Below are 288,358 nucleotides of genomic sequence, written 5' to 3' on the forward strand. Positions count from 1 at the left end.
ATGCATACAAAGAGTTACTACAGCAAAAATGACAAAACTATCATCATTTGTTAATTCTTAGTATGGATACAGGAGTACTAGACTTTATCCTTTAAATAGAAGAAAAATTGATATCTTTTTCTGAGTTTCATATCTTTAACTTTTATTTTATTTTGAAATAGGCAGTGCTACTCCCGATGAGTGATTTCAGCATTTTTTTAAAATCAGTAAATTTAAATTATTTTTTTTAAAGTAGGCTTCATGCCATTGTGGAGCCCAACCCGGGGCTTGAACTGAAGACCCTGAGATCAAGACCCTGAGATCAAGGCCTGGACTGAAATCAAGAGTTGGATACTCAACCAACTAAGCCACTGAGGCATCCCAAAGTTAATTGTAGTTTATCTGTTTTTATAGTTTATAGCTTATCCCTGTTGCTCTCTTCATTTATCAAGATGAAATAATATAATTTATTAGATTGATAAAGATTCAAATATTTCCTTTAGAAATAAACAGTGTTGGTGACATTGGAAAAAGCTAAGTACTTCTAAGGAAAACAAATTGGTATGAATGGGTAATCTAACAGTTTCTATCAAAAATTAAAATTTACACAGCTTTTGACCCAATTTTTTGCTTTTATTATAGCCATATGCACATAGATACTCACTGCATCACTGTAGTAGGAAAAACACTGGAACCAACATCAATGTTCCTCAGTGAAGGACTGTTCTTAGGATATGATACATTCATACAGTGAAATATTCTGTGCCCATTAAAAGGTCTGCAAAGGGCAACACAAATGACACTGTAAGACCAGCCTCTCACATTGACATGGAATTATCTCTATTATATTTATCTAACTTAAAGAAGAACTATGAAAAAAAAGAATACATAGCATACTAGCGTTTCTGTAAAAACAATCGTAAATATGTATGCTTGTATAAGCATATCTTTTCTCTGTCGCTAGAAACATACATCGGTAACTAAGAACTGAGTTTGGTGATGAACTGAGGTGATGAACCACATGAATAGGAATTAAGAGTGGGAGGAAAATGCATTTTTAACCCTTCTTACTACTTTCAACTTTTACTATCTGCATGGATTAACTTTGTGGAAACATAACAAACTAAAAACAAACAAAACAAAACAAAAAACAACCCCAGAAAACCTCTACAAAAGCAATTACTCTACATGAAAATATTTTTTGTCTAAAGCCAGCACTCCTCTACTATGTCCTTTCTGGAGGTAAGATGTGGACTGGGGAAACCACGGTAAGGAATTGAGTCTGTGTAGAAGGAGCTTGAGGGAAGGATCTGGAATGACAGGGAAGGAAGGAGCAGAAGGGAAAGTGGCTCTACCTGTGCAGGAGAAGATATGGATGGTGGGAAGGTGGAGTAGGGACATCTCTCAGAATTCAACCTCAACCCCAGCCCAGAATCTTGATGCCTAAAAAATGGTAGGATGGATGGCAATATTGAAACTTGGAATGGGAGGAACAGCAGATATGGAAGCAGCATCTGGGGAGAATGAGTGGAATTGTAATGTCCTCACAGCGAGCTAACTCTCCTACCTTGAAGCAGGTCTTCATATTTATGTTTCCAGATGGTTTTGACAAAAATACCAGATATACTTGATAAATCTACAGCTGGGAGCTCAGAAACTAGATGGCTTGAAACTGGACACCAAACAATCTTATTAGCAGCATCTGATATCATGGAGGAAAAACCAGTGAGCATGGGGAATTCTATGAGCATCTCTTCTTTCCCTGAGTGTTCTGTTTGAAGAGAAAGTACAGTGATGGGGTGGGGGGAGGGAGAGCTGATGTTTCAGCACCCCAGACTGGGGGAGCCAGCCATGCAGGCGTCCTTGGTGCCACCTGACACCGATGCTGACATGGCCTCAGGAAACATGGTTTCAGCATGCAAAAGTGATTGAGATTTTCTTCTTACTCTTTTATATTTGCCACTAAAGAAAAAAAAAATTAAGAATTTCTTGAGCAGAAGATAAATAAATCCGACCTTAATTTGGAAGCTATAGAGAAAACAATGATAAATAATAAATGGGAGAGTTAGTTTAGCTGTTCCTAGACAGTACGATTTAAATGTGCTCCTTACAGCAACACTAGAATATGCAATACTTTCTGCATGGATATGATACATATTCTGAAGAAACCTGACTTTTTGACCTAGCCTACAAACAATTCATTTTTCCATTGTGAGAAAAAGCTGATTGCAAATACAAAAAGAGAAGAAAGAAGAATAAAGAGGAACTTAATAAGGCCTGTTCTTATCTTTGGGGTAAAAAAAATAAAACTTAAGCAAATAAACAATTTGAATAAGAAAAAAAAATTTTAACTTTCCTGAAAACTTAAAGTATTTGCTGATAAAGTACATGTCAGTTGACTATTCTTTCTTTTCTTTCCAAGTAATAGAGTTGTTGTTAGTCATTCTCCATTTCTTCTTCTATTGGTAAATGCCATTCTCCAGTTCCACTTGACTGTTGCTTGGGAATTTTCTTGATTTATATTTACTTTTCAAAAAGAATTAGGGAAACTTTCCAAGAATTGTCCCAGATTCTAACTTATTGAACCATCTGCCAAATTAATTTTACTTATCAAGCTCCTTTGTTTATTCTTTTGAGATGCTACACCGAGAGGCGATCAGATTGATTATTTTTCTCAAAGAAACACAGATAGAGTTTTAACAGATGTTCAGATGTTTTAATTTTCAGAGTTGCAATTCCCACTTGGCTTTAATGAGTTCATTCAGTAATGCTGGCTTTTACTAGATACTGTATGTTCTCACGCTTGGTGGCTAGCTCTCAACCTCAAGACTAAAGCAAGTTTACTGTGGGAATGGAATTTTCACGCACTAGGACGAGTGGGAAGTGAGGAGGGATGATAAATAAGAAAACACTTCAAAAAGTAAACTCTTCACTATGGAATTCAACAACTTGCCTCTTCTCAAACAAATGCTAAATCTTCTTTGATAGTTGTAACTACCTTTGATTATACATCATGACATTTGTCTTTACTAGGAATTTGCCTGACAAAATTTTAAATAAAAATGTCAAGTTTAGTATTTACAGATTCTATTCTTAGATTAAATCAGATCAAATCAAATCAAATTTCATTTGAAAGTTCAGAAATAAGTTTTATAGTCTTCTGTTTTCAATACCAGACTCTTCAGGCTAGAACTAAACAGTGTTTGTTTTCTTATGTCAATGACTCAGCAATTACATCGGTTATGATTCTAATATTTCAAGTGCTTGGCACCAAATATATAATCACTCATAAAAATGGTAAATAAAATTATTCTTTTCTCTAAGGGATATTGTGCTCAGAATCGTAGTGTGATGGAATTGATTTAGGGAACCAAAATGAAAATCCATGCTTCATATGATATGATATAGAACAAGTATAAAATATTGGAATTACCAATTGCTACAAATTGATTGTTTTAGGTTTTGACCTAATATACACTGTAACTACTTAGGTAAGATTTCTATTTCAAGCTATTGCCAGATTCAAAATCCAAGATAGGTAGAGTTAGAATAAGAAAGACAATTGAAGGAACAAAGAAATTTTTTTCAAGAAATAAAAAAGGTAGAAAGACACTTCAATTATTTTATACTCTGTTCACTCGTAATTGCCAGACACCAAATTGTCTGCTTTATCCCTTGGTTCTTACCCTTTCCCTCCAATACCCACTCTTGCCAGACCAAACATGGCAACTTAAAAGGGTGAAGAAACCATGTGCTTCTGAATTCCAAACTGTGGAAAACAACAACAACAAAAAAGACTTCGGGTGATAAAGGGCTACTAAGTTTTTCAGTTATTCAAGGTGATTCATACTTAAGCAAAATATAAGAGTTCCCATCTAAGTATATTGTTTTAGGTGACTCAAGGTAGCCAAGGGAGAGAGATTTTTTTTAAAACTGGAAATAAAATATTATAAAAATAAATTTAATTTGGATTATTCCAGGGATGGAAAGATGTTTTCCTGATAGAAAACTTCAGAATATAAACTAATACATCAGAGAGTTTAACTTAAAAAGAATCTCAATATGTATGAAAATGCAGAGGCTAAAATTCAGCAATACTTCCTGATATAACTCAGAAAATCATGGAGAAGGATACTTCCTGAACATAACGCAGAACACCCATCTCACACCAATTGCCAAAATCATAGTTATGATGAAAGCCAAGGGGCAGTCTCAAAAATATGAGAAAAATGGCAAGGGTATGTGCTATATATACTTGTGTGCTGTTTGCTCTCCATCAAGGTCCTGGTGGGAAACAGATGATGAACTCAAGCTGGGGAGCAGAGTTAAAAAACAAAAGCAAAAACCACAAAGGATTCTGGAGCATCCTAACTTCACAAAGGAAGGGAAATTAGAATTCTTACAAGGCAGAAGGAGCAAACGGGGGGACCTTTAAACAGAACACGGATAGGGTAACTATGTGGACCAGGCACCTGACAGGGCTGCAGCCTTTGAGCAGGACACAACCCCAGCCACCATGAAGCAGGGAGGGATTTGTGGGAATAAACACCTTCCCCTCACTTCCTACTCTAAGTTCCTGCCAATGCTCTCTTTTGCTGAGTCTACCTGGAAGCCAAAAGGTATGAAGGACTAGTGAGGGAGCCCTACAGGTCTGTGTCTGTGGGCATAGAGCAGGGGACAGCGAAGGGCCCTGGAGGGCTGAAAGAGAAATATTCAACACACCTCCTTGGCCCAATAACACAGTAAGGCATGGATCCAGATACAGATGAGAAATCTAGATACCAGGACCTGAGCTTTTAATTACCACATTTTCTGCTTCTTTTAATCTCAAAATTGCCTTTTAGAAGATCAAAAGGAAACAAGATTCCAATCCCAGTGGCAGGAAAAATCATAAAGTTCCTAAATACAGAAAATGTCCAAGCCACAAAATACATAGGGATAAACCTTAAAAATGTACAGAGAATAATGTATAAAGACATTAAGTTAAAGAATACAAAATATTACTTGATTAAATGGGAAAGGAGAAGTGCTCCAAAATTAGAATATTATCAAGACTTCATTTCCTCCCAAATCAGTTTTAGATTTAACCTGATCCCAGTTAAGTTATTCATAGTGTTTTATTAATGGGAATATCATTTAAAGCTTCTTTGAAAAAGAACTAGCAAAACAAGATAAGATATTTTTCTAAAGATTATTGAAGAGAATACTTGTCCACTCAAAGGGGAAATTTAATAACATACAACAATATTTCAACTATAAAATACACTTTTTTACTAATCAAATTAGCAGGGGATCCCCCACCCTCTGGTTTAAACTGTGCAGTACACGGTAGGGTGTGCTCAAAAGATCATTCTCACAGATGTTAGGAGTGTAAATTGGTTCCAGCTTCATGAGTTACAATCTGATAATGTGTACAGGAATCATAAATATGTTCATACCCTTTGGTCTTCCAAATGTCGGGACTGATGTGGAGAAAAAGGAAAACTTGTGCAGGGTTGGTACAGCCACTGTGGAAGACAGTATGGAGGTTTCTTAAATAATTTAAAAAATAGAACTGCTTTATGATCCAGCAATCACACCACTGGGCATTTACCCAAAGAATACAGGAACCCTAATTCAAAGGGATCCATGAACATCTATGTTATAAAGCATTATTTATAGTCGTCACAGTATGGAAACAGCCGAGGTGTCCATGGATTGATGAATGGATAAAGATGATGCGATATATCTATAAAATGGAATATTATTCAGCCATAAAACAGAATGAAATCTTGCCATTTCCAACGGCAGAGATGGAGCTGGGCAGTATAATGCTAAGCGAAGAAAGTCAGTTAGAAAAGATAAAAGAAGCAAAGGCCAAAAAAAAAAAATAAGAGACGTAGAGGGAGAGGCAAATCAAGAAAGAGATTGTTAATTATAGAGAACAAACTGATGGTTACCAGAGGGGTGGGATAGGGTGATGTACTAAACTGGTGATGGGGATTAAGGAGGTCACTTGTCATGATGAGAACAGAGGGATGTATGGAACTCTTGAATTATTAGGTTTATACCTGAAGCTAACATAGCATTGTGTGCTAACTAACTGGAATTAAAATAAAACTTTAAAAAATATTTAGAAGAATCAGTGAATCCTCTCTCGCCATCTTTCATGTTAGTTGACAACATGGAGGTCAGATAGAGCATTCATTTATTCATTAACTATGTGTAATTCTTATGTATAGAAAACTCTTTAGATCTAAGATATAGAAAAAAAAATTAGAAAAAAATTCCTTACCCTCAAGGAGGGAGAGAGGAGAGGAGAGATTTTATTGTAGAGGAGAGAGAGAGAGAAAGAGGAAAAAAAAGAAACAAAACACAAGCTACTAGCATAGAATTTACCAAACAGAATAATGAAGATGAATATTTTAGTGTTACAAGCTAATCAGAAAATGATTATTAAGCAAATAATGATAGATAATTAATTTATTTTTTAAAAATTTTCTCTCAGGAAACAAATTGAGGGTTGCTGGCGGGAGGGTGGCTGGGTTGCAGACATTGGGGTAGGTATGTGCTATGGTGAGCGCTGTGAATTGTGTGAGACTGATCATTCACAGACCTGTAGCCCTAAAGCAAATAATACATTATATATTAATAAAAATTTTTAAAAATTCAAGTATCATAGAAAAATCACATGCACACAAAAATTAAATATTAGATAATTACCACACTTGTTTTCAAATGCATTAGAATTATTTATCTAACAAATTAGATCATAAATAGGCCAGAAAAAACTGTGAATATGCAAATAATCTTAAGGAAGTAGAAGTAATTTCTAATTATAAAAGAAATGTAAAAATCATGAAGGAAAATACATGTGAATTATCAAATTTAAAGCTTTATTTTTCTAACCATAAATTGAATTACAAATGCAAAATTAGAAAAAGAAAAACATTTGTGAAAAATCTAGCAGACAATGGACTATTATCTTTTATGCATGAAGAATTCTTCAAGATAATTCTAATAATCTAATAGGAATATAGGCAAGTGGTATAAGAAATTAAATCTCAAACCTCATTAAACCAAATTATAAATTAAGACACAAACACTATTGTTCTTTTATCAAATAGTCAAGATTAAAATATATATGATATTAAATTTACTGTGGTTGCCTAATTTCAAGGAAAGTATAAACTGGAACTGTATTTCCGCAAAGCCATTTCGCAGCACATATAAAAATTTTAAGAATATTTATCCTTTGAATTCCATGTTGAGGAATTAACCATTAAAAATAATTTTAAATGCATTAAAAACATAGATACTCACCCAGGATTACTTACCAGACTGAAAATTTCTAACAATCAAGAGTATGCATAATAGTATGATGATTACAAAGTGTCCACATGTTGGATAATTATATAACGTAAAATTGGGATTCCAAGGAATTTTAATGACAACAGTCATAATATGAGGTTAAGTTAAAATTCGAAATACAAAATGCATATACAGCAGAGGAGATCCCAGTTTTGCATATGTGAGTGTGTATACGTGATGCAAAAAATTGGAGCTAATAGTTCTTGAGCACTTCCTCTACTCCAGACAACTGTTCAAAGTGATTTACAAGGTCTGCCAGTTATTAACTGATTGCCTCTGAACTCCAAATTTACCCTTTTTGCCTGCTTTGTGAAAAATGAAACCAGGCCCTTTAAATATTTTTCCTTTGCCCCGGGCACAATGTTAGGCATTGTCAGTAGAGGGTGCCAAAGAGACATTGCAGGAGGAAAGGCTTTTACTTTCTCCCCGGCTTCTCCAGCTGCTGTCTGGAAATTCTTCCCTGAGTGCTCTAATTAGGCCATTTAAGGCCCATTAAAAATCTCAGCAATAGATTATTATCCCTACATTACCAATGAGGAAGCTGAGGCATTGTATAAGATCATCTAGATAAGAACTGAGAAAATCGGAATTTAATCCAAGCCCTTCGGCTCCAATGCGTGTATTTACAATCACTGCTTGTACTAACTTCTAAAATATTGAGTATATAAACACAAATACATAAAAACACCTTGGAAGGAAAATCTGGTACATGAATATCGTGGCTATCTTAAAGTGGTGAAAATGACAGGTGTCTTATTTTGCTCTTGTACAATCTCCAAAGTTCCTTCAACATGCAAATATTGATTTTATAATCAGAAACATGTGCACCCTTGATTTAAGAAAGAGAATCTGAGGAATTCTCTCTGGACCAAAAATATTTCAGTCTTTACATGTAGCCATGCTACCAATACAAAAAGGTGCAGACTCCAAAACTCTTCTGGAATCCAAAGCCACTCTCCATTTCTACAGCCTTCAACCACTTTCCTGATATGCAGGTGCAATATGCATCACTGAAAACATAATTCCAAATTTCCATAAGATCTGTGCTTACAACCCATTCAGCATGGAGGCAAGAGTAACCATAGCTAATGTTTAATTTGCATAATTACAATCTCATTCAAATAAAAAACATTCATTATGTTATGCCTGGCCTGGCTCCAGTGGGTATCATTCCCCAGACTATACAGCTAATATTATTAACACTGCAGAGCAAATTTATAATAAGTTTCAGAAGCAAAACTATAAACATCACTTCCCAATTTTATACTATGTAAAGCTATTCATCATTTCTCAGGAAAGATTTTTAATAACCTACTTATCCTGAATTCTTTGTATCATATTTGATGACTTACTCTCTACTTTCCATTAACTATATTGCCATATGTGACATTTTCCCCATTTTATTCCTCAAATACAATGGCTTCATGGGATGCTTGCCAGTCTAAGAGAATCAATCCCCTAACTTGCCTGATACTCTTATCTCCAGGAAGTTCAGTGTCAACGGCATAAACGTTCCTCTTTCTTTGATAAGAGAATAAGATCATATACATTCTTCTTGTATACTTCTCAATACATTCTGGCAACATAGTTGGAATAATTACCTCTAAGATAAAAACAAAACCTAAGCAGACATTTTAAAGAAATTTGTAATCACTTAAGAGAACTTCAGGTCAGGGGCGCCTGGGTGACTCAGTCAACTAAGTGTATTTGTATACCTATGGTCTCAGGTTTGTGAAATTGAGCCCTGAATCCTGGCTCTGTGCTAGGTGGGATATGGCTTAAGATTCTTTCTCCTTTCCCTCTGCTTGCGCTCTCTTGCATGCTCTGTATCTGTGAGAGAGAATGAGAGAGAGAGAATTTCAGGTCATCCAGGTTTATTGTCTTAAAACAATGGGGATGATTAAATTTGTATATTAGGAATGCAAAAAATAAATTTTAGCTTTTTCTAGTCTAACTTAGAATTCTGTACCAGCTTGAAATCTGGAATTGTGATGCCACTAACTTCGGCTTTCTTTTTCAATATTCCTTTTGCTATTTGAGATCTTTTCTGGTTCCATATAAATTTTAGGATTATTTGTTCCATTTGTTTCAAAAAATGGATGGAATTTTGATAGGGATTGCATTAAATGTGTAGATTGCTTTAGTTAGCATAGACATTTTCACAATATTTGTTCTTCCAATCCAGGAGCATGGAACATTTTTCCTTTTCTTTGCGTCTTCCTCAATTTCTTTCTTGAGTATTTTATAGTTTTCTGAGTATAGATTCTTTGCCTCTTTGGTTAGGTTTATTCCTAGGTATCTTATGGTTTTGGGATTGTAAACAGGATTGACTCCTTAATTTCTCTTTCTTCTGTCTTTTTGGATGTAGAGAAATGCAACTGATTTCTGTGCATTGATTTTATATCCTGACACTTTACTGAATTCCTGTACAAGTTCTAGAAGTTTTGGAGTGAGTCTTTTGGGTTTTTCACATATAGTATCATATCATCTGCAAAGAGTGATAGTTTGACTTCTTCTTTGCCAATTTGGATGCCTTTAATTTCTTTTTGTTGTCTGATTGCTGAGGCTAGGACTTCTAGTACTATGTTGAATAGCAGTTGTGATAATGGACATCCTTGTGGTGTTCCTGACCTTAGGGGAAAATCTCTCAGTTTTTCTCCATTGAGAATGATATTTGCAGTGGGTTTTTCATAGATGGCTTTGATAATATTGAGGTATGTGTCCTCTATCCCTACACTCTGAAGAGTTTTGATCAGGAAGGGATGCTGTACTTTGTCAAATGCTTTTTCAACATCTATTGAGAGTATCATAAGTTCTTGTTCTTTCTTTTATTAATGTATTGTATCACATTGATTGATTTGTGGATGTTGAACCAATCTTGCAGCCCTGGAATAAATCCCACTTGGTCATGGTGAATAATACTTTTAATGTACTATTGGATCCTATTGGCTAGTATTTTGGTGAAAATTTTCACATCTGTGTTCAATGGAATACTATGCAGCCATCAGAAGAAACAAAATCTTGCCATTTGCGATGATATGGATGGAACTAGAGGGTATTATGCTTAGCGAAATAAGTCAATCGGAGAAAGACAACTATCATATGACCTCCCTGGTATGAGGAAGTGGAGATGCAACATGGGGGATTTGGGGATAGGAAAAGAATAAATGGGATGGGATTGGGAGGGAGGGAAAAGAATAAATGGGATGGGATCAGGAGGGAGACAAACCATAAGAGACTCTTAATCTCACAGAACAAACTGAGGGTTGCTGGGGGGTGGGGAGGGAGAGGGTGGTGGGGTTATGGACATTGGGGGGTGGGTGTGTGCTGTGATGAGTGCTGTGAAGTGTGTAAACCTGGAGATTCACAGACCAGTACTCCTGGGACTAAAAATACATTATATGTTTATAAAAATAATAAAAATAAAAATAAATATATATATAGAGAGAGAGAATTCTGTTCCATAGATTATGAAGTTTTTGAGAATCGAATTCAAACATTATTTATTCTTTATTATTACTCTTTTGTTTGTGCTTTCATTATACATTCAATTATTCAATCAGCAAATATATATTGAGTTAAAAATAATGCCTGGAGAAGAGAAATATGTATTCAGTTAGTAGATGGTTAATGCAAACATAATCTATAGATAACAAACATGAAGACAATATAATAGGATATTTATAGTAATATCTCTATGTTAAGAAACTAGTCAAAGAGGCTTAGTCATCTGTGACTAAAAAACTGACTTATTTCTTGCCCTAGGCACATTTTTCTTCCTTTCTCATTGCCTACGGTCGGCTTTTGTGGGTTTCTCCATGACTCTTGTCTTTCATGACCTGAACTAGAAATTTTTTCATATGTACACTTGATCTTAGCCAAAAGGCCAAGAAGCGATGAAATTTTTCATATGTAAAGACCTTACTACTATTTGCAGAAAGTCCTTGTTCACTATACCTGCAATGACTTATTTTAAATGTAAAGTATTTTTCACGGACATTGATAAGCGGTTTTGCTTCCTCCCATATGCTATGCTAAAAGACTGTATTAGATACCTGTTATCAATAAAGTTTTCTCTTTTTTTAAGATTTTTATTTATTTATTTGACAGAGATCACAAGTAGGCAGAAAGGCAGGCAGAGAGAGAGAGGAAGGGAAGCAAGCTCCCTGCCAAACAGAGAGCCAGATGCGGGGCTCCATCCCAGGACCCTCCTGAGATCGTGACCTGAGCCGAAGGCAGAGGCTTTAACCCACTGAGTGACCCAGGTGCCCCATAAAGTTTTCATTTTTAATTGATGTAGTTGTCTTTATTATGGGTTTTCATGTATCTTGCTTGTCTTCTGGCTCATCCCTTTTTCTAAGGATCTGAGTGGCATAGTCCTCTATTTTTTTTAGTTGGAAGAATAACTTCTAGATTAATTTTGAATCGTAAGGGATTTCCCAATGCTCAGAAATACGGATGTCATACTTTTCACGGTAGATTAAAGGTGGTTACCATTTACACCTTCAACCAGATCTCTTCGAACATTTTCTCTGGAAGTACTGTCTAGTCAGGTAACTTCCCTAACTACCCTGAGGCCATCACTCTGGAGATGCCACTTATAGATGCTCTACTCAACTATTCCAGCTGAGCTCAGCCTTCCAGTCATATGGGTCAAGGGAATGGATATGCAAATGAAGCTACTTGAGAGCCTCCAGCCCAGTCTTCTCATTGGCTGAATTCTACCAAGTGACTTCCATTTATGCTACATGGAACAGAATAATCACCCAGACTAGCCCCAACTCCTCCCTACAAAATCATAAAATATTAGAAAATGGTTGTTGTTTAAACTACCAAGTTCTGGGATAGTTTGTTATGCAGTAATTGATAATTAGAATTTTCAATCCTGACTGTGGAAGTTTGGTGGCTTTATTCTTTAAGCATTTCCCACCCATTTTCATGTCAGCAACACTAATACGGTAGAAATCATGAAAATTTTGCTTTCTACAGAATGAACTGGGATGCAGAGACATTTGTTAATCAGGTGAAATGAGATTTATAAACATCCAGTCGGCCATTTTATTATGTGAATTTAAGATTCAGTTCAACTGGAAAAACATCTCCTGGCAGAAGAAACTGAATCTTCATAGAATGAAGCATGAAGGTGCTGCCCTTGTTCAGCCTTATTTATAAAGCATAAAATACTGATACATTTTTCCAGGGTTAGGACAGGGGATAGAAGCAGCATTAGGGAGGCAGGAAAGTTCAAAGCACATTAGGCAATTTATGTATATATCAGATAACGAAATTCCTGATTTCTTCAAGTCCTTTGTTTTTTGTGATTTTTTTTCCTAAGTAGGCAATGTGTTTCTTCCTCCTGCCATCATCACTATTTCATACTTGCATATGTGAGATAATATCTAGCCTCCTACGCTGAAGATAAGAAGTGAAGAGCTGTCCTAGAACACAAGTCATTATCTCTATCTGAATTTGAAAGATGAGTTCATTAAATCCTTATCAAAGAACACAGTTCATTGCTAAGGTCACTGTTCTTCAGGGTAGTGATTCCCAAACCAGACTATGCATCAGAATCACCTAGAAGTTTTTCCAAAACACTTTTTTCCAAAGCATCTGATGTGGCATCTGAGGATGTGTGTGTATGTTTGGACAAGATTCTGACAGTGTAAAACAAAAACAAGAACAAAACAAAAAATCAAAAAAAAAAAGAAAAAAAACTCAACCTGACTAAAAGCAAGAAAAAAGGGATTTATTAATTTACATACCATGGGTCTCTTTTACATGTTTTTCCTACTTCTAAATCACACAGTTTCAGTTCTTAATATTTTGGTTGTAGGACTTCTATTCTTCTATTGACTTCCCACTTCAGAAGATGACTCCCTTTCATACTTCCCAATGTAGTTCAATCTTCAGGGTTTTATTTGTATAACTATGCAACTGTCATTCAAACATAAGCTATGTGAACACTCATTTTTAATTCACACACAAACTTGCTCATGTAAGTGTTCATTTTCTCTCAGTCTGTTTAAATATGTCGTTTTCAGTGAAGGTTGATTTTTTTTTTTTTAAAATATGGACTTTTTAGAGAACTTTTATATGTCCCCTAAGACAGGTGTCATCTCTCCCTTTGCCTCTCTTAACCAATCTCTAGTTTTCTGGCTCATATGTCTTGCTCTTTCTTGGTTTAGTCCATTATTCTGGTAATGGAAGATGATATTTTGAGACACTGCACACTTGAAAAAATATTGTTAAATACCCTAGTTATAATAGAGAATCAAGTTTAGATTTTTAAATTGGAAATTTTAGTCTCTTGGAATTCTAAAACAAATCCTCTTTGGCTCCGGGCTCCCAGTACAATTACTGCTTAATTTCAATGCCATTGTGCTCCTTGATCTTTCGTATGAAATGTGTTTTTCTCTTCAGGAGCTTGTGGGCTCTTATATTTTCTCCCAAATGTCTGAAATTTCATAATTGTGTGCCTTCATTTAAATGTATTTTAATCCATTTTGCTGTCAGAAGACTTCATAGTCTGAAAACTCATGACCTTTAGTTCTGAGAAGTTTTCTTGAATTATTTATTTGGTGATTTTCCTCCATCTGTTTCTTTTGTTCTTTGTCTTTTCCATTTCTGATTACTGTAAATTTGGAATCCCCAGCCTCTAATTTTCTCCTCTTTTCTCTATTATTTTTCATTCTATGTCTTGTGTCTTATCTCCTGACAGAGTTCAACTTAATAATCCAAAATTTTAATGCAGTTTTTTACTTCTACCATCATTTTTAAATTCCAAAACTTTAAAAAATTTCTCTTCTTTTAAATCATTTTTTAATTTTTTTGTGTGTGTGAATGAAATTTTATTCTTTTTTCTTCTATCTTTAAATGGTTTTTTGGTTTCATCTTTTTTTTTTCTCCTCTCCTTGTATATTTCTTCCAATTTGTTTCTTATTCTATATGTTTAGGGCTCTCTTTCCTGTTCAGGTCATTCATTAAACACCTGATATTCCAGGGGCACATGAGTGACTCAGTTGGTTAAGCGCCTCACTTTTGGTTTGATCTCATGTGAGATCAAGCCCCAGGGCAGGCTCCATGTTCTGCAGGGAATCTTCATGAAGATTCTCTCCTTCTGCTTTTGCTCCTCCCCCCCCCACTCATGAATGGGCTCTCTCCCTCTGTCTAAAATAAATAAATCTTAAACACTTGATGTTCCAGATGTTTATATTAGCAGACTCTCTCACTGGATGGTATGACTATTAACCAAAATTCCTATTTTCTCTCCCTGTTAGTGTAAATGACTTCCAATGACCGCTGCCAACAATTTCTCCCATCCTTGTCTGTTTCTCCTCCCCTAACTATGGATTGATCAACAGAGGCCAATCAGAAGTGGTGTCTATTCTAGGCATAAGCCTTACATGGCCTGACAATTTCCATTTTGACTCTCTTGAATGCTTTGACCATCATATAAATAAGCCCAGCCTAGTCTACCGTATAATGAGAGATCTCACGAAGGAAAACCAGATGATTTCCAATAAACAGCAGATACCAACCATTAAACATGGGAAAGAGGCCATATCCCGGCTGTTTTAGCCTCTGCTAAGTTCTTGGTTGAAGTCAGCTCCCTCAGTGAATCTGGCTTACACCACAGAGAAGAATTGCCTGAATGAGCCCAGCCAAACTTTAGAATCATGAAAAAAAAATACATCAGTATATATTGTGTTAGGTCACTGAGCTCAGTGAGGTAATAGATAAGTGATATAAAGGGTTTTATATATCTCTACTTAATGACATTAAGCATAGCCATGTGATAACGTGATTTCCTTAACAAAGGAAACATTAGCGGAAGTGATGTCTGTCAGATCTGAACTTTAAGAGTCAGTGCACAGTTTGGCTTGCTCTTCTCAATCTGCCAAAGTCAGCAATATTTCAGTTAGAGGTATTCCCCAGTTGCCCTATGTCTCAAATCAAAGTTGACTTTGAGCGGAGTGTGCATTGCTATAAACCACTGCTATTTGGAGATCATCTGTTACTCCAGCATAATTTAGCATTTCTTGCCTGATGCAGACACTAAATAGCCAATGGGAAGTGTATACATATGACAAATGTGGGTAGTGTCACCATAGGCAATCTAGCAGGCGTTCCCAGCTCCTTCTGAAGTAAAGGTTTAATTTCCTTAGCTGCCAGGAGTGAGTTGACAGTCATCATGTGGAAGTTGCCCTCTCCGGAAATTGCCCCCAATTGAAAAAAACTTCCTCATCAAAGTCATGGCTCCTTCTTAGGGGTAACCTGCATCCAATGGTTGGTCCACATGAAGGTATAAAAGCCCAAAATGCAGGGCAACTCTGAACAGCCATCCTGGCTTCAGATCTCCCATGGCATCAACTTGAGATGTGGTCATAGCCCAACTCCCTCCCTTCAATCCTGCTTCTTCCCTTCTCTTCCTTTTACAGGTGTAGTTCCTGTGAGCACTCCCTCCTTAACAGCCTGTAAGCTAATCTCTATTTCAGAGTCTAGTTCCTGGAGAATCTAACCTGAGATTTTTTTTTAACTTTTATTATTTAAAAAGATAATTTTAGGGAGCATCTCATATCAATACCTTTAGGAATTTCATCTTTGCTTGTTGGATTCATTGATAAAGAATGTTCTAATGCCATGCTTAAAAGAGTGTGGTCAGGTTGCTATTGCTCTGTGAGCTAAATTGAAGAGGAGACTATTGGGCATTATCAATTACCTTCTCACCCTTCATATTCAACATTCCTGATTTTCAGTACAGTACACTGGCCCTCAGCTGTGTTCAATATTCCCCAGGCCAAAGACCTATGGTGTTACTTATCACAACGAATAAACCCCCAGTCTTGTCATGATTGAAAAAACGCAACAATCTGTGTGTGAGGGATGGGTTAGAGAATCTTAGCACCTACTTCTGCTTAAAGATACTTTCAATCTAGTATTTTTTGTTCCTTTTACTCTCACTTCTGGAAGTGCCTGGCACCATCAATTCCCAACTCTGCAATGCAAATCGAGTGGTTTTGTAGCTTTCCATCTCTTTCCACCATTATGAATTTGTTACTGTGGATTCCTTTCCCAATATTTTATCCTTGTTAATCTATGACTCCGTTTTATATGGTCATATCCATTTATTCTCATTCAAGCAGGGCTCAGTAGCAGAGGGAAATAGTATTTTTTTTAACCAACCATCTTTAATTAAAAGGTCCATACGTTTGTCCTTCTACAAATGCATTTGAATTATTGGGTCATTTCCCCCCTAAAAATTTCTATGCATATCTTTATTAGAATTACATTTAAATTCTGGATTAATGTAAGAGAACTGACATTCTTCTCAGTCTTCTTGTCCAACATACAAAGCATAATTCTCCATTTACTTGAGTCTTTTCTGTATACATCGAGTAACATAGTCTCTTTAATGTGTGTTTTATGTTTTGAGAAGTTTATTTTAAGTTTTTTTTATTCTATTAATTTTATAAATGGAATCTTTTCTTCCATAATAGTTACTAACTATATTTGTTTACAAGTAAGGGAAAGATTGATCTGATTAGATTCATTTTGTAGTTACAAGTCTTTACCGATGATGATATGTTCTATAACTGGAGTGTTTTCATTAGAAAGATAGTAGAACCTCCTGTAGCTGACAGCAGAGAGATGGCAGATGAGTCACAGGGTTCACATGAGAAGGGTTCCTCCATGCCTCCATTTCTAACACCTAATCTAAGATACCAGAATTCAGTCACAGATTCTGCTGTGGTCCATTGATTTTTACTGACTCTAGGGACTATGTCTGGGGAGTACTTAGAACTTTCCAGAGCAGCTTACTATAGCTTACGTGGAAACTTAGGAGTACCTAATATTTCCACAAAAGAAAAAAATATTTGCTTTTTCCTCCTAATCTCCCTGTGAAAGGCTTCTAACTCTCTGATACAAGCCACCCAGAGATAAGAAGAAAATTGCAGCTGATTGTTTCTCAAGATTGTCACAAACAGGGGCGCCTAGGTGGCTCAGAGGGTTAAGCCTCTGCCTTCAGCTCAGGTCATGATCTCAGGGTCCTGAGATGGAGCCCTGCATCGGGCTCTCTGCTCAGCCGGGAGCTTCCCCCCTACACACACACATAACTGCCTGCTGCTCTGCCTACTTGTGATCTTTCTCTCTCTGTCAAATAAATAAGTAAAATCTTAAAAAAAAAAAAAAAAAGATTGTCACGAACATCACTCTGTATCACATGACTTATGTCATGTGACTTTCAAACTTCTCCAATAAAGAAGGGGAGTCTCTTCCCCCTTGCTTCCCAGGGCCCAGGCCATACCAGTTGTTAAACATTTTGGATAGACCTCTGCTTAGTGTCCTATTCAGCCTTAATCAGTTGCTGATTCTGGATCCTTGTGGTACAAAATCTTCCTTTACTGGAAGGAAATGGGGCCATTGTAAATGGTTCATAAAAACATCCTTTCTGATATCTCCTTAGCTAAGAAATAGCATTATTGTTTCTGAAGGATTTTATTAGGTCAACTTTTAAAAAATTCATTGTAATTTTGAAAAACATTACTACTCAATAAATAAATAAATAAATATTTTTAAAAAGAAAAACATTTACTACTCAAAAGACATTTTGGTGCTTTCAACTCAAAACTAACTAGTATGTTGTGTCATTGCTTCCCATTTCTCAATCATATTAGAACTGAATTCAAAGTAAATAAGTATATGACTATTTTTAAATAAAATAGAACAAAACCATATTTTGTTTCACTTAGCTAGCATCTGAAAATTCTTTTGTTTGTTTAGGCTGCTATGTATTTTATCAAAGTTTTCCTGTGTTTCCTATGGTAAAAGCTGAAGCAGTTGTTATAAGATTATTTTGAGCAATAGTAGAAGTATTTAATGTGTTGTAATTGCAGAGCCCTCTTAGCAGTTGTTAAAAAAAATTCAAAAATGATAACATTGTAATCCCAGGTTCTACATTAAGGGCCATATTCATCCCCAAGACACTAATGCATAAAGTAGAATAGTAATAATAGGTACTTGAAAATGTGTGCTCAGGGAAGAATATAACCTTTTAAAATTACTTACAAATGGAAATCCATGCACTAGGATTGCCAAAACACATTCCATCACAACTAAAACTAATTTTCTATTCTTACAAATACAATTATAAAATATCAAATGAATTCCAAATAGTAAACTTAAGATAAAGTTTTCTAATTTCAAGTTCACATAATTACATGGATGTTGTTTTATAAACTTTCACTACCACAGTAGTTTCTAAACTTTTTTACAGAGGTGGAGTCTTTCTTCAAATAAAAACTTACTCAGAAGACCAAATGATACAAAACAGATTAAAAATAAGTCTTCTCTAGTTAAAATGATGGAGGAGGGACCCAGCGCCCTGCCCAACAGACTCTCTGACTCCTAATTCTACTGATCTTTTTTTTTTTTTCTCAGATAGATCTATGACACGCCTCTCAGAAATTTCTTATGCTTTTGAGATACTTAAAACCACTGGTATCTCATTTACTAGGTGTTTATAATATATAAAAACTACTTAATAATTTTGAAAGTAGGGGACCCCCAAGTACTATAATAAAGATGTAACAGTTTATTCTCTCACCAAATACAATCATCTAGACAAGTAGGCAAAAATCAGTATGAAAATTCCACAAAGGTCAACAGGGAACTGGGATTCTTCTCTCTCTCTGCTCTGTCATCCTTGGTATAGGCTTCTATACTCAAGGTCACTGCATGACCCAGCATGGCTGCTAGATATCCACTCATCTTACTTTATTCCAACAATAGAAAGGAAGAGGAGATAAAGAACAACAACAAAACAACAACAACGAAAGAACACTCTTGCTTCTATCTCTCTTTAGGGAAACTTTGCACAAATTCTTCCCAGTAATTTCCACTTACAGATTCTTTGCCAGAATTCAAATACCTGGTCATATCTATCTGCAAAATACTTTTCCACAAGTCAAATCTGGAATTTGACTTTATCTAATTTACAAGATATTACATTATCCTGTTACTATTTTATGGATGCTGACAGAATTCAGGAGACTCTTGAGTCTTTATTAATCATTACAGAGCATATTTGTATAGATTATCTTGGCCCCTTGGTCCCATGGGAATGATGCCATGTGCTTGGATGACAGCCTGTACATGCAATGAGTTGCGTTACAGAAGAAGAGCACTGAGTCTGGGGAAACACAACATTTTATAGCAAGTAGTAAGCAAACCTACTCTTGGTCTTACTTGTGGCAAAACAACCTTGGATAATGGTCTGCGTCAAGAGTAGTCAGGACCTTGTGTCCTTGGCATACCCAACAAGAAAATGCAGGCATGCTCAGGGTCCATGCCTCTCCCAACATACATTACCACCCTGAAAAGATTCAGGATTCCTTCACTAAGGAGGAAAGGAAGAATAAAATTGTACATAAAATGAGTAATCTCTGTCACATAATCTTACCGCATTTTGTGACATTTCTATTATATATGTAAATTTTATTTTAATGAAGCTTTAAATAACCCAATATATTCTAAGGTATTAAAGGAAGGTATTTTATTCTAATCTAGTGTTCTGGCTAGGTTGCAAATGGAACTTGCATACTTAAGGTAAATATGTAGAAGATACTCCTTCCCCCAAAATTCATGAGTTCTTCGGTTTGGAATAAGAAGTTTTTCATGCATTTATTTTTCATTTATTTTGTGGAAGGGGATTGTTAGGATTATGTCTTTGAGGTGAGCAGAGCAGAGCTTAGCATCTTGGAGAAATCGGAATGGCATCTTTTCATGTACCCAGTCTCACTGACTTAGTTTCTCTAACCTTCAAGGCATTCCTACTGACTGACCATTGTTTATTTATCTATGCCCTCTGTTTCCTACTGGAACCATGACTGATGCATTTGTCAAATATGTTTCAGTTTTAGGGCCTTTCCTTTGGCTAGTCTCTCAACCTGGGTATCTGTAATATTTGTTTCCTTAAGTTATTCATGTCTCTGATCAATGTTATTTCATCCCAAATGTCTTCTAGACCACACCATCAAACAGAGAACTCATAAACATCTGTCATTCCTTTCTTCCTGTCCTGCTTTATTTTTCCTCATTTCATTTATGACTACCTGAGATTTTTAAAAATACTTATATGTTTCTTTATCTATCTCATAGAACAATGGTCATGTATCAAAATGCCTGGGATTTTTCCAATTTTAGGGTTAAAATCCTACATCTGGAAACCTTTTCAGTCCTCATCAAAGAGGGACAATTTCTTCTCCTATCTCACAGTAGGATGCAAGCTCTATGATATCAAGACTTTAATTTTTTTTTTACTCTTGTATGTATTCTCGGCACCTAGACCAGCGCCTAGCACTTGGCAATAGCACAATAAATATTAGCTGAATGAATGAATGAATGAATGAATGAATGAAAAGATGTGCAAGATTACAGGGAAAGTGTAGTAGGACATAATCCTCAATAAAAGAGCTGAAAGGACCTTAGAAGTCAGTGCAATCCTCATTTTGTTCAAGGGGATATAAAAATTAGTGGGTGTATTAAGGTTCAGGCAGGAAAATATCGCTTATGCCAGTTAGTTTAATAAAAGGAACTTAGCATGAGAAATGACCTACAAATGTATTGGAAAGAGAGAAAAACCCAAGAGGGAATGGTGAGACCTCCCAGATACTAGCTACAGTAGGAAGCTTACAGTGCCCTCAGTAAAGAATTAAGGAACAAAGGGATAATGCAAATTTACCAGAACTCAAGACCTGTATGAATGGAGGTTTATGAATCAATCCAGAGGGAGCAGAAATCTCCGAGGAACAAGGCATTGCTATGGCGTGCCCAAAGCAAAGTGGTTAAAAACAGATTTCTCCCTTTTTTTTCTGTCCTTTTGTGGAATTGAGCTGGAAGCCAGTTGGTCAGAAAGCCTGAAAAATGTTGCTTTCCAAGATAGGTAAAAAATGCATCTTCTGTGGTTCCATACAAATTTTAAGATTGTGTGTTCTATTTCTGTGAAAAATATCATTGGAATTTTTTTTCCCAATTTATTTATTTTCAGAAAAACAGTATTCATTATTTTTTCACCACACCCAGTGCTCCATGCAAGCTGTGCCCTCTATAATACCCACCACCTGGTACCCCAACCTCCCACCCCCCCGCCACTTCAAACCCCTCAGACTGTTTTTCAGAGTCCATAATCTCTCATGGTTCACCTCCCCTTCCAATTTACCCAAATTCCCTACTCCTCTCTAACGCCCCTTGTCCTCCATGCTATTGGTTATGCTCCACAAATGAGTGAAACCATATGATAATTGACTCTCTCTGCTTGACTGATTTCACTCAGCATAATCTCTTGATAGAAATAGCGAATATTTCATAGAAATTGTGAGTACGTAGATTGTTTGGGGTAGTATGGACATCTTAACAATATTGATTCTTCTAATTCATGAGCATGAAATATCTTTCCATTTATTTGTATCTTCTCCTTTTTCATCAATGTTTTATAGTTTTTAGCCTTTCATCTTCATGGTAAACTTATTACCAAGTATTTTATTTTTTTATGAAATTGCAAATAGATTGTTTTCTTAATTTCTCTTTCTGTACTTTATTGATATATAAAACTACAACTGATTTTTCTACATGAATTTTGTATTCTCCAACTTTCCTGAATTGACTTATTAGCTCTTACAGTTTTGTTTAGTTTTGTTTTATTGTTGGAGTCTTTTTAGGTCTTTTTATATATAATATCATGTCACCTGCAAATAGTGAGTTTTACTTCTTCCTTTTTGATTTGGATGGCTTTAATTTCTTTTTCTTGCCTAATTGATCTGGCTAGACTACATTGAATAAAAATGGTAGAAGTGGGCATCCTTGTCTTATTTTTTATTTCAGTTCAGCTTTTCACCATTGATTATAATATTAGCTCTTGGCTTGTTATGGTCTTTATTTGTTGAGGTATATTCTCTCTATACCCACTTTCTGGAGAGTTTTTAACATAAATAGATGTTGAATTTTGTCAAATGCTTTTTTCTGTATTTATCGAAATGATGATATGATTTTTATCCTTTATTTTGTTAATGTGGTATATCCATTGACTAATATAATGTGATAATATATATAAAACATATATTTTATATATTTAATTTATTACTCTATATATAATGTGATAAATATCCATTGACTGATTTGCATATGTTGAACCATCCTTGCATCCTTAGACTAAATCCCACTTGGTCAAGGTATGTGATCCGTTTAATGTACTGTTGAATCTGGTTTGATAATTTTCATTTGCATTTTGTGAGGATTTTTGCATCTGTATGCATCAGGGATATTGGCCTGTAATTTACTTTTCTTGTGGTGTCCTTGTCTGGTTTTGGTATCAGAGTAATGCTGGCCTCCTAAAATGTTTGGAAGTGTCCCCTCTTCTATTTTTTGGAAGAGTTTGAGAAGGATAGGTATTAATTCTTTAAATGTTTGGTAGAATTCACCAGTGAAGCTATCTGGTCCTGGACTTTTGTTTGTTGGGAGATTTTTAATTACTAGTGTAACCTTGTTACTAGTAACTAGTCTGTCCAGATTTTCTATTTCTTCATGATTCATTTCTCTTGAAATAAACCCAGATATTAAGATGTCTCCTTCTTTGTGTCCTTTTAAGCCATACTGACAACTTCATTCACTACATACTCAGGACCAAACGACTGACAGGCAAGCAGTGGTCATCGGGTGCTGTTTGTAGCAACGGCTTTGTTTTTGACCTAGTCTTGCACTGCTCCAGTTTCTTCCCTGATCCAGTTTCTGTCCTGATCCAGATACCTAACTACCTTTCCTGTTGGTTAGTTACCCTGTTTCTGCCTTTAGACCTGACCTTTGTACTTGCTTTCCTAGGCTTGAGTCAGTCATGCCTTTGTCTCCTTTCACTTGAGAATACTTTGATGTGCTGACTGCACCCTGATCTTGCTGTAATCAGCACTGCATTTTTTTTTTTTAATACTGCAGCCTTGTATGTGGAGAAAAGGAGAGGTGGGCAAAACTCCCTCAACATAATTAGATATTATATGAAAAGCAATTATAGAATTAGAAAAATATCTGTAAAAACAAATTGTTTAAGCAAAGTCTACAAAGATCTAGGTAAGGACGATGTTGTTGAAACAGTATTTGGGAAAGATGTTTAATAAGTTAGGCAAATTTCATAGTCTTAAAAAAGGCCAGACCATGTTCTTTAAGGTGGAACAACTCTAAGGAACATCTCAGTTCCGGAATACCCATAGGATCTGCTGGGGGCTTTGTGGTGAGGCTGTAACTTTCGACACCTCCCTTTTCCTGGTCCTACTACTTTTATGATCCCCTTACCTAAGAGTTGTTCTCTGGGGTATTTCCCAATAACTTCACACTTCCCAGGGAATCCAAGTGATGACAAAATGTATAAATTTAAAATTTACTTTAATAAGGAGCTATTGCCAAAAAGCCAAAATTTTGAAGTATAGTCACTTTGATATGGAAATGGCTTGTTTTGATCAAAAGGTTTTGGAGACACTGATCTCTAGAAAGAAAAACAGTAGTGGTGGAGAATAATTAAAATTTTTCAACTTTTTTTAATAGAAAAAAATTGAAACGATCAAGAAAGAAGAATTACATGAAATTGAAGAGAAGAGAAAACTTCAGGAAGAAGACATTCTCTGTGAATTTTTGTTGGATCTGAATGAGGTCAAATCAGGCCATGTAGTGCAGAAGGCAGTTGGATAAAAACGGCAGTACAATAATTCCAAAAGTGTAATTTTGGTGGGCGGGTCAGAGTTGGGAGTTCTCTATGATCACATATCACTCTGCAGAGACGCTGGACCTGGAAGAGAAACACTACATCAAAATGGGTCAAAAAGCAAGAAGATATCTAGAAAAGAAAGTAAAAACAAAACAAAACAAAACAAAAAACAGGTTGGAGAAGCTCAGCAAAAATAAATTCTAGCCAGTTTCATTAGATTCTTTGTTTTCACAGAGGGGAAAGGAAATATTCCAGGATTTGATTTTTGCGGTGCATAAGCCCAGTCCACATTGTGCGTGTGTGTGCACAGGATGCCATTCAGTTTCTGTCCAGACACATGGTCACTCTCCAAACCAGGAGGGCATGCGGATGTTTGTGGTTATGAGAGTGGAGCTAGGGTTAATGATAGAGGTGTGGGGTAGCAGAGTTGATGGTGAGGCTGGTTTGATCGTGGCGTCGGCTGCAACACTGGTGGTGTAGGAAAGTGTTGGTAGGAGGGTCCTTTTAAATAGCGTGTGTAGGTATTAGGAGATATGTCATGGGGTTCCTGAGCAGTTCTGATGCACATACCACCCCCGTCTCTGTAGTCAGCTCTTTATGGGGCGCACTGCTTCCCCTCCTTGCCTCAGAACTTTAACTTTGGATAAATTTTATCTTACACTATATATAATAAATATTATACTAAATATTATTCATGTAACTCAGTCTTCACATATTATCATTTATGCAACCTGGAATATAATTGCAACACAATAAAAGAGAAAAGTCTCAAAATTGAACTGCTGTCATATAAACAAACCCATACTTTTTGAGTATACTAGAGCTTCTCAATAAATTGAACTAGTTCATAACGACCATGGAGTGTATCACAGAGATAAAGAGCCAAAATTCAGATACTACTGTGATGAGGCAGAGACCTCCAAAACAAAAACTCAAAATATTCCTCTGAAAGTGTATTGCTGATGTGTTAGTGCGCTCTTATCAAATTTTTCACCTTCTCCTTTTTCTTTTTCTTTTTTAAGATTTTACTTATTTATTTGGGTTTGGGTAGAGGAAGAAGGGGGTGAGAGCATAGGTGTGTGCACAAGTGAGACGGAAGGAGAAACATATTCCCCGCTGAGCAGGGCGCCCAAAGCCAGGCTTGATCCTGGGACTCTGGTATCAAGACCTGAGCTTAAGGTAAATACTTAACCAGCTGAGCCACCGAGACGCCTCCCAGCTTCCTCTTTTCAATTTTGCAATCAGGTTACTTAACTAAGGTTACCAGGAATACACCATGTTTGTTAATTTCATGCATTTTTAAAAGAAGATATAATCTCTGTGTTCATTAAATATGTAATTCTCTTGCAAAAAGATAAGACCTTTCAAAGGTGAAATATTTAGCCCATGGATAATTTGCATCCTACACTTTATATAACTTGATCACTCACTTAACATCTCATCATAAAGTAGGTTGATAGGTGGTCTCTGGCTAACTGATTGCATGGAATGTCATGGAAAGAAACACATCTCAATGCCACCACTGTTATTACTGATGTATTTGCCTCTAAAATACAGAGTCCATAAATCTGCAAATGTTGCTACCTGTTAAAAAAAATACAAATAACTGTAGAAAAAATACACTACAAATTCCATTTGGATTAACTTTGGATTTTCTAATGTTCTTAATTTCCATAAATTGAAGTATATAATTATTTTTCTATTAGTTAAGAAAAGCTATGAGAACTTTGAGAAAAAAGTATTAAGGGGCCACCAGTTATTACAACCTATTACAAAGCAATAACAATTAAAACAATGTGATATTAATGCAAGAAATGAGACAGATGGGACATGATCCAGGAACAGGCACTATTATATGTTACTTTAACATACAATCCAGAAGTGTTGGGCTGCCTGGCTGGCTCAGTCCTCAGTCAAGTAGAGCATGTGACTCTCGATCTCAGAGTCTGAGTTTAAGCCCCACATTGGATGCAGAGCTAACTTTAAAACAAAACAAAACAAACAAATAAACACAAAAGTTAAAAAAAATTAACAGAATGTTAGTGATACCAGTTGGGGCATTTCTTGTTGTCTTGAAGCTTCGATGAAGTCCTAAATCTCAGGGATATTTGCTCCACATATTCTAAACAGAGAAACAGACACATGCCCATGAGCTTACTCAGAAACACAACATGGATCCTGGCACCCTTTCAGGCTACATTAAAATAGAGTAGAATTTCAAACATTGTCTTCAGAGTGAGGCTTCCTTTGGAGACAGCTGTACAGTTGGGAGAGCGTACTGTTTTTCTACTGCCCCTCATAGTGGCAGAATCTTGCTTCTTCAAGGGAACTTCAAGAGAATTACTCACCAAGTCTGATTTGACTGATAGGAAGTATTTCATCACCCGGCCTGGTTGCCTGCTGAGCTGTAAAACTCGGGTCTTACCTGGTGCAGCTATTAAAATAGAGCATGGTAAGACCTTTCTGTCAGGTGGCAGCCATCAGCTCAAAGGTAGGCCAAGATCGGCACTTCCAGGTACATCCATGAACTATGGAGGAAGAAGCAGTCCAAGATAATGTGCTTTCTTCTCTACGTGCCCTGCTGGCACTACTGCCAGCTCTCTGCGCTCCACAAGGCTCCCCACCCAACCCACCGGATAAAGCGCGCAGGCTGGGCTACAAGGCCAGGCAAGGTTATGTCATATATCGGATTCATGGGCGTCATGGTGGCCGCAAATGCCCAGTTCCTAAGGGTGCTACCTACGGAAAGCCTGTCCATCATGGTGTTAATCAGCTAAAGTTTGCACGAAGCGTTCAGTCTTTGGAGAGAGCGAGCTGGACGTCACTGTGGAGCTCTAAGAGTCTTGAATTCTTACTGGGTTGGTGAAGATTCCGCATACAAACTCTTTGAGGTTATCCTCATTGATCCATTCCATAAAGCTATCAGAAGAAATCCTGACAGCCAGTGGATCACCAGACCAGTCCACAAGCGCAGGGAGATGCTAGGGCTGACGACTGCAGGCTGAAAGAGCCATGGCCTTGGAAAGGATCACGAGTTCTACCACACTGTTGGTGGTTCTCACCCAGCAGCGTGGAGAAGACGCAATACTCTCCAGCTCTACTGTTACCGCTAATCAAAGTAATGTTTGTAAAATTCTTACCTAATAAACAATTTAGGACAGTCATGTCTGCTTTAAAGTGTTCTTTAATTTGTCTGTTAAATTTAGTTGTCTGCAGATTGTTCCATGAATGCATTGTCAAATTATGAAAGTTAAAGTGCAATAATGTTTGAAGACTGTAAGTGATGGTGTATCTTGTTTCTAATAAGATAAATACTTTTGTCTTTGCTTTATCTTATTAGGGAGTTTATATGTCTGTGTTTAAAAACTGTTTGGTATAATAGGTATAAAATAAATTCTGTAAAAGTGGAATGCATAAGCTAGCCATGTAGATTTGTTGGTGCATGTAATGAAACCTACAGCTTATTGGAGTGATGTAATGCTCTGGTTTATTCTCAAATGGCTGTTATTAGGGGTTTGGAAAGAAGAAGATTTTTAAACTGGATCTTGCTTGGAAATGTGAAGACTATCCTAATGTTTAATCATGATCATACGTAAACTGCATTAACCAGGAACCACATTTTTATATCGAATCCAATATTCCAACTTGTAACTGTTGCTTTGGAAAGAATACTTAAAAAGAATCCCACCAATTTTTTAAGAGAATTGAATAAAACTACCTGTTACAGGAGGGTTCTCTTAAAAAGGAAAATACATCCTGCCTAATCAAAGCAAAATTGCCTTGGTCTCCACAGTACTGTTGAAATTAACATAAAATGTGGAGTCTCCTGGTTGTATCCCACAACTCCACAGGATCTGTAGAATCCTGAATTTCCTGTAAGGTGGTTATTTAATGGTCTCTATGAAAACTGATGGAAATTGAACATTAGGTAAATGAGAAGACTAAGATACATAAGCTAGTAATTAGTGCTAGAATTGGGAAACTGGTGGCCCTCAGATAACCTTTCAAGTGTGAGGATGAAAAATTAAAGTTGGCTTTGATTAGAAACTTAAATACTTTATCCATGGTCTTTGTGACCATTATGAATCCACTAGCCACCTCAGGAAAAAAAAATGGGTTGACTTTAAAAGTACCTCATTGCTCATTCCAAGTCCTAAGTCATCTTGGGTCAACCCACTTAAACATTCCCAGAGGCTACTGAGAAAAGTCATGTAGTTGGTGTCATTACAAGTCTATAGTTTTCAATATAATCCTTACATGTGTTATCCCCAGTCACTTTTCTCATCCTTAACTCAGACACCTCAAAATCTTTGCCAGTCCATCAATTGGGCCCACTTTGATGTTAAGTATACCACTATTCTGCATCCATTTTGTCTTCCAGTAGATGAGGGTTTTGTTTTCTAGGGTGAATTTGGGTGTGTAGGAACTATGGGAGAGGAATTGCCCCAATTTTAAGTTCGCTAACTTAATCCATGGTTTGATTTCAAAATCAAATTGCTGGTGTTCTTGAGCCAGTTTTTACATATTTTGGGGGGGCCTTAAGCTTAGTTAAATGATTTTTAGAAAAAGGCTCAAAACCTCTTGAGATCTAAATTCCTTTTCCACTCAAAAAGAGATTCTAAACCATATATATGTATTGTGTGTAGAGGTTGTTTAACTAAAGGAATAAATGTTTATTAAACTAAAAAAAAAAAAAAAAGACCATGGTAAGAACATCATAAGAGAAACTTGTTCTGGCTCATCTGTAGGTTGGGGAACATAGAGAACACTTCCCTAGAAAAGTCTGGAAATAAAAGGCTATCTAGAATTGCCTTGATGGCAAGGCCAAGACCAATATGCAGAGTTGGAGCAGCTGAGTTGCTAAGTTTCTCTGAAACCCATAAAGACAACTTGGATGTAGTGAATCTGGTGCCATTTTGAAAAAAAAAAAATACCTTAAAAGAACTGCCTGATTGGATAAGTGGACCATAGCAGAAAGAGGCTGTGTGAGGGTGTATCAGGAAAGCAGGAGCTGAAGGAGAGTATTACAAGGTCACAAGAATGTACATCATCCCCATAATGGACAGAGGACCAAGGAGCCAGAGTGGGGGAGGGGTCACCTCCCTCCCCTAATTATTTAGTGAAATAATTCACTAAATCACCCCCTAAAAGAGGGAGTTGGCTTTTGGTAATCTGTCCCTGAAGATTAAAAAAACAAAACAAAACAAAAACAAAAACAAAAACAACAAAACACCTGAATCTTTTCAACATTCAGCCAAGTAAAAGGATGATTTTGTTCCTTTTCATCTTATCCGCAACTTCTTGTTCTAAGCTTAGATGGGCCAAAAATAGCAGTAAGTGAGTGAATGGAGAGGAGAGAGTGAATGAAACCAACAATATCCAATTAAACTTGGGGGCAAAGAGGAGACACTTGAAATTGAAAGGAAGATGAATTTTTAAAAATTTCATTGGAATAAGAGTTTTTATTTTATTTATTTATTTATTTATTTATTTTTAAAGATTTTATTTATTTATTTGACAGACAGAGATCACAAGTAGGCTTTAGAAAGGCAGGCAGAAAGAGAGGAGAAAGCAGGCTCCCTGCTGATGGAATAAGAGTTTTTAATACTAAAAGAATAAGGGCTATTCACTATTGTCCAAAAAATGGCTATAAAAGCAGTGGGATCCATGGTGGCTTAAAAATATATCCACAGATTTTTTTTTTAAAGATTTATTTATTTGAGAGAGAGAGAGAGAGAGCACAAGCTGGGGAGGGACAAAGGGAGAGGAGACAGAGGATCCGTAAGCAGAGCCCATGGTGGGGCTTGATCCTATGATCCTGAGATTATGATCTGAGCCAAAATCAAGAGCCAGCCGCTCAGTCAACTGGGAGCCACCCAGAATACCCTTATGCAAATTCTTAGACGTTCCTACCAAGAGAGAGAGTCTATGCCTCCTCTCCTTGTGACTGCTACAGTGAATGAAATATGGCAGAAGTTGCCCTAGGTGACTCTCAAGGATAAATCAGGTAAGAAACACAGTTTCCCTAGGGTACCTACTCTGGCTTCTCTTGGGCATCTACTCTGGGAGCTGGCTTCTCTTCGGCACCTACTCTGGAAGCCTCTGGCTACCATGTGAAAAGGTCAGCCATATTGAAACCATCATGTGGAGAGATCACATGCAGATATCATATTAAGAAAGAGACAGAGACAAAGAGATAGAAGCAGAGGTCCTTTAATTGCAGGGCAGCATCTAGGGAGATGCAAGTAAGGTGAGTGTGGCACTTGGTTATTAAGACAGAGAATATCAAACAACAACAGCTAGTAATTAGCATAAATCATATTTTAATGCAATATTTTCTTAAGAGTTAATGTGCATGATGAATAAAATGTCAACATTTTACAGAAAGACGGTTCAGTGTCCCTGGTTGTTCTTTTGGCTTCCAACTCCACGATGGCTCAGCAAGGGACAGATAACTCATCTGATTGGCTGGAAAGGACACAAAGCAACTTTCCAGGGGATGGAAATATTCCACACCTTGGTTTGGTTAGTGTCTATAAGGATGCATATAGTCGTCAAAACTTGATGAAAGGTGCCCATAAGATCTATCCATTTCATCATTAGTAATTACGCCACTCGATATGTGTATACATATTTAGAAGGGACATGTGATCCAATTCAGTCTAAGGAATGTTGGAGGAATTTTGCTGGAGGTGTGGGGGGCATCTTTTTTTACTGTGAAGGAGAGCAGCTGTAGTGCACGGTCTCTGGGGAGCCTCCATGGGAACGCGGGAGCTGGGACTGTGGTCGACATCCAGCCACCAGACTGGATGAAAAGCTGAAAGAATCGGAGAGAAAGGGCCAGAGCTGTAAGGGAACTGTGCCTGACCACTGCGTTTACTCTGGAACTTTCTAGTTATATAAGTCAGCATCCTTTTTATTTTACAAGCCAGTTTGGGTTGGACTCTCTGCTACAAATTCAGAAGGACATACAGAGAAAGTGATAAACACAAGACGTGAGGTCACAGGAGCCAGAAGTAAGCAGAGTCATAAAGTGTAGGCAGCACGTGGTTGTACCCACAAACAGACACTGAGCTAGTCCTGGATAAAGGACAGGGAATGAGACAGATCTCTGCTTTTATTAAACTTACATTCTAGCTGGGCTGAGCATGTCAGGGGCCGGGGGTGGAATGAAGGGGTCAAGAATCATTCTGGAGAGCCTGAAAAGCCTTCTCCAGCGGTGGACATTTGATCAGTGACATGAGTGAGGAAAGATGCCAGCAGTCTAAAGCACTAAAAAAAGAAGAAAGAGGGGAGAAAGGCTTTTTAGGTAAAGATATAGCAGAACATTCCTGGAAGACAAAAAAAAACAGATGAAAGACTAGAAATTCCCTAAGATCTTCAATGTGTATATAAATCACCTCGACACCAAGTTAAAATAAAGATTCTGATTTAGTAGTCTGGAATGATGCCTGAGATTCTGCATTTCTCACCAGCTCCAAAGTGATGAAGATGTCTCTAGTTTATTGACCATAGTTGGAATAACAAGGTCCTGGAGAATTGCCTTGTGGACAGCCTGGTCCACAAAGAAATTAAATATTTTTTAAAAAAATCTTTATTACAATAACACTGACCCAACATTCAGGCATATAATCATTAGTAATTAATTTTAAGTGCCTTGATCGGTGATACTTTGGAAATTAAAAGCAAAAACCAAAAAACCTGACTCTTCACAGATAGTCCAAGAAGCACTGCCTTAGGGCCTAAAATATTACAACAATGGAGGGGACTAAACCATTTACTAAAACTAAAGGGAAGCTGGGTACTTTGAAATATCAGGTATAAGGAAAAGTTAAAACAAAATTTCAGGTACAAAACACGGGGAATAAAACAACCTGACATCACCACCATGACCACTACCATACACACACATATACACAGACAGACAGGCAGACACACACACACACACACACACACATGCATATACACAGGCAATTTCCATAAAGAACTCCTGGTGACTAGGACTCTATTTCTCAAACACCCTAAAAATACCCTCTTTAAATACATTAAATGGTTCTGAGCAAAGACTTCTTTTTCTGGAATTTAGGGGCTCCTGAATATAATGCTGCTCCCTTAAAAATGAAGCCCGTAAATTAATCAACCTTCCTCTGTGTATAGAACACAGAGCTGTTCACTGCCTCATTTATTAAATAAACCAGAATATGAAGGATCACCAGATTCTCTAGGAACCAATTTAAACAATTATTGTTAGAGACAGAAGGAAAACAAGGTAAATAGAAACATTTTGAAACAATAGAAACAGCTTTGCTGAATGATCATTATGATAAAAGTGCAAAATCTTTAAGAAACCTGGTCTTGAGATCTGCATCCTCTGAATTGACCTTCCGTTTCTCTCTGTGTGTGCTTGTGGTATACCCAGAGAGATGTCACACTTTTCCATCGGTCTCATCTATGGAGACTCTCGTCTTCCCAATAATCCTAGCTATTCTTTAACAAACTCCCTCCAAGTGAGGTAATTTCATTGTGTTCCTTGACACCTGAAAGTACCTGCCTAGCTCACCGTGAATGGCTGAATATGTCTATTTCATCAGTTTAAATGATTTAGTTGCAAATAGCAGAAAACCTAATTCAAATTACTTTAAGAACTAAAGGCAATTTATTAGCTCATCTAACTGGAAATTCAAGAGATGGGTGGGCTTCAGGTAAAATGTGATCCAACAACACAATGGTCATCTCAAAAACTCAGTTTCTTTTCTCTATTCTTATAGAACATAGAGACACCTTGAAGAAATTTTCTCATTATTGTTAATTGGTTATTTTTCTTGAACTTTATTTGGACAACTGACTTACATGTCATATTTTGTAGGAAAGAGATTCCAAAATGTTATTCTAGCTTACATGAACTTGAGTCAGAGATTCTAGAACAGGGTTTGGATGGATTCCACCCAAAAAATAACTTAGTCCCTAAGTTTTTACCCAGGGTTTCCTCAGTGCACCAGAATTCTGGGGGTATAAAAGCAAATTAACTCAAGGTCAGATGGACATGACCTCCCAATGACCTTCCTTTTTCCTTAGAGAGATGAGATCCAATTGAACACATTGTAGGTTTCACTGCCTCATTCTTCTATAAACAGTTGTTACATGAAGAGAGACAGATTATTCTACATGTTCTCAAAATAGACATAATTTTGCGTTTTTCTCATGCCTGGGATTCTTTCTTAGCCATTCCCTCCTCCTAATGGCTTTCCCTCCTAGACACATATATATTCATTATCCTAACATTCTTTACTTCTTCATATTCTCTTCTTTCAATCTTGTCTGTTTTCAGTGGTAAAAAAAAGTTAAAAGATTGTTTAAAATGGTCTATTTTTTCTAACATTAAACAGACTGGAAAAAAAAAAAAAGTATTCTTTTTTATCGGAGAAACTAGAGGCCAGTTGAAACTATAAAATCGGCCAGCCAGTAGACAGAGGGTAAAAATCGTTCTGCAAACTGCAATAAATTAGAAATGGGTATTTGTTATATAGCTGATAACCCTTAGGCAGGGGAAGAGGCAAGCATGCTACCTACATGGCACTTAAATGAAACATTAACAAGAGTCAGATCTACATAAGGTCTGGAAATAGTCCATTGTCCCACAATTAGAATTCCCCCAGCATCACTTAGTCCTTGGGAAAGGATTCGGTTTATATGAAGCTTTGACCCTGGAGCCTTGCTGGTGCACCTACTAGTATGGGACTGCCTCTCTTCCACACCTAGGCTCTCCACTGTTAGGAAGGTAGAACAGAGATTGTGTGCTTCAAAGGCAACTAAGAGTCCTGCCTCTGTATCCTCGTGGATCAAAAACTGAATTTCCACGATCTTTCTAGCAGACATTAAAGGTTTTGAGCAGAGAACTTGGGCCTTTCACCAGTTTTAGAGTTACAGAGGAACAACAAATGGAAAATAATATTATGTATTTATGTTTGTACTTGTTGAATTATAACACAAAATAGTTTAAACCAATCCTGGAAGTCCCCCAAATCTTTTTCCTTACAAACATGATCTGAACATGTTGAGAAAAACAAATTTCTGTAGAGAATGCCTCACTGAAGATACGGCTGGAGTACACACAATGTTGCTAATTCCTTCATCTTCAGATCCCAGAGACCATGACCAACATGAACTAGAAAGAATTCTTAATCTGTGATTTTGGAGTGAGTTTCAACCCATCCCACAGAAAAGATCAGCTCTATTTTATCTTTCCATTTTAGCTTTCTTTGTAAGATTTTACTTAAACCTCTTGGATTTTTCTTTCTTTTCTTTTCTTTTTTTTTTTTAAAAACCAGAGGAATACACCATACTGTCTCGTTACTTCTAGAAAAGCTTGGGCCCTCTGGTTTAGAACATGAGGAAGAGAATAGAGCAATAATCTATAAGGGTTAACTTCAAAAGGGGAAGCACCCAGGTGAAATCATCCCCAAGTGCTAGATAATTTTGTGAAAGAATTAATCTAAACAAGATGGCTTTTTGTCTATTGATACACTACTGTGTAAAGTTGCCATGTAGGGGGCACCTGGGTGGCTCAGTTAGTTAAGCCTCTGCCTTGGCTCAGGTCACGATTCCAGGGTCCTGGGATAAGCACCACATAAAGCCCTGCCTGGATCTCTGCATGGAGCAGAGCCTTGCGCTCCCTGCTCAGCGGGGAGCCTGCTTCTCCCTTTGCCTGCTGCTCCCCTGGCTTGTGCTCTTTCTCTTTGTCAAATAAACAAATAAATAAAATCTTAAAAAAAATAAAGTGGGCATGTAGCATTTGGTTTGCTCAATGAGATCAGAGCAATACTGTCTTTTTTTTTTTTTTTTCCCAATTTATTTATTTTCAGAAAAACAGTATTCATTATTTTTTCACCACACCCAGTGCTCCATGCAAGCTGTGCCCTCTATAATACCCACCACCTGGTACCCCAACCTCCCACCCCCCCGCCACTTCTTTTTAAAAAAGGTAGAATTCTTTGTTTTAATCTCATTTATATATTCTATTAAATCAGAGACTTAAATTCCTTAGCCTTTCCTCTCATTCAGTCTTAAGGGCTTTTCCCCTGTAATTCAATGGAACAGACGTCATTTTACCTTTTAAGACCCTCAGAACACCTGTAGTACCTACTTATGGATTGTTCTGTGTTTTCCTACCAGCTAGCATTTCATGCATGCACTTCCTTTGCAATTGAGAATGACCAGATTTGGAAGATGACAAAAGGAAATGCTTTGCTATTCAAAGAGGAATCCTTTGGAATTTCTAAGCAGCAAGAGAATCTTCTCAAAATGGGATGCTTTGAGATGAGTCTATGGCAAGAACACAAATGTTCTATTGGTGAACTGTTCCTTCTTGCAGTCATATATTTATCCCATTTAACTAGTTACAAAAACTTTTGCTAGGCCCTGAGGATGAGACTGTTTTGGTCCCTGCTCTCCTGGAGTTTGTGGTCTAAGAGGGGCAGAGAGCCACTGCATAAGTCATTATAAAACTAAATATCTAATTATAAGGTAGGATAAATACTGTGAAGCCATAGCATAAGATAAAATGAGAATGTAGCATAATGTTTTTATACTAATTTGTGGGAATCACGGAGTAATCTCAGTTACTGGCCTGCTTATGTAAGTTGATTTTCCCCTCCTGCTAATCATGGATTGGGCAAAGATTCCTAAAATTCTGATGGGGGAGCAGAAGGCTGGCTGAAGACAAAGCATAAGCAGACACCCAGCAACCTTCCCCACCCCCACTCCTGGGTGGGACACGTGTGACATTCTTCAAGGAATCTCCCAACCATCTTAATGTTAATGCCTTACTAGAGGGGAAACACAAACTTAACTTGACAATGGCAAGGCCTGTGGTATCTAGCAAGTATCTTTAGCATATGAAAATTCTTTTGAGGGGCACCTGGGTGGCTCAGTGGGTTAAGCCTCTGCCTTCAGCTCTGGTCATGGTGTCAGGGTCCTGGGATCCAGCCCTGCACTGGGCTCTCTGCTCAGTAGGGAGTCTGCTTCCCCCTCTCTCTCTGCCTACTGCTCTGCCTACTTGTGATCTCAATCTCTCTTCAAAGAAATAAAATATTTAAAAAAGAAAGAAAGAAAGTTCTTTTGAAACCTCCTTTTTCCTTACTCCTCCAACCCCATCATATATAATCAGCCACCCCTTCACAACCCCAGAGCAGCAGGTCCTTCTGCCCACAGGTCCAGTCCCCGTGCTTTTTTTTTTTTTTTTTAAAGATTTTATTTATTTATTTGACAGAGAGAAATCACAAGTAGATGGAGAGGCAAGCAGAGAGAGAGAGAGGGAAGCAGGCTCCCCGCTGAGCAGAGAGCCCCATGCGGGACTTGATCCCAGGACCCTGAGATCATGACCTGAGCCGAAGGCAGCGGCTTAACCCACTGAGCAACCCAGGCGCCCCCAGTCCCCATGCTTTAATAAGCCACCATTTTGCACCAGTGATGTCTCAAGAATTTTTGGCTGAAATCACATCAATTCTATCTTCAACCTAGATTTCTCTATATATCTGAGTGCTTATTTGACTTCCTTGCTTGCCTGACTCAAACCTAAATTATCCATAATGGAATTGGAAGGGGAGATGAACCATGAGAGACTATGGACTCTGAAAAACAATCTGAGGGGTTTGAAGTGGCGGGGGGGGGGGTGGGAGGTTGGGGTACCAGGTGGTGGGTATTATAGAGGGCACAGCTTGCATGGAGCACTGGGTGTGGTGAAAAAATAATGAATACTGTTTTTCTGAAAATAAATAAATTGGAAAAAAAATTATCCATAATGGAACCATGATATTTCTGCTCAGCAGTGCTCATCGTTCACAGTTCTGTGTCTCAGTGAACGGCCCTGCCATGGACCTTACTCGAGGAACTCTAGCATTTAAAGATGAGAGGAGGACAGTTGGCAAAGGAGATTGAAGAGAGGCCTGATGTCAGAGGCAGATCTGCCTTGAAGCTAGTGAACCTTAAGATTCAGGGTATTTGTCTGGGGCTGGCTCAGTTGGAAAGCCTGGGGCTCTTGATCTCAGGGCTGTGAGTTTGAGCCCCAGGTGGGGTGTAGCGATTACTTAAATAAATACAACTTTAAAAAAAAAAAAAAAAGACTCTCGGTCTTTCTCTTGCCTGGGAGGAGCCGTAGCAATGTGTTTATATGGTCACATATTTACAAAAAGTTTTCAAAAGAAATATCTTTTTCTTTTCTTAAAGCAGAGCCCCAATTTGTTTTAAGTTTCAGAACCCACACACTGGCCGCTCCCTAAGAGGAAGGAGCAAAATTGAGAGAGTGAATTTATGGAATTATGGGGTGTGGGAGGGCGACACTTCAATAGAGTGTTCAATAGTATGAATGCATCTGGAGAGGACAGAGAATATATGGAGAGAAACATATCCCCTGGATTTAGTTAAGGAGGAGATCATTGGTGCCTAGCAAAAGCCTTTCAGTGCAAGGACAGGGGCAGGAAACCGGATACAAGTGGCCGATGTCAAGAAATTTAACTAAGAAGGAAAGAGGAGAAAATGTAACTGGGGAGAGATGGACTGGGGAGTAATGTTATTGCCTCCCTGCCTTCCTCTATCTGTCTCTCTCTTAATGGGAGATCTGAGAGTGCTGATTGAAAGGTTACACAAGACAGAGATGAGTTGAAGATAAAAGGGATGAGTTTTCCCCTCATCCTAACTTCACTTTCATTTTCAAAAGACCCAGAGGAGATGAATATCCCCAGATGCTAAAGAAATCTAGTCAGTGCTTTTATTTCCCCAGTAGGCAAAATTACACGGATGCCTGTGTTTGAGAAAGCACAATGGGTCTTGGGCGGAGGACACTCTCTCCAACCAGGGCACTTTAGCTCATTCACTCCCAGTCATTTGCAGGCAACTGATCTATTTTGAAGCTTTCTGAAAATGTCCATTTAACAGCTCGAATTAGTTTCCCTCTGGAGCCTTGTATATTTTAAAACACTGTATTTCCCCGAAATATTTGTTGAATATTGGAGAAATACACTTTTTTTTAGTAGACAAAAAATTTTACAAGTCTGCCAAAGAAATCAGAACTTTTAATTCACGATAATAAAAGAAATTCTTTTAAATATTTTAAGTTGGACTTCCGAGTATCCTTTGATGTATATACTCTAATATTAGATGTATGTATTGCAAGAGGAAGCTATTTTCTTCCGTAGAAAAAGATTTCTGGGACTCAGGAACTGAGGGTATCAGAAACACAATTTTAAATGGCACAGAACAGAAATGAATATACTTCTCTGGCACTATGCAATTTTTAACCCTTCTTTCATGTTTATTGTTGTCTTCTAATCGGCTATGTCTAAGCACACTAATGTTCTAAAAGTTACTTAGAATGTGAGATTACTAAGGCCCCACTCCCCATGCCCCCTCATTAAAGTTGATGTTTCTCATCACCCACTTAAATAAGCTACCAGTACAGAAGGTATCTACAAGGCAGTCCACATAATGGAAAAAAAAAAAAAAAAGTCCTCAAAACTAGAAATAGAGGCTACCAATTCCCACAGGTGGTCAGATTTAGAAAAAATACAGCCCCCACGCCCAGGTTAAATTCGAATTTCAGATAAACAATGAACAATTCTTCAGCATAAGTATGTCCCAAGCTGCACGGGCCATAGTTGGCCAAGATAATTATTCCTTGTTATTGGACTTTCCCATTTAACGGGGCGCCCTGTATTCCCCCAGGCTACCTCACAGGACCCAAGGCCCGCACCCTAGGCCCAGCGACCGCCGAGCTAGTTTAAAACCCAAGACCCGCCGGCTGGGCCGCGCCCCCTGATTGGCCGAGGCGCGCCCGCCGCCCCGCCGGCCGCAGGCGTCACGCAGCCCCGGCAGCCCCGGCCCCGCCGCCGCCACCTCCTCGTTGGAAGCCCCGGTCGGCGCAAGTGCGGCGCGCGCGGGGGGAGGGGGCGCGGCGGAGCGCGAGGCTGGCGTCTGGCCGCCGCCGGCCGGGCGGGATTAAGTTTCTCGGTCGTGCGTGAGTGTGTGCGTTTATCCCGAAGCTCCTCGCCGGGCCGTTACTTCAGCAGAGAAGAGGGCGAGCGGGAGCGAGGCGAGGCTCCCGAGTCCCCGGCGACCCCGGCTCCCCAGCCCTCCTCCCCCTCTGCGCTCCCGCCCGGGGCGGCCGCCGCTAGCCGGGTAAGCGGCGCCGGGGCCCGGGCCCTGGAGGCCGGAGCGCGCCCCCGCGCTCTGAGCGCGCGCCGGCCGGGAAGGTGCGCGGACGCTGGGGGCTCGGCGCGCGGGGCAGGCGGGCGGGCGGGGTGCGTTCGCCCCACCCCGCGCGGCCGGGCGGTACCGGGAAGCCGCTGCTCCTCCGGCTCTTTGAAAGGATGGAATCTGGAAGTTTCCATGCTACTTGCATGGCCCCCGAGCGCTAGTCCCAGTCCTTTCGACCCCCCCCACCCCCCGCCCCTTTGCCCTTGCTTACTCTAAAGGGTTTAAAAGTTGTTTTTTTTTTTTCTTTCTCTTAACCCGGAGGGGCCTTGGGATGGTCCTGGGGAGAGGAACCGCGGGCCTGGCGCACGGCCAGGCGCTCCGGGACTCAGGAGCCTGTTGCTCGCCGCTGGTGTGGCCGCGCCCCGGGCCGGACGCCCCCTCCACGGTTACGCGGTGCCGGGCGCATAGGTCGGGGAAGAAAGCTTCCCCGACTGGCGTCTCTAGCCTCGTCAGCCGGACCCCCAGCGCGCCGCTAATTGGTACCCGCCCCCCATCCCCTGCGGCGCTTGTGCCCTTTCATCCGCTGTCCCCCGTGGTGGGAGCAGTGGGCTCGAGCCACCCTCTTCAACTACCCCGCGCCAATGGGGCGTCTTTGTCTGCGATTCGCAGCCGGAGGATGCCGGATGTTCCTTGGGAAGCGCTGTTCGGGAGACGCTTTGTGTCTTGGGAGTTGTGTGTGTGTGTCGGGGGTGGTGATGGTGTAAATTTTTGCTTGCGTTCTTTGCAGAGGCACAAAGGCCGGGCTGTTCTTTACCGCAGATCACATGGAAATTCAAGCTGGGACTGCCTAACGTAGGAGGAGCCGGGCGACAGCCGGGGGTGGGGGGTGGGGGGACGGGTGGACGCCGCTGCGCAGTGGCCGGGGCCGAGTCGGGGGCGGCGGGACGTCTCCATCGGTATCCGCGGGTGGGGCTTGCAGAGCTTGCTCAGCTGGCGAAGAACCCGAGCGTGGGCGCTGCGTGTGGGGAGGGGGCGGGGGCAGGTGCGGGTGCGGGGGGCAGCTAGTGTTTCTTAGGTAGCATCAGATAAAAGGACCATGACTTCAGCCTAGAAAGAATACTCACCGTGTTCGTTTGATGTCCGGAGGGGAAGAATCTGAAAAGTGTCTAGACGCTGTCGCCCAGCTTTGGTGGACAGCTGTAGTGTAAACATCCCTTTTGTATTTCTGAAGACATTCCTCATTTAACAGAATTAAAAAAAAAAAAAAAACAAACCAACAACAACACGACTGAAAAACTAAGGAGGTGATGTTTGCGGCTTGGGGGTTTTTATATGCTGACTTTGGGTATATGTGATTACAATGAACTTTTTTAAAGGGTTCAATCAACCGTATCTAATATACACTTTAGCGCCTGGTAGAATTTAGGTAAAAAGAAAATAACAACAACAACAACAACAACAAAACTTCAGTTTCCTAGGTCTGAGCTTCTTATACAATGTAAAGCTCTGGATGGGTGCACCAGTGCCCTTGCCTGAAGGAGGGGATGAGAAGGTTTAGAGGGTGGTGGAGATAATCTTGTCCGGGATGCCCAGATTTCTTACTAGCTAATGAGTTATTTTATAAGTGGGCGGATCTATCTAGATGGGACTCTATCCTTGCTCAGTTCATTTAAGGTCTTTGAAAGCGGAGGTCTCTGAACTTGAAGGCCATTGGCCAAATTGGCCAGAAGCAGCCTGTTTTTCCCTTAAACTGTAGGAGTTAGAAGTGGTTTGTGCATTTTTATATGGTGAAAAGGTCAAAAGAATATACCATGGCATGTGAAAGTTATATAAAAATCAAATCTGTGTGCATAAGTAAAGTTTTATTGGCACACAGCCACACTCATTCCTATTGTGTACGGCGGATTCTTACTGTCTTTGTTTGCTTCCACAATAGCAGTGGAAGAGTTGAGTGGTTGCATGGTTGAGACATGAATGTATAGCATCAAAGTATGGAATGTTACTCTCTTACTCTTTACAGAAAAACTTGCAAACCTAGAGCACGCTTTGAAAGTATTGCTTAGGGTGCCTGGTTTTGATCCCAGGGTGGTGGAATCCAGCCTGGGGTTAGACCCTCTGCTCAGAGGGAGCTTGCATCTCTTCCCCTCTCCCTGCGCCTCTGCGTACTTGTGTGCGCTCTCTCTCTTCCTCCCCTTTTCTCTCTCTCTCAAATAAATAACTTTTTTTTTTTTTTTAAAGTATTGGTTAAATGCCCCCTCCTGTGATGGGTGCTTTGTTTAATTGCATTGTCTTTCACTCTCTGTTTCTGGTGTCCCTGAACTGGCTGACTTTTCCCCAATAGGTAGACAAGTTAAGTTAATGTATTGGATTTTCTCATTTACAAGTTTCACTCTCAAAAAGATTTCTTAACCTTTTGGTATTTTTCTTTGTCAGAATCTAGGATTAAGTGGGTTTTCTGATTGGCAAAAATTACATGTTTAATTAAATTTAATATAGATAGCCAAATTTTAGGGTATTCTGCAGTGAGTTCTAGTGACTTCTTGCTGCCCTGTTACCTGAGTAGCTTTGAGAATTATGGTTTTTATTTATTTAGGTAAAGAGCAGCTGGGGTTAGGGGATGTCATGGATTCCTTTTTGCAGGGAAGTTACCGCTTGAGGCAAAGTTAGTTTGTGGGGGAGCTTGACTCTTAACCACTCCTCTTCCTAAACCTTTGCTAAAAAAAAAATGATGAAGTTTATTCTCAAATATTACTGAGATTGATCATATGTCTACATGCCTCTAGGATATGTTCCTTTTCTTTCTTTAGCTCCCATTGGTATGTCTTCTTTTCATTTCCCCTCTCATTTCTGGTTTTCTTTCTCACTTTATGACACTCCTTTTATCGCCTAAGCCTGTTGCTTGTGGCTCAGGCAGAGCAAGATGTCAGTCACAGTTTTTATGTGCTCCAAATTCCTATCACATATACACTGTCCTTCTTGACCCTTAAAGACTTTTGTGTTTCAGATACCTTTTAAATGCACATATATCATGAAAGAGTGAAGGCTGTCCCCAGAGTTAACTCTATCTCTGCAAATGGGGGGTACTCAGATTTGTGGAAATCCTTGAAATGTAATTTTGCTTTGATGCAAGCTTTTAGCCTTTAGCTGCTATGGTGTGGAGGCTCTCTGCTTTGCAAATGAAGTGGACCCAGTGCCTAGAATTAAGATTAAGGGACTTAGAAGCTGGCATGCAACAATGAATTGCCAGGAAGATAACTGCCCTGAGTTAAAGGCAGATGCTTTTCTTCAGATTACTTCCCAAGTCTGACATCATAGATTTGACTCCCTTAGGTTGAATTGCAGGTTGGCTCCATTTTGTTTTTAGTGATACGTACAAAGTACTTTGTGAATTTCATAAAATGTCTTGAAGTATTCAAGTTGATATATTGGACTGGAAATGTCCCCATATGCTGGAGCAAACAACATATCTGCCAGAGAAAATTCTATACTTGGAAGTAAAGAAGCAGAAAACTTGCTATGGAGTTCAGGACTGCTTGATGGAACATATGAATGATGATATATTTTATCATTATTATATTTCCCAAGCAGTTGTATGTGATTTTAAAATACATTTGGCCTAAAGTAGAAAATCGTTTGATATAGTTACATTGTTATGTATATTACCAACCCCATATTTATAACAAGAAAGGTATTATTTTCTCTTGTGAAATAGTGTCATGTGTAAGAGGGCATCTATATAAACACAGTTGGGAAGTGACGGTTAGTATGGTAAAGTTGATATACTATGATTAAATAATTATAGTGGGATTCTGTGTGGGCGAATAAGGAGATAAAGAACTACTTCTACTTAAATAATCTATTGCCTTCCTATGAAATATTTTCTGAGAGAAGATCTGAGGTAGTTGTTTATTTAGTAGATAATAATAGATGGATTAGAGATATGTTGCATTGGTTTAAGCACTAGGGAGAACATGATATTGCTCTAGAAGCTTACTGTTTTGGTTGAAAAAAAGATAATCACACAAAGGAAAGAATAAGAAAGTCTTACACATAGTATAAGTTGTACCATTTCAAAGAAGTTAGAGATCAACATAGGATTGCTTGCTGGCAATTTATAGATGGCCATCTTTTCCCTGTGTCTCACAGTTCTATTGGACTATGGGAGTCCCAGTGACCTCATTTACCCCTAATTATCTCTTTAAAGACCCTGTCTCCAAATACAGGTACAGGGGTTAGGACCTTAACCTTTATATTTTGGGGAGGTAAGAAGGAGGCCACAATTCAGCCCATAACAAGGTTCTTAAAGACCTAGGTAGAGAACTTGAAGCATGGACTGGTGGGGGTAAGGGAGGGAGGTCATGTAGGAAGCTTTTGTGTTAGTCCAAGCATTATTGTGGTAATCTGATGTTTGGGAAGAAAGAGAAACTGCTGTTTGAGGAGAAAGATTCTTTATCTTTGGCCTGAAGCCTCTTGTTTTCTTTTCCTGGTTTTCACTGAGAAACTGGACCTTGCTTTTTATGGACAGAGCATTATGTTAGTTTTCCTTTTTAAGTGTTTCATAAATGCATTAATTTTTAAAGCTATTTCCTCTATTTAAAAATTCAGTAAAACATTAAATTTGGAAATGTTAATGTTTGTAAACATTTCGTGACACATCTGGAATCTGATTAAAACAGCAAAGCTATTCTTTAAATTACATTGACCAGAAAACTCTATAAACTTTGCATGTTTTGTGGGCAAGTAGTTCACGTAATCATTTTTTTCCCCAGAAATTTCTTCTTTTTAGAAAAAATTAAGATTAAATAAGTAATTTACATTGTATTTATAACAAAAATTTCTTTAGGTGTTCAGATTAGATAAGTTAGAGAAATGTTTATGCAGTTTTTCCAACTATGGCCTGCTGAGTTAAAAAAAAAAAGTAAATTGAAACTTAAATTTTTGATTTTTTTTTTGTTTGTGGTGGTTAAATTTGTTGAGTGTAGGGAATTCTGATTTTTATTCTTCTTTTAGTTTTATTTATGTCTTAGAAAACAATATCCATTGTTATTTTCTTGTAAAGAATTCTATCTTCAGCTCTAAGGTGCTATAAATAAATGCATGAGGGGAAAGTGAAAAAGGAAACTCTTAGAAGAAAAACAGAGACATTAGCTACAGAAAATTAGGAAAAACCTATTTAGGTGTGTTGATAATTTAGTGTTGATAATTTGAGTATGTTTTGGGATACATTACCATTTATTATTTATATTTTAAAACTACATAGTAAAATACATAAGATAGTTATTTCCTTAGTAACTTACTTATTAATAAAAGTAACACATTTTTTTTTAAATATGGAAGAGGTGGGCAAGTGCAAAGAAGCAAAAAACATGCCTTTGAGTCACTCACCCATATATCGTTCCCCCCATAATACATATGAATAAATAGCACTGTGGATCAATAGATTTCACTGATTGTTCTTTTTCTCAGTGAAGACAATATGATCTGAGATTATTAAACATCCATATGTAGATACCATTTCTGTGAACCAATGTCTGTTGACTCTTGAGGAGACGTAATATGGCTAACTATAACGTGGCACCAAGGACGCCAGTGGAGAATCAATTATTTAATCTTGATCTCTGCTTGAAAGTTAATGTTACACCGCCCTACAGTTAATTTTGGAATAACTTCACATTATGTAATTGGTTGGCCCCTATCATGCCTTACTTTGGGGAACTGGCTGTAGAAAATGGTCATGGGAATCTCTCATTCTGTGCTCTTAAGACTTCACAGACATAACAAAACTGTGATGACAGAATCTGAAAGATTAAAAGTTATTCTGTGGTTTAAAAGGGTCCTCCCTGATCTTGACAAGGTATGCCCAGCTTCCCTTAACTTTACCAGGCCCCCTTCACTGGTCCTATTTCTCTAAGTTTATTGTTGCTGTGTAAAGTTCGTGAAGCTCTAGATTAGGTGTTCCCCTTCTTCACTATCCCCATTCTTCCAAGGATATTTCACTTTAATAAGTTAGGCATGAAGTCTGCCTCTGGGCAGCATTTATTTCCTTCTTACTGTAGGACTGGAGGAGCCTCAACTGTAGGAGTTAGTGGAGTTTTGTGTGCCCCACCCCCTTTCCCACCACATTAGTGTCTTTCCTGGAAGTGGTAAACATAGTCACTCTATTACCTTTTAGAAAAACACAACATGAGAATGCCTTTTTGTTCTGATAGAATCTGCTGAGTGTATATATTGTATTAGGCTAAATCACAGGGTATTTTTAGATGTTTTATGGCTGTAGGAAAACCAAAGAAGCAGCAGCTCAGAGGCCAGGATTATTGATCCCTGACCTGCTCTGTGAAGTTCAGTGAACATCTTTTAGGTGTTAAACTAAGGACTTTCAGACCCCACCCTTTTCTCAGGAAGGGGAGAGGGATCATTTATTTTATTGATGTGTAATTTATAATTGACATACGATTAACTGCATATATTGAAAGTACACAGTTTGTTGAATTTTGGTCTAGTTGTAACCATCCCCATTATCAAGATAGTAAACATTTTCATCACCCTTAAAAGTTTCCTAATGACCATTTGTGATACTTTCCTGTCTCCCCTACCTACCCATCTCCTGTCTCCAAGGAACCACTGATCTTTCTGTCAGGACAGACTAATTTGTGTTCTCTAGGCTTTTAAATAAATGAAATCATACGGGATAATTCTCTCATTTTATCTGACTTCTTTTACTCTATATTTTGGGACTCATCTATGTTGCTTCTATTCATAGTTTAATATTATTTATTTCTGAGTGCTAATTCATTGTACTGAATGAATATACCATTCAGAGGTTTTTGTTTGTTTTTTGCTTTTTTTTTTTCAGTAGTTTAGAATTCTCTTGCATTTTGGCCATTGTCTTGTATTTGTTCTCAGTTTCAACTTGGTTTTGACTTTGGTGTTCAACCTTATGTAAGGGTTACTTGAAGTTTTAAAATATGTAAATCATATATAATTTTTTTTTTTTTTTTGAAGGTCAAGCAAAGATTTATTTTGTGCCAAGCATCAAGAATCAAACTGCCCGGTCAGGGCTGTCTCTTATTTATTTATTTATTTTTTTCCAATTTATTTATTTTCAGAAAAACAGTATTCATTATTTTTTCACCACACCCAGTGCTCCATGCAAGCCGTGCCCTCTATAATACCCACCACCTGGTACCCCAACCTCCCACCCCCCCGCCACTTCAAACCCCTCAGACTGTTATAATTTTTTAAAAAACTAAAAAATGTGAAATAGAGATTTAAAGCTTCCTAATATTTAAAGATGTCAGATGATTATGTAAAAACCAAACCAACCAACCAAACAAAAAAATGGTCATGTGAGTGTTGGGGCTTTCTCTAAATTTTTGTATCCTCCCTTGTGAAGTCAGTATTGAGCTCACAGCTTTAAGACTGCTTCGCTAATTCTCTTACTTGCATATTTTTTATAGTTTTTGATAGACTTGTATGTCACTTCTTGTGACAAATTTATGTGATAATCATATAGGAAATATGATAATTAAGTTGTAATTTGATGCCTGAATTTCCAAATAATTGCCATTCAGGATCTGTTATACCTAAGATGGTCAGACATAAAAAGAATTGGAGAAAAGATGATCGTCATATTGTGAAAACACGTTTTTGTGGGCTTCACTCAGATATTTTGGGCCAAATACTTAGATGATTGTCTCTACTTTCTAATGGCTTAATTGAAATTAAGTGGCAAAAATAAAAAAGAGCAAAAACCAACCCAAACAACATCAGTTAAGGCAGATGCGGTCTCTGGATTATTACAAAAGTAAAAGTTGGTATATAATCTTAATATTAACAGTTAGTCTTTTGATTACCATGGTAAAATACAGTTAGTGAATGTAGTTAAGTTGTAGAAGAGTTAATTAAGAAGCAAATAGTCATGTTTATTGAAAGAAAATAAGACCTCTTAAAATGTTTTCAGAGAGAAAATGCCAGTTGTCAGAGATGGCCCTAGTGAGTCCTATGGAATTAATGTGTTAACTAAGTAGTGTAGCCTATTACAATTATCTGTGAATTAGTAATTAGGGAATTGAATTGGTCTGTGTTTATTTATCTCATATGGCTAAGGTTCATGTTTGGATAGGTTCATAAGAATTTGGATTCCTTTATATAATTTCCCCTTGTCTATACTACTTGGAATCTTGCCAGCAAGATGTAAATTGTCATCTGTTTTGCTTACTTTCCTCTGTGTATTCTCAGGAACATAGACTATCACTGACTGACAAGCTTATCTGATGATTTAGACAGGGACATCTCTTGGTGGTCAGAGGAGTACAAGTTCTTTCTCGCAGTTCTTTAGTACAGATTATGTAAAGCACTGCTTTTATAATTGTGAACAAATTTTATTTTTTTCTTGAGTGTATGCATATTCAATTAACAGCAGATCCAAAGGTGAATTTGTTTTGGTTTAGTATGGAGATGAATAAGAGAGGATCATGGCTGATTTTATATATTTTTAGATATATTCTTCTCCCTATATGTAGACTTTATTTCATCTTGGGCTTTGATTATGCAGGGATTTTTAATTTACTTTATAGATGATTGTTTGTTGTCTAGCTTAGATATTTTGATTTCAGGGCCCCTGGCTAACTTAGTGGTAGAGCATATGACTCTTGATCTCATGGTTGTGAGTTTGAGCCACACATTGTGTGTGGAGTTTATTAAAAAAAAAAAAAAAAAAAGTATTTTGATCTCTCTGTTTTTGATTTCACCTTATCATGGTTGTCTTCCATAAGTACTCTGTTTTCACATTGGTCTAGGAACCAAAATGATGTCAAATTAAGCTTTATTTGGTATCAGTATCAGAAATAACCTTGCCTAGAGTGTTGGCTGTAGTGGCTGTATTATGAATATGGTACTTAGAGTGATCAAGCATGAAGGATAAGTCAGTCTGTCCTTTCTTCCTTTCTTCCTTCCTTCTTCCACCCTTCTTTGCGCCCTCAAGGGATTTATTTCTAATTGATTTTTATCCCTAAAATAACTCTTATATATTGCATTATATTTTAAAATGTTCATGCTCTCCAGGGTTCCACCTTCATTTCTCCCTTCTCGGCAATCCATACGTTCTTTCTGATTAATCTTTAATCTCCTTTCTTTATTTTCAGCACACCTAGATGCCGGTGATTGCCTACTCTTAGGTCCTTCATGTTCTTTTGTCCTCAGATGTGCAGATGCAGTTGATTCCTTCTTTCAGCAGGTTATTTGGTGAGTGCCTTATCTGACCCAGCCACTATTTCTGGTTCTGGGGACTTAGCCCTGGGAGAAAAAGGGACCATTACTATCACCAAACAAAATAAAACAACAAAAATCCCTACCCCCATGGAACTTAAATTTTAATATTTCCTATTTTCTAGAAACATTTCAAACTGGGTATGTTCACAAGGAATGCATTTTTACCCATGCCTCTAAAGACAGAAGACATCTTTCTTCTCTTTAAGCTGACAATGTCCCAATATTTCTTAGTTTCCCACCTTAGAACCATTGAAAGTCAACTCCATTGGTGTTACTCACTCATTCTGCTTGCCCCTAGCACGCATCTAGAGGTCATTGAAATTTTTAGATTCCCTCTGATGAATGTGTGTCTATTTCCTTATTTTCCTGGTATCTGCCTTAGTCTTGGCTTACATTATTTTTCAATTGGCTTGCTTCAACAGCCTAACATCTGATTACACTATCATAGTTCTTTCTCTTTTTCATGAATTATTTACCCTATTACCAAGATCGTTTCTCCAGAAAAGGAATTTCAGTTGCCGCCTGTCCCCCCGACCCATTCCACATGCACTGCTATGGGAGTGGTACAAGCATCCGAGTAGGCCAGAGCCTTGGCTTTCCTGGCTCCTGTTTAGTTTGGTAGCGCAGTGCTATAGGGTCCCTGTCGTTTAAATTCTCTGGTTTCTTTATGACGACATTGCCTTAGCAGATGTCCTTCCTTCAGCAAGACATGACTTTCTCTTTCCTGGCTGTCTCCCATATACACGCCTAGGTTGTGCGTCCTTAGGGACAATTCTCATGTCACACCTCCCAATTCTTTCTGATGCATGCCGACAGCACTGGATTTCTCTGTTCTCTCATAGAATTAAGAGTATCACATTGGAGTGTAATTATTTAACTGTTTTCCACTAAGTTGAGAGCTCGAAAGTTAGTTACCTGTCCATATTCAGCTCTACCATATGCTTCAGTGATAGAGGTAGATACAGACTTTGGGGGACCTAAAATTTGTAGAATTTGCTATGGGCCTCTTAAGTAAAAAAAAGTAACAAAACTATGAATACAAAATTAGATGTGAAAGTGCCTATTGATCTGAGTGAGAATAGAAGGATCCTGGGCAAGTATTTAATGCTAAATCTGCTTAGGGGAATATAAGTGTGTAGTTAAAACTTGCTGAATACAATGCTATGTATTTATATAGTCTTTTTTTGCTGTTGATTTTCTCAAAATTAGGAAACATTGTGGGTTAGCCATTCTGATGCTAATACTGCTGTTAATACTGCCTAATGCTCCCACAGCACTTTCACTTTCTACATACTTAACACATACTTTATCTTAGGGAATTTTGACAACTGAAAGTGACTCAGACTTAATGATCTTTACTGTGTTTGTCTGCTTAGTGGGTGACAAAGATAGAGTTGAAAGTCTTCCTTTGAGATCAGATTTCACTTTGGTGGGGGAAATGACTCAGTTCTTCCTTTGCTTCTATGATCCCAGTAAACACCCTGCTTCGGGCGCCTGGGTGGCTCAGTTGGTTAACCAACTCCCTTCGGCTCAGGTCATGATCCTGGAAATCTGGTACAATCAGTACCACATTGGGAATCCCTACTCAGTGGGGAGTCTGCTTCTTCCTCTGACCTCTCCCCTCTCTCTCTCATTCTCATTCTCTCTTTCTCTCTCTCAAATAAATAAATAAAATCTTTAAAACAAAAACAAAAAACACCCTGCTCTACCTCTTCTTAGGCTGGTGAAGGTTCAGAACATTTCTGAAAGTTTTGTAAATGATCTTGCTGCCCCTCCATCTTTTCTATCTCTTTTCCATTTCAGCTTCCTTACCACATTATTTTTTCTTCCTTTCCTGCTCTGTGTGTTTATCTGTGTCTTGCCATACATCAAACCAGCTCTCTCCCTCTGTGTTTTCTGGTAGATAACAAGATACTCTTTTAACTGTCAGTTCTTTGACTAAGCTGACTTCTAAGACTTTGCAACATTTGGATTCATTTCTACTCCTTTGAAGTATTGTAGGGGGTGATTTTGGGTATTCAGTAGCACAAAAAGTGCATATAGTTTTCAACAATGGGAAGATAAATGTCCTAAAAGCTGTATACTTTCTTTACTGCACTTTGCAAGTCCCAATTCAGAAATGATCAATTTTCATTTGTGTTGAGGATTTACTCATTTAATAAGCTTGATTAATCTGATGGCAAATTGGAAATAGCAAAATGGAGAGATTGATGTCCAGACACTATTAGAAGACAAAATAACAATAGTAATAGTTCTTGGTATGCTTATTATTTGTGGGTGCTTTGCATGTTATTGTTAATGCCCACTTTATAATAGCAGCTCAGGATCTCACAATTAGTAAAATTTGTTTGTTTGTTTGTTTGTTTTTAAAGTGAGCTTTATGAGGTAGTCTAGGAACTCTAAAAGATATGTTCCTGGGGCTATGTAATCTGAAGGTAAATAACTATTTTCTTACCTGTAATAGTAGTATTAGAGCACAGAGCTATGTAGCAGAAAGGTCTTGGTTTTGCTATCAGTCAGAAATGAGTTGACTTTAAGTAATAACTCTATTGCTGACAAGCTTTGTAATGTGGGGGGAAACACTTTATCTTTTTGATCCTCAATATTCTTATTTAAAAATGTGTGTATCTAATATGAATCTCTTGGCAGGATTAAAGGAAAGGCATATGTGTGAAGTATATATTCTCTATTTAAGAAGACAGGGATATAGGAAAGCTATTTCATAAATGGTTTAATTTCATACAGTGAAAATATGCTAGTTCATTGCCTAAAAAAAGTCACTCATGGAGACTATTTAAATCCATGGAAGAATTACTGTTATAGTAGATGCAGTGGCAATCAATTCTTATACGCAGTTTTATTACTACTTTCACTGAATAGCATTTTTTAAAGCCCCAAATAACAAATTATTGCTTTAATTTGTCAATTACAACGAAGCTTAGATTTTAGACATCAGTGGTGAATATATGTTTGGAAACTTTGTCTCTTGAAGGGAATATTTGATGGTCAATTTATATCTGAGGAATAAAGTTGATTTTTTTTTTTAATCAGCAAAATGACATGGAAAATTAAGTAGTTTGTTACTCAGGGAATCTAGTAACAGGCATCAGTCTGATTGAATAAGGCTTTTAAGCCTGTTATTTCTTCCTTCTTCTCTGTCACCAAATCCTCTTGTAGCTGAATTAGATTACTTTTGGCTGATACTTTCAGATAGTTGTTGATGTTTTATTACATAGACTTTTCAGTACCCCCACATAATAATGGCTATAGAAATATGATTGCTTAATAAAAGTCTGAGTTATGTGACCTTGAGGAAGTTAGTAATCTCTTTGACCTTCTATTTCCACATCCATAAAAATGTAGTGTTAGCAAGTTATGTTATAGGAAGAGTAAAAACTCACGAAATTTTCTTACATCTTCAAATAAGATATTTGAAATTATAAAGCATTAATAGTTGCAGGAACTGGATTGATTTCTTCTTCCAGCTAAATTTGAGGTTTTGAATTGCTCCTTGAGAAGAATTGCATAAATGGGCTCAGAGAAAGCATGATCTTTTACCAGCCCTTCTCAGTACACACATGATACTTCTTTGTACAAGGAGCTGGCAAGCAAACCAACAGGGGGGTGCAGACTACTGGTCACCGGAGCACTGGGGAGAAAAGCAGCCACATTAAGTATCACTGCAATATACTATTCTCTTCCCAGAGGATTTCCTATCAGAAATTTGAGCCTGCTCTTTTCTGAGTGAAGTTTGTAATCTTTATCTCTATTCCTAACGAAATTCAGCTAAGGGAATTCTGGAGGGCCACAAACTGAATTTAGGAGGCACTGATTGATGGGAAGGGATACAAATATCTAATTATGTATAGTACTTAAAGCTCTGTAACAGCCAAGTAGACAATATGATAGATGACAGTCCTCATAATTTTTATAGAAAAGATTCCAAAACAGAAGAAACAATGAGGAACAATAATGGGGAAATGGCAGAAGTAGAGTTATTTGAAAAGTTTGGAAAAGCCCTAGAAAATGGATCTTGGGTGAAGGGCATGAACTTGAAGTAGTTGGCTGGGGAGATAAGTGGAAACAGCAACAAGGTTATAATATTCTGTGTGTCCTGTCCTGTCTGCCCTCCCCACCCCCCCGTTTCCACCATTTGTCTGTATTGAAAAGGTTGTCTGTATACTGTTCTTTAGGGCTTTACTCTGAGGAATTGTTCAGTCACAGTTGACAAAGCCACGTATTGTCCTGCCTCAGTATCATCATTGAGATCTCACAAACTCAATGAAAGTCCTGTCTCTGAGAGGGCAGCTGAGAAATGACAGATATCTTCTGTACTGTCACCTCCTCCTCTAGTTGATAAGTCCTAACAGCAGCTGCTGGCCATGTTTCAGGGTCCATGGGGATGCTTTGCGTATCCATGGTATTTCTAAACACCAAGGATACAGTTTGCCTCAGGGCCACTGGAGAGTTGCCTCATTCTAGGCAGGCAAAAGGGCAAGAGGCAGGAGCCTGAAGTTATTTCTCTGGAGAATTTATTGCCAGCGTAGGAGTTGCACCTGAGAATTCTGTGGCACTAAGTTAATCCTTCTGTGCATTTTTGGTTTCCCTCAAGAAAATTACATGATTGGAGTGAGTGCTTATGGGCAGCAGCTGCCTCTGGAGTCTGATGCCAACCCATTGTTGTTCCCCTGCAAGGGCAGCCCTTGGAGGAATCCTGCTGCCTGGTTCTATCCAAGAAATATGCTGGCCTGTTGCATCTTGGTCCTTAACACTGAAAATGTGGTAGCAAACAGTGGCAAACTGCCCAGCAATCTAAATTCCTCTGAGTTTAGCTAGGGAACAAGAGAACAGAAGCAGCTAAATGTGCATTTTCGGAAGCATCTGAATCTTTTCCCTGAGTCCCCATGTTTGGTGTGAGTTAACAATTTGGGAGGAGGGCCCCTGTCATTACAGGGATGTATTAAGAGAGAACATTATGGGTGGAAAATATGTTAAAAAGGGCACCCAGAGAGAAGGTATTGTGGAGTCCATAGTGTGTGTGTGTTGGTTGTTTTTTTAAAACATTATGTGGGAGGGTAAGGAGAAAGGAAGTAAATTTAATACAGTAGACTGCAAGCAGGATTGATTTATCTAATATATTTTTTAAAAAAGTTCAGCCTTTCAGATAATGAGTTGAGTAATAGGTAACAGCCTAAGGTTCTCATCCCAGACACACTGTTGATTTGTCATGTAACCACACCTCCGTGAGCTTTAGCGTGTCTGTGAGCTGCATGTTTTTTGTTGTTCCTTTTAACACTAACATTTACTTCATACCTGGGTGTGAACAATAAATAGGAGAGAGTAACTCAAAAGTGTCACAAAATATAATTTAAGTGTGTAATTCTGGAAGTGGTTATGAATCTGGTAAGCATCTTTATCAAGTAAGTATCTCTGTGCTTTAGGGAATCTGCAGTTAAGTATAGAACACACATACTTTTTGAAAGGATAGTGAACCCTTTACCTCTGGCCAACAGTCTTGAAAATAAAAGGGAGTAGCTTTCAATACAAAAATAAGTTCGATGAACATGTTTGTTAGTATAAATTTATTATTGTGTAAGTATACCAATAATATTCCAACTTCTGCATTTTATTTATTTTCCTTTTTTAAAAACAATTTCTTTGAAGATTTTATTTATATGACACAGAGAGAGGGTGAGCGAGCACAAGTAGGCAGAGTGGAAGACAGAGGAAGGGGAGAAGCAGGGTCCCTGCTGGGCAGAGAGCCCAGTTCGGGGTTCAATCCCAGGACCCTGGGATCATGACCTGAGCTGAAGCTCAGGGTTTTCCCCCTGAGGAAGAATGGTAGGATTTCAAAAACATTGTGAATTATGAAGAAGGAGATAATCATCTCTAGTTCTATCCTGCATAATTAGACTTTAAGATTTTTACATGTTTACTGCCATCTATTATTTTTCTAATTTTTATTAGAAAAAATATGTACATTTTACAATGTATATATTACAATAAATTATTATTATAGAGAATCCTCATGTATCCATCATTCAGTTTTAACAGCCTTTTGTTCATGGCCAGTCCTGTTGTTTCTGCCCTCTTACCAAAGCAAATCTTAAACATTTCACCATTTTATCCATAAATATTTCAACCCATTTACTTTTTGCATATGTACTTTAAAAACTTTCTAAAAGTTACAGTTTCCTTAAGAAAAGATGGAGAAAGCTTGAGCTCCCTTTAGATCCCTCTCTGATCTGAGACTACCATTTTCATCTGTCTGAAAGTAACTACTATCTGTAATTGATTTCAAGAATATGTCTTTTTAATTCATTGTTGGATATGATGAAAATATGTGTATATATATTTATATGTAAGGATATATTGTTATTTTATAATACAGGTAAACAATATCAAACTATTCTGCCACTCTCTGCATTTTTGAAATGTGGACTGTAAATTTATTCTTAATAAGTGAATCTAACCCATTCATCTTTATTGTGACTACAGATGTTTGGATTTATTTTTTCCTTTTTTCTTTTTTTCTTTGGTCCTAGCCTTTTTTAGATTGCTTCTTTTTTCCTAGCTTATAAACTATAGGTTCCATTTCTGTTTTTTTTTTTTAAGTGTTACTTTAAAATTTAAATGTGTATATTTGTCTTATTTTTCTAGTGGAGTTTGAAATGGAAGTATTTCTATTCTCCTATGACTGTAATTTGTTAGCTAGAAATATTTTAATTATTTGTAAATGTTTTTCAGAGTTACTGTGGTTTCACTGATAGAATGAAACCTTGTCAATTAGATTTCACTTGCCTTTTCAATAGCAGATTTCTTTTGTTTGGTTGGAACCTAGTGGTTTTCTTGGGCTTTGATTGAAACTGAATACTTCATAGTATTTTATTCACCTGCCATAGTATCTGCTTCCCCATGCTTTGTTTTTCTGATGCAACTATCCCTCCTGTAAGGTTCTTCGTTTTTTCAGTGGTCTTATTAAACTTACCTTTGCCTGTAAGCTGCCTCAGATCTTTATTCAAAGTAGAGTGTCCAAATGAAATAGTTAAAGAAGCCAAGGGTATTTCTATAGCAGAATGCTTGAAGGGATTGGTTTATGTGGGTTGTGGTAGTGTGGTGCTATACCCAAGCAGTCTGTGATAGAATGGAATAAAGAGCTTCCTACAAATTATCTCTGCCAAAATGGAGTTCACTGTAAGAATGGATGTCAGTGACTTTGTGTCTTAGGGACCAGTTATTCTGTTTATCTCTCATTGGCTGTGTTGGATCTCCCCAAGAGGAAGACGTGCTGCTCTTGTAATGTCACCTGTGTTCTGTCTCTCTCATCTGATTTGTTCTGCAGTCTCATAAATCAGGCTTGTGCCTTATCTTAGCCTTTGATCCTTTACTTATCTTCCTCTTATCTTTGGTTTATTCTCTAGTGTTTCTCTTCTTTAGTTCCCAAGAGACAGAGTGTAGCCTCGTTCTAGCTTTCCGTTCAGCACTTAGATGGTCTTCCTTTGAGTGAGGAGCCTAACCCTTGTTCTCCTGGTTATGGTTGGAAAAGAATGAGACAGCATAGTGTTTAGTAGCATATTGTTTGGAGCAGGGCAGTGGGAAGATTGAAGTCTGTATTAGTAGTTTAGGCTACCATAACATATACCACAGATTGGGTGTCTTAAACAACAGAAATTTAATTCCTCATAGTTTTAGAGGCTCGAAAATCCAACATCAAGGTCTAGCAGGGTTTGATTTCTGATGAAAACTCTCTTCCTGGCTTATCAATGATCACTATCTCACTGTGCCTGGAAGGAGGAGGGAGAAAGGGATAGATAGATAGTTGTTCCTCTCCTTATAAGACCATCAGTCCTACTGGATGAGGACCATTCCCTTGTGACCTCATTCAACCTTAGTACATCCTAAAAGCCCTGTCTCCAAATACAATGTTTTTGAAAATGCCTCTTACCTGGCCTTCTTATTTCCACTTTCTCTTGTTTTTATAGGTCTTCTACACCATTCCAGACTGATGTTTCTAAAACAAAGTTTGACCATGTCACACTACACCAAAATAAACTTCAAAATTAAATGTCCAAACTCTTTAAGAATGGTATACAGGGCCCTTAGAATTTAGCCTGTAAACACATCTCTAGCTTTATCACTTCTGACTCTTCTCTTCTCCTGCCCCAATCCAGGAATGAGAAGTGCTCAGAAGGAGCCGTGTGCTTTTGCCTCCACATGGGGAGCTCTCATCATTCCCACTGTGACTCTAACCCGTTCTTTAGGACACTGTGCAGGGGTCTTTGCCTCCAGGAAGCTTTCCCTTTCTCTTTAATTTGAGTTTGGTGCCCTGCTTCTGTCATTTGTATTTTTAAATGTCTGCTTACTTGTTTTTTTCTTCTGTTTCCTTGGCCCATGAGTTCCTAGACTGTTTCTTCATTTTTCTAATTCCACCACCCAACAACATGCCAGTCATGTAGGTGCCCTGTGTATTGCTGAATCAGTAACTAACAAAATTTGGTTCTTTTCTCACCCTCTGGCCCCCTTACCATTTTTTACTTTGGACAGGTAATTTTTCTTTCTGTTTTATAAAAGGACAAAACCATCAGTTGGTATTTCAAGTATGTTGGAAAGGTAAATTTATTTGATACTTAATTTTCTGTCATTCTGGGGAACAGAAAAGAATTAAGAAATTCTATTATTGTTGAAAGGATTCAGAAAGATTCATAAATATGAGCTTGAAAATAATTTTGTTCATGAATACTTTTTGATCAAGCCTATAGAAATGAAGGAGAAGTTCAAAAGAACAGATACTAAGAAGAGGTGGAGTGGCTTCTTTTGGATGAGTGCACTAACATTGGTGGATGGTGAACATTTCCCTAGAATGTGACTTATGATTAGAAGTATAAGTTTTACTCTCATTGCCAATTTATGTTATGACAAACTACCTGCAAATGACTTGCAAAAGACAGCCTTGCATTTGTCTAACTTCAGGTAGTGCTGCAGCAGCTGTGAATGAGACAGATGCTAAATTTAAATGCAGTAAATAGGGGCACTTGGGTGGCTCAGTTAGTTACATGTCTGCCTTTGGCTCAGGTCATGATCCTGGGGTCCTGAGATCTAGCCCTGCATTGGACTGTCTGCTCAGCAGGGAGCCTGCTTCTCCCTCTCCTTCTGCTTACCGCTCCACCTATTCATGCTCTCTCTCACTCTGTCAAATTAATAAAGTCTTAAAAAAATGCAATAAATGGATGCTGAGTGATGACCAGCCACAAAGCATTGCAGCAAACTCACTTAATAAAGGTATATCTCTTGGGGTGCCTGGGTGGCCCAGTCGTTAAGCGTCTGCCTTCGGCTCAGGTCATGATCCCAGAGTCCTGGGGATCGAGCGCCGCATCTGACTCCCTGCTCGGAGGGAAGTCTGCTTTTCTCTTTCCCATTCCCCCTGCTTGTATTTCCTCTCTTGCTGTGTCTCTCTCTCTCTCCCTCTCTGAAATAAATAAATAAAAATCTTAAAAAAAAAAAAAAAAAGTATACCTCTTTTTGGCCATAGCCACTTTTTTCTGGATCTCTCTTGAGGCAAGGAAAACAAAAGCAAAAGAAAACTATTGAGGCTTCAACAAAATAAAGAGCTTCTGCACAATGAAGGAAACAATCAACAAACAAAAAGGCAACCTGTGGAATGGGAGAAGACATTTGTAAATGACATCTGATAAAAGGGTTAGTATCCAAAATATATAAAGAACTTACAAAATTCAGTACCCAGAAAACAAAGAATCCAACTAAAAATGGGCAGAACACAGGAATAGACATTTCTTTGAAGAAAACATCCAGATGCCCAAAAGACACATGAAAAGATGTTCATTATCACTCACCATCAGGGAAATGCAGATCAAAACTACAATGAGATATAATCTCACACCTGTCAGAATGGCTCAAATCAACAACACAAGAAATAACAGGTGTTGGCGATGATGTGGAGAAAACACTTGTGTGTGATTGGTGGGAATGCAAACTGTGCAGCCAGCCACTGCAGAAAACGGTATGGAGGCTCCTCAGAAAGTTAAAAATAGAACAACTTTACGATCCAACAATGGCAGTACTGGGTATTTACCCAAAGAATAAAAAACAGAAACAAAACAACACTGATTCTAAAGGGATACATCCACCCGGCTGTTTTTAATAGCATTGTTTATAGTCGCCAAGGCATGGAAACAGCATAAGTGTCTGTGGATTGATGAATGGATAAAAAAGATATGGTATCTATATACAATGGATCATTTTTCATCCATAAAACAGAATGAAGTCGTGGCATTTGCAATGGCACGGATGGAGCTAGAGAGTATAATGCTGAGTGAGATAAGTCATAGAGAAATAAATATCTATGATTTCATTCGTGGAATTTAAGAAACAACAAGGGGGCAAAGGGGGAAAAAAAGACAAATCAAGGAACACACTCTTAATTATAGAGAATGAACTAATGGTTCACAAAGGGGTAGAGGTGAGGGATGGGTTAAATAGATGATGGCAATTAAGGAGTACCCATGTCCTGGGTGATGTGTGGAATTGTGGAATCACTAGATTGTATACCTGAAACTAATATAACACTGTATATTAACTGGAATTAAAATAAAAACTAAACAAAACCCACAAAAACTAAACTTGTACCTCTTTTACAGTTAGAGTTGTTTAAGATAACTAGAAAATTTTATGCATTTGGGACAGTTTCTCTTTCTGTGTTATTTTTAGCAGAAAACATATTTTCACTTGCTAGTTGCCATATAATCTGCATTGGACAGAATGATCTGTTTTATGTTTGAAGCACTGATTCTTTACTACTTAAAATCTGTGCCCACACATTACCAGTACAACTTGTTGAAAAGTACGATTAGTCAACTAATCAGTTCCTGTTTCTAAATAAAACCAAATTTGACTTGATTTTTATCCCCTCCTGAAACTGCAATTATCACCTAGTTGTTGGACAGTCATTTGGTCACAGCTAAAATCTTTAGAGCTTTGCAAAGGACATGGCAACTCTGTCATTATTAATGACATTAATGTTGTTAATGCTCTGCAAGAAGCATAAAGGCCTTAAATTTTAAATGATTTTTAAAATTTGATTTTTTCCCTAAGGTAATATATATATATACATAAGTAGGATTGCCATATAAAATAATGGATGCCTGGTTGAATTTGAAATTCAGATAATCAGCAAATTAGTGTTTAGTTATAAGTATGTCCCAAGAATTGTACAAGATGTGCTTATACTAAAAAATTAATTCATTTTCCTGTATTTTTTATTTGCTAAGTTTCCTATATTTCCTGTTTTTCTATTTGCTAATAGAAAATTTCTGTATTTCTATTTGCTAAGTATTCCTGTTTCCTGTATTTCTATTTGCTAAGTATGGCATGTCATGATCTCAGGATCCTGGGATTGAGCCCCACATGAGGAACCTGCTTCTTCCTCTCCCTCTTTTCCATTCCTCATACTTGGTACTCTCTCTCCCTCTGTCAGATAGATAGATAAATAAATAAATAAATTTTAAGAAAGTTAAAAAAAAAAAGGCAAAAAAACCCCAAAAGAAATACAGTGCAGAATAAGTTTCTCTTAGTATCCCATAGCCACCCCCCCCACTATTACTGTCTTTGGAAAACTTACAGAAATAGTCTGTTCTTTTACAAATGTATATATTAATTCATTTACACAAACATTTCCCTTCCCTTTTATACAGATACTAGCAACTTAACACATCGTCTTACACAGTCTTTTTTCTTTATCCGACAAGGTATGTCCACTATATGATTTTTGCAGTACAATATGGAAAATGTGTGTGATAGAGTGAGTGTGGGCTTTGAATTCAGGCAGAGTTGGATTCAACTCTATGTTCTCTGCTTACTAGCTGTGTGACCTTGAGTAAGACCTGAGTCTCTCCCTTCATCCGTGGCCTTCTCAGGAAGGTAGAGTAATATGCGAGGCAGTGGAGGATAATGTGAAGAGCATGCAGGTCAGGGTCCCTGGTCCCAGGATGTCGTGCACAGCCTACCCTTTCCCAGTACTGTAGTGCTTCATAGGCACTGAGGTCCCCAAGCCACCTACGGTGTACAACCTGTAGTTCTGAGTGTCACGGCTGCTCTAATCGCTTCAGTTATACCCACATAGTACGTGTCTAAGGCAGAATTACATGGACAGTAAAAAGATGGGTCTAGTGTACAGTAGCTAATTTTTGATACTATTTGAATATGCCTATTTCCACTGTGTTCAGGGATTTAGCACCTTGAAAGATTGCAGCCTTTTTTTTTTTAATGTACTTTGAATATTACTATAAGGAGGCTTATTTTTCTTGGAGATTTTTCTTCAGATCTTGGGTTTCAAAGGTAATTTATTTAAACATATGAGCATTATAAAAATGGTGACTATTAATGATCTTAACCTACCCATAATTTCTAAAATACTTAGTTCTGAGTTGTTGATAGCTTTGTATGGATTGTTGGTTGTGTTAAGTTGTCTGTACCTGTCCATTTCAGACGTCATACACTTTGGTCTGTTTGTTTCTCTGGTTTCTCTTTGTGAAGCATAAACTCAGCACAGTTTTGAACTTGGAAAGAGGAAGGAGAAGAGTAAGGTGAATCTTCCTCCTGTTGAGAGGCAGCATATTGCAGAAGTTAAATTGTTAGTTGGCTTTGGAGCCAAACTGCCTGGGTCCACATCTGGCTCCATCATGTACTGGTGGTATGACCTTGGGCAAGGCGCTTCCTCTTTCAGTGCCTCAGTTTCCTTGTTTATAAAGTAAGTGGCTTGTGTAAAGATTAAAGGCCTTAGTTGGATAACATAAGTTTCAAGCAGTGCACAAGATGTGGTGGCTGTTGTATGTTTGCTGTTACCACCCTTGCTTCTGCCCCAGCATTAGTGTTGTTCACATCTCATTTCCTCTCTTTACTGTCCCTCTGACTCATCATCTTCACTAGCTACCCTGAATTGTCCAGAACAGCCTTCAGAACTTGGCCTTTTTTAGGCATTTATTGGAATTTCTTTACATCTTACCCATTGGCCATGACCCACAGTTATCACCCAGGTACCCTTCTGTTTCCACACGGTATTGAGGGGGTTGAAGAGGGAATGTTGATGGTGGGGTGAGACGGAGAATTCATGCATTCAACGCATGTGGACTCTATCTTCCCATATCAAAATGTCAGTGGTTTCAGATGAGTTTCTTTGTAGTTAGAGCTGAATCCTTAGGATGGGGTATAGGGCATGGAAAGGAACAGGTTTTGTTGTTGTTTTTAACCTCTTATCTCTTTGTCATGGCTACTAATTATAAAATCTGGAAAAACTAAAAAAAAAAAAAAAACATTTATTTTACGGACATCAGAGCAGAGAAGAGAAACTGTGAAACTTTTTTTTTTTTTTTAAATTCTGAAATCTAGAGGAATGGAGCTGTCATCTGGGAGCTAACGTCTGACTTGCCGTTGAATGGAGCTTAAAAAAAAAACCAAAACAAACAAAAACAAAAGCACTATGATAAAAGATTCTCTGGGGAAAAGAAAAGTAATTCTTTTTCCACATAACCAACTTGTAGATGAACTTTGGGATGACAGTGTTTTTCTCAGTGGGGAACTGCTTACTCTGTACTTTGTCTGCAGACTCCTCGTAAATCAGTGGGTTTCTAAATCAATGGGCTACCTCCCCCTCCAAGTCATGAATACTGTTTGTCTTTCCAAGTTAATTTTTCAAAGGGGGAGGAAGATAGAGCTGACTTTATTGCGCCTAGCCAGTACTGATGTGTTTGATACAAAGTTTGTTACTCAAACTTTGAGTATCATTCATTTGTAATTAGAATTTTCTAGTTCTGGAGAGAGAGACACTGTTTCCACAGGGCATTGCAGCTGGTAAGGGGCCAGAGGAAATGTTGCCACAGGTGATCCCACTCCCTCAGTCTTGCTCTTCTGTTGCTAGAGGCCTTCCTCCTAGGCATGTATCAGTTATTGGCCTTCCTTTTATTGGTGTATCCTTTCTTTGATTTGTTAACAACTGTCAGGAGTTAGTAAGTTTTTGAGAGGGGGGAACCCAATAGTATACTATCTTATGAAGTATCCCATGGCAATAAGAATAAAAATATGACTCGTTTATTTTAAAGATTTCCCTGTATTTTTTCCCATGAAATCACACAATGCCTGACATTGAAATGCTCGTCTCTATGGGCTCAGCATTAATCCTGAATATGTATTTTCCAGTGTGAGTTATACTACGAGCTGGAAATTTTTATACGTTATCTCATTTATTGCAGTATACGCAATGATTAAGTTTCCTAGGAAACTAAGGTTTCCTAGGTTTCAATTTATTAGGTTATTTAGGTTTCAATTCCAAATTAGAGCTGTTGCCCTCTTTTCTTGACCCCAGGGAAAGAAAGTGTCAGTAGCAGAGCTGTTTCCAGTGGAGTTGATGTTTTAAATAGTGTATTCTAAATCAGGATAAGGAAAGTCAGTAAGAACTGTTCTCTGTTATTACACAGAGCTAATCACAGGCATTGATGGATGGTCTATGCATCTGCTCATACACATCACGGACTTCCTTTTGTCCCAGATGCATTTTCTGTTAAAGAGACAGCAAGGGCAACTTGTTCCTTCTCAGATAAATCCTATTTCATCTTCCAAAAGTGAGGAAAATGGTTTGTAGACCTTTTTTCTCCATTGAAGGAATGACTGAGGTTTTTCTGCGAGGCAGAGGTTGGGTGTGACTAGGGAGAGGACATATAAATTGTTGGACAGCAAAGATGAGGTATGGTTAGCGATTTGGACATCACCATTAGCGATTTGGACATTGCCACTGGGAATCTGTAGCTGGTACTTTAAAGAATCTGGATAAGTATTGTCAGAGAAAGAGGAGTCTGTTTGAGTTGAAGGAGTTGAGAAAGTTTATTTTGAATGAGGGAGAAGAGAATATTATAGTGAGGAGGGTATTTTGAAAGCCTTTGAAAAACCCTTCCTCCATTTAACATGATGCTTTCTTTTATTCAGTTTTTCATCCATGATTTAATGTATTAGTAGTTCCCATTGGTTCACATACTGCATGAGTGTCATAGTTTATTTCTAATTGGTATGGGTGTATGCTGTCCCCAGTTAGGACTGTGAACAATCAAAGGCAGGATTACATCTTCTGCTTTTTGTTTTAATGTTTTTGCCCACCAAATTTCTCATGCAGAGTCAAGTAAGTTCCTTATTCTGTGGGTGAGAATCTGTAAGTGAATCTAAGATTATAGTGACCTGTGTTGAGAGGTTCTTAAGTATTTTGGATATGTCTGCCTTCTTATCTAAAACACATTGTATGCCTTTTACCTTACTATGCTAGTATTACCTTTGAATAATTTTGAATAAATCCTAAAATGATTACTTTTTTTTTCTTTTTGCCTATGAAGCTATTTTAAGTTAAATCAACAAGATTTTAATGGCCAATGGAATTGTGGTACCATCAAGTACTTTTTATGTAGTTTTAATATTGTGATAAAACATAACCATTCCATTTTATTTCTTTTCTCCCCAGAGTTCTGTTTTAGTTGCTGTTTAAAATCATTGTAGAGAAGAACACTAACCTTTGGGGGAAAAAAAAATGTTAGAAACTATAGGTAAGACCTATTCCTTCTTATTTTCTTTAAGAACCAGAATTTTTTCCCTTAGGATCTTTGAAATGGTTTTTCTACATAGCAGGATTTTGTCTCGTAACTTGGTTTTTTGAAGTTTTTATCCATTAGCATTACAGCAGGGAAATGTGTTTTTATATTTGGATGATTTAATCTGAAGTGCTATAAAAACAAATCATTTGTAAGCAAAAGATAAAGACATATGAAATGTTCTACCAATTATGAGTTTTAATGAAATTTAATGTAAACCTTGTTCTCATTTATGGACCCACTTCTGGTTAATGGTGTTTGTAGATAGCACCAGAAAGCTTAACAGTATTTTTGATACTGAAAGAAACTCATTGGCTTCTATATTTCTGGCAGTTAAAATCCTTTTCTTTTTCTTTTTTTTTTCTTTTTTTTTTTTTAAGATTTTGTTTATTTATTTGACAGAGCTCAGAGATCACAAGTAGGTGGAGAGGCAGGCAGAGAGAGAAAGGAGGAAGCAGGCTCCCCCGCTGAGCAGACAGCGCATTGTCTGCTGGGATCATGACCTGAGCGGAAGGCAGAGGCTTTAACCCACTGAGCCACCCAGGTGCTCCTGGCAGTAGAAATCCTACTGACCTATACTTTTAAGTTGACCATTGAGCTATAACAAAAACAATCGTTTAGGCTGACAAACTTGAGTGATGATTTAAGGCAGTTTAATTTCTATCATGAGATAATATAGGTTGAAATACCCAAATTCACATGTTAATCTTTCTTTCGCTGCTCTTTAGTTTTAGAGAAGCTGGTTTGTAGAACTAGTTTCAGGCATATCCTGTACACGCATCCCTCTCCTGGTGTCCTAATGCCTCGTGTTTTCCTGGGAAATTTTGGGGTATGGCTATTGAAAGGTATCTGGATTTCACTTAGGTGCCTTCATGATAGCGGCTGGTGCCCCGATACCTGCATGCTTTGGGGAATAGGAGGAGAATAGGTGGAAGGAAAAGGAGAAGGAGCTGCTTTTGTGATAGTGGAGATCATTACTCTGACTTTTGCTCCTGGTACTATGTGAGTGATGAAAGTTACCTTTATCTCCCATTTTATACTAAAGCCACATGCCACAAAGACTACTACTAGTCTACAAAGCAAAGCTCCTCATAAGAAAGTGGACAGTGAAGGAGAAATAGAGAATTATTGATATTGTCACTTTCCAATCTTGATTTTGTAAGTTATTACCGACGTGCACACCTTCCAAGAATTAGCTTGGAAATTAATACCAAATTTGTATAGTGAGATACAAATCTAGATACAAATAAGACCCAGAATAAAATTCTCATGCCTTTATCATTATTTACTTTTAAAATCGTACTTATAATTGGGCATCTCAATAGGTCAGTCAGTTAAGTATCCAACTCCTGATTTCAGCTCAGGTTATGATCTCAGGTAATGAGATGGAGTCTTGCATTGGGCTCCGTGCTGGGCTTGGAGCCTGCTTAAGATTCTCTCTCTCCCTTTCTCTCTGACCCTCCCTAATCATGCTTTCTCTCTCAAAAAATACAAATAAATAAATACTAATTACTAATGAGTAAATACCGTTTGTTTAAATTTGTGTATGCATGTGAACTCATGGTCAACATTAATTTATGCCTTAATTTCCCCATTTCTGCATCATCCCACATTTGGTTCTATCAGAAGTGTCTGTGGTGATAATTCCCACTCTTTGATTACTGTAATATGGCAAATGAAGAATAGATACCCTTGTTATCATGATGAATCTGTTAGAACATATATTTGAATGGTCTTCATTTCTTTAAAACAAATTTGGGTTCACTTGTGAAAAAGTGAGAGAGAGTTTTAAGGACAGGTCTTTAAATGTGATTTGTTATAGAAAATCACCATCTGGTGGAAACATGCCTGTAAGATGCTGGGATTATTAGGGATACACTTATTCAAATACTTACTTTTGTAACTTTAATGCCTGATATATAAGGTGGTCAATAAATATTTGAATTATTTTAGTTTGATACATATATGGATATCCTATTTAATTTTGGGGAAAGAGAGTATTTATAAGTGTTTTTGAAGGGTTATATACTGTTGAGATACATTTTCAAGTGAAATGTCAAGTATAGAATGTTCGTTCCTTAATATACGAAACTGTTGTGTTTTGGATGTTATGACTCATCAGTGACATCATCTACATCCAATTATTAGTGAGTAAGTTATAGTTTTAATTTTTCTTAAATGTAAATAAAGTTTTTGAAAAAGTGAAAGTATCAGCATTTGCAAGTTCATGAAGTGTTTGGTTTTCAGTAGTTCATATGAAAGAGTTGACAGCCAGCGTTGGAATTCCAATATACCCCATCTGAATTGGAGCAACAATGAGATGCTTGTGGTGCACACTATAACCAGTTCTCTGCTTTCAGACGGACTCTCTAACCAGAAACTTCAAGGTGTGGGGGACATATTTCTAGGGACATTTTACAGTTCTGTGTTCTCTGAGTCAGTTTTTTGCTCTTGAAAGGAATAGTTTTAGGATTTCTAGTAAGCGGGGTTTGGTGTGTATCTTTTGAATCCTGTTAGTGACCAGTGTTTCTCTTTGGTTAGACAAAAACCGAGCCCTGCAGGCAGCAGAGCGCTTGCAAGCCAAGCTGCGAGAACGCGGAGATGGAGCCAATGAAGACAAACTGAACCTTCTCAAGTCAGTCCTGCAGAGCCCGCTCTTCAGTCAGATTCTGAACCTTCAGGCTTCCGTACAGCAGTTGAAAGACCAGGTAGGACACGATTCTCCCAAAGCCGTGTTCTCAGCATGGCATAGATCTTGTGACCGTCTTGTGTTTTTCTGAAAGGCTGATTTTTGTATGTGTTAATGAACAGTTAATAAAGTCATATTTAAATCTCCAAATGAGACATTCAGATTCACTGTGATTCCCCACCCCCAGTTATTTTTGTAATGGTTGTTGCTGTGTATTGTAGATGATATGACATTGTGTTGAAAGCTGTGTGGATGCTGAAATATGAGTCCCTATAGGACAAGGGGATGATAAAAATAAGTTGAGGGTAGATGGCTGTGGACTTGGTTTCCATCCCACTGAGGCTCATTGTTCATGCGATCTTGTGCATTCGGATTCAGACATTCAGCACACTTAAGATTTCAGATAAGCCTGGATTTGCATGTGTAATCATGTGTGTAAGGAAGGGAAATCACCTCTATTTTGACAGTAAAAGAAATAATTACATTGTCATCAGTTAGAGAAATTGCAATTCTCACTTCTTAAAAGAGTGTAAGTAGCAATTGCTTCCAATGACAGCATCAGATGGTGATAAACATTAGAACCTCTAAATGTAACACTGTTTTTTTCCCTGTAAAAAAAAAAGAGCCTTGAAATTTCCTAGCATTTATATTAAAATTGAAACATTACAATGACAGAACAAACACTCAAGTTAGATGTTCTTTGAACTTTCTTATTTTAATCACATTTCTCAGGTTTTTTTAAAAAAATGTTTTTTGAAATTGTTATCCTTACAAGGCTTGAAGTCAGTCTCATTTATGCCTTCAGTCTAAGTTCTCATTCTAATGTTTTCAGCATTAATTTAATCTCTATGGATGACTTGCTAACAAATATTCTGCCTTAAAAGGTTAAAAATGAAATTTGAAGACTAGTTTTATAATTCAGTGAAAGAATAGCTCCAATTAAAAAAATGTGCCAAAAGCAAAAAGAACAAATAGTAGCAATAGAGAGGGAATTTTTTTAATGTCACATAAATTCTTAATCTAGATACTAAAAAAAAGATATGCAAAAAAACAAAGAAGAATTTTTAAAAATATTTTTCTCTAGTGAATTATTAGTTAATGATTTTAAAAATTGTGATCATGAATTAAGAAAAGGGTTGTTTTTGTTATATGTAGTTGTGTTTGGGGTTTTTTTTGTTGTTTTTTTGGCAAGTTATTGAAAAGATTGGTTTTAGATACTCCTTTTCAGAATGAATTGGCAAGAGTTTGGAGAGATCAGTGTTCTGAGTAGAAGTGTAATTATGATGTGGAAGATTATCTGGTTTTTCAGAGAGAGTGAAGAAGTCGAACAGATGTCTTCTCCCCTTATTATATTATCTGAAAATATGATTAGAATGGGAGGAAAAGTTGAAACAAAAAGTACTACTGTGTTAGGAAATACGACTAAAAGAGAGAACTAGAAGTATCTCTTCTAGCCCTGAAAGCAGGGGAGACCTAGGTTTATTGGTTGTTGACCTTGTTTTATCATTTCCAATTAGAAGAAGGGTATGGGCTCTAAAACTTTGGGTCCCATGTGATTCAGCTGAAATCTCCTTGGAAACCCTTGAGCATAATGTTATCAAGCCAGGTAGTCTGCGACCAAGTACAGTATTGATGAGAGATGCTGATGTATTTCAAGACTCGGGACATTGTGAGGTTTGGGCATTCTATAGGCATGTCTCAAATGTCTTTGGACTTTTGGCTAGCTGGTCACCTCTTCAAATTCTGAAAGGGACCAAGAGAACCAGCTGGCTCACACCCTGTGTATTACAAATACTTAATGAGTTTGAGTGATTTGGTTGTAATAAGGGCAAAGCCAGAACTGGAACGTGGTTTTCTTGCCTCCTAAGGCACAGTCTTTCCCCTTTTGTGATTCTGCAGCCTGTCTCACGTCTTCTTTTTCTTTTTTTCCTGAGGGTAGAAACTTGGCTCCTAGAGGTCAGGAGTTCAATTCTGGTGGAAACCATCCATATCTCTCATAGTTTCTGTGACTCTTCACTTTAGTCTTCATTTTACTGACTCAATTTCCTTTGTTTGTCGAACCATCTTTTCCTTGTATGACTAGACTACCTTCCAAAATTTTGTATTATTTTCTGTTTTAAAGTTTAAACATAAATATTACAGACCTATAGTGTTAGGATTAGATTTTCTGTGTGGTTTACTACCTGTTAATTTGTTAATATTTGGGGCGCCTGGGTGGCTCAGTGTGTTAATAAAGCCTCTGCCTTTGGCTCAGGTCATGATCTCAGGGTCCTGAAATCGAGCCCTACATCGGGCTCTCTGCTTCAGCGGGAGCCTGCTTCCCCCCTCCTCTCTCTCTGCCTGCCTCTCTGCCTACTTGTGATCTCTGTCTGTCAAATAAGTAAATAAAATCTTTAAAAAAATATTAATTTGTTAATATTTATAATTTAATATTTAATTAGTGAATCTAGGCATGAATTTTTTTTGCGCTTTTAAACCAGTAGTTACACCAGTCTGACCAGTGGCTAGCTTCTCTTTCTTATCTTTTACCTGAGTTATATTTTCAGTTGTGTAATTTTATATGCACCATGGGTACAAGTTAGTGTCTCCATCTTTTTTAGTATTACCAAAAACTTTGACTCCTCCAACTTCATCATCATCCTTCCACATTTTAGAAAGTGAAAGGAGTGAATAATTGAAAAGCCTGAGGTAAATACAGCATATTGGAGGACGTGATCATATTGTTGCGTTAATGACAGATGCTGACATGCCATGTTGAATTAAGCTGACTATTTTTCCCCCTCAGATCCTTCTCATTATATCCTTTCAGTAATGCGTAATTTTTCCAATTTGCTTCTTCAGTATTAAGACTGCCCTTAGAAATCAAACTGTTTCCCTTTGGCAAATTAAACATTTGACAGGTGTGTAACTGAGAGGGCAAAAAAGCCATGCCCTGAAGGGATGTGCTATTTAAATATTGTCAAAAATATTAACAGGTCTGAGAGCATAATTGATGCCTCTGTTTAATTCTGCCACATTGTGTATTGTTCTAACCGCCAGCTAAAAGGATGTGTGCTATTAAACCTGAATAATCTCTAATAGCTCCAGTTCCTTTCCTATTGCATGATTCCTGTTTAAGTGAAGAGGAGGAAAAAAAAGAACTGTGACTGTGTGTCAATGATCTGTCAGATGCAAATTCTCAAGTAGTGTCCTCACTGTCACCTAGTCATCACAGCTAATAACTGCAGGGCTCAATGCGTATTCATGACAGAAATCCAGCTATTGTGGGGGAAATAAACACGTTAGCAGTTTAATAATAGAAACTTGTCAGCCATGAGGATATTGGATTTGCATACTTATTCTGTGATGTTTCTCCAGTCCAGTAGAGGTGGATACGACTTTCCTGATTAATTAATTGCCTTGCCTTATGAATTGACCATAGACGTTAAATTAAATGTCTTTACCATGAGTAGGAAGACTGTGAATTAAAATTACTAATTTTGGTAGAAATTTAGGATTAATACTTAGAAATCGACATTGCAGAGATTATTTTTTTAAAGCTATGGCGACTGAGACCAATTCTGAGATTGAGGAAATAATGCATATAATTCAGGTTACAAATGCTGCTGATAGTGGAAATGAGCCTCAGGCCTCACCATGTTCTGGAGGTTTCTCCATGTCTGTGATATCTGGCCTTTGTGGATAATAAAAATGTGGCCATTTTATTATTTTGTGGCTGTTCTTGTTGTTTGATATTTCCATGCTCCTTGTTCATTCACTCTTTTCTCAGAAAAGTGTTGGCGTATACGCATATTATCCAAATGCATAATGTATACAAATTTAAGCCAGATTTTTTTTTCTAAGTTTTTCTTTGGAAATTTTGTGACATTTTTTGAAATAATTGGAGAGATGTTGACTTAATGTAGAATCAGGTTGGAAATTATTGTTCAGTGTTGATTAGATTAAGTGGATCCTCCTTTTTAATTTTGAAATACAGTGTTCATGGTATAAAATTTTTGTCTTATACTTCTATGCTTTTAAGTTTTACCTGTTCACATTCCCAAAAGAATTTGGAACAACTTCTGATGGCAAAATGTATGAACTAATGGTAGAGCTACAAAGGTAGAGCTAAACGAAGACCAAATAAAAATATCAGAGAACTGGATTTTCCAAGGACCTTCGATTACCAAAGTTGAGTATTTTCATTTAATTTCCATTCCTCAGGAGCAAAGACAACAACAATTATATAAATATAAGTACCTATAAATATAAAGATAAATATACACACACACTGACACACAGAGAGAGAGAGAGACAGAGTACACTGAGGGTTGTATATTGTCAGTGTGAGACATCATTCAGTGAGCCAAATTTTCCTTGGCAATGGGAGGGTCTTCTCATGGGTACTTTTTTAGAAGACTTATAATCATTTATTAATAAAGTCAGTAAAAATACTATGAATAAAGAAATTCTCATTATTAGAGAAGGAAAGAGAACATACATTTGTTTTATATAACTAAATAAGAAAGTGAGTGCTATAAGGAATTATGAACTTTGACTACAAGAAAACCTTACATTGGAGGGAACATAGAAGATGGGTCTTAAAAAATGAGTAGGACTTCTCTGCAGTGAATGGGAAAATTATTTCAGGTCGAGGAAACAGTGTTTGCAGGTAGAGAGAAGTTGTTCTCAAGTGAATGTGATTGGGGCAGATAGCAATGTGTGGAGACATTTTGACTGTTGTAACTTGGGGTCGTAGGGGCTATGCTACTGGCATGGAAATGAGTAGACATCAGGGATATTGCTAAATATCCTCAGTGCATCGCCCAGCCTCCTAAGGCAAAGAATTATTGGGTTTATAATGTGTATGGTGCTGAGCTCGAGAAACCCTCATACAGAGTCATCTACAGATCTGTGTTATCAGGGCAACAACTTGTGTGTGGGTTCTTGGCAAGGGAGGAAACGTGGGAACCAGATTATGAAGGATTTATTAAGGTAGAGTTTTTTTTTTTTTTTTTTTTTGCAGGGGGGATGTTGTGTGTATGTTTTTTTCATCATTCCTCTTTTGCATTTAGCATTCTGTATCAAACTATTGTTTCAAGTTAAAAATTGGAAAATTGTATTATCTTCTAACACTCCTATTAAATATAATATTTAACAATCAATTGTTTTTAACAATTAAAAACAATATTTTTTCTCCACATTTTAAAAATTATAGTAAAACTGCCTAAAACAATTAAGGTGAAGGTTTTACTGATATTTTGATAGATAAGACCTTTAATTATAATCATGAAATACATAAACTGTTCTTCAAAGAAATGCTTCTTCCATCTTTCTAAGAGTGAGGTATACTGAGAGTGCATGCTAAGAATACAGCGTCACATCCTAATTATAATCTTAGTAATGGCTTTTCTGCTAAAGTGTATTGTACACCATGTATGTTTTTCTGGTGCTCTGTCTTAAAAGAGGAACAGCCTTCAGAGAGCCTGGAGAAATAAGTAGTCAATTGCATATTTCAATTACATTTTCACAGGGCATGCCTGGAGAGTTGCTGTTCTGTGGGTACTCATTTATAAAGCTGCTAAATCAGGTTCATGACCAAACTGTTGTGGCTTGTTGCTTTTAAGCGGTGGCATCATCAGCACTGGTAATTTTTTACAGTTATATTTTTTAGATTGGTGGAAAGATGAGAATTTTGATAACTGGGCATTTTGTTGCTCTGTTCTGACTTTGGTAATCAGAAGGATATGGTTTTGTAGATTCGTAGTAGGGAGCAGATATGCCTGTGTTTCCTCAGCTTAATTACTTATATAAATGGCAAAGAAATCACCCTTCTCTCTATGATTTCTAATTTGAGACTAAAATGGAGAAGATTCATCAGTAGCCATGCTGTCAGTAAAGGGGGAATAACTGCTGTCTCCCAAGAATGCCTGGGTTAAACTATGACTTGGTGGTGTGGGGGGAAGAAGTACAGAGAGAAAGAAAACATGCCTTGACCCCATTAACAGGAATTATCTAAAACGGGAATGGAATTTGTCCAAGTTGATGTTGCTTGTGAAAATGAAAAAATATTTTCTTACCCTCAAAATGGTTTTACTTTTATGATAGAGCATTGCAACTGCCTAACTCACAGGAAAGTATTTGTTTCTTGAGACTTTAACATACATTATCTAGGAGAAGTTAAAAGAGAAGGAGTGATTCTTATGTTTTTACATTTACCATAGAGTTTATTTACTGTAGGAATTTCAAATACTTTATTTTTGGTACAATAACAGCTTTTAAATGTTTGTTCCTTTAACCGAAAGTTTGTAAATATAGAGCCTTTGAGGGAGTAAAATTCTTGTTTTATCCTGGGCAAGAAGGCACTGTTCAAGCTTTTTATACAGTGCTGGATTAAAATGCGGCACCATCTTGCTATTGGGTATGCATGTGTGTCTAAAACAGCAAATGGTGCTAATTGTATGGTGTTTTTGTGACAAAGTTAAATGGTCTTTGGAGAAGAGGCAAGAATGTGAAATTTACTGGGTATAACCTAAATGAGGTTTTTAACCTGAGAATGTAAGCACAATAGAGGTTGATTTACATCTGAAGCTCTATAACGAGAATAACCACCATCGCCTATAGGGAGATCTCATGTGCTGTGGATATTGTCTCATTTAGCTCGTCCATCACCTACATGAAGTGTGCATGATCCTCATCTCATCCAAGAAGAAATTGAGGCTGAGAGACATTGGGTGACGTAATCTGGACTGCACAGTTATTCATTGGTAGATTTAGAAGAATGTATGTCTGTCATACACTGTTTCTAAACCGTTTGTTCTCTGCTGTAAGGGAACAGAGAGGTTGGGAAAACAGTTATTAGCATTCCTTATTATGCACTTAATGTTTAGTAAATTCAGAATCATTAAGATTTGCCATTTCTTTTAAATTCTCCCCCAAATTTTAACTAGAGGACCTTTTCAATATAAACCAGAACTTTCATTCTGCTTTTTAACTAATTATGCTGGCTTTTACAGTAGATGTGAACTGAGTAGGATAATAGTGGAAGGAGAGACAGTGTGACAAAGTACTATCAGTCTTTATGTGCCTACTTCTGTATATTTAAACTTGTCTGTAGGGTTTGGTTTTATTTTTCTCTAAGCAGACTGTGAACTGTGAATCAGTTTTATTTGTCTCCTAGAAATGTGGGACTGATAGAAAAAACACTACAAACATTCTAACATGTTGTTCATCTAAGTTTCCAATTTCTCGCTCTTTTTTAAGGATTTTGTTTATTTGAGGCAGAGAGAGTGTGCATGCAAGTTGGCGGGGAAGGGCAGAGGGAAAGGGACAAGGAGACTCCCTGCTGAGTTCAGACCTGCCACCTGCCCCCATGCACTGCTCAGTCCCAGGACCCTGAGACCACGACTTAAGCCGAAGTCAGATGCTTAACCTCCTGAACCATCCCAGTTGTCTCCTAGGTTTTCAGTTTCTAAATTTCTTTTTGTCTTGGCATTTAAGGTATATTGATTTACTTAATTTGAATACTTGCACCCCTTTGATGAAGAAAGTTTCACCATACTTTGATAACAATATTACTTTTGGTCAATCTACGTTCTGTAATTTTTTTTCCCTTGGAAGTTTTGCTAAGAAAGCACAGAAGTGTTGAGATTTAAATAAAGAAAAGACGTCCTGCAAGTACACATCCACACACATGCCTAGACCCTTTGGTATATGTGGTGTTCCACATGCCATTTGTTTTTACCAAGCATAAAAAGGGGTTTTAGAATTAAGTGCATTTTATATCTGTTTGAAAACCATTCACTAATTTTGGGATAAAATCATATCATATTCATCTTTGACTACTTTGTACCTAATATGATATTTTACTTAAGTCCAATAAATGATTGCTTAATTAAGAGATATATAAGTATTCATGAAATTCAGAACTGTTGTGCATCGGTAATTATCTTTTCTTGCCAGAGAAATAATTTTTAGTATAAATAAATTAGCTAAATAACTGAAGTTACTTTGAAGACCTCATGTTTTTCCTGGTAACCATACCGGAAGGAGCACCACTCATCATCATCATCATCGTCATGGTGATCACCATGCAGGAAATGCTGCCTGTGTGCCAGGAGCTGTTGTAAGTCCCTGTTTCATCACTGCAACAGCACTCTAAAGTTGTAGCTAGTAGGAGGTAGATGTACTGGATAATGTTATTTTCCTTGTTTTATGGATAGGGAAATGGAGGTACCGGGAGGTTATATGCTGGAGCTAACGTTTAAATGTAGGCTGGCTGACTTCAGACCCCAGGGCTCTTTCATTTTTGTTTCACTGTCCTTGTAAACAGCTGAAAGATATCCTGGTGATTTGAGGCCTTTGTTGTGCTGATCTCAGATGCTGGCACTGTGGTGTGATAGGATTTGGAGACAGACACAGCCCAGATGTGTATTGTGGCATATTTATCAGTAGATGACTTTAAATAAGAGTTTATTTCTTAGAAGGAGTACATGTACTCCTTCTAAGAAATAAACTATATATATATATAGTTTATTTTTATATTTATTTTATATTTATTTTAATATAAATATTTTATATTTATTTTATATTTATATTATATATATATTATATATATATATATATACACACACACACACACACACACACACACACTTAACTTCACTGAACCTCTTTTTGCCCCTCCATTAGTTGTAATATGGGAATAACGTTCCCAAGTTGTAATATGGGAATAGTATTGATTCTCTTCTTGGTGCTTCCTCCTCCTATTGAGATTTAATATTCTAAGGCAGCAGATCTCAAATATTTTGGTTTCAAGACCCCCATTACATTCTTAAAAATTACTAATGGCATCAAAGGGCTTTCATTTATGTGGTTTTATACATTGATATTTATCAGGTTAGAAATTAAAATTGAGAAATGTTTTAAATATTTATTAATTGACTTGAAAATAGCAGTAATCTGTTGCTTTAAAAATTAGAAGGGTGACATTGTTTTACCTTTTTTCACATCTTTTTAATGTTGTTTCGTAGAAGACTGGATTCTCATACCTGCTTCTGCATTTGATTTGTTTGGATTTGCTGTTTTAGTTGGTGTATATGGAGAACATGTCGTGCAGATATTTGGCTTGCAAAGGGAGGAGGATAGCCTTTTCTGTGGATACTTTTCTTTGATAGTGCACCAGAACTGTTGGTATTTTCTTTTCTTTTTTTAAAGATTTATTTATTTAAGAGAAAGAGCACATGTGTATAAGCAGGCAAGTGGGGGCAGGGATACAGGCAGAGAGAGAGAGAAGCTCAAGCAGGGTCTCCACTGAACATGGAGCCCAAATGGAGCTCCATGCAGGGCTCCATCCCATGACCCCGAGATCATGACTTGAGTCCATAACCAAGAGTCAGACTGAGCTATCCAGGCGCCCCTATTGGTGGTTTCTTAAAGTTAGTTATATGGTGGAATCAGAAACCAAATCAGTGAACATTTTGTATTCTATTATAATAAAATCTGTCTTGTGCTTTCAATATTTTTTTCAACCATGCATAATTTTATAATAAATTGGTCATTTGGAAAATTTGAAAAACAGGAAAATTATGTTTCACATTACATTATATAATATCAAAAATTTATACTTGCTAACCATTGCTTCTGGTATTATCAATAGTCTTTAAATTATGAAAAGGTGTCAAGCTCAGGCAGGCACATAACAAGTTTTCCAAAGTTCTAATTTTCACTTGAAACCTCAAATTTTACTATTGGCAACAATTACTGTCAGTTGTTTTCCTTGAAGTGAAAGACTTTGTTTATTTTTGAGAAATTGTCTGCCATATACCAAGTTTGTACCTTATTTTTCACTTTCATTTGTTTTTTTCAAGTAATGTGGTACTCATGAGACAAATAGCTAGTTCAGCTTGCAACTCAAAAAATAATGCTTTTCCTCTAGATGAGAGTTGTTATTTTTTTTCTTTTTTAAAAGATTCTATTTATTTATTTGTCAGAGAGAGAGGGCACAAGCAGTGGGAGCTGTAGGCAGAGAGAGAGGGAGAAGCAAGCCCCGCACTGAGCAAGGAGCCAGGCACAGGGCTCGATCCCAGAACCCCGAGACCATGAGCAGAGCAGAAGGCAGGCACACTCAACTAACTGAGTCACCCAGGCACCCCAGACAGAATTTTATTTTTTATACAGCAGAACTGTGTTATGTTCACTTTTCATTTTGAATCACAGAATATTAAAAAGATTTATACATAAGAGTCAAGATTGAATAAAACTAATTTTAACTACTTCATCAAGAACTTTTTTTTTTAAGATTTTATTTATTTTAGAGAGAGAGAGAGCACAAACAGACCGCACAAGCAAGACAGCACAAGGTGGGGGGGGGGTTAGGGCCAAGGAGGAGGGGGATGGGGGGGACTGAGTGGGGAGAGGCAGAAGGGCAAGCAGATTCCCCGCTGAGCAGTGACACCCCCCCAATGGGGGACTTGATCCTAGGACCCCGGGGGATCATGATCTGAGCCAAAGGCAGCTGCTTAACCAACTGAGACACCCATGCACCCACTTCATCAAGAACTTTTTAAAGTGACTTGAGCAATGGACTATTGCTTTTGATGAGAAGAGCTGATAAATGGCGCACCTTTTTTTCAGTCTATCACAGACACCTCTCCCCTGATAACAATAAAAGGAAAGTACTATCAAAAAAGATCAAACAAGTATGAAAAAGAAACCATTGCTTTTGAAATTAGTGGACTTTACTTGGAATTTCAGGAACTCAGGAGATAGGTTAAAGAATCCTGTAATATCTTACTTCATTGTAGAACTTTTTTTTTTTAATGGTAAACTTAAAATTTATTTTATGACAATAATGACAAAAGTTTAAAACTGTGGTTGTTTTAAATTCAGGTTATTTTGCAGTCTTTACTCAAGTATTCATATGCATTTTAGGAAATTGGGGGGGATTTGAATATTTTCAACTATGGGAATTCCTATAGATTTTAGTGAAATTTAGACCTTTAAAAATTAGTTTATAAAATACAAATGGAATACTCTGCATTATGCTAACTGATCCTGACATTTTTGTGCATTGTGTATTGATTGTAATTCTGATGTAATTTTAAGAAAAACAAAATTTTCATAGATGCAACTCTGAATGAAGACTGGAATATTCTAAAATAGCATAACCTGCCATGTGGCCTTTCATTTAACTTGATGACATTACTTATGTTGTATACACTTCGCAGTTTTGCACTTGATCTTGTCATTTAATAGTCTATAACAATAGACCTTGCTTTAGTTAGATTATTGATATAGAGCATTTATATATGCCTCTCTAAATATCAAAAGGGAGAAGGCAAGAATAGTCTTGGGTACTCTTTTTTTTTTTAATGGAAATCTTTTTTTTTTTTAAGATTTTATTTATTTATTTGACAGAAGGCGAGAGATCACAAGTAGGCAGAGAGGCAGGCAGAGAGAATGGGAGAAGTAGACTTTCTGCTGAGCAGGGAGCCCCACACTGGACTTCATCCCAGGACCCTGGGATCATGACCTGAGCTGAAGGCAGAGGCTTAAGCCACTGAGCCACCTAGGCACCCCGAGTCTTGGATACTATTTAATTCATTTTTTTCTTTGCCTTTCATCTTGAGTTTCTTGGTTGATGATTTATCCTTTTTATTTAGCACATGGGGATTTTATGTGCCACTGAAACTCTACAGAGGCAGATGCAGAAAATTTACATTCTGATTACTCAGAATGACTGCTTAAATATTTTTGGGTTAAGGAATTATTTTCTAAATTCAATAATCTTACATTTTAAATTTATCAGCCAGCAATATTCAATGGCTACTTTAAGAATATCTACAAATTCTCGTCCACTATCTGCTTTGCTATTTAAAAATTCATAGCTATTAAAAGAAAAGTATTCTATCTTAGTAGGTGTGTGAACTATGCCAGGAGGAGCAATTTTATAGAGTCCCTAGCATATCAGTGATTATGTAAAGCATTTTATCTTAAAGAGTCCCATCCCCTAGAGCCCAATGTCTTAGACAATGGAAGTGCTCAGTAAGTATCTGAATGAATGAAATGAAATTCACAGAGAAAATGTGAAATTATTCTTATTCCATCAGAAAATGCCCCTCTACCCACCACCTTATAATTTGCTGCTTCATTTTGTATCGTGTTTAGTTCAGGAGCTGTGGAGGTACTTTATGTCCAAAATAGTCTCGTCACATTAAGCTAATCCCCTTTGAACATGCAACTCAATTTCTTTAATTAGCTTTAAAAATAAGGATCATTAAATCAGAGTGCCACCATCAATTACTGTGCAAGGGTTTGCCTGTTCAATAATGCATCAGAGTTGTGCTCTAATCAGTATTTCACTGAAAGATTTATGGAAAAGGAGGCCTCCCTTGCTTCCAAACTTGAAATACAGTTCTATTATGTCTAAAATTTTTTTCCTGTGATTGCTACCATTTTAGATGCTGTATTTCATTGAATACTCTTGGTATCCTATCCATTTTTGCATTTCATATTTGGGATCAGTTCCAGAGAGTGTTTTACAGCATTTTTGTAAATTCACAAGAAAATAGGCACTTTTCTTGTTCTGCAAGAAGAAAAGACAAGGTGCAGATTAAAAAAAAAAAAAAAAAAAAGCAGTCTGCATTTCTATGAGGTGCACCTGTTACGGCAAATTCCCCAGAGAGTGCTTTATTTTTTATTTCTCATTATGTTAAGGAGTAACAAACAAACAAAAATGGGGAAATTGAACTAGCAATATATGCTTATAAATTTATTTAAAGTCTACCAAAACTGAGATTGTAAAAGCAGTGGTCATTTTTCTTGCTTAATGCAAGATAATATATATTTTAGCTTTGAAATGATAGAACTATCCATCAAATTATATAAGCATTTGGGTTACTTTTTTCTCATTGCTATTCTGTGGGTTTAGAATAGTTGAAACAACAGGACCAGTAAACAGGTTTTGATAATGTATATAAAAATGCTTTAGGAAATTCAGTTCGATCCTAAGCAATCATTTTTCTAGACAGTTATATAAGTACTTCTGGGAAGATTGATGTTATCCATTAACATAGAGCTAATAATATTAACTTCCTTTTCAGTTAACAATCCAGAAGGGATATATGAAACACAAGAAGTCAGTATTTCAATTATTTTTATTGTTAGTTAAGTTAGTTAAGTGAATCTGCATGTTTGAAGATGTTATATTTAGTTAAACTTAGGTACATAATCATATTTATATGATCAAAATATTTAAGACATTGAGCTTTTCAAGTATTTTTATGGAACAAAATTAATTTTGTATAATTATTGAAAAAATTTTAATTTGGAATCTCATACAAATATATCAACCTTGTATCAGGGTGGGTCAACATACTTCAGTATAAAAGTATTAGATGACATAATGATTTTTTTAAATTCTAATTTGGTGTACAATTAAATGATGACAAGTTATAAAAACTCATAATCTTTGAGAAGAAAAATCTACGTGTACTAATGAGGTTAAAACGCACTTGCTGAGGATTCATTTTGACTTGAGCACTTGTTGAAGGATTTATTCTGTAGATGGGAATTAGCCAGTTGAATCCATACCAAGCCTGCAGAGAGTCATACATCACACTAATAGACTTGGCTTCATCTTCAGATACCCAGTTTCTATATTCTCTTTCACTTAAGGTGAATGCCTGGTAATTGAACTTTAAAATCTGAGTTTCTGTCAGAAGATTTAGCTTGATAATATGAAGGCTGTTCAAAGCACCTTCTTTCTTTCAGAGAAGTGTACATTTTATCAGTCATCAGAGTGCCAGGTTCTGTGGTCTGATTTTATCACTTACCTTACACACTTAAAAAAAAAGAGAGAGAGAGAGAGAGAATTAACATACAGTAAAGGGCAAAATTATGTAGTTCAAGGATTGTTTTTTAATAAATCGAATGTACACATACAACTCTTCACCTAAATCAAAGTACAGAAAATTATTAACACTCCACAATACTCTGTATCCTCTTAGTTGGTCCTCATCCTCTTCCCAAAGAATCACTTTTTTTTCCCAGCCTATGTGAGGTAAAATTGACATATAACTGTGTAAGTTTAAGATACACAAAGTGATATTTGATACACACATACATAGTGAAATTATTACCACAGTGAGGTTAGTTAACCTATCTGTCACCTCCGTAATAATGTTTTTTTGCGTGTGTGGTTTAAATGTTTAAGATCTACTCACTTAGCTTTCAAATATACCATTGAGTACTGTTAACTATAGTGACCACACTGTACATTAAATCCCCAGAAAGTTCTTGTAACTGGAAGTTTGTACCCTTTGATCAACACCTCCCCACATCCTCTAGCTCCTGGCAGCCACCAGTCTACTCTCTGTTATGTGAGATTGGCTTTTTTAGATTCCTTGTAGAAGTCAGGTTCATATACTGTTTTGACTGTTACCCATAAGTATTTGAATTTTATATAAATGCAGCCTGAGTACACATGCTTTGTTCCTGGCTTTGTCTTCACTTTGTGTCTGTGATTTTCCTTCGTGTTATTATATGTAGCTGTATTCTCTTTCCATTCTTTTTTTTTTTTTTTTTTTTTTAATTTGTTTATTTGACAGACAGATATCACAAATAGGCAGAGGCAGGCAGAGAGAGAGGAAGAAGCAGGCCTCCGGCTGAGCAGAGAGCCCAATGAGGGGCTCCATCCCAGGACCTGGGATCATGACCTGAGACAAAGGCAGAGGCCCCAACCCACCGAGCCACTCAGGCGCCCCTCTTTCCATTCTACATTGTAGGAATGTACTAGACTATATCTGTACTTTGTGGATAGTAAGTTTTTACTAGTTTTTGGCTATTATAAACAGAACTGCCATAAATGTTCTAGTACATGTCCTTTGCTGTTCGTTAAATATGGATTTCTCTTGGTGTTTACTTACGAGTGAAATTTCTGGGTCTTAAGGTATGTATTCAGCATTTCTAGATTCTTCCAGTTGATTTCCAAAGAGTTGTGGGTCTGTGCTCTCACTACAATGTAAGAAAATTTTCATGGCTCCACATCAGTGCTTACACTTGCTACTGTCAGTTTTAAATTCCTCTTTTTCTAATTGTAGGCATTCTGAGGGGTATGTTGTAGTATCATATGATGACTAATGATACTTTTCATATGCTTTTGATCATTTGGATATCCTCCTTTGGGGAGTTCCTGTTTTAAGTCTTTTGCCAATTTTTCTACTGGTTTGTCAGTCTTTACAGAGTTAGAACAGGTTTTTTTTTTTAATATTTTCTGAATACAACTTTGTTGGACATTTATATTGCAACTGTCTTTTTTTTTTTTTTTTTTGCTTTATATCTTGCTTTTTGAGTCTCTTAGTTATATGTTTTGATGACCAGAGGTTTTTTTTTTTTTTAATTTTGATAAAGTCTAATTTGTATAACCTTTCCTCTATGTGTATTGCCTTATTTGTCCTACTTAAGAAATCATTGGTTATGCCAAGGATATAGAGATTTTCTCTCAGAAGCTTGTTTTAGCTTCTAAATTTAGGCTGTGTTTGAGGTAAAGTATGTATGTTAATTTTCCATTTGACTATCCATTTGAACCAGAACCATTTATTGAAAAGATCATTCTTTTCTCCCTTACACTGGCACACTAAATCATGTGGCCATATATATATGACTCTATTTCTAAACTTTAGGTTGTATTCAGCTTTTTAAAATAATTTTATCATTTTATTTTATTTTTTTTTAAAGATTTTATTTATTTATTTGACAGACAGAGATGACAAGTAGGCAGAGAGGCAAGCAGAGAGAGAGGAAGAAGCAGGCTGTCTGCTGAGCAGGAGCTCCATCCCAGAATCCCGAGATCATGACCTGAGCCAAAGGCAGAGACTTAACCCACTGAGCCACCCAGGCGCCCCAATTTTATCATTTTAAATGCAATCTTTTTTTAAGTTTTAGTTTCTGTTCCCCCCCAACCCAGGAAATAGAGCTGCTTTTTTAAATATTGACTCTATCAACTTTATTTAGAATGTTGTTCATATCTTTCATATCCTTGATTTCCCCTCCCCCCATTCTATCAGTTACAGAAAGGAATAAGTTATAATCTCTACTTATGATTGTGAATTTGTCTGTTTCTCCTTTGGATCTGAGTCCTTTGGCCCTACAAATTTTGAGATTATATTTTTGTTTTTATTTTTTTAAGATTTTATTTATTTATTTGACAGAAGGAGAGCACAAGCAGGGGGAGCAACAGAGGAAGAAGGAGAAGCAGGCTCCCCATTGAGCAGGGAGCCCTGTTTTGAGCTGGGATCCCAGGATCCTGGGATCATGACCTGAGCTGAAGGCAGACATTTAAAGAGGGAGCAAGCCCAGGTACCCCTGAGGTTATATTTTTAGATGACTTAGACTGTCTTGTCTTTCCCTGAATTGAGCCTTTATCTATATGAATTGTCCCTCTTTATCTCCAGTAATGCTTCTTGGCTTAAAGTCTGTTCATCTGATACTAGGGCAGGTATACCAGTCATCTTCTGTTTAATGTATATATGGTGGCTCTTTCTCCTTTCATCTTTATCTTTTCTGTTATTAACTTGTATCTTCAGTGAATAGCATCTATGTGTTTTTTTGTGTTATACAGTCTTAAAATTATTGTTATTTAATTATTAATAAACTTTAATTGACCTTTTTTTCTTTTTGTCTTGTTTGTTTATTTTTTTGGTATTTGTTCACTTTATATTTCATCTTCTTCTGTTAACACGCTACTGATACTTAATTTTATTATTCTTTTAGAGGTTACCCTAAAGATTATAGTAAGTATCCTTGGCCTATTTGAGTCAACTTTTAAGAATTTTATTTTGTGATAATTATACATTCTCAGTAATTTTTCATTATTGTATAGAGCGGTCCTCTATGTACTTCAGCAGGTTATCTCCAGTGGTAACGTCTGGTAACTAAAATAAAATATCAGAACCACAGAAGCTGATAATGGTTTAATGTCTGTTTTTTTTTTTTTCAGTCTGTGACATTCTTTCTCTTGCATAGATTTGTGTAATCACCATCACAATCTAGATACTATTCCATCACCGCAATGATATCTCTGTGTTACTCATTAATTGCTATACCCTGTTCCCTCCCTGCCACCATCCCTGTCCCCTGGCAACTTTGCTGTCTTTATAATTAAACCACTTCAAGAATTTTATAAACATAGTCATAATGTATGGGACTTTTGAAATTATCCTTTTTGCACCCACCTCTTGAGGGACCCTTTGTTTCTTTCCAGTTTTTCACTCTTGTAGATAAAGCTGCTGCATGGTTTTGCATGTGCATAATTTTAATTTCTGTACAATAGATGCCTCAGAGTGTAATTGCCATGTTTTAGGATAAATGCATATTTAGTTTTTTTAGACCCTGCCAAACTCTTTGTCAGAGGGATTCTACCATTTTACATTCCTACCAGCACTGCGCAAGCAGGCCATTTTCTCCACATTCTCACCAGCATTGGGTGCATGTCATTATTTTTTTATTTAATCATTCTGATAGGTATATAGTGATATTCTTTGTGCTTTTAATTTGCATTTCTCTAATGGATAATGATGTTGAACATCTTCTGTGTTCTTATTTGCCATCCACATATCCTCTTTGGTGAAATGTCTTTGTTCCTTTTCTAATAGAATCTTCTTTAGTATGGAGATTTGAGTTTTTTTCCTTTAGGCCAGACATCAGTCTTTTGTCAGATATATAACCCTTAACTTATTATGATATTACTTTAATTAGAACTTTTGCTACTTCTTCGGAAACGAAAGGAACTTAGTACAGTTCAACCTCCTGTACCCTACTTGTGTCTTCTGTGTAATTATTCTGTACATATCTATATTTCATTTCATTCCTACCTATATTTAAAACTCCATCCCTTTAAAAAAAGAAGAAAAAGATTTATTTATTTATTTTAGAGAGAGTTCAAGAGCGAATGAGGGGAGGGCAGAGGGAGAGAGAGAATCTGAAGCAGGCTCCCTACTGAGTGCAGAGCCTGATGCAGGGCTCCATATCATGACACCAAGATCACAAACTTATCTGGAACGAAATCAGAGGCTTTTAATAGATGGGGTCACTCAGGTGTGTCCCGATTTACTTAAATCTTTAAACCCTTTTTTGTGTTCTTCAGTCTTTTTTTCTGCATTAGGGGAATTTCTTGAGGGATCTTTTGTGTTTCTGAGAATTTACTTGTGTATTTCTTTTGTAGAATTCTGAAGCAGTACTGTCTCTCTGTGTGTGTAAGGAAGGTATTCTGAAAATGCTAAGTTGATTTTTTTTTTCATTTTTTTTTAGTTTTTTAAATTCTATTGTCTTCTGTTTTTCATTGATTAACTTGGAAGTTTAGTTGCCAGTTTTATTCTTCTTTGAAGATAAGGTGCCTTTTTGTTCTGGTGGCTTTAGATCTTTTCTCTGTCTTGGCCTTCAGCAGTTTTACTATGATGTGCTGTGGTAGTCAGCCTCTGGGATGGAGGTGATCCCTGCCTTCTGGTGTTCACGCTCTTGTGTCATCTCTTCTCTTTGAGTGTGGGGTCGCTTTATTGATTTGCTTCTGATGACTAGAATATGGTAGAAGTGATTGTTTCTTCCTGATACCTTTAAAGATTTTTTCACAGCACTCTCTATAAATTTTCTGATTGATCTCAGTGGAAGGGTTAACTCTGATGTAGCTCTTCCCACAGGGTCAGCTTAATTGTGTATAGAGAACCAAAGACAATTTTTTTGTTTTCTTGGGATGCTGTTACAGATGCAGCTCTCTTAGCACACCTCCAAATAAGTGGCTTGCTAGACGGAAAGATACTGTTCTTCAAGACATATGTATGGCTGATGCTTAGAGCGCAAAACACTTGTTTTCAGACATTTTCTCGTGTGTTCTTTTGCAGCTGTCCCCAGATAAATGTGCATTCATCAGAGTCATTTTTAGAGCTGTTTTGCCCATGATAATTATTTTTATAGTTATTTGACTTTGTTATATAATATAAAAATTCATGGCAAAGGATTTTTTTCCATGAAAACTTACTTAAATTCTTTTGAAAGACTATGTAAATGAATTGATAAAACAGTTATTAGTAAATTGGTTCTGTGTAGTCAAACTGTAACACACTGAAGAAAGATCTCATAAAAATCCGGGTTTCTTAAATTATTTCTCAAGTGTCCACATTCTTGCTTCATCTTAAGGAGACTGAGATGGAAAGTAATGCCATATTAAATGAGTACAGTTCATGTAAAAAAGAAGTGGGGAGCTCTCATGCATCAAGATATTTGTGAATGAATGCACCCATGCTTTAAGTTAAAGTACTTAGGTTATGTATCTGTCCTGTGTTATGTGTTCTACCTTATCTGGCCTTTTGAAATAACAACCAATTTCTGATCTGACTGCATTCTATTTTTTTTTTAATTAAAGATTTTGTTTACCTATTTATTTATTTAAGAGAGGGAGAGAGAGAAAGAGAGAGAACACAAGTGAGCAGAGGGGTGGAGGGACAAGCAGACTCCCTGCTGAGTGGAGATCCTTACCGGGGGAGGATCCCAGGACCCTGGGATCATGACCTGAGTGGAAGTCAGACACTTAAACAACTGAGCCTCCCAGGACCCCTCTGACTACGTCTTAAAAGAAGGCTTGATCTATACTTCTAAATGTGAAGGGTGTTTCATCCTGCCTTTTTACAAAGAATTTTGACTTTTTATTTGAGTAATTTACATAATCTTTATTTTATTATGTTTTAGGTATTAGCACTAATTCAGATCCATAAATTAAGTTAATGTGTTTATTTACTAAAACCATAAAAAGCCTTTTTAGATTGAAATATTCAGCCAGAACTTAAACAGAGAACAGATAATTATTTAGTGACTCTTGCTCATTTACTAGCAACTTCCATAAATCATACAGATTGTTTATCTGTATATAAAAATCACCAGATAGTTGTGTTTTCTTCTGTTTATTTTATATTTATAAACCAAGATGGGAGTCAAGATTTTTTAATTAAACATTTATGCTGTGTCTGCTATGAACAGGTCTATCAAGACAAGTAAGATCCATTCCTGTTTCTCAAGGAGATTATAGCTTGGATAGCCATTTTATTAAATAGTTATGGCAGAGTCAAAGGTGCCTTTGTGCTTTTCTCTGAGTGTAAATCTGCACATTTAAAAAACAACCCTTTTGTATGATGATATAATTAAATTGTAGTTTTTAAATACGTGATCTCTTTAACCTCTACTCTTACATTTACATAGATCTCAGGGGCCAAGAGGAGACAGGAGGAGTCATTAACATTGGTAAAAGCCTTAACAAATTTGGAAAAGACCATTGATATTCAGTACTTTCCTATGATTCTCATAGTACTGTACTTGTTCTGGTCCTGTAACTTTACTTTTGAGTTCTTTCACACCTAGTCTTCCATAAAATCAGAGCTTCTGTTTCACCAGTTAACTTCATATAGATAAACTCTCTATTCTTGGAATGTGATTTGTTCATTCTGGCTTACCGTAGCAGAAGTCCAAATATTTTTCTCCTATGGAAACATACTATAGGCATGAGGTCTTGGTGTGTGGGATCCTCAGCCTGTCACATATTTCATTATGCCATCTGCTTCAACCTGAGCGGTGTATCTTCTGCTGGCAGACTTTACTGAAGTTGCCATGGCTCAGGATTAAAAAAAAAAAAAAAGAAAAAAATCAAATTTGGCATGAGTTTGCTTTTGAAAAAAATAATAATTGATAATTCCTGCTGTAGATTTTAAAATAACCATTTGAGAGGATTCCCAAAAACCTCTTCTCAACTCAGTGATCTCTCTTTCATCTGTGATTGTAGATTGCCAGTATAATATAAGCCAGTATAAGCTGGGTTATTGGTAACTTTGTTAACTTACTGAGTCTTCTATTTAATTTTAAGGACAGGTAACATGCTCTTAGGCATGGATTAGTGATATGTTATAAAATATTTTGATTGCTCTGTCAATGTAAATTTTACCTAATGTCATTTCTAGAAATGATACCTCAAATGACCGTTTCTTATGTGTATAGTGCATAGGAACACCTTCTTGAAAAAATCCAGATCATAGTCTACTTATTAGGTGTGTGCCTTTGTGTAATATTGTCATCTGAAAAATGGAAATAATGACAGTGGGAGAGTTGTTGGGGAGATGAAATCAGAGTAAGTCCCAAAAAAAAAAAAAAACCAAAAAAACCCCACACATTTATTCTGCAAATGTATATTGAATACCAGGTCGGTGCAAGGCACTCCTGTAGAGAATGAAGGACATAAGAGAGAATAAAATAGTCCAATTCCTTCACTGGGGAATTCTACATTCTAGTCTGTCCACAGAGATTGGGATGGAAGCTCCTTGACAGCAGGGTCCATGGCAAGTGCCAAGAAGAAAAACGGAACAGGATAGGCTCGTGGAACATTAGTGGTGTGATACTGTCTTGGGTAGCGTTGTCAGGGAGGGCTTCTCTGGGATGAAGTTGAGCACACCTGTATAAAATTAAGCAATAAGCATGTAGATGTTGGGGGAAGGATATACATGGCTGATAGAGTGAGCAGTTTGCTTTGAGGAACTGTGAAGGGCTCGATGTAGCTGCATTCTGCTGGGTGAGGGACACAGTGCAGGAGATGAGTTCAGAGAGTGATCCAAAAGTATTACTGATTTACTCTTTCTGATAAATAATTGTGGGTAAAAATTTGCAGTACAGACATCCTACAGAAATGGGAAATTATTTAGCTTTAACCTGATAATCTATGTAATAGACACAAGTAATCATAGAATGCTTTTCCAGAATGGAATGATCTTTTTTGTCATTGCTATTACTTATGTCATTGTATCTGGAGTTAGCCAAACTGCAAGGCCTGAGGGCACAGTCCTCCAGATTTCCAACTCTGTTGGAGACTTTTGATACCAGGAGCAAACAGTTAAGGTCGGACTATGATGTTAGAGGGAAGAATCCACAAACGACCACCTTTCTTCTGAGATGAACTTCAAGTTCATCCCCAAACCACCCTCAGGTATGATAATTCAGTATAAGGACCTACAGAATTTATTGGAAGCTTTTCTACTCAGGCTTATGGTCCATTGAAAGGAAAGGATCCAGGTATAAAATCAGCCAAAAGAAGAGACGCATAGTATAGCCTGAGGATTTCAAATATGAAGCTTCCATTTTCCTCACAAAATGTTTCCTTTTCAGAATTGGTGTGTGACAGTATGCACGGAGTCTTGCCAACCCAGGAAGCTCACCTGAGTTTGGTGCTCAGAAACGTTATTAGGATATCATTTCATAGACATGATTAACTGCCTATGTGATTTAGCTTAGTGTCAGTTTGGGCTGGTGTCTTGTGGACTTGGAGTTCACCATGAATATCTGGAAGCTCCAAGGGTTTAGAGGTTCCTTCCTAGGAGCTGGGAATACAGGCCAGACCTCTTTTCAGGAAAGACCAACTTCTTTGCTATATATATTATTCTAAAAATTCAAGAATATTAAAGATTAAATGGCCCTCTCTCTCAGGGACAACTAATGTTATTATAACATTTTATAATGTGTATATTTTCCCACATTTAATATAAATATAAACATCTTTTTTGAATGTGCACTGTGTCATACTGTACACATTGGTCGATAGCTAGCCTTTTGTACTTCAGTGTGCATGTGAATATGTATGTTTGTGTGTGTTTTAATGGCTACCTTAAAGTTGAACACTGGAGGTAGGTTTTGAAATTTTTCTTACCTAATAAAAACAATGCTGCGTTGAGCATCCTTATACACACTCTTTGTGTATTATTCTCATTTTTCTCTTTGAAATTAATTTCTTGAAATTCAGTAGCTCAATCAAAGGAAATGGAAATTTTGTAATTTCATGTGTAGTTTATTATTACCCCTCTGGATGTTTTCTACGAGATAGTTTATGGAATGTCAGACTCGTTAATAATCTTCATATTGCTCTCAGGTAAACACTACAGCATCGGCAATTTCAAATGTTGAATATGCTCACATTCCACATCTCAGCCCAGCTGTAATTCCTCCTCTGCAAAATGAATTGTTCTTATCATCTTCAAATAATGGGAATCTGGAAGCATTTACGGGATCTGGTACTACACATGTCAATGGGAAACCTGCTTGTGATGAATTTGATCAACTAATCAAAAATATGGCCCAAGTAAGAATATTTCTTCTTGTTAGTTACAATAGAACAGTGTAATCAAGTCCTGAATAATTGGAAGAATATGTATATGTTTATATTACATTATATAAATATGTAATATATTACATTATATAAATATGTAATATATATTATTAAATATATTTATGAGGACATTTTTAACATCTGAAAAAATTGAAATGGAAAAGAAGTGAATTTTGTGTGAGATTGGATGGTCAAGAAATTTTTGTTTCATTTTTCTTTTTTTTTTTTCATTCTTCAGGATCAATAATAAAATACATCATTCTAGGTGATGAATGATAAAGGTTATCTGAGGAAATTCTTCTAAATTATTTTTTTAAACTTAGTAATACCACTAATAAAATAACTGAATTGAGTGATTAATTTTCAGTTTTGTTTTTTGCCTTGTTTCCTGAACAGGGTCGCCATGTAGAAGTTTTTGAGCTTCTCAAACCTCCATGTGGAGGCCTTGGGTTTAGTGTTGTGGGACTCAGGAGCGAAAACCGGGGTGAACTGGGAATATTCGTGCAGGAGATCCAAGAGGGTAGTGTGGCCCACAGGTAAGACTTTCATGGCATCTTCTCTGTTTTTGATACTATATTCAGAAGGTGTTGAAGACCTTGGGAAAATTTAGAGAAACAAAATGAATAAAAACAGAAACTTAATGTAATCTATTATTAATCAGTTTTTAGAAATTTTTAACAATACTGTGATAAAAAGCAAGTACTTGGAAGGGAGAGTATCTTTTAAATGCAGTGATGATCACTTTTTAAAAAGGAAGGAAAGGAAAATTTGAGTAGGACATTAGTCTCATAATTATTAAGTGGGTTCTTTTTGATTAGATTTAAAAGTTGCAGTATTGGAAAGTATACAAGTGACCCATGGTAACTTGAGCTGTATTTTTTTAATATGTTCAAAACAACTAAACGTTTCCACCTTTGCTTTTATCTAAGACAAAACATACTGGTTGAGTGAGTAGCTATAAAGAAGGTAGCTTTTAGATGGGAGAGATTGATTAGGCGTGGATAACTGGAGCCCAGACTTAAATTTTTAGTATATGTGCTGCCGAAGCGAGCACCCAGACTTAATTTTTTTTTTTTTAAATATTTTATTTATTTATTTATTTGGCAGAGAGATCACAAGTAGGCAAAGAGGCAGGCAGAGAGAGAGAGAGGAGGAAGCAGGCTCCCTGCTGAGCAGAGAGCCCGATGCGGGACTTGATCCCAGGACCCTGAGATCATGACCTGAGCCGAAGGCAGCGGCTTAACCCACTGAGCCACCCAGGTGCCCCAGACTTAAATTTTTAAAAGTAAAATTGCAGGGAAAAGCTTAAAAAGTGTGGCCATTAGAAAACTGGCTTAAATGTAACCTGAAAATATATGCCAAAGAAGCTGTCATTTTCTTGAAAGCTGTCAGATGTCTTCTACCCCTTTCTTCATTCCTGTTAGAGATGGAAGATTGAAGGAAACCGATCAGATCCTTGCTATCAATGGACAGGCACTTGATCAGACAATTACACATCAGCAGGCTATCAGCATCCTGCAGAAAGCCAAGGATAATGTCCAGCTAGTTATTGCCAGAGGCTCATTGCCTCAACTCATCAGCCCCATAGTGTCCCGGTCTCCATCTGCAGCCAGCACAATTTCAGCTCACTCTAATCCGGTGAGTACGTAAGATTTGTATAAGGGACAGATATTATTTTTCTAGTTCTTTTTGGTAGTCTACAGATTTCCGTTTCTTGTAGGTCCTTGTATTTCATGAGTTTTTCCTATTTTATTCTTTTATCTCTCCCTCACTGGAATATTAGTTATTTAACTATAATTAAGTTACTACCTTCTAAGTCAACTTTTACCTTTCTTTATGTATTCTTCTAGTTGACCACATTCCTCAAAAAATAAAATTCCGTTTTTCAATAAACCTGATTCTATCTGTAGACAGATAATAGTCTTGTCTTTGCTTTATAAATTACAGAATTATAGTCTTTGAGTTAGCAGTCAGTGACTTTAAGGAGTCCTCTAATTTGAAATCCTGTGAAGCAAGATTTTATAGAAGATAATCTTAACAGGTGATGATTTTTCCTTGATCTTTTTCTTTTTTTAGAAGTTCTACAAAGGATCTTGCAAATCAGTGCCTATCTTCAACTGGTTAAATGTGGTTACTAAAAAGATGTATTGATAATTTCAAGAATGACTATATCAATAGCAGTAACAATCTGTTGAAAGGGAAGTATACTAAATGAAAGGGACATTGTTAAGGCTCATTATTATATCCGAACTCCATTATTTGATACCAATCACAAAATAATAGTCACAAAAATCTCAATCATAATAAAACTTTAGTTTTCCCCAATTTTTTCAAATTCATGTAGAAGTTTTGTTTTCAGGTTCACTGGCAGCATGTGGAGACTATTGAACTGGTGAACGATGGATCTGGACTAGGATTTGGCATCGTTGGAGGAAAAGCAACTGGAGTGATAGTAAAAACCATTCTGCCTGGAGGAGTAGCTGACCAGGTAAGCTACTCCAGTAGGTGTTTTATGTTGCTTTTTCAAATTGTATGCCTTCATCTTTTATATTTTCTCTTAGGAAGAAGAAACTCTGGCCTTATGTAATGTCAAAGAAGCTGGGTTAGAAGAAGCTTCTGTTTTGCGGGGCTTTTCCGAAAGTGTGTTCTTAACCCTGGGAGAAAGATCTTTGAAGAGGGACATTGATGTTAAGTTACAGTTCTATTTATTTATTTTTTTAAAGATTTATTTATTTCAGAGAGAGAGAGAGAGAGAGAATGAGAGAGCAAGGAGGAAGGTGGAGGGAGAGAGAGTGAAAGAATCTCAAGCTGACTCCCCACTGCGTGCGGGGCTTGATCCCAGGACCCTGAGATCATAACCTGAGCCAAAATCAAGAGTTGGGGGCTTAACCAGCTGAACCAAGCCAGGCGCCCCTTAAGTTACAGTTTTAGGCAACGATCTTAAGACTTTTGTAGAACGACAGACTAAAGCCCAGGTTATAGATTTGATCATTATAGAGGTAGCTACCCTTTATTTTATGATTACAAATTGTATTTGTAAAACTAGTCAGCTGCTTTACAGCCACAAGATATTATGGAAGGAAAGATACTTTATTATTGAGAGAAAAAACAAGTCCCTTTAGTGATGGGTCACTTGTGTCATCTTTGTAAATGAAGCACAGCCTATTTTTATCACTTGGAGTAGTTTGTGCTGGTATTGCCATTTATGTTCTGTGACACTGCTGGAATATATATATGTGAGAAAAATTGTTGTAAAATTACTAGTTATAACTTATATTTTAATTTGAGAAGTTCTAGTGTTAAGTGACTTTTTCTTTGGTTATAACATTTTGTTGTAAAGTCATTTGTTTTTGCATTGTATGTTTAAACTTAACCTAGTTAAGTCAGTTCATGAAATATTTCTCATATTCCTAAATGAAAGGCCTGTGTAATGACAGCTTTATCAGTAGAGGTATTGACAGTAGCTCAGTAATATGAATATTTCCTCTCTTTTAAATATTAGCCAGCCTCTAACAGTATTTAATGAAATTCCCCTAGTTGACTGGTCTGCAATAAATTGAGCTTTGTCTTCAGTATAGAACTGCAGTACCCAATACTGTAGCTGCTTGTAGCTACTTGCTACTTCTAAAATTCAAGTTTAAATTAATTAAAATTAAATAAAATGAATGCCTTGGGTTCCTGGATGATGTAGTCAGTTAAGTGTCCAACTCTTGGTTTCAGCTCAGGTCACGATCTCTTGCATCGTGAGATCAAGTCCTGAGTCAGGCTCCACACTCAGCACAGAGTCTGCTTAAGATTCTCTCTCTTGTCCCTCTGTCTCACACCACACCCATCCCAACCCCTCTTGAGCTCTTTCTTTCTAAAATAAATAAAGGAAATTTTAAAAAATTAAATAAAATGACAAATTCAGTTCTTTGATTGGACTGGAGACATTTCAGGTGCTCTAGAACCACCTGTCACTAGTAGCTGCCATATTGGGTGATGCAGAGCATTTCCGTCACTGCAGAAAGTTCTAGTGAATAGTGTTTGTATAATAGTAAGACTCCATCTGAATTTTCATCTATTTCATCTGAAAATTATTCTGTTAGGGAGATTTTTAATTGAAAGTATAAGACAGGAATGTGGTATTAGTTCACTGCTTTTTGGTGGTTTTCTGTATTTTTTGAGTAATGTGTATTTGTATATGCTTCATCTTTGCTTAGTGGCATTTTCTTTTCTTTTTTTCTATTCTCAAAAAACTTATAAAAGACCTAATATTTTCCTATATACAGTGGGTAAAAATCGAATTGAAATGCTGTTATCAACTATTGATTTAAGGAATGTTTGTGAATTTCAGTTACTTATATCACATTGAATAATGTTAAGATGCATCAAAAGGCAGTTAAAATAACAACCACATGTTTCATGTTCTGTGATTGGTAATTCACATTACTGCTGTTTTTAAATTATTTTCTTTCCCTCATTTAGGATTTCCCTGATGAAATTTAAATATTAGTAGCCTGATTAACAGATCTTTTTATTCAGCATGGGCGACTGTGCAGTGGAGACCACATTCTAAAGATTGGTGACACGGATCTAGCAGGAATGAGCAGTGAGCAAGTAGCACAAGTGCTCAGGCAGTGTGGAAACAGGGTTAAATTGATGATTGCAAGAGGTGCCATTGAAGAACCAGCAGCACCCACCTCTTTGGGCATCACCCTCTCCTCATCCCCATCTTCTACACCAGAAATGCGGGTAAGTAGATAGAAACAGTTACTCAGAACCTCATAGACAGTAACATTTAGATAATAGTGATGTTTCGAAACGAGACTTAATGATACTCATATATTAGTGCTGAAGAATGAAAATTCAAGTGTAGATTCAGCACTAATAACATCTTATTAATTAGGAGTCATGTGTAACAGATGAAAAATAGGTTTCTTTAAAAAATTCTAGGTTACTCTTTTACATTTTCTCTAAGCACATTTTTGAGGATAATCTTTGAAAGATGATAAAATTTTAAGGAGTTATTTGCTACTAATAATTCAATGTTTAATTTTATCTTTCTTTTATTTAGAAGGCTCTCTGTTAGGTGGGCTGTGAGTTCCAATCATTCTCCTTCAGTCACTTCCCTTTTAGTATCTGTTTTGGGGGTAGGAATAGGGGTGGGAGTATCAACAAAATAATTTTATCCAAAAATCTCTTAAATATTTAAGAACAGAATTACATCCAATTTCTAGGTAAGCTCTATAGCAAATGCAAGTCCTGTATTTCTTTCTCATAGATCTAAAAACATCTATCATTTTTTTTCTGTTAAAGTTTTTCTAATTAGTTGCTACAGATTCTTTTTTAATAGCCTAACCTCCTCCACAAGCCCTTTAAAACTTTATTAGAACACTTGAAATTTCCATGATTCTGTTGTTTTTAGGATTGAGTTAGTTGCTATTTTTTGCAGAGGAAAAGAATTAAAGAAAGAAAGCTTATGTATGAAAGTATTTAAATCACATTCTTTTGTGGTAAACAAAACATTTATTCAGCAATATATAAATGAATGCAATACCGAAAACCACTTGATGTAATTGAAAGCTTAGAAAAATATCTATTCTGTGCATATCATCATTTCTGAAGCTTGTGCCCCTTTTAAAACCATTCGATAGTCAAATTGCCACCCTCTAAAATAGCACTCGCATAAGTCTTATTAAAAATAGAAAACACATTTGTTTCAATTGAAGCAGATTTCATCCTGTCATTTTCTTGTAATTATCTAAACTTTAAACTTTTGCTAAGTTTGCACAGATAATTATGTGCAATGAAAAAATAAATCAAACTTTACTATAAACTTATATCTCACTTAGATGGACTATCAGTGAGATACAGTCGGAGTTTGCTTAAAGAAAATAAAAAAATTACCAGCAAGCCCCACCTGGATGTCCATTCGAGCCTTCATTCTGTTGTGATCTTTGCAAGGTTCTCTGGGGAATCTGCTGGTACCACACAAGCGCATAATGCCAGAAGCTTGCTGATGACTTACTGCACTAGTCCGCTAACACTGAATTCAGAGAACCTTGCCCTTCAGTCTAGTGTATAATTAATAACAGTTTTCCATGGTAGAGAAACCTGTTGTCAGCTGTCTTTCGGAATGAAGATCAATGCAGAAAGGCATACTTTTCATATAAAGAGCTTTTCAAGTTAAAGTCTGAATTTACAAAACAAATACAGTACAACAATTTTAAATAGCTCTATGTTGCATTTCACAGGTTTTCAAAATCACCTTCAGTATATTAATAAAATATCTGGAAGATAGGTTAACTCCACTCATGGTGTTAGCCTCAGCTATCCACTTAAGATAGCAGTAGCAACAAGTTAGTGGACACCGTGGCTCCTGTATTCTACTAGGCATTTTATACCCTGCAGAGCATTTTAAGACCAGGGGTTCTGCAACCCACTTACCTGTATGTGATTTCTGCCTCTAATAGATTGCTTACTGTTTGTCCTTGAAAAGGTTTATGTTCCTCACTTTCCCCAGAGAAAAACTGATAGGAATTTTACCTCCCTTACAGGCTTGTTTTAAGGAGTAAATTAAGACATGTCAAGTGTCTGTTATGTAGAAACTGCTCAATAAATGTTAGCTGGACTTGTTATTCTTATTCCTGGTAGATAGTTGAGCAAAGCAATGATTCTAGAAAAATTCAAATTTGAACATGTTGACCTGAATTCAAAGCACAAGTTCTTGCAGTTGTAGACATAAAGATAACCATGCTGAAAATAGACCTTGTTAATAAGAGACTATTTGATTTTAAAAATTTTGTATACACAAATAATAATGCATTTCTTTGATAAGGGGGTGTTAATCCTTACTGCTGATGTTCCTTTTGAGTAACAATGTAAATGCTCAGTTAATGTTGCCATGATTGGAGGAGTAGTCCTTTTCTAGCAAAGTTCTTTGCCACCTTATGATATATTATTCCTAAATATAGGTTGTTTGTTGCCTTTTGAATTTATCTTGTTTGTTTACAGGTTTATTGTTCTGCATATTTATTGATTTTATTTTAGGTTGATGCTTCTACTCAGAAAAGTGAAGAAAGTGAGACATTTGATGTGGAACTCACTAAAAATGTCCAAGGATTAGGAATTACCATTGCTGGTTACATTGGAGATAAAAAATTAGGTAGTTTTAAATTTTTTTTTTAAATTTGGGAATTGCCTCTAATATCTTTGTCTTATAAAATAGTGAATTACTATTCTGTATTTTCAGATTGTTGGATAAATTGATCAAAAACTTCCTTAGGAATAATACACTGTAGAAAACTCTGATATTGTGCTTGACAGACAAAATCACTGTCTAATTCTCGAGACTAAGTTTCTGTTGGTTTTGTTCCTTTGGTTTGTTGATTTATATTTATTCAAAATTAGGACTTTATATTTGGGGAATAAAGGATGGATAGTTTTAGAGTGTGCTTTGCAAATAGTTAAAAAAAAAAATCCAAAAACCCTGTTTCTAATCTTAGAACCTTCAGGAATCTTTGTAAAGAGCATTACAAAGAGCAGTGCTGTTGAACATGATGGAAGAATCCAAATTGGAGACCAAATTATAGCAGTAAGTAACACATTTAATAAGAGCTTTGTTAATTTTCATGGTTGATAAATGCATTCTCCTAGTTTGCTCAGTTTTGAGAACTACAGTTAGCTCCATACTAATTTAAGCTTTTTGGTGATTTGAAGCTGTCATTACAATTACCCGTTTTGTTGTTTTGTAGAAGAGCATTGGATGGAAGCTTCACTGATCTCAATTCTAAATAATAGAATAGTTTCTGATATATCTGATTTCTGGTTGTAATGAGTTTGTTACATTATTATACTTCAGTTGCAGACAATCTAAAGACCAGATATCATAATGTTTCGTGTACTTGAGTCTGAATTTTGGGATGTGTGCATTTTTTTATTATCAGCGGAATGACACTGTGTTGTTGTTGGCTCCATGTCCAGGGCTTCTTTTAGCTCTAAGAATATACAGGAATAAAAGAAATAGATCTTAACTCCCTTTTAATCAGATCAAGCCTGTCATTGTTTTTGTAGTAACCTCAGTATGTTTTGAGCATATTGCTATTTAAAGGCAGTGTACAGAATACAGCTTCAGTTCAGTGTTCTTGCAAACTGGGCTACCCTAGCTACTCCTTAAAACACATATCCAAGAGACCCTACACCAGTGGCTTCCTGGTCAAGTAAGTTTAGCAAAAACTGATAAGGTCTCTTAGGGATTCATAATGCACATTGAAAAATCAAAGACTCGGTGAAGTTCTGCAATAGAGAAAAGTCAGCTATTTTACTTTGGGTTTTCCTAAACTTTTGTAATTGTGGCCTCTTTTTTCCTCAAACATCTATTAATATTCTTTGGAAGACATTTTGCCGAATACTACTTATCTTAGTATATATTTGTTTATGTTTAATTATGACTTTGTTGTTTCCTTGGGATTTTATAAAATGATAAGAATGTAGAATGTTAACATAAGACTCCTTGTTCATAGTGGCTTTATTCATAATAGCTGAGATAAGGAAGTAACCCAAATGTCCACTGATGGATGAATAGATAAACGAACTGTGATATATAGCTATACATCTATAGATCTATAGATATACATCTATAGATAGCTATACACACACACACACACACATATAATGGAATATTTAGTCTCATGAAGAAGGAAATTCTGTCACATGCTGCAACATGGTTCAACCTTAAGGACATTATTCGAGGTGAAATAAGTGAGTCACAAAAAGACAAGTACTGTATGTTTCCACTCACATGAGGTGCCTAGAGAAGTCAAACTTACAGAAATAAAAAGAATGGTTGTTGCAAGAGTCTGAGTGGAGAGGGACATGGGGAGCTGTTTAGTGGGTACAGAGTTTCACAAGGTAGAAACGTTCTGGATATCTATGCATGACACTGAGTAAACTTAGCACTAGTCAACTTTTACAGGTAAAAATGGTTAAGATGCTTAATTTTTTGTTATGTGTTTTTTACTGCAATTAAAAGAAAAAGGGGTGCCCACTTCTACATTGTAACTTCCTGAGTTGTCTTGGGCTTGGTTTTGTAAAACTAAGTATACTTGTTCACCCCTTGAAACCTATTGTGAAGATCAAGCTGTGCTTGCCACTTAAGTTGGCTATAACCTGGGAATGAGCTTTAACCACTGTCTTCATTTGTCATACAATGAAAATTAACTACATTTTTTTTTTTAATTTTGGAGAAAAGGAGTGGAGAGAGAGTGTGCATAGATATAGACTCTAAATCCATATCTATTACTGAATTAAAAATTGAAAACATAGCTAGGGTACTTTTCCCCCTGAGATACGTATTTTACTTTATTTTACTTTGTTTTATCTTATTTTATTTTTTTTAAAGATTTTATTTATTTATTTGACAGAGAAAGATCACATGTATGCAGAGAGGCAGGCAGAGAGAGAGAGGGGAAAGCAGGCTCCCTGTTGAGCAGAGAGTCCAATGCAGGCCTTGATCCCAGGACATTGGGATTATGACCTGAGCCAAAGGCAGAGAATTAACCTGCTGAGCCACCCAGGCACCCACGATACATATTTTAATCCATTAGAAAACATTTTTTTAAAAAATCAGCTTTATTGAGATATAATTCACATAAGCTACAATTTACTCATTTAAAGGGTATAGTTCAGTAGCTTAGTTTAGTATATTCACAATTGTGCATCCATTATCACTGTCAATTTTAGAAACTTTTTGTTTCCTTAAAAAGAAACCCCATATCCAGTAGCAGGCTGTCCCTAATTCTACCAACTGCCCAGCGCTAGAAAACTACCAGTCTTTTTTCTGCCTACTCTGTATATTTCATGTAAGTGAAATTATGCACTATGTGGTCCTTTGTGACTGGTTTATTCTGCCTGGCATGTTTTCAAGTTTCATCCATGTTGTAGCATGTATCCACTCCTCATTTCTTTTTGTAACTGAGTTATATTTCATTGTATGGATATACCACATTTTATTTACCCATTTATTAATTGATGGACATTTGGGTTGTTTCCATTTTTTGTCTGTTACAGATAACGCTGCCGTGAACATTTTATGTGGATGTATGTTTTCATTTATCTTGGGTTTATACTTGGGCATAGAATTGCTGGATCCCATGATAATTGCTTAGTAAACTTCATTCACCTACAAAATGGGGAAAAGGAAACTTTCCCTTGTATAATTTTTAGGAAGACCAAATGAGTAATTCATTAAAATACTTGGTATAACACTTTGCATGTAAGTACAGTTCAATTAATGAAGCAGATCCTTACTGAAGGCCTGAAATAATTGCACATTTAAAAGCGCAATATCTTTCTTCCAAACTTGTCATTATTTCCATTAAGTGGAACCTCACATAGGGTTTTGCTTAGGTAAGATCAGTAATAAAGGAAATTATTGACTCCAAGGAGAGGTCTCCTTCGTCTGAAGTGTTTTCTTGTTTTCAATAAAGTCAGTTATCTTCACTGTTATCAGTGTTCCGAGTTTTAACTTTTAGTAATATTCTCTTACTTCAGAGTTAGGAGCGTCTCAGATTCTGAGGAAACATCATGCAATACTTTTGGCCATGCATTAATTTTTGTGAAATATCACCATCTTGTGGACTTTTGAGATACTAGTGGTAAAGTTCCTCACATTGGTTGCATTTTCACAACTGCAGTCTTTGTTTTTCCTGGCTTTGTTTTGGTAGCAGCTGTTGGAGCTGAATTCTGTTTTTATTTTGTAGTTGTCCAGGCAGTGAGAAGATTGAGAAACTATTTCTTGCTATTTTGAGGAGATATTGTTTTATTTTTTTTTAATTAAAAAAATTTTTTTATGAACATATAATGCATTTTTAGCCCCAGGGGTACAGGTCTGTGAATCGCCAGGTTTACACACTTCACAGCACTCACCATAGCACATACCCTCCCCAGTGTCCATAACCCCACCCCCCTCTCCCGACCGAGATATTGTTTTATAACATTAAGCTTACTTTGTTATATGATTCCTGTTTTACAAATTGTGCTCTGTTGACCCCTAGGGTTTCACTGTAGACATTACAGGGGAGGGAATAGAGTGAATGATTCCATGTTATTCCGCTTTGTTTATTAGTATTTCATTTAAGAATTATTTGATCAGGGGAGCCTGGGTGGCTCAGTGGGTTGAAGTCTCTGCCTTTGGCTCAGATCATGATCTCAGGGTCCTGGGATCGAGTCCCGCATCGGGCTCTCTGCTCAGCAGGGAGCCTGCTTCCTCCTCTCTCTCTGCCTGCCTCTCTGCCTACTTGTGATCTCTGTCTGTCAAATAAATAAAATTTTTAAAAAGAATTATTTGATCAAGGGATTCTATTATATTTTAAAAAGTTGACCAAACTGCTCATCAGATGGAATCATATATTCACTCTTCTTTGATTGATGTGTAGAAATCCTTGCTAAAAGCAGTACGGAATTATGATTGATTAAAAAAAAATACTGTGGAGCTGGGTGGCTCAGTTGGTTAAATGTCTGACTTCTGATTTCACTCAGATCGTGATCTCTGGGTCTTGAGATCCAGCCCTGCACCTTGCCCCCCTCGCTCAGTACAGAGTCTGCCTGAGAGTCTCTCTCTCCCTTCGCCCCTCTTCCTGCTCACTTGGTGTGCACACTCTCTCTCACAATCTCTCTAAAATAAATAAATAATAAAATTTAAAAAAATTATTAAGCAGGTAAGGAAGGAAAGGTGTCAAATGCTGCCTTTGATATTCTGACTTTGATAATAAGCTCAAGTTCTCTCTTAATGTGTATCTCTGAAAGGGGCGCTGGGGACAGGCTGGGCTGGCTCAACTGAGTGAACTCAGGAGCTGGCGTTTTCTAGTTGTTTCAACTAGTAATTCTCTATTATTGTTCCTGCTAATTGTGGTGTCTGCTCTGTGCATTACGAGGTTATTGGAGCTTTCCTTGGGAGAGCACACAGGCAGTCTCCTGCCCTTGCATCTAGTTCCAGAGCATTCTTGTCTGTGGTATGATTGTGCCTGAAGCCGTGTCTTAACTCTGCCTGTGATCATAACAGACCAGACCTGTCTGGAACCCCGATTTGGGCTTTGTTGACCTTATCTCAATGTGTGTTAAATGTAGTGATATTTGAACAGAAGTTTCTCTCAAGAAAAATTAAGATTTTCATGTTTTTTCATCATTTCTTCAGTCTGTTAATAATGCCAGCTTCAGAGTTTCTTCCCAGTGTAAAGTACTGGGCCCTTAATTTTGGGAAAATAGGTACCATTATTCCCATATTACAGATGAAGATACTGAGAAATCTGAATTGAAATCTACTTTTGAAAGTCCATGGTTATTCCATTATACCAGTTTCTTCTGTGCTGGCATCATCTCTGACATTTGGGTAGGGAATATGTTTTTAAATTTAGGCCACCAAATTTTGAAAATAAAGGAAGACTGCAGTTTTTAAAAAATGTATCTGAGCTTTATTGCTATTAGGTTGACAAAATCATATGCATTTGAGTTTTTAAAATTAAACTGAATCTGTAAAAAGTCGAATAATAAAAGCCTATTGTAGGTAAAAACTTAAAATTCACAGAACTTATTACAAGAATGTTTATGGATCCTTAAAGTTGAGATATTTTATGAGTTTTTTCTTATTTTCTTTACTGATAGTAAATAACACGTTCATTTATTTTAATTTTTGTCTTTGCGGTTTAAATTTAAATAAGATGCTATAATCTGAGTTTATTTGTTTCAAGAGGTAACTTGCTTTACAAATAAATCCTTGACATATGGACTGAAGGCTCTATATTCCCATTTGGGACAAATATCTATTGCACAAACAGCAGTATGTTTTGGCGACATCAGAGCCTGTCCTCTTGGAGCATGCAGTCACAAAACTCATAATGACAGAGAATATAAATTAAAATTATGGTAAATGCTGGGAAGGAGAAATGGTAAAGGGGGCTTTAACTATAGTCAGAGACCTTAGGGTAGTTCAGTTATGGAATGTATATAAAGCAAGTGTAGGTGTTTTCTAGGTGGGCAGATGAGAGAGAGCACGGGCTAAAAGAAGTTCAGGGAGTCGAGACTGGGGGTGCAGAGTCCGCAGAGGCCTCCAGGCTGACGGGAGCATTGCAGGGCAGGAGTGGATAGGAGCCCTCAGGGGTGGGAGGGCCCAGGGGAAAGACAGCACCATGCCTGATGAGATTGGTGGTGCATCTGGACACAGTTGACACAGGTCTTTCTAAGCTGTGTTCACAATATGGAAAGTTGGCCTAAGGAGTGTCCTAGGGAAGGTAGTCTTGGGACGATATGATCATATCTGTAGTTTGGAAAGATCACAAGCACATCTTCAAATGTTTTACCCTCTGTGAACTAGGAAAAGGGAAAGTCACGTGTTTTCTGAAGATGCAAAGAAATAAGAAGGAAGGTGTTTTGCCATCCTTCTTTTTTTAAAGCCAGCGTTAAGTATGATATGGAACACATCAGCACTCTCAGAGACCACTTTTCTCATTGTGTTCTACACGTTTATACACCGCGTAGTACTGGCTTCCAAACTTGACTGTATGTCAGGGTCACCTGAGGAACATAAAAGAATATTCTGACCCCGGAACTGTTGGTTCATGATGTCTAGAAATGAGACACCATCATCTGTAAAATAAAACAAAACCCACCTGGATAATTCTGGTGCATCTAAGTTATTACTGGTCACCAAACCAGGTGTTAGTTCATTCTCCAATTAGGGGGTACTCAGTCCTGCTGATTTCCCACTAACAAGCAGTAAACATGCATTTGGTGAATTGATAATACAAATATTCATTTATTTTTTAACATGTCTTTTCTGATCACAGGTAGATGGCACAAACCTTCAGGGTTTTACCAATCAACAAGCAGTAGAGGTGTTGCGACACACAGGACCCACCGTGCACCTGACACTAATGAGGAGAGGAGCGAAGCAGGAGGCTGAGCTTGCATCAAGGGAGGATGTCACAAAGGATGCAGTTTTGTCTCCCATGAATGCTGGCGGAAGCAAAGGTAATGCCTGGTTAAACTGGTTTTCAGTTAGACCCTTACATCATTTAGATTTTTTTTTTGAATTCTGAAAATACCTCAAGAATGGTATTTAGTCCTCACTATTCATTATGAGCCAAATAAAAAGGAAATTTGGTGACCTTGGGACTAACCAGAACTAGCTGTGTGTCCATTCAGTGCAGAAAGAGCTTCCGAATAAAACAGGTCTCTTTCTTTCCTGTTGATTGAGGCACATTTCAGAGTCAGAAACGTGCATTTACCTTTTGATCCCTGCCTTACTTTTGAGTGTCATTGCCGTGTTTTCTCTTCAGGGGAGCCTGTTCTGCCTAGGCTAGGTCTGCAAGCCTCATGTTCCTAAATGTCCAGCCTTCCTTGGAGGAATCTACTTTAATAAGACATTTAGAAATGCCATTTATAAGCTGTTGGTACATGAATATCTCTGAAAATTAGTGAAACCCCCTGGTAGCTGACTGATGTAAGTTTGAAGTCGGGGTTTTGGTTTGAAAACGCTGCTTCATTTCTCAAACTGTTGACCATTCTGGTATTTATGCCATCTACTGTTTATTACAGCAGTAGGAGACAGGGAGGCAAATCACCTGAGAAATTTATTGCTTTTTTTTTAGAGAGAGGGAGACAGAGTGAGTGGGGAAGGAGGAGAGGGAGACGGAGAGAGAGAGTTTCAAGCTGTCTTCACACTCTGCACAGAGCCCGATGTGGGGTTCAGTCTCACGACCCTGAGATTGTGACCCGAGCTGGATTTAAGAGTCGGACACTTAAATGATTAAGCCACCTAGGGGCGCTGAGAAATTTATTCTTTATCATGTTACCAGAGCTTCCCTTTTAAGTACAAGTGGTTATTGATAAGTTTACATACCGGGAACACTCATCTTGGGGTTCAGATAAATCAGTGGGATTTGAAAAATTTCATGTGCTTGATTATATTATAGCTGTAACTACTAAAATATTCTTATCTTTAAGAAAATTATGAAAAAGATGAAGAGTCTTCATCTTTGAGTAGAAACACCAGCATATTACCCGTTGAAGAAGAAGGTAAACACTTGGAGTGATGCTCCTGCGTTCTTTATCATTTGTTTGTTTGTTTCGTAAAGAGACTGTGTTTGTAAATGAGACTGAGCCTCTATGGAGAGTAAATTGTTAAAAAAATCTATCAAAAAAGCAAAAGAGATAGTTTCTAGTCCTTATTTATAGATGAGACTAATTTCTCTAGTAGATTAAAATAGTTCATTTACAGCTGGTATATTTTCTGACTCTACATTATTCTTTTTTACAAATTTTTAAAACCAAAACCCTTACGAATCACTCAGTCATGTACAAGGTTTTAGTCAATCCCTTTCCTTCCGCTGACATGTCCATAACTTATTGAGCAAGCAATAATAAAATTATCAAGTGTTTTTAAAATAAACATGAGAATCTTTTTTAAAGCATGAGCTCTTAGAAATGAAACTCTCCAGTTTGGGGAGGCTTTTTCTTGTCAATTTTTCAAGAATTCGAAATCTTAATATTGGGAAGTTGGTTTGGGAAGGAATTGTATGGAAAAATTATTAAAACTTTCTGAGATTTCTTTTAATATAAAACCAGACTCCATCAAGCTGTTTAAGCATATTTTAGAGCAGTATTGTTTTACTATATAATTATGCCAGAATATCACTGCCATCTTTAGGCTGGAAGCTCTGTGCTTTCCTTTCACATTGCATTAGGTGCTTTGGGAGCTTAAATCCACAGAACAGAGTCCAAGACTGACCTTTCTTCATGTGTATGCTGCCCTTCACTAAACAGTTACATTGAAGCTTTGTGGTTCTTTAAAATAACTACTTTGTTAATTAATTTTTTTTTTCTGTTGAAAATTTTGATTTACTTTTATTACTTTAAAAGACTATCTGTGTTTGCAATAATATCCTGGGAATGTGATCTATAAGATTCGTATGTGTTAATTGCATTCTGCCATTTTTACACTAATAGGTGAAGAAATTATTTAGGCTAAAGTGAGATCAAAGGTAGTGGGAAGGAATAAAGAGATTTTAGAGCATGAAACTTGATATAGTAAGTAAGGATGGGTGTGGGGGAATCACCTTGAAAGCCCAGATATTGTCTTTGCTTTTGAATGTGCATATGGGAGAGTGGGTGGGAGTCGCTCTAAGAGTCAGAAGTCCCCAATTCTTTTTTAAACAAACTAAGGAAAAGCTTCTAAATGATTCTAATGCATCTACCTTAGTGCCGGTCCTCAGAAAACAAACAAACAAAAATTAAACAGACTCAGAGATACAGGAAACAGCTGTTGGTTACCAGAGTGGAGAGGTTTGGGAACAGGCAAAATAGATGACAGGCAGGGGTTAAGAGGTACAGACTTCTTTTATAAAATAAATAAGTTATGGGGATGCATTGTACACATAGGGAATACAGTCAATAATATAATAACTTTGTATAGTGACAGATGGTAACTAGAGTTATATGGGGATCATTTCATAACATTATGGAAATATCAAACCACTATGATATATACCTGAAACTAATAGGATATTTCTTGTCAATTATACTCAATAAAAAATGAGTAGAGAAATTAGAGTAATTCATATACTGGGTGAAGAGTCAAACTTGCTACAACAGACAGGTTCTGGTCACAGTGTCTCTGGAATAAAATGTAAAAATATGGAGGTTTTTGTAGTTTGTCACTGACTTAATTATGTTGACTATTTCAGGATATCCGTTATTGTCAGCAGACATAGAAGACACAGAAGATGCACAGCAACAGGAAGCTGCCCTGCTGACAAAGTGGCAAAGGATTATGGGGGTTAATTATGAAATAGTGGTAGGTTAGCTCAGGCTCCCTAACTTCCTAACTTGTAACTGTGTTTGAGCAGGAAGTTCATGACAGAAATAAAGGTGATCTTCCTAAAGGGCTAGAGAAGTAGCAAATGCCTAGGACCTTTTTTTTGAAGACCTAAATGACTCAGATATTTTAAAAATTCAGTTTGGAGAAAGTTGAATATTAACAAAGGAACTGAAAAAATGGTATGAAAATTTTAAACTTATAGTTCATCAATATTTTAATATTTTGAGCAGTAGTCCATATTATTTAAACAAAAGTAATTTTTTTTTCGATTATTGAGTCTGGAATTTATAGAAAGAATCAGAATAGAGAGATAGAATATACCTAAAGATAAAATAAAAATCATCATAATCTTATATATTAAAGTTCTAAGAGGATTTTTCCTCCCACTCTATCCTTACATATTTACTTTGCATAAGGGGTTTAATTCTGCATCCTTTTTTATGCCATGGTGAATGTTTATGTTTATTAATACTTTGCATACCTTATATAGCAATCATGACCTGATATCCTAAAAAGAGACTTAACAAACGTAATGTGAATTATCAATCTTTAGATGTATACCAGTGAATTTTAGGGATTTCAAAAGGTAAAATAAAACACTAGGTTAAGTAGAATTTTTCATATTGCTTATAATATTTAAATGACTCTAGATTAGGAGAGATCGAAGAACAGATGTCATATAATAACAACTAGCCTATATTGAGCACTTTGTGCCAAACAGTAGTCTTAGTGTTTCATTTAATCTTCATGACAAAGATCTTTTTTTTTTTTAATACTAAAGATAGTTAACAGTCAAATAAGAAGTAAGTACAGCTGTTAACTACCATTTTAATAAAGTCAAGGAAGAATACAATAAGGTCCAGCTTAACTGTAGTTAATTTAGCATGAAAAGAAGGTTGGGCATTCCTTCTATGGGGTAGGGTTAACATGCTGGGACAGATCACTGAGGCTGCACTTCTGTGGTGGTAATTGATAGTGAAGGGAACTGTTTAATGAACCACGTTGTCATAGAGGTGAGACCCAGGGTCATGAACTTTGGCTGTCTTTTGTGCACATTGTCTCGTGGTGGTATTCCCAGTAATCTCTCAAGGGCAAAGCATGCTATAGGTAAGAACCACGCTGTTTATTGGCCTTCATCAAACAAAAGTGAGATAGATCTGACTTTAAATTGTTTGCTGTGTGGTGATACAGCAAAAATATAGTCATAAGAGGAGTGGTAGAGTAGAAAGAAAGATTAATGGACATTATCAGGGAGGCATTTGGATTTGGAAGGCTGCTCAGATGAAGTGATATTTACACTGGGTTTTAAGGAGTGAGAAGGATTTCATCCCAGTTGATTTAAAAATTGGATGAGGTAGCTTCTGATAATAACCCTTGCACATATCAGCAAAATTTGAAAGATCTATCTTTTTTAGTTAAACATTATTTTTTTCAGTTCCTCTACCCCTTAGTTTTCTGAACTATAAAATATAGGGGATGAAGTAGATCATCTTCAGTATACCTTCTGATTTTTATATGTTATTGGATTCTCTGTGAAAATGGGTGATTTCCTAACATTCTTCATTATTTAATGTAATAGTAGGAAATAAGTTCATTCTCGTATTTGAAGCTTTGGTTCACTTTTAATGACCAGTATTGTCTGTTGATACCAGCATAGGATCAGGAGTGTGGGCCCTAGATTCAGGCAGCGTAAGGTTCAAAGTTCTTGTATAGCTATGTGACTCTGGGTAAGACATCCTCTTTGAACTTCATTTTCTTAATTTGGGAAACAAGGATAGACATTGGAATGATTTATGAGAAGCACAAGATAAACTACGTAATAGGGTTAGCCCAGTCCCTGGCACATAAGTGTCTTCTTTTGTCTTTTCTGTACTGTTGTTCGAGTGCAGGCATTTGATTTCATCCGTGGTCATTGAGATTACTGCCCTGCACAGTCTCTCGGGTGCTGGCATCTGACTCCCTTCTCTGCATTTGTGCTGGTTCCTGAAACTGATGGATAAAAATTACTCTTTCAGAGACAAAGCTCCAAAGCTTTGTAGCTCCACAGGAAGATTTTTGAAGCTTTTGTGAGAAAGTTGACTTTTTTGGGGGTCAACATAAAATATACACATGAGAGAAAGAAAAAACAACAAATGAAGACATGCTAGATTCATGATGATTTTTTTCTTCCAGGTGGCCCATGTGAGCAAGTTCAGTGAGAACAGTGGGTTGGGGATAAGTCTGGAAGCAACAGTGGGTCATCATTTTATTCGCTCTGTTCTACCAGAAGGTCCTGTTGGACACAGTGGGAAGCTTTTCAGTGGAGATGAGCTGTTGGAAGTAAGGAGCTATGCCATTCCCCGTCCCCTTAAATAAAATTCTGAAAAGGCTGCAGGAGGCTTAATGTGTAATAATACTATGCATAATAAGTAAGTTCTTATTTTAAATGTCCCCCCCCCAAAGTGTACTTGAGACAAATATGCAATTAAAAATCCACTAAAAGTAGGAATTTCAAATCTGTGCATTGATCTTTAGACCTAATTCCATGCTGGGTGTTTTTCCTTTGTTTTAGTCCAGAGAACTGTTAAAACTTTCTTTTAAAAAATTTAAAACAGTTCTTCAATTTTTAGATGAGGTATTACTTTCACATGTTCCAGAATCACAAAGAACATAGATGGTGAATAGTCTCTTCCTTGTGCTAATCCAGCCAGTTCTCATCACCCTTCATTAGGTAACTACTGTCATACCTGGTACCGCACAGTCTTCCAGATATGTTGAATGAAGAACTAAGAAGATTTGGATATATTCTTTCCCCCCACTTTTAAAAGCATACAGGCATAAAACATGTACCATTTTCCATTTTGATTTTTTCACTTAGTGATATAAAACGTCAGTTTGTAGAGTAATCTGTTCCTTTTCTCTTCAGTCCTGGGTATTTTTTATTTTTTATTTTTTTTTATTACCTCTTCTTTTCCAAACTACTACTCTGGCACATGAAATAGGGGTGAACGATAGTGATTTCTCTTGAGTTCTTTACAAGTCCCATTTTCTACACAATTGTAACATTTTAGAGCATACTACTGTAGGTAACTGGTTCTGAGAACAGCAGAACTATAGTAATCATCCTAAAATTCGTATTTATTTAATACAAGATTTCTTTCAAAAGAGTACTCATGAAATGTTCTCTCTTGGGCAACTTCTCTTTTTGCACAGGTGAATGGCATAACTTTGCTTGGGGAAAATCACCAAGATGTGGTGACTATTTTAAAAGAACTGCCAATAGAAGTGACAATGGTGTGCTGTCGACGAACTGTGCCTCCTACCAGCCAGACAGGGTTGGACAGCCTGGACTTATGTGACATTGAACTGACAGAAAAGGTATCAGGTTTGAGACTAATGGGAATAAATAATGGGAAGTCTAAATGGCATCTACAATTTTTTAAATCTTTTTTTTCTTTCATTTGGCATTTTATTTCCTCAAAATCAGTGGGTTGTAGGAAAGACCTTGAAGTCAGACAAATGTGAATTTGAGTCAGGCTTGACACTTACTAGCTCTGGGACCTTGGACAGGTCATTTCATCTTTCTGAATCTCTCTTTTCTCCTCTGTAAAATCTACATCACAGTGCATGTCTTCAGAGGTTGTTCTATTGTTTAAATAAGGTAATATAATGATATTAGGTATTATTGGGCCCTTTATGCTTGATAATTTATTCACAGTATTCCTATGAAAAATATACTCATAATGTGCCCATTTGTAGGAGAGAAAATTGATGTATATAGTATAAATGTGGTAAACAAAAAATATTTAATGGTATCACAAGGTGACTGCTTTAGGAATAGCTATCATATGGATGGACACATCTTCTCTGTGATTTTAGATCTTATTTGTGTATTTTTATACTTTTTCAATGTGAAAAATTTGAGGCCATAATACTTGCTTATTCTTTTTCATTTACATGAAAATATCAAGAAATAGAGCTCATCAGCTTTTCTGAGGACTCATCATAGATATCCAAAGTTAAGATTTGGACTTTACGTAATTTGAGTTTTAGTCAAATCTCACTTAAGGTATAATGAGACATAATCTTAGAAATTGACTTACAGAATACTGCAGGAATCAGTACAGTAGAATAATGTTGAAAGCTTTGAAGAAAGTAATATTCAACGAGATGAGTAGGGTGAATAAGAGACATAATTCCAAATTACATAGAACTCTAGCAACATATATGTTCATACGTATTTTTATGTGTTATTCATGGGATTATTACAATAAAGCAGGTGGACAGATTTGTATCCATGGTCCTAGGATGTGTAATAATTAACAGTAAAGATAGTATATAAACTAGAATTTCATCATCAAAACATGTCTTCCTGAAATTTGGTATGTTCATACAGATGAAGACAACTGAATTAACTTAGATTCACTTTATTTTTGCTGAAAGGAAGCTAACATTTTATATTTCTATTTCTGTGCCAAGTGCTTTATATATGTCAACTTATTTAATTCTTAACAATTCTATCAAATGGTAACTGTAAAGTTCAGGTTACAAATATTGCTCAAGGCAACACAGTTAAGAAATCATAGACACAGCCTTTAAGCCCATGCCACTCTGACTTCAAATCTTGTCTTGCTATTGTGCATGCTAATTTATTAATGAAATAATCATGTGCTCAAGTCACAACATTTTAAAACCTTTGTTTGCAGAGAGTACAAACTTTTACATATAGCCATTTCCTCTTGAGTTGTTATTCATGAGAATTTTTTCTTTAATATCAAAGTAGATTTACATTTTTTTTCTGACTACAGAGGTGACATAGACACTGATGAAAAAAAGTGAAAACTACCCATACTCATGCTGCTGAGATATAACCACTGTGTGTTTTTATAGGAGATCTTTGAACTATACATTTTTAATGCCGGTTCCATGTTAGGTATTTCTACCACTTTAACAACCTTCAGTAATTACTGCCTTAATTTGTAAAAGTTTCATGATAAGCTGTTTCTACTTTAATTTGTGAGTGGTTTGTTCTGGACAGATGCTGGGACTCTCCCTTTTCCTTGTAGTGTTGGTACATGTCTGCTAATCTAGTGCCCCTGAAATAAGAGCTGTCTGATCTGTTACCCAGCCTCATGTAGATCTAGGGGAGTTCACTGGGTCCTCGGAGACTGAGGATCCTGTGCTGGCGATGACCGACGACGTGGGTCAGAATGCAGAGGAGGTTCAAGGACCTTTGGCCATGTGGGAGGTTGATGTGCAGCATATCGAGCTGGAGAAAGGGAACAAAGGACTTGGCTTTAGCATTTTAGATTATCAGGTAAATATATTCTACTTAAAATTTTTTAATTTTTTAAGATTATACATGAGTCTGGAGGTGGCTCAATCCTTAAGGTCTGCCTTGGGCTCAGGTCATGACCTCAGGGTCCTGGGATAGACCCTGCATCAGGCTCCCTGCTAAGTGGGGAGCCTGCTTCTCCCTCTCCCACTCCTCTTGCTTGTGTTCCCTCTCTCGCTGTTTCTCTATCAAATAAATGAGTAAAATCTTTTTAAAAAAATGAAAAAGATAATATATACTCAAGGTATATTGTAGATAAGAGAAAAGGTAATTAATATTTTACAGTTACCAAAGACTTTTCCTTGTTTCTAGCAAATCTTCCAAAATAATAATTTATATGGTTTATTATATAATGTAAGGTTTCCTTTAACACTGGTGAAAATTTGAAGAACATACATTTTGGAAATATTATAGAAATACAGTTTTTTTGTTATTTGGGGAATATGTCTAAATCATTTTTATTTCCATGCTCATCATTGATAGTTCATATTTTATTTCCATGCTCATCATTGATAGTTCATATTTCATATTTCATATTGATAGTTCAAGACTCAAAGTATTAAATACTTCTTTCGTCTGAAGTGAATTCCTGAGTTGTAATTGAATGGGATTCTTGTCATTGACTAAATGATTAGATTTATAAAGAAGCTTAAATTGGTCAAGTGTAGCATGCTTATCCTGCGTTGTTTTCTGTGCTGAGTAACTGAGGAAATGTTTATGCCTGTGTGAGAGAGCACAGCTGTTGCTCCTCATTAATTAATACCGAACCAGAGAGCCATCTCCAATGACTCCCAGGAGTTGTGTTCTTTATAGGGCTTGATTGTGGAGCCTTGTTCTAACACTAAGGTTGCTGCATATCTGAAAACACTGCATCATCACATACTTCATGGACTCTTTCTGCATTCATTTCTATTAGATAGGCCTGACCTTTTAGTACACTCACATCTACTTATGTTTCACCATAGTAACATCCTATTAAACAAAAGCCGTTATAGGGGTTCCTGGGTGGCTCAGTCGGTTGAGCATCTGCCTTCAGCTAAGGTCATGATCCCAGGGTCCTGGGATGGAGCCCTGCATTGGGCTCCTTGCTCAGCAGGGAGCCTGCTTCTCCCTCTGCCTGCCACTCACCCTGCTTGTGCTCTCTCTTAGTCAAATAAATAAATAAAATCTTTAAAAAATAAACAAGCAGATGCTGTTGTCAGTAATTTGTGGATCTGACGTCCAGCCTCACAAGATAGCTAGAAGATTGGACAATTTATCAAAAAGTTAAAATGATAATTTTATAGTGATCTATACAGTTGAAGTGGTCTACTCAGGAACAGCTTGGTACTTAAGGATGCCATGCTTTGGGGAACTCTTCCTACACTCTTAAAAATGGAGATAGGGTTTACTTCTCTGTTGAGAAGTGTTGCATGAAAATTCTTCTGTGAGACTTGAAACAGTTACCCATTCATTATAATTCAGTGGCCAATCTGTGAAAACATTTTTTCAATTAAAAAGGAGCTACCCTCTTCTTTAATTTTTTCTTTCCTTCCCCATTTTGTCAGGATCCCATTGATCCAGCGAGCACTGTGATCGTGATTCGTTCGTTGGTGCCCGGCGGCATTGCCGAAAAGGACGGTCGGCTTCTTCCTGGAGATCGCCTCATGTTTGTCAATGATGTTAACCTGGAAAACAGCAGTCTGGAGGAGGCCGTGCAGGCTTTGAAGGGCGCGCCAGCGGGAACTGTGAGAATCGGAGTTGCTAAACCATTACCCGTAAGAATTCGGATTTTATCAATTTTTTTTTTTCATTTTGTAAACAAAATGGCTCTTAGGCTTACTTTTAGCTTCAGAAAGTGTTCTCATGAATGAATTGTGATTTTTGGTATTTTTCGTCAGTATGGTTGCCGTCCATCTGAGTATAAAGATTTAATTTTGAGTCATATTTTTTTAAAAGAATAAAGGACAGAAAACGAGATTCAGAAATAAATTTAAAACTTTATGGTTTTGTGGTATGCTTTTGATCTTTTTTATTCAATAATAAGGTCATGATGAATACAGAATTGAATATTTTAAAACAAAAATGCCTTAAAATGTCTGTACCGATATGGTGGGGTATTAGAGAAATTTAAGGGCATTCACAACTAGCAGTGCAATCTTTAATTATAGTGGAATAAAATAGAATCTCTTGTCAGTGTGGGTTAGGGTCCTGAATTCTGTTGATTTCAACACATTTCTTGTCTAATTACTGCAGAGCAAGAAATTGAACTTTTCACAGTGGGTTCATCAGCTTGTGGCTCTTCTTTTGGGAGGCAATATTCCTCTTGTCATTAATTAGTGCAGTATTAAAAACAACTAATCAGTTCATGCTACATAATGTCAGTATGTTTATTAGATATTATGATTACAACATAGCACTTACCACTGAATTGCACGTAAATATTAGAGACATTTTCAATATTCGTGGGGCTTTTTTAATGTATAAATATATTTTTAAGTCAAAGGACAAATACACCTTTTCTTAAGAAAACACAAACACATAGGTACATTTGCATAAACATCAAAGAACAATTTGTTGACTTTATGAAAGAATTTGTTCAAATAGTAAGCTTTGTTAATACATTTGCAACATTAATTAGATTTTTCGTGCCTTACTTTGTATTCCACAACGAAGTTTGGTAATCTATGAAAATATATTTCTGACAACAGAGGAAAGAAGGGAACTTCTGCACGTGTTGCTGATACAGGGTGACGTAGGCAAGACAATCTATTTTAGGCCATTTTATTAGAGATCGGAATGAATATATATATATATAAATATATCCATCAGTGTGATCCGTCAGTGTGATATAATAGATTAGGAATGTAATTTAGAATCTGTACATCTAGAGGTTTTTTTTTTTTTAAGCTATGTTCAATTGAGAGACTTCACTGTAGGGTTCTCTGACATTCCTTGTCAAGTAAATGACATTCTTTAAAATAATACTCTAGTAAGGGATGACAGAGAGAAGATGATCCTTCCTTTTTAATGTTGTTTTTTTCCCCTGCAAATTCTTTTATATCTTAACACCTAAAAGGCCCCTTACTTATTTTTACATTGAGTCATTGTTTAGCCAGAATATTTGGCAGATGAAACTGACCAGAAGATTATTATATAATTCAAAAAAATTATTGATTTTGATCTTTTATAAGGAGAATGAAAAAATTAGAAGGGATTTGCATCTAACAGATGATGTATTGATATTATTGGTATTAGAAGAATGTCCTTATTGTACCTTAACAAATAAAAACATTAAATATGAATATTTATCATATTTCATGTTCATCATTCTATGTCTAAGTCATGTGTTATCATTTGAAAACATTCCCATTTTTTCCCTCTCTTCTTACTTTTTTCTACCCCCCATCTTTCTCCTTCCTTCCCTCTTTGCTGTTCTCCTTCAAACTCCTCCTCAAACACTGAGTCTCCTTCTCCCTGCAGCTTTCACCAGAAGAAGGGTATGTTTCTTCTAAGGAGGATTCCTTTCTCCACCCACCACACTCTTGCGAGGAGGAAGGGCTGGCTGACAGAGCTGTCTTCAGGGCTGACTTGGCTCTGGTTAGTGGCCACAGCATATCAAGTCTTCTTTCAGAAATCTTATATCTTATTTTTTGCTTTTCAAAATATTCTAAAATCTTACTGTGTACTCTTTGTTCATAATGTTTTGGAAAACCAGACATTTTCATTTCAATTCTAGTGGTTCTTATGGTTCAAAATAGGAAGAAAAACCATAACACATGTGCAACTATTTGCTGATTTAGGGAAGAAATTCAGTTAGCAATGCATTCTGACAACTAGTAGAATTAATCTTTACATCATACAAAAGTTGTTGAAGCATTCGTTTGCTTGAGGCATTTCTAGGCATTATTTAGCTGTTTTCAGTTAATCAGTTGTTTTGGCTACCTTTGAATGGGGTAACTAGTATATTTTTTTCCATTCAATACAAATAATGTGAAAACCACATAAATTGGTTCAGTTATTAAGAACACAGAAGTCTCCAAAATAGTCAAAACCCATGTTTACTATGATTACAAAATATAATAAGCATCACTGATTTACTACAAAATTTTAAATTGAAATTATATTTTTACTTGATCTATATAAAATCATTCATTAGAATAAATATTTCTGGACCATTGGAAGTCACTTTGATGAATAAATGAATGAATTTTGCTGCTAAGAACCTTATTTTCTAGTAGCGAGACAATACTATAGCAATAATTAAGATATAAAGCTAAATACCAGATATAAATAAACATGACATTTATACAACATAAATATAAAAATTGGATGTCCTATTCCATTACTCCTATTAAAACCAGGTTCCTGGCCCAACTTTCCTTTTGGGAAAAAAGTACCCAGTATGACTAGAAAGGATGTGCCCAGCTTTTGAAATCCTTGTTTTAGTGTATCAGAATAGAGTGAGGTTTAAAACCCATGGCATTCTCATTATGCATTTCTAACCAGTTGTGCACATCTTGCTTTAGAACAGAGTATGAATTATTTCTTTGGTTTTGATAAACCTAATTTTTGAGAGATAGTTCTTCTTGTTAATATTTTTTAATTAACCAGCTCCTGAAACTGCCTTTTGGAAAGTTTTAGTGTATATTATAATAAATACAATAATATCATATTACAATATCATCAATAATCCATGACACAAAGCTTAGTTAATGCCATCTATCTAGATAGTGATGTGAAGTATTTACTTTCCAGATTGTTGTACCTGATAAACATTTGTGAAGGGTAAACCTCCACACAGTAGTTCACTAGTGAATTTGAACATGTATTTAAAATATATTATTAGAGGGAGGGTCACTTGGAAGTGGCAAACCTATATTCTTGGCATGTTTTTGCAAGAATGAGACTTGGTATAATTTATAATTCTTCTGGCAAAACAAGTTGAAATCACAAAGAAGTAGAACACATAGGATTTTGCCATCAAGACCGAAAATGCTGATAATATAATAATTATGTTAGTTCTACCTATTTTAAAGTGTAACTGAGTGAATTGTAAATAGAGCTTTTAGCTCCTCATGAGTTGATTCTTTCACTTGGTTCTGCCATGAAAGATAGTAAGAGGAGCTTTAGATAATATTTAATGAAATGTTCTGCTTTATGTGAGTTTTCCAGCAAAAGGAGTTCACAACTTTATAGCTTCCCCATCACCATAATTAGGCCCCTTGTTTGTTAGTATAATTTTAGTATAAAATCACAGATATTCTTTTTGGTTTCTGATGATCACCAGCAAGTTCTGAATCAGCAACTCGGATGGTTTTAAAATCTAGTTTAAAATAACTTAAAATAGGGGTACCTGGGTGGCTCAATCAGTTAAGCACCTGACCCTGGATCTCAACTCAGGTATTGACCTCAGGGTTATGAGTTGAAGCCTCTCACTGGGTTTCATACTGGGTGTGGCACCTACTTAAAAAAAAAAACTTAAAATATATTGTTTTAGTGAGCTTTATAAATAGGTAATTGCCTAACTGCCTTGTTAAATAGTAGTTTATTTTAGTTGAATAGAAATAGTGTTGACCTCTTTAATTTTATTATAAAATTCTAGAAGTTGGGCAGGTGGTTTTAAAAAACAATGTGAACTGGACAAAGTAAATATTTTCCTTAATTTATGAAATCACTTAAAACTTCGAATCAATCCGGGCCTTTTGCTAATTGTTGCTGTTGTCCTCTTATTGGTGGAATGCGTAACTGATGGCAGCTCCCGTTTGTCTCTGACATGTTGAAGAGGGTGAGGAGGTAATGTAGGAAACAGGATGAATGCCCGTATTCTTTTTAGACTCAAGTGGAGACATGCCATATATGGAACCAGAATTCCCAACTGATATTATCATTTTGGTTCCTAGGTGGACACAAATGAGGCTGACTTAGCAGATGAATCTACATTTGAGTCTCAGTACTCTCCTGATAATGACGGTATCTACTCCACTCAAGACTCTCTTTTATCTCTTCATGGCAGCGCTGGTAGCGATGGCCTGAACTATGGTCCCTCCCTTCCTTCTTCTCCTCCCAAGGTACAGAGGGGAAACTGTGGGAGTGGTATGTTAGAAGCATTTTGTTTTTCCAGTCATGGATTCATTATCAGATTAAAGTGCAGTTTTGTCCAGGTAGTGTTGATTGAGCATCTCTTGGACCACTAGGTGTTATTTAAGTCTCGGTTTTATTGTATGGGATGATAGAGCCAACGGTTCAAATTTTTGAATAGGACTTACATGATAGAAAAATTTTAATGGAATGTATTTCTCAAATTGTGTATTTATTTAGCATATCTGTGCCAGGTATATTTTAAAAATAGATTATTGACATAAATGCCCCAACTCTTCTTCATTTTCTTGATGATGTACTTTATAGTGTTTAGTAAGTAATATTTTAAAACCTGCCCTATCTTTTGGGCTTGAAATTTGCATTTGGAGTTCTGCTTTTTAGTGGGTTGAACACTGTTTCATATGTTGGTCCTTCGGTTTTCACTTGTGTCAGTGACCTCTTCATATCTTTTGATAGTTTTTATATTGTGTTGTCTGTCTTCATATTGATTTGTTGGAGTTTTTCTTATATTTTCTACAAATACAAATACACAAAACATTTCAGTGTATTTTATGAGTATGTGTGTATGTGTATTAAAAAAAAAAACTAAGAATGTATAGGAATGACTTTTTTTTAACTCCAGGAAAGAAGTTATTCTTTGAGAAAGAAGGAAGCATGGGAATTCAGCTGGATGTGTTAATACATTATATCCTTCTAAGAGGAGAGATTGAAGAGAATATGGCAAAATGTTAACATGTAATCTAGGCAAAGAGTTCATGTACAGATATAATTTCTTTATTCTTTCATGCTGAAAATAAACCATAAACAAACATTAAAAGTCAAGATAAGACTAGACAGTAACTTTCTTAAATATATGAAATATATATTTGCCATATAAATTGAATTCAGCAGGAAAGATATCTGTATTTTTGAATAAGATGTAAAATAGAATTTCCACAGGTCTAGCACAGTTTTCCTCCTTTCCTGATTAACAAGTAATTTTGGGGCCAGAACATTTTCAAAGCATTTTCTTTTATGTTCAAGGTGCACCTGTTATCCTTGCAAATGATGCTGGGAAATCTCCTTGAATTGGTTTGCAAGGTATAATCTTGAATGGAGCAGCTGCTCCTCTCTCACCACACCTGAGACTGTCTATGTGCCTGCGTCCTGTCTGGAACGTGTTCAGTCTTTACTGGCCTCGGGGCTGGAAGCTGAGTTCATCTCCTAATGGACTCTCCTAATCCACAGCATAGCGTACTGCCTCTTGCCAGTGGGACAGATTGCATTGTTTAACTTAGTAATTGTTACTTAAAGGGATTACACAATCTGCATACTGAGAAGCATATATTTTACAGGGCAAATGCTGGCTGTATGCAGCACAACATATTGGCTTACTGAAGTCTATGTGCCTCTTTTTTTTTTTTTTTTTTTTTATTTCCTGAGCAGTTTACTCTTTTGTTGAAGCAGATTCTGGCAAGCTGGCCTATCAACTGAAATATTTAAACTATAAAACAACAAAGAAGACATTAATGAGGATGTTTTAAAACACATTGTGAAACTGCTGTGTGCTTTCAGTTTTCTTAGAAAGTAGGACTGTTTCTGCATCGTGGTAAATCTCTGCAACATTGTTTTTTATGTTTGTTTTTATTTTGCTGTGTCTTTATAGCACCAAGATATTTACCAGAAAATTTTATGTAAATAAAAAACTAGGTGATGTATTCATCTTCCTGTTTCTTTGCACTAAATATATTTTAAAAAGACAGAATGACAATTTGTTACAGAATTTAGAACTGGCCTTTTTTTTTCTGGTCACTTAAGAGTGAGCTCATTTTGGAACCCTCTAATTGATAACATAAAACCTTATAATATATGATATTTAAGACAGAGAAGCCTCCATACTGATTTAAAGAAGTATAGAGTGTGAGCATCTCAGTGATTCCTCAGGTTTTTGACTTTGCTAGACATGTAATAACCTTGATGGTTAGAAATGTACAAACAATTACACCTTGGTCAGGTATGCTGCCAGAAGTTGTAAATAATGGATTCCATGATTCAAATAAATAAATAAATAAATAAACCTGTTCCTGTAGATCTCTACTTACTGTCATTCTGTAGCCTCACTATTGCTGCCTTCACACCCAAGCTCAAAATGTTTGTTTGTTTGTTTCTTTGGAGAAACACTTAGTATCAAAAACTAATATAATAACTCTAGCCAAGATGATTGGAATCACTGTGGAAGTCTTAGGGACAAAACTGCAAGTTCTCAAAGCACAAAAGAAGTCCCTTTTTGGCTCAGTAGGGTTGGTGCGCAAACACTAGAGGAAGTACTCTACCTTGTGTCAGGGACAATGGGAGGAGGACGGTGAGTTGGGAGTGGCTGTGCTTTTAGTATGTTTTCTGAGTGTGGAAGGACTTCTGTGGTGGACCGCTTATGAGGAAAACCAGCTTGTGTCCAGTGAATGTTTCAGGACTTAGCTAGTCTATATAGATAAATCATCCAGGGAAATAGCATGCCCAGGTATCATCCTAACTCACTCATCACCCTTCAACAGCTCTCTTCAAGTGTATTTGACATTTTTATTTAACCTCTCTTTTTTTTTTTTTAAAGATTTTATTTATTTATGTGACAGACAGAGATTACAAGCAGGCAGAGAGGCAGGCAGAGAGAGGGGAGGAAGCACTGGAGAATAAGAATGTATCAAGTAGAGGCACGTGTTAATGTGGATTTTTGCAAGACTTCAATTTGGGTACCAAGTTAGACTAGGAGATCATGTAGTTATTTTCGAACATCTTACAGGGGAAGAATTGCTTTTCTTTGAGATCCATAAGACTTTTAAAAATAAAACTCAGTTGGTTGTTCAGCAACCAGAAACGTTTCTGAAGTAGGCGTATGTTGTCTGCCGTGTTGATTAGCTCTTTCTTTTCTATGAGTCTGTGTTAACTTCTTTATGAATAATGCATGGAAATTTCTGTCACACGATTTATAGTAAACCCTAGCTAACAAGGGCGGCTTGGAGTCCTTTTGTGATGAAAAGGAGTTTTAATTGTTATCTTTATTTGAGGTTTGGGGAAGATGATATGCTGCTAAGTATTATAATTAATTTAGTAATACAGAAGCTAATTCTGTAGTATGTGCATTGTTGTTTTTCATTAGAACCGAATCATCAAAGTTGGGTGAGTGGGCCAACAGGTTATTGTCTAGGTTCCAGCAGTGTTGAAGATGATGGTTTCCTTTCGTTGTTCCTGAAGAGTCTAAGGACATTACTTGCTTGTATGATATTCCCATTTGCCTCAATTCTTTGTGCCAGGAATATTTGATAATTCCAGAAAGATGATAACATGCTGATAAGAGGAATGTAATGAACTCTGTTGGAAAAATTGATTACCTTTTAGAAAAAAATAGAAAGAGATCCATATTTCACACCACACTCTGAAATAAATTCTAGAAAGGTTAAAACGGAACCTGAAAAGAAAACATTTATAAAACAGAAGGAAAAGACTAGAAAGCATTTCTTTTTCTTTGTGTGGAAGAATTTATTAAGCAACTTTTGAAACTCTGTAGTACAAAGTGTTGATAAATTTGATTATGTAAAGAATTTCATAAAGTTACATAAAGAATTTAAAGAATTTGATTTCTGCATTAATATCTATATAACATGTGCAAACTGAAAGATAAGTAACAGGCTGGGGAAGTACTTGTGGTATATATTACAGACTTTACCTACAGAGTATGTCAATGATAGGAACAAGTGGAAACCCCCTAATGAGAAGTTGGATAGACTATATGAAGAGAGTGTTGACAGGAGATATATAAATGGGTGTCCTCATTAATTGTCAGGGACATGCATAGTAAATACTAAATTTTATATTTACTACAATATATTTCTTTCAGATCAAATTACCAAACTTATTTAGGGTTGGCAAGATTAGTTCTCAGGTAGTCCCACATTTCTGTGAGAGAAAATTGGACTGTTTGGTGATACGTACCAACATTTTAAGTGAGCATATTACTTGGCCCATAATTCTAGGAGTTTATACTAAATAAATTTTCTCACATGTACAAAGATGTGTAATACAAATAACAATAATGGCTAACAGTTATTGGGCATTTTCTATTAAGTCAGACATGTTATTAGTACTTCATGGTATTAACTCTCTGTCCTCCCCATAGTCCTGAACTAGGTCCTTCTGTTTTCCCCAATTAATCCATGAGGGGACCAAGGCACAGAGGATGGTTAGTGGAGGAATGAGAGTCTGAACATGCCCTCTGGAGTCTGCACTCCGGGGCCTTTCATACTTAGGGGTGGCTCTGTGGTCATAAGAAGATTGAGGTTGACGTTTATTTACTGACATGGAAATCTCTCATGTCTAGATACAAAGTTGCTTCAAAAAAGAAAGTAAAACATTCTACTTAATTAATGGTTTAGGTTAGTTTTAAAAATGTGTAACTGCTTGTATGTGTGAGTATACTTGTGTACTTATACATGTTTAGTAAGCAAATGAGTAAAAAGTTCTGACCGATATTCAGCTGGTTCCAGCTCTTTCTACTGGGGGAAAAAATGGAAGTAGAAGCCATAGGGAGAGCTTTCATATTATACTCTATACACACACACACACACACACACATATGTATATCTGCATGGCCCGAATCTTTCCTGATGATAATGTATTAATATGCTACTTTTATATTTTAAAAATATTAGTAAGAGAATTAAAGGGAAAACTGATATGTTTATTCAGTAGCAGTTCATGGAGTAGCTGCTTGCCCAAAGCACATAAGTGATAGAATATATCTGTTGTAAATAGATGCATATGTATACATTGAACTAGAATTTTAGGGTTTCAGGGAATTTTAGAAACTAAATATAAAGTCAGGAGAGGTTCTGTTGTGATGTATAGGTTGTTAATAAGGGAGCCTAGAGTAGAGCCTACATCTTACTATACACCTTCTTGGTATTCCCTTTTTTTATCTTGCAGAATGTCTATGAAAATTTTCCCTCTAATAATTTGAGTTGCATAGCTTTCTGTTTTCTATAAATATCTAGAAATGCCTATCAAAATAATTTTTCCTTAGAGATTCTTGTAAATCAGAATCAATATTTTCTTTAGGTTCTTGATCTTAAGTAGGAATTTCATACTGATTGAAAGTGAACTACTCTTTAAGATTTGAAAATACAAGTCACTTGCTTTCCTTTGTGGATTAAACTATGATTTTGTTTGTGAATAGAACACAATATTGCACCTAAATGATATCATGTATGCTATACAGTGCAGGTATAACTCAGTTGAACATGGCATACATGATCTACAGAAAATGTATTCAAAAGGATTTATAAAAACAAAGGTAATGCAAATATCAGCTAAGAGAAGAATTTGTATGTTTGCTAATGCTTCTTGAGTAATGAATAATTATGGTTTTTTTCTCCACTAGTTACTTATTAAGAAATGGTCTTGCAAAATACATTGATGTAACTCTGGCTGTGACTTTTATTTTTTGTTCTTTAATCATCAGGATATTACTGAAAATTCTTCAGATCCAGTATTTGATCTGCACATGTCCTTGGAGGAACTGTACACCCAGAATCTCTTGCAAAGACAGGATGAGAGTCCGTCTTCAGCAGACTTGAACATGGGTCCTGCCTCTGGCTTTACTGCAAATGATTATACACCTGCAAATGCTATTGAACAGCAATACAAATGTGAAAACACAAGAACGTGGGCTGACCCACCAAATGAACTGATATCAAGTGCAGAACGTCCTTCTCCTGTGCTACCTGATTCAGCGGGAAAGGTGACATTTTAAATACATGTACTGTGTGTTATGGTGAGGTTAGAAACAGTGGCACTGTGGAGTATCCTGGCTGATCTCTGTCCTTAGAGCAAATGCTCTCTTGACGTTAAGATTTTCAGAATCCAACCTATGAACTTACTTTGGTTATAGCTTCCTGCTGAAGAAGGCACAGCCAATTAGAGAACAGGGGTGATGTTGAAATCATACTCCAAAGTCTTGTTTTCCTTTCCATGTGACTTATTTATTTATTTACTTACTTATTTTCTGTCAGGGCTCCGAGTTCTTAATTCAACAGAGCTCCCTGACCTCGACTGCAGAGTGTGTCATGCTGCAAAACCTGTCTGAAGAATCGTTTGAGAGGACTATTACTATAGCAAAAGGCAATTCTAGCCTAGGTAGGTTCCTTCCTTTCCACATGTATCTTCCCTCTCAACCCCTTTGCCAGAGATGAAATATTGAGCACGGTTTCAGCATTGTTGGCTGTAGGCAATAGAATAGATGTTATAAGTGTTCCTGTGGGTTTTCTGGTTCTCATTTTATGTACTCTTTATTTTTCCTGAAATGGTTAACAGGTTTGTTTACTTCTGACTAGCTTAAATCCTCACTCTCTTAAATACTTTAATTATTTAAAAGTATTCATGAGCCTCATTCACAGTCAAGTAAAAGATATATGAATTGTTTGTGTATGAAACAGCAAATCAGAAAAGGAATTCTTAGGAAATGAAAAGTCAGCAATTTGGAATTCTGAATTCTTTGAAAAAGTAAATTATTAGTTTCTTTGAATGTTACCAGTTATGCATAAGTCAGTTTGTATTTAATTTCTTTCATTCACTGAAATAAAGACGAAAAAGCCAGGTGTGCCGCCACCGAACTATAAATGCAAGTTATGCCATATTTCTTCCCAGGTGGTGGGAGTTTTGTGTCCTCTTTTACCCATAAAGGGGTTGAGGCTGGTTAATAATCACAAAACCTAGTGAATTGGAGAAAGAAGCTTTCCTTTAGAAATAAAATCCTAATTACAATAGCTAAAAACTATATGGAGGCAGAGCACATTTGTTCTTCGGCGCTCACGTGGTGCTGGTTAATAGAATCATAAACTAGTTTCTCTGAATGTCCAGCTGCAGCCCGAGACACTGTTTAGCTCTACATCAGAGATCTTGTTCCGTCTGTCATGTAACCAAGCAATGCCCTTTGCATTGATATCTTATGGCAGAGTCTTGTTTCCTTGTTAAATTTGAGACTTGGCAGTGAAGTCTAACAGCGTTTATGTGGTGAGTAGAATTCCAGTCTCTGTCTCCTTCTAAATTTTGTTCCATTTGGTGGCAGCTGGGTACTACCAAGAGCAGCTAAGTGCAGAATTATACCAAAGAATTTCACTTAGCTTGACTATTTCTTATATATTACATTTAATAAAATAATATAAAACTTAAGCTATAGAACTTTACAAATTTGTTAATTATGAGACATATTATAGATATCTAAATGTGTCAGAAATATTTCATCTGTTAGTGAAGTGTTTATGAAAGCCTGTTACTTTGAATACTAATTCTATAAGATGTTAATAGAAGTTATAAATGGGCTACAAGTTTAGAAGTTGGGAACATTACACTTAAGGAGACAGGTTTTTGTTTGCATTGCTTCTCAGTATCTTTGGTATTCAAATATGCATTGTTGATCTCTAAGAAGTTATAGAATCCAGCATTTCTTACATTTAATTGACCATGGAATACTCCCCCGCCCTTTTTTTTAACCTTCTTATAAGGCAGAGATTTTGCAAAGCCCATGTGAAAATCCCTATTCTCATGTAATTATTTAATTCAACTACTGAACATTTATTGTTTTCTATATTCGAGTCACTGTGCATAAACACCACAATTTAACCACTTGCCTCAAGGCATATGAGTTTAAGAGAGTAAGCAAATTGACATCTCAAATCCTAAATGTGTTCATATGAAGAACATAGAAAGCTTAAAGGAGAGAATAGCTGATCCCTGCTCTGAGTATGGAGGAGTTTAGGAAGACTTTAGGGAAAATTTATCACATAATTTATCACATAATTGGGAAGCTGCTAGAGCTGAGGCAGAGACCTGTGAAGCATTACTGAACTTTGTGTGGCATGGATGAGGTGAGGCGTGACAGTGGGCAGAGTGAGACTTGATGCTAATGGAGTGATAGGTGGGATACACTGGCCAGGGGTCCTGTGCAGGACACAGGCCTGTCCTAAGATCCTCCTGCCTGCCAGAGGTTCCTGTGGGCAGTGGTTGCTGAGAGCAGAAGAATGACAGGGTCAGATTGGGTTTGGAGACCATTCTGGCATAGGTTGGTAAAGTATTTTGGAAGCAGTTGGGAGACTCATGTAAGAGTCACGGTTTGAGCATACCTGGTTTTATAAACTGAGCCTTTGGATTGTGTGCCTATTTTTAGTTGGCTGAGAGATTGTTGAATTTTGTCTAATATTTTTGTCTGTTGAGATAGCCGAATGGGTTTTTGTTTGTTCTATTAGTATGTCAGGCTACATCATTTTTTAGCATAGTCCAAGATACATAAAATTGACCATTTAAAATATTTTGGGCTCAATGTGAGAAAGGAATCCATCAAAATCCTCGAGGAGAACACAGGCAGCAACCTCTTTGACCTCAGCCGCAGCAACTTCTTCCTAGGATCATCACCAAAGGCAAGGGAAGCAAGGGCAAAAATGAACTACTGGGACTTCATCAAGATCAAAAGCTTTTGCACAGCAAAGGAAACAGTTAACAAAACCAAAAGACAATGGACTGAATGGGAGAAGATATTTGCAAATGACGTATCAGATAAAGGGCTAGTTCCAAAATCTGTAAAGAACTTATCAGACTCAACACCCAAAGAACAAATTATCCAACCAAGAAATGGGTAGAGAACATGAGCAGACATTTCTGCAAAGAAGACATCCAGATGGCCAACAGACACATGAAAAAGTGCTCCAGATCACTCGGTATCAGGGAAATACAAATGAAAACCACAATGAGATACCACCCCACACCAGTCAGAATGGCTAAAATTAACCAGTCAGGAAATGACGGATGCTGGCGAGGATGTGGAGTAAGGGGAACCCTCCTCCACTGTTGGTGGGAATGCAAACTGGTGCAACTATTCTGGAAAACAGCATGGAGTTTCCTTAAAAAGTTGAAAATAGAACTACCCTATGACCCAGCAATTGCGCTACTGGGTATTTACCCTAAAGATACAAATGTAGTGATCCGAAGGGGCGCGTGCACCCAAATGTTTATAGCAGCAATGTCCACAATAGCCAAACTATGGAAAGAACCCAGATGTCCATCAACAGATGAATGGATAAAGAAGATGTGGTATATACACAATGGAATACTATGCAGCCATCAAAAGAAATGAAATCTTACCATTTGCGACGACATGCATGGAACTAGAGGGTATCATGCTTAGTGAAATAAGTCAATCAGAGAAAGACAACTATCATATGATCTCCCTGATATAAGGATGTCGAGAAACAACATGGGGGGCTTGGGAGTAGGAAGAATAAGTGAAACAAGATGGGATTGGGAGGGAGACAAACCATAAGTGACTCTTAATCCCGCAAAACAAACTAAGGGTTGCCGGGGTGGAGGGGGTTAGGGAGAGGGTGGTGGGTTATGGGCATTGGGGAGGGTATGTGCTATGGTGAGTGCTGTGAAGTGAGTAAACCTGGCGATTCACAGACCCATACCCCTGGGGCTAATAATACATTATATGTTAATAATTTTTTTAAAAAGTTAAAAAATAAATAAAACATTTTGGGTATACGTTCCTGTGACAGTCTATTCACATTGTTGTCACCTGTCACCACAAACCATTTCTAGTACTTTTGCATCTTCTCCTACCAAAACTCTGTACTCATTAAATAATAAATATTCTCCCTGTCCCTTAGTTACTGGCAGCCATTCTATTCTCTGTCTCTATAAGTCTTGACTATCCTAACTTCTTCATGTAAGGGGAGCTGTAGAGTATTTGTCCCATTTACTCACTTAGTCACTTAGCAGAATGTCTTCAAAGTGCATCCATCCATAGCATGTGTAAGATTTCCTTTCCTTTGTAAAAACATTATTTTCAGAATTTCCTTTCTTTTTAAGGCTGGGTATTTCTTTGGTTTATTCCTTCATTTGTTTTTTGGACACTTGGGTTGCTTCTACCTTAACTTCTAAGTTTTGACATAAAAAAGAATACTAAGATGATTCAGTTCTTGGAGAAAAAAAAAAGTAGTGAAAGGTGAAGTGACCTTGCTTTCTATTATATCAGGAAATTCATCTAAACTCAATTTTATTTTATCCATTTTTAAAAATTATGTATTTATTTAAAGAGAGCAAGAGCAGGGATAGGGACGGAGGGAGGGGGAGAGAGAATCTTAAAGCAAGCTCCATGTGCAGTGCATGGGGCTCGATTTCGTGACTCAGATTATGAGCTGATCTGAAATCAAGAGACAAATGCTTAACCGACTGAGCCACCCAGGTGTCTCTGATTTTAAAATTAAATCCTAAGAGCTCTTTGTCGCATCTACTGTAAGAATGAAGATCCATTGTCAGAACCCAGGCTGTTGACCAGAAGATGTTGGCCTCACTCTAAAGGGATGAACTGTTACTGTGAAGTGCCCCAGAGGAGACCTGCGAAGGGACATCAGTCACATCTATGTAGAGCTCAGTCTCCTTGGGAAGAAAAAGTAGAGACTCCGAGTTGACAAATGGTGGGGAACTAGAACAGAACTGGCTGTGGTCTGCACTCTCTGTTGTCATGTACAGAACATGATCAAGGGTGTTACACTGGTCTTCCAGTACAAGATCAAGGTCTGTGAATGCTCATTTCCCCAACAACATTGAGATTCAGGACAAGGGTTCTCTTGTTGAAATCCAAAATGTCTTGGGTGAAAAATATATCTACAGGGTTCATGTGAGGCCAAAGGTTGCTTGTTCAGTATCTCAAGCCCAGAAACATGATTTAATTCTTGGTGGAAATGATACTGAACTTGTATCAAACTCAGCTGCTTTGCTTCAGCATGTCCCACCAGTTAGAAGCAAGGATATCAGAAAATTTTGGGGTGGTATCTATTTTTTTAAAAAAGGAAGAGTTCAGCAGGCTGATGAATGAGATCTAAGTCATCCAACTACAAGAAACAGCAAGACGCAAGATGCACATAGGGGAAGCAAAGGAAAAATAAGATAAAAACAGAAAGGGGCAAACCATAAGAGACTCTTAACTGTAGAGAACAAAGTGAGAGTTGCTGGAGGGGCAGTAGCTGTGAGGATGGGCTGAAATGGGTGATGGGTGTTACGGACACACTTGTGATGAGCACTGGGTGTTGTATGTAAGCAACGAATCACTAAATCCTCCTCCTAAAACCAGTTCGACCCTATGTGTTAACTAGCTGAATTGAAATAAAAACTTGGGGGAAAAAAATGAAAATCTTCCAGAAAACAGTTCTTAGGAACATTAATATCAACCAATATGCTTCCAAAAAAATAGTAAAAAATAAATGTCCATTACAGTGGAATCTTATTCACCCACGAGAAAGAAGGAACTCCTGCCATTTGTGACTACATGGATGAACCTAAGTGAGATAAACCAGATAAAGATAAATACCGTGTGATCTCATCTGTGGAAACTTTTTTAAAAAGTCAAATTCACAGAAACAGAGTAGAATAGTGTTTTCCAGGGGCTGAAGGGTGGGGGAAATGGCAAGACGCTGGTCAAAGGATACAAGCCTTCAGTTCTAAGAGGAGTCAGTTCTGGGGATCTCATGTCCAGCACTCTGAGCACTGTTAGTACCATATTGTATATTTAAAATTTGCTAAAGGAATCAGTCTTAAGTGTTGTCAGACCCATGGAAAATGTAACTGTGTGAGATGATGGATGTGTTAAGTAACTGAATTGTGGTGGTGACCATTTCACTAGGTATACATCTATGAAGTCTTCGCATTATATGCTTGAAATATGTACAGTTTCCTTGTCAGTTATACCTTGATCAAGCTGTTAGGAAAAAAGAATTACCATGGCTAGGGAAATTGAGGTACAGCCAAGGACTAGTAAATTTCCCATGATGATATACAACAGGGGTCAGCAGGCTTTTTCTGTAAAGGACCAGACAGTAAACACATTCAGTTTTATAGATCGTACAACCTCTCTTGTGCCTGCTCAGCTTTGCTGGTGTGGCATGAATGCAGCCATAGAGGATCCGCAGTGAACAGCCACGGTCAGTTTCCAATAGAACTTCATTTATGGATGCTAAAAAAATGAAATAAAATAAAAATCATTAGTATAAGTTTTAACATGTATTTGAAATACATTTGACGATGGTTTGTTTCTATGAGAGAACTATAACTAAAGCTTAGATGTCCCATTTTCAGGCATGAAATACCCAGTTGGAAACATATTATAATCTGGGTTGTTCCTAAAAAGGTATTTGAAATAACAGGGACACTTAGGTTGCTCAGTCAGTTAAGCATCTGCCTTTGGCTCATGTCATGATCTCTGTGTCCTGGGATTGAACCTGATACGGGGCTCCCTGATGGCTGGGGGAGCCTGCTTCTCCTTCTCCCTCTGTTCCTTCCCCTGCGTATGCTCTCTCTCTCACTCATTCTCCCTGTCAAATAAATAAAATCATTTTTAAAAATTAAGAAAAAGATACTTGAAATATCATGTCTAATTTGGTATTATTTAAATTAATCTTTAAAAGAATTACTTTACTTTTATACACAAAATACAAACCTAAAAAGGAATCTGTGATTTCTCTTAAAGCAAGTTTTTATAAACCACCCTTACAGCCTTATAGCTTTCCTTACATTAATTATGTAATCTTGTTTGGAAGATTGGGAACTTGGAACTTTGGAAGATTGGAAGATTTGGAACTTTGGCACTTGATTTTAAGTGAATTTACTTACATTAATTTAAAAAAATCTTTTAAATATTTTATTTATTTATTTGACAGAGGGAGAGAGTACACATCTCCTTACTGAGCCAGGATCCAGACATGGGATTTGATCCCAGGACCCTGGGATCATGACCTGTGGCTGAAGGCAGACGCTTAACCAACTGAGCCACCTAGGTGCCCCTACTTACAATAATTTTATGCACAGTTTTTTTTTTTTTTGCACAGTTTTAAATATAATTTCAATTTTATATTTTTATATTTTTGAAGAAATTTTTATATTTTTGAAGAAAATAGGGTGGGGTGAGAAGGAAACATAAATTCAGAGGGGATTTATTGAGAAACCCTTTCTGAGGAAGTGATATTGAAGAGTGAGAAGGAATTAGCTGTGTGAGAGCTACAGAACAGTGTTGGGGAGAGACTCCTCTGTGAAGTGGAGAGAGACTGGGTGTGTTTCCGAAAGCAGTCCATGTGGCTGGAGGACGGAGAGCCTAGGGCTTGGTGCTCATGAAGGGCACATGTTGGGAGGGCCAGGCCATCAGTGCCTGACAGACTGTGCCAATTAGGTGTGCTGTATATTAGCACCGCAGGACACTGGTAAAGGATTGTTAGCGAGGCGGTGATGTGGTCTGTCTCTTTTGAATGGTCGCTGTGTCTGCTCTGAGAAGAATGCATTGGTGGTTGTCAGGAGACCAATTAGGAAGACCAATTAGGAAGCTGTTTCAAAAAGTGAGGCAAGAAGTGCCAGCTTGGTGTAGGGTTAGTGTGGAAACAGAAAGGTGAATGTGTTCAAGATAAATTTTGGAGCTGGAAGTGACAGGACTTGGTGATGGATTAGAGATACGAGGAGAGCGAGGGAGCTGGGACTCGAGAACAACTCCAGCGTTTCTGTTTTGAGAAATGGAGAGTAGAATAACGATGCCGTTGCCAAAGAGGGGAAGGAACCTGGTGAAATACGGGAAGTGGAAACTTGGAAATTCAATTTTATGTATACTAAGCCTGCGTTTCCTATTAGCTATCTAAGGAACATGTCAGGAGGGCAATGAAATACCGAGATCTGGAGCTCCTAGAACTTCAGATTCAGAGATGAAATGGGGAGAGATTAGAATTAAGTGCACATCCCTTTGGTTAAACAGACCACTATACATCAGGCACTGAGGGCAAGACTTGAGTACAAGCTTCTTGCTTTTTCCATCTCATGAAATCAGCATAGAACTTGGCACATAGTCAATATATGGTAAACACATAGTAAATGAATAAATGATCTAGAAATAAGGTAAAAGCCTAGAGTTTCTTAGATTATACAACTCATTTTCCATTTGTAGTCTTTCTCTTTGTTTTCTTATACGTATAAGAGATGAAGTGCTATAAAATTGATTTGTTACTGTCAAAATATCTGCCTCTGGAGAGTTTTCTGTTTAAGGGGCAACACCTCAAATAGCCTGGGTTCTATTCACTCCACAGTGTATATCTATTTCATTTCTAGTGCAGTCAACGTAGAATGTCTTTTTCCTGGATACAAGTTGAGAAACATTAAAAAATGTACTTAAAATTTATTTTATGTTAGAAACTTTTTTCTTTCCTTTTGATTGTTTTTTTATTGGGTAAAAAAGTTACTCCTTTTACCTATGGATCCATAGGGATTATTAAATTCAAGTTAACATGAATTTTTAAGGGTCACAAACTTGATACATATCTGTGCTTCTTCTTTACTATAGGGATGACAGTAAGTGCTAATAAAGATGGCTTGGGGATGATTGTTCGAAGCATTATTCATGGAGGTTCCATTAGTCGAGATGGCCGGATTGCTGTTGGGGATTGCATCTTATCTATTAATGAAGAATCTACTATCAGTTTAACTAATGCCCAGGCACGAGCAATGTTGAGAAGACACTCTCTCATTGGGCCTGACATAAAGTAAGTATTATGTTCACTCCAGTTTGGCTTGGGAAATTCAAAAATTGAATCAGAACCTTTTCAGTAGTTACTTCTGTTTCATATACAAAAATTATCACATATTTATTAAATATAAATCACTCTGGAACTTGACTATTCCTGAGTAGTTCTTGATGGTAGACATAGTTTCTTTAAGACTATACAGTGTTGAAATATTTGAAAATGATTTGCCTCCTGGTTTAATTTTGCTCCATTGCTTTTGCAAAATCCTGAGACATCTCTCACAGAGCGGGAGGGTCTACTCAGGATCTTTCAAAGAAGTTTGGGTTGGCCTTAATGTTAGGTACTGGTACTACCCAACTGACCTATGTGAATCCTAGGACTAAGCTGGTTCTTTAATGGCCAGTCATGGAAAAGACCATATAGAACAGCGTCAGTTTGACCCATCATTTACTGTTTGGTTAACTACATCATGCTGCAGGAGAATTCACCAGTATATTGGTATAGTCTGATTGTAGGTCATGTAGGATATTTTGTCAGTAAGCGCTTAAACGATCACATAATCCCATAATGTGCTAAAAGCATGTTATAGATGCGACTTGGTTTTTAAAGTTACTAAACATTTCTTGAGCCAACATAAAAATCAGTTCATGACTCTATCACACTTCATCAATGTAATAGCTTGGCTTTTTTTTCTCTAGCATTGATGATTGAATATTTTTATTTAATGTATAAGGGATAAAATAGTAAGATAAGAGCTCAGGGAAAGATTATTTACCTTAAGTTTATATAATGATTACCATTAACTTTGCTGTATTAATGTTATTTTACTGACTTCATTCTATATTATTCTTTTGCAAAGTATGTATTACTAGAGCTTCGGTAAGAAAAAAATATATTACCAGTGTGTCTTTCATTCTGCCATCATTAAAAGCAGAAAAATTTATACTGTTGGAAGTGGTTTCTGCCAACTTATACAAAAGTATTATTTGGGGGTATAATTCTCTAACAGACTTTCATAATTTTTCATGCTCTTTTGACTTTTATAAGGGAATAGATCATTTCATCTTGTGACAGTTCCTTAATTGCCTTAATAATGTGAGTCTAAGTACATTAGAAATTTCATTGCCTCTAAGAAAACAGAGAAATTTTAAGAACTTTATTTATCACTTATGGGCGAGTGTCCATTCCTCTAGCTTCAAAGATGAAGGCTATAGACCCACATGGGGACCCCTTATTGCAAGGCTTTTAGCTTACATAGTGTAGGTGTAGTATAAAACACACATGGCTTGGTAATTGAACATTTAATTGATTGTGTGATATGGATGTCTTATGCTATGAGCACTGCTGCAGGTCCTTGCCCACTCTCTGGCACTCCGTGCACCAGAAACAGTGCTTGGTTATCTAGCTGTCCCCCTCAGTTCTAATGTACTGCAACACTTAGAAAGCGGCCGAGGAATAAGATCATTGTGACGTAAATTTGGCATAAATTAGGCATCTAGTCAACTCTAGGGAAGTTGTCAGGTACTTTTTCAAGCTCCCAAAGTCCTTTTTCTCTTTTCCTTCTTTCTGTTGCTTTTGTCATTTGCCTTATTTGTTTCCCACATTGTGAGTCAGCGCCAGGATGGACCCACTTGTGCTTACAGCAGCTTTGGCAGGACTTTGTAGGATGTCAGAGGTAACTTCATAAATGATGCTTTGGGATCCCAGGAGTCAAAATGTAATATCTTTTTTTTTTTTTTTAAACATTTTATTTATTTGGCAGAGAGAGAGAGAGACAGCCAGGGAGGGGACACAGCAAGGGGAGTGGGGGAGGGAGAAGGACACTCCCCACTGAGTAGAGCTGGGAACTTGATGTGTGGCTCCATCCCAGGACCCTGAGATCATGACCCGAGCTGAAGGCAGACGCTTAAATACTGAGCCACCCAGGCGCCCCCAAGTAATATATTAAACTAAAAAAGTGAATAAGTAAAGTCCTGCAACTTTTCCTCCTTTAGAAATCAATTAGCCAATCAATCTCTTTCTCATATTCTCACCTGTGTGTGGACACACACACACACACACACACGTTCATAAACAGAATCACAAAACATTGATTTCTTCCCAAGTGTCCTCCTAAGGCTGAGATTCAGACGGTTATAGTTTGACTCATGGGGTAAATGGTAGAAATTCGAATCATATACTTCATTTTTCAGAAAAAGGGTGTTAAATGATAAAAAAAAGAATAGGCTGTTTAGATGGACTGGAGCTGAGCAGCATTTTGCAGGAAATGTTTGGCCCTGTCCCTTTCCTATCACTAGCTTTTATGAAGCAGAAGATTTAGAATTACCTTAAGAGCCATGTGAACAATCCTCCCAAAAGAAAAGCAAGTCCTTCCAGTTACTCTGAATGGAACCATAACATTGCCTCTGGCCACTTAAGCTTTGTAGTCTTTACCTGGATCTAGGCTCCATCCTGTCTCTTCCCCTTTGTGTCTTGTTATGAAGGTGGGATGCCAGCAGAGGAGTGTACTAGGGGACCTTAAAAGAAGACTCTAAATAGTTCAGTTACATAACTGATTGGTTTTAGGAAAAGCATTGCTTATTGAAGAAAGGCACTGAATTTCTTTTCTGCCATTTGCGATAGATAGCAAGGAACTTTGTGTGTGTGTGCTCATGTGTGCCTGTGTAGATAATTTGAGTTTCAAGAGTTCAAGAACAGCCAGTTTAAGTTCCAGGTTTCATTATTTTGTATGGAAAACCAGATGTGAAGCCTCACCAGAATGCATTCTGTTTCACTTCTCACTCCACCTTGCCAGGAGCTCTTATATTTCTGTAATAATAGCCAGGGTTTTGTGCTTAGCAGCAGCTGCTTCTAACATCTGCCAGATAATTACTGAGCTGAATCAGAATTCACCTGCCTTAACCTAAAGTGTGGGATGAATTCCTGATCAAGGAATAAAAGATTGATTGCAGTTACATTTTTCTATGCTTGTTAATAATCACTGCTATAGACACCAGTAAAGAACAGATGCTTTTCTGGGGGAGGTGTAGATGGGGAGGGAGTGGAAAGGGGAAAAAAAACAACCAGGAGTACCCACTTTTAACTACATATGTATGCATCTCACATTCCGCTCAAGACATTGACATTTGTTAACACCATTGTAAAAAGATGCTGCGGCGTATGCTTCACATTCTAGATTTTCTGCAGCACCTGCTGATGATCGAGCCCCCTTTTATGTGTGAGTATTGGTGATTCAAAAGCTCATTATGGCTGTGTGTTACAAGTTGTCTGTGAAAACCATTTCATGCTTTTGTAACTTCCCATTGCAGGGATAGATCCAGATATGGACTCAGAGTATACATTTTGGCTTTCTTTTCTTCATTTACTTGAGAATGTAAATATCAACACAACTATGAGATTGTTACATGTTCACATTGCACTGATGATTGTAAACTCATTTGGAAATCGTATTTTCCAACTACAGAGCTTTCAAGCTCTTTTGTGGGGAGTGATCTCGCTTGCCATGCAGGCGCTGTCTCTGGATCAGTAGCCGGATCACATTTCAGCATCACTGATGCTTCTCTTTCTCCTTCCTCTCCGTTTGTAACCAGAGGTTAGTTTACGTGTAAGAATCTTTAACTCAGCTCTCAAAGAAGCTATTTCAGTGTGTTTATTCGGACCACATTTCATTTTTGGTGCCCTTCCTGGGATCTGAGGTGTGCTGTCTGACCAGGCGTGTATTACAAATGCTTTGCGTGTGCTGTTGCATTGTGGGAATCTTATGGTGTCCTCACTGTGTGTATCGGGGTAAATATTTGCAAAAGCTGCTTTCTTTCCTCTTTCTCACTGCTGTCTAAAATATCAGAAAAATATTTGTAAAACTCCCCGTCCTCTACCCTTGGTAAAAGGAAAAACAGTTTGGGACAAATATAGAGGAAAATTCATTTTTGGCATTGTTTGGGATAGAAATATTTTTTCCTTCTCAAAACATTTTAAAAACATAATACTTTGAACTGATTATTATTATCTTTGCTAATGTGTTCTAGCTTTCCTTCTTTCACCTCTTCCTGACTTTATATGTTTTACCTTTATTGACTCTTCAGAAATAATACTTTTTTAAAAAAAGATTTTATTTTTCATTTATGAGAGAGCACAAGCAGGGAAAGAGGCAGCAGGAGAGAGATAAGCAGTCTCCCTGCTGAGCAGGGAACCTGACCCCAGAGATCGTGACCTGTGCCAGAGGCAGACACTTGACCAACTGAGCCACCCAGGCACCCCAATACCCCTTTTCTTGAATAGGTTTTTTAGTTTTAGGTTTATCTTTATTAGTCTTAGTATAAAATAGAATCAGTCTTCCTGATGTAATGTGTTATACATTTTTTACTCCTTATTTTGGGAAGGGATAAATTCAAATTTACTATTCAATGTATTTTTAACACCATAGAGAAGGTGTTTTCATAGATGAATAAATTAAGTAGGGCCAGAATTAGAATGCAACTCTGTCTCCCAGTGTATTCCTAAATCCTCTGAGCTGTGCTTTCTGCTTTATTTTTTGGTCCTGGAGGTAAAAGTGTCATGAAGAGAGACTCCCCAAGGGTCCCCAGAGTCTACAGAGTGATCAGGTGTGACCGGCTAGCTGATGCACTGGAAAAGCACTGCCTTCTATTTGTTTTATGCTCCTCAACTTACAGTAGCCTCATGAAAAGTGACCTCTTTCTTATGGTTGAGAATGTGGAGATTTGGTAGTGGTGATTTACCCTCCCACTACACTCTGATGAGCAAACAGAGCTGTGTCTTCTGACGCCAAATTTAAGTGACCTTACAGAGTGAATGCTTTTTATGGAATAACCAGTATGTCTGAAATTACATGTCTTCCTCACGTAGTAAATTAATGCCAGTGGCATAATTCGGCTTTTATTATGACATAAAAGACAGTCCTTTTATCCATGCCCTCCCCTTCTCAGGTTTTATGTGCTTATTGTCTTCATGGGTAAGTCATGGATAGCTGATTTAATAGTCTTCATGATTTTTATATTGTGTAATTTTCATACATACAAACTTGATACATACTTTAGCACAGTGTGCTGAACCAAATTGCAACTCACTGTTCCTCTTACCTAACTATTAAGTTGAAGATCTAGGGAGGTATAGTGGTTATGTAGTCTTTTATATGACAGCAGTAAACTTGAATTTTCGAGTATCAGTTTCTGAGCTTTATAGCTGTAGTCAACATCTTGCTCAGTGCCTTCCACATTGCAGGCATTCAGCCAGTGCTTGCTTAATTACTAAGTGACCATTCAAGTGTAAACATCAGGCTTTTCTCTAAAACCAAAATAACTTATTACAGAGTTGCTACAAATTAGCAAGAGGGTCTTCCCATAAACTTACGCTAGTTTTAACTTCAGACCTTCGGGTTCATAACTTCATAGAGCTAACATATAATTATTTTATACTTGTTAATGGCCATAATTAATTTTGTATTATGGAAGAACTTATATTTGTAAGGATTAACAGATTTTCTTTTTTTTTTTTTTAAGATTTTTATTTATTTATTTTACAGAGAGAAATCACAAGTAGATGGAGAGGCAGGCAGAGAGAGAGAGAGGGAAGCAGGCTCCCTGCTGAGCAGAGAGCCCGATGCGGGGCTCGATCCCAGGACCCTGAGATCATGACCTGAGCTGAAGGCAGCGGCTTAACCCACTGAGCCACCCAGACGCCCCAACAGATTTTCTTTTTTTAAAGGTTTTATTTATTATTTGAGAAAGAGAGACAGAAAGAACACGAGTCGGGGTTGGGGCAGAGGGAGAGGGAAAAGCAGACTTCCCCCTGCTGAGCAGGGAGCCCCACGAGGGCCTGGATCCCAAGAACCTGGCAGATGCTTTACCAACTGAACCACTCACGTGTCCCAGGATTAATGGATCTTTCTAAAAAGACTGTTAGTCTTCCCATATAGAAATTGAAATAATGCTGCTTTTCTCTTCTATATGATTATTAGTAAACATATAGTTTACCAGCATTTTAAAGTTTAATTGTTTACAATATAAAGTAAAAAATTTAAACTTTAATCTGTTATTTTTGCCTATAGGATGTTTTATCCTTTCTGAGTTTGGAGTTGCTGAGTAAGCTGATTAAATGATTTGTGTGAAAAAGTAGGGATGCAAGGACAAGATATTTTATTTCTGTGTTTTGGAATCTTTTTCTGTTAGGCAAAACTTTGCTTTCCTCCTCCTCCTCCTTCTTCTTCTTTTTTTCATGGATTGTGTTCTGTTCTAGAATTACTTATGTGCCTGCAGAACGTTTGGAAGAGTTCAAAATAAGTTTGGGGCCACAATCTGGAGGAATAATGGCTCTAGATATTTTTTCTTCGTACTCTGGCAGGTAAGTGAAGCAGTAAGCTTGCTGCAGGGAGTGAAATATGTCGCGAGCTCCCAGAAGAGTCTGAAGCCAGAGTCAGGGGGCACTAACAATGAAAAAGAAAGATTTCCTTTTCTTTCTTTCAAGATTTTAAAAAGAAGTATTCACCCCAGCCTCCCCACTGCTTAAGGAAAGTGTCATATAGTATTGAGAATACATGAAAACTCCAACCAAGAGATGAAAATCCTCTTAAGCGGCACCACTCTGTATAGTACTCTTCACATACAGAGTTTGGGGAATTCACCTCAGATTTCAGAATTATTTCATTACTTTGCTGGAGCCTACAATTTGTATGATACTGTATTGTGCCTTTTCTACTCTCATAGATGTTTTCAAACACATGCAGAAATTTTATTTATTTTTTTACTAATAGGCATACAGATTCAGAAACATTTTTTTCCAATTTATTTATTTTCAGAAAAACAGTATTCATTATTTTTTCACCACACCCAGTGCCCATGCAAGCCGTGCCCTCTATAATACCCACCACCTGGTACCCCAACCTCCCACCCCCCCGCCACTTCAAACCCCTCAGACTGTTTTTCAGAGTCCATAGTCTCTCATGGTTCACCTCCCCTTCCAATTTACCCAAATTCCCTACTCCTCTCTAACGCCCCTTGTCCTCCATGCTATTTGTTATGCTCCACAAATAAGTGAAACCATATGATAATTGACTCTCTCTGCTTGACTTATTTCACTCAGCATAATCTCTTCCAGTCCCGTCCATGTTGCTACAAAAGTTGGGTATTCATCCTTTCTGATGGAGGCATAATACTCCATAGTGTATATGGACCACATCTTCCTTATCCATTCATCCGTTGAAGGGCATCTTGGTTCTTTCCATAGTTTGGCGACTGTGGCCATTGCTGCTATAAACATTGGGGTACAGATGGCCCTTCTTTTCACGACATCTGTATCTTTGGGGTAAATACCCAGGAGTGCAATTGCAGGGTCGTAGGGAAGCTCTATTTTTAATTTCTTGAGGAATCTCCACACTGTTCTCCAAAGAGGCTGCACCAACTTGCATTCCCACCAACAATGTAAGAGGGTTCCCCTTTCTCCACATCCTCTCCAACACATGTTGTTTCCTGTTTTGTTAATTTTGGCCATTCTAACTGGTGTAAGGTGATATCTCAGTGTGGTTTTAATTTGAATCTCCCTGAGGGCTAATGATGATGAGCATTTTTTCATGTGTCTGATAGCCATTTGTATGTCTTGATTGGAGAAGTGTCTGTTCATATCTTCTGCCCATTTTTTGATGTGTTTTGTCTGTTTCGTGTGGGTTGAGTTTGAGGAGTTCATTATAGATCCTGGATATCAACCTTTTGTCTGTACTGTCATTTGCAAATATCTTCTCCCATTCCGTGGGTTGCCTCTTTGTTTTTTTGACTGTTTCCTTTGCTGTGCAGAAGCTTTTGATTTTGATGAAGTCCCAGAAGTTTATTTTCACTTTTGTTTCCTTTGCCTTTGGAGACATATCTTGAAAGAAGTTGCTGTGGCTGATATCAAAGAGATTACTGCCTATGTTCTCCTCTAAGATTCTGATGGATTCTTGTCTCACGTTGAGGTCTTTTATCCATTTTGAGTTGATCTTTGTGTACGGTGTAAGAGAATGGTCGAGTTTCATTCTTCTACATATAGCTGTCCAGTTTTCCCAGCACCATTTATTGAAGAGACTGTCTTTTTTCCACTGTACATTTTTTCCTGTTTTGTCAAAGATTAATTGACCATAGAGTTGAGGGTCCATATCAGGGCTCTCTACTCTGTTCCACTGGTCTATGTGTCTGTTTTTATGCCAGTACCATGCTGTCTTGGTGATCACAGCTTTGTAATAAAGCTTGAAATCAGGTAAGGTGATGCCGCCAGCTTTATTTTTGTTTTTCAACATTTCCTTAGCGATTCGGGGTCTCTTCTGATTCCATACAAATTTTAGGATTATTTGCTCCAGCTCTTTGAAGAATGCCGGTGGAATTTTGATCGGAATGGCATTAAAAGTATAGATTGCTCTAGGCAGTATAGACATTTTAACAATGTTTATTCTTCCGATCCAAGAGCATGGAATGGTCTTCCATCTTTTTGTGTCTTCTTCAATTTCTTTCATGAGTGTTCTATAGTTCCTCAAGTACAGATCCTTTACCTGTTTGGTTAGGTTTATTCCAAGGTATCTTATGGTTCTTGGTGCTATAGTAAATGGAATCTATTCTCTAATTTCCCTTTCTGTATTTTCATTGTTAGTGTATAAGAAAGCCACTGATTTCTGCACATTGACTTTGTATCCTGCCACGTTGCTGAATTGCTGTATGAGTCTAGTAGTTTGGGGGTGGAGTCTTTTAGATTCAGAAACATTTTTAATGGTTAGTTCTTACCCTTGGAGAGTGTTGAGCTCATCTTTATATATGTGCATGTTAGGAGACAGTGTATGTCTTTTTAAAATGCTTTTGATACATAAAGTATTAAGAATAGTTAATGCAGGAAAAGGGGTGTTTTCCCCCTTAACAAAGGGAGGAACTAAATTTTGATGCTGCTGCTGACTGAGTCCAGCACAGGGAAAGAAATATTGTGGAATTGCTTTTCCATGGAGAAGGAAACACTTTACATTCTCAGCCCTGGGGTCGTTCTTTCAGTTGTATTCACCACTGAGTACAGGATTGCTCTTTAAGCAGGCTAGAGCAGAGATGGCTCTGCAAACATCCTGGAGCCTTCTCAGAAGAGTTAAACTGTTTGTATAGGATGTGAGAACATCCCAGAACACCCGGTGTCCGTGACTCTACAGGTATCTTGATAGGGCACCTCTGTTTCCTCATGACTGCAGTAATACAGACAGGGGAGGGAAAAGTATGCTTTGTGTTTAGTAAAGGGAAACAATGTCATAGGCCTTAGGGCCTCGTGAATTTTGTGGGAGAAGGAGTATTCACTTCACCCTCTACGGAGTTCAGCCATGTTCCTTTCTGGAGTTTCTGTCTCAGGCTTAATGGTATGGAATGATTGTACCTTCTTGGCAAAACAGCAAAGCAATAATTTCAGGGTCCCCCTAAGATATTACTTCAAATAGTGTAAAGGCTATGCCAAGGTAACATTGTATTTCTATTAAGTTGTAAGGCCTTACAAGCTCTCAAAAGTCATAGAGAAACAGCCACTTTCAGCACTATGCCTCCCTCCCAGCACAGAAAGGAGAATGGCTGGATTGTCCAGTGCTGTGACCACCTGCTTCATTGCAGAGGAAGTGTATCTGCTTTTAGTGTAACGGGCCTCAAAACCAAACAATCTGCATTTTATAGAAGAGGAATCTATGTTAGGGAGGCTCAGTAACTTGGCTAAATTCCATACTTAATAATTGGCAGAACTAATATTAGAATATAAGCAGTCAGGTTCCAGGTCCTTAACCATTGCATTCAAAGAAAGAAATGTACAAGCCCCATATAAAAATATGGGGCAGCATGACATGGAGGTTAAAAGCTCAGGTTTGCAGTTAGATGGCCTCAGTTCATACTTTATCTCTGTTACTCTACTGTGTGACTTTGTGCCAATATCTGGTATCTTGATGCAGGTTTATAGAGAGTTATTACAGTTGATAGAAATGTCATTGGTAGTCAGCACTCAGACACAGAGGCAAAGAAGTCTAATTCATTCTTAGCCAGGTGAGTTCAGGAGAGGAGCACTGGTCCATTTTGCTCCTTGGAGCACACAATACTTAAGTTCCGTAAAGCACGTTCAAAGATGAATGAGGGGTGACCAACACATTTATAGGAACTTATCTGGGTTGATGAAAGGATTCGAGGATTATAGAATCATATGAAGAACATGGGGGTTTTGTATCAGAGGATTCAGGATATTAATCTTCTTATAGCTCAAAAGGCAAGAGCATGTGTCCAGTGTATCTGAGAGTGTGTCCAGGTGGCTCCCTGAGCTTGGATGGGTAAGATCTGCCCCCCTCCCTGTGGCTGTCACTGAATATTTTAGGAACTCATTCTAAGTTCTCGTTATTATCTGTGTTTCATACTTTGCTTCCTCTGTCCTATTCCCTCCAGCTCTGTTTCCCGAGGGTTAGCCTCATGTTCACCTCTGTGCCTGCATCTTCAGGATATAGCTTCTCTCAGTCTGTCTTCTTCTCAGTCTGCTTCTTAACATCCTTTTAAAAAACCCTCTTTTTGGAAAATAAAATAAAATCTCTCTTTTGGGTCCATTCCCAAAAGTCTTGTCCCACTGTCAGGCTTAGGCTATTGGAACCCAGCCTCATTCAGAACCTTGTTCCTCAACTTGGCTCAGGATAGGAATTCAAACATAAAACAGTGGGTAGTATAGTTAGGCACATAGATTTTCTCTTAAGAGTTGAAAAGCAAAAATCTAACATTTAGGTCAAAGGAAAAAGGACATGTTCAGGGAGAACCTGGGCACTTAGTTGCTTTCCAAAGTTTTTGTTGTGAAACATTCAAATACAGATGATTATTGGGTTTTATGACTTCTGATCTCAGTTGAAAGGTTGTGTGATTTGACAGAGTTCAGTATTCCTGTCGCTGGAAAATGGATATAATTTGAGTGTATATTTTCTTTAGAGTAATAAATTTCTATAAAAATCAATTGCAAACATTTATCTCCAGACTAAATTATGGTAAATTGATTCTGGTGTCATGTTTTTATTTTCATTTGATCAGGTTTTCTTTTCCCCTTAATGTAAAATTGACCAAGGTGGTGAAAATATGAAGTAGTTCTGATTTTTAGCAAATTGATAATAAAATATATATAAGACAAAACTTGCATGGTTTTACTAGGATTTTGGTGTATTCACTGTGTAAATTTTTAACAGAGACATTCCAGAACTACCAGAGCGGGAAGAAGGAGAGGGAGAAGAAAGTGAGCTTCAGAATGCAGCATATAGTAATTGGAACCAGCCCAGGCGGTAAGGATGATTTCTGTCTTCTGCCTACTCAGTGTTTAAAGATAGGGAGGTGTGGTTTCTAGTGCTGGATTACAACTTGCTACTCTGACATAGGGCAAGGCGTTTTAATATCCCTTACCCTCCATTTCTTCCTGTGTGCGGTGGAAAGAACAATATGTTATTACACAGGGTCTAAACTAACATGTATACAAGGATTTGGCATATAGTAGGGGCTAAATACAAATAACTAGAGAAAATTATGCCTAAGTAGTTGGAAATGGATTATATTTTCTATAGAGCTCGATCTTGGGTTTACCACCAAATGGTAATTTAAATTTTCTCTAGCATTTGTAGCACATATATTCAAAACGTGTGTGTGTGTGTGTGTGTGTGTGTGTGTGTGTAAGCATCTTGTTATCACAGCCTGCAGTTATTTTAACCCATGCTCTGTCTGGAACCAGTTTCATATATAGTAGAAAAGATAGTTTTCCTAAATATGTTCAGATATAACACTATGCATCACTAAGGCATATTTTTGTGTTCCTGCTGAGTAAAATCAAATTGAGTTTCATAGGAATTTACTGAGTCCTGATTATGGATGCAGATTATTTTGTGAATAAAAGGGACGTATGAGACCTAAATCCTGCCTTCAAGAGGTATAGTGTACTGGGGATTAGGCAAGATGTAGAGACACACAAAATAATTAAAGAAAAATATAAGGTATTTTACATTGAGTGTAAAATATTAGTAGTCGTCATTGGCTATGCCCCCTAAACAGATCTACATGTGACCATCATAATGGTTTCTTGCACTTAGGAAACATCTAATACTTATTCTACAAAAAATATATAAAATCCTCCAGAGAGAAAAATTTCTACTGTTCATACATGTAATGCAGTTTGATGATTTTCTTTGCTTATGTTTAAACATTTTTAGGTTGAGTTCTATTCAAAGTATAGGAAACATATTATGTTACTTACACAAAAACCAATAAACATTTCTAGCCATTTAAAATGACTTTTTCATTGAAATTCCTTAAGAAGCTATTTAACCTACTTAAAGAATCAAGGTCTCTCTACATCATTATTCACATTGAGAATAGAATATAAATGCTAGATCAGTGGCAGAAAATAGATTATGTTGTTTCTTATTTATATGAGGATAAAGGCAAAAGTGAGTTAGATGAAATTATTTTGTAGTTGGTGATCATAGTGATAAACTTGAGTTTTGTTGGACAGAAATCACAAAGAAGATAGATTTGTCAATTTTAAATAATGCTGTTAGAGAAAAAGTAGATTTTAGAAAGCAATATGCACAATGTTTAGAGTCTATAAGAGCCATGTTAGAATTCTGACTTTTACACTTTTTAAGATAAATTTCTTAATCTCTGCTAGCTCTCAGTTACTTCATCTATAAAATGGGTTTGATAGTAAAATCTTTTAAATTTGGAGAATTTAGTGTGATAATGCACATGAAATTTTTAGCCTGGTTCCTGATACATAGTGAGCACTCCATCTCGGTCGTTGCCCTGGTCGATCGATGGTCACCATCATCACTAATAACTAAGCAAATAGAAAATGTTGGACCCATGAATTACTTTGGAATTTTATTATGAGAAGAACTTGGGTGTAGCTTCTGAACTGGAAGATTTTTATACTTATAACTTCAATTTTAGTCTTCACACCAGCCTGAGGTATCTCTAAAGGTGGTACAGAGAGGGTATGGGTGGAGCTTCCAGAAATCCTAAGAAGATACCCTGCACTTATTAATAAAGATACTCTTTTGGGAAAAGGTCACAGAATAGTAAGAGGATGCTTACCAAAATAACCAAAGCTTTTATACAACATGGGGAACATGATGGGACATTTATTTGTACTGTTAAAATAAGTTTACTTTCTGTGGAAATAGAGAATATTTTTTAGCAAAGTGTATATTTTAAAATTTTAAATAAGTTGTTGCTCTTCTTTTGCATGCGATTTCCATTGACAGAGTTGGTAGCATACTCTGCGTATCACTTTCTAGCTTGTTGTTTCTCGCTCAGTCCAGTGTCTCTGATGTCTCTCTCGTTGATACTTCATTCGTTCAGTGTAATTGTTGCAGTGAATTTCAACATCTGAATGCACCACAGTTTATTCCCAGGTCAATATTTGACTAATTAATACTTACTTGCTACTATAACAATTCTTTGCAGTAAATATCTCTATTTCCTTTTATATAACTATGAGAATTTATCTAGGTATGTATCCATAAGAGGAATTGCTGATTCATAGATTTATTTATTTATTTTTAAAGATTTTATTTATTTATTTGACAGAGAGAAAGCACATAAGCAGGGGGAGAGGCAGAGACAGAGGGAGAAGCTGACTCCCTGCTGAGCAGGGAGCCCCACACTGAACTTCATCCCAGGACTCTGGGTCATGACCTGAGCCAAAGGCAGACACTTAACTGACTGAGCCACCCAGGCACCCTTGGCTCATAGATTTAAATGTTTACTTATGTTATCAGAAGTTGTCCACTTGCTTTTTTAAGGTGGCTGTACCAATTTTTACTTCAATTCTTAATATATGAGAGTTCCCTTTTCCCCACAACCTTGTTACCACATCATATGATCATTGAAACAACATGTTTTTGTCAGCCTGATAGTTAGAAAATGGTATTTTGTCTTAATAAACAATGTATGATCCAAACAGGATTAAGGTGGTGGGGTGCACATTTTCTCACTCGTCATATGGATTGAATTTTGAATCTTGCTTACATTGCTTCAGTAGTCATAATCCCAGTCGTCATCGTAGGAGTGATAAAAGATTGATTGCATGCTGTATGCCAAAGCTTCGTTTTGCACTTGGCGTACATTCATTAATATAATCCTCACAGCGATCTCTGCCATAGAGAGACTTACTGGCTCCATTTCACAGCTGAGGAAGGTAAGAGAGACTAAGTAAGTTGCAGAGGGTCACACAACTGTTAAATAGCAAAAAGTCAGGACTCAAACTCAGGGGCTCAATTCAGAGCTCAGGCAGGCTGGCCTCAGAGCCCTTTTACCTTTGCTTTTCTGAATTTCATTTTTTGTAAGCCCATGTATAGGCTTCAAGAAAGGCTTCCATTTTCCCAGACAACTAACTCTGAACATGTTCTATGAAACCATACTTTTATAGGTCTCGTCTTTTCTGTTCAAAGAATGTTTACAGTGTTCTGTTCAGTGAGGGGAGTCTGGTTCCTAAGCACTGTGGTCATTTTGGCAGCCCCGTGTTTGTTATCTTCTCCAGGATTTTAAGAAGTTACAGCCTTTCTTCCAGAGAGTACACTGGATTTGGTAACACTGCTATCGGCCAGACCCCATATAGGCAGACAGGGCTGTTCTCCAAAGATTGTGTAACCTCTCTGCACCTCTTCCCTTTATAAAGTGGGGCTAATTAGCGTATCCGTCCCATAGGGATGATGTGACAATTAAATGAAAGTATGTGGTATTCACCTGGAGAATAATGCCGAGCACATGATAAGCTCTTGAGTGTTTGTTGCTATTACTTTTATTATTTAAGAAATTATAAGAACCACTTTCCACTTCACACTAACTACAAAGAACCCTAGCCAACATTTGCTTTCATTCTTTCATTTTTTTTTCCTTTATAGAGAAGGGTTAAGTAGTCCTATGTATGTATCCTGAATTCTTAAATGTTTACTACAAATGGCTAAATATACTGACTTCTTTACTTTTCTGTGTTATCTCAGGAGCTGCTTTAAGAAACAAGGGAGGATTTTGCTTCTTATCTTTCACAGAATTCCCAGGGTGAAAGAAAATGATGACTAGGATTTTAACTAGTTTAAACTATTTACACAAACATTATTAAGATTCAGGAACATGGTCACATCCTTTCAAACTAAATAGAGTTTCTAGGATTATCCATTTCTAATAAGGTAAAAAATGCTGACCTCACGTGCTTCATCTCCCTGAGCCCTGGTGCTCTTTTATCTCCAGCCTTTTCTTACTGGATAGCCCTCACCACACAGGAGTCCTTAGGCCCATCTTTCCTCTCCTGGGAGCTCCTCAAAGCTCCTCAGACTGAGGGCATATGTTGGACCATGTTTTCTTCTCCTGGTTGATGTCCAGCACTGCCTCCCTTCCCACAGCACAGAACAGATTACAGTCGCCTTATCTCGGAGCTCTCTGCTAGGTTTCTCTTCTTTTTTCCTCAGCCCCGCACCTCACTGCAAACAACTTCTTATGTGCCAGTCTTCCTAAAGACAGGAACTTAATGCCTTCATAGCTCTTAAGGCTCTGAGCAGGTATTTAATGTGAGTGCCTGTGCGTATGACATGGGTGGAGGAGGTGCGTTTAAGGCAGAGGAAGTAGCAGGCGCCAACGCCCAAAAGCAGGAGAGCAGGCCTAATGAGCTTCGGGAGCAGCTGTGGTGGCTGGAGTGGAGAACGGAGGGCACGGAGCTGTGGGAGCCGAGTTTGGGGAGGTGGTGGTAGAATCAGATCATGTAGGATACTGTCAGCCTCTGCTTTCCATGCCCTGACTGTTAATTACCCGGTCTACCTTGGCAAAGAAGACTTCTACAGGGATAAGCTTCTGACATAGTGTGTGCAGGAATGTTCTTTTCCTTGATTTGATTGCCAAACTCAGAAGTTACCATCTGTTCAGGAGTTGTTGAATTTCTTGATTACTTAGTGTCTGCAGTATTAGAGCTCCTGGAAAATGGTACTTTTTATATGGGTCCATGTCCCAGCCTGAAGTGTGAGTCCAGTATTTACATGTAATAAATCAGCTTCAGAAATACATTAGTGTTTATCAGACCTTATAAAACACATAATTGGGAAACAAAAATGATTTTGTTTTGCTACTGGTAAAACTTCAATAAACTGATAAGATTGGCAAAAATTAACTTATTACATTTTATTATTGAATATTTTAAAATTTAGTTATTTTTAGTAATTTTTAACCATGTGAACCATTCTTAAGTATGCAGATCAGTGACATTAAGAACATTCACATTGCTGTGTAACCATTGCTACCATCTATCTCCAGAACACATCATCTTACAAACTGAAAATCTCTACCTATTAAATTTTAAATAATTCCCCAGTTCTGCCCCCTGCACTGGCAACTGCCCTTCTACTTTCTTTTTTCCCCAGTTTTTTTTTTTTTTAAAATTTTATTTATTTATTTATTTATTTGACACAGAGAGAGATCACAAGTAGGCAGAGAGGCAGGCGGGGGGCGGGGGGAAGCAGACTCCCTACTGAGCAGAGAGCCTGATGCCAGGCTTGATCCTGACCTGAGCCAAAGGCAGAGGTTTAACCCACTGAGCCAACCAGGCGCCCCTCTTTTTTCCCCAGTTTTATCAAAAAGTAATTGAACATACATCACCGTGTAAGTTTAAGGCATATAGCATTTTGGCTTGATTTTATGTAAATATAGAAATATCATCACAGTGGGTTTCAGGTCTTCCATTTAAGTTCTTAATCCAACCAGTAAGTTTTAGGACTTGAATTGAAATCCTTAATCAAAATTAATTTTTGTGAATGGTGTAAAATATGGGCCACCTTCATTCTTTTACATAGAAATATTCAGTTATCGCAGCACTATTTACTGAAGAGACTGTCTCTTCTCCATTGAGTATTCTTACCTCCCTTATGAAATATTAGTTGACCTTACATTCTTGGTTTATTTCTGGGCTCTTGATTCTATTCTCTTGGTCTGTGTGTCTGTTTTTATGTCAGTACTAGACTGTTTTGATGACTAAAATTTTATAGTTTAAATCATTAAACTGTATAGTTTAATCTTTATAGTTTAAATCAGCTTTAAATCAGGAAGTGTGATGCCATCTGCTTTGTTCTTTTTTTCCTCAGGATTTCTTTGACTATTCAGAGTCTTTTGTGATTTTGTATAAATTTAAGCGGTGTTTTTTCTATTTCTTTACAAAATGCCATTGGAATCTATTTGATAGTAATTGCATTGAATCTGTAGGTGGCTTTTGATTATATTTCATGTTTTAGCAATATTCTTCCAACGTATGAACACAGGATACCTTTCCATTTATTTATGTCTTCTTTTATTTGTTTTATCAATTTGTTTTCAGAGTAGAGATGTTTCACCTCTTTAAATGTATTACTATTTTATTATTTTTATGCTATTGTAAATGAGATCAACTTTTCCCAGAAACTTTGTTGTTAGTGTATAGAAATGCTATTTTTGCATTTTAATTTTTTATCCCACAACTTTATTGAATTCATTGATTAGATCTGACAGTTTTGGGGTTGAAATTTTAGGATTTGTTTATATGTAAAATTATGTCATCTATAAATAGAGACCATTTTACTTCTTCCTTTCTAATTCGGTATTTTTGTTTATTTTTCTTGCTGATTTCTCTAGCTAGGCTTTACAGTACTGTGTTGAATAGGTGTGGTGAAAGTGGGCACTTTTGTCTTATTCCTAATATTAGAGGAAAAGCTTTCATCCTTCCACTATTGAATATGTTGTTAACTGTGTTGTTACTCTATATGGCCTTTACTAGGTTGAGATATGTTCTTTCTATGCCTGATTTGTTGAGTTTTTATCATGAGCACATATCAAATTCTGTCAAATGCTGTTTTTCTCTATTGAAATGTTCATATGATTCTATTATTTTGTTCTATTAATGGGATTTATCACATTGGTTGATATCATCCCTGCATCCCAGGGATACATCCTGCTTGATCTTGGTGAGTGGTGCTTTTAATGTGCTGCAGAGTTCAGTTTGCTAATATTTTATTGAGTATTTTTTCATACATACTCACCAGCAATATTGTGTACTGTAGTTTTCTTTTCTAGTAGTAAACTTTTCTGGTTTCGGTGTCAGGATAATGCTGGTCTTGTACAATGAGTTTGGGAGTGTTCCTTCCTTTTTGACTTTTGGAAGTGTTTTTAAAAGATTGATGTTTATCCTTCTTAAGTGATTAGTAAAATTTACCAGTGAAACCATCTGGTTCTGGTCTTTTCTTTGTTGGGAGGCTGTTGATTACTGATTCAATCTCCTTACTAGTTATTGGTGTATTCAGATTTTCTATTTCTTCCTGATTCAATCTTAGTAAGTTGTATGTTTCTAAGAATTTTTCCATTTCTTCTAGGTTACCAGTTTGTTGGTGGTTGAGGTATAGTTAATAATAATAGCCTCTTATGATCCTTTGATTTGTGCTAACAGTTATAATGTCTTATTTTTCACTCATAACTTTTTCGATTTGGATCCTTTTCCTTGGTTAATGTAGCTAAGGGTCTGCCAATTTTGTTTATCTTTTCAAAGAACCAACTCTTGTTTTGGTTACTCTTTCCTATTATTTGTTCTCAATTTCATTTGTTTCTATTGTCATCTTTACTCTCACCTTCTTTCTGCCGAATTTGGAGTCAGTTTATTCTTTTCTAGTTCATTAGGGCATACAGTTAGATCACTTATTTGGGATCTTTCTAGTCTCTAAATGTTGGTGTATATTGCTATCATTTCCCTCTCAGAATTGCTTTTGTTTCATCCCATAAGTTCTAATATGTTGTTTCTCCATTTTCATTTGTCTTGTGAAACTTTTTACCATTCTTTCTGTCTCTATGGATTTGAATATTCTAGATACATCATATAAATGAAATTGTATAGTATTTGTCCTTTATTTCACCTAGCTAGCTTATTTCACTTAACATAATGTTTTCAAGGTTCATATGTGTTATAGCATGTATCAGAATTTTTTCCCTTTCTAAGGCTAAATAATATTCCATGCTATGTATATACCATGTTGTTTATCCATTCATCTTTAGATGGACACTGGAATTGCTTCCTCCTTTGGTTATTATGAATGATTTTTCTATGAACATGACTATATTAATATTTCTTCAACACTTTTGTACAATTTTGAGAGGGTATATACCCAGAAATGGAGTTGTTGAGTCATAGGGCAATTCTATTTTCAACTTTTTTTTTTTTTTTTAGGAACTCATACTGTTTTCCATAGTGGCTACAACAATTCACATTCTACCAACTGTGCGCAAGGTTCCAATTTCTTCAGTTTCTCCTTGCCAGCACTTCTTTTCTCTCTCTCTCTCTCTTTTTTTCAAAGATTTTTATTTATTTATTTGTCACAGAGAGAGAGAGAGAGAGAGAAAGAGCATGAGAGCATGAGCAGGGGAGAGAGGGACAGGGAGAAGCAGGTTCCCTGCTGAGCAAGGAACCTAATGCAGGTCTTGATGCCAGGATCCTGGGATCATGACCTGAGCCAAAGGCAGACACTTAAACAACTGAGTCACCCAGGTATCTATTTTTTCTTTTTTTGTTTTTGTTTTTGGTTTTTTGTTTTGATAGTAGCCATCCCAGTGGGTATGGGGTACATATCACATTATGGTTTTGCTTTGAATTTTGCTAATGATTAGTGAAGTGAACATCTTTTCATGTGCTTATGTTCCATTTGATTATCTTCTTGGGAGAAATGTCTGTTTAATTCCTTTGCCCGTTTTAAAAAAAAATATTCTATTTTTTTTGACAGATATCACAAGTAGGCAGAGAGGCAGGCAGAGAGAGAGAGAGAGAGAAAGAGAGAGAGGAGGAAGCTGGCTCCCCCCTGAACAGAGAGCCCAATGCGGGGCTTGATCTTAGAACCGTGGGTTCATGACCTGAGCTACCCAGGTGCCCCTCCTTTGCCCAATTTTAAATCAGATTATTTTTTCACTGTTGTGTTTTGGTGATCTCTTTATATTCTGAATATCAATCTCTTGTCCAGAAAGTGATTTGCAAATATTTTCTCCCATTCTGTGAGTTACATTTTTACTTTATTGATAGTATTTTTTTGATTAACAAAAGTTTTTAATTTTGTTGAAGTCTTATTTGTCTGTCTTTTGTTGCCTACACCTTTGGTTTCCTGTCCAAAAATAAAACACAGCATTGTGAGGCTTTTCCCCCATAAGCTTTCTTATAAGAGTTTAATTTTTTTTTTTTTATCTTTATAGGGTTGAACTTTGGAGAGAACCAAGTAAATCTTTGGGTATCAGCATTGTTGGTGGAAGAGGCATGGGAAGTCGTCTAAGCAATGGTGAAGTGATGAGGGGCATTTTCATCAAACATGTTCTTGAAGATAGTCCAGCTGGCAAAAATGGAACCTTGAAACCTGGAGATAGAATAGTAGAGGTACCCTCTAGTGAGCTTTCTGTGCCAAAATTCTTCCTCTGTTCCATCCTCTTTATTAAGGGAATCATTGCCTTCACACCGGTCACTTGACCCAATGTGAAAGTAAAATGTGTTTGTGGTTAAAACATTTCTTTCTTATATGTCCCATTTCATCCATAATCTTTCTCTTCAGTGCATGGTGACAGATTATGTATCATGATTCAGAGACTGATGTTTGGAGATATAACCATTTTAAAAAACATTGGCCTTGAGTTAAAATAATGAAGTTTTATTTGAAAGAACAAAGCAAATTTCCTGGGGAAAAAATTGAATTGTTTGAAATTAAATATACATGAACATAATATGTAGATAATAGCTACGTTCTCCAGTGATTTTATTTTAAGAAATGCTTGTCGTGATCAATTCATTGTAGATTAACTTTATTGGATTATTTTCCAAGTGAGTCCTTTTAGTAAATCTTTTATGCTAATTACCCTGATCATCTTTTACATAAATGCTCCCACCCCCCACAATCCAGGCTCATATTTCCCTCTTTCTTTTTCTCAGTGCTATGCCCATTCATCACTGAGGAGTGTATGTGTGTGTGTGTGCGCGCATCTGTGTGTGTATTTATACACTCATGTATGTGTAACTTTGATTTATGCAAGAGAAGTATTTGGTAAAATTGATTTGGTAAAATTAATTCAAAACAAAGTATAGTATTTTAAATAGACTTTTCTCCCATGGTCACTAGTCATTTACTCAGCAAATATTCCTGGAGCAGCTATTGCATTCCAGATGCTATCACAGGCTCTGGGCATTCCGCAGTAAACAAGGCAGCATGCCTGCTTGTCAAGTGTGACAGACTTAACAAGTAATCACGTCACTTCAGAACAGTGTGATAAATTATCTGATCAGGGAAACTATAGTTATAATTAAGAGGGTAGAGGAAGGGTACCTGACCCAGATTTGCTAAGTTGTCAGGATAATAGAGTCGGTTTCTCAGTAGAAACCAATAACTTTATTACTATAAGGACCATTATATTTAGTTTATACAAGTGATTGTCTCTCATTTTCTAAATCCATATAACTTACCATTAAAATGCATCGATGCGGGGCTCGATCCCAGATCCCTGGGATCATAACCTGAGCCGAAGGCAGAGGCCTTAACCCACTGAGCCACCCAGGTGCTCGGCAGGGAGCCTGCTTCCTCCTCTCTCTCTCTGCCTGCCTCTCTGCCTACTTGTGATCTCTGTCTGTCAAATAAATAAATAAAAAAAAATCTGAAAAAATGCATCGATTGTGAAGGTTACAACATTGTAACTTTAAAATGAACATTTTTAATATTGATTTAGTCCTTTACTGGTTGATTATCTGTGAAAGCTGAAGAGGGAGGAAGATTGAGCCTTGGGAGGGTCCAAGGGCCATGTCTGTTTCGTCTCGTTCTTCCCTCCAACCACTTGTAAGGAAGAATGGTGGGCTTGTTCTCTTTCTCTGCATCCTTACCTTTCTTTAGGGGATATCTTAGCCCCTTTTTAAAGAACTCTTATTCCCAATTTCAGATTATCACAGGCCAGTTTATTTTATGGATAATTCACTATTAAATACCTTTGACCTAAGGAGAAAAAGTAAGAAATACTTATAATTATTTCTAGAAAGGATTGATCACAGTTTGCACTAAAATATTGTTTAAAGGTATTGAGAGAGTTAAAGCATCCATCCCTTTCAAATTGAAAAAAAGTCTGATTTTGTGTGTTGTTAAGTACTTTGTGCTGTTTAGCGGTGGTTGTTGAGGGCTGTTATGTATGGGGGCTTTTCTAGTAAGTAAGCAAGGCTTGGGCCTCCATAATCCTGGGGATTCTGAAACCTGTCTCTGCCAAGTTTCTGAAAAAGTATTTAGGCTAGACGAGTCAAGACCTGCAAAGTATTCCATTCTGAGTATAGAGTGCTTTGGACTTGAGCAAAGATATTTAATGTCCTATTAAATATTTCTACAAGTGAAGTATATAGTAGACTAACTTCTATTATTTATTATTATACTAACTTTTATTCTACAAAAAGTGAAAGCCATTTTTAATATGTACTGACATGCATATTACATTACCTAAGTGTCAATCTAAGAGAAGTTTTCAATTAAATACATGTAACTCTTTTAAAGGTGATAATGTTCTATGCAGAGATCTAATTAATTTTCTTTTCCAGAATTGTGTCTACTCTGATTTTGCTATTTTGTTGTATATATATCCTATTGTGGTAATTGGAAATGATAAAATGATTATAGTATCTTGTAGTTTTCTGGCAGGATTAGCATTTGGCCTTTCAAACTACTTTCCTTTCTATTCATATAGTATGTAAGCTGAGCTGATCATCACCCAGGCAATCCATGGTCAATAAAAAGTTACAAAATAACATTCATTTTCAAGCTATTTATAGAAGAATTACTAACAAGCACAATTTCTTGGCTTCCAGCTCCTGTCATGTCCACTACAAAGATTCTTCTGCAAAGCTAATCTTGCCATAACCTGATTTTTCTGAACATTAGAATTCTGTTTTTTACTTCAAGCTTCCCTGTACAGAAAGAAACACACAAAACATTGCCCACCCATTTCCCGAACAAGTCTTTAATGGATTTGGAGAAAACATGTACAGTGACTTTCATGATGAACACAGTGCTGCGAGGCAGTTCCCTTTTATTATTTCTTTAATGATTTTGATTTATTAAAGGGATAACTGATACTGTAAGGAAAGCAGAAGTAGAGCCTTCATTTCAACTGATGATTATTTCAGTTGATGATGGGGACAGAAGTCAGTGTCAAAATAAGGGACCACAAGTCTGCTGGACAATGAAAAGTTTTCGAGTCTCACAGGTAGTCTCAATTATTTTTGATTCTGAAACAGATTTCCCAGGAGGCTCACCCAGAATTCTCAGAACTCCAGATCCACAAATTGTTCTGTTGTTCTATAGCTTCTTGAAATGTTAAGCTGAGGCCTTCCATTGCAGGTGGATGGGATGGACCTCAGAGATGCAAGCCATGAGCAAGCTGTGGAAGCCATTCGGAAAGCAGGCAACCCTGTAGTCTTTATGGTACAGAGCATTATAAACAGACCAAGGGTAAGCGAACAAAAAGGGCAAGGTAGGCAAATCCAAACAATGTTCAACTTGGAATCTAATGTATCAAGGGCCAAGTTGTCTCTAGGAGCAGATATCCAGTCTTAAAATCTCAGGAGACTTGTTAAAATTTTATAATGTTTTTTTTTTCTTTTTTAATTGAGTTGTCCTGGAAGTTCCTTCTACCATGTTTAATAAACATGTCACATCTATTGAAAACACACAGAAGTAGGATCTATTGGTGGCCATAGGTATCTAGATGGATAATTATTAGTATTCATTGTAGTTACAAAATATTTAAGTTGTTAAGAGGAATGTGGTATAATGACTCAGCTTACTATATGTGACCTCTCAGTCCCTGAAAAGTCAGAGAGATGACATTTTCCTTATGCATATATCCTCCAGACAGAATTTCTAGCATATGCAGTCTCATGATCATGTGTGAATCGTCTTGATGTATTTGTCAGTCCCACTGGACATTCTACCTAGTGGAAATTTAAGCAGTATGATTACATATGAGTGATTTTATACTTGCTGCTTCCCCAGCCATGAGCACTTCATCACTGAATAGCCCCCAGTACAGACGGCAACCTACTAACCCATTTTACCATCAGTCATAACAGATAAAATGGCTTTAATGCATTTAATGAGATGGAGAAGATACTAAGCGAGTCCTTGTGTATTGGATATGCCCTAAAGATTCTGAAGATGAAAATTATGCTGAGTTTGAAACTATTTTTTTTTTTTTTTTTACTATTCCTTTATGTCTCAGTGAAAAAGATTATTTACACGAGCAGAAGTTTTTGAGCATATTTGGGCCACATACCCCTTGGAAAGTTCTTCAGAAAAACACACAATCCTGAAAAGTTTGCATCTCATTTCAGGAGCTTCCTAGATGTCCTGAAAATCATAGAGGTTCTACTTCTGGATTTTAGTGAAAACAGAACAAAACAAAACAACCCTGTCAAAGTGATTCTCTTTGAAATACCTGCTCATTAGCTTTGAGGTTTGGTTGTCTTTAAAAGGAAAATGTCAACATATGTGAGGGAAATTAAAAGAACCATCTAAAACTTTAAAATATATAATTATTTTATAATTTTTTATCTTAAAATTAAGAATATAAGAAATCAGTGCTCAGATGATGGAAAGACAGTAGCAAACATTTCTGTAGACGAGATCAGTAAAAGTAACTTCTCAGTATTTTGGACAATGTAATTTAGAGTGACCAAATTTATCCTGTTGGTCTTTCCTTTTGTTGTCAAGACGGGTGTATTAAGGAGGACACATATTTCATAGAGCACTGGGTGTGGGTCATAAACAATGAATCTTGGAACACTGGAAAAATAAAATAAAATTAACAACAACAACAACAAAAAAGACAGGTGTAGCTCTGGTCTGGGTTTACTGTAAAAGACAAATTCAGTAGTTCTTATGTAAGCAGTTATCTTCACATCTGCAGTTTTAATCATTCAGTTGTTAGGTAATAATTATCCATTCAGATGAGAAAATCTGCCAAATGTTGGGCGGCATCATGCTGCATTCTCTTCAAATGGTATTCAGTTTGTTTAAATAACTACAAATCTTTCCACATTTGTTTCTGTTTGTTGTGTCAAACCTAGATACAGCACAATGGCGTTGGTGAATGGCTGTTTAAGTTTAAAACTATTTTTTTGTGTGGGTGGGTTTTACTCTTTTTATTCTTAATTTCCAACTTTTATATCACGTAGGACAATACTATAGACTGCTGAATAGGATTCTTCATTGTACTTTTAAAAACTTAAACTACAAACATTTCTTTCAATGCCAGTCATATTTTCTAATGAGCTGGGAAGGTATTTTTCTCACACACCTGGAAAATATTCCTATTTTACTCTCTGAGGTATAATGACACTTGATTTTATAGCAATTATTCCAGGAGAAATCTTGCCTAGAGTGACTTGTTTAGTCAAGTTATATGTGCCAGGACTCAGGGCATACTGCCCCAACAAAGGGCACCCTGGCCTGTTCCCCTCATGCAGGTCATAAAAACCCTCATGTAAGAGATGCCCTCCCTGTACCTGGAGAAAAGAACATCCTAACCTCCAGAGATGCAGGGGCCCTGGGAAGGATCTGAATATACACACCTTGCTAAGTTTTCCCCTGTTTCCCCACTTAGCTCATACTCTTGTCCTATCAAATTTCGCTGACTTTCCACACTCGAGCAAACCTAGTGTCAAAATATTCCTGTTTAACCATTTCTTCTGGTCTTCGCTATCTTATGAAGGCTCTGTGTCACATAAGAGTTAACATAAGTCAATACTTATATATACTTTTCTCTTGTTAATCTTTTTTTTATTACAGAGATCCAGCTGGAAACCTTAGATGAATAGAGGAAAGGTATTTTTTCCTCCCCTAAATATGCATTCAGCTTTGAGAAATCAGAATTAATTTTGCATTTAACATGAGATCTACTCGATTTTCAGTGATTTACTTCCTTATGAAATAATCATGCCTCTAGTAATCTAAAGGGAAAAAAAACCCCACAAATACATAAGAGTCTCTTAATGGAAAATGTTTATTTGTACATGAATTAAACTTCAAAAAAATCTTAGGCATAGGCTGAAAAGACAGTCTCTTTGGCACGTAGATTATTCAAGAATCAGAACTTCAGAGAACAGAGAATAATAATGTAATATTTAATAATAAATTCTATACTTCCTGATTTATTACTGACTGTCCCATAGGTTGGACCACATTTTCTCCCCAAAGGGTAGGCCCTATTAATATGGGCCAGAGAATGTTTTTGTCTTCCCTGTGTTTCTTCTTAGTTAATAACATTTCCATTCCTATCAGCCCTTAGAACTATAAACAGAGTTTCATCGTTGATTTTTTAATAAGAAATACGTCCTGTTTCTCTAAATCTTTTCATAGTTATAGATCTACCACTTCATTTGCCACGCTCATGCTCTACTTTTATACTTTGCTCTCGGGGCCAAATTCTAATCCTGTAAGAGCTGGAAATTGAAACAAATTATAAAGCAAAACAAAAAGCTAGAGCTCTCTCTAAATATTCCATTTCTTGCCATTATCGTTCTATTTTTTTAATTGTTCTACAGAATTATAAAGAAAATATAAAGCCTAAAAATTCTATGTATGAGGTTTGGAAATAATTTCCAACTTCCATAGCATTGAGTTATTTTGTGTAGAATATATTTTTAATCTCTGCCTAGTCATTTTTTTCCACCTTAATAAATGGTCGTGTTCCTTGGCATTTGTGATCTTTTCTTTTGTAAAGCAGGAGTTGACATTTAAACTGAAAAGCAGAGAGAAAGTTGAGATGAGCAGAAATGTCATTGTGCCCATTTCTTTTTCCCGTCTTCCCTCTGTAGGAAAAACATTGCAAGAAGAGCAGATTGAAAGGGTAATGTGGCATAAGCTTTAGTGCAGGCGTACCGAGGATAGAGTCTTTCCAGAGTGTTCTCCCAGACAGGGTGGTGTCACATGACAACCTCTCCCTACTCTTGATGCTTGCCAGTAGGACTTTTTTATAGACAGAAGTAACACAAACATTTAATTGGAGCCAAAATGAATTTTAAATGTCTGCAATTTCCCCTGAAAGATATAGTCAATAAAAGGAAAAGATAGCGGGTATGAAAAGAAGCAGAAGAATTTATTGTGTTGAGGAAATTACTTTTCCTTTTCTTTTCTTTTTTTTTTAAACTATGAAAATGCTAAATTCTATCTGGCAGTCATCCTGCCTTTAATATGTATATTCAACTCCAATAGTCCTACCTCAGGGCATATATCAAGCAAGCCACAAAAATCTATGAGAAGCCCTCTAATGCAGGACTTCAAATATATTCAAAGCCTCATACATTTCCTCTAACATGGGAAATTTTATAGGAAAATTTTTTAAAGAATCAGTGTTTCTACCTCCACAAAAAGTACGTAGAAATAGAGAACATCACTGAACGGTGGTTCATTTCTTTAAAGTTGTTGATTTCTTTTTTTTTAAATGAGAAACTACTATTGATCTGAAGCCATCTTAATCTCTAGTTTAAGTATGAAAATTTTCCTTCCTGGGAAACAAGATAAAAAAGTCATGAGGGTTACCAGTTTAATGTTTAATGTTTAATTTGCATTCTGAAACAGACTCCTATTATTTTACAAAAAAAAAAAGCATAATTTTAAATGTAAACAAAAAAACAGTTGTGGTTTTAATTTTGGTACCTGCTCACTGATATGCATGGGACATAGATAAATATATAAAGTGGGCAAAATTTATGTGCATCTCTCTGTCATAGTGAAAATAAAAGAAATTTAGTATCAGTTTCATGAAATCATTTCCTTGGTGGCCAGTTTGAGATTTGGGTATAGACCCAGGACACTAGAGGTAAACCTTTAGTTCTTGACTGTTGAATATGACGTTGTTATTAATCAGTGACTAGATCTGACTGGATCTAGTTTTACACCGTGATTTCAATCAGTACTTTGTTCTTAAAACTGAGTTGTGTTAAGTACATTTCTTTTGCGCTCAGCGCCTCTTATGTTTCCTTTTAGAAATCCCCTTTGTCTTCCTTGCCGCACAACCTTTACCCTAAGTACAACTTCAGCAGCACTAACCCATTTGCTGATTCTCTGCAGTTCAACGCCGACAAGGTTGGATAATGCCATTGTCTTGCCATTGCCTTTTGCAAATGTTTCATTCTTTGTTACTATGCCTTTGTCCTAGTTCACTGTTTACTAAATTTGGGCAGGGAACAAAACAAAACAAAACCGTGTGTTTGGAGTGGGCATGCAAACCCTTTCTTAAGCACATTTTTTTTTGCCAGAGCATATTCATTTTTATAGCTGAAATTAGATGGCCCTCTTGAACAGTAGGGGAGAATCGTGAGTCCAATGCCTTTCCTCTGTTTTGTTGTGAATTTAATTTTCTGATGCTTAAATTTTTGCTAATTGCCAAATGTATGAACTACTTTCACACAAAATTTATTGAAAGCCTTGTATTCGTTTAAGTCCTTCTCAGACTTATACAAGGTGGTCCTAAAAGCCCTTGTGTGTGTTAGTCACTCCACAGATAACTGGGTATATGCGGGAGTGTGTTGAATGTTCATAAAATGTGTCCGTGCAAGTGCCTGAATCAGGAAGCATGTAACTGTTTCGATGCTCATAAGCCTAGATGTGGATATTCTTATACTCTATTGGAATTCCAAACCCAAAACTAAAACAAAAACTTAGAAGAACTTGTTCATTATAATTTGATCATGATAAGGAAGGAAGCTTTCAACAATTTCAGGAAACATTTTATGACTTTTCATTGGCTTTTCATGTTGCTCTACTATGGATAACCAAAGATGCTGTACCTGAAGGAATATGTTTTCTGTTACTGTAGGAATTACAGAATTCAAGTAGAGTTACCTTCCGTTGTTCCCCAACTAACCCTTTTGCTCCCACACCATTTAAGGTTTGTCTCAGTGTGAAATTTTCATGAATAAGTTGGTGTGTTACTGCGTGCTGTGTGTGTTATACTTGTGTGCGTGCATGGCATGGAGTGATTTCAAGCACACTTTACCTTTTTTTTTCCCCCCGATGAAGGCTAAATGATCTTAAAGAGTTCTATTTTTATTAATAAGCCTTTTTTTATGTGACAGTTTTTTATTTTTTATTTTCAATTAGCTAACATATAGTACATTGGTTTTTGATTAAGAAGTATCAACAATAATCTAATTACACCGATCTCATTGAGAATGAAAGGTTATACCTAATTACCCGTTTTTGTAAATACAAGCTTGTATTTGCTTTATGATTTATCAGTAATGTTAGGATGCCGTTTTAGTTTATTCACAGAATGAAAAGGTTGTGCCTAAGTAAAGTCCTGAGTGACTTTTTAGACTGGCAGATTTTCTGTTTTGATTTTTGTTTTGTTTTGTTTTGTTTTTTCCCAATTTATTTATTTTCAGAAAAACAGTATTCATTATTTTTTCACCACACCCAGTGCTCCATGCAAGCTGTGCCCTCTATAATACCCACCACCTGGTACCCCAACCTCCCACCCCCCCCCCCCGCCACTTCAAACCCCTCAGACTGTTTTTAAGGTAGGTGGAAGCTCAGGAAAGTTACGAAGTGAGATCTATTTCATTTGCATCCATAAATTTATTAAAATTATGGGAAGTTTAAATCAGTTTTTGTTCCTTTTTTTCAAAAATCAAGTGGGCTTAATTTATACTTGCTAACATTATCTGTTACTATAGAGAAGTTTTTTTTTTTATTTTAACCAGAAAAACTGTAAATTATATATTTTCCTCTGCCCCAACCTTCATATGTTAAATAAGCCTGGATTGGATCTAATGAGGTTTCTTGTTTTTTGGTCATTTCATTTGTACTTTGTTGACCTGGAGTTTTATGGGACAGCATTTAGGAGGATGACAGGGTTTCGTTTGCACTGGTACTTTTTGTCTGTGTGGCCAGTTGTGTATAAACTAAACATTTTAACACAATAGATTCTGTAACTTGAAAATCTGTTGCCTCTAAGTCTCTGCCATTCAGCTCTCCTTTACTTTACTAGAAAAACAGTACTTGATGTTTATTATATTCATTTTGGGGCAGCCTAGAACCCTGAAGTGGATTCTGAATCAATAAAGAAAGATCACATTCAGTGTTGTATCATTTTAGTATTAGGTATATTTTGTGGTATTCTGATTCTTGACACTAATTAGTAATTCCTAAATATTTGTTCATGGTTGCCATTTGATGTGTTCTATAGGAAGTTTGTTTATTTTTAATTTTTAAAAAGATTTTATTTGTTTATTTGAGAGAGCAGAGGGAGGTGAGAGAGGGAAGGTGAGAAGCAGGCTCCCCGCTCAGCAGGGAGCCCATGTGGGGCTCAGGCCCATGTGACCGGAGCTGAAGGCAGAGACCCAGGTGCCCCTGGAGGTTTTTTTAAATTGTAGTCTTTTTCCACATCCACACTTACAAAACAAAATGAGGTATATCAGAGGTATTTTATATGAATGAAAGGTAAAATAAAGAAGGATAGGAAAAATGTAGGATCAAGGCTTCAAGGACAACTTCATACCATGGTTAGAACTTAAGTTGGGTATCTCTGTTGAATTTGGTACTGTCTTACTATGGAAATTGGAGGAGAGAGCATGGTGTAATGGAAAGCGCATTGGATTAAGAATTAAGGCAAAAGAAATCTAGTACCAGTGTGATTTTGAACAAAATCTTCTCATGGCCTCAAGTTTTTCATGTGCAAAATGAATAAAATGAACTCAGTGACTTGCTGGCCTTTCGAACTCTAATATTCTATTCAACAATCTGTAATAGAAGAACTTGATATAAAATCCCTTTTTTGAAATAGGGCCCATAGCCCTCAGTGACAGCAAGTATGCCACACTTTGGGTTTGTGTGCAGTGGTCTTTCCTGTTTTCTCATTTACCTTTCAAGCCACCCTGGCAAGGGAAGGATGGTGTTGTCACTTAAAGCCAGCCCCTCCGATCTGAGTCTGGGTGTTCTGTGCTCACTAACTGGCTCCCATGGTAGACGAACTTGCATGTAAAATGCTCATTCTCATGGCTTTGTTAAGAGAGTCATTTGGAGAGCGGATTCAGGTAGCAGTGAAGAATTATTTGTATATATATATATATAGTCTGACGAGCGACCTCTGGACTTTAATTGCTTGATTAACTTATTTGTTAGTTTTGTTCTTGTTTCTTGGAAGACTTCTCTAGGCCCACAAAATCTTACCCAGACCCCTGAATATTTATGAAGACTTTTGAATGGGAGATTTTTTTTCCCAAAAGGGAGAGTTTGTACAATTTTTTCTAAAGTTACTTAAGCCTTCAAATTGAAGAGTTCATTGGCCCCAAATAACCAAATAACAGTTTAACAAATTAACCTCTGAACATATATTTTGTTTAGTGTATTTAAACTTTACCTGAGTCCTGTCTACCATTATATATATATTTTTTTCTGTTATTTGTGTGTGAGATATTTTAAAGCCAGTTTTTGTCAATTATAATTTTATTTCTTTTACTGAAGATTTTCTTCCTTGGACTACGCATATGCACTGCATTCTTCTTGTTCCCACAGGCACCCAGTCAGTCCGAATCCGAGCCAGAAAAGGCTCCTTTGTGCAATGTGCCTCCGCCCCCTTCTTCAGCATTTGCAGAAATGAGCAGTGATCATACACAGTCATCTGCCGGCAAACTCTCCGAAGACGTGGACAAAGAGGATGAGTTTGGTTACAGCTGGAGTAAGTTGTCTTTTGTGATGCATTGAGTTATAAGAGACATTGAAATAGCTCTGGGTTTCTTGAAGCTTATGTCCTGGATGGATAAGCATGTTTCAGCTTTATTTATATGTGCTGCAATTTTGTTTGGAAAAAATACTGTTTGTTTTGCCTGAATATAGCACGCATTCCCAAGGCATGAAATCATGTTCTTCCTTTCCTTTAAATGACTCTCCCTGCTAAAGCCCACTCTGCCCTTTGTGTGAACATTAAAGAGGGCAGGGCCCTCTCAGAAGCTGCTACAGGATCTGCCCCCTGAGGATCTCAAACGAGTTCTTGCCGCTCCCAGACCTCAGAGTCCTCATTATAAAATCTGGTTGCTGTTGGCATCTTGCCTTGAACTCTGGCATCTTCTATACTAAGTTGGTAACACAGAATAATTGTGGAGATGGCATTGAGGCATTCGGCTAGTTGTATAACTGCCTCAAAGTCTTTGCCTCTGGGCCACCCTTCTTCTGCAGATGTGGTCCTTACCCGAGGTTGGTAACATTAAATTTGAAATGTCTGATGCACAGGAAGCATTCAAGGGCAGCTGTTATTAGGATCATTGGGGTGTCTCTTTTTTCTAATAAAATAAGCCTTTTTACAAGGAAATGTTAAAAATTTAGTGAAAAGTTACCAATGTATCAGTGCTGTAAGAAGTTTCATATTGAAAGTATAATTACTCTAAGAAAGCTATGGTGTATGCTTTTGGGAAGTGTACAGGGTGTGAAAAATTGTGCTGCTAGATTCTAGAAGGAACCAGGAAATGAAAGTTTATAAAGTTGATGCAGTTAAGAATCAATATGGAATGCAAGACATCAGCTGCCTAGTAACATTTTCTAAGAGATGATTTGTGAAATTTGCGGTTTTCTATTTTCAATAAAATAAGAATATATTGCTAATCTATTAAGGTGACCAGAATATACTCTGAGGAAAACATGAGACAGAATATCATATCACAAGCCACCCAAAATCTAATGCCGTGAGGAAGCAATTTCTTATGGTGTCATGTGTTGTGGTTGACTGGGCCCAGCTAGGCCGGGCCTTCAGGATGATGCACTTACAGGGCTGGAAATCAGTGTTGGCTCCTGTGGCCTAGGCACCTCCATGTAGCCTTGGCCTCTCAGATTCAGGAATAAATTCTACCTCTTGAACATGTGGGATGGGAGAGATGAATGGTTTTATCTAATTAGGGCGTGTATCCTGAAGCTGAGACAGGTACATCAATTTGTCCTAGTCTGATAGCTCGAAGCAATGAAGACATGCATTCCCTATGTTCCGGATCTGTGTACCAAGCAGCTGCCCCACACGACGTGACATGCACGCCAGTTTTGCTGTGAGCGCAAAGCTTGCACTGGTCAGTGAATATAAATCCTCTGAATGCTCTGTTCTCTGCAAACAATAAAGTGGCATTCTGTTTTAATCAGAGTCTTTTGAGAGTTTGTTAATGTGAATGACCCCGGCAAACTGATCAGTCAGATCAGCTCCTCCACACTCTGCCCGCTGGATGCAAAGAAATTCCTCAGAGTTTGGGTACTCTGGGAAACCAGTCTTGACACCTAGGTGGCCAGCTTATTTAGCTTTTCTTAGCTGCCAAGGATTTACATTTTGGTCCAAGTAATGACCTTTTGAAGCTAAATAACTTCCATAGTAAAACATTGGCTGTAAATTAACTTCATACCTCTTAATTTTGTTGTTGTGTGTAGAAAATATCAGAGAGCGTTACGGAACCCTAGCAGGAGAGCTACACATGATTGAACTAGAGAAAGGTCGTAGTGGTTTGGGTCTCAGTCTGGCTGGGAACAAAGACCGATCCAGGATGAGTGTCTTTGTGGTGGGGATCGACCCAAATGGAGCCGCTGGCAAAGACGGTCGACTGCAGACTGCAGATGAGCTTCTGGAGGTATGTTCCTACGGAGGATGCAGAGTTTACTCTTGCTGAACTGGTGCGCTGGAATCCTCAGTTCCCAGAAAATCCACTGGGGCCTCATATGGTGACAGAGAAAACAACTGCTTGCCTAATAAAATAGAGGCACTGCAGCAAATTTGGCTGTAAACCAAATCTCTGCTAAGTAGAGTCCGTGTTCCCATTAACTTCCATTAAAAGGTTGCGAGTGGGTAGCACCAGAAACAATTTTTGCCCCAAGATAGTAATAAAGATCACACTTCAAAAACATTTTCTTGTGTGCTGCATTTTTATTAGGAGCTTTTGAAAAGCCAAATGACCAATCACTCCTCCGTAATGAGACTGAGCCACTGGACACTCTGGAAGTTGAATTCCTAATGGTAGATGTGATTCATGTGGCGTGCAGTGGGGTCAAGGTTAAGGCTAAGTAACGAAAACAGTAACTCAGCCGCCCAAACAGAATAAATTTCTGGACCATACTTTCTAGTGTTTAGAATTGCATTTGCCTGTTTTGTTTGTCCTTGCCTTCCAGAAGCTGGGATGCTCGTGCCTATATATTGCCTTAATACTCTTCCTTGCACTCTTGTTTTTTTATTGCCTGGGAACGTTCAGTCAGCAGTGGCTGAATGACTAGATAACTGGTGTTTCCAGTAGGTACTTTCTGCTTCCCAAATCCTGAATCTGCCTGTGGTGCTCCTCCCTGTGGCCCACAGTCTGAGTTTTGAGATTAACTAAGACCTATAACCATAGGGGGCTTCCCAGGATGATCTATGCAGGTCATTAGTGCCTCTAGGAGAGCCTTTGCTTTGTGCAGAACATGCTGGAAGCCCGGTGCCTGTCAGTAATTTCACTCTCTACTTTTCTATAGTCAGTCCAGGTGGTACCGCTGTCGTCTGTGGAGATCAGACCACCTGCATGTCATTTTAATGTTGGCTTTAAACATGGGCTTGTCTTTTCACCATCAAAGTCAGGTTCATGTTCTGGGAAGGAAAATACATGTAATCTTTCAAAAGAAGGAGAAAAAATGACCTTTTTATTAGCTAGATAGGATAATAAAGGGTTAACTAATTCCCAATTTCAGACTCAGTTAATGCTATTTGTTTCTCACAGATCAATGGTCAAATTTTATATGGAAGAAGTCATCAGAATGCTTCTTCAATCATTAAATGTGCTCCTTCTAAAGTAAAAATAATTTTTATCAGGTAAGCATTTTCTTTTTTCTAGATTACTAAATACCTTTTTTTAGTCTTTCAATTCAGAGTTCTTTTAAATGAAAACAAAACATTTCTAAATGTCTGAGTATTTTAGTCCCAGGTCTTTAGGCTTGCAGAATTTTCTCTAATAATCCTGATGAGTCTTCAAGGAGAAGAATGAAAATACTATGAATCATTATGTTGTGATAGGTCAGTGCTTTTTCTTTTAGAAATAAAGATGCAGTGAGTCAGATGGCTGTATGTCCTGGAAATACAGTAGAACCTTTGCCTTCTACCTCAGAGCAGTCTCAGAATAAGGAGGTATGTATCTTGTGTTTGTTTCTCTGGGAAGATTTTATTGATATGCTATGTATGAATTCAGCAAACAAGTATTGATCCCTTACAGGAATGTTAAATGACTCATGGTCTTGGCCCTTAAGGGGCCTAGTACAAGAAACACTCATGTAAATAAACACACCACTTCCATGAAGGGTCTACATAGGGAATAATGAAGGTAGAAAAAGTTGTCAAGTCTCCTTCTGTAGAGATCATGACAATGACTCTCTAGGTGAAGTGACATGTGAAGTATGTGTTGGAAGTAGAAGACACGGGGAGGGGGGGCAAAAACATTCCAGGCAGGGGGCATAGACTAAGGAATGGCATGCAGGCTCTGGCAGATTCAGGGAATGAGAATTGCAGGGCAGCATTGAATAGTGGGGAGGGTGAGATGGGCGTTGGGGAGCTGGTGAGGAAAAGGTCACTGGGAAAGGGGAAATAGGGTCATCATGAGAACTGTGATGCGGACTTCATCTTTGATGCCTTAGGGAACTCAAAAGAGTAAGAATTGTATTTTTAAGTACTTCTCTGGAAATGTGCAGAGAAAGAATCAGAGGTTTCAAGGAAGAGAAGTTAAGGTAAAGGGAATAAGAAAATTAGAGGAATAGTTCAGGAGAAAGATAATGAAGGCCTGAACTAATGCAAGGAAAGAAAGAAAGAGAGAGAGTGAGGGAGGGAGGAAGAAAGAGAAGAAAAGAAAGGAAGAAAAGAAAATAAAAGAGGGAAAGAAAGAGAAAAGGAAGGGAAGGAAGGAGAGAGGGAGAGAGAGAAGGAGAGATAGAGAGATAGAAAAGAAGGAAGGAAGAAAATGATTAAGTCAGAAGTTTCAGTAGTTTAGGATCCAACTTAGCATTATCTTATCCCTAACTAAATGTACAGTGAGGAACAGCCAGTGGTGTATCTATCCAACAAGTATTTACAGACTGTCTGCCTTATACCAGGTACTTCATTTTGGGCTGGGATTAGGCTGGTGAATGCAACAGACAAGTTGTAGATGGCTTCTGGATGGCTAACGTGGTGACTTGGTGGATGGCTGACTTTTACCAAAATAGAAAAAAATTTAAAAACATATTTGTAAAAATAGAAAATGTTCTATTTGAGGCAGTTTTCGGGTGAAGTGCCTGTTGAAAAGCCTGGTAGAGATAGATGTACATTGGAATGTTTGGTCTAGAGTTTAGAGATGAATTCCCATAGGTGCACAGTTATCTGGTGGCCATAGGAGCTCTTCCGTACAGAGAATGCTTAGAAGAAGGGGGCTAAGGTCAGAATTCTTTAATAAAACAAGGAGGAAGCCTAACAAAGAATGGCCAGAGGTAACAAGAAAGGACCAGGCAAGCGCGTTGCGTAGAGCTGAGGAGGACACATTTCAAGAAGGATATATTCTACAATCTTGAATGCTGAGAAGAGGTCAAGTAAGGAGATGAATAGAGTCCATTGGACTTGGCAATTAGCTGATCACTAGTGTTTTTGAGAAAGCAAATGATGGATTAAAAAAAAAAAATTAGAAAAGAAAAGGCACCGGCTAGAGGGTAACATAGAATTTAGAGGGTTTTTTTGGTGGGACTTCTGATGTGCAAAAGCCCGAGATACTTGTTACAGATGAATAAAAGGAGGCAAAGCGAATGAAACCTGACAGAGGAGCCATGATTACAGTGCGAGAGGAAATGCTCCCCCGGAAGGAGCGTTTGGGCACTGGGCTGTCTCTACATGATGAACGTCACTTGTTCCGGTGAACTGAGAAATCATTCATAATAGTGAACTGAGTCAGGTGATTTTTCAAGATTATAAAGGAGAAAATTTTATTTTCATATAAATTGTACCATAGATATAACCCTTAAGAAAATAGAATATTTTAATAATCTTCAAGTAAAACACTTAGTAGTTCCTAAATTCCCTTGATGACTAACAGGGAAGAACAGTGGATGGTGCCTGTGCTTGAGTCCTGTGTGCTAGTGAGTCCCACTGCTGGGTAGCTGGGCTGCCACTGCATTTCACTAGAGAATAAATCCAGGCCCTCTGGAGAACCGCTTTGTGTCTTTGTGCTTGAAAATAATTTTTGTCTAATCATACCTTATTAGTCTTTTGAAGAGAATATAATGTTCATAAATGTCATGAAGTATTAAAAATAATTAATTATAACACGTGAAATAATTTTGATGCAAGTGACCCTTATTAAGCAAACAAAAATACGTACACCTCAGTTGTCTATTTTGCCGTTTTCTTCCCTCTGTCAGCCTGAGCCAAGTGGTACTACTTCCGATGCGGCTGTGGACCTCTGTTCATTTAAAAACGTGCAACATCTGGAGCTTCCCAAGGTAAATGTGCTTTGAGTTGAATTTTTACACCAGTAATCTGATTCTCTGGTTCTCAGAAGTGTGGTCTCTGGACCAGTGGCATCAGCATCACCTGGGATCTTGCTAGAATTGCAGACATTTGGTCCATCCATACCTACTGAATGAGAAATTCTGGGGGTGGACCCACAGTTTGCGTTTTTATAAGCCTTCTGAGTGATTCCATGCACACAAACATTTGAGAATTACTGTATTAATTGATACTTGAGCAGAGATTAAGCTTTTCCTGCCTTTGTGATTACCCAAGGTATGACATTTAGCAGTCTCTCTCTCTCTCTCTTTTTTTTTTTTTTTTTTAAGATTTTATTTATCCATTTGTGAGAGTGAGAGAGAGAGCATGAGAATGGGGTGAAGGACAAAGCAGAAGCAGGCTCCCCACTGAGCTGAGAGCCCAGTGTAGGACTCAGTCCTGGGACTAAGGGATCATGACCTGAGCCCAAGGCAGAGGCTTAACTGGCTGAGCCGCCCAGATGCCCCTCTCCTTTGATACATTTACTAAGGGCCTGCTCTGGAGGAAATATAAAGAAGAAAGAAGCAAATTTAAGTCTTTGCCCTTCATAAAACTGAAAGTTCACATTTCTAAAAGCTTCACTGATCAGCATCAGTGAAGTATTTACTTCTGAAAAGATCTGAACATTAGGCTCAAATGACCACTTCTGAAGAGGTGGTTTGCTGAACAGAAACCTGCAAATGCTTTGAGGTGCTGCAGGCTCCTGTTGGAATGCAGGCAGGGGCGGGCGGTGGACACACACGGGAGAATATTCGCAGAGAGAGCAGCAAAGCGCACAGGGAGAAGAGGAAGGTGAGCTAGGGGTTGACACCGAGCCGGGCTATATTTATCGCAGGCCGCCAGAAGAGAAGGGGTCCTCGGGCCACTGCCCGCCCAGCTGTGAGGCAGGGCAGCACGGTGTTTAGGAGCCTTGGCTCCAGAATCCGGGTTCAGTCCTTGCTTCATCAAGTACATACCTGACATATTATGTGATCTTCCTTTGCCTCAGTTTTTTCACAATATTACCTTTGGCCTAACTGTAAAGATTAAATGAGTCATTTGTAAGTAGTTGGCTTAATGACAGCCTATGCTTTGCACTATTCAAGTCGTTATGAAGTCGGAAACCATGAATTTCTGAATGCTGCACAGAATATGTGCTTAAAAACATCCTTGGACAAGCCCTTGCTAAAAATGACAGGTTAAAAAACTCCGCATACTATATAAATCTGTCCACGCTGAATCCATTATTAGTCGACTATGCAGACAAAACTCAAGAAGGCGAGGAAGGGAGAATTAACCAGCCTGCTAACATTTATACCTCATCTGCAACTTTTTGTCATTTATACTACCTTGTATTTTTAAAAATTATGATTATTTGAAAAAACTTAATGGCAAAGTCTCACATGCTTTATGTTGTTTACTTCTCAGCAACCTGTGAGATCATTTTATTTTTCCCACTTACAACAGTCCTCATAGCTCAGAATGATAGTTAGAACTTAAACTCTGGTCTTACACCTCCAAGTCCCATTTTCCATTCCTTGTTTCAACTTGCGCCTGGGGCCTATTTACCTTTCCGAAACACCTGTATGTTTCTTATAAGAATCTTCAACTTCATTCAGACTGAATGTTTCAAGGGCCCACAGCCATTTATTTTAAGAATTCGTCCCTCCTTACCTGTGCCTATACAACTTGGGTTGCCCTTCTGCTTTCTTTTAGATTATCTAAGTCCTGTATAACTGAAGATCTAGCTTAATCTCATGTCTGTTTATTTGGAAATATTCCTTCGATATTCTGGCCTATAGAATGCTTACTGATAATGTCTTCATTTATTTGTCGTTTAGCTGTGCCTGGCTCAAACATGTCTCATGTATAAACATTCATGTGGATAAATTTTTTATACATCTATATCGCAAACAGGTTGAAAAAGAAGAACCTGTTACTTTTTCTCCCATTATCTCATATAGTATGGGTGGCATAGTTCATATAAGTATGCAGGAGGGAAGAATGGATGACGGCTTACATGCTGCTGTGCGCTGGGAAAGAGGTTAAGTACAGGAGAGTTAGGAAGGAGAGAATGGTTTTCCCAACAGTTTCAATACAGAAATGGTAGCAACAGGCCATTTCTAATTCTGTTTTGACTCCTTAGAAACTCTCTGGACAGATTAATTATCTTTTTTTTTTTTAATGAGAGAGAACGCACAGCTGGGTTGGGGGTGGGGTAGAGTGGACCAGAGGGAAAGGCAGAGAGAGAATCTTAAGCAGGCTCCACGCCCAGTTGGAGCCCACCCCGGACCTGATCTCACGACTCTGAGATCAACACTTCAGCTGAAATCAAGAGTCAGATGCTTAACTCACTGAGCCACCAAACACCCTGATTATTTTCTCTTCTTTTTCATCTTTTTTAAGTGGGAAAATAGAAATATAAGCAGCAAATTTATATTGTGTATAATCTGAACCCTTAGTGACTGACTGAAATGCTTATTCACTTTACAGACAAAGGATTTTTGATTCAAGATTGGTTTTTAAGCAGTTTTGTCCTAGGAAAGTACCTGTACCTCGAAGCAACCTTGCACGATTTTTAGAGATCCATTTCAAGTCCATATGAGTTTTATAGGGTGAATGTCTTCAAATAGCATTAAGAAGTTTTTTTTTTCTGAATTTTTGGGGAATCTTCCAAATTTCAAAATAGCTCTCCTGATAATAATGGTGGTTTGGCTTCGTTCTACTTTTAATTCTTGTTCACTCTTTTCTGGCTGTTGAATGATACAACTGTTACTCCATAACAAAGTTTCCTTAATTTGTTTCCTTCTCTCTATGGTGGTGTTTTAATAACTGGCTCAGAACAGTGTCTCTCAGACCTTTCTCTGTTATGGGCTATATATCCTGTGGCAGCAGTGAGGTGAAGAGCTAAGCATTCAGCTGGGAAACCGCACTCACGCCCCGTTACCCTTATTTGTATTTCATCCTACTCTTCTGATGCCAGTTGATTGTCTTTAGATGTGTTTATGGATATGTTTATTTTTGTAGTATTTTAAGTGGGACTGGGGCATATTATATATACAGATGCTCTTAGGACACTGCCTGTTGCTAATAACATAAAACCTAGTGAAAGAGGGGATTTGTGGGCTCAGGTTCCTGGGCAGCAATCTTCCAGGATAGTTGATCTAATGGCTCCGTAGTGTCATCAAGAGCCAGTTCTTTTCCTCTTCCTGCACAGCCGTCAGTGGTCAGCTATATCCCAGGGCTGGTCTTCCTCTGTCTTAGAATGTCTTCCAGCCATAGCTGGGGTCATGTGCTGCTTCTCTCACCTGTGGTCAGGGGCTTGGGGGGAAAGTGGCTATGCCATCATTCTGAGTAAAAGTCCTGAAACCCATGCTAGTTGAGTCAGCTCTGTTCACACACCAGCTCCTGAGCTTGGGACTGTGGCCATGGGAATAGAACTGTACTGTTGAACCAAGTCATTCAGACTCAGTCCTTGGAGTTATTTATCCACTGTTACATCCACAAATTACCACAAAATTTAGAATCTTAAAACAATAGACATTTATTATCTCTGTCTCTGTGGGTCAGGGATCTGGGAGCCATTCAGCTGGGTGGTCTGGTCAGGCTCTGTAGAGTTTGACAGCAAAGTGCCGGCTAGGACGGTTCATAGCAATGCTTGGCACAGGCCGGAAGAGCCGCATCTGGGATGACTTAAATGAGCACTGGGAGGAAGCCGCATTGGCTCTCTGTGGTGCTGCTTTCATGTCCTCCTAACATGGGCCTGGCTTCCCTCAGAGCACGGGATCCAAGAGAGAGCAAGGACAGAGCTCCGAGGCCTTTGACATAGGTGTGGAAATCTGCACCATTCCTTCTGCTTTATTCTCTATTTTACAGTCAAGTAACACAAGTCCATCACTCCCTTTTTAAAGGAGTTTGTGAGCGTATTTTAAAATCACCACCCAGGGGCGCCTAGGTGGCTCAATGGGTTAAGCCGCTGCCTTCGGGCTGGGTCATGATCTTGGGATCCTGGGATCGAGTCCCGCATCGGGCTCTCTGCTCAGCAGGGAGCCTGCTTCCCTCTCTCTCTCTGCCTGCCTCTCCATCTACTTGTGATTTCTCTCTGTCAAATAAATAAATAAAATCTTTAAAAATAGAATAAAATAAAATAAAATCACCACCCAAAACATGGGCAGAGAGAGATCGAGCAAGAGCGAGAGCATTCTCTTGTATGTTGTTTGAGGTAGCAGGGGGAGGGGGTGGGATATTCTGACAAAAATCTACGAGCCTGTAGGGAGGAATATGATAACGTTGTTAAGTAAACAACCCAGCAAATGCCCTCTGGACCGCTAAGGTACTTTTCTGACTGCAGATAAGAGAATAGGCAATGATAGAATCAGATCTCAGAGTTGAATACATACAGTCATTATAGATGTATTCAAACAAATATTTCTTTGTGATACTAGGAAAGACCATTGGTATAGAAAATCCCAAAAAGAGTGTTTAGCTAAATTAGATGTATTTGTCTTTTTGGTAGCACATTCACCTTCCTTCATTAAGCCTGATTCTTTCACCAGCTAGATCGGGACTCAAGGTCTCAAAATCCTGGCAAGTTTAGAAAATGTATCTGAAATATATTTAATTATTTCCTGTAGGGTAATTAGTAGAAGGAACGTATGTGTAATAACAACACTGTATATAGCACATCAGGTTTCCAGTCCCTTTCTTACTACACCTGATCCACACAGCAATCTCATGGTCGGGCAAGAACAACATGGTTTGAACTGTGTGGGTCCACTTCTAAGGGGAGGTTTCTGATAAATGCAGTGTAGGACCGCAAACATATTTTCTCTTCCTTATGATTTTCTTAATAACATTTTCTTTTCTCTAGCTTCATTGGAACAATACGGTATATACTCCACATAACATACAAAATGTGTTATTCAGCTGTTTTTATTGATGACACTTTCAGTCAACAAGGCTCTAAATAGTTCATTTTTTGAGGAGTCAGAAATTATGCATGGATTTTCATATGTACAGAGGGATCAGCACCCAACTCCCATATTGTTCAAGGGTCAGCTGTGTTATTACTAATTTTTTAGATAAGAAAATTGAGGTTTGGACAACGTTATGTGGCATATCCAACTTCCTATAGCTAGACAGGAAGTAAATGAGAACCGAGCTCTGCTCACCCTAAAAATGCAGTTTTCTGTGTCTTACAAATGTGACTGATTCTGTGGAAAGAGAGTGTGGTGTAGAGAGATGCACAGTGATAGTCGAAACTCATCAAACATGAATGCTTTGCCTCAGAAAAGCCCCGATGTTGATAATCTTTAAAATGATGGTGTGGCCTTTCCTTGATGTCACAGTCATGATCCTAAATGCCTGGTGGCAAGCACGACTCTCATGTGTACATTTCATAGAAACCATGGCAAAATCTTCTTTTTCTCTCTTCTGCTTTACATTTTCCTGGGTAGAAACTATAATGAAAATGGTTGCTAGCTCTAACGAGAATGAAAATACTCAAAACCCCATTTTAATTTTATTAATGTAAACATTAAAGAAACACAAAAGTCTTACTATTGAACATTTGGTCTTGATAAAAGAAAATGTAGAAAGTATAGACAAAATACGTATAGCTTTCTAGGCTTGGCAGTTTTTCAGTGCACGTCCCTGGGCTCAGAGTTGAGTGTTTTCACTCTGCACCAAATCAAAACACAAGTGTCTGGGGAAACAATGTTGGGTATTCAGCCCCAGAAGGACAAAGCATGCAGAAGTAATTGTAGTCTGTCTGCTCAGGAGAAGGGATGGGATGAAGGGGCCTGATTGGGTTGTTACTTCTTCGCTGTAGGCCAGAAAGAGGAAGCTGGTTGATTTTTTTTTTTTTAAATGACTTACTGCATCAGCCAGTTCACAAAACTACATTGGAAATGTTGTATATTCATTCAGTTATTGAATGCATTTTATTCTCTGGATATTTTGCTATAAGTTACTAGAGATGTGTAATTGCATATATAGGGTAAATGCACTAGAAATCGTAAACATATGGGAGGAATGAATACATTTGAATATTTGATAGAAGAAAATTTATTTCCATTAAAAAGTTTGAAAGTTTGCTTAAGAGATTTCTATTAATGAACTTTAGATTGGTTTTAATCTGTTTTCTAGCCCTGGGGTAGAAGATAATGTTCAGAAATTATGGCCATGTATCTTTCCTTTGGGTAAATTTTATCTGCTTCAAGTTTTCTAAATTGTTACTATTTCTCTAGGACCAAGGGGGCTTGGGCATTGCCATCAGTGAGGAAGACACGCTTAGCGGAGTCATCATAAAGAGTCTAACCGAGCATGGGGTGGCAGCCAAGGTGAGGCCTTCTCACTGTCATAAAGTGGTGGAGAAGAGGATTAGTTCTATAAAATCACCCTAAACCTTAACATGTTTCCATTTAGGATGGACGGCTCAAAATTGGAGATAAGATTTTGGCTGTAGACGATGAAGTTGTTGTTGGCTATCCTGTTGAAAAGGTACATTTCCCAAAGGAAGGAAATAACCCTGTTAGCCCTTCCGTGGGCATGGCCAGTGTGTGGGGGTGGGGGGGTAGGGGGGTTTTAGGGAATTGGAACCATGTAGCTCTACTAGACTTTGTATTAGACAGATATCATCAAGGAAAAGAAGGGATTCTTTGGAAGTTCTTCAATTTCTATTTTCTATTTTTCTAGTCAAATGATATTAATGTATTTTCTATTGCCTAGAAAATCCCGTGTTCAGTGGGCATTTTTGATAAATTTCATTTACATTTTCCCTAAGAAAAACTTAAAACTTTTTTTAATTGTTTTTATTATTATGTAATGTATTATTTGCCCCAGAAACGTGAAACTACTAAACGAAGGTCCACTTCATGTTAAGACCGAAGAAATTTTTATGAATATTTGCTCCAATAAATATCCACTTTGTCTGTTGTTTTATAAACAGACTCAGTCATTAAACGCATTACTTTCATTGGGATTAAACTGTTACGAGTTTTATTGTCCTCAAAAGTGGTAAAACTTACTAGTCGTCTCACTTGAGGCATTTCATAGATTAGGTACAAGAAAAAAAGTTGTGTTTCTTTTGAGATTTAGTGTGCAAATGTTTTTATTTCTACACTGGCCAGCAAGAAGCTTAAACCATTTTTCAAATTCAACTTTAATAATTGTATAGGTTGAACCCTTTAGCCCATATGTCCATGTTCTAACTTTCCATTTTGCTTGACTCTTCTGTTGCAGTTTTTCTTACCCTGCTAAGAGTTTCCATTTTATTTAAAGAGTTGTGTAAGTTGTTTCAGATTCTCAGTAGAATCAGGAATTGGGAAAAATACTATATATATATATATATCTATATCTATATCTTGTAAGTTTGTAGGGATGAGATTAATTAGAAATGTCAAACATTGAAAACCCTGTACTTGTATAAAGAAGAATATGGTCAAAACTAGACTTAAAATAGAAATAAACTTTGGCCTTAATATCAGCAACCGAGAAACAAGAAAGAAATGACAAGTATTCTTTCTTGACTTCTCAAGTGCTGACAAGGAAAGGGATTCCAATTGTAACAGTGACTTACTGATTTACGTCTACTAATCTGCTTTTGAATTTTGTTTCTCTGCCACACCAACACCCTGCCAGTTTATTAGTCTTTTGAAAACAACAAAGACAACAGTGAAACTCAGCATTTGTGCTGAGAATCGTGACCCCCAGACTGTGGCTTCAGCGGCTGGTACGGGCAGTGGAGAACAGAAAAGCAGTTCCTTGTCTCCAATGGCACCATCTTCTGGCTCCCCGGAACCAGAGTCCATCCCAAGTAAGGGGCCAGTCTCTTGTGGTTCCTGCTTGTGTGGTGCACTGAAACCCCCCAGGGGCAGCTTCCTGGTTGGGAGCCACCTGCTTGAATGTTTGAAAGGTCATTGCCAGGGAACGCTTTGGTGAAAAGATGGTATAAGAGAGGGGCTCCTGAGGAAAGATCACTGGACTGTTAGGCAGGGATCTGTGTGCTGCACATTAACCAGCCACAGGGCCTTAGGGAACCAACCCATCCTCCCACTCTGAGTCTCTAAAGCTGCTCTTTGCTCTCCAAGGACCTTTTGCTGAAGGTACCTGTGATTCTACGCATTTGACCAATGAAGTAGCATCCTCATTTTGAATATTCCTTTTTTTATATTGAGCAAGTAATGTAACTTCTCTAAAGCCTCAGTATTCTAATTGGTAAAATGGATACAGTGCCTTGCATTACAAAAAACTCTTAAAAACAATAGTCATTGCTAAGGTTAGCACAATTGATCTGAGTTCTGTCATTTCGGAGTCGTAGATCCTGTAGATGGAAATGGTTGTATGTGGACCATGGAATGAGACTTGTGAGCATCATGAAAATGCCTGTGTAGCAAATTGAGGCAAATTATTCATTTAAGTTGCTTTTTGACAAAAATTACACCAGTGTTTAATAAGACAGTAAATTTCAAGCTTTGCAGCATTGAAAAAAGTACTTAAACACATAGGCTTTTTCTGAGATGGAAGAAAAAAATCTCTTTTGGCCTCCAGACTGAAACATTAAGTTCTTTTAACAGGTTTTTAAGGATACAGCAGTTTAAAACATATATAACATAGTTAGACCAAAAAATTCTTAAAGTAATACATATCTGGTCAAAGTAATCCTTTATTTAGAAAGACTGGGTAGCTTACTGAAATGTTAAAAGGTTTTACAGAAATTGTCTCCTTTTTCAATTTTATGTTGATCCCAAAATAGCATTGTCTATAAAAATGTGAAATGCTACATGAGAATGTAACATGAGGAAATATCTTTATACCTGCTCTTACCATTTCAAGAGCATGAATTAGTCTGTCTCTGGTTTCCTAAAAAGAGAGCCTCTTGCCTAAAGCTACTCTACCGGTAAAGTGTCTCAGCTTTTTCAAAACATGACATGTGCTGTATGCTCTTTGGTATATCATAAAACATATGATATGAAGACTGTCATAAAACAAGGTTTGAAATTATAATCTCCTTGTTTTCTCATAACCTATTCTTATCTCTTCAATCCTGAGCATATATGCACCAGATTTTAATATCTGAGTTTCTAAAACATCAAGTGAGACACGCAAAGAAACTGCTTGTGAGTCTCACTTGTTGTTTTATAAACTCAGATATTTTTTTTAAAGGTTTTTATTTATTCATTTGACAGAGATTACAAGCAGGCAGAGAGGCAGGCAGAGAGGGAGAGGAGGAAGCAGGCTCCCTGCTGAGCAGAGAGCCCGATGCGGGACTCGATCCCAGGACCCTGAGATCATGACCTGAGCCAAAGGCAGCGGCCTAACCCACTGAGCCACCTAGGCGTCCCTATAAACTCAGATATTAAATCCAGTTGCTTATGTGCACAGATTTGATTACATAAGAAGAGATGTTCTAGGATAGGAAGAAAAGGAAAACCAAAATCAAAACATAAAAAGCCTTGAAATGCAGGCACCACAAGCAGAATTACTGATATGATGATGTGCTTTGTGTTTTTGTGGTCTTCCCAGAATGTGTTTTTAGATGAACACTACATACCTCCGTACTGAGTTGTACAAATAATAATTTCGTAAGAGGTTACTTGGCTCTAGTGAAGTGCGGCATCAGCATGAAACCAGTCTCAGCTCAGCTCCCTGCTCTTGTTCCTTGACACTTTGCGTTTTAGAAAGTGCACCATAGTGCAAAACGTAACTTTGTATCCACCACCCTAAATTAATGATGATTTAATCATTTTGTTTGATATGTTTAAAATATAACTAAAAGATCAAGGTAAATCTGAAATCTTTCTTGTTTGTAACCTTGGGCCCTTTTTCTGCTCTGTACCCCACAGGCAACGGGGGAAGGGGGGGGAGTTTGTTGTTTATACCATCTGACCAATTTGTATTTGTATTTCTTTTCATTTTAAAATTTATTTTTAGGTACAAGCAGGTCGTCAACACCAGCGATCTTTGCTTCTGATCCTGCCACCTGCCCCATTATCCCAGGCTGTGAAACAACCATTGAGATTTCCAAAGGGCGAACAGGGCTGGGCCTGAGCATCGTTGGAGGGTCAGACACTCTGCTGGTGAGGACGTTCCCCGAGGTGCTTCAGATACACAGCAGCCCCTCCAGTGAGCCCTGAGAGTTCGCTATCAGGGAGAGTCCTATCTGTTTTTTTAAATGAAACATAAAGGCTTAGAAAAATGCATCATTCATTATTATTTTAAGTCATAGAACAAATACTGAAAACTGGGTACTGGGACTTTTATTTTAAGTAAGTGAGTGCTGACTCAATAAGATAGTTACACTTGTGATTGTGAACTTTTAGGTTCAAAATATTTCTGTTAGCTTACCAGTCTTTGCCATATTTTAATTGCCTTTTTACTGACTGGATATGGTTGGGTTGGGCCCATATTGAAAGGAGTCTGAAAAACTGGATAATTAATTATAGACAAAATTTTCTAAATGTCAAAAATCTTTCAAAATATAATTACTGCATTTGTGGCTAAGAAAAGGGAAGTAAATCGGTCAATTTCATTTGTGATAAGAAAGGTGATGTATACCTATTATATGTACATATGTATGATTTGTATGTTTCATAATTTTTTCTTTATACGTCCCTGTCATTAGAAAGATACGTAAACTTCTTTGAGTATTGTAGCAAAAATTCCATTATACTTTTCTTTTGACTTTTGATATGACTCCCTGTGGATCCAGTGAGTATGTAACCCTTCACATTATATTTAAAAGTACGGTGTGTTTTGACTTCCTTTCTGTTTAGCAGTCTGAGGAAGCATGGGCTAAAGCATGAATATGTTTTGTCTGGGCCCTTAGGGCGCCATTATTATCCACGAAGTTTATGAAGAAGGAGCAGCTTGTAAAGATGGAAGACTCTGGGCTGGAGATCAGATTCTAGAGGTACCTTTATAATTAACAAAGAAAAAGCTACTCTGGGGAGGGTGGTCTCCGTTTCCTTTGTTTCTTTCACTTCCTTTTTGCTCTTTCCTTATTTGACAGACCTGGGTCCTCACAGTGTCCCATTTCTGTACAGGTGAATGGGATGGACTTGAGAAAGGCCACGCATGATGAAGCAATTAATGTCCTGAGACAGACCCCACAAAGAGTGCGGCTGACGCTCTACAGAGAGGAGGCTCCGTACAAAGAGGAAGATGTGTATGACACCCTCACTGTCGAGCTGCAGAAGAAGCCAGGGAAAGGCCTGGGATTAAGTATTGTTGGGAAGAGGTACGAATGAAGAGGGCAAACCTCGTGATCTTTGGAAATGATTGAATTTCAGCCCTTTTGTAGTAGTAGTCAGTCTTTATCAGCTGCTGGTGTTCTGTGAGTAGCTGTAGTCAGCCCACTCAGGAAGGGAGCTAATCCAAAGACCTCATTTTGAACTTTTTAAGTTAGTCTTTTGGGGCATCTTGAGGCTATTAGATAAAAACTATTTGGTATTTCTTTCTTTTAAAAGATTTTATTTATTCAAGAGAGCGAGAAAGCACAAGAACATGAGTGGGGTGAGGGGCAGAGGGAGAAGCAGACCCCCTGCTGGGTCGGGAGCCCAGTGTAGGACTGGAGTCCAGGAATGCAGGACTTGATCCCGAAACCCTGGATCATGACCTGGGCTGAAGGCAGATTCTTAACCAATTGAGCCACCTGGGCGCCCTATTTGGTATTTCTTGAGCACCTAATGTGTGACAGGGAATACATTAAGTTCTAGGGAACATGTTAAATAAGACATGGTTCCTGACCTCAAAAAACTCATGATTTGGTCAATGAGAATTAAATATGTTCTTGAAACAAAGAATTCCATTGATGAGAGACAGAGACATACTGTGAGGGAGCTGTGGCAGCAGAGGAAAAGGGCTGAGGAAGCAGACACACTGACAAGCAGAAACTTGTCAGAAAAGAGGTGAAATTCCAAATTATGTTTACAGAAATGATACTGGAGTATTTGTGTCAGACATCGTCAAAGGCGGGATTGCCGATGCAGACGGAAGACTGGTGCAGGGAGACCAGATACTGACGGTGAATGGAGAGGACGTCCGTAGCGCCACGCAGGAGGCCGTGGCTGCTTTGCTAAAGGTAAAGCTTGAAGGCTGGCAAGGACTCTGTGCAGGACGGGAGAAGGAAGATACTCACTGGGCGACCACGGTCAAATAAGCACTGAGTGCTCTTTATTTAAAATGTTTTCTCAGATGAGGCACATTTCTAGGTAAGATAACCATATTTTAGTGATAAATTTCTAAATAATAAATCTGTGATAGCTCTTTATTATACTGTGTATTTTTTTTATTATTAAATAAAAGACTTTCCAAGGTAGACATCCACTAAGGCCCCAGAGCGGGTAAATCAGAGAGTGAGATTTAACCCTGTATGTCTAACTCCAAAAATCCAGGATCTCAAAATACCTCACTGGGCTTTCACCTTAGACGATACAGTACTTTTTGCATGCCTGTGATTTCTGTGTCAGAGGTCACAGGGAAGTTGTCTTCAATTCTTATTTTGTGTTTATAGCTATGTGGCTTATTTCAGGATGGTGTCATCGGTCTGCTGGTTGTAGGTGCGGTGATAGAGAGTTTGCCCAGTTACCTGTTAAGGACAAAACAAGTTGTCATGGCCACGGTTGTCTTACTGTTTCTGTTTCATTTTGTAAGCCTTGAGTTGGTGTATTTGGCATATCTAAACCAGTATGCTTCATGAGACAGTAGCTCGATTCTCAGTCTCTCTCCTCCTCAGCACAGTCTCCATGTAAACCTTGAGGTTGTGAGACAGACACTGGGTGTTGCTGCTGCTGCTGCTGCTGCTTGATGTTATTCTTTTTTATGTTTTAGAAGGGCTCTTTCCACAAAGGATTGGAGGTATCCTTGTATATGAAAATCCCAAAAGGATTTATTTTTTTTAATTTATTATTTATTTATTTATTATTTTTTATTAACATAGAACATATAACAAATAACATGTATTATTTGCCCCAGAGGTACAGGTCTGTGAATCATCAGGCTTACACACTTCATAGCACTCACCATAGCGTATACCCTCCCCTGTATCCATAACCCAGCCACCCTATCCCTAAACCTCTACCCCCCAGCAATCCTCAGTTTGTTTTGTGAGATTAAGAGTCTCTTATGGTTTGTCTCCCTCCCAATCCCATCTTGTTTCATTTTTTTCCCTCTCCTCCCCCCAACAACCCCCCGCCCTGCTTCTCAAATTCCTCCTATCAGGGAGATATGATAATTATCTCTCTCTGATTGACTTATTTCACTCAGCATAATACCCTCCAGTTCCATCCATGTCGTTGCAAATGGCAAGATTTCATTTCTTTTGATGGCTGCATAGTATTCCCTTATATATATACACCACATCTTCTTTATCCATTCATTTGTTGATGCACATCTAGGTTCTTTCCATAGTTTGGCTATTGTGGACATTGCTGCTGTAAACATTCGAGTGCACGCGCCCCTTCGGATCACTACACTTATGTCTTTAGGGTAAATACCCAGTAATGCAATTGCTAGGTCATAGGGTAGCTCTGTTTTCAACTTTTTGAGGAACCTCTATGCTGTTTTTGTAGCATCTTATTTAAACAGTTTCCTAAAACAACCACTCCACTAGTGTTCCCTAGGCACAGTGACCTTGGAAGTTGGAAGAGTCAAAGCCGGTCCATTTCATTCAGAGAGGAGGCCTTCTCAAAGCAGCCAGGTGGGTAGCTGTGGGATTCATCAGGGTGACGTAGTCCATGGGCCAGAGCAACTCCATGATGGCCCTGATGGGGTCCATGCACAGGCTGGGTCTCCGGCAGCTGGGCAGAGGGGGCTGCAGTCTGATGTGGGAAGAGCCACGGGTGAGCATGGACGGGTAAACACAATGGAGCCCTTGAGTAGTTTGCAAGTCACTCTCAAAAATTTCCTTTCAGCTGTTCTTTGTTTCTCTTCCCATAATTGTGCAAATTAACCAATTAATATCTGTAAAGCCTACTAAGGTGATGTATTTTTAAAGTATTTTATAACAAATATTTATCAGTATGCAACTGAAAAAATTCCATATCAGGTGAACTGTAGAAGCTCGCCACTGTGGATGAAGCTCACGGCTGTGTCTGTTCAGGGTTGCGGCACGCCCCTACTCACGTGTGTCTATGTCAGCCTATCCTTAAAGACCCTTTACTCAGCCCTTCAACACTACCGTTCATTTCCAGTTAACCCTATTTCACAGTTTCTTCATAAGCCCCAGTCTTTGTACAACATCAGTTTAAATTTAGCTTGAATGAAACTATGAATCTATGAAAAACCACTTAAATTTTAGTTTGTTGGAATCAATCTCATTTATTCTTTTAGCTTCAATTTATTTAGGTCACTAGGCAAATGATTTCATAAAAAGAAAAAAAATCATTAGATTTCAAATTATCAAATGCCACTGTTGCTTAACTGTTACTTCACAGACATTTCTAGATGCAATAAAATAATTTAATTCTGTTGGGACGCCTGGGTGGCTCAGTTGTTAAGTGTCTGCCTTCGACTCAGGCCATGATCCTGGGGTCCTGGGATCAAGTCCTGCATCGGGCTTCTTGCTCGGTGGGGAGCCTGCTTCTCTCTCTCCCTGTGCCTGCCACTCTGTCTGCTTGTGCTCTCTCTCTCTGTCAAATAAACAAATAAAATCTTTTAAAAAAATTTAATTCTCAAATAAGTGGTATTTAGGGGATATTATTACTTCAACACTTTCTAAAATAATTGTTGTGTATTTGCAGATGAGTGAAGGCAGCCTGTCGTCATTCACTTTCCCGCTTTCCGGATCCAGCACTTCTGAGTCCCTAGAAAGTAGCTTGAAGAAGAATGCACGTAAGATTGGTTTGATATTTTCAGCATGATTTACTGGTTTGAATTTTGGTAACCAACACTGTTTTTTTTTTTTCCCCTGTATTAATTTACCTCTAAGCTCTCGTTCCCCAGATCTTTTCATACTTTAATATGGGTACAAAGGTGTGTGTTGGCAAATACTCTGAACAACATGAAGCTGTGTCTTTGTTGTTTAGTTTTTCCATTTGTTGTTTTTTCTATAAGATACACTAAACATTAGAATCCTGATTCTGTAATTTTTTCTTACTAAGCAGACTGGTGTGCTTGATTTTTATTTCCTTTTTCTGTTTAATCTAACACCAATAATTCAGAAGATGCTATTAAGTAAAGACTTCTTTTTCCATGAAGACTGCAAAAATTTTGATTGGGAAAATTAGTGTGATCCTCCTGTGTTTTAATTACATGAAATCATGATGCAGAGGGTTTTTTGGCTTGGAGCATTAGTTGAAAGTTGTTCAAATTGAAGAACTAACCATATGGCAATCTCTGTTTGCAATGTGACTAATATTCTAGAAATTTAGCCACTTAAGTCCATGAATTCCTTTTAATGTGTCCATGACTTTATTTTTCTCAGCTGTGCACATGTGTCTTTCTATCCAAAGCCTGTTCTGCCCTTGACTCATTCAAAGTGGATTATGCAGTTATATAATCAACAATTAAAATAAGAAGGAAGAAATGGGGTGGTATGCACATTTTTCCAACTGGAAAAATAAAGATTCCTTGTGTGAGACAGATTTAGTCATATGTACTGGCAACTTTGAGCACCCTCTCTCTTTATAAAAAAAAAATTATATATATATATATATATATATATATATATATATATATATATATATACAGTATCTCAGTTCCATTCCAGCTTCAGGCATTGACTAAAATTTAATTGAACATAAAAATACTTTAATAACCATATTTTTTTCACTTTACAGTGGCATCTGAAATACAGGGATTAAGAACAGTTGAAATAAAAAAGGTAACTTGGGGAAGAGAGAATGACATAAACTCTGTTGACCTCAGGGGCATCTCCATGTGTATTTTCATATTAGCTGTCTCACTATTTTACCATAGCACCAGAAAAATTATGTGTTGTATACAGCGGGAATACCACTGAATTTCACTGAATTTCACTGAGTTTCCTGGTCATAGGCTGTTATATGAAAAATCATGGTTGGCGTATCCTGTATTGCCAAGAACGGCTTCCACCCAACCCCACACAAGGTGTCGTCCCAACTCTCACTCCTCATACTGCGAAGCAAGCCTCTCTGCCTCCCATAGATCCTTCTTATTCCCATGAAACAGATTCCCTGGACAGCCGTGCACAAGAGAGAACACTGAAGCAGCTACAGCTTACTGAGCCTTTGCTCTCTGCTGAGCCTTCTTGTAGACGTTTCATGCTATCATCGTCTCATGCGATATCTTCGGCGAGCCCCCTGGGAGGGCTCCTCTGAGCTCCATTTTGTCCATGAACATCTAGTAACTTATTAGGAGGCCCGAACTTAGTCAGGTCCCAACATCTGTAAGTGTGAGTTCCTCGCTTTGAAGACAGATCTCTCTGATTCCAAAGTTGGGATCTTCCACTTCATCGGTATACCTGCTTTTCGTCATCCCCACTGCATGATTTTCATTTAATGTGTTTTGATTCCTTTTATTTCCTGGACAGATGCTTCTTTTCCTAAGTCACACTAAGGACCCATGTCAAATGAAGTAATACAGTTTCCCTGAGCTGCATTACCTCACACCTCCAAGACCTGAGCTGACTGTACAGCATCGGGCCAAAGAAACCAAACATCAATTTAAAATATCACATTGACTGAAATATTTTCATCTCTTGCATGTCAGGGGCCTACTGACTCACTGGGAATCAGCATTGCTGGAGGAGTGGGCAGCCCACTTGGGGATGTTCCTATTTTTATTGCAATGATGCACCCGAATGGAGTTGCAGCTCAGACCCAGAAACTCAGAGTAAGTTCTACCCATAACCGTGGCAGCCCTCGCAGATCTGGCAAAAGGTTTCATAAACCCTTTGAATGCCATCTCTTATTGCAGCCAGTTTTCAGTGTTTGTATCTGCTTTTAAATCCCTAATCTGACTGTGGCAGGTCGGCTTTGAGCAAAGGTGAAGAAAACGGAGAGTGAAAGTTTGCTGTGGCATGCAGATTGACAAGTAAATGAGACGGGAAGATCTGTTCTTATTTCTTACTACTTTTTACTTGTCTCCAACTCTGTGAAATAAGTTAAAACAAGGTGGTTCAGAACACCAGTATGAGATGAAATTTTCTCCTTACGTGTGTCACTGGCTTAAATGCCACTGCAACATCATTAAATTGAAAACTATCATTTATGTTGCAATTAATCATCCATTTTGCTGAAGTTTCATATAAGTGTGATTTACGTAGTGAAACTATACCAAACGTGCTTCAGAGTTGAGGGATTATGCTGAGGTGGAGCCCTGTTGAGGCTCCCTGTCCAGTTCTGCAATCAGGTGACTATTCCATTCAGGTCTCAATGAAGTAAAAATCTGTGTGGCCTCATGGGTCACAGAGGGTCTCACAACTTAACCACTTAGTTTAGTCCCTACACTAGAAATGGTTCAGTCTCTTTTGATATCTGAGCTTGTGACTGACTGGCACTTACAAATCGGTAATTGCACGTAGTGGAAAACTTCTCTGTGCCGAACTGATGGTGAATACTTGGGCATCTGTGGTGGAGGCTCAACTCCACCCTGGGAAAGCGATGAAGGAGCAGGGCTGTCTTCCATCCAGGCTTTGTCAACAAAAACAAGCCACTGGCCAGGCTTGGCCTGGAGTCCCAGCTGACTTGGAGTCATAGTTAACATGTGTAATAAAAACATCTAAAGAAATTCTGGGTTTTAAATGATATCAGATATTTTATTCTTTAATAAGAAACTGTCTCTTCCCCAGGAGAAGTGAAGAGAGGGAAGAATGGTTTTCCCCCTTCCCCTGGAGACTACCCAACTCCATCGTCATGGACAGCTTCTTTCTGTTGGGGCTAATTCTTGAAATTACCCGCTTCCTCGGTTGTAGTTCAGTTGCTGAGAGCAGTGTGTACGTGATGTGCGGGTAGAGAAGGAGATCACTGTTCCGGTCCCGCCTCACTCTCCACGGCTGCTGCTTTAGCAGATGGCTGGTTTCTTGTCTTCCTTGCAGGTTGGGGACCGGATTGTCACTATCTGCGGCACTTCTACGGAGGGGATGACTCACACCCAAGCAGTTAACTTACTGAAAAATGCCTCTGGCTCCATTGAAATGCAGGTAAAGAGTTGTATCCCAAGCACTCTTCACAGTCTGGGTGGGGAGAGGACACAGGAGCTGTAAGCGTTAGAGCAGGAAAAGTTCTTAAATCTCCTGATATTATTTCATTTACTATTTCCCACGAACATAAATGATTACACTGAGAGTTCCGAGAAAGTATGTTTGAAGCATTTTATCCTGATGAGTTTCTTGTTTGATACTTTATATCTAAAGGGAAAAAAAATACAGGGTCTTAGCTGCAAATGATTAATGGCTAGAATGTTAAGTGGTATGAGTGGCTGTTTATTCTAAAGCTCTTAAAAAAAAAAAAAAAACTGCATTTGAGACCATGTTTGAAAACATCAAAGAACTTTGCAGAATTGAATTACTAAAAGATGTTTCCTGTCCGTTGAAGAGGCCTGTGGACCTTGTGAAATTTCTCTTTATGTTGTATATCAGGTTCACAGAAATGATTAAGTAGACAATAAAGGACATGTTTTAATCCAAATGCTATTTTTGAAGGAGAGTTACTGATGTCTCCCTGCCTAGCCACAGGAACGTGTGTCTTTCTCTGTTTCTCCAGGTAGTCGCTGGAGGAGATGTGAGTGTGGTCACAGGTCATCAGCAGGAGCCGGCCAGTTCTGGTCTTTCTTTCACTGGGCTGACGTCAAGCAGCATATTTCAGGAGGATTTAGGGTGAGCGCATATACTGTGGTTTCTGTGTCCCTACCATTCACATAAAGGTGAAAAAACAAGAGACGAAGTTTGAGATACGAAAACCAAGTGCTTCTAAACTGTTAAATAATTGTGGCATGGATTTAGTTCATCATGTAGAGACAGGTAGCATGCCACTATCCTTCCCACGGTTTTGGCTCTGCGTTCTTTGGTGGCCATTTTCATCTTGACATCACTACCCTGTGTGACATGGAAGGAACCTTTTGAAACCTTCTGCCATTTTGAAATTCCAACATTACCAACCCATTTACTAAATCATCCTTTTGATTAAAAAACTTACAGTTCCCCAGCATGTGTGTACAAAAGAGTTGAACCATAAAGAGAGGGGAAGAGAGGAACATTTGAGAATTTTTAAATAATGTGACGCAGGCTTTACATTGCTAGTAATGGCTGTTTTCTCTCTGAGCTTGGGAGTCCTGATGTTTCTGACTCACTCCACCGTTAGAGCTCCGTGCTGTAACCTTCTTCCTTTAAGGATCCTGGGGAAAGAATGTGCATGCCTGCGGTGAGAACGTGTTGTGAGCGTGTTAGTTTAGGGGAACTGTAAATGAGTAATAGATGTAGGGTGTTAGATAGGATTTTGTTGGATTATGTAAATTTAAAATACTGATCACAGCATGCATGGACAGGGCAGGCACCCCCAAAATACCCATGATATACTCACTGTCTGTAGCACTGAGATTTGTATTGGTTCTAGGTGGATGTCAGATAATCTGTAACTTAGAGGTATGAATTTAAAATCGAAACCCTCTTTTTTCTTTCTTCCCTTTACTGTAGACCTCCTCAGTGTAAATCTATTACACTAGACCGAGGACCAGATGGCTTAGGCTTCAGCATAGTAGGAGGATATGGAAGCCCTCATGGAGACTTACCCATTTATGTTAAAACAGTGTTTGCGAAGGTACGCTTGCACATTTTAACCACCCCCGTCCCCCCAAACATTCATTAATAGTGGTCAGCAGCTGGCTTATTAGTTTATGGCCTGAGGTAACGCCAAATGGTTAACAGTTGATCATTTTCTTTTGGAACTCCCTTCAGGAACAGGTCATTAAATATTTTTGTTCAATTTGAGGTTTAGTTATGTTTAAAGGAAAATAGGCTCAAATTGAAATTCCATGGGAACACTTGACAATATGCAATAAAAATATTAATGAACTTTAGTTTGACAGTAATGCCTGATTTTTTTATCCTTTGAAATCAGGTCGCCTTTTACTAAATGTCTTTTGAAAATGGGATATTTTAAATATGTATGCTATAGAGGGCTGGCATTTCTTTTCCTTTGTGTTTTTTTTTTTTTTTTTTTTTTTTTGGTTTGGTAATATAGAACAGACACAGAAAAGTATGTAAAATAGGTACATAGGTTAAATAACTAATAGAGCATTTATCTGCATTTAATTTTATTGAATAAAATAGAAAAATCACAACTGAAAAAATGCAGAGTATCCAGGAGCTCTGTCACCTGCAGTAAATCTGCTATTTGCAATTAGGGAATTCAGTTTTTTAAAAAATTGCATTTAGTTGTAATGATATAGTAAGCTATTTTAAGCATGTTTAGAATAAGAATAAATTTATTGCAACATTGGGGAAGCTGTTAAAATAATTCAAACCCATATAATTATTGTTAATATGTTCTTAAGACACTTTTTCAGGAGCTCCAAAATTGGACACAATTTCCTGCAGGAGAAAATCTGGAACCTCATGATTTTACAGTGCAAAGGAGCAAACAAACCTTACTGCCGACCTATTAAACAGTTTGACCCAGGGCTTCAGATTAGCGCGTCATCCTTTAAAGTGCCTACCTGTGGAGGTTTTATTCCATTATTTTGAAAAAGAATTATTATTTTTAACCAGCTTAAAGTGCTGTATCTACAGCAACCTAGTTATAGGCTTAATTTATGAGATTTTTTTAAAAGCCATTGGTATGTCCAAAAATACAAACAGCATTTGTCAGTGAATAGAAGAGTCATGCAGTCCGTTTCCTCAGCCTTGGAACAATTTATTTAAGGCATGCTAGTTAGAACATATTTTAAGAATTTCATCATTATGGATTCCTCATTAACTTTTCCATATTTTTAATCTTATATTTAATTGCATAGTTGCCTACTGTAAGCATGCCTTAAGATGGGATTCTTTTTCACACAGCAATGTCTGTGTTTAATCTGAATCATTTTAAGGCCCATAAGAAATATGAAGACTCCACACACCCTGGGAAAGTAAAGAACAAGCAGCTCGAGCAGCCTCTTCAAGCTGCAAAAAGAATTATAGTTAGACTTTTTAGGACTCGCGTTCTACCCTGTCCTTGTCAACATGTGTGTGGCCTTCATGTTTCTGCATACCTTTGGGTTCCATGGCCTCATGCCCATGTCCTGTAAACCTGCTTTTACTCCTGTCCAGTCCTTTGTCGTCTTCTGTAGACTTCTTTACAGGATTAGAAAAAAAAAAAACAACTCTGGATCCTATGAAATCATTTTTCCTAGGCAAAGTCCCAAATATTCTTTATTAATTTGAGTTCCCACCAACTGCTGTGCCGAATGGCCAAAAAACCATCCAACTAATCTGTTGATTGCTGGATTCTCTCTGCAGTTGGAATCTTGGTGGTAAAACCATTTAGGAGCAAGACCTCCTTTGTGTCTGCTCATCATTGCTTATGTCCGTGGAGCACCCCGGGAGCACCGAGGGCGTGTGTGTGTACATGTAGAGCAATTTGCATTCTTGTTTCAATCTTCTTCTGTTGTGTAGCTGCGAGGCAGCATTTTTTGAGAAGCAAACAAGCCTACTTTCTAATTGCAGGGAGCAGCCTCGGAAGACGGGCGTCTCAAAAGGGGTGATCAGATCATTGCTGTCAATGGGCAGAGTCTGGAAGGGGTGACCCACGAAGAAGCTGTGGCCATCCTTAAGCGGACGAAGGGAACGGTCACTTTAATGGTTCTCTCCTGAATTTACTGCAGAGTGGGGCTAACTTGACCCCCTGCTCCGTCCCACACTGTGAAGGGAACGGAACTGATCTCGCGGACGGCGTTCCCTGTGCCATCTTCTTCAAGCTCTTCAGAACTCTAGGAGGGGGGTGAAGTACCACTTAAGTTTGTTTTTCTCATGTAGAAATGATTTTCTTGCAACCTAGCATCATTTTTCCTTTCTCCTTGGATTTTGTGAACATAAACTCAAAGGGAAGGACTGTGTGTGTAGGTAAGCCCTGTCCTTTGTAAAAAGATGTCTGACATTCAGCAGTCACGTGTGCAGAAATTACGATGTGCTGAACATGTGTTCATAGAGAACATGTGTTTATAGAGAAAGAAGAAAATAATTCCAAACTGAATGTAAGAGAAATGGCTTTAGTAAATTAGGGTGAGAATGAAAGTATAAAATAAAGAAGAAAATCTCAAATTCTATTTAAAAAATACTTCATTTTATCAGTAACTCCTCTTCCCATTTCTAACTAAAAAACAGTTATCTCTATTAGAAATCCTAAAAAATACTCTCAGTATTTACAGTATTTGACTATTATAAAACATTGCATCTCCTACCTTTAATATACACATATGTATTTAATTCCTAAAGTGGGATCCCAAGATTGAGTAAATAGTGATTATATGAAACAGTGTCCTAAGTTGATAAAGTACACAGCTGATGCAAAATCTCAATGTTCATTTTTATTTTTGACCTGTTATAAAATATTTCCATGTTTCTGTAACTAAGATGGTGATGCCACCCACTACTGACTGTGGTTTCTCTAGAAAGCAGCCGTGCTAGCCATGGAGGAACACGGAAGTCTCTCAGAATCCTTAATGCTGGTTTAAACCGATGCAACACTAAAAATGCACGCTGTGCAATTGGTCTTCAGTTACTATTAATCTTAATGACAGAGAAAAAAGCAACGTGTTAGTAATTATTTTGGTTGTGTGCCATTAGTAAATTGATAGAAAAATTAAGGGGATTAACATAACTTCATTTCATTGCTTTATATTAACATCTTATAATACAATAGTTTAAGACTAAGGGAAACAGATGGAGCTGTTTATTGAGACAACTGGTGAGGAATTATCATGTGTTCATTCCCATTTTAGAGCGTGAAACTCCTACATTAGAATATATAAAGTCACTTTAAATATTATCTATATTTGTAACAGAAGTAGTGTACAGATATTTTATTATAGCACTTTTGTGTAAATGGAGAACTGAAGTGAATAAATAACAAGTTTCATGGTGCACAAATAAAGAAACAGGCGTATTTTTTTGTTTGTTCTTTTTACTGGGAAAAAGCTCCATTATATTGTTCAAGATTTACAATTTAAAATTGGTTTTTATCCTAACTGAACACATGGTGTCCATAGTTACAATCAGAACTTTGGACGCCATGATAAAAAACTGGATGTTTCTTACATCCAGAAGTTTTCCTAATACTGAAGTGTCCTGTCTCTATCTGGTTTTTCAGAGGTGCTGTATTAATGCAGTAACATTGTGAGTTGTTCTTGGGGGTAGTCGAGCTAAAGCTAGTTCAGAAAGAAGAAGTCATAATGAAGTTATTATGTTAATAGACGCAAAACGTCTGATTTGAACACTGAGCAAGGAATTAGGGAACACTTGTTCTGCTAGTTTTGCCCCTCACTAGCCAATGAATATGTGCATTCCGTCTGATTCACTCATCTATAAAATGATAGGTCATCTTATCTCAAAGCTTGCATCCGGTTCTAAAATAGAAGCCTTCTGTGATTCTTACGCAGAATGGATAGGCCCACGCATTCTAACAATTCAGGAGGTGTTCTCCTCGACACTCCATGGTAGACTGAGCTGAGTGGCTTAACCAGCCAAATTAAAGTTGGAGTAAATATGTGGGGGAAGCCCAAGGAGAACAGTTCCAGGTAAGTGTGTGTACTTGTCTGAGAAGCACCTCCCCAAAATTCACAGCCACAAGGAACCACAGAATGTGATCTCATTTGGAAATAGGGGCTTTGCAGATATAATTAGTTAAGATGAGATCATGCTAAGCCCTAAATCCTTAAGGCTGTATCAAGTCACAGAAACATAGGGGAGGAAGGCCCTGTAAAGCTGGGGCAAAAAAACAAGCCAAAGACCACCTTGGGGGCTACAGAAACTAGAATAAGTCAGGAAGATTTTTCCCTAGAGTCTTCCCAGGGAGTCTGGCCCTACTGACACCTTGATTTCGGACTTGTGGCCTCCAGATCGGTGAAAGAATAAATATCTGTTGTTATCCACCCAATTGGTGGTATTGTTACGGAGGCCTGGGAACACTAGTAACAGTGTCTCAAATGTTCTTGTATTCGTGGCTACCATCCTTGTACCTGGTGGACAGGAGAAGAGCTGTACATGTGTGTTGAGCCTGCAAATGATTAAAGGACAGGTTGTGATTCATTTCATGGTATTAATATTGTTTTAGTTGGCTAGCTGCAGCCTTCATGCTAAATGCAAAAAAAGAAACGGCATGCCACTGTATGGATATAAAAACGCTGAGGAAAAGCTCACCCCCTGTATTGCTGCTAATTAACAAAGTCAGCACAGGAAAGAGGAGGGAGGAAGGAAGGGAAAGATTGAGAGGAATATATAGATTCACCAGCAGAGCCGTGACAAAGGCTTATGCTTCCTGTATTGGATTATTTTGTGTAGATACACAAGTTGTCTGTGGAAGAAAGTGTTTACGCAAAGGGTTTGAGGACTTGAAACTTACAGTCATTGTGATGCACAACCCAAGAGAGGGAATCACCCATTATAGGTGTCATATAACGCCTCACATGATTAAATTACACTGGCGAATGCTACACATTTCTCATGTTCTTTGTGATCCCGCCCCGAGGACAGTGATGACGATCACACTAAGGAGAACAATAATAATCATTTCAGCACCAACTCGTGTGTAGCTGCGGATGTCCTCATGGTGTGATGTCACGTCAGTCGGCTCTACACATCAGAACAAGGATGGAGCGGGAAGCATGAAAACATGAACATTTGTGAAAGATGAGACAAGAAAAGGGACGAGTTTTTGTTTTGGTTTTTTTGGGGCATAGTGTTAAGCAGATTGTGATAGGTTTGATGAAGCCAAGGACCCTATTCCTTGCTCTGAGGGGACCGGTCCCATGTTGCCCTAGATCTGGTCAGCTGTCTGCTTGTCTGAAGATGGTGCACACTGATTTAAGGTCTTTCTTCATGAGTAGAGAGGTTGAAAGGATGCCTGCAGGGAGACAGGGCTAAAGAACCTTCCCCCGATATAGGTGTAGGAATGTCCAAACTATCATCATTTGCTTCCAGCAGCCCTGGTGTGTTGTTTCATGTCGGTGACAGGTGTTCTGGAATGCACTTGATTTATGCAGATGTTCCTCAATTTTGTCTACTAGGAATTAAGGTTTAACTTTAACCTTTTCAAAAGAGAGTTATTTGTAAGACAGGATTGGCCTCTGTCCCCTCAAATGGAAAAAAATTGTGGGTGGCAAGAAAATTCCTAAATCAAGAGCATGAAAACTAGGCAGAGCAAATGTTTTAAAAGTGACTTTTGTATATTTGATATCTGGCTACTTTTTCCCTTCAGAATATGGGTGGTTTGTCCATATGGTTCATTTTGATGTGAATTGGAAAAAATCGTATTATCTAAGAATTTTACTTACTGGGGAAGTACTGAAAGTTAAATAGTGGGCTCCTAGAAAGAATTCTGTCAAAAGGAGACAAATCTATGGCCGTGATCTCAGAATTCCCTCACTAAAAATGTTTCATGAGGATTCTGAAAGTACTACCATCAAAAGACTGCTTTGGGTGGTTTCTAGGAGGAGCTTCAACCTGTTCATGCAACATTGGGCATTTTTTCAGAGGGTTGTGTCCCTTGGGAATATTTTGAGATCCTTTCTCCTTCCCTCCCCTGCCTTCCTCCTCTTTGCAGGGGGACATATTTTCAGAAATTCAAAACCTACTTTATTCAATTCCATCAGGGTACTCTTACCAAGGGTCAGAAGGCCTGCTCACTTGCACTTATCCTTGGAAAACATACTTTTTCTCTCATTTCTTTTCTTACTGATGTATTAGAAATAATGATTATTTTCCCTGAATCTACCTTGAAATATTTCACAAAGTTCCACTCCTCTGAACTTCATTACCCCAATGGCACTTTATTCCATTTGGTAAGACATACGGATTTACCTTGGTTTGGAAAATCTGGGGAGGTAACTCTGTATTAAGCATTGGTACCATGCACAGGATAATCTATCAAGAAATGGTAATAGTTGTGCATGTGTGTTCTATCCTGGTAGACAGAGAGTAATACAGGCTCCATAGCTTTCTTTAATAGTTTCACCTCTCATTTTTGTGTAATATTGTCTTTTTCCTCTAAAGTGGGTGGGTGTTGGTTAGAGCACTGGTCTCGTAAAGTGGGTGGGTGTAAATCAGTTTATACCAAAATTCCAGTTGTCATACAGTCCATGTTTTCCATGTCCTTGTATTAACTTTTATAATACTTAGTAATTAACAGTATGATTACAAAATATTTTTCTTTAAATATAGACTAATTTTTAACTTAAATGTGGTTACAAGAGAAATTGTATCTCAGTACTTCAAATGGAAAACTAATATAATTTTCCATAAGTATAAAGTAACTGCAAGCAAAACCTACTTTATTCAATTCCATCAGGGTACTCTTACCAAGGGTCAGAAGGCCTGCTCACTTTGCTAGAAAAAGAGAAGTAAATGTTAAAATGGTAATAATGACTCAGCAGGTAACTCTTTACTTAAAGCAACTGCAAGAAAATACCTTTTCATTATGTGATTTAGTATTTTCTAGTGCCTTGTCATTGCCACCTGCAACAGTGATCTCGGGAATATACTCCCTCTTTGGGAAAACTCCATGATACCAGTCAGGAAGGTTTTGTTGATAGGCTCCTTTATTAAAATGTGAAAGCAAGACAGTCAACTCCTGTTCTTAAGAATATTTTTGCTAATGAGGTTAAGATTTTGTTTATAAGCCTTTCTCTAAAACCGGAATTGGGTCATCACCTCCAGTGCTTTTGTTTTGGCAATCTGAGTTTGAGATAAAGGACAAATGACATAAATTAATGGAATAAAATTAATGTTGTGGTAATATTAAATAAAGCTAATGCCTCTTGCACCTGGAGGGCTATGCAGATGGCAGGCATAGCTAATCAGGCACCCTGCTGCCTTTAAGTGTACTGATAAAAATCTCTCCACTGAATATGAAATATGTTCATTCACTGGCTCCAGACAAGTTTGAATGAGGCAATACAATATGTAAAAAACACAGCCTGACATACTTATTTTTGTAAGGGAAAAATGCAGTTCTCTAGGTTAAATGAAATAATTAAATATTTACCCAATTTTAAAAATAAGTCATTACTACAGTCATGGTCTTTTGTCCTTTCTGTGAATATTAAAATAAATGTCAGCCCCATAAGAAAAAGATTGATCTCAAGCCTGTACTTAAATTTAAGTTTACATTTTACTAAATTTACTAATTGAATCCTAGAAAAGTTTACTTGATTTCTCACTATAGGTACAAACTAGATCGGCCAGTTATCACTCAGATATTTAGAAACTTGTTCAGTGTTTTAAGAAGCAGCTACTCTGGGAAGCATGTCAGTATAGTGAATTATAGAGACAGTTTGTTTTGCTACAGGTATTTCAGTGATGTCACTGAACTTTTTAGAATTTACCGTGAGTTCTCTTAATTTAAGGAATGTGAGTTCTCATGAACTTCAGGTTGTGGCCATTGGATACCTGTGCAGTTAAACAGACAACCAGCATCTTCTAGTTGCAGCTTCAGAATTTTTTTAAATGCCTTCATGAGATTTGTTATACACAACTATTACTTCTCTTATATTTCTCTTACCCACATTTTAAAAAATAAAAGGACAAACTATTCTTTCTTAGACATAGTTCCCACCAAAATAGGAGATCTGGAGCTGGGCGTTCACTGTGTGATAAAGGATGCTGGCCCACTTGTAAGAAAAAGTGTGGGGGATGGGGAGAAAAGAAGTGGGTTTTTTAGTCTAAGGAGCATATAATTTACATCCCATCTACCTTAACTTCTAAGTCCCTGGATCTTACTCCTTCTATTTGGTAGTTGATTCTAAAGTTTTTCCTCTCTGTACATTACGGGTATTTATGTAATGAAGTCCTCAATGTTCCAGCACCCACTTTGCCTTGCATGGATGTAAGTCAGAGCCGATAAATGTCTTATGCTGAAGAAACTCTAGATTTCTCTGAAATGGAGTTAGAGTTTGGACCTCTGACTCCCAAGTCCTGGATCCGTATCCTGGCGGGACTGCCAACAGGCAGGCAGCTGCCCTCTCTGAGCCTCTGTCTCCTTGTCTGTAAAATGGGTAGAATAACATCTTCTTCACAGTTCCTTTAGTATCAAATGAGATGAAGTGTCTGCACACGGTGGCACCTGATAAATGGTAGAGTCTGTGAACCTAAGGGCGATGATATCCATGGTGGCATCTTGGGGTCATCTGAAGTGCGCTGTCACTAGTATTCATTTATATTCTGACTTAAAAATACTCTCGGGAAGTGCCCCTTACTTGCTCGTTCTAGTCAGTGCCTCATAATTTCTGCTAGAATGGGAAGCAAAAGCAAAAACAATTCAGGAGAACTGAGAAGGGCAGACTCACTGATCAGTGGGGTGGATGCGCCGCCCCTTCATATTTAAAGATGTATTTGGGGCAGGAATGACTTAAACCCAGTGGGAAGTTCTATCGATCTAGCCACATCACTTGCATAATAAGACAAGTATCTAGTTTTATAACTAAATGGAAAATTATACACTATCCATCACTCACAGAATCTGTCTTCCTCGGTCCTTTGTGTTAAATTAGTCGGGACAGATAAATTTTACATTCATCCTCCTTTTTACATGCAGTTCCTTTTCAGAAAGGAGGGAACAAAGCAGAAGTTCATATGGAGGAATAAGGGGCTTTGCGGCTCCGATGGCTGAGCGTCAGACTCTTGATTTTGGCTCAGGTCTTGATCTCAGGGCCATGAGATCAAGCCCCAATGGGGGGCTCAGCACGAAATCTGCATGTCCCTCTTCCTCCCCCGCTTGTGTTCTCTCTCTCTCTCTCCCTCAAATTAGCAAAATCTTAAACAAGTTAATTTGATAGACTGAACAGTCTTCTCCAAAGAAGTCGGTGAGGTCAGATGTCTGCCATGTCGGTGAGGTTAGGATGTCCTTTCTTCTGTTATTAGACCTTATTTCTCAAGTGACTGATACTAAATCAGTTGTGGAAATGTAAGGTGGGAATTGCATGTACTACAAATGATTAACTTCTTTTTAAATTTTTAATATTTTAATTTCTAAGGAGTCAGCAAAAGGGGATTTGCTTTTAAGCAGAACTTCTCCCAAATGATGATCACATTTGACGATAAGCTTCAAGCTGTATGAAAGTTCATATTGTTTATGATTTAGGTGAAGATTGGGAAAATAAAAATGTCTACTTGGGATACTGCAGCACACTTTGCCTTGGATGCAACAAAGAGTGGTGGTTTTTTGACCCAGAGAGCAGACTAGTCATTCCTAAGTTTGTACATTGGATGGGGTAAGCTTATAAACATTCTCAATACCCACTTGCTAATGAAATAGTTAATGAGTACTTGTAAAAGAAACCATACTTTTCAGTTTTCTCAACATTGGACACTGTGAGGGGCCAAGAATTGCCCTTAAACATGTTTCAGCATTGATATCTCAAAGAATACAGTGTTTACAACCACCTGTGCAGAAGTGATCAATGGCAGATAGACATGCCCATGTGATGTTGTGATGTCAAGTACTAGAGTGTGCAAGGCTTTTGTGAGTTTTCCTCTATGACTGTACATTATTTTTTCTTTTTTGGTGTCATACTTACCACAATTTTCCTCCTGAAGAGCATCTCTATTTTTCACCTTCCACATGAAAAAAAGAAAAAAGAAAGAAAAGTAACAACTTTCCATATGGGGATTCTGGATACCGGAGAGAATGGAGATTTAGTTACTAAAGAATTTGAATGGGATTGTGAAAAATGTTCCAAAATTCCAAAGAGGAAAAAGTGGGATTGGATCCATAAATTTTTTACTAGCCAGATACTTAGTTTCTCTTAATGTATTTCTTCATAGGAATAATATCTTCCATCCAGGTTTTTGAAAGTCAAAAATATGTAATGAATATGGAAGTCTTTAAAGTTTTAAAACATACACCATTGTTATATATTACCTTAAACCATACATTTATAGGTGTTTTGATTAAAAACTTATCAAATTGACCAATGCTGTCTATGCGGTCATTTTCCTATTATATAGTCCTAAAAATGAAACATTCCTACTGATAAAGTGCTTTATTAATAAATCACATATATCCCTTTTGTATGAGGTGGCATATATTTTTTATTTTTCAGTACATAATTTTTTAGAAGATTTATTTATTTTTGGAGACAGAGAATGTGTATGGGAGCAAGTGAGCATGGGGGCAGGGGGAGAAGGAGAAAACATTCCAGTCAGACTTCCCGCTGAGTGAGGAACTGGATGTGGGTTCTATCCCATCCCACAACCCATGAGATCATGACCTGAACCAAAACAAAGAGTCAGATGCTTTACTGAATGAGCCACCTAGGTGCCCCTGCAGTACATGACTTTTTAAAAATATTCACCATTGATTCACTGAAGAACAAACCCACATCCATTCCCAAGTATGATATTTCCACCACTTTTTTAAAAAATCCTCACTGTGTCTCAGACATTCACATTTTACAAGAAAGTATTGTACTTTGTTCCTTTATTTTGTCCACGTTATGGACTCTTATCATATTGAAAGTAATAATAGCTCAGCAGTTCTCAGCAATGGAGAGAGAAGTGAGGGAGAAGCGGACAGATGGGAGGAGGAAGCAAAGAGTTTCTTTAGAAAGGAAAAAGTTCAGAGGAAAGGGGAAGATCATTAGCCCCAAGACTATTCTGATAAAATTTCTATTATTGTATGTAAGGGATAAATAGGGGCTTCCTCAGGGTCCATGGAAGATAATAGAGCAGGGTCAATTCTAATTCTAATTTGAGGACAAAAAGCAGAGTTTACAAAATCTCACAAATTGCATATAATTGCATATAATTACCAAGAGCTTCATAAGTGTTTAGTGATTATAAATAGTGAATGATATAATCATTTTGGGACAGACTTGGACAGATCAAAGAAAAACAAACCAAGAATAATGTCAATGGTGGACATTGTTGGTTTGCAGCTTCTGCCTCTTCCCCTTCTTTTAAAAGGGTTTCTTTAGCTTTGGGGAAGTGAGACTAAGAGAATGGTGAGAAGTCATGGATATTTTTCACTCTTTGAGGAAATAGAAAAAATGCTCACGGTCTCAAGCGCATGAAGGGCAGGTTGTAACTGCTGATTGTTTCTGTAGATATTGGCAAAACTTAGGTCCAGTGGATGCTTACCAGGGGAAGGGATGGTATCTAGCTAGCAACATGGTTTAAATCTTTCTGGAATTTAAATTCTTCTTAATCAACTGGAGTAGCTCACTAAGATAATCTTTATCACAGAAGAGTGGTTCAGTTGATTAAGCCGCCGCCTTCGGCTCAGGTCATGATCCCAGAGTCCTGGAATCGAGTCTCACATCGGGCTCCCTGCTTTTCAGGGCATGGGGGCAGGGGGAGAAGGAGAAAACAGTCAGACTTCCCGCTGAGTGAGGAACTGGATGTGGGTTCTATCCCATCCCACAACCCATGAGATCATGACCTGAACCAAAACAAAGAGTCAGATGCTTTACTGAATGAGCCACGTAGGTGCCCCTGCAGTACAGAGAGCCTGCTTCTCTCTCTGCCTCCGCCTGCCACTCTGCCTGTTTGTGTCTTCTCTCTCTCTCTCTCTCTCTCACTCTCCGACAAATAAATAAATTAAAAAAAAAAGTACTATGTGTATCTTATTTAATCAAACCCATTTTAAACAACATATCAAAATGGGTGCCCCATGTGCTGGACAAATAATACATCTTCATAAAAATTAGTACTTGGGCCTTCTTAATCTCCTTGACATTTACCTCAGGTAATATTCATGATAATCAGAATAGTCAATTCCAATGGCACTTGATATCATGCAAGGAAAAAGTTATTTCCTCCCTCCTTTATCTTGTGAGCCACCCGAAGTCGTGAGAAGCGTCATGACAAATGGCATGAGAGGAGAAATGAAATAAAGCCAAAATCTAGATATTTCAGAAGAAATTAGTTTTCTGGATTAAATTGCTAAGTAAGTGTCCCAGCCCCCCCCAATAGTTTTCTAGTGTAGATCCGGCTAGAAGTATAATCAAACAAACGTACTAATAAAACCTGAACACACAGGGCTAGAGCGGATTGTATATTTGATGAATAAGGTAAGAGTTGACAACCAGAGTAGTCTTTGGTCCAGGAAAATTTTTGTTTCACCTGTCTTCTTCATGAAGTCTCTAGACAGTGAACGTTTTCTCGAAACAGATGATTGGCGGAGGCTCAGTGGCTGTAAAGACGTCCTCTTTAGTAGGGGGACTACAAAGGCTAAAGACCATAGAAATTTCCAGAATTTCACTAACATTTCATCTAGAAGAGACACTTGCAAACCCTTCTTGACAAATGTAAATCAAACAAAACCCATGCAAGTTGAGTGAGTTAGATAGTTTCATGGAGTTTTATTTTCCTTTAGTATTCCATCACTAAACATGACATCCCTGATAACTAAGCCTTTTCTACCCATAGCTTATTTATCAACTTTCTAATCTCTTTGGCTTGCTTCCATCCATCCATCCATCCATCCATCCATCCATCCTTCATTCCTTCCTTTCCTCCTCCCTCCCTTCCTTTTCCCCTCCCTCCCTCCTTTCCTTCTCTTTCCTTCCTCCCTCCCTCCCTTCCTGCCTTCCTTCCTTCCTTCCTTTCTTTCTTCCTTCGTTCTTTCCTCTTTCCTTCAAGATGTATTTATTTTAAAGAGCACACATGCAAGCAGGGGAGAGGGAGAGAATCTCAAGCAGATTCTGCCCTGACTGGGGAGCCCCACGAGGGGCTCCATCTCACCAGCCTGAGATCATGACATGAGCTGAAATCAAGGCTGCTTCACCGAATGAGCCACCCAGGCACCCCAATTTCTTTGTTTTTCTTGTCGGCCCTCGTCAAATTCCATACACAAATTTTATGGTAGACTTGAAATCTAAAGCTGGTTTTCATAAAGGCATGATCAATAGGTAAACCACAATTTACATGTAGTATTAGTATAAATGAGCTATATATTCCAAGAAGGACAGCCTGGGAACTGAAAAATAAGACTAAAAAGAGTCTATTTATTTCATTTATGAAATCTTAAATGTTATGCTCATTAAACCTTCTTAAAAATCTTTTGACTGACTTTTATCCTAACCTTCTCTCCAAGAAAGGATTAAAAATTATATCGCCTCCCCTACTTATTCTCCAGCCCTCTCCTCGCCTACGTGCTGCCCCATTTCCTTCCTCCACCTTCCAGCGGGAATGACCACTTGAGCCTGCCAGCAGGCCAGCTTGATCTAGCACATTTGCACAACCCCATCCAAAGTTCCATGCACTCCTTGACTATCATGGAGGGTATCACAGAATAGCCCCCTAGGAAATATATTTAATCTCTCATTTTGACCACTTTTCATTGTAAAAATCATCCCCTTACCTGGTTTGAGCACATAAACAAGTGATAGTAAGCAAAAATAAAATATCTCCCTATTTGGGAGACTGTAGGGAAGGCAAGGCAGGGTATGTGAGTATGTGTAGAGCAATGTGCAGGTCTGTGAGGGGATTCTATCTGGAACTGTATGTGTGTTTCCCTATACATTGCTTATCCCTCCCCCCGCTTCCCCCTTTACCACCCTTCCTCTCTCTCCTAAGCAAAAAGCCAGTTTTCCCTTCCCCAGACCACACTGTAACATAAGCAGAGTCCCCGAGTAGCTGCTAGCAAAAATGTTAGAAGAGATGTTTGGGTGCCTACCACACAATATTTTCACTCCACAAAGCTCTATCAGAACAAGGCTAGAATAAGAGGATGGAAGAGCTGAAGTGGGAGGTGTGTGGGGAGAGGAAGAAACCTCCAGCATAAGGACCAGAAAACTGTGAGGTTGAGACGAAGTGCCCCATTGCCCTTGAGTGACGACCCCTGGGTGCCAACTTCCATGCAGTTGACCAGTAGTCCCTGACTCTGTCCCCTTCCCCACCTCATCACCTGTGGACACCCCACCATGTGCCAGAGCCAGTCACTGAGAGTCCCTCCACAGATGGAGGCAGCATTGTTTGACTTGGGTGAGTTTGGTGACATGGAGGGGAAAAAGTCTTTCTCCCTTTGGTTAAGGAGGTGGGTGCATTTCATTACCAAGTGGAAAGTCCTCTAAGAGGCAGGACAATAAAGTTTATGTCACTTCTGTTTCCCACCCAACTTCAAAGTCCCCATGCACAAAGGCTATCTCCAACTCCCCAGTGGCTGGTGTTTCACAGTTTTACTTGGGGATAGTTAGGAATGAAGAAGGTTGAGGCTAGGACTTGGGGTATATTTTACCACTGCTCTAGCCAGTGGCTAGACTGTCTATATCCAGACTCGTCTGTTAACGGAAGAATCTTCCTTCCTTGAACTGCCCTCCTCCGTTGGGCCATGTTATATGGTCACTGGCAGAGATCTAGCCCTGTTCCCCACAGGGTACCCTGAGCAGAAGCTAGAAGGTTAAGAATTTACTTTCATTCTGCAATCTGGAGATCAAAGTGGCCATCTCGGGTACCTGTCTTACCTTGATTCAAAACCCTACTTCCTTTATGTTCCGTATCACTTGTGTATAGAAGCTGTTGTTCTTGTTCTTGTCCTCGTTCTTGGTCTTTATTGTCTGGTCTGTTTATCTGCTTGTCTTTGTTAGTTCCCTATCCAAGGACAGTTTGGAATTCCGCCCCAAATACCATGTCTCACCTAACGCCCAGATAAAACATGCTGTACGTTTCCCAGTCTGGCCTGCCCTGCATTTGTCATTGTTGTCACGTGCCCACGCTTTGAATGAAACACACCTCTGGCTTATCTCAGGGTCTCTCCTTTCTTGCTGTCTTTTTATCTGGACTAGGAGTGCAGATGGCCAGGTGCCTATGGTTGCCTACTGACCCAGACCTGCCTTTAGCTCTGGCAGAGAGTCCGTCTTTCTGAATGAGAGAGTCCTCCTGCTTTTTATCCGGCCATGCCTCTCTGGTGCTTTATAAAATGGGTTCCCTCATCTCCAAATATTTAACTCACAAAAAGGGTTAAAATATTTTCAGCTTTTATAAAAAAATAGATAAATAAACACTGCTAATTCTGTATTCTGTTAACATTTAAGATAAATTACCTGAAAAACTAGTGTTAAGATGTGTCAGATGTGAATGTTTCAGGAAAACGAGGCTTCATTGAGGAGGAAATGAAGAAGGAGTAAAACACGTTTGGGGAGAATTTGAAGAAAACTGCTAGACATATTCAAGAGCCCTAAAAGTGAGAAAAGTACTCATTCCTTTATTATTATTATTATTTCCAATTTATTTATTTTCAGAAAAACAGTATTCATTATTTTTTCACCACACCCAGTGCTCCATGCAAGCCGTGCCCTCTATAATACCCACCACCTGGTACCCCAACCTCCCACCCCCCCGCCACTTCAAACCCCTCAGATTGTTTTTCAGAGTCCACAGTCTCTCATGGTTCACCTCCCCTTCCAATTTACCCAAAAGCACATACCCTCCCCAATGTCCATAACCCTACCCCCCTTCTCCCAAGCCCCCTCCCCCCAGCAACCCACAGTTTGTTTCGTGAGATTAAGAGTCACTTATGGTTTGTCTCCCTCCCTATCCCATCTTGTTTCATGGATTCATTCCTTTTAAGTCCTGATTTTTACTTTCCAGTGTGTGTCTTCAACCTACATGTATCCCTGGCAATACCCAGACCAGTCGTTCAAACATGCCACTTGCGGCACAGATGTGTCTCAGGCTTTCCATCCATTAGAAAAATAAGTCCATTCCTTGCTTAGGATTCGACGCATCTACAACCTGGCCCCAAATTTTCCCACGACTCTTGAGTTTTATTCTGATGAAGTCTGATGAAGCCTGGGCCTATTGCTCACTTCATAATTTTCCAAATGTGAATGGCACATGCTGGCCTTCATGTTTCTATTTATACTTACCTTCTTCTCAGACATGTCCCCAGGTTACTCATTCTTCAAGACTTAGCTCAAATTATTTTTTCACAAAGTTTTCTATTTCATGGTCTGTTAACGTGTTAAAGTGCTTCTCATGGAAGGTGGACCTAGCACATAATGCACACTCAGAAAACAGTATGTATTATTAATCAGAATTCATCTTTCTTCTTCTCATGCTCCTGAAATTTTATCTCTGGCATGGTATTTTTCAAGCATCATATATTCACAAATCATGGTCCAAAAATAAATTGCTGGAACATGGGTTAAACCCAGTTAAAGAGATGTGTTTCACGTCCAGTGTATCAGACTGTCAAATACCACAGTATCCCGTAAATCTTGACTGGGTGTAGACTACGATTGCCCAAACACATGTGACCAAAAATACCCAGTAAGACTCAAGTTCTAAGGAATGCCTGTGTAGGGAGCACACCTCTACCACACAGAACTTCGATTTGCTCAAGTGATTTAGCCATTTTTATAATCCTCCCCAAAAGATTTCGAACATTTGGACAGAAGGACTGGGTTCTCATTCACTTTCTTATTCCACAAAACTTAACGGGCCATAATACACTTTTTTTTTTCTTTTGAGAGAGAAATTTGTTTGTTTGTTTGTTTGTTTGTTTATTTTTTCCCTAAAGAAACTGGATGGGAGTTGTGAGTCGTGAAAAGGAAATCCTCTGTGCACGGTCCAGCCTGCAGGAGGCTTTGAGCTGGAGAGGGAAACACTGGTTTAGTGTTTGGCATAGCCGCTAAGTTGCAGCAAAAAAAACTTTGTTGACATTGGAAGCTTAGGTGCAGAGTACAAGCCAGGCCGTTGATGGTGAAATATGTTTCCAAGCTGACTGTTCTTACTTGGTCAGTACCTGTGCTTGCATATATTGTCATATTCTAATTATCTGCCACCTCTCTAGCTTGTTATCTTTGACCAAAACATTGATCATATCCTATGGCCCTGGTATGGCATCATTCCAAAGGTGTTACTAAATAACTTGCCTGGAACTTTCTGATTTTCAATAAGATTAAGAATTTTAAATTAATTTTAAATATTAGTGGAAAGAATCCACTAATGTTGTGGATGAATCATCTTTGAAGTTAGCAGTCGCGTGTGGTAAAACTAGGACTAAAACTCAGTTTTCCGATGAGTGACTCTTGATTTAGCACAGATAGATGCCAATGATGTTTTTAAAAGGATTCAATACTTTAAATAACTTATAACAATAGTATCTTACCATATTAGCTAAATTGAAGGAAAGTTAGCCAGATTATTCTTGGCTCACCTTGTACAATTGAAGTTTGGGTAAAGAAGATAAATAAATAATAGTTGATTTCTATCATTAACTTATTGAACCGTCCTATCAAAAGTTCAGACTTTAAACCATTAAGAGTTCCGTTCACCGTTATCAATATATAGAAATTTCCAGCAGGAAACTACTTGAAAGATCTTTTCAAGTCATCTCTTTCTTTGACAGAAGGGGAAGATGCAGAGCAATGGCAAATGCAAGGGATGGGAAATGCAGAACAGGCCATATTGGAAAACGTACAGCATGTTTTATCGGGGCGTTAGGGGAGACATGGTATTTTGGATGGAATCAGCAGGGATTAAATAAAGTTCATGGTTCCCTAAATTGTGTCTATGACTCGGAGTTGATTTAGACATTACCTGCCCTACCATGGCAACAGAAGGCAAATGCCCCTCTCAGTTTCTCATCACGCCAGCTACTAAGTCTTGGGACAGTTACATGAGAGCAAAACGAAGCACAATTGTATTTCGATTACCATTGTGGTTATTATTGGCATGAGTTCCCTACATAACCTTGATTGAATGTCTGTGTTTGTATAATAGCAATGGCAATATCAGATTACCAGAAGGAGCCATTGTGTGGTAATTTAATATTCGGTGCAGCTTAAAAAGCACTAGTGCATGTAGAGGAGGTTGGAATTATACTTGATTATAAAGCACATTCAGTACATGGAAATGCATTAGAAATTGATAAATATAGATTAGCAATGAACACTACTAAGATGTTTGAGTGCGAGTTTCTACAAAGCACAAGTCCTATTTGAAAGGAAAATTTAGGGGTAAAAAATGAAGGATTAGCCTATGATTTTGAGAGACATAGTCAATAAATGTAAAGGTGAAGTCACCTTGCACCCACATTAAAATATAAGGCTTAGCCCCACCATCACTGTTTAGCTTTCAACAGCGGAGCCTGGCGCAGGTATACGCGCACGGACAGTGCAACAGTGACACCACCGGGCCAGAGTTATCTTAATTCTTCAGCTTCAACGTGTGACAAGGACGTTAGATGTTTAGGAGAAATGGAGGCACTCGGGGTGGGGTGGGGGGGAGACGTGCTTACAGTTCTGAAACGAGGCTATTGCCTTTGGGGGGAGAGGAGGAGGGGGAGAGCACTTTCCAGGAATGGTTTTATAGTGATGATTCTGCGCTTGGTATTCTTCCTCAGTGACCTAAAAAAATCAGGGACCAGATGATAACTATGACTAATGCAGTACAACGTGGCTATTCCTGAGATTCCAGGAACTGTTGTCAATTCGTTAAAGACCTTTCCATTCAGTTTAAATTATCAAAGGAAAAATAAAGCCCACTAGAGAATAAAGGAAATCGGTGAAACCGCTCAGTTTTGTCCGGAGAGCATCCCCACTAGAGGGCAGTAGAGTCCATGATCCTTTGCTTTATCTATCCTACCCTCCCCACCCCAGAGCCCCCCACCCCCGATGCCCCTCTCTGTCCCCAGCTCATCCTTCTCATTTTGAGTAGCTAAATGGATTCTTCAGGAAAAGAGCTGTTTCTCATTTCTAACATGCTGGAACATTATATTTCCTCAGAAACATACCCAAGATACAAAGCAGAGTAGAAAGTGATATACACCCTTTTCCCCAAATTTGAGAGCTTGATTATATTCTCTCTGTTTCTATAAAAATTAGCTCTTCTTTTGAAGTAAATACTTAGGGCAAAAAGAAGAGTATATCCCCAGGATTTTCAGTAGTTATTGAAAAAATACAAAGCACTAAATCAAGTAATTGTTCAGTCAGCTCTTAAGAAAATCTTCCATTCCTGAAAATCTAACTTCACATCAGAAAATGTATGTGATAAAGCCAAGCTCCTTGTATTCTGAACCAGAAATTCTTTATGAAGAATATTAAAACAACAGCCCCACGAAATACTCGATACTTAGAAGCCTGGCTTTTCAACGATGCTATTACTGCACATAATGGCTAGAATTTGAAGAGGAAAATGACTTTTTAAAATCGTTGTTTCAGTTTTATCTTTCTCTCCTAACAAAAAGAAGATCTTCATTTCTGGTAAAAAGATTTAGTTGAAATTTTTCTTTGATCCAATTTAGACAAATTTTGTAAGTGCTTATTTTTATATTTTATACAAGAAAAGAAAGTTATGTTGTAATAATTCACTGATAAAAATAAAATCATTTTTCTGATTTCTGCTTCTGGCATTATCAGTGATCATCACTGCAGTCTTCAACATTTTGTGCATAAAAGTTCCTCAGTAGGGGGAAAAAAAGAAAAAGCAAACTTAGCTAGTAGTTTGGCCTTGGAACATTTAGAATTGAATTTTTCTACAAACATATTTACAGAAATGGTAATTTTAATCATCTGAGAAATGGAACACCATAGAGAAACATTTTGAACCAATATGAGATTTCCTTAGAAAACTCTATTAGACATGATTAGACCTTTACTTATACTTTTGAATTACTGTTTATTCCCCGAAACAGGGCTGGGCATAGAGCAGATCGTCCATTTGTTCAATAAAAATTAGCACATTATTAAGTATATCTAAATTCCAAACATTATACTGGATACCCTTATTTCTTCCTTATGGGAACTGAAGTCTCTAGATTAATAGATGTTTGACATTGACAACTCTAAGAAAATTAATTTTAACACCTGCATTTGCTAATGGTAAAGTTTCTTCTCTGCACACAAACGTGCTCTGTGAAACCTATTTTTTTCTTCCAGTTCACGAGAACAAAATTATTTAGTGGAGAGTTTTTAAACAGATGCTGAGATTATTGCAAGCAAACTACAGTGTCTCAAAGACAGTGCTATCAATTACCGGCTTAGGTGATGAATTTTCTCCACATTTCCTGTACATGATCATCAAAATTTACTTTTAAACTCCCACAGATATAGTTTTGGTATTCTGTCCCTTCTGTATAAATTCACTTTGGAGATCTGCAAAGGATTTAATTCTGGATGTGGCCTTGGGCTTGACAAGTAACTTCCTGGAAAGGCTTTTCAAGAAGAGGGGTTTTTTTTCTCCTATGAAAAGCCTCCTGGCTCAGTTTAACTTTCTCCTTGTTGTGTAAACCCATTATTACTCAGACACGGTCCATTTTACATCGAACCTTCTTAGGGAACTACAAGGACATGATCTTAAGGAGACAGCCTGCTCATATCAAAGCAATCCAGTAATAATATTTTTAGAAGGGATTCCTTGGGAGACAGCCACTGTGGATTCTGACACTTCCTTCTTAAAAAATACAAGTTAACCTCAAACATGTTACTTTATCTCCTTAGTGCAGAGGAGAAATCCTTAGACCTTAAAGAACATTGGTATTTCAGATATGAAGACCTCTGTTTGTACAGTGACTTTTCTGGAATTGGAAACCTGTCAGGACTCTTATTTATCTCGCGAATATGACACAATTTGAACGAGATATCTTATTTGGCAACTTTCACTGAGGAAAGTTTTTATTTTTTAATTTTTTAATTTTTTAAAATTTATTTATTTATTTATTTTTGGTAGGAGAGAGAGGTCTGCAAAGGATTTCTTTTCTACTTCAGAGTTAAGATTATGCTTAATTAAGATGATTGATAACATTAAACTTGAAAGAGGATAACCTTGGTTAGCTCAATGTTTAAGCCAGGTCAACTCACATTCCAACTTGTACAACTTCGCCAAGGTTTTCTCTGTTGAGTCTGAGGGCCAGCCTGCCCCAGAGAGTAACAGTTGATGACTCCTCTTCTTGTGGGGCTATAGCGGGGTACTTCAACCCTCCTGTTATCTGTGGGGTTATTTCTGGGGGGCCTCAACACGGTAGCTTTCCGCAAAGTCCCTGATTTCTTATTCACGATTTCCTCAGGGCACAGGATGACTCGATTCACTCAAATATGTTATAAAATGGAATAAAAATACTCCTACAATGGGAGGCATGATCTCCATATTACCTATGAGGAAAATAAAGACGAGATAGTTAAATCACTGGTCTCAGGTCACACAGTTTCGAGAGGCAGACTATGACTCAAAGCCACATCTGACTTCCTATCCATTCTCGTGTCTGCCAGAACTGTAGCTATAGCTGCATTCCTGGAGGCAAAAAATGTTACAGAGTGGACCAAAATGGGACTGGAAAACACAAGCACTGCGAAAGGATCGCTGTTACCGCATGGGGACAGTTGCGTCAATCCCCAGCAAGCCTTCTTGCACCTCCGAACCCTGTCCTGCCCCCGACCACATCATTAGGGCTCGGAATGCAACTGTCCTGCTCCAGTTTTTAAACAGGAAGGTTGCGCCAGGATCTCCGCCTAGTAAGGGCCCGTGATACTGAAGCTACTTTATAGAGCAGCAAAACAAGTTTCGGCAACCCAGATCTTTATCGGCTTCAGCTGAAAAGGCCAGTTACATTTTAATCTCAGTTATATAAATGATTGTTTTGAAAGCAAGCTGGCACATCTCTAGAAGGTTTTTTTTTTTTTTTCCTTCCTTTAATGCCCATTAATTCTTTTTTTTTTTTTTTGATCAAGGAGAAATTGAGGTTCAGTAAGCAGAGAAAATGATGCAGATCTCGCTATTGAACGGTGCCTTGGTCAGGCTGCTTTGTGGACTTAAACAAACAGTAGCCAAAATCAGCTTGAACAGGGCAGAATTTATATTCAGTAAAATGCACCAGGCTTAACCAAAGTTCTTAACTACATTTGAATAAATCTACATGCCAGGTCATTTCCAGTATCCCCAAAAGTTCAATTGTGTCCCTTTTCCCTCAAGTTCCCTTCCCCACAGTGACCGCATCTTGTCACAGGGAACCACTGACCTGTTTTCTGTCACTACAGATTAGTTTTTCTTTATTAGAATTTCTATGAATGAAATCACAGAAAGTATGTATTCTCTTTGTATTGGCTTCTATTGCTCAGCCGGTTTTTGAAACCATCTATATTGTAGGTCTCAGTGGTACATTTTTGAATGGTATTTCATTGTTGGGATGTCTACAGTCTGTTTATTCGTGCCACTATGATAGACATTGGTTTCCAGTTTTCAACTATGACAAGTAAAGAAGCTAAGAGGATTCAAGAAAACATTTTTGTGCTGATATAACATTTTTATTTCTTGGATAAAACCTATGGCTAGAATTGCTGGGTCATGAGGAAAGAGTGTGTGTGTGTGTGTGTGTGTGTAAAACTTTACAGGGAAGTGCAAAGCTATATCACTTTACATGCCCACAACCAAGTATGAGAGTTTCAGTTTCTTGATATCCTCACCAACACTGGGTGTGGTCAGGATTTTTAATTGTAGTCATCCTAATACATGTGTAGTCATTTCATAGTGCAGTTTGAATTTGCATTTCTTTAATGAATAATGATATTATTCATTATTCATTATTTATACACACAACTTTTCGTGTGCTTATTTACTCTTAGTGTATCTTCTCAGGTGAAGTGTCTATCCAAATCTCTCTTGGGCATTTAAAAAAATTGGCTATTTTTTCTTATTATTGAGTTTTAAGAGTTCTTTATGTATATTGGAAGCAAGTCCTGTATTAGATACACTTTTCCTCCTCATCTATGATTTTTCTCTTTCTCTGCCACTATCTTTGAGAGAGCAGAAGTTGGACTTCGATAAAGCCCAATTATTAATTTGTTCTTGCATGGATCATGCAGCTAAAAATCTTTGTCTTAATCAAAGCCACATGATTTTCTTCTACCTTGTTTGGTGTATGTATAACAGTTTTATGCTCTACATTTAGGTCTATGATTCATTTTGATTTAATTTTCATATATGGTGTGAGGTATATACCCAAGTTCATTTTTTACTCATGGATGTTCAGTTGTTCTGGCACTATTGTTGGAAAAGACTATGCTTTCTCCACTGAATTACTTTTGCACTATTAGGGAAGATTGGTTGTTCATATATGTGTGAGTCTATTTCTATTCTATTGATTTATTTTATTAATTTTATATTGATATCACACTGTTTTCACTATTCTAGATTTAAAAAAAAACTCAAAATATGGTAGTGTTAATCCTCCAAATTTGTTTTTAATTTTCTAAGTGCTTTTGGCTATTTTGAGTACTTTCTATTTCTGTAGGAATTTTAAAATCAAATTTTCAATTTCTACAAAATAACCTTTGATAATTTTGAATGTACTATTATGGACATATAAATCAATTTGTGATGAAGTGGCACTTTCACAACCTTGAGTCTTTTGACCTATGAGCCAAATATATTTCTTCTTTATTTAAGTCTCTGAGCAATCTTTTATATTTTCCAGAGTATTTTCCTTTACATGTTTTGTAGGTTTATCTCTACTAAATATTTTCTATTTTTGACACTATTGCAATTGGTATTATTTTATAAATTTCTGTTTCTAATTGGTTTTTTTGTTAGTATATAGCAATGCAGTTAATTCTATACCTTGATCCTGTATCCTGTAAACTTACTAAATCACTTATTCTAGTAGCTTCTTTGCAGATATCATTTCATTTTCTTCTTCTTTTTCTTAAAGGTTTTATTTATTTATTTGAGAGAGAGAGAAAGAGAGCACAAGAAGGGTGGGGACAGAGGGAGTAGCAGTTTCCTCACTGAGCAGAGAACCTTATGTGGGGCTCTATCTCGGGACCCTGGGATCATGACCTGAGTCAAAGACAGATGCCCAACCAACTGAGCCACCCAGGCATCCCTCATTTCATTTTCTATGTAGGCAATCACATCATCTGTGAATAAATGCAGTTTTTTTTTTCCTTTCCAATATGGATAATTTCTTTTCATGCCTTATTGCATTAGCTGGAAGGTCTAATATAATATTGAATAGAAGTGGTGAGAACTTATATCCTTGTCCAGTTTAGTTCTTTACTATTTGGCATGAAATTAATTACAGGTTTTTTTGCTTATGCCCTTTATCAGGTTTAGGAAATTCCCTTTTTTCTCATTTACTGGGAGTATTTATAAAACCTGCATTTTGTCCAGTGATTTTTCTGTAAGCTTTGAGTTGAATTTTCTTTTAAGTTTTTTAATATGGTGAAGTACCATAATTTATTTATTTTCAAATGTTCACCAACCTTGAATTCCTGGGATAAAACCAGCTTTAATTATAATATATTATGTTTTTAAATATTGTTCAGTTCAACTTTCTATTTTCTGTTTAGAAATTTTACACATATGTTCAAGAGGGATATCTGTGTGTAGTTTTATTTTCTTGTATGGCTTTATTCTTTCTTATCAGAATAACATGGTCCTCATAAAACAAACTGAGGAATATTCTCTTCTTTTCAATATTCTGGAAGAGCTTATGTAGAATTGGTAGTATTTCTTCCTTAAATGTTTGGTAGAATTTATTAGTGAAGCCACCCAGGGCTGGTGTTTCCTTTATGGAAAGACTTACAACTACAAATTAATGTTACACTCCTGTTGGGTGGAGTGGTCCATAAATGGGTCAAACTGGCTGAATGTTGTTCAGATTGGGAGATTGCAATTTCTTATTGAAACTGTGGATTTGTATATTTTTTTCGTTGTAGTCTATCAGTTTTTGCTTCATTTTTAAAAAGTTATACTGTTTGTTGCAAGAACATTTAAGATTTAGGATTGCTATGTCCTCTCTCTCTCTTTTTTTTTTTTTTTAGATTTTATTTATTTATTTGAGAGAAAGAGAGAGTGTGAGAGCTGGGGGAGGGCCAGAAGGAGAGGGAGAGAATCTCAGCAGACTCTGCACTGAGCGTAGAGCCTGACACTGGGCTCGACACAGGGCTTGATCCCACAATCTTAAGATCATGACCTGAGCCAGAATCAAGAGTCAGACATTTAGCTGACAGAATCACCCAGGAGCCACTGTTATGTCTTCTTGATGAATGTCCCCTTTGTCATTACTAAATGAAACTCTTAATCTCTAGTGGTATGCTTTGCTTTGAAATCTATGTCTGATATTTATCTAGATACTTCAGATTTCTTTTCATTAATACTAGCATTGTATCATTCCTTTTCCTGTCACTTTTAAACCAATTGGTTTTTCATTTGAAGTACATTTTTTTATAGGCAGCATATAATTGGCTCTTACTTTTATATCCAATCTGATAACCACTTTTTTAGACTATTGATAGGATGATAATCATATGGTTAGTTTTAAATCCATCTTCTTGCTATTTGTTTTACCTCCACCTCATCTAGTCTCTGTTCCATTTTTCCATGTATATCCTTTTGCTCTAGTTAGATATTTCTTATAATTACACTTGATCTCCTCTTATACACTAAAACTCTTTGTTTTGCTATTTTAGTGACTTATGGTATTCATTTCTAAGTTATCACACATCTTCAAATTATATAATGTCACTTAGTTTTAGTATAAAAGCCTACAATAGTACAATAGTATGCTTTCAGTTCTCCCATTTTAACTTCTGTGCTGACTTTCTTATATACTTTACTTATGCATATGTTATAGACTCCACACTGCATTGTTATTATCATTAGGAAGTCAATTATCTTTTGAAGAGATTTAAATAATTAAAAATAAAACGTACATATTTGCATATGTAGTTATCTTTCCCATTGTCCTTTATTCATTTTTGTAGATCTGCATTTCTATCTAGTATCCTTTCCTCATGTTTGAAGGAACATTTTCTTTAACATTTCTTGTAACGTGGATTTGTTGGTATTTAGTTCTTTCAGCTTTTGTAAATCTTAAAAAATGTTTATTTTGCTTTTACTGAATATAGAAGTCTAAGTTGGAAGGTTTTTTTTCTTTTGTTACTTTTAAAGAAGTTATTCTATTCTTTTGTCACTTGTACGGTTTCTGATATCTGCTATCTTCTCTGTCATTTCTCCTGTGTATAGGTGTCTTTTTTTTTCTCCTCTTACTGCTTCTCAGATTTTTTCTTTACTACTGGTATTGAGCAATTTTGTTCATGTTTCTTGTACTTAAGTTTCATGGGTCTGTAAGTTTTATAGTTTTAATCAAATGTGGATAAGATTTTAGACATTATTTCTTTAAGACTCCAGAACTGTGAAGAAAGAGATTTCTATTGCTTAAGCCACCCAGTCTGCAGTACACTTTTTCATGGCCTCACAAGCAAACTAATACATTTGGCTTACATATTTTCTGATACTATTTTCATCTTTATTGCCCAATATGCAGCGTGTCCATTTTTTCTCTAACTGTAATTAAGAATTCTCTTTATGTCTGCTTTTCTGCAAGTTGATTATGGTTTGTTTTGATGTAGTTTTTTTGGATTTATCTTCTTGGAATGTGTTAAATTATAGATTTCATCAGATTTGGGAATAAAAATGGTCATTATTACTGGAATAGCTTTATTACACATCCTTTTTCCTGGGACTCCAATTATATGTATTTTAGGCCACTTACTATTATGCCATAGGTTCCTCCGTCTCAGTTCATTTTCCCAATTTTTTTCTTCCTATGCTTCAGTTTGCCATTCTCTGCTGCTAGGTCTTTTATTTTAGTGGTCCTCTGTATTGTCTGTCATTGGCCATGTCCAGTGAATTTTAAGATTTCAGATATTTTTTTAGTTCTAAGAATGATATTTCTCTCTTTTCTTTCTGTATGATATTAGATTTTCTTCTAACTCTTGGGCAGATTTATAATAATTCATTTAAAGTCTTTGTTAATTCTATTATTACTTTCATATCTGCATGTTTCTACTGATTGTTTTTTCCTGATTAATGGCTATATTGTTTCGCTTCTAGGCATATTTAGTCCATTTTTATTGGATGCTGGACATCTCAACATTATGGTTTTTATTTCTAGAAATTTCATATTGATTATTTATGCATATAATTGTTTGGCTTTATTGTCTTTCTTTAAACAGTGGTGGATGTGGTTCTGACAGGTAGTTAAGTCACTTACACATCAGCTTCATTTTTTAGATCTCACTTTTCAGCACTATCAGGGATGGCATAGAGTAGCTTTTACTCTATAGCTAGTTTAGCTTTATTACTAAGGCAACTTTTTTTTTTTTTTTAATGGTCAATACTGAATGCCCTGGGTTTTCAATAAAGATGCTACAGATTTGTTTCTCAGCTGTGTGAGCCCTGGAAACTTTATTTTACAGGGCTTCAATGACTCTCTTATGAAGTTTCATCCTGTGTGTGTACAATGTAATGTTCAGCAACAGATTAAGTGGGACTCCTATTCAAACTTCTGGAGATTCCTTCTGCGTAGTTACTATCTTTCTTGTAATCTTCCTGAAAACTTCAGTTGTTCTAGTTTCTCCAAACTCTGATTTTTGTTGTCTGTACTTTGCTTGAGTTCTGCTATCCTGCACAATAGTCCGGAAAAAAAAAAAAACAAAAAACAAAAAACAAAAAACAACCTTAAGGCTATAGTCATCAGGAAGAGTATAGGAATGATCTCAGTTATTTTTTTCCTCCTAGATGATAGTCCTGCACTGCTGATTTTCCATTATCTGAATATAACTGTCTTTTATATTTTGTTAAGTTTTATAATTATTTATTTTTCTTTAACAGCAAGACTGTAGGTCTTATACAAGTTGTTTAAACACGGTCAAAAATTAAAAGCTTACACTTTGGATTTAATTTTTAAAATTTATGTGTAAGCTATACTATAGAAATGCAATTGTTCTATAAAAAATCTGTTTTACGTCTTTGTCAAATTTTGTATTTTATTTCTAAATACATTGACACATATGTCAAAATATGATTCAGTGCTGAAATTGAAAATGAACTGAAGTGTTCATTCAGAGTAAATAGGAATTCTTAAAATTCCAGATGATTATGTTATAACAGCCATCTTCACACCTTTTTTGAACATGTATGTTAAGTATACAGTAAGTAGCATATGACATTAATGTGATAGGATTTGTAATAATCTTGGTGCAAATAAAAAGAGAAAGGAAGTTAGGTTGATTTTGATATAGTTTTGAAATCAATTTAAAAGAATAATGCATTCAAGAAGGAAAAGGGGAAAAAAATTTATAAACCTGCCCCATGTATGTTTTCGAATAACTACTTATATTTAATTAAAATTAGGTGAAACCTTAAAAAAATTAAAAAATTAAATATTTTTCAACATGTACTATGTTCAAGGCAGTGTGGTATTATAAGCCAAAAGAGAAGACACAGCATTTCTAAATTTATTTATTTATTTATTTATTTTTTATCATTTCTAAACTTAAAAAAAAAAGTTACTGTTTAGTTGGGGAAATAAGTAATGGGGGAAAAATTCCTGGTAGTGCCAAATGAATGCTAAAGTCAGCAGTGTATCTTGGTTTCTGTAGAGAACTCAAACTTATTAATTTACATCATATTCACAAGAATCCAATGGGATTCAGTTATTTAAGGCTCCTTCTTGGGACTCTAAGCAATACACATCATGATACCGCAAATCCGCCATGGCTAAATGCCCTTCTCATTCTTTGGCAAAGTCTTGTTCTTCTCAGCGGTATCCTGTCTGCTGTTCCTGGGCAAAGAGAGACTGCATTTCTCAGACAGAAGTTGCATCCTGAACTCTGTCCGAGCTTGTGCTTCAGACAGCCACGGGCATGCACTGGGTAACACCCTTTGTTGGCTTAATCCATTTTAAAATCACGTATCTCAAGTCTTCCTGTATGAAGACTTAAAAGGCACTTGAGGGCAACTCGAAGTACAGAAGGTGTGGCTGTAGGTGAGCAGAATCTATGAGAAAGAAGAGTTTTGTGAACAAAGGATACATATGCTTGTCCCTCAGGCCATACTAAGCAATAGAGATGATCTTGTACATGTAACTTATATTCCCATAATTAGCAGGGTATCTTCTGTATTCTATAAGAAAATAATGTTATCATACATATTATACATATTAAATTTTAACCTATTCTTAACTTTATTTATTTATTTATTTATTGTACCAGTAAAATGAGTAAGTAAAATGCCTTATAAATAAAGAGGAATTATTTTCCTTTTTCTTATTGGCAGTATTATCCCATGCATGTTTTTCTCTCACTGCCTTTTCTGTCAAGTTTCTGATGCCTGACCTATTCATCTTCAATTTTTTTTTTAAAGATTCTATTTATTTACTTGACAGACAGAGATCACAAGCAGGCAGAGAGGCAGGCAGAGAGAGAGGAGGAAGCAGGCTCCCCGCTGAGCAGAGAGCCCGATGCGGGGCTCGATCCCAGGACCCTGAGATCATGACCTGAGCCGAAAGCAGAGGCTTAACCCACTGAGCCACCCAGGCGCCCCTCATCTTCAATTTTTAGTTCTTTACTCCTCCTTGTGTATGTGCATGATGAAGCAGGTTATTATTTCTGACAGATTTTATGAAAATCAGTATTTGAGCTTCTGAATGAAGGCAGTCTTCCACAACAGTTATCTTGGGAAACTGTGCAGTCTGCTAATAACATTGTCATCATTCATAATCTTTTAAAAAATTCATCTTTCAGAAATATGTTTTACCATAAACATATTTAATTCTAGTCTTTGAAACACAAATTTATTTCCAGATTTACAAACAGTAGTTTTCACCTATGTTACATTTTAAGGACTTTTGGTTATTTCAGAAACTTACAGTAAAAATAATGCTTGCCAGCATTGAAGATGTTCAAAAAAATGCACCACATCCTTTTAAGGTAGTCTGAAAAAGAGTTTTCCAGAGACTTTTATTTTGGTAAGATCATCATCCAAAACTTTGGCCTCTCAAAATAAGTGTTATGTTTTAAAAACGTTTAGAAAAAAAGATTTTATTTATTGTTTTGAGATTGAGAGAGTGCACAAGTGGAGAGAGGGGCAGAAGGAGAGAGAAAATCCCAAGCAGACTCCATGCTGAGTGGGAGCCCAACATGGGGCTGGATCTTATGACCCATGAGATCATGGCTTGGGCCAAAATCGAGAGTCAGACTCTTAACCAACTGAGCCACCTAGGTGCCCCTAAAGATACTTTATATTTGAGTAGATAATAGAGAGTTTCTGTGTATGGCTTCCCCATTCACTCCACAGAGTTGTCCATGTTATTATATTGCATTGGTGTGGTATGTTTGCATTCGTTAATGAGCCAGTGCTGACACATTATTATAACTGAAGTCCCTAGTTTATATTAAATCTTATTCTTTATGTTGGATAGTTCTATGGGTTTTGACAAATGCATAATGCCATTTTCCACCACTATAGCATCATAAAGCTATAAAGTTTCATCATCCTAAAAATTACATATTAATATCTCCACTTTCCCCCTGGCAACCACCGATCTTTTTACTGTTTCTACGGTTTTGCCTTGTCCAGAATGTCAGACAGTTGGAATTATACAGTATGAGGCCTTTTTAGACTGGCTTCTTTCTCTTACTGATAGGCGTTTAAGATTCCTCTATGGTTTTGGTGGCTTATTAACTCAGTTCTTTGATCACTAAATTTATTCAATTATATGAATATACCACAGTTTGTTTGACCATTCACCTATCGAGGGACATCTTGCTTTCTTCCGGATTTTGACAAGTATAGGTAAAGCTGCCTAATACGCATGTGAGGTTTTTGTGTGGACAGATGCTTTCAACTCCACTGAGTTTAAATGCTGGGTCATGTGTTCAATTTTTGCAAGAAACTGCCAAATTTTCTTCCAGATGGGCTGTACCATTTTGTATTTCTACCGGCAATGAATGAAAATTTCTGTTGCTTTGTATTGTCATCAGTATTTGGTATGGTCAGTATTTTGGATTTTAGCCCATTCTGTTAAGTAAGCAGTGGTACCTTGCTCTAATTTGTAATTTCCCTCATGATGTACATCATATGGCATTTTCATACACTAATTTTTTTCCACCTATGACTCTTTCTTTGGTAAGATGTCTATTCAGATCTTTCACCCATTTTTAAATGGGGTTGTTTGTTTTCTTATATTTGAGTTTTTAGGGTTCTTTGTCTTTTTTAGATATAAGTCACTTATCAGATACATGTTTTACAAATATTTTCTCCCAGCCTGAACTCTTCTTTCATTCTCTTAACAATGTCTTCCACAGGGAAAAAGTTTTTCATTATAATAAAGCCCAACTATCAATTTTTTTCTTGCATTTTTCTCATGTTTTTGGTGTTGTATCTAAAAACTCATTGCCAAACTCAAGACCCCCTAGACATCTTGTGTTATCTTCTTGAGGTCTTATAGTTCTTCATTTTACACTTAAAATTATGATCCACTTTCAGTTATTTTTTGTAAAAGATAGAAGGTCTGTGTTTAGATTTATGTTTTTGCATATGAATGCATGGTTATCCCAGCTACATTTGTTGAAAACTTATGCTTTTTTTTAAAAACACCTTTTCTTTTTGGACAAAGACCAGTTGACTGAAATTGAGCAGATCTGGTGTTTTTTCTCTATTTAAAAAATAACACTTGGGGCTCCTGGGTGTCTCAGTGGGTTAAAGCCTCTGCCTTCAGCTCAGGTCATGGTTCCAGGGTCCTGGGATCGAGCCCCACATCGGGCTCTCTGCTCAGCAGGGAGCCTGCTTCCTCCTCTCTCTCTCTGCCTCTGCCTACTTGTGATCTCTGTCTGTCAAATAAATAAATAAGTAATCTTAAAAAATAAATAAAAAATAACAAATGACACTTATTAGATTTTTAAAATAGAAAGAACTATAAATATGGAAAACATAAATGAGCTATAAAGAGAGGATTCTCAATTGAATTTGGTAGAGGATTGAATAAAGTTGGTTTTGCTCCCTTGTTTCAGAAATCACTCCAAGCAACAAGAATAATGGCATACACAGATGCAGATTTTAACTTTGATGATCGTAGGAGATTTTCTTTTTTTTACTCTAAATCACAGTATCTAAGAAAAGGATTGCCAATATACTGCTGGTTAAGTGACGATTCCAGGAGACACCTAGATTTTCTATGTGGGGCTGTGAATCTGGAAACAGCTGGAATTCCCCAAAGCTGACAATGCCTTCTTTGGAACAACGGAAGTGGGTAATTGGGCTAGTGGCAGTTTCCCTGAAAGCTATTTTATACACACACACATGCACACACACACACGCACACACACACACACTCCCACACTCAACCCTGTGCCATAAGCAATTCAGTATAAACCAGAAAAAAATTTCTCCTATCTTGGAATTTTGGCCTCCCATGCATGAACTTTAATTTCCCCTCCGTGACACTGGTCAAAGTCCCAATTTTTCCCTAACTAATATGGGAAGGCAAATCAATTAAAGATTTGGGTCTCCAGTTTCCTCAGCTGTGAAAGAGGGAGTTGGATCAGATAATCTGTAATGCCCTTTCCAGAATACTTGGATTTATAACGCAGGTCCCATTTAAACCTCTTATTGTGGTAGAGTTGCCCACAGAGGGGAAATCTTGGTCTCAAAATGACAATGAAATTCACTGAACATAATTCCCAGGGGATGGGGAAAATGGGCCAGACTTTTCTACAAGGATGTGGCATCTAGTCCTTGGCAAGAAAAGGAAGCTGTCAGACTACGCTTAAAATATTCCTTTTCCCCTATATAGTGTTAATTAAATCTGCTTAATCATTACTGCAATTGCTTAGCAGAGAAAATGTAGGTACAGACCTCTCAGGAGGCAAGTGGATTCTGGGAGAGTATGAGAAAATCAAGGGCAGAATGATGTCTGTAATTAAAGTAGAATCTCCTCTTCTTCATCTTCCTCCCCCTTTTTAAAAATGTTATAGAATGGGGCAATTGCCCAAAGACCTTAGAGAGTGGGCTGGAGCTCTGTCCAGTTGCTTCATTCCCAGCTTCCTGGTGGTTACCCATGGTAACTAATGCCCACTGAGAACACACACACACACACACACACACACACACACACACAGAGTCCCTTTCAAAGGGAGACCATCCCATCCACTCCCATTTTGCTAACAGGTTTTCTAAATCTTCAATAAGTTTGTGTTAGCTGGGAATGAATGTCTGAATTTAGGCTTCAAAAATGTTCCTTTCTCTCACTCCCCCCTCCCCAATCTGTATAATTACTGTTTTTTTCCTGAAGCCTTTCAAAATACTATAATTAACAGATTGGCAGATAACCCATATAACTGCAGTTAAGGCAAATATAGTATGCAGCTGTCTTTGCATTAAGTGATTAAATCAAATAGCAGAGTTTTGAAGTACATTTATAAAGCATAAATTTACCTCCTGGCAAAACTGTCTTAAGTAACACACCCTACACCATCTGTTCACTCGGTATTAATACCATATTTCCCAGGACTATAGCTACGGCAAGCATAGCTACCAGCTGTGCAGAACCAAGAGGTGCTGGGGGATCCTTTGGAATACTCAGCAACTTTTGGATCCCCTTAAGGATGCTCACAGTGATTGTGCATCTGAAACACACACCCACGACATGTGTAGAGACACACATGCACATGCATGCACATGTATACACATGAACACATACACAGACCATATCAAGTTATGAAGACTGGATGCTTACTTTCCATGAACAAGATGATATGCTGGCATGACTTTAAATGCATTCATTCACGTACTTACTTTTTCATTAAATTATTCAATAGTGATTGATTCAATGCCTTGATGTGTTTAGCTAGAAACGAGGTAATAGGATACAGGGCTTTATACTGATGGCCTTCTCCCATGGAGCTTTCCAGCCCAGCACAGGAGTCTCATGAATGGATGGATGACAACACAGGGTGACGGTCTTAGATGGTAGAAACTGCAAGCTTAAGGTCTCTTAGGGTTTATGAAGTCAAAATCTGTAACTGTTCTGCAATTCAAGAATATGTCCAATAAGTGAAAAATGGTTCAGTCATTAAAATACATTCAGGACCTGCCCTGAGCAGCAGTAGACTCCGTGGACACACAGGAAGACATTTACAATCCTCACCAGAAGGGAAAGCTGAAGTTAGCACTCAAAAAAAAAGAAATGACCAGTTGGATGATTCAGACTTTTGTGTCTGGTTTCAGGGATATGGCTTCAGTAAGCCCTGCAAAATGGGAAGCCTTGGGAGGGTTTTATGGAACAGTGGTCATCAACCTTGCATGTACATTGGAATCTTCAGGGAGCCTTTTAAAACTAGTCACAACCAGGTCTCACTCCAGATCGATTAGATCAGAAAATCTCAGGATGGAGTACGGATATCATGTTCTCATTTCTACATTTTTGGGGTAGTTTTAATGAGTCTTGGGGGTACCAAGCTAGAGCAGACAAAGTCATAATCTCCAGTTAAGAATGACCATATGGGTCATCTAGGCCAACATTCTAGTGTCATAACTGAAAACACAGAGGTGTGGAGATGCTGAACAAATTCCCCATGTTCTCATAGCTAAATCAAGATAGATATTAAACCAGTGTCCAGGATTTTGGGTTTCCAAACTGGAGGTCTTTTGAGTATATGCTATTTCCAGTGGGTATTAAAAATCAAAGCCAATCACAAAAAGTCAGCTTTTCCATCAAAGTTTTCAAAATGAAAGTCTTCTGAGGAGGGAAGCGAAGGACAAAGATGCAGTTAGTCAGTTGGAGATAAAATATTGGATATTATTATTTTGTGAAGGAAAGGGAAGGTAGACTCTTACATTTTGTGGTTTTGCTTGAAGCAACAAGAAGGCAAGTATCTAAGTTCATCTTTTATTACTGTTATATGCTAGTTTCATTAGAGCTACCAATTATTTGACCTCTAGGGGGACTTAGCATTATTCAAAATCTTATCTCCCCCAGAATCCATTCCTCTCATGTGAACTCTAATGCCTCCTTATTAGATAGACATCCAGTTTTCCATCATTGTTGTTTAATCTAAAAAGAAATAAATAATTTCCCCTTCATTACTGTCTGAGTAACATAGAGCTGACAGACTGGACTGTAAGATTCAGGCTGCAAAAAAAAATGTATTCTGAGTTTTGTTTTACATCAATATTTGTTACTGTATCAGCAGCTACAATGGATGTGCTTATAATTTATTAGTAGACTTTATCTGGAGGCAGAAACAGATTCCATAATTCTTGTGAATCACATATCCTCCAGGCATTTTTTTTAATCCAACTTTTGTTTACTGTCACTTGTACTGAACATTTTGCTTTGCAATTCATAAAGAAGCAGTTCACAGAAAACTGGTATCTGGCTTACCCCAATATTTTCCATTTTATTAGTTAATGGGAGTTGGCTTTAAATTACCCAGCTTATAATTTATAACCGGAACAGACAATTTAATCATTTTAGGATGTGTTCAAGCACAGCTCAAAGTTTTAACAAGACTTCTCCCTTTATTTCAGAGCCCCTCCCTGTCAAGAAGCCTCTTGTATTTTAACAAAGAAAATTGTCTTTCTTTTCAGGTTTTCCTTGAGTTAGAAGGTGTATTGAATGAAACACATTATGAGGAACTTAAAGTGGGAAGTAAAGTAAATCTCCAAGAAAAAAACAAAACAAAACACTAGGGGTCCTTGAGGTCATATAAAAATTAAGTGAAAAGATGCTCAATTATTTTGACAGCAGGTGGGATCTCTGAGCTGTTAATTAAGAGACTAGCCATTAAGAACATGAAGACTCAAGTTTCCATACATTTACCCATTCTTTTCTGGTATTTTGAAAAGATCTGATTATATGGTACTATTTTTAAATGTCATTTTATAGCTTTAAAAAATAGGAGGAAGCCCCTTAAAATGCTCATCCCTAAGGGGACAAGAGTACAAACCACTGCATGACAGGTTTTCATTTTACATAACTCAAAACTATTTACCCCATGGACAAAAGACCATTCATTATGAGAAATAGGTGATGCAATGAAACATGCCTATACTAGGCCAACTAATAAATTGGGCAGCTCGGTGTCCTAGACAACAGAATAGTATCTTCAGCTGATGGAGCAAATAGATGAAGGAACAGATAAAGAACAGACTGATGGATGGATGGGAAGACAGTATCAGTATTCATGTCAACAAATTACAGCTCATGTTAGCTAGGCCGTGTCCTGTCAAATAGGAAAAAAGCAAGAACTAAGAGAACTGCTAACTGGTGAATGGATTAGAGCCTCAATAATGACAGTAGAAATGACTCAAGGAATACTTTGAATTCTTTCTGGAAAGAACTTTGTCTTATTCTTCATCTCCTCAGCATCTACCATAGTTCTTTGCAATCAGTAAGGTTCACTAATGTTGGATAAATGGAGGTAAAAGAAAAGGAATAAGGAGCCCTCGATAGAGATGCTATCAAATTGGGCTTCAGTCAACAAGAATGGGGTTTTTTCATTCACGTTCAATCTTAATATCACAGAAGGAAAACAAGAATGGAAATAAGTACTTCAAGATGTGATTCTGAAGCTGCCTATCTAGAAAGCCCTGAAGAGGCCTTGACAAGGGGAAGGAATATTGGAGACAAGGCTGTGGAAGAGTTGCCGTATGCGGGGCCATGAAGTAGGACGATGCCAACAGCAGGAGCAAGGAGGCCAATGAAGTTCTGGATGTACTATCTGCAGATGAGTAGTCCTGGGCCAACCTTCTGTGGGCCTTATTTAGTTTCTTAAAATGTAAAATAGAGAGTTAAACTGATTTAACTCTTAGATCCTTACCTGGGTCTGATACCCATTTTCACAATCCTATGTTCCATTGTTGAAATCTCTTCTCTCATTCCTGGAAATAAAGTTGATTCATTATTTTCTCTTTTGGGGAAGGAAGGCAGAGCACAGAAATGCTGGCTATCATACAATCTTCCAGTTAGTTAGGATTTGAAAAGTTTTCCTTTTTTCCTCAAGTATTGTTTTATTATATGAAACCCTGAAATGCTAAAGCTACATAGGATTTCGTAAAAGTAACACCTGGAAAAAATAGAATTTGAGACCGAAAAAAAAAAATTACTTCAAAAGAAACATTTCTGAAAACATTTCTGAATTGTGGTATGTATTTGCAATGACATAAGCCAAGTGCCAAAACCTTTGTATTCTTGTCTTTTTAATAAAATTCATTTGGTCTTATTTTGCACTGGACTGCATAATAAAGCCTCATGTTTTATTGTCTCAAGCTTTCAGACTGGGAGTTTCCATTGTCTTGATCAAGAATCTGGTGAGGTACACCCTTCTTCCCCAGATTTGGTGATTTGTAATTTCCAAATGCAAAGTTATACTCATTGTGAAACCATCGATTTCTTTCTAGATGGTGACACTGATGTACATAGAAGGAATAGTGGATATTTATTTTTATTTTGTGGGATGCTGGCAACAGAAGGTATCTGTTAGTAGAAAATGACAACTATCAGTTGATTTTCAGAGAGGAAATGAATAATAAGAAAAAAGTACCAAAACAGGAGGCATGGTAAAACCAACACAGGACCGATATATCCCAATGTAGAAGAGGTTTGAAGAGAAATAGAATTTGAGTGAAATATGCCTAACCCAACCCTGGGAGGGGCTAAAGGAAGAGACAAGCCTGAGGTGAAGGGCTCTGGAGCATGGCCAGGGGCAGGAGGAAGAGTGGTTGGCTTGGAGTGGGTCCTGGGCAGATGGACATTCTGAGGCAGTAATATTGATACACGGAAAGAAGAGAATGGTGCACTCCATGTTGGCAAAGAGAATCGATCTATGGGCTTGTAGGACTGTGGCTCATGCATTATTGAGCAGGGAGCTGTGCCAGATGCACTCAGAAAAATTGGGATCTTCTGAATAGACATTTCAGGTCTGCTTATCTCCTATTAATTCCGTTAGTATTCTTAATCACAGCTACTATTTATTATGTGATCAAGGATTTTTATCTGTGCTTTCCTAAGAAAGAAACTGAAAAAGAAAGATGTAAAATGGTATTCCCAAGTCACGCAGCTGGTACGTTACAGGGCAAGGTTTTGAAATCGTGAGATTAATGTGATTCTTCTGGTGTCTTTATAGGTAGTATATGTTTTTATTCCATTTGTCTTTTTTTCCAATCTTTTTCTAAAACCTGTGTTGACAATTGATAGCGTTGCAACCACACTTGTAATCAGACAATCCCAGTGTTTTTGCCTGAGATAGAAACCTCATAAAACCGTTTAAAAGTTGGAATTCCTCAGTTTCAAGAGTCTGTTGGGAGTGTGATGGTGGTGGACATCAGTCTCTTCATCTCAAGGGGCACTAAAACTTAGTGGGACTGATCAATGGCCTATTTCTTAAAGTTGTTCTTTAGGAAACAATTTGCAACTTACAGAAAAGTTGCAAGAACGTCCCAGTACCCTTTATTCAAATTTACTTAGTGTTTATAATTCATCTCGCTTGCTCTATTTCTGTCTCTATAAACATTGTTCTTTGTCCCAGACTTTTGAAATGCAGTTGCATACATCCTGGCCCTTTCCTCCTAAATACTTTGGTGTGTGTTTCCTAAGAAAAAGAGTATTTCCTTACACATCCACAGTACATTTATCAACTTGTGTAATTTGACCACACTCTGGATTTTTATATTAGACACCATCTCTGTTTCAATTTTGTCAATTTATCTACCCAGCAATGTTCTCTACAGCATGGTTTTCCTCCAGTGCAGGAACAAGTTAGAGATCATATATTATACTTACTTATTGTGATCCTTTAGTATCTTTTCATTTGGAACAACTCTCCAGATTTTCCTTTTCTGATTTTGACATTTTATAAAAACGCAGCTGCTGGGCCATTTTTAAGTCCCATTCTTCTTTAAGTCCCATTCTACCTGAAAATAGTTTTCTTAGAGCTTGCTTTTGCTCAACTTCGAAAGGGTACTTAGAGATAAGGGAGTCTTTACAACCAATCAGGGAAAGAGTGAGGCCACAAATGACAATGCCAGAAACACTATGGTGTGTGGAGGGACTTTTCTGAGCAAAGATACATACATACATACACACACACACACACACACACACACACACACGTATATATACATTTCTTTCTTTTTTTTTTTCCCCTGAAGGAAGAGTAGATAAGGGTAAGACAGAGCTTGAAATCTTAAGCCTTTTGTAGGTAGGTGGCTGTGGAGAAGTTACTGATGCAGAAGGAAACTGGAAGAGAGGAGCCACCACCTCTGGTGAGGCCACATACCATGGATGGGAAAGATTTGGGAATCCTGGACAAAGTGACTTGTGAACATTAAAAACAGAACTGAAGAAATCAAAGTAAGGAAGCAATATAGTGTTTAAATTCTCCAGTGTAAAATCTTAAGAATAAGGCCATAAGTAGTATAAACCTCTTAAATGTATGGCTACCATGTATACCACAATATCAACTAATTTGTAACGACTTTATAAAAGGGTAATTGATATCCAAATAACTGTGGGTACTGAACATGTACAGTTTGGTAGGCTTGAACATATGTGTACATTTGTGAAATCATCAGCATGATCGAGGGAATAAACAAACCCATTCCCTCTTAAATTTGGCTCTTGCCCATTTGGTTTTTGTTGGGGTGGTGATTGTTTGTGATAACAACACAACTGGAGATCTAACCTCTTGACAAAACTTTTAAGAGTACAATGTTATGGTTAAATGCAGGCACTGTGTTGTCCCCTAAGAGTTCTAGAACTTACTCTTCTGGCATAACTGAAACAGTACAACTGTTCAACACCTCCCTATTTCCCCCTACCCTCCAGGCCCTGGTAACCACCATCAATTATTTCTTAAAAATATTTATTTATTGGGGCGCCTGGGTGGCTCAGTGGGTTAAAGCCTCTGCCTTCGGCTCAGGTCATGATCCCAGGGTCCTGGGATTGAGCCCCATATTGGGCTGTTTGCTCTGCAGGGAGCCTGCTTCCTCTTCTCTCTCTCTGCCTGCCTCTCTGCCTACTTGTGATCTCTGTCAAATAAATAAATAAAATCTTTAAAAAATATATTTGTTTATCTATTTATTTATTTTAGAGAAGGGGAGGAGGGTCAGAGAGAGACTTTTCAAGCAGACTCCCCACTGAATGAGGATCCTGACGTGGGGCTTGATCCCAGAGCCCTGAGATCAAGCATGACCTGAGCTGAAATCAGAATAGACAGCCTAACAAACTGAGCTACCCAGGCGCTCCACCAATATTTATTTCTAATAGGTACTGAAAGACCAATAAGGACTTTGATGAAAAGTTAGCAAGTTGATGGGAAAAATTGGGAAAACCTTTATAAAAGAATTAAGGTACAGATATGATTCAAAACAAACAGAAGATATTGCTCCATAGCACTCCAGAAATTCTCTTTAAAAGTTGGTTATGCTAAAGTGAAGGACTCACTCACCCTCCAAATCAGGATGTGTCTGGCTACCCAAGTTTGGGCAGTGGATTGAGAGAGCTGACATATCTATACGAAAAAGAGAGACTTTGAAATATTGTGATGGTGATGGTGTGGAGACCTGGGAGGGACAAGAGAACAAGCAAGGGAGGACACTTTTCAGGTAGAGGGAAGAGAGCTGAGAGCTGGAAGGGCATAGAGTTCCCAAAAGCACTTTAGATAGAAAACAATTTCCAAGAGAAGAACATGTATTGTTTGCAGTGGGATGGGTTATCCACACTTTAGTATCTGTACAGAATATTTAATAAAAGCAATTTTGCTCACTGAGGCTTTTTTGAAAGTGGCTTCCTTTGGGTATGCTTGGACAGGAGGCTTTAGAATGTTTAGGGTTGATGCAAGGCTGAAACTGATTATGTGGAGAAACGGGCATGAAGAATGGAGGAGATTTCAAGAGTGTAAATTCCAGGGAATTAGCAGAAATTCTAGAGTGAATGGCCAGCTTTCAAGGCTGCAATAGAATTGACAAGTTCAAAGCCAAAAATGCCAATTATAAGAGGTGGAACCAGCTAGCATCTGGGCTATATGTGGAATAAATAGAAAATTGTACTAGTGTATATATATGACATATATATATATATGTCATATGTATATGAGTGATGGAGTGGGAAATGGTAAGGTCCAGAAAAGGGTGGAGGATCTAGTGGCCTGGATAGTGGGTGCACATTTTCCTTTCTGTCATCTCCTATACCCTTAGGAACCCTCCGTGACAGTTCCATAGCCATGTGATGCAGGCCTAGAACGCCACTCTGGCATATGGGTTCCTCAGGTCCCAGTTACCTGTGGACTCAGCTTCAGAGGATGCAGAGTGAGCTCATTTATCCTGGAGACACTTTTTGTCCTATGCATGAGCTCAAGTTCTACTTCCTGGGAAATTTTGATTTTCTATGTTCTTTTGGGGATATGGATCCTCTTACTGTTTTTTTTTTTTTTTTTTTAAATAAATATTGGGGGAAAAGACCCAAATCAGATAAGGAAACTCTAAACCTTGCCCCCTCGAAGAAGTTGAGTCTCATTTTTCCTGTTCTTCTCACTTTTCTAAGTCATGTTGGAGCAGAGAGACACATGGAAGCCCTCAGGAAGGAGTAAAACATGATCCTTTGAGGGAACAAGTTGGATAGGGCAGAGGTTAGAGTGGAAACTAGGATTTCATGCAGAATTCACAGACCATCTGCCTGGGTGTGGCAGAAGGTCCTAGGGTAAATCCCAAATGCTGTTACTCATGGGTGATGATTTGACTTTGTAAGGCATTTAGGACACCTGAGGGAGACAGTTTCTTAACACAGCTCATCAACTGTCTTTCATGGCATGTGTCTTTGGGGGCAAGCAATCCTCCCTCTTGTGTTAGGGCTGACTTGGAGAGCAAAGCAGAGGCTGATCAGATGCTATCCCAGCTGAGCTCAGGAAAGAGATTCCTATTGAATGGAGCTAGATGTTTCTAAGGATCTGAAGATCTTTGTGCTTTTGCAAAAAAGGGTGGGAATATCAGCTGGGGACTTCATATGGGAAACGTTGGTTACTTGATTTTTTCGGAGAAGAAACAATGGAAAACTGTTTTATCCACTTTAAAAATGAATAACAGGCAAGGAAAACTGGTCCTAATTTAGTGCAAAAAAGCATATTATTCATGAATAATGAATGTCTTCAGCTTGTCTAGGGAGAGAAGAGTAAGAACTAAGACCCAGGCTCTCATTCTTTCTTGTCTCAAAGCATCAACACAGATTCAGGAAGAGGACCAAAGGTGGAACAATAACAGGAAAGCTTCTGCCCTTTGACTCTGTGCTTCCTAAGGGCTGAACTTATACTTTCCTTTAGATGAAGACCCAGGTCCATAGTCCCTGAGGATGTCAGTTTCCAGCATGAGTCCTTCTCAGACACAGAGCCTTCAGAAGGGAGAGCCAAAGGAAGGAAATGAGGAAGTCGTGGGAAGTTGTCAGATTCCCTGCTTTGGCCATTATTAGGGACGAAAGAATGATGGAGCAAGTGCACCCACCATCCAGGAAAAAGCCTGTGTTGTGGTTCAGGTCCAAAGGTCAAATGCTGGGAAATTCCTTCTTGCCTGGGGAGGTCAATCTTTTGTTTTATTCAGGCCTTTGCCTGATTGAATGAGGACCACCAGCATTATGGAAGCCAATATGCTTTACTCAAGTGCATTGATTTAATGTTAATCTTTTTTTTTTTAATTTATTCATTTATTTTAGAGAGAGAGAAAGAGAGCCTGGGGTGGAGACACAGAGGGAGAAGACTGTGCTGAGTGCAGAGCCTGATGCTGGGCTTGATCTCACCACCTGAGATTACCACCTGAGCCAAAACCAAGAGTCAGTCACTAAACCAACTCTGCCACCCAGGCACCCCGTTTTAAATGTAAATCTTATCCAAAAGCGCATTCACAAAAGCATCAAAACTGCATCATCATATCTTAATTTTTAAAAACTTTATATAACAGACAACTATTTTATTATGTTTTGTCCCAACAAATTTCAGTTTCCATTTTATGTATTTGTGACAAATCTATTCCTTCTTTTTTCTTTATTGTTTCAGTCATAATACTTACTTATCTCTACTCTTATGTCTTTATTTTAAATTATGAAATTTTTCCATAGTTATGTTGTTCAACTAGAAAAATAAGTTAATAATATTATCATTATAAAAGCATTCATTTCAGTTAAATTACCAATTAAACTTACATAGATGTCATAACCTGTGGTGTTTTCTTAGGATGTTCAAATAAACACATTATAATTTTGCATTGGTGCATAGAAAAAAAAATTTGAACTGAATTAATCTGTTGGCACTGACTAGATCAGTGATGTGCTTATTATATAAGACACTAGAAAAGATGCATTAGAACCTCACACATAGTCCAATACATTACAAGATGCAACAGTTAGAGCAAAATGGAGGACTAAAATTGTGTTAAAGTAAAAAACAGCCCGTCGATGCACATTTAGGTTGTTTTCATGGCTGTTGTGAATAACGCTGTGATGAACATGGGAGTGAAAATATCTTTCCAAGATCCTGATTTCAATTCCCTTGGATATATACCCAGAAGTGGGATTGTTGTCTTTTTGATAATAGCCATCCCTCTCCAAAGAAGAAATACAAATGACCAACGGGTACATGAAAGGGTGCTCAGCATCACTAATAATCAGGGAAATGACAATCAAAACCACAGCAAAAGATCACCATGTCGGCTTTGGGCCAGGGCCACGAGTTTTCTGGAAAGTCCCCAGCCATGTCTGAGCATGGAGAGGATTCCAGGACGTGGCCATTTTGGCAGGACACGTCTAGTCAGCGCTTTTCTATTGCACTTCCTGTTGGGTTGTCCAAGTTTGTCCAAACTCCCCTGGCCAGTCCTGCCCCTCCTTGCCTTCCTTTCACAAGGGTCTGATCTGCACTGTTGCCCTGCTTAATGGTTTTCCTTTCTCAACCAGCTTCCTTCTCCTTTTGTCTCTCTTGGGCATCATCACCCCCTCTTCCCAGTAAATCTCTTACTCTCCAAATTTTGTTTTCATGTCTGCTGCCCAGTGACATAGTTTCTTAAATCATTTCCCTTTTCTTCCTCTCTGTGATTGCTTGAAAATTTTAGTGTCTCCCATCATTTCTTGCGGGGGGGGACTCTTAAGTTCTCTGGCAGTAGAATTCTATGTTTCTACATGTGACTTGCTGAAATCTACTTTGTAAAAGTCAATATTATGTAAAGCTCTATGATGATGTATCTACATCCTCATCTCCTGAAGTCTTTTGTCACTTTCTGGGTAATAGTGACAAATTTTAAATGTGACCTAAAGCAAATAATTCTAGAGCTGTTGCCACCTTTCCCAACCCTGTTCTTTTACAGCTGCTATGACAGAACAGTGGGCCAGAGTAGTTGAGTGATTCATCTCAAATTGTAAGAACTATAAAACGAATTTCCTTCATGAGTTAATTGTCTCAAGAGAATTTCTTCACTTTCATGACATTTTTAATCAGAAAGTGTCAGATCTTAGCTCCTTCTACACTGCTCATTTACTAATCTTACTAAATTACTTCCTAATGTCTTTAACTAAGATTATTTTACTCCTCTGAGGTTTGATAGATCAGTTCCCTACATGGGATGAATGCCTTCTTCTGGACAGTACGTATTTCATATATCCCTGGGAAATTTCTTTATCAAGGGCTAGATTAGCAAGGAACAAGAGGATCATGGAAAGCCCATTTATATATTTTATTTAATTAGGCTACACCAGCACATTAATATACAGGGCAGTATCAAAAGACATAAAAGTGTTAATTAGTAACAAAAAATGAATGTAGATAATCTATGGAATGTATTCTGAAAGTCTCCTTTTATTCCTTTTTCCACCCATAGCAACCCCCCCTCATCCAAATGGCTATTGCTCTGATTGGCCATTATTCGATCAACAATTAACCCCAGGGAACAGAATCTAGAATTTCCTAGGAAGGCATTATTAGCCTCCTTTCCTGCAGACACTGTGGTGCATCTTGGGAAGAGAAACTCAAATTAGTTACCAAAAGGTAAGATAGGACTGGGGGGTGCCTACTCTGACTTGGGTAGGAGGCAAAGAGGGTGGCAGTTTATAACAATTATACTTTACAGTCTTGAAAGGATTAAACACATACACACCCAGTTAATTTGCCCCCGGGAGGCATGCAAGCGATTTTCTTCCCCTAAGTAATTCTGTCAAATGTATCCATGTTTTCATTAACTGCTGAAATAATTTTTTCTATTCATCGTAGGGTTATACTGTACTTTTTTTGTGTTAATAAGTATTTATCCTCTTACCTTATACTATTACAATCATTAACTGCAGTGTGTAAATGTACTAGTTATTACTGTCTAACTTTTGTTGAAAAAAGCACAATAAGGAAGTGGAGGTAAAAAAAACATTACATAAAAAGCATGCAGCCCAGAGTTTCCTGCCAAGTAGCAGGGCACTGAATTCATGACATTTAGTTTCTGTGCCCAACAGCTATGTCCTGCGGTTTTATTGAAAGAGAATACTGATCAGCCCAGGGAACATAATATTCTTGAGAATTGCACATCTTGGAATTGAAGAAAATGAGAAATTGGAGGGAAAATATCCATGAGTTTCTTTCTCTCTTTCCCCCTCCCTCACACCCTCTTTCCCTCCTTCCTGCCTTTCTGCCTTCTTCTTCTTTATTTTAATGGGAAAAAAAAAATCAACCTTGGGCCAGAAAAGCATGTCAGAGATAAGGTGCAGGGATGATATGGTAGCTTCTAGGGGCTCCTGGGAGGCTCAGTCATTTAAGCATCTGCCTTTGGCTCAGGTCATGATCCCAGGACCCCGGCATCCACAAATTCTCCCTTTCCCTCTACCTGCAGCTTCCCCTGCTTGTGCTCTCTCTCTGTGCCAAATAAATAAAATCTTAAAAAAATAAAGTATGGTAGCTTCCAGTCAGCAATATCCCTTTGGAAAGTGGGTTACCACACAGGGGAAAAAAAAAAAAAAAGTACCATTTAAGAACTAACCATAAGGAAAAGTGAAATGCTGGTAAGTGATACCAAAAAACACAAAAAACCCAAACCAAAACAGAAAAACCCATGAAGGGGGAACAAATGCATGGCTCAGTGATTAAAAAAAAAAAAAAAAAAAAAAAAGTCTCTTAGCTGTCAAAGCACTTCAGGAATGTTGTGGATAAGCAATATCTCAAAAAGGACTTTTTTGGTACACAATATTTTAAATGAAGCAGAATCTGGGGAAAATATAGCAAGTGCAGCCTTTTCTCTATGCAGTATGTTAATGTGTCAGATTGGTGGTGCATTTGAACAGCTTGAGGGAATCGCAGTATTTTAATAATATTATATGGTAACCTGCCTTTTTATAATAATCTGTTTACCTGCAAGATGTTATCAACCTAAGTACATGAAACGTAATGTCTATAGGTATTCATTCCCCCTCTTGTGTTTATATTAGCAAAGTAACATTTAAGTCTTTTTCTTTCTTTCCTTTTTTTTTTTAAGATTTTATTTATTTATTTGACAGAGAGAGAGACAGAGAGGGAACACAAGCAGGGGGGGTGGGAGACGGAGAAGCAGGCCCCCCACAGAGCAGGACCCAGACTCAAACTCAATGCTTGATCCCAGGACCCCGGGATCCTGACCTGAGCCTAAGACAGACACTTAACAACTGAGCCACCCAGGTGCCCCTCAGTTAAGTCTTTTTAAAAGAGAGGAATTAGATTAGATTGGGGGAAGGGAGTGTTGATTATTGAGGATAAAAACAGAGGTGACTATAGATCTGTCATGGTGGAATGCAGGTTTTCGTAATCCTCTATCATTAGGCATTTTTTGACTAAGGGAATTTAAACTATTGAAAAAAATATTGGTTCATTTTCTTAATATTTACAAAATAAAAGCAACAAAAAATGGGACACCTTGGAAATAGATACACGCAGTCCTTTTATTTCTCTTGGGACGTTCTAAAAGCCATTTCACACATTATGAAAGAAAGGCCATTGACCCCGGGTGAGAAGTCTGAAGTATAGAAAGGTTGTCTATGATAAGCTCTGAGCTGCTCTTCTTTATGCCCTTGTAATAAGGTGTATTAAAAAATTCCACATATTTTTTACTCCATTGATGTGTTTTTCTTTTTTTCCTCCTAGTAATTTCAGTCTCTATAGAAGCAGTCTATGTTGATGGATTTAGAATGCCTTCCTCCAGATGGAAGGTGCCTCTGCTGGCTCCAACCCCCACATCCCCAGAGCGCGTCTTCTTCAACTGATGGAGGTCTTGTCCACTACCATGAATTATGCATAACCGGAAGGTGATTTCTTGGCACGGAAAAAAATGTGGCATGTTAGATTAAAATTAAATATTGAGTAGGCTTTCTCCTAGAGACATGAATTAAAGAAAGGTGCTTCTTCCCCACCAGCCAAGTATCCAGGACTCGGGTTGTGACAGTGGCATGGAGGGATGGGACGGTCACAAAGTGGTGCCGAATGCTGATGGCCCGCGGCTGGCTGCTGAGGGAAGTCCCAGCAGTTCTGAGCAATGTCTTGGAGATCAGGATCTTCGGGTAGGCTGTGCTGATTTTCTCATGTGCCCCTTATGGCCTTTGGCGGAGCGCGGCCTATGCTGAACTCACGGGCTGTCATTAGGCAGTCCAGAAGCAATTTACAGCAATAACCATGCCAACTGCAAAACTGAGACCGAAGGAAGTCCCTCTCCCCTCCGCAACTGGGAGAGTCCAGTGAGCAGGCTGCCTGACCACCCAGGGGTCTACTGGAGAATACACAGAAAGAACCGGAATTCCCTCGGACAGGCCTGGGAAGGGAAGACATGCAAAGGCCACTGGGAAAACTAACAAACCTTCTCAGAAAATACCAGCTCCAAGTTTAACTTGGCTGTGTTGGTTTATTTCCTTGTTAGTTCCTTCTTCCTTCTTTGTAGTAGCGCATTGGAAGAGAATGAAAGCACAATCTCTACTCTTTGAAGCAAAATAAACCAAACACCCAAAAAGAGGTTACTTAGGGTATACCAACTGCAAACTTGACTTCTCCAACCAGAACTAGCCTTTTCAGTCTCCTGGATTAGAATCACTCAGGTCCTTCTCAGGATACTGGTGCTGACAGTAAGTCCTGAGATCGGGCAAGGGGAATAATGGGTCATTTCTGTGGCACGGACGGATGGATACCAGGGTGTCAATTTCTCAGCAAACTAGAGGTCCCTCTGCATCTACGGGGCTGCTCTCTCTGGTGGTGTTCCAGTGCCCCCTGAGGGCTTCTAAGTGTAATAAAAGCAAAAACAAAACAAAACAAAAAAACAGAACGGCCGCTTCCTACGAAATAATTCGCTGTGCAGGAGCAGACCTGGGTATGTGACTCAAAGGATCTCTGAAGGAAAGATTAACTGCCAGTCATCAGGAAACGCAAAGTCATTTAAACTAAGAGGTGCCACAAGCCAAAAGATAGAAGCCATAAACACATACAATATTAATAAAGCAATTACAGTAAGTGCTATAACATTCTGCTTTGCAAATCTCTTGCCACTTCAAGAAACATCTGTCTCCGCCACTAGAAATTACTGTTAAAAAAACTAAACCAAACAAAACAAGCTGTGCTTTGTGTTTTAGCTTTTCATTCAGTATCCTGATCAGCCCGTCTGCTGCCAAAGCTTCAATACCAATTTCATAGCCCTATTCCCTGGATTGGTTTTCCAACCAATGTAGCCAATTGTGCTTATAGTAAGCAGTGGGGCAATTAGCTGATCACCGTGTTGTGCAAACTGCCCGAATCCAATCACCCATAATGTGTCTGGAGAGTGAGTAGGAAATTCAAGTGACCAGATGAATCCTTATTTAATAGAAACTGGCTTGAGCCTTAGGTTCCCCAGATCTTGAAAGTTGTTTGTGCCCTACTTTTTAAAAGAACACATACTCACGCTTAATTGCAAGGCTGGTGTCCGTATCGCTGTTACTGGTCAAGAAAATCCTTGTTTGGCTGGAGAGGGAGGAGTCTTAGAGACCAACGGAGCTGTCGTTGAAAACCTGCAACCCGGGCTCTATCCCTATTTGGACAAAAATAGCACAAGCTCTCTGAAGGTTCCGTTTTCTTCATTTTAAAATAGGGAATTTAAGTCCTCTCAGGCTGTCTCAAAAGGGATCAAACTGTACATGTTTGTGGAGATGCTGTGTATATAGTAGAGAACTGTAGAGGTAGAAAGAGCTACCTCGTTGATAAGCTGTGGAATATTTCATCCTGGGATAACATGGAGAATAATTGAGAAGGGAGGAAAACATGTCCATAGTTATTACTGAGCTCAAATAGGCCTCCTACTGAAAGAGAAACAACAAAACAATGGGATTCGGAAAAGAGAGAGTGAAGGTTGGCTTCAGTGTAAAGAAAAAATCATGGTTTCTTAAATGGAAGATTATAACAGAAGATAAATTTGCAAGATCAACTCAGTTGGGGTTATAGATCAGAGTGACAAATTGAGTTTCACTCAAATATTTAACTTAAAAATCTTTAGAGTCTACCTAGATTCCTTTTCTGCCCATCACAAAATCCTGATTTAATTGGACACCAAATCTCTCTTCTTGCTACGTATTTCTTAAAATGGGCTTCCTCTTTTATTTTTTTTTAAGATTTTATCTATTTATTTGAGAGAGAGAGAGAGAGAGAGAGAGACTGAGCATGAGTGGGGGCGGGGGCAGAGGAAGGAGCACGCTTCCGGCTGAGCAGGGAGCCCAATGAGGGGCTCAACCCTGAGATCTTGAGATCATGACCTGGATTAAAGGCAGACGCTTAACCAACCCGAGCTGTGCAGGCACTCCTGGGCTCCCTCTTTTTACTCTCCTTCCCACTGACATTGTTCAGGCTAACTTACTTTCTTCGCCTACAATGGTCTGCTGAATAGTCTTTCTACTTGCAGTCTCTTTCTCCTTTATTCTGGTCTCCAAATTCTAAAATTCAGACCTGATGTGTCATTTCCCACTTAAATCCTCTCAGTGCCCCCCACATCACATCCTGAACAAAGTTTAACCTCTTTAGATGGCCTGTAAAGGCCTTATGAGGTGGTCCTTCCCCTACCTTTTGGCTCCAAACGTCACAACGTGGTCATTTCCCTCCAGACTACTCGCGGTTCCTGGAATCGGACATTACTGTGGTCTGCCATCCCTTCACCCTTCACTCCTGTCCATTGAGGTCAATCACTTTTTCTACTCTTGCCTCACTTATTCTGTAATGGGGGGTAAGGCTTGCTGGTCCCTTCTCTTTGTACGTGTCAACTTGAAGGTACTATTAATATATATGAGAAATAGCATCATGGCATAGTAGAAAGAACAGAGCTTTGGAATAAAAAAACTTAAATCCTAGCTTTTCCTACTATAGCATGCTAGTTATATACTTGGAGCCGCAGGTTTCCCAGAATGTCCAAGTTTTGTGAGGATGAGCAACCACGTGTATGAAATCTCTGATGCTGCGCTTGACTCTGAGTAGGGGCTCAGTACACGGCAGCCACAGCATGTTACATTGTGGTCACCTTGTTGAAGGAGTCATCTTCATATCCTTTAAACTATGACCTCCTTGTGAAAAGGGATTACAGCTTTCTAATTTTTTTCCTTGTTCGTCTTCCTGGCCTCAGATCTAGCAAAGTGCCCAACACGCAGCAAGTGTACGGGAAAGATTGGTCAAAGGATCAACAAACACATAACAGATGTAGGAACAAGGAAATCTCTAGGTCTTAGGACATTTGAGAATTTGTACCAGGATGGGATTAGAAATGATGGCATTGATAGTGTCTACCAATGTCAAGCACACTTGAAACATCATTTGATTTTCTGGCCCTTGAGCATCCCTGTGCTGATGAATTGCCATGTCTGGTAGCTGCGTATCTCCTGAAAGGACAGACTACTAGTGACGGCAAATGAAGGTTTTGTGTGTAGCACCGTCGAGCATCGTCTCATCTCCCTCCCCTTGTTTGAAGGTTGACTCCATGATCCCCAAAAGGCATTGCTTTTCGACACAGAGTGGATCACAGCGTGTGAGAGCAGGACAGCTAGAGGTGGCCCGTCGATGAGAGGCCAAGTGGAGGAAAGCCTCCAAGCTTACCCTGTAACTTGGACATCACCCTGTAGGGGTTTACTGAAGGGTTTTAGCAGGGATGGGACAGAACCAGGCGTCTACTTTAGGAACATATTCTTTGGAAGGTGCCTATAGGACGATTCTGAAGGGAGCAAATCTAAAGAAGGACCATCAGTTAGGAAGGGGCTGAATCACGAGGGAGGCAATAGAGAACTGAATGAAGCCGGGGTCGTGGCCGGCTTCGGGAGCGTGTGACCTGTGCAGGCACAGAGGGCCCCATGCTTAGGAAGTTCTGCATTTAGTTTAATGTTCTGTGGTCAACTCTTGAAACTCTTAATCATTTTAGAAAAAGGGACCCCATGATTTTCATTTTGAACTTGACCCTGCAAAGTACGTGACTGACCTTGTCAGAGGTGGTAGGAGAGAAACCGTGATGAATGGAGCTCTGCTCCTCTTTGCTTTTCTGTTTCCATGCTTCCCTTGGTGTCCTCGGCTGAACCCCTGCCTGATCCAAGTGAGGGGTAGGCATTGGGGCCAGGGGAGTAGAGAAGATTTAAGAATGTTATTATAGCAACACAAAAGGAACGATTTAATCTTTAGTCTCTATCCTTCAGTAAGGAGGTTTTGCAGTCTCATCCAGGCAAAGGCTAGTCAGGATTTATTGAGAGTGGAAAGAATTATCTAGGTTCTTTTATCTTTTCCTGATTAAAACATAAAATTGTATTCTACGCCCCAAATAGAAGGAACGCCACAGACAGAATATGGGAAGCTCAGAGCCAATTCCTTTTAACCCAAGGGACTGTGGAGGCAAGAGACCAGAGAGGGACCTGAAGGGGAGAGTGGTCTCCCGACATCGAGGTTCCCATGCTGGGCAAGCGTTCACATGCCCCAAGAATGACACAGAAGCAGTAATGACCTTTTCGGCATCTGAGCAGCTGCCAATGTTTCCAGATGACTGGTGCTTGCTCTTTCCCCGTACCCCACACCAAACAAAACTCCTAAGCTTTGCTGCATCATATGACCTTGGAGCGGAAAAGAGAAAGTCCTAATACTGATGGACTTTGGATTCCCAGACAACCCATTGGGATGGGTGCTTGGAATCACGTGTAAGTAATTAAAGACAATAAACTGTTCCATTTCTGTAACCTCAAAAGCAAATTCATGTATGCATGTGGTTGTACGTTTATATGTGTAAATTCCTAGACACATAAACCACTAGATGTAAGAAGATGAGATATTAGGATATAATCATACTCCCAAGTTTAAGCATATAAAATTTCTGTGTTGGGGCGCCTGGGTGGCTCAGTGTGTTAAAATTTCTGTGTTATATTTATTCTTTATGTGTAAGCTTAATAGGCCTTTACATTATTAGGAGTTGTATAACCATGATATATGGGAACATTTACATATTGTTAAAATTGATATATTTTGCAACTCCTGACTGCCGTAGTACAGGGTTTAGCATTACAATGCTTTTCCATACCTTTCTAACAATTTCTTCATTATGACCTTCCCTTTTATTTTACGTAATTAAGGATTATTTGTTTTTATGGGATCTTAAAGGAAAACCATATCTACCAGCATGAGAGACTTATTCCCACCTCCCTGACGGGTATGCATGAAATGCGTTAGGAAATGCTAGGCTTGCACAATCCTTACTTTTAGAAACTAAGAACATTATCTCTTGCTGCAGGAAGTATAGACCCATCACTTTTTTGCATTAATTACTTTGTGCTTTTGCAAAACTCCGTACAGAAGATTCTGACAGCGGTGCCTCTCTGTCTTGATGTTCCCAGCTGTCCAAGTGTTTTGAATGGAGCCCAGTGCGTCTTTTACAGACGGTCCTAATTAGGACTAACGTAAGATTGGCCTGGGAGTGGCTGCATTTCCGAAAGCCGGTCTATGGCGCCTGAAGCTTGCCTTGAAGCCTGATGCTAGTGACAGTCTTTTTGTTACGTATAATTGCCCCATTGGAACTACCTTTAATACCTGTTGTTTTGATTTCTATCTTATTTACCTGATTATTGACATAGATATGTTCACACTAGAAAATTAGGAAATGCTAAAATCTTTCATGAAAAATGTAAAATATTTCTCAAAAATTAACTTTTGATTTTTGGCCCGAGTTGTTTTATTTTTCCGGTATGCTCATAATTATTTCCACTGAGAATGTCGTCTATGCTTGAGAGTGTTCTAAGGGTTTCACATTCATTTAGTTTTCACAACCTATGAACTTTGTAATTTTCAACATTTTTTTGATAAGGAAACCGAGCTCAGGGTGACTAACTTTTCCAATGACATGTGGGGGAATAAAGGGTGTAAGTGAGACTTGAACCCAAGGCTGCTGAATCCTTCATTCTTAACAGGGTACAATAGTGCCTTAGTCTGAGCTTAAATCTTATATACATTTTGTCTTTTATTTCTCATTAGTATTATAGTGATATAAACAATTCTGTTTTCATTAAGCATTTTCATAAACATAATCCTTAGTAACTGTGAAGCATTCATAATCCTGATTTTTAGAATTCATTCAATTAATTTCTTTATAAATTGTCTTTATACCACTCCCCAACTGATCTACTCTCATAAACTTTGTTGCATTGATTTAATTATAATAAACTCAGTTATCTATTTCTTTGATTGGAAGAAACACTAGTCCCTACGTCAAATCTTAACATAGGTTTTCCAATACATCCTAGTTTCAGGAAATATTATACGGAGGGGAAGAATATATTTGCTGGTGGAAGGAATATAGGGATCCTCCACGGTGTCTCAGTGAGGGAGATGCCAGCTGAATTCTGTGCTTCCAGACAATCCCAGCAGATGGCACCTGCAACATGGAGACCCGCTTTCCAACTCTCTTAGACGGGGCGGTTTTTTGAATCACTGTGACGCTTCAGACAATAGTTCCTTACTTTTGCAGCTTTCATCATTTTGCATTTGGGAAGATAAAAGACAGTATACTGCAGTCTAGGTATTTCAGTCGCTGAAAAACAGGATAAGGTCGGGATGATGTGAATGGAAGTCTCTAGGAGAGAATGGCGGTGGGCTGCTTTCTTTAAAATGTGGCACCGCCATGGAACAGGGTATTTGAAAGAAATGTCGGAGTACAACAATAATTAACATTCGGTTCTCACGGTTTTACCTCCTGAACACTGAAATATTCCATGTGGAGAGGAACACAAATAAGAATGGGAATAAACTAAAATTGAGAATATTTGAAAAGAAGACTATGCCAGTTGTTTCCTTCAGTGGGGTTTGTTTTTTTCAGACGGTCTGTACATAAATACTGCAAATGTATAATTAAAGTGCATGGGGAACTAAGAGAACAATGTGGATAAAACTAGTTAGTTTTTAATTTTCAATAATTTGAATACAGGATTTAAAATAACAACAAAATATATTTTTCTATCAAATCTAGTATATGGAGAAGTATTTAAAAACTAACAAATAAAATGGGAATTGATTTTTTTTAAATAAAGCTTCCAAGACATTAAGTTGTGTTTTTACTTATAAGTATGTACCTTTTTTTCTAATGTCAGAAAAACTCTTTCTCAGACTTGAATTATTGAGTTTCTTATTTTATTATGTATTTCCAAAGAAGAGTAGCTTAAAATGGATTGGATGAATTCCAAGAATTTCAAAATAAATTCTGATCTGGCTTAAGACTGTTATACATATTTTTCAAAGACAGGGCAATTTAAGGAAAATTTAAAAGATTAGAAAATGAGATTGTCTTAACAAAATGTATTCTACAAATTAGCTATTAAAAAGTCTGGTTACTATATATACTAAATTAAATTCCAATAAAATCCAAACAAGTATTTTTGAGGTAGAAATTGAAAAGTTAATTCTGAAATTTATTTGGAAAAGAAATGTACCTAGAATAGCCAAAATTATCCTGAGAAAGAAAAAAGTTGGAAGACTCATACCATCTTGTTTCAAGACTGACTATAAAAGTACAGTAATTAAAACAATGTGGCAAGAATAGGCAAATATATCATTGAAACAGAACATGTTCCACCAATTAATTTTCAACAAAACAGTCAATTTTCAGACAAAGCTGTTTAATGGAGAGAGAAGAGTGTTCTCAACAATCAGAGCCAGAATATCTTGATAAATGTAGGCGGGGGAATGTACATTGACTCCTACCTTGCACTATTATATACAGAAATTAATTCACTACAGATCAGATACCTCAACATAAAACTTAAAACCACAAAGGCTCTGGAAGAAAATATAACATCTTTGCAAACTTGGGTTTAGGTAGATCTCTTAGAAGGGGCACAAAACACACTAAATGTAAAATTATTAAAAAAAAAATACCCTAAACGTAAAATAAAAAGTTGAAAATCAGACATGATCAGAATTAAACTCCTGTTCATTAAAAGACACTGTAGAAGAACACTGGGAGAAAATATTTTCTATACCTGCATTTGACAGACTGTTTATATCCAGTTTATAGAAAGAACTCCCACAAATCAAATTCAGAAAAGGAAAACCCAGTTCTTGTTTTTAAGATTTTACTTATTTATTTGACTGAGAGAGAAAAAGGGAGGCAGACAGGGGAGAGGGAGAGCAGAGTCCTTGCTGAGGAGAAAGCTTGCTGCAGGACTAGATCCCAGAATCCTGGGATCATGACCTGATCTGAAGGCTATCACTTAACTGACTGGGCTCCCCCGGGGGTCCCTGAACAACCCAATTCTTAAATGGACAAACATCTTAGAAACTTTACAAAGGAAGATTCCTAGATGACCAATACATATGTAAAAAGATGCTCAACATCAATAGTTATCAAGGAATTGCAAATTAAAACCAAAATAAGATACTGCTACAAACACACCAGAGTGGTTAAAACTTGGAAAATGGACAATACCCAGATTGGCAAGGATGCAGAGCAACTGGAACTTTCATAGATGTTGGTGGGGGTTGTAAACTCGTTTAAGCAACCACAATTCTGGGCCCAGCAACGTCCCCCCAGATTCCTGTGTCCCTGGAACCTCCGAATGTAATCTTATTTGGAAATAGGGTCTTTGCAGGTATAATAATAAGGTCATAGTGGATTAAGATGGGTCCTAAAGCCAGTGCCTGGTAGATTCTTGCAAGAAGAGCGAAACTGAAACACAGGGAAGCAGGAGACGGAGGCGTACGGGGAAAAAAAAGCAGGTGAAGACAGAGTCAGAAATGGGAATTCTGCTTCCACAAGCCAGGAACAGCAAGGATCCCCAGCGACCACAAGAAACCGCAAGAGGCGGAGAACAATTCTTCCTAGAGCCTTCAGAGGGAGGTTGGCTGGAACAATAACTTGGTATCACACTACCCAATTTCAGGAGTCCTGGACTTCTGAACTCTAAAAGCAGTCATTTCTGCTGTTTTCATCTGTCCAGTTGGAAATGACCACTCTGAGAAACTAATGCAATCACTTTGGAAAACGTCAGCTGTTTCTTAGAACCTTGAACATATACACTTACCCTATGACCCAGAAATTCTACTCCTAGGTATTTACCCAAAAGAAATGAAGCACACACACACACACACACACACACACGTGTACACATGCACACACACACTCAGATAAGCATGTTCATATCAGCGTTGGTTATAATAGCTAAAACTAGAAACAAATCAAATGTCCAGGAAGCGAATGAATAAAAAATTGTCTTATATAGTCAAACACTATTCAGCTCTAAAAAAGAATAAACTGCTGATATATTCCGAAGCATAGATGAACAATAAGGGAAAAAAAGAAACAAGAACAGCAAAAGAAGCCAGACACAAAAAGGGTATGTAAGTTATATAAGTCCATTTATATGAAGACCTAGGTCAAGTAAAAGGATTCTCAGAGGGAATAAAAACAGGGTCAGGGAGACGAGGGATGGACCTGAGAGGGCCTGTAGGAATGACCACAGGCATTGGAAATGTCTTGTGTCTTGATTGTGGTGGTGGACATTAGCAGATACATATTTGTCAAAACTCACTGGACTATTTGCCTAAATGGATGTGCTTTATTAAATATAAATTATTATCTCAACAGAATTGCTTATAAAGAAAGGTAAATCTTGGAGTGTTTCAACATTTATAATATTTGCTTCAATCAAAATAGAAAAAAAAATCTTAGTTTGCTACACTGAAAATCTTTGTTCTCCTTTTGGTTTTGAAAACCACATTAATTATCTGCTTTCTATACTTATTTTTAATTCTTAGCAATTAGGTGATTTCCAAGTAATTTATTTTTGTTCTGTTTTTCTAGTCTACATTGGATGCAGACATCCATATACCATGCACTCTCTCTCTACGAGTCTACTTCTTTTGTATATGTTGTCAAAGCCATAAGTCTCAGTCTCCTTAGTTGGGAGGATTCCACTAACTCATCAGGACACAATTTACTCTGTTGGCTATTTTGTTTAGCAAGAAGAGGTCTCTTGCAAGGGCCAATCAAGTGCAAAATAAAAATACTTATATCTCAAACTAAGAATGCACAGCTTTAAATAGCATTCAAAATGTTTCTAGCTTTTTTTTTCTTTCTTTTTTTTTCCCCCTTTTCTTTCAGATGGGAGGAATTTACAGAATTTGGCCTGTCAGAGAACAAAGAACATACCAGCTTCAGGTGGGCAGTACCCCCGGTTCTGGTTTGACAGCTTCTTGGCAAGTATTATATGTCTCAGGCTTGACTGGATGGAAAGGAGGACCTGAGGGGAAACACAGCAAAAGACTGGGGGCAGAAAGAAGGGAGAGGGAGGCACGTGGAAGGGCCCAGGGAATCCACACTGCCCAGCTGCATCTGTACTTACGGTGCAGCGCCAGCGCCATCATGTGGTTGTCGGTGGAACTTCGGAGGAAGAAGGCATTCTTTCCCCTACTCGTTTAAAGAAAGGACTAATTGACCAAAATTGTCCAAAGGGTCTGAAAAACCTCGAGAAGGACATCACCCTACAATTCTTTTTCATCTGAAATCAGAAGGAATTCTTGGTCTTTCCGTTATGAATGCATCTGGTATCATGTTTGCTATTCAGGTAACTGATTTTGTCTTTTCATCCTTCTAGTATTTTTTGAATAATGGGCCGGGCACTATACAAAGCAGGAGAAAAGCAAGTATCAGGGACTGGTAAGGAAGGCAGACCTACGAACAACATATTAGGCCCATCTCATCAATACTCTAACGTAGGCATGAAAGAGTCCCTACCATCACAGGAGCCAAATGGGCACGTTTAAAATTTTCCGGAGGCCATCACGCCCACCCTTCCGCCTTGGTGCTATGATACCGTTGTTGCCTTGAAAGCCTGTGTTGATCCTATTATATCACTCACCATACCTGCTCTTTAAAATCCGGCTATAATTATTGATTTTTTTCAATAACTATTTACTGACATCCTATTATGTTTCAGGCAGTGGTGTAAGTGCTGGGGAATACATGGAAACGTGGGGAAAGACAGAAAGTCTTCTTTCATCCAGCTTATGCTTGCAAAGTGAACCATCAAGACGAATGTGTCCTTTATGTATATACATAAGCTATTTTCTTACCTTTTGCCTGTTTAGTTTTGTTATTTTTGTTTCCTATTTCCCACCCGGGTTGTCCATTCCCCACTTACTGAACTGTGAACAATTCCTGAACTATTTCAAGTTAGTTTGAGATTTTAAATCAGCAAGGCCTCGTCAAAGGTTCTGGGAAATTGCCCTAACTTCCCGTTGCTCAGAACTCACCTGGGTTTCATGTGTTAGTTAGCCATGAAGTGGGAATTTGGGATGAGATTGCTAATCTTGGCTCTGTTAACGTTTCATTTGTCAAGCTTACCTCCCATGTCCGTCTCTCCTGGTTACTTTTCAGGTCCTGCATATAATAAACATCAACAATCTCAGGATTCTCTAATCCAAATAGCAGGTACTAGAAAGCTGGCAGCAGGCTTGTGTCCACACCCAGCCCCAGGCCTCAGCAGCCGCCGCTGTCTGGGCCCCGGGGGAGAACTGCGGCCTCGGCCAGGCCCTCGTTCCAACACGGGGAGCCAGTGCAAGAAAGAGGGACCGTTCCAATGACCTAAAAAAAGAGAAAATTTGAAGAACCAGACTGAACTTACTACCAACATGGAAAAAGATGTGATCAGTGAATGGCATATATTTATTAAGTTATTGGGGAGAAAAGAACGATTTTATGGTTATGCTTTCAAGGAGTTGAAACTCTTCACTTAACCGTGAATGCATCCCATTCTGTGTCAGCTTAATTCTCTCAGGCCTTTGCCTCGGTGTGCACGGCCCAGTATAAATACCAAATAGTTGGTATTTAGAATGAGGTCATCTCCCCCTACCAAAAAAAAAAAAAAAAAATTGGAAAGTGCTCCTACTGTCCGGCTTGTGCTAAATCACTATAGACTTTATATTATGTGGGAGGCACCAGGAGGCTCAATTACTCTCCCCACCAAACTAATCAGTCCAGTGCCCTGTACTTGTAAGTATGGCCACTTCCTGTTCAGTGTTGGAAGATTCTGAAAAGATTCTGAAAATTAACTCAAATGTACAGAGAGATTTTTTCTAAAACTAAAGCTAACTGGAGATTGTGCGTTATTTTCATATAAAATATCATTGTAAATTGTGTGTTGTGGCAACTTTCTTTTAGTCCCAGGTGTTTTACACATTAAACACCAAACTGTCGTTATGCTCTTTGCGAATTTAAAGAAAAATGCCTTTCCGTTCATAGTACTGTTTGAGAGGAAAGAAACAATCTTTGCAAAAGCCAAAACCAGGAAACTTGTGCTCAACAAGTAAAAACTCTGCTTCACTTTCTCCCTATTTCCATGGCCTGGTTGCATTAAAAAGTAAGTCCGCATACCTTTGTTACCAAAACTGAAATATTAAAAATTTCATCTGTGTCTCTCTGACTCAAACCTGTAAAGACATCAATCTAATCTGTACGTGCTTCCTCACGGAACTCAAGTTAGGTTTCAACTGAACCGATGTTATCGGTCACTCTGAGGACAGGCTGAATTAAAATAAACAGAATCCTCATTTAAAATACATTATGAAAGGGGTGCCTGGGTGGCTCAGTGGGCTAAGCCTCTGCCTTTGGCTCAGGTCATGGTCCCAGGGTCCTCGGATCGAGCCCCGCATCCGGCTCTCTGCTCAGCAGGGAGCCTGCTTCCCCCTCTCTCTCTGCCTGCGTCTCTGCCTACTTGTGATCTCTCTGTCAAATAAATAAATAAAATCTTTAAAAAATACATTATGAAATTTTTTTTTCAGATATTAAAATGTCACCCAAAAGCAGGCTTTGCAATTTTATTTTTAAGGCGTTTGCATTTCAGACATGTGAACCAACCATTTTCCCTTTGTGAAGAGGAACCCCTCTCCTCCCAGCCCGCCTCTTCAGGGTATTAGCTGCTTCCCGAAAACCGAAAACCGTCATCGGTGGAACCGGTGAAGCACCCTCACTCCACAACGGAGCAGGATGCACTGGCAAGATAATCCTTTCCTTTGTGAAGGGCCACTTTGAGAGACAGGCTGGATTAAGTAGCAGTTTACAACCAGCTTCATGAAATTGCAGTAATCATCTTTGCAGTGTTACTGCAACATTGTAACTGGTGGACATTCTGATGTAAAATAAATAGGTGTTTCTACTAAAATTGGTTAATATGCTCATAGTCGTATATTTTTGGAGAATTTATGTCCCTAAAATTTTCCTAACCTTAGCCCTCATTGTTTCCAAGCTGAATCTGATGAAGAGTGTCAGTAATGTGAATAGTTCAGGTAGAATCTTCAGGAATAAAGCGACTTTTTTTTTTTTTTCCCCTGCTCAAGTCTGCCCCAATTTAACTGCCTTGAACTGTCTTAAAAATTACTTCAAAGTCTAGGTCGGGTCTACATATTACTAAAATGGCCTGTTGAACCAACTCTTGCAAAGAAACTGACACTATTATGCACATAAAGCAACGAGATAGTGCATTTATGCCTTTACTGTGCCATTTTTCTCAGTTTGCATTTGAAAATCAAAATATAAAGTCCATAGCAACATGCATTATTTATTCATTCTCACGAAGAATAAGAAGGCTTGTATAAGCAAATTCTGAGAGTAGAAAAAGTTATTTGAAGATTATCGTTCCAGTTCATTGCTTAAAAAGTCTCTCATCAGGGTGCCTGGGTGGCTCAGTGGGTTAATCCTCTGCCTTTGGCTCAGGTCATGATCTCTGTGTCCTGGGATCGAGCTCCGCACCAGGCTCTGTGCTCAGCAGGGAGCCTGCTTCCTCCTCTCTCTCTGCCTGCCTCTCTGCCTACTTGTGATCTCTGTCAAAAAAAAAAAAAAAAAAAGTCCTTCATCTGTGTCGTTTAAAAACAGTAACAACAACAATTAAAATAACGTAACTGTGGTCCTAGAAAACACTGTGTGCCAGACGCTGTTTTAAGCATGTCCTATCTCATACACAATAAGTATACTAACTCATGTAACCCTTGCAATAACGTTATGAGGTTGGTATTTATGATCACTGCTTTATAGAGGAGGACACTGAGTCATAGAAAGGAGAAGTATCTTTCAGAGTCACACGGAGGTTGGAGGGAGGACAGACACAGCAGCTGTGGAGCATCTCTTCCTGAATAACCCACCAGATAGTCAAGCTTAGCATGTTCTAGACTGAGCGGACAATCTGCTCTCGGGTACTTGCTACCTCCCTCCTTACTTTAATCCTGTAACCTATCTTCCCAGTAAATATCCCTAAATACCCCGGTGTGCTGCACTCTTCTTTTCCATCAGCGTTGGCCACAACCTTGGTCTCTCTTGGCTCCCGCACCCACCTGTGAAACAGGGTCAGCGTCTCTCCCCTCTTTCCTGTTTCCACTGTGCCATTCTCTCTTAGGCACTACTAACCTTCCACCTGGACTTTTGAAGTCGACCTTGAATGGCTCTTCTTATCTTCATTCTCTCTCTTCTCCAATTCTTCATACATACTAGCAGCCAATGAAACTCACTAAAACATACTTCGAATCATTTCTACTAAGAAGACCCCGGTTGCTTGTTAATAAAATGAGAAATAAACTCAAGTTTCCACTCCGGGCCAGATGGGACTCCCTCTTGTGTAGAAAAATCTTCTTTCCCAGTTTTCCATCTCTCCCTCTCAGTCTTCATTCCTGGTGCTCTTTCCTGGTTCCAGCACTCTTGGTTAGGCTAGAATTATAGTTTCCTGATTAGGCCCCCAATTTCTATATCACCCCGTGTTCTCACTGTGAGGGTAACTGTATCAAAGCACATCTACCTTGCAAATCTTCTGCTCAAAAATTAAATGGGTTTCCTGTTTACTACCGTTCAGACTCCAAATAGGCTGCCATATGGCCTGACTTCAGGGAGCCCCATTCAGGTTTTATTTTATTGGAATCTCCAAATTTCTTGGTTTGGAATGAAGCAGTATTTTGACAACCAACAGTAGAATTGTTATTATATTATAATCTGCCCCTCTGCTCCCCTACCTCCACCCCCCCCCCCCCAGATACATATCACACTAAAAACATGACCATCATGTTCAGGCAGCTGCGGAGAGATTGAGTTAAATAAGTTCTCTTTAGTGCAAGACTTTCAGGCATGTTTAATATGCTTGTGTGCATTATTAATCTCCACGAAGAATCATGACGGAAAGGGTTTGTCTTTTTTTCTTCCTCTCAGTCACTCTTAGATATGTCTCAGGACACCAGAAATCTAGAGCCTTGAACTGAGGAAATCTTGCCCTATACATTCTCTGTTCCAGTCCTTGTCACAGGTCAAACACTACCTCAGAAGGTCTTCTCTGACCATCTTGGTTAAAGTTTCCATCCCTGCCCTTTACCATCATCTTGTTTTATTTTCTTCACAACATTTACCACAACTGGATAGGATTTTTTTTTTTTCCTTCTTTATTTCTCTTTGTTTGTTTGTTCTTCCTCTAGGCTGTTAGATCCAGGAAAACTGGCTCCTTTCTTGTTTGGTACCCCCTCTGCACTCGGGATAGGTGGCTGATACACTTGCTACAGTTTCGTTTTGCTCATTTTGTTTTGGAAGGAATATACATTTCTATCCAGAGCCTTGCTTGTACCTGTATGCATGTCCCTCAGCCTACATAACTGAATTTAGGTGTATGTGATAAGGCTGAAATAAAAGTTTCCCATCTCTGAAATTTTCCCTGATTGCCTGAGTCATCCCCAAAAGTAATTGCTCTTGCTCTACTGAACTTCTATAATGTTAGTATCTGAGCAACTCAATTTCTTTTGAACAGTTAATAGTTTTTATATAAAAATGCTACCTTACCCCCCCTAACCATAGTGTATTTACATTTTGGCCAGGATTGTTCCCATACTTTGGGTATCTTTGAGGATCTAGCAGACTGGGTTTCTCAGGAAGCAATAAATATCTACATCTTGATTAAAATGATACACATAGTAATTTTTTGGGGGGGTGGAGATGCTATACATTCTTGCCCTTAAAATCTTTCTACTCTCCAAGAAGCAGCTGTTACTGGAAGGAGTGGGGTGAAACGTATAATGAAGCAATTAAGGGATGTGGTTTAAATTAAACAGAAACAGCAAATCTGTCCGGTTTCAGGGATCTTGGACTGAGTTGATACTTCCTATAACAATTCAATAGCCACGTGCATTTCTGTGTAAAGTCATTTCAATGTTAATCCATCTTTAAAATCATCATAGCAATTCCATTTCTTCCTTTTCTTTAGAAATGAGATGTTCTTTGCTGAGACAAGTTCAAGTATTGGCTCTCTATCTGAATGATGTGGATTAGAAACATCTGGAGAAAATACCCTTGTTTCTTATTAATGGAAAGCTTGGAAGGCTTTGTGATTTATACCTTCAATGTATTTTAACACACTGGTTTTTTTTTTCCTCAGTAGAATTTTATTTTATTTGGAAAATTTATGTGATCACATAATACGCCACATATGAAACTTTTCATATGAAAAAACCAGTGTATCTGCTGCATGTCAAATTTCATAGCTGGGAAGGTCGTGATTTGGAGCCGACTCCACCTAAGTGCCTGGACCTTCTGGAATGTTGTCAGGGTCCTAGTGTCCGCCTGTCTCCGCCTGTTTGAGCATTCTATCTTAGCCTTGCCTGGGATCTGAAGATTAAATCTACCCACAGGTGGGTTCTGCAGAACCCTAGTGTTTTGAGGGACTCTGTGAAGGGAAAAAAAAAAAAAAAGTTTTCAATTACCAAATACATTTGAGGCATTGTAGAACTCTAAATCTCTTTTTCGACAGTCACAGGGTTTATTAGCATGTAAGGCTTTGAGAATTTTTAGAATTCCACAAAATTGGATCTCTTCTGCTTCCTTTACTTTCCTGACCTCATTTCCCACGTCTTCCACATTTCCTACATCACTCTCCTTCTCTGACCATACCCACCTTCTTGTGATTCCTCAGACACACCACCAGCATTTTCTTTACATACTTTATTTCCTCAGCCTGAAAGTCTCCCTCTTTCCTCCTGGATACCTGCTAGGGTCCCTCTTGCCTCCTTGAAGTCTTTTCTGAAATATCATCCTCTTAGGCCTTCCTTGATTACCTTAACTTTTTTTTATTATTTTCTTTAAGATTTTATTTATTTATTTGACAGACAGAGATCACAAGTAGGCAGAGAGGGAGGGAGGAAGCAGGCTCCCCGCTGGGCAGAAAGCCTGATTCAGGGCTTGATCCCAGGACTTGGGATCATGACCCGAGGGGAAGGCAAAGTCTTTAACCCACTGAGCCACTCAGGCGCCCCTTGATTACCTTATCTTAAACTTACATACTATTCCTTCCTGGCACTCCCTATTGACATTTCCAGCTTTATATTTCTCAATCACACCCATTGCCATAACCACAATAAGGCTGCATTAACAACAACAACAATAAAAAGAAAAAAACCCTAAAATCCTCATAGTATGTAACTATAAACATATATTTAATGTCAGATGTGTTGTGCTTATCTGGCATGTCCTGAATTTACTCTCTGGCTGACTGTGGGTAAATTCCTGCAACTGTACTGATATGGGCTAAGCTTGTTCACGTGTCTGTGGGTCTCCTGGATGTTGGCTAACACAGGAGATGTCCCAAGGAGATGACTACAGTGTCTTGGCTCTGCTGTCTGTGTCTCTCATCCTTCCTGAAGCTAGCGGAGGCTCTGGTTTCCTAGCAGTCACAGAGAAGTGAGAGTCAGCAAGCTTTTAGAGAGTTTAAATCAATTTGCTAATGTCCTATTGGCCAGAGCTGGTCACATGGCCACCCACAGCATCAGAGTGAGTGGTTTCTACAATGTTACACAGCAAAGGGTATGGATACAGGAAGAGGTGAACAGTTTGGACCATTTTTGCAAACCATACATATTAGAGCTTCTACTTCAAATGTTTGTTTCCCTCTACTAGAATATGAGTTCCAGAAAGGCAGTGATTTTAATATCTATTTTGTTAACTAACTTATCTTTATTTTACTTTACCTAGAACAATGCCCAGAACATAGAAGGTACTCAATAATATTTGTTGAATGAATAAATATATAAAAATAAACCCATTAAATTTTAACTCTGCATTTTCAAATGTATTTTTTAATTGGTCTCATTTTTTAGTGGAAATCCAAAGAGAATTTCATTTGGAATCAGATACTCTTCAGATATCTCTTGCCTTCGTTACTGAGAATGTAAACTCCAGTAATTAATTTTATTTTTTAGTATTTATTTCACCTTCTTTCATTTATCTAACTAAGGATTAGAAAATGACTTTTAGGTACAAGATTATATACTAAATGTTAGTGGTAATAAAGAGCAAGAATATAGCCCCAGCTTCTGAGAAGTCTCAGTTGACTTGAAGAGCAAGACTATAAAGCAGAATTAAGCAAGATGGCATGCTCCATTATAATGTTATTAAAATAGTCCCCAAGAACACAAAGGAAGAAGTGTTCAAATGTGCTATTAGATACTGGATAGAGAGTTTTAACTTTGATCTCCATATGCTTAAACTGATAAAGTCACTCTTCTGATACAACATGTTTATTTGTAACATTTCTGTTTACACCATTTAATCTCTTCACCTATCCAGAGATGTACCCTCACCTTTTCTTTCTGAATCCTACCCATGCTTCAAATCTGACCAGCCGTGAAACAGTCTCTGACCAAGTTTATGTACAGACCCCTAGCCCTTGAATTTCTCTGAATTCTCTAGCTCTTATTGTTTATATAATTATTAATGTATAATGATTGGAGATGTCTATTCTACTCCTTTAAAATAGACTATTTAACTCTCCTGGTGTTCACCTTTTCGCTTCATGGTGTCTTATCTTGTCAAAGAGTTAACAACTATGTTAAGAGCAAGATTTTGTTTCCTTTCTGAAATTGCTAAAAAGAATACTTGCCATATAGATACTCAAATAATTAATTAGAAGGATATACTGAGAACCAAAAATTTAAACCTTCGTTTATCACCTAGATATGGTGATGCATATGTGAGAATATCGGAAAATGCATATGTGGGATGTTGGCTGGAGTGTAAAAAATGGTGTTTATGTACCACCCTTACTTCTGTTGGAAACCAGTTTCTACTGTATATAAAGCTATAAATACAGACTAATCTTTTTAATGGGTTAAAAACCAACTGACACATTTTAAGAGAGCTTGGAAATGAGTAAAAGAAAAATTTTAAAAAGCTAACTTACAAATGTACAGAAAAGAAAGAGATTTCTTATTGACAAAGAAAATGTTAAAAAAAGGAATAAAGAAAAAGCAAAGATGTGTTACCTGCTGTTCTCTGGCTTCAGGGCAGAGCAGAGACTCATTTATCTTTCAATTAGTTTTGCATTTTTCCACACCTGCATGTCCTATTCACCAACTCAATAAAACTGTCCTTCAGGAGTAAATTCTGCTTAACATGGTACTAGATGTGAGGGAAACCCCCCAAATAAACTACAAAAGTAACAAATCAATTCACCTAGTTCAAGAAGAATCCAAATCTTGTATTTGTTTGGATACTCTGAAAGAGATAAAAAAGCAGCTCTTCAAATACTATAATTATTTATTGATAAAAAGTATGCTACATGTCATAGAAGTGATGATAAGAGAAAGGATATTATTAGTTTACTCATACTCAGAAGAATTAAAAGATAATATTGTGTTCAGTTGCTATTTAAGACTATTTCACTCAATACATTTCTGGGCAGGTATAAGGCTAGGCCATCACTAACTTCTTTTTATTTAGTTCTACAAACTTCTCATATTAAGGAGCAGACTGTACAGCTGATGACTAAATGATTGTTTATTAGCCTCTTTCCTGTTTTAAATGAATTCATTCATTTGGAGGTCTCTGGCATTTGCATGATGTGAGTCATCTATAAGTTTTATCCTTTCACAAGGAGCTGATAATGGATATCTTCCACCCTTACAACTGAGAAAACTACTGCTCAACTCAGATCTCTCAAAGGTCAGAATCCTGACCTCAAATGATTTCTTTGTTTCGAAGAACTGATGTCAGCTATGAACATAATCAAACACATATATATGGTAGAACACATATAATCTTTTAAAAAATATGTTATTTTTGCCATATTTTGTCAAACTTGAGCTTCTTTCATTCTTACATTTTCCCCTTCCTTTGCCTTGTTTGTAAATAAGGAAAAAGATTAAGCTATTTGGTTACATTAAAAACCAGTTTGGGGGAGCTTGGGTGGCTCAGAGGGTTAAAGTCTCTGCCTTCGGCTCAGGTCATGATCCCAGGGTCCTGGGATCAAGCCCCACATTGGGCTCTCTTTTCAGTGGGGGGCCTGCTTCTTCCTTTCTCTTTGCCTGCCTCTCTGACTACTTGTGATCTCGGTCTGTCAAATAAATAAATAAAATCTTAAAAACAAACAAACAAAAAACTTTAAAAAAAAAACAGTTTAGTCTTAGCTAATGCACTAAGATAAGAAAAGGATAGGAAAGGAAAGGGAAAAAAAAGGAAAGGAAAGGAAAAGGAAAGGAAAGGTGTACAGTTTGAGAAAGATGTAAAATTGTCTTCCTTCTCAGATGACATGGTCATCAATGTAGAAAATCTGAAAGAGGGGTGCCTGAGTGGCTCAGTCCATTAAGCTCCTAACTCTTGGTTTCAACTCAAGTCATGATCTCAGGGTTATGAGATAAAGTCCCATGTCAGTCTCCCTGCTGGGCATGGAGCCTGCTTTAAGATTCTCTCTCTCTTTCTCTCCCTCTGCCAGTCACACCTCCCTCTCCAAAAAGAAAAAAAAAAAAGAAATCCAGAAGAATGGACAAAATAACTTCTAGAACTACAGAACAGTTATAACAAGATTGAAGGATACAAGGGTAATAATGTACAAAAGTCAGTCTCTTTCCTGTGTACTAGAAATGAACAAGTAGAATTTGAAATTAAAAACACAATATGTTTACATTAGTGTCTCCTCAAAATGAACTATTTAGGTTATAAATTTAATAAAATATTTATGCATCTATATGAGGAAAACTACAAAATTCTGATTAATGATTAAAGAATAAAATAAATGAAAAAATATTCTGTGCTCATGGATAGAAAGACTCAATAGTGTCAACATGTTAGCTCTTCCAAACTTGATCTATAGATTAAATGCAATCCAAATCAAAATCTTTATTGCATAGGTACTGACAAATTAATCCTAAAGTTTTTATAGAGAGGTAAAAGACCCAGAATAGCCAACACCATATTCAAGGAGAAGAACAGTTGGAGGACTGACACTACCTGATTTCACTATTAGTAAATAAGTAAAGTTACAGTAATCAAGACAGTGTGGTACTGTTATCTTTGATGAAGGAGCAAAAGCAGTACAATGGAGAAAAGATAATCCTTTCAACAGATGATCCTAGAAACAACTAGACATCCACATGAGAAAAATGAATCTAGATACAGATGTTATACTCTTTGCAAAAATCAGAGTTGTTCATGGACTTATGAGTGTAAATGTAAAACACAAAACTGTAAAACTCATAGAAGATAATATAAGAGAAAACTGAGATGACCTTGGTTATGAAGACAGTTTCTAGATACAATACCAAAGTTACGGTACATGAGAGAAATAATTGATAAACTGGACTTCATTAAGATTAAAAACTTTTGACCTATAAAAGCCTATGTTATGAGAATGAGAAGATAAGTCACAGACTGGGAGAAAAGATCTGTAAAAGGCACATCTGATAAAGGACCGTTATCCAAACTTACAAAGGAGTCTTAAAATTCAACAATAAGAACACAAACAACCCAATTAAAAAAGGGCTAAAGACATTAATGGACACCTCACCAAAGAAGACTTACAGATGGCAAATAAGCATTTGATAAGACATACCACCTGCTCTGTATCAGGTAACTATGAATGAAAGCAACCACAAGACACCACTAAACACCTGTTAGAACAGCCAAAATCTTAAACACTAACAACAAGAAATACTGGGGAGGATATGCTGCAACCAACCTTTGTTCATTGCTGGTGGGAATGCAATGGAACACCCACTTTGGAAGATACTTTGGTGGCTTCTTACAAAGCTAAACATACACTTACCATATGAACCATATGGTATTGTGATTGTGTTCCTTGGTATTTACCCAAAGAATTAAAAACTTAGGTCCATACAAAAATCTGCACATGGATGTTTATAACAACTTTATTTATAATTGCCAAAATTTGAAAACAACTAAGACTTCAGTAGATGAATGGATAAGTGAACCGTGGTACATGTAGACAATGAAATATTTCCCAGTGCTAAAAGGAAATGAGCTATTAAGCCAGGAAAAGACATGGAGGAAATGGAAATACCTATTTCAAAATGAAAGAATCCAATCTGAAAATGCTATATACCGTATGATTTTAATTATATTCAATTATATATTCAATTATATTGTACAGGGACATGATACAAAGATCCACAGTTGCCAGGTGGCAGGGAAGCATGAATAGTAAGGGTATAGGGGATTTTTAGGGCTTTAAATATATGTAACATGCTATAACGAGGAATACATGTCATACATTTATCCAGACTTATAGAATGTACCCTAAGATTGTACCCTAAGACTGGACCCTAAGATAAACAGTGGACTTTGGCTGATTATGATGTGTTAGTTGTAACAAATACACCACTCTGGTTGGGGATATTGATAATGGGAGAAGCTATGGATGTCTGGGGGCAGGGAGTATATGGTATATCTTTGTACTTTCCTTTCAATTTTGCTGGGAACCTATAACTTCCCTAAAAAAACCCCAAACAAAGCCGTCTTAAAAAAACAAAAACAAAACGAAACAAAAAATAAATAAATAAACCCAGTCCATTTTAAGAAACGATTAATAAAACAAAGACCCGTATAAGAAAGACATGTTCAACATAGAGAGCTGACTTGGGTACGTAAGAAAAAGAATACGTTCCTCCCTTCTGAGGGAAAAAGACATGCGTTTGTAAAGTTAGAAATGCAAATTTTAAAGTGTTATGCCAGCTTTTACCTACCCAACTGACAAAGGCTCTTTTGTGGTTTCTGTTGTCATTGTTAAAGTTAAATCAGAATTCTCAATGGTGACAAGAAACAGGGATTTTCATTTAGTACTGGAATAATTGTAAATTAGACAGATTTTTGTGCCATATTTTCCTTCATTACTTTTTGCAAAAACTTATTCTCAAGCATTCAGAGATGTTAAGGACAGAGTGGAGGAGGGCAAGCGCAGCTCAGAGCCGCGGTCTTTCCCACCTTCTGTTGAGTGAGGGGAAGTCAGTGAAGACTTCTAGTCAATGAAGACTGACAGAGAAGCTCATCTATCTCTTCTCTAACACAAAATTTAGGTAATATGAGATTTCCAGATAATTTTTATCTTGTCCAGTGGTAAGGAGTTCCTTGAAGACACTCTAAAGTCTTCCTGCCTGTGTGCTCTTGGTTCATTGTACTTCCAAGTGTCTGGCATAAACCATTGACAGAAATTAAAAGAAAATATGCTCCAATAATTTGAGAGGAATATTTGCCTTTTATAGGGAGAAGATTCATACATGGTGTGTTAATTTGACTTTCAAGTTTTGTACACTCCTTTTGGTTTTTTACTAATACAACAGGGCAGAAACTGGCAACTTAAGAACCACTGGGCGACTTTTGCTAGTCAGACAGGTTTGGGACTCCGAGGGAGGGAGTAGATAGCTGTGTGGGTGTGGCATGGACTATTAGAATACTGCACATATATGCCAGTCTGATGTGGACTAACAGTGAGGTGGCCCTAATTACACTTAACCTGTGGCATATTTTAAATGCCATGGATTATTATTCATTAAACATAAGATTTCCTCACAATAACCTAATACCCAGCTTTGGAAAGGAAGCAAATTTAGGAACTTGGACTTTTCAGAATAGGAAAAAAGGATATCTGTTGTCTAATCCAGATTTTCTTTTCCTTAGAATTCTTAAACTATGATCTTTCTTTGTCTTTTTCTTGTACCAGTCTTTGATGGTAAAATTTCTAAATCAAAGGGAAAGGTGAAAATCTTGTCAGGATAAATTTCTCTCCTCAAAGAATTTATGGTGCTTTCCTCATAAAGTATATTTATCGCTAACATATAAATGTCATAGCTTAATCTTAAGTACTATCTTTCCTATGAGGATATGAGTGTGCTTAATTAACAGTAATTAAGGTTCATGTGACATATATTTTATGCTCACTTGAGAAGTAGGCAAGCAGACATTAAAGTAAAGCGGACCTTAGCCTGGCCAACAGCTAACTATATGGCAGATATCTGTACTGAGTGCCCAGGACAACTATCACACAGAGAAACCTAACCAACTTCCTTTAAATTAATGTCTCTCCTTTCAGGGAGCAAAAGAATGTCCTGGGAAAATTTGACAGGAATTAAACAAAAAGGATAGAAGTATTTTAGGAAGAGGCTTATGAATCTCTTGGGAAAACAAAGTTTTTAAAGTTCAAGTTGTAAAATGGCAGACAAAAGCATGTAATAAATGTTAAGAGGAAATTCCATAAACATTTTTCTGGTTCAATATCTGTGAGATTGACACACTTCCATGGCCTGCCTACAGCCCTTTGAAAGGGGTGGGGGTGGGGCTTGGGGAAGCAGCAGGCAGGATTTAGAGATACTTTCTTGAATATTCAGAAGAGAAAGGCTAGTCTGGAGCCAAGTATCTAAGAATCTGTTTTGCTTAGACATAAGAAAGCAATTTTTCCCAAAACCACTTAGCTGATAAGCCCATCCTTTGTTTCTTTTTAAAATGCATGATTAAAAATCTTCCTTAAATGACAGTCTATCAGGAATGCTGAAGTATTTTGGAATAACTAAATGCTTCCAGCTGCTATCTTAATTTTAAAATATTTCTTAAAGGGGATTTCCAGCCTGTTGGCAGCATCCAAATAGAATTTCTTTCTCTCTCTTTTTTTTCCTTGTTTCTGTTTTTATGATTGGATTTCAAAGTGCATCATATGATTTACTTTGGAGTGATAAGAAAATGTATCATTTAGAAAAGTATATTACTTCTCAATTACTCAAAGTATATTTTTACATTGGAGTTGCTCAAGTGAGTAGAGAACGATATGTTAAGTACAATGTTGCCCTACTTAATCTGGGAGATTATAATGAGAAGGAATAGATTTTGTCAAAAGTTGTCATACATTAAAATATGTAGAATATTTAACTGGAGTTATAAATAACATGCCTTGGCCTGAGCTCAGAGGATCTCCAAGGTTTAATTCTTGTGGTGCGTGGCAAAGTGTGTCCAAAAAAAAAAAAAAAAAAGAATTCCCACATTTCCGGAAATACTATGTAGAAAAAAGGAAAAGAATGTGATTCAATTAATTTTCCCTAATCTTGGTTCTAAAACTCTGATTAGCAAACCTGTCCACTGAAGAATAGAAGTGTCTATCGTGTGTGTCCACCATATTAGAAGTACCAGTTATATCTCCTCCCAGACACACTGCCTTAAGAGAGAATCTGCAAAGTCCATAATTCTGAACTTTTTTTACTGGGATAAGCTGCCTGCACAGAGTCACTACCTGACACAAAGAACAGGTTAGATAGTCTTTCTGGTAAATTTTTGAGTAAGGCCTTTGATATAATGAATGAATTGGTAGTCTGTGGAGAACCAAGGTGGAACATTATGTAGTCCCTATGATGAAGGCTGCCATTTTGGATTGGTTTTGATGATGAGCCAAGAGAGAAGAGAGAAGAAGAGAAGAGAAAATATAAGAGAGAAGAACAGAAGAGAAAATATCCTAGGAGCAGTAGAAATAAGAGACACTTCAATCAGAAAGACAGAGAATCAGACAGATACTGCTCTCAAGGTATTCCTGAGTGTGTACTGTGTTTTAATGATGCTGCTTCAAGCTGAGGAATAATAAATTCTCTCCTAGAGCTTCTGGTATCGGTGTGGCCCCACTGACACTTTGATTTTGTTTCTGAATCTCTTTCAGATGTCTGGCCTCCAGAACTTTGAGGGAATAGATTTCTGATGACTTAGACCACTAGGTTTGTGGTAATGTATTACAGCGGTCATAGGAAATATACAGTTTCGTTTGTTTGTGTTTGTGTTTGTTTTTGCTTTTGCTTTTTTCATGAAATAGGCTGTACTTTTTTTCCCCGGGTAGTTCAAAATCAATTAGAAATCAAGCACCTAACTAACTAAGTAACTAACAACAAAAACAACAACAACAACAAAAATCCTTGTCAAAGCGTTTGGTTACAAATGGCAAGAACTGACATGGAGAATGGACATACAATTTCTTCTAGTGTGTTCTAAGATGTGGCAGAGATGACATTAGAACATTAGTTTGAACAAAGAATATTTTAAAATTTCAGGTGTCAAAGCCCATTAACACGTGATAAATACATTATGTCTTCCCCTTCCTCAAATTAGAGTATTGTGTGAAAAACAGAGATTGAAATTAGAGTTAACTATCCCTTAGAAAATGGCAGGCCTGTGAACACTGATCAACATGTCCAGTGATAAAGGCTTTTCTGTCAAACCTCTCCAATGCTATAAGGCAGAGCAAACATTTTTCCAAATTTATAGACCAGATCAAAGGTCAGATCTCTTCTTACAATTTTATTTTAACCTTATCCTCTTTTTTCCCGCAAAGGTGTGAAAATGCACATTGGACATTATTAAACCTGAAAGTGACTTTTCCTACCCCACACATCTTTTGGATGATCTTGGTCTCTCCTGTGGTTCATCAATGGCTTCTTCTTTACAGGAAAAGAGAAAAGGCTAAATATTTCTTGAAAAGTAAAATCAAATGCAAATGACCACATTAGTGGAGAAGGGATAGTGTTCAAATTCATAATAAATTAAAATACATTACATTCTAATACCTAAGATGAGAAAATCCTGTTTTGTTGGAATGCTGAGACTGGAAATTCTCGAAGAGGCAGGCTCACAGAGGTTACAGCTGAGGAGTGCTCCCAGCCTGCTACCTTGCACCACTGGTTTCTCCTCATATCCATCAGTTTTATCCTTACTATAATAAGCTAATCCTTTCCAGAAAGGAATTTAGGAGTGATATGCTTAGATTAAAAAGTGCCAACCTAACATTACCCATGGAAATTCCCAATGAGTCTGAGACAAATTTGGATTGCATAAGACGAAACAGTGTAAGACCAAGTTCCTCAGAAACTATACTATACAAGAAAAAATACCACCCCTGCAATGTAAAGAAAATAAAGCATATTAGTTCTGGTAGACATTTTAATGCTTACCAACATTCAGTTCTCTCTTCTTTCTGGGCATCAGGGAGACTACCCTTTCCAGATCCCAGGCCATTAAGTGGGGCCATTGACTAGTCCTTCCTCCTGAAATGTGAGCTGAAAAGCCTCTATGTGATTTTTCTATCTCTACTGTTCTAGGAAAGGAGTTCTGAAACAACTTTCTAATTGTGAGTTTCCATCAGCTGGAGATATTTGTGTAGTAGAGCAAAGTGTTCTTGCATTGAACATTCAGAATTAAAAAGAAATAAGTCTTTGTTGTATTAAGACAGTTAATTTTTGCTGTAGTACAACCTGCAATTTATGCTGACTACCATACCCATCAACCAAGTTAAAAAAAAAAAATAGACAAAAATTTATGTTTAGAAAAAACTGGAGAAAACTTGACTTAAAGTAGTATGACTTAAGTGTATACTCTCTCAGTTTTATATTTGATTATTTCCATATTAATTTGTGTAAACACACACACAATTCTTTTATAATGGATAAATTATACTTTTAAAAAAGTCATTATCTCCCAAATCCTACTGAGCACAAAGAGAAGACAACTACCTTTAACTCAGAGATCTTTGTATTCTTTCTTCTAGTCATGTTCTTAAATGTTTGCGAGTAGAATAAACCCTAAAGATGAGCTGGCTTTTATCCATGGCTTCAATTCAGATTTCATATTGGTGGCTTCCTTCAAATGGTTTGTTAAATCGTTCCAGTCTTTCTTTGGAATGTATATGGTATTTCCAAGCATACTGGCACTCGTTGTTTTATTAGTTCTCAGTAATATTTTATGTGGAGATTAGAGGAAATTGTTGAAACCCGTTATTGTGGCTTGGTTCTCCCCCTAATCTTAGTTAGGTCTTGGAAAATCCCTCCGGGTTCTCCACTAAAGGACCTGTCATCACATGTAGCTTTCCTAGTGGCATGAAGTAGCAATTTTACCATGGAAATAAGACTAATCATCAGATGCCTGAGTGGCTCAGTTGGTTCAGCATCCAACTCTTGATTTCAGCTCAGGTCATGCTCTGAGGGGCATGGAATGGAGTCCCGCATTAGGCTCTGTGCTCAGCACAGAGTCTGCTTGTTCCTACCCCTCTGCTCTACCCTGACCCGCACGCTCGCGCTCGCTCGCTCTCTCTCTCAATCTCGAACTCTCAAATAAATAAATAAAAATCTTAAAAAAAAAAAAGTAATTAATCAGCATGGAGATGTTTGTGTGAATGTCTGTATAATGGTGAACCAATTCCATACTCCTGCTCCCACAATAGTTGGTGAACGCTGTGTATTACCCCTTTGTCCCCAACTTTTTGTTTCTGCCTTTTTTTGGTCAAGAGAGTTAGTCAACTGAAAGAGTAAGCTTTAATTTCTAAACATGTAAAATGCAGCACACATTTAGGTAGCCACTGACTGTTAGTACCCCAAAACTGTAAATACCCCCTGAAAATTAATAAAAAGTGGCATACCACCCAATAGAAAACTGGGAAAAGAATATTAAAAAGCAATTCACAAAAGAAGAAGCCAGAGTGATTGTTACACATGTAAAAAGGTGTTTAATTTGTTTAACAGTCAGGGGAATGTGGACAGAGAAGTACCATTTTGTAGCGATAAAATTAGACATGATTATAAAATCTGATAATGCTTAACATGTAGGAAAAAGTGAATTCTAATTCATTTTTACTGGAAGTGAACATTGGTACAACCAATTTAAAGAGTAATTTGGAATTATGTAGTGTTATGGGGTGAGTTGTGTCCACCCTCCAAGAAAGATATGTTGATGTCTTAACCCTAGTACCTTAGCATGTGACCTTATTGGAAATAGGATTGTTGCGGTAATTGAGGTAATTAGTTAAACGATGTCATACTTGAAGAAGGTGGGCACCTCGTCCAACGTGACTGATGTCCTTATAAGAGGACATCGATGTAAAGACAGAGAGACTACCCTGTGGAAATGGAGGCAGAGATTAGAGTTGAAATGCTGTCACAAACCAAGAAATTTCTAGGGCTACCAGAAGCTGTAAGGGGCTTTAAAATTATATAAAAATTATATATAATATATAATATATAAATATACATAAAATTATATATATATTACATATAATTATATATAAAATTATATTAAATAAATGTTAAGATCATGGCTCTAACCAACACCTTGATTTTGCATTTCTAGGTTTATGCAACTGTGAGACAATACATTTCTGTGGCTTTAAACCACCCAGTCTCGCTTTGGTAGCTGCAGGAAACTATCTATACACATCTAATAAAGCTGAAAATGGACCTTCTGATGATCCACAGTTCTACTCACCCTGGACAGATCCTCTCACCTTCTCACAGAGAACCTTGTGTTCAAACTGAGGTCTCCCTAAAGGATTGTAGGGACCTCAGTGATAGATACTATGTGTAAGTAAAAGATGGGGATGGGAAATGGTAAGCTAATGTGGTGTTTAGTTTCTTACCCTAGCTTCAACCGGAGTTATTTGTTTTTATGTCTGCTTAAGATTTCCCTTGAATAAAGGGTTCCACGACTAAAAATAGTTTTGAAAACAACTGGAGTAAGAAAATGTTCTTTTCTGAAATGGTAACATTTCGTTTTTAAAGTCCTTTGATCTAATTTAAGACTTTTTATTTTTGCACCTGCTTTTTTGTGTTACTGTTTTTATCTGTGTACCATATATATGATATTCTTATTCTAATGAAGTCTTTGCCCCCTTCTGGTATTTTTAGTCTTAAATAGATGTCTTTTTGTTCCTGACATTATTGGTAGGACTAATGTATCTGTTGCATTAATCAAGATTTTATTAGTCATATCTTTGCGAACAGTTTTTAACTATTTTATTAATAATTATAGCCAATTTAGGGGCACCTGGGTGGTTCAGTTAGTTGGGTGTCTGACTCTTGATTTCAGCTTGGGTCCTGATCTCATGGTCATGAGACTGAGCCCCCTGTCAGACTCCACACTTTGCAGAGTCTGCTTAGAATTCTCCCTCTCCCTCTGCCCCTCCCCTTACTCTCACTCTCTCTCAAATAAATAAAGAACAACAAATAATTACAGTCAATTTAGATCGCATGAAGTATAGATCATAGTTTATTATTTATTTTTACATGTGGATATCCAATTGTTCCAACATGATTTGTGGAAAAGATTATCTTTTTCCACTGAATTACCTATGTACCTTTGTTGAAAATCAAGTAAGTCATGGAGATAAAAAGTACTGCATAGGGAGCAGAGTCAGTAATATTGTTATGATATTGTATGGTGACAATGACTACATTTTTCATGATGAGCACTGAGTAATGCATGGAACTGTTGAATCAATATGTTGTACACCTGAAACTAACATCAGATTGTATGTCAATTATACTTGAATAATCTAAAACACTGAAAAAAATTAAATGTCTTAAAAAGATAAGAAAAGCAGTTGACTGCATATGAATGAGCCTGTTTCTAGACTCTTTGTTCTGTTCCATCAATGTATTTGTCTATCTTTAGACCAATGCCACACTCTTTGACTATTGTAGTTGTATCATAACTCTTGGCATCAGCTAGTACTCAGACTTTGTTCTTCTGTTTTTGGCTTATCTAGGGTCTTTGAGTTTCCATATGACTCAAAAAATTATCTGAAATGGATCATACACCTAAATGTAGAACTTAAAACTATGAAACTTGTAAAATAAAACCTATGAGAAAATTTTTGTGACCTTAGAATTAGCTTAAGAATTTTTAGATAAGATGGTAGAAACATGATTCACAAAAGAAACATTAATAAATTAGATGTTATCAAAATTAAGAACTTATGCTCTTCAAAATGCACCAGTAAGAGAGTGAAAAATCACACAAACAAGGAGAAAATACTTGGCAAATCATATATCTCTGCAGGACTTGAATTACAGAAACAACTCTCAATAATAAGAAAATCTAATTTTAAAAATGGGCAAATGATTTGAAAAAAAAAAAAAAAAGCTTCATCAAAGAAGATGTATAAATTGCAAGGGACACCTGGGTGGCTCAATGGGTTAAAGCCTCTGCCTTCCACTCAGGTCATGATCCCCAAGACCTGGGATCAAGCCTTGTATTGCAAGGCGGGGGGGGGGGGGGGGGGGGTCTCTGCTCAGCAGGGAGCCTGCTTCCGCCCACTCCCTGCCTGCCTCTCTGCCTACTTGTGATCTTTGTCTGTCAAATAAATAAATAAAATCTTTAAAGAAAAAAAACTTAAAATAAAGATGTATAAATTGCAAATAACTACATGAAAAGATATTCAACTTTTTCAGGAAATGCAAATTAAGATAGCAAGGAGATCCTAAATAGCACAGCAAGAATATAAAATAGTACAACTTCTTTGGAAAATGATTTGGCAATTTCTTATAAAGTTACACATATACTACCATGCACATGACCCAGCCGTTCCCTTCCTAGGTGCTTATCCAAAGAGAAATAAAAGATACGTTTACACAATGACAAATTAACATTTTTTTTAAGATTTTATTCATTTATTTGAGACAAAGAGTAAAACAGTGGATGGGTGAGAAGGGGCAGATGGAGAGGGAGGATCAGACTCCTTGCCAAGCTGGGAGCCCTACCCAGGGCTTAATTCCAGGACATGGGGATCATGAGCTGAAGGCAGATGCTTAGCCAACTGAGCCACCCAGGTGCCCCCACAGTGGATTTGTTTGCAAACCAGAAACAATCAAAATGCCATCAACAAGTGAATGGATAAACGATGTGGTACATCTATACAATGATATACTATTCAGCAATGAGAAGGAATGACCTACTGATCCCTGCGCTAATGTGGGTGGATTCTCTTCTAGCTTTTCTTTTGACAACACTTTTTCCTTCTCACGCTTCAGAGAAAATTCAGGTTTTTCATTTCCTATTCCATCATAATCTCCCTTCCATTTCTTTGTTTATGTTGTTGGGTTTTTTGGTTTTGTTTTGTCTTTTTGGCTTGTTTGTTTTTATTTATTTGTTTATTTATTTTTAATAAAATAAGAGAGGGGAGGGGTTGAGGGAGAGGAAGAGAGAGAAAATCCCAAGCAGGCTCCATTGCTTAGCACTGAGCCCGAAGCAGGGCTCAATTTCATGACCCTGAGATTATGACCTGAGCCAAAATTAGGAGTCAGTTGCTTAACTAACTGAGAAGCTGAGGTACACCTTATGTTGTGAATTTTATCCAGAACATGCCACCTCCTTTTTAGTTAGATAGATTATCTTCATCATTAAGGTTCCAGTTTATACTTTAGCTCCTCTCAGAACCTTCCTGTGACCATGAAAGTCATTGTTCTTTGCCTGTTTCTGTGCACTTCTCCTATCAGAATAGCATTTAGAGTACAACTTGGTCTAAAAGGGTACAGATGTTGGTGTCAGGGAGACCTCTCTCAAAATCTTAAATCTGTGCTTTCTTAACTGTGTGACTTGGGATAGTTTGCACTGCCAGGCTACGCTGCTGTTTTCTTCAGTTGTAAAGTGAACCTACTGTTTTATGAAGACTAGAGGAGATAATACATATAAAGTATTTAGTGTGGGGCACGATTTTTTTTTAAGTATTCAAGATAGCTGCTATTTTACTGAATTTTTGTTTCTTTTTAAATTATCATTCTCCACCATAACATGTCTTATTAGACAAGAACTATCCTTATTAATGGTAGTAAAATGTTGGCAAATCACAGGGGCATGAGTAAAAGAATGACAACTTGAGCCCTTAATTTCCCATTAGCAAAGAGCTCTCATAGTCCTTAGGCTACCACGAGAAAGGAAAGCAGCCTATGGCAGTGTGCTTAGCTCCCAGATTACAGTAATTGGCTCAGGGATTGGTCGCCACCCTAGCTGGGCCAATACGTCTGTGCATTTTTGATTTAACACTTTGACTCAAGAGGTAGTTGGTCTGATCTTTCTCTGTGTGGTTGAGTCTATAAAATGTAGACCTTGGGAATTCTCAGTGACCTTATTTTTTGCAACATTGTGGGGAAAAAAGCCAACATTGGAAAAAATAAGATAGCTGTTAAAAGAGAAAAGAAGAAAAAGCATCCAGGCGAGAGTGGGGGTTATAGGGGTAGCAGAGGCTGTGCAGTCAGGCAAGGGAAGGCTAACAAGTAATGAGATTAGGTAGTCATTTTTGCTATCACTTACTTGCAGTCATTTTACATTATGTTCAGTGGGGTCTGAGGACATGGGCGTTACTTGGGCATTATCTTGACATATACAGAGATTGCTCTTAGTCATGGAATTATGGTTTCTCAAGCTCTATACCAAAGTTACCCCTTGTTGTTGAAAACAAATGCTACCAATCATGGGTGTTCAACACTCTGGGTTTTCCTGATTTAAGCCCTAGTTCATACAACAAGTACAAAGGATTTTTCACAATACTGGGATATTGATAAATAATTTATCAAGCCACTGTCCACATCTCATAATCAAGTGCATAAACATTCTATTTTTGTTGTTGTTTAAATACACTATAATTATTGAGGGAAGGCAAGATAAGCTCAAGATAAGGAAATTTTTCAACTCAAATATAGAGCATAAGTGTCTTGGAAGACCAAAAATAAAGCAAACAGGTTTTAATTTAAGGTTAGTAGGATTAAAGAAACTATAAACCGGTTAGAAAAATCCTGGGAAATTCAGACCTCTCTGATGGGGATCTGATTTAGCCAGTAGGCTGGGACATTGATGCTTTTTATCCATTAGTTTTATGTATTTTGAAAATCTCCAGGCACCTAGTACAAACCTTTGAAGGTTCCCTTGTCCCCAGGCTTATCAACTCTTGCAAATAGATGCCTGAGGGTCATCATCCTAACCAAGTCAGCCAGCCTCCGCATCTTAAAGCCACTTGAGCTCAGCAGAAACAGTCTACCACATTCAGAATAGAATGATATGGCTTCTGAGAAGATTATTTCTGCTGTTATTCAGGATAAATTCACATATATTGTTCTCAAAGCACTCCTACAGGCACACATCCATTGAAAGATGTAGGTCATGCCAAGAAAAGCAGGATACATCATATATCAGGTGTGTTTTGTTTTGTTTTTGTTTTTGTTCCCCACCCCCTTGGGGGGAAACATGGCATGAAGAAATTCAGAATAATATTGTGACTCGTTCTTAAACCTCCTCTCCTTTTCCTTTCCCTACCTTTCCCCCAATAACTTCTGCTTCTCTCTCCGTCTTACAGATGGAATTCTGATGTTACAAATAATGACAGAAGGAAACAGGAGCTCATTGCTAACAAGAAAGAGAGAGTATAAATAGATCTTTATTCAGATAAATCGCTTTTTAAAGAAAAGAAAATGCCACATAAGTTTTGTGGATTCCTGTATTTGAGTTTCACCTTTAAGAATTTTAAAAATATATATTTACTTATTGGAGAGAGAGAAAGCACGAATGAGCAGGGAGAGGGAGACGCAGACTGTCCAATGAGCAGGGATCCCAACATGAGGCTTGATCTCAGGACCCCAGGATTATGACCTGAGCCAAAGGCAGAAGCTTAACCAATAGAACCACCCCAGTGCCCTGAATAAACTTATTCGAATTGTGATCGGTTTAGATCACAATTTGAGTAAACTTAATAATATGAATACAGAGTAGGTTATTAATGGGATTTTTCTGCTGTTTTAGGATTTCAGCTAATCTCAAATTTAATTCTGATGGTAACATGTCCATATTCTAGAAGAGCTAGTTGCTAGATACATGCATCTGGGACTTATTAACAAGAACTGATCCAGTGATAATGATCTACCCCTAGAAGTCTTAAGAGGAGGGTTCCTTGAAAGGAATATTAAGGAGAAAAGAGAGCTTTGATTTTTCTCTTTCCCTTGAAAGGGTAGGGAATGGAAGAGGCTGGTTACCTGATCCTCATTCCCATTCAGGCCGAAATAAGGGAAGGTCTAGGAGAGTCAAATGTAGAAAATGCAGGTGCCTGCAAAAAAGTAGAATCTGACCATTCTCAGCCCTATGGGAAGGGACAAGCTTGAGCCGCTCTTGGTCCAGTCTTTGTGAAGCCACTGGATGAGACAGTTCTTGCAGGACAACCTGACATGTATCTACAGGAATCTAGAAACATGATTTAAATTGGCACCTGACTTTATCTAGAGAAGTGGTAGCTGGCTGAAATAGAAACATGAGAAGAGAGAGGGTAGATCCACATTTGGTGTGGCAAAGATCTTGTGGGTGTTTGAGCCATCTAGAGGGTCCTGTCTATAGGTCCCTAGTATAGGTGGCCAGTTATGTACCCAAACCGAGAAAGAGGCCAGCCAGTCGGTGCACTGTCCATGAGCCCACCCAGGTGGGTTATCCTAGTAACAATATTACAACATTGGCCTATTCCCTTATTCCCCCATCTTCGGCCCTGATAAAAACAGATGGAAAGTTAAGAACAAACAGAACTTGGCCTTGAATCAAACTGAACCAGACTGGACATTTTAATACCTGCATGTTGGGATATCCATAAGGTGTGGAGAAGGAGCCACCCCTAGAGCTCTGAAGGCAGTGATGAGAGAAAAATCAAGCTGTCTCACAGTCATAGACAAATATTGTTGCCATTTATTTATGACCGGTGAGTGTCATGGCAAAGCAAAACACCAACAATCAATTTAGCTTTGAAGACTGAGCCTCAGAAATTAAGTGGTGATTAGACCATGACGTCTTCACTCTTTGACTCACGGACAGTAAAGCCGCCCGATCGCCCTGCATCCACATTCTCTAGTTGTCAGTTCATATGGTGCCGCACACAGACACCCAGAGAACAGCGGCCCGTCTGAGGAGACGTGTAGCTGCCAGGCTTTGTTTCCATCTGCTCTTAGATAAACATCTGTCCTACATTTCTGGTAGGCTGGTTGGCGTGGCTTCTCTCTTCCCAGCTTGCCTCTCATCCCGGTGACTAAATCTTTGGCATGTTTCACTCATGAGCCCTTAGATTATGTCTTAGAGTTGCAGTTCCTTTTGTTTCTGTCCCAGGAACCAGTGCTGAGTGATTCATTCCCACAGTTTCACACATGGTGCCTCTTAACAAATTGAAGCATTGTGCAATCTTCCAGTCTGAGGTTGAAGAGAACTGCTCTTCTCTGGCTGAGGCTGGAAAGGCAGCAAGAGCAGAGAGCAGACCGTGTCCTTTTACCGCTGCTTCAGACCTCATTTTTTAAACAGAAAGAAACAAATACAACCCTCCCCCCAACACACACACAAATCCAAACCTAACTCAGCCTGTTGAATTATTTATCTGTTCATTTTCTTATTTTCTGTACTGCTTTCTGGAATATAAGCTCCATAAGGGTACTAGCCCATCACCTAGATAGATAATAGATATCTGTAAGCTTCTTGCCCTGAATGAATACAATCTCTAGAGTAAACAGTCATGCTCACAACATCACAGATAGCATTTACCGGATACACATGCGCAGCCAGGCACTGTGCTCGGCCCATTACCCGTAAGGGTGGGACTACTTGATTCATGAACTCATTCTTAAATGCAGTGGGAGGTGTGAAACTCTTGTTTCACCTGAGAAAAGTGGAGCTTGACAAGAATGAGTAATTTGCATCTGATTACCTAGCAAGGAAGGGGAATCATTGGATGAACCCAGCTGAGCTTTTCTCACAGGTCATGATGATTCGCGTTGCAATCCACGGCTTGTTTATTTGTCTTCTCCATTGAAAAAATCTCTAAGAAGACCAGCAGTTGTAAGGAAGCACAAGTGGAAAATTCAAGCAATGACATAGAATCTGGGACCATACATTACAGGCCAGATAGATTCTTAATGATAAAAACAAACTAAGAAAATAACAATATTCTTATTCCAAATTTAATGTCTTTCTTTGTGATCTAATGGAACTGAATGTCTCAGTCACAGATTCAAGGTGAATCAAATATTTTGACTCTTGCTGACAGAACTAAGGATTACATGTATGCCTTCTAGTGTGGCTGTTCAAGATCTTGCATATTGTGACCTGACAAGCACTTGCAAGCTCTGTCCACTCAGTCATCAAAGAGTTTAATAATCAGATGGTAGAGGCATAGCAGACAGCCATTGTGGTAGGTTGTAGTAAGCTTAGGTATTCCTTGCTGTATAAAAACTAACAATTCAGTAAGTTCTTATTTAATACTTTCAAAAAGAAAAGATACCATCTCAGACTTCAAAAAAAGTGTTTAAACCTATGAAACAAATAGGGTGTACTCTTTACCTGTATGCCTATTCTGAGGAACGCTCACTGCCTTGGCTTAGGAAGCAAACACCTTGCAGATCAGTCCTACGGAAATGGCAGATTTCCCCAGTGTAAAGCATATTATGAGTACAAAACTGGAACTCTTGTGAAAACTGAAGTTATTTTAAGAAATGAAATATTGCTTCCATACAGCCCATTTAACCAATATCTTTTCATAAAACAATAGGTCTCTTTTCCTATAAGTACTGTACTGAATAGAAAAATCTAAGGTATATTTAACCTTTGTTTTACTCCAGAACAATTCCCTGGGTTATTTTAAGATGGTTACTTAAGAAAAAAAAAAAAAAAAAGGCTGAATTTATCTCTATACCCTCTAATTTAGCAAAAAAATGGCCAAATGCATTTGAAAGACATAAGCAAAGGAATTTCCAGTAAATTTAAAGCTAGGTAAACAGCTTTTGAAATAGATAAAATAAATGTACCTGGCAATTTTTTGGATACAAAACATTCTTCATGGTATCCTTAATTCATGCTACTCTTTTTAGACTTTTTAACAAGTCTCTAGATGCAATGTTATAGGTTGATGATAGATTTTTAAAAATGTGTATTTCTATAGTATTTATAAATAGCTTTCTGGCAAGAAGAAGGAAAAAGTAATGCTGCTGATGAAAGCTTTTGGACTACTTTCTTTGAGAAAGACTTTACCAACAATTTATTTCACTTCCTTTCCTCACTGGCTTTTAAGCTTTCATCCTAAATCTGTAATCATACTCAGACTATGTTTGTGAGAGAATGTCATGTATTGTTCAAATTTTTTCCACTTGATTAGACAAAATAGGTAAATAACTGTAAAGATATTTGCAGTTACCTTACCTAACTCAAAATAGAGAGAAAGACAATCAAAAAACTTCCATTTAAGCCAAAACTTCCTTTGCAAAGAAATCCTTTAATGTTGAGCTTAAATAAGGATGAGGGAGTAGTACTTTCTTTATGTATAGTCAGTGCAATGAGAGACAATGGAAACCATCTTTCCAATGGAATAAAACAACATAGGCTTTATGTTGGTTCCATAAACTCTGGTATCTGTGGATTTATTCTGCATATGTGTTTGTAAAACACAGGCCCACGTTAGTTTTTAGCTCTGTGATGAAACAACATTGGTAGAGTAACACATGATCATTGGGAATACATTTGATCCACGTAATGACAGTGTCAGTCTTGTTTGCCTTCAAAGTACAATAGTTTAGTCATTAGACAATAAAACTGCTGGACATATTAAATGAGACAATTTTAGGAGACTACAATTCTCATCCTTTTTCCTAGCCACCTAAGTCTTCTGTACCCATTTCACATCTCTGCTCAAGAATCACCACTTTCTCTTGACTCCACAATGAACTCCAAACCCTCCATTTGTCATTGACCTCCAGAATCTGGCTCCAACTTGCCTGTTGTCTTAGTGTCAGTTTCTGTGTCAAATTGTATTCTCCAAAATTGTCTGTAAAAGGTCTCACATACCACATACCACTGTTCAAACTAGTTCAATCCAAGGGGAGAAAATTCATTTGAAAATACAAGTGCTTCTCATCAGGAGGACTTGAAAACAGAAACTGAAAATTCATCAGGAACAAAGGCAAGCATTAATTCCATTTTTCTGTGAGTCAGCCTATCTGTCAGAGATCCCATGGTCTGTAATCTTTGTTCCTCCATAAATCTGATTTTTTTCTTCCCTGTGAGCCGTCCAACTTTCTTTGCTTTTCAGTATATGTGGTGATCCATGTCACCTCAATTTTGACTAAAAGGAGACTGAGATTAGTATTTATTAGCCCAATTCTGTATTTCTGGAATAAAGGTATTATCTCAAATTTCCTCCATTCAATTTTGCCACTAGGTCAAACACTGCCTTACTAGAGTCCACCTCTATGGAGGGACAGCTAAAAAAGTCAATGTCCTCTTGGCAGTAGGGCCTCAGACAAAGATTATAAGACTAATACTTTATTTAGGAGATGCAAGCATAGGGTGTAGGAAATATAAGGAAATGAGGATACGAAGCTAATAAAGAGGCAAAGCAATGTGGTTAATACCTTACTATGCTGTTAAAATTTCACAGTAGACTGGAGAGAGACCAAGGGAGGACACTAGATTCACTTTATAAGGAACATACTTTCTCACATTTCAGGTTATATCATTTGGGCTCTCAGTGGTCATTTAGAAAGCTGAGAAGGTATATAAGGTAGGTCAGATAATGGCTTTCTGAAGACATCCATGACCAAATCCCTGAAACCTGTGGGTATGTGATATTACATGGCAAAGAAATTTGGCATGTAGATATAAGATTACCTTTGATCATCTGGGTTGACACATTCTAATCATGTAAACTCTTAAAAGTAGAGAACTTTCCCTGGCTGTACACACAAGAACATGGCAGAAGGAGGAGTAGAGAAATTTGAAGTGTGAGAAGGACTTGTCTGGCCATTGTTAGGGGGGTTACATGGAAGACATGAGAAAAAAATGCAGGCATACTCTAAGAGCAAAGACAGGCTTCTGTCTGGCAGCCAGCAAGGGACAGGCATCTTAATCCTATTCCTGAAAGGAAGTGAATTCAGCCAGCAACCTAAAACCTTGTAAATGGACTTATCCTTAGAGCTTGCAGAAAATAACACAGCCTTGAGAATACCTGATTTTAGCCTTTGAGATTATAAGCAGATGACCCAGTTGAGCCACACTAGATGTGAACGTCTGACCTACAAAACTGGCAGATAATAAATGGATGTTGGTTTACTCTGCTATGTTTGTAATTTCTGACAACAACAATGAAAAACAAATACACTACCTTAAGTTTAAATCTCCGTATGGGGGTGCCTGGGTGGCTCAGTGGGTTAAAGCCTCTGCCTTCGGCTCGGGTCATGATCTCAGGGTCCTGGGATCGAGCCCCACATCGGGCTCTCTGCTCAGGGGGGAGCCTACTTCCCCTTCTCTCTCTGCCTACTTGTGATCTCTCTCTCTCTGTCAAATAAATAAAAATAAATAAATAAATAAATAAAAAATTTAAAAAATTAAAAAAAATAAATCATATCTATCATATCTACCTAACTTATTATCCTACCATTTTTCTGCCTGCCTCCATTGATGTACTGTGGTCTCTGCTCCTTGTTCATCAGAGAGAGTATCTGCTGTTACCTCCTGGTACTTGTTCCTTCGCCCACATTCTTCCACAAGCTTCGAAAGACTGCCACATCTCACGTCTTTCTATCGGAAGCCTGCTATGCTACTTGGTTGCATATAACTTTCAAAACCTATATATACTTTTTAGAAAGATTTTATTTGTTTGAGAGAGAGACACAGACGGTGAGAGAGAACATGAGCAGGGAGGGGAGCAGGCTCTCCACTGGGCAGGTAGCCCAATGTGCGGCTCAATCTCAGGATCCCAGAATCATGACCTGAGCCAAAGGCAGACCTTAACCAACCTAGCCACCCAGGTGTCCCTAAAACCCTATACTCTGAAGTCAGATAATGAAAAAGATTGATTGGACAGGAAGAAGCAGAGAAAAAAAGAGAATAAATCAAATCAGCGTTTGAATGTGAAAATCATCCAGGAAACCAGGTAAATCTGTTTATACATCTTCTTATTTATAATCACAACTTTAACAGAGAGCAGTATACTCAATGCACCATTTTCCCTTTCATTTTAACATTGTTGTTTCCTTTTCCTTTCATTGTTTCCTCTCTCCAACCTTCTCTTCCTCTAGAAAAGCACATAGAAATACGATATTGACTATCATGAGCTGACATTCAACTCACTATGGACAGTTTTGACTAATGAATCTACCAGGATACAGGATTTTTCCCTCCATAGATATTTTTTTGGTATACATTTGAATAAATGCATGATAAATTGATAAGGTTCAAAAAGTTTAGTTGACACCAATCATTACTGGGAGCAGGAACACTGAAAAGAAATAAAATAAAATAAAATGAAAAAAAAAAGATATAATGTTAAATTAAAATTAAAAAAAAAAAAAAAAAAAGAAAGACACTCAGTAGAGTTTTCTTAAATGCTGCTTGCCAAGTGCCTTCTTGACTGTGTCTTGTTGAAAGTCCCTGAGGTAAATCACCTGCCCGCAAAGTATTAGAGAACAGCATACATGCCTGTGGGCGTCACCTAATTTGTAGCTGTTTGCTCAGATGCTGTTCTCATCTAAACAGGCTTATGCTTGGAAAGGCTCTGAAAATCGTGAAGAATGGTATTATATAAGTCTAGAACAAAGTCAATACTTCACTGATTCTTCCAAATTGTGCTCCTGCGTTTCTGAATGTTATCAAGCATCAAACCGGTACCTTTCAGGAATTAACAAAAAGTCAATCTGAATTAGTTACCTGTCCTTGTTCAGTTCTCCTCCTTCGACAAGGTTTGACTCTGCATTTCTTCAAAAGATGATAATAATCCGAGGGAGCAAGTAACTATCTCAGGCAGGATGCAGGGGATGGCATGAAAATAAGGGTATTCATGTGTTAGAAAGCAACTTTATTTATATATTCGTTTGACACTGTTTCTGGAAATGGCAGAGCAATTCTGATGAAAGTTATTTTTTTTTTTTTCAAAAATTCAAATCAGATCAGATTGACAACAGAGGTAAAAAGTGACTCCTGTGTCATCTGATAAGGAATATTTTTTAAACTTGTCACATAAAACATTCTGTTACGCTTCAGGCTGTTGAAAATAATTTCATGCACGGGGGCATAGTCACCTGAGGCAATTTTGTTGTTCAGCAACAGCCTTAGGACAAATGCACAGCTCGGAGGTGGAAAATTTGGGTTATCATGTAATTGTAATCATTACCCAAACTGAAAGAGAGTGAATCAGTAGAGTGGGAATTATAGTAATGTGAATTAACCTAGTTTCACCTTTTAATGACCGTTTCTTCCCCCTGAAAGATCAAAGAGTATTTGTCATTGAGAAAATTTCAAACATTCTTTAAAAAGCACATTTCGTTTTAAAAAGTTGATCTGTTCTATATTTATTCCACAGGATTTTCAAATGTAAGTATTCTGTTTTATCCACACATGCACTAAATCATCTAGGGGAGAGCCTGTCAAAGAATTTAAGGACTTCAAATGCATTTAGGCAGAAAAGGAAAAAGCTGAAGTCACCTAGGCATTGGCATAAAGGGTTCTTGTGATATCTCTAAATCTAAGTATTTCCTTGAATGTTGACCTTGAGAAAGGGGGTGGAACTGATGGCAGGGAAGAGGTAGGAGACACAGACAAAAGCAACTATGCTCTCCTTTTGCCTCAGAGATTTTGCATTTGTCCTATAGGGAACTAGTTATTCTGACACAGAGACTCTTCTCCAGATTTAGATTCACTATATTAGTGACTGGAGCGTGGTTGAAATCAATAACTGGTTGTAGCAAGTTCAGAGTAAAATAGAAACAGAGAAGTTGGCTAAGCTGTGTTCCTCTCCAACTCTTTCTTCTGTTTGTATCAACTACAGAATCCACTCACCTGTGGCCAGAAAATTTAAGATTGATAAGAGGAATGGAGACTCAGGGGTTTGTCCTCCCAGCTATTATCTCGAGAACATTCACAGAATATTTATCAAAATGCATTAGCTGAATGACGCTACACAAATTTGGCACTAGGCCAGTACAAACCGTAAATTAAGTGGGCAAAAGGTTAATACCAAAATTATTTTGTATTTCTGCATATTATTAAATGTGCATTATTTTGCCCAAAGTTTAAAAACAGTTAAGGAATTAATGAGAAAAGGATACATATTTTTATAAATTGTGTTGCTGTTTAACCTTTTAAGTATCCCACTGTTTAAGTCAGTGTTGCTACCTGGTGTTAACAAGTACCAGAGTTTACCATGCTGACAATTTTAATCCGTCAGACTAGTTCTTGAATTATAACATATGAAACTTGGTAAAAATATGGAGGATTAATTAGACTATTACCAGGGGAAGTGGTAGCCAAGTTCAAGACATTCCCTTACATGTGGGGCCATGGTGGGGCCTTATTTTTTTCTCATCTCCTGGGTTCAGTGAAAAAAAAAATATATATATAGGAGAAAGGTCAAGGAGCTGAGAGAATTCATGGTGGCTTCTCCAGAAGAGAGATGGGAGGGACATTCTTCTGCTTTCCTCCAGTTATTTTGTTTGTCAACACTATTCCATTAAGGCACAGTGTGCAGAATATATCCCAGAGCATTATAGAAAGTGGAAAATACCCAGCAACATTGTAGGCAACATGGAAAACTTGAAGGAAATTATCTAGACTTGGAACATATAAGGTCCTATAAGCGCCTTGGGTGAATCTGTGCAGGGAGAAAACTTCTGGGATCTAGCACACGAGATTGCTGAATAGGACATGCCATTATGGTCTACCAAAATAGCTTCTGCTATAAACACAAGTTTTTTCTACTTGTGGATATTATTTCTGTTATTAAGTAGAATATCATAGTCATGAAGAAAAGACTCTGGCTGCCTATATTTGGATCCTTCCATGCCGCTAACTGTATTTCGGTAAGTTTTTAATTTCTGTGTGCCTTAGATTCTTTGTTTAAAAAATTGGGATAATATCATAGAGTTTTGAGGAGTCAGAAGGTTTTACATGTAAAACATTTAGGACATTGTTTGGTGAGACACTGAACAAGGGCTTATGTATTTATATTTATATTTATTTATATTTAAATTTATTTATTTATATTTATTTATATTATATATTTATGTATATTTATATCATAAGGCAGAGCCCCCATATCGGGGCCTGAGTTCACTCCCTGAGCCAAAGTCAAGAGTCAGATGCTTGACTGGCTGAGCCATCCAGAAACCCCATCAAGTGCCTTATTATTATTTCTGTTATTACTATGACATGCTTCTTTGGGGTTTTTATTCCACAGTAGCAGTAGTAACTTATTTTTAATCAACAGACACCTTCCTGGGTCATTAGGAGGAATGAGTCAAGGCATTGGTAATATTCTGTGAATATTTCTGTGAAACTACCAGAAAACTTATGGAGAGTCCTCTTTTGCTGATATAGGCATTAAACTGCCTTTTCTATTCCAACCAACGTATTTGTTGTTTCATTCTTGACTTTACAATTAGTTTTGCTGAACCATTATCTTGAGAAGTAATTTAGCATATTAAAAATCTGTAAACTTACAGATTAAAATACGGCTTTCTGTATTTATTTTAATAGATCTGGTTTAATAGATCTGGTTCCTATTTTAATATAATTTAATAGGATCTATTTAATAGAATCTATTTTAATAGATCTGGTTTCTAGTTATTTTCTTTGGTCCAAGAATCTGACTTGAGGATTTTAATGACTTTTAAGACAGTTGTTTCCATTACGTGAGTATTTCATATTCCTCATAAAAATGAGAAAATATAAATAAGAGAAGAAACTATTGCCCAGAATGCAACCAAATTATAGTCGCTGTTAACATCTTAGTGTTTGTTGTTTTAAGTATTGTTTCTCTAAATTCCTTCATGTGCAGAGAATGCATTTTTCAGCCCAAATTGCATTTTATTATACATATTATTATGTAATCTGATTGTCTCACTTTGCAATACCTCATGAACATAAATCCATGCTTTTGTAGATTTATAGAATCCCTTTGCAATATTCCAATTTATGGATGTACCATAATCTTTTAAAACTACTGTCCTCTGTCAGGCATTTAATCTATTTTGAATGTTGCACATTATAAACAAAGTTAGGACAAACATGAAAAGTTCTAAAAGGAGTATTTTATCAATAACCCCATGATGTCTGATTTCAGAGAATGGATATAATGTAATTGAAGTATTTTCCATATGTGGATCAGTTAAATAACCCACTTAATATGTTATTAGATTAAAAACAAGGTTGTCAGAGACCTTCAGGCCATTTTAGAACATTTAATGAGATTGATAAAGAAAGGATATGTTTATTAGTAATGACTTCTAGACATAAATTCTGATGTGGAAAGTTCCTTTCCTTATTACAACTCATTCTACGCTAAAAGTAGGGCACACCAAAGAGAAAAACAAAACACAGACAGACATCTAGTGATTAAGCAGACATTCTGTTACAGAATGTAATTACATGTATACTCTGCTTTTGACAATCACAGAAAATAGCTTGTGTGACCTGAATAAAATAGCACAAGTAAATAAAACTCTCTTGGGTGATCTTTTCTTCAAGAATGTATAAAAAAAAAAAGTGTATTTCATATACATTCAGAACTTTTAAACTTTTTTGAAAATTATTTTTCCTCTCTTTTTTTTGTCTTTTTGGTTTAGAAAAATTTGCTCTTACTACTTTGGTTGATTTAGATACCTCCTCAGTGAACACATTAGTTTCAATAGTTTATTTCTTATGCTCTTGGATCTTGGAGCAGGAAAGTCCCTCTAATGATTTCAGAGTTTTTTTTTTTTTTTTTAATTTTATTTATTTATTTGACAGAGAGAAATCACAAGTAGATGGAGAGGCAGGCAGAGAGAGGGAAGCAGGCTCCCTGCTGAGCAGAGAGCCCGATGTGGGACTCGATCCCAGGACCCTGAGATCATGACCTGAGCCAAAGGCAGCGGCTTAACCCACTGAGCCTCCCAGGGGCCCTTGTTTTTTTTTTTTTTTTTTAAGATTTTATGTGTTTATTTGAGAGAGAGGGAGAGGGAAAACAAGTGGGGGGCTGGCTAGGCAGGGAGAAGCAGACTTCCTGCTGAGAGGGGAGCCTGACAGTGCAACGATGTGGGGTTTGATCCCAGCACCCAGATCATGACCTGAGCTGAAGGCAGACGCTCAACTGACTGAGCCGCCCAGGCGCCCCTGATTCCAGAGTTTTAATTTATATTAAAGTCAGCAAAAAAAGCAGGTAAGATATTTTTTTAGAAATACAGCAAAGATGCAAATGTTGGAGGTGTGTTACAAGAGAACTGGAAATGAACTACTCTGGGATGTGGTCAAACACGTCCAGGCACAAATCAGCATTTAATGGCAAGAGAAATTTATAGTCCATTGGGTACACTGAAAAGGAATTCACAAAGGACGTGCATGATAAATGTTGCCACCTAAGCATTTGTTGGCAGTCCCTAGATAAATGTGTTCTGCTTGAACCAACACTAACAGGAACTCAGGTGTTTTTTTAATTAAGAAACTGAGGAAGTGTCTTCCTCATTAAAGAACCAGAACAAGAATGCAGACCTCCTCTTCTCATTTCCTATCTCAAACGCTTCTGTGTGCAGCAGCCAGAATAAGGGTTAAGAGTTTATCTTATATATTTTATACTTTTCCTTATGAATGAAAATAAAATTAAACACATGTTCTTTGGGACCAACTGCTCTTTCTACGTTCAGGAATTTTACAGGAATTTAAAGCACAGACTTTTTTTTTTTTTTTTTTAAACAAACAAACAAAAAAAGCACAGACTTCTTAAAGATTGTTTTTTGCTAAAACCTTCGAGGAATCACACACATACCCCAAATTAGCCTGAGCAGAATTTATTTTGATCCAAGATAATAAGAAAGAACAAAGCTAAGGAAGTTTACTTCTATGTTAAACTTTGTTTCTTATTCGCTCTGAGAACCTCATCACACCAATCTAGTGTCTCCTTGCTAACCTTTTACTTGATTCCACAGTTTTTTAAGCCACTGCACTTCCTGTAGTGACAATTTCCTTCATTAATTCTTTTGGGAAAAGTGTTGTAAGATAAGTTACACTTGTTTCCTTGAGTTAACTAGACATTTTGGAATCAGGATGCACCTGGTTCTTCTTCAATAATAAGTTTTGACCAAGAAATTTCAGATACAACTGGAAGAGTCACCAACTTCTACTCACGTACAGATAAAAAGCTATCGCTTGACAATTGCAATGATTCATAACCCTGACTGAACAGGGTTAAATATAGGTTTTAATTTTTTTCTTTTTTAATTGACATACAACTTACATACAGAAAACCTACTTCCAAGTTTTGACAAATGTGTACGGTTGTATAATGGCCACCACAATCGAGATATGGAATCTTCATCACTCTAGAAGTCTTTCTAGTGCCCCTTTTCAGTCAGTCCCCTTCCTCCATTCCTGGCCACCAGAAACCACTGATCTATTTTCCATTTCCAGAGTTCTATCCTAGAGTGGAATTATACAGTATTGGTTTTTTGAGTCTAACTTTCCAAGCTTTCTAACTTAACCAGTATTTTATAAGCATTAACTTAAAATGCTGTCAAGAATTATTCATTTTGTTGCACATATAAGTAGTTTGTTCCATTTTACTGCTGAATAGTATTCTACTTATGAATAAATCGAATTTATCCATTCACCAGTTAAAGACATTTGGTTTTTTTACAGTTTGGGGCATTTACTGCTTAAGCTGCTATAATGATTGACATACAGGGTGTTGTGTGGACACAACCCTTCATTTCTTTTGGGTATATATCCAGTTAGTAAATGTATGTTTACCTTTATTTTAAAAATGCCAAACTGTTTCTCAAAATGACTGTGTGATTTTGCATGGAAATGAATGAGAATTTCAGTTTGTTCCACATTCTAACCAAAATTGGGTATGATGGGTGTTTTCATATTATTAATTCTAGTGGCTGGGTAGTAGTCTCTCTTAGTGGTTATAAGAGATGAGGATAATCTTTTCTATTGTTATTTGCCATTCTCATTTCTTTTTTGGGATGCATGTTGTCTTTTTGAATTTTAAAAGTTATGCTTTTTTCTAGATGTTTTAGTTTTAGGTCTTCCATTTTGGTGTATGATCTACTTTGAGTGCTGGTACCCCTCTTTAGAAAATGGACCAGCAAATAATCTAAAAGAGCTGGTTTTCAGAGACATGCAGACCCACCTCTTTGGGAGAACTCATGCTTGTTATTGCTTCATACGTAGGCTATAGCTCTATTGAAAGATGAGTCTATAACACAGGCATGTACAATGGTGATCCCTACAGCTTACAGGCAGGCCCCGGTTGTGCTGTTCCTCAGGTAGTGCTCTACCTAATCAATCCGATAGGTAATAGATCAGCATGATTTATTTTTCCCTAAATATCTCCTTGTTGTGTAACTGAATGGAGGAATCTATCTTCTCTTTTTAGGGGAATTTTATGATACACAGATATTGGTGGCTGTGAAAAGAAATATTTGGGTTTTATTTCTAGAATAATTTACTGCTTTGGAATACATTTTTTAAATGGCAAAAGTGAGAAACGAAGAGGAATTTTGTATATGGGAGGACTCATACTCACTATTTTGCATGTTTATTTTAAGCATTTTTGTGTGTTCCTTTTTATGTTGCCATTGGCTGAAGTCCACAAGGATGACTTTCTATATTCAGCTTCTGCAATGTTCAGATAATTTAAATGAACTGTTAGGAATTAGAGGAGTAACAGTTTCTCCTTAAAAGGCAAAAAAAAAAAAAAAAAAAATTGCGTAAGGATAGTTGCTGAACTCTCAGTCTCCAGTTCAGAAAATAAAATGTTATTTGCAGGAAATCACTGAGAAACTCTTCCACGGTATCTAATCTATCCATTCATGAGCATAAACTAAGGAGTAGATTTTTCGAGTGTCTAAAGATAGACAGTCACTTATCACCCAGAGTAATTCGTCAAACGGTCAGCTTTGAAATTTTTCCCCATTTGGCTCTGTATGCCATGATGTTAAACGTAATGCTTAATTATATTAACCTTTTCATTAATTCATATTTGTGCATTACCTACTATGTTTAGGTAAATTTTGCAGTAATTCAAAATAAATCAGACATAAACTCTATATTTAATAGTTTATAATTCACTAAGGAAGAGACGCTATGAACCCAAACAATTATAGGACAAGTTAGAAAGTTGTAAGTTGTATTTGAAATCATTGAGATGATTGTTACAGGCTTTTGAGGTATGAGAGATTAATTCCAGCTGCGAAAGTGAGGGAAGACTTCTGTATTCAAAGAATGGGTGGGATTTGGATCTATGGAGATAATGGACAAAGGAATTCCACACAAAGCAAAGAGCAGATTCCTGGCAGCTGTTAGAAGTGGCTTTGGAACCAGAAAGACTTATTGTCACATGCCCACATCTGAAATTCATGTCCTCAAGGATTAGTAATACCTCTTAAACATATGGGCTTCCATTAATTGAGCAATTACTGTAATCTGTGGTGCCCTATCAATTCCTTTTTGCATAGGTGATTTATCCATGCTCCTATAAGGTCAGTACTCCCACTAGTGCACTGAGACCCACACTTATTTCCTGACTCAAATATTGTTCTTAAAATTGTCCCCAGACTCATCATCATTTTTTATCTTCTGCTGCACTATTCCCATTGGCAAATATGATACAATATCTCCCATGTTAAAACAAACAAAAGTAAACATTGGTGAACAAACAAACAAACAAACAAATACCCTTTCTGTATCAGATGGGTTCCATTGAACCACCCAAATCAGTGGCTGAAAACAACAGCCATGTTTTTAGCTCAATTCTGTGGGTTGACGATTCAGGGTGGGCTAAGCTCTTGTGTGGTTAAGCTCTTGACTAGCCCATTCATGCATCATGGTTAACTGTCATTTGGTTAGGTGGCTCTGCATCTGAGGGTCAGTTGTCTGAGCCCTGGATGATAGAGGGAAGTAAACCAAGAAGATGGAGTGATTAGGACATATGTCTTCATCAAGCTTGGGCTTGTTAATATAATGGCTGGGCAGGATTTCACGAGAAAGAGCGGAGTGTGCAAAGTGGTTTGATGCTTAGAATAATACCACTTCCGCTACATTCTCGTGGTCAAATGAGTAACCTGGCCATCTCACATGATATCTCACAATACAAAGGTGATGTGGACAAAGGGAAGGGAATAATTACTTCCATTTTATTTTACATCATATTGTTGTTCCAGCTCCTATGCCCTTTCTCTACTTCCCTTCAGAGCAGAACTCGACCAAAAAGTTCTGAAGACTCACTTTTGCCTCTTCCTCTCCTTCATTCTTTTTTAAAGAATCAGAATTTTGGGGCACCTGGGTGGCTCAGTTGGTTAAGCGTTTAACTCTTGATTTCCACTCAGGTCATGATCTGAGGGCTATGAGATCCAGCCCCACATAGGACTCTACAGTCAGCAGGGAGTCTGCTTGGGATTCTCTCCTTTTCCCTTTACCCCTCCCCACTACTTGTTCTCTCTTTCGAATAAATAAATAAATATTAAAAAGAAAAAAAAGAAAACAATGGAGTATTACACTTCCATCAGAAAAGATGAATACCTAA

At 37.6% G+C, this 288,358-nt stretch overlaps 1 protein-coding gene, 1 long non-coding RNA gene and 2 pseudogenes across 6 annotated transcripts; 3 read left to right on the forward strand and 1 right to left on the reverse strand.

Moving 5' to 3' along the window:
• The first annotated feature begins 24,439 nt into the window (after window positions 1-24,439).
• On the forward strand, window positions 24,440-27,240 carry LOC122916743 (annotated as a pseudogene).
• An 11,820-nt stretch (window positions 27,241-39,060) lies between these two features.
• On the forward strand, window positions 39,061-193,439 carry MPDZ (multiple PDZ domain crumbs cell polarity complex component). Of its 5 annotated transcripts, none has more exons than XM_044265648.1 (48): window positions 39,061-39,247; window positions 64,050-64,131; window positions 66,718-66,884; window positions 89,796-90,005; window positions 90,429-90,568; window positions 91,457-91,670; window positions 92,392-92,520; window positions 94,557-94,766; window positions 97,065-97,179; window positions 97,520-97,608; window positions 103,856-104,039; window positions 105,015-105,086; window positions 106,754-106,863; window positions 109,060-109,206; window positions 110,080-110,244; window positions 111,995-112,183; window positions 113,749-113,958; window positions 115,664-115,780; window positions 118,084-118,251; window positions 123,774-124,052; window positions 124,324-124,447; window positions 132,678-132,876; window positions 139,111-139,215; window positions 144,056-144,148; window positions 153,093-153,270; window positions 156,251-156,361; window positions 160,898-160,996; window positions 161,730-161,801; window positions 164,429-164,591; window positions 166,316-166,512; window positions 167,626-167,717; window positions 167,939-168,029; window positions 170,279-170,359; window positions 176,633-176,725; window positions 176,811-176,885; window positions 178,026-178,200; window positions 180,318-180,463; window positions 181,213-181,296; window positions 181,430-181,623; window positions 182,319-182,466; window positions 183,997-184,083; window positions 185,126-185,216; window positions 186,164-186,207; window positions 187,074-187,196; window positions 188,401-188,505; window positions 189,068-189,180; window positions 189,997-190,120; window positions 192,010-193,439. In XM_044265648.1, exons 2-48 carry the CDS (start codon window positions 64,116-64,118, stop codon window positions 192,154-192,156), a joined length of 6,285 nt encoding a protein of 2,094 aa, XP_044121583.1. In that variant the 5' UTR covers window positions 39,061-39,247; window positions 64,050-64,115; the 3' UTR covers window positions 192,157-193,439. The 5 variants fall into 5 exon arrangements, with proteins under 5 accessions (XP_044121583.1, XP_044121585.1, XP_044121587.1 ...); XM_044265649.1 differs by lacking the exon at window positions 39,061-39,247 and adding an exon at window positions 48,454-48,508; XM_044265650.1 differs by lacking the exon at window positions 161,730-161,801.
• Window positions 90,569-96,030, reverse strand: LOC122917600. The gene is made up of 3 exons (XR_006386411.1): window positions 95,935-96,030; window positions 91,378-91,449; window positions 90,569-90,627 (listed from the first exon to the last, which is right to left on the reverse strand). It is a non-coding gene; the product is annotated as an uncharacterized LOC122917600 (long non-coding RNA).
• Window positions 126,169-129,182, forward strand: LOC122916998 (annotated as a pseudogene).
• Window positions 193,440-288,358: the final 94,919 nt, after the last annotated feature.

Source organism: Neovison vison, chromosome 9, assembly GCF_020171115.1.
Source record: "Neovison vison isolate M4711 chromosome 9, ASM_NN_V1, whole genome shotgun sequence".
In the NCBI taxonomy this organism is placed as follows: Eukaryota; Metazoa; Chordata; class Mammalia; order Carnivora; family Mustelidae; genus Neogale; species Neogale vison.

Coding starts and splice junctions, on each gene's coding strand:
- MPDZ (XM_044265648.1), top strand. Junction 105,087..106,753: donor ATTACCCGTTGAAGAAGAAG/GTAAACACTTGG, acceptor TGACTATTTCAG/GATATCCGTTATTGTCAGCA. Junction 167,718..167,938: donor GTAAAAATAATTTTTATCAG/GTAAGCATTTTC, acceptor TTTTTCTTTTAG/AAATAAAGATGCAGTGAGTC.